The 254,543-nt window shown below is 38.7% G+C and overlaps 9 protein-coding genes, 1 long non-coding RNA gene and 1 other non-coding gene across 16 annotated transcripts; 8 read left to right on the top strand and 3 right to left on the bottom strand.

Moving 5' to 3' along the window:
* Positions 1 to 1,626: 1,626 nt before the first annotated feature.
* Positions 1,627 to 8,544, bottom strand: LOC122646746 (sister chromatid cohesion protein DCC1). Of its 2 annotated transcripts, XM_043840348.1 has the most exons (4): positions 8,369 to 8,544; positions 7,339 to 8,259; positions 7,103 to 7,222; positions 1,627 to 1,684 (listed from the first exon to the last, which is right to left on the bottom strand). In XM_043840348.1, exons 1-3 carry the CDS (start codon positions 8,527 to 8,529, stop codon positions 7,120 to 7,122), a joined length of 1,185 nt encoding a protein of 394 aa, XP_043696283.1. In that variant the 5' UTR covers positions 8,530 to 8,544; the 3' UTR covers positions 1,627 to 1,684; positions 7,103 to 7,119. The 2 variants fall into 2 exon arrangements, with proteins under 2 accessions (XP_043696283.1, XP_043696282.1); XM_043840347.1 differs by lacking the exon at positions 1,627 to 1,684 and having other exon boundaries at positions 6,754 to 7,222.
* Positions 8,545 to 25,730: 17,186 nt separating this feature from the next.
* Positions 25,731 to 32,347, top strand: LOC122646537 (purple acid phosphatase-like). Its single transcript, XM_043840107.1, has 8 exons — positions 25,731 to 25,957; positions 28,071 to 28,271; positions 28,386 to 28,497; positions 28,590 to 28,819; positions 29,847 to 29,985; positions 30,241 to 30,461; positions 31,768 to 31,886; positions 32,022 to 32,347. Exons 1-8 carry the CDS (start codon positions 25,784 to 25,786, stop codon positions 32,215 to 32,217), a joined length of 1,392 nt encoding a protein of 463 aa, XP_043696042.1. The 5' UTR covers positions 25,731 to 25,783; the 3' UTR covers positions 32,218 to 32,347.
* Positions 32,348 to 44,805: 12,458 nt separating this feature from the next.
* Positions 44,806 to 92,602, top strand: LOC122646536 (purple acid phosphatase-like). Of its 2 annotated transcripts, none has more exons than XM_043840106.1 (8): positions 44,806 to 44,994; positions 87,588 to 87,788; positions 87,903 to 88,014; positions 88,107 to 88,336; positions 89,612 to 89,750; positions 89,954 to 90,174; positions 92,097 to 92,215; positions 92,351 to 92,602. In XM_043840106.1, the coding sequence occupies exons 1-8, from the start codon at positions 44,821 to 44,823 to the stop codon at positions 92,544 to 92,546; spliced, it is 1,392 nt and encodes a 463-aa protein (XP_043696041.1). In that variant the 5' UTR covers positions 44,806 to 44,820; the 3' UTR covers positions 92,547 to 92,602. The 2 variants fall into 2 exon arrangements, with proteins under 2 accessions (XP_043696041.1, XP_043696040.1); XM_043840105.1 differs by lacking the exon at positions 44,806 to 44,994 and adding an exon at positions 85,440 to 85,683.
* LOC122646539 (purple acid phosphatase-like) lies at positions 46,420 to 49,848 on the top strand. The gene is made up of 6 exons (XM_043840110.1): positions 46,420 to 46,537; positions 46,629 to 46,858; positions 47,015 to 47,153; positions 47,410 to 47,627; positions 49,313 to 49,431; positions 49,560 to 49,848. The coding sequence occupies exons 1-6, from the start codon at positions 46,420 to 46,422 to the stop codon at positions 49,753 to 49,755; spliced, it is 1,020 nt and encodes a 339-aa protein (XP_043696045.1). The 3' UTR covers positions 49,756 to 49,848.
* LOC122646538 (purple acid phosphatase-like) lies at positions 57,486 to 62,447 on the top strand. The gene is made up of 8 exons (XM_043840109.1): positions 57,486 to 57,608; positions 58,715 to 58,915; positions 59,034 to 59,145; positions 59,237 to 59,466; positions 59,624 to 59,762; positions 60,019 to 60,236; positions 61,922 to 62,040; positions 62,169 to 62,447. Exons 1-8 carry the CDS (start codon positions 57,552 to 57,554, stop codon positions 62,362 to 62,364), a joined length of 1,272 nt encoding a protein of 423 aa, XP_043696044.1. The 5' UTR covers positions 57,486 to 57,551; the 3' UTR covers positions 62,365 to 62,447.
* Positions 68,793 to 70,827, top strand: LOC122645715 (purple acid phosphatase-like). The gene is made up of 4 exons (XM_043839051.1): positions 68,793 to 68,987; positions 70,097 to 70,297; positions 70,416 to 70,527; positions 70,619 to 70,827. Exons 1-4 carry the CDS (start codon positions 68,805 to 68,807, stop codon positions 70,825 to 70,827), a joined length of 705 nt encoding a protein of 234 aa, XP_043694986.1. The 5' UTR covers positions 68,793 to 68,804.
* Positions 92,603 to 101,804: 9,202 nt separating the features above from the next.
* LOC122646732 (purple acid phosphatase-like) lies at positions 101,805 to 148,687 on the bottom strand. Of its 2 annotated transcripts, XM_043840337.1 has the most exons (9): positions 148,429 to 148,686; positions 136,217 to 136,417; positions 135,906 to 136,017; positions 135,284 to 135,513; positions 115,618 to 115,750; positions 115,159 to 115,379; positions 105,249 to 105,370; positions 104,904 to 105,109; positions 101,805 to 101,815 (listed from the first exon to the last, which is right to left on the bottom strand). In XM_043840337.1, the coding sequence occupies exons 1-8, from the start codon at positions 148,609 to 148,611 to the stop codon at positions 104,914 to 104,916; spliced, it is 1,398 nt and encodes a 465-aa protein (XP_043696272.1). In that variant the 5' UTR covers positions 148,612 to 148,686; the 3' UTR covers positions 101,805 to 101,815; positions 104,904 to 104,913. The 2 variants fall into 2 exon arrangements, with proteins under 2 accessions (XP_043696272.1, XP_043696273.1); XM_043840338.1 differs by lacking the exons at positions 101,805 to 101,815; positions 105,249 to 105,370 and having other exon boundaries at positions 104,935 to 105,109; positions 148,429 to 148,687.
* Positions 148,688 to 159,312: 10,625 nt separating this feature from the next.
* On the bottom strand, positions 159,313 to 163,028 carry LOC122646730. The gene is made up of 3 exons (XR_006330681.1): positions 163,017 to 163,028; positions 161,053 to 161,061; positions 159,313 to 159,474 (listed from the first exon to the last, which is right to left on the bottom strand). It is a non-coding gene; the product is annotated as an uncharacterized LOC122646730 (long non-coding RNA).
* A 1,233-nt stretch (positions 163,029 to 164,261) lies between these two features.
* Positions 164,262 to 183,108, top strand: LOC122646729 (proteasome subunit alpha type-3). Of its 2 annotated transcripts, none has more exons than XM_043840335.1 (10): positions 164,262 to 164,435; positions 164,532 to 164,571; positions 164,652 to 164,735; positions 166,027 to 166,100; positions 166,848 to 166,934; positions 167,026 to 167,110; positions 167,334 to 167,380; positions 168,251 to 168,316; positions 180,199 to 180,289; positions 182,915 to 183,108. In XM_043840335.1, the coding sequence occupies exons 1-10, from the start codon at positions 164,332 to 164,334 to the stop codon at positions 182,942 to 182,944; spliced, it is 708 nt and encodes a 235-aa protein (XP_043696270.1). In that variant the 5' UTR covers positions 164,262 to 164,331; the 3' UTR covers positions 182,945 to 183,108. The 2 variants fall into 2 exon arrangements, with proteins under 2 accessions (XP_043696270.1, XP_043696269.1); XM_043840334.1 differs by lacking the exon at positions 182,915 to 183,108 and adding an exon at positions 182,709 to 182,842 and having other exon boundaries at positions 164,265 to 164,435.
* A 5,893-nt stretch (positions 183,109 to 189,001) lies between these two features.
* LOC122646467 (SNARE-interacting protein KEULE-like) lies at positions 189,002 to 252,761 on the top strand. Of its 2 annotated transcripts, none has more exons than XM_043840029.1 (22): positions 189,002 to 189,006; positions 194,007 to 194,088; positions 204,218 to 204,276; positions 207,576 to 207,657; positions 209,570 to 209,648; positions 214,389 to 214,439; positions 214,555 to 214,651; positions 214,831 to 214,863; positions 215,272 to 215,400; positions 226,882 to 227,073; positions 227,158 to 227,241; positions 227,370 to 227,468; positions 227,552 to 227,628; positions 233,659 to 233,755; positions 243,279 to 243,404; positions 243,502 to 243,597; positions 248,186 to 248,305; positions 248,404 to 248,484; positions 250,354 to 250,553; positions 251,427 to 251,517; positions 251,625 to 251,714; positions 252,375 to 252,761. In XM_043840029.1, exons 2-22 carry the CDS (start codon positions 194,016 to 194,018, stop codon positions 252,432 to 252,434), a joined length of 2,016 nt encoding a protein of 671 aa, XP_043695964.1. In that variant the 5' UTR covers positions 189,002 to 189,006; positions 194,007 to 194,015; the 3' UTR covers positions 252,435 to 252,761. The 2 variants fall into 2 exon arrangements, with proteins under 2 accessions (XP_043695964.1, XP_043695963.1); XM_043840028.1 differs by lacking the exon at positions 189,002 to 189,006 and adding an exon at positions 193,691 to 193,881.
* LOC122646973 lies at positions 192,297 to 192,409 on the top strand. The gene has a single exon (XR_006330769.1). It is a non-coding gene; the product is annotated as a small nucleolar RNA snoR100 (small nucleolar RNA).
* Positions 252,762 to 254,543: the final 1,782 nt, after the last annotated feature.

The raw sequence follows: 254,543 nt of genomic DNA, 5'->3' as shown, positions 1-254,543 counted from the left end.
ATTATGGTTTTGATGATAACAAATAAGTTAGTTGTACTAACTCTTGTCTAAAAGATGCATAGATAAGAGCAGAGCATCAAGTGAGGGGGAGCACTCAATTCAAGAGATTGATGCTCAAAGCAAATTGAACTTGTCCAATCTTTCAAAACATCAAAGAATCATGAAGAATGGAAAACAACTTTTGAAGTCAAAGATCAAGACAAGTTAGAGGAACTCACTTTCAAAATACTCATGTAAAGAAGTGAAGTTCAAGACTTGAAGAAGTTTGAAGACTTAGAATTGTACTAAGTTGTAAATTTATTTATTAAAGTCCATATGTAATGCACACACTCACGCATGCATACATGTAGTGTGACCCTAGGAGGTTGTTTTAGGCACTTCTCACTTGCACTAAGACCAAAGAAATTGTCCCGGACTTGTCCAATGGAATGACCCAAGTAAGTCCAATAAAGGACTTAATAATGTCAGCAGAAATTTTATGATCCAACATACCGGATCATGAAACGGTATACCGGATCAGCTGTTGATCTCAGGAAAATGGTCATAGTGGCTTGGTTAAGTAAGCTGGATAAGGATCCAGCATACCGAATCCTGAGAACCTGCATTTTGCCCTGATCCGGCATACTGGATTCTCATCCAACATACCTGATCATTACTGGTCCTTTATGATTTGACCGTTACTCTTGTGTTTTAAATGAAAGTTAGGTGATTCGGCATACCGGATTTCCATCCAACATACCGGATTATTTATAGACTGTGGAATCCGATCCTTAATTGAATTCTTAAGTAATTCTAGCTTCTTTAGCTATAAATACCTAATTGTTTTAGGCTCTAAACACATCAATTAACATCATTGAATAATCAAGAGCTTCCAAGAACAAGTCACTCCCAAGTGAGATTTCAAGCACCAATCCAAGGCATTCAATCTCACTTAAGCTCCCTTCATACATATTTGCATTCAAGCTTCACTGTTTGAAAGGTAGCACAGTTTTCACTAAGGTTTGAGGTAATACTAAACCCCTTAGTGTTTATTTTCACTTTGCATAAGTTGTTTGAGTCCTCTTGCTCGGAATCAAGAGTAGTTGAGTCCTCTTACTCGGAATCAAGACTAGTTGAATTCTCTTGCTCTTAATCAAGATTTGTACGAATTCTCTTGCTTTCACTCAAGATTTGTTTTAGTGGAATTCTCTCTAAGTTGAGAGGAGTGGACATAGGCACGAATTGGCCGAACCACTATAAATCTTTGTGTCTCTCTTCTTATATTTATCTTTATTGCTTGTCTTTACGTTTGGTATTTTTGTGTTAATTTTCGCATTTATTTTTAATCTTCAAACCTTCACCTATTCATCCCCCCTCTAGATGATTTCACAGTTACATGGAGTAACCAAAGCCCCCTCCTAAAATAAAAGGAAGCATACACAATTAGACAAAACAGAAAACTCCATCTTATCTGCTCACTTTAAATTAACAAGCTCAACTCACCTTCTTGTGATCTAAGGCTTCCACAAAGGCCGCCATAGCTAGGTCAACACAAAAAGATTTTTTTTGGAATACATGTAGTTATTTAATTACTCTTCCTCCTCATTTCCAATTAACAAACTCCTCAAAAATTTACCCACTACCATATTGCCCACATAAGCTAAGTTTGAAAGCTATTGGCTAGAACTGAATAAACACATTCAAACTTTCAATATTTCCAGATGCAGGGTATAAGAAACTGTTTCCATGACATCCACCCTGAAGCACTTAAAAATTCACAAACTGCATTGCCAAGGAACCTACTGAACACATAAATACAAGGAACGATAGAGTAGGTAACTAAATATTTTCTCTCTACAGAGGGAAGATAAAAACAAAAGTTCTCAGAGTCTGAACAATCATTCCAGTCATTAGGTGCGTTCTTAACTTTATAATTTTTGTGGTGAGACTAAAGATCACTATATCTTCTGCACATGATATCAAATTTATAATTCCACTCTAAATACAGAGGTATTAAAGAAAAAAGCAACTTCAGCCTTTATACAGTTAATTTTTTTAGTCAATCATAAATTGGACTTTCAATAGAAATTTCCTCCCAGCTGATGCAGATCAAATCAATGGTCTGCTGCTGCTGGTGGGTTCAGATCAATGGAGGAGCAGGAGACGGAGGAAGAAGAGAACCAAAAAACCCAATCATGGGGAGAGGAGAGAGAAGAGAAAGGATATAGTGGGGGAGAGAGAATATAGGAGTTAACAATCACACTAACCAAAATTAACTAATTCAATCCATTAATCAAAACCTTGAGGGACTGTCTAGCCATTATATGTATTTTTAAAGCTGAAAAAGTAAAGGAAATCAAAGATTGACTCTGTAACTCTCTCCAATCGATAGCCATTCTTAAAAGAATCCCAAACTAATCAAATAACATTTTACAACAGTTTAGGAGTGTTAATGATGCAGATCTGAAGGCCTACATCCGTAGGAAGAAAGCCAAGCAAGACCAACATGTGGCCTAGTTCTTTGCTGTTTTTACTTGGTTTATTTTCACGTCTTGTTTTTGTTTAATTCAATTGAACCATGGTCCATGCTGGTCCAATGTCTATTCAATTTAAGTGGCAATGTTTTATTATTTTTTTTCTTTCTATTAGCTACTAGTTAGTGGAATCCACATCAGCTGCAGCTGTGTTAATGTTATTTCAGGGGCTTATATGAAGAAGGTAAATCTGAAAACTGAGAAGCATCTACAACCGTATAAGGTTTCACTTCTGAATGGCAACACTTGGAGGTAAATCAACGTTGTTCTGTATTTCTAAAACTTCATCGATGTGAGGAGAATGTATGGTGTTATGTGATCCCTATAAAGCTCACTGATATCTTACTCAGCAGACCATGGATGTATGATAATGATGTTATGGTTACGGGTAAGAAGAACCAATGTATATTCAAGTTCAAGGGACAGCATACTGTCTTCCATCCTGTTAATGTACTAGCTGAGATCCACAAGTGCAGGTCATTAAGAATCAACCAGAAGAGCACTGAGGCTGAGAAGAAAATGTTGGTCATTCCACAGAGTGAATTGATTCACTCCGTCATGATTCAAGAGTTATTTTAACTTTTGTCACTGGGGAAGTCACTCCTCAACCAAAGGTAAAACTCTCCAAGCCTATCAAAGAGTTGATTTCTGATTTATCTGACTTGGTACCTGATGAGCTGCCCCCTATGTGAGACATTCAGCATGCCATTGATTTGGTACTAGGTTCAGTTTACCAAATCTCCCAGCATACCATCTCAGCCCTACAGAACATACAGAGCTAAAACGACAAGTAGATGAGTTACTAGCAAAGGGTTTATAGAGGAGAGCTTAAGCCCGTGTGCCATACCAGCATTGCTACTCCGAAGAAGGATGTTCATGGTGTATGTGTGCGGACAGCAGGGCTATCAACAAGATAACCGTCAAGTACAGGTTCCCTATACCACAACTTGATGACATGTTAGAAATACTGTCCGGAGCTAAGGTCTTCTCCAAATTGGACCTTAGAAGCGGCTACCATTAGATTCGTATTCAGCCAAGGGATGAATGGAAGACCGCCTTCAAGAAGGATGGACTGTTTGAGTGGAAAGTCTCATTAGGTTTGACGAATGCACTTAGCACCTTCATGAGGACTATGACACATGTACTTCGTCCTTTTATTGGTCGATTTTTGGTTGTATACTTCGACGATATCTCGATTTACAGCAAACATCCGGATGACCATATCGATCACTTAAGATAAGTCTTGAGAGTGCTCCGCACAAAGCAATTATATATCAATCTCAAGAAGTGTTCTTTCATGCTTCCCAAGGTTATGTATTTATGTCTCTTCAAAGGGTGTTGAAGCTGATCTAGAGAAGATCAAGAGCACATTGTTTGACTAGCACCAAAGACAATCACAGAGGTCCGCAGTTTTCATGGTTTAGCCTCATTTACAGAAGGCTCATTTGGAATTTCAATGTAGTCATGGCACCCATTACCAAATGTATGAAGCAAAACAAGGGCAAGTTTGAATGGACAGAAGCAGCAACAAAGGCCTTTCTTCTAATCAAGAAGAAGATGATGAAGGCATCAGTACTACGCCTACCAGACTTTGACCGTGTATTTGAGATTGCTATAATTGCTTTACATATCGGTCTGGGAGGTGTATTGATGAAGGTGGGTACCCTATCACTTTCTGTAGTGAGAAACTCAACGATGCCAAACGGCACTATTCAACATATGATCTAAAGCTCTATGCTGTTGTCCTACTGTTTGTGAAAAAGGCTATTGAATTAACTGAATTTGAATGAATAGAAAAATTGATTATGCAATGTTGAAAATTCTGAAATAGGATGGGTGAGATGCCCAAGCTGAGATAGCCAACCTCAACCTTCCCCAATCCCCTTCCATCATTTCTTGAATCCAAACCCTAATTTTGTTCAAAGCGATCTCAAGAGTGCTACATGCTGCGGGGATTTCTTTCAACTGATTGTCACAACGATTTCTTGAAGATTACCGCATCAAGATCATTGTTGCTTCAACATGTTACAAATTTGTGGGTTTTTATTTGTTATTTCAACCAAGGAAATTGTTCCCTCATTTGAGTTCTCATTGTTTTCTTGGTTCCCTCATTTGATTTCTTGTTTATTGGAAGTTTTTTTATTTGATCCTGCCTGGGATTAAACCTATTCTGGTTCTAGTCTTAAATTAGTGTTACACCACTGGAGATATTATCTTATGGGCAAATAGTTCATTCTTTACACTGATCATGAGGCACTCAGGTACCTCAATTCTCAAATAGTCGATTAGTAACAGGCAGGCTAAATGGGTAGAGCTTACCTACAGGAGTTCACATTCACAATGAAGTACAAGACCGGAAAGGAGAACACCGTTGCTGATGAACTAAGCTGAAAAGTGCTAACACTTGACACTTTTTCAGCACATACAGTTAGCACTGATCAGATACGTGGTTAATACGCATCTAAAAGAGATTTCATGGTGGTAGTGGATCATTTCTCAAAGATGGCCCATTTGTTGCCATGTCGCAAGACTTTTGATGAGTCCCACATTGCAAAGTCATTCTTCAAGGAAGCTATGTGATATATGAGTTGCCAAATAGCATTGGCTCTGACCGTGGTATCAAATTTATGAGTTATTTTTGGAAGACATTGTTTCTGACAACTAATACAAAACTACAGTTCCTGGTTACAACACTATTTGAGTTCAGATTTTAAACATCAGTTCCTGTAATACAACTCTTTTTTACTAGTTTCTAAAAATTCTCAGTGATTAGTACTAAAGATATGCTACCCTACTTCTAGTAGCTCAAGACTCTAGTTGATCTCGCTATTCTGTCATCAGATTTGGCTCTCTGAATCTACTACTAGAATAGAGCACTCGATCAGAGTTTGGGTCTAGTTCACCCAATTCTGGTTTATTTCCATCCTACGATCCTGTTGTATTAGTCTACTAGAATTTTTGGTTGGAAATTAGTATTCATTACCTACAGGGTACCTATCTAACACCAATAAGGCCGACTAGAGTTGAGTTGAGTGTCCACGTTCATTAGAGATCATTTTTATCATGCTTACAAGACTATGCTAAGAGAAAGGCCCCCATAAACTAGACTGGACAGAATCACACTAGAGAACTTTTTGCACATTATCTACACATACAATAACGAGTCCAGTTGAAGCTCTTTCTAGGCAATATTCACAAACCGATAGTTTCTTCCACAGCTCATGGTTTGGCCTCCACTTTGGCTATGATGCCACTTTTATTTTAATATAAATTATATATAAAGAGTTCTGTAGAAGCCTCTGTTTGCTAGGAAGCTTCACAGGCTGCCCTTGTTTGTGCATCTTTCTTTGCCGCATGCCAATTACTCAAAATCTCCATCTACAAAGTGCACATTCAAAGCTACAGGAGCATTTTCCAAGACCAATGAAAATAGAAATGGACCACAATGTTTACCCCGCAAACACTAAGAGTTATTCCAATGGGCTGAAGCAAATGCAATCAACTAGTAGCTTACTATACATTGAATTTCCACACTGTAGTATGCATTATGACAACAGAACTCAACCAATTAACTCAATCACCTATTTTTCTAGTTCTTTTAAGAACAAGGCAAAAAGGATTTACATTCAAGATGCACAAAAATTCTGATTGGATCTAGATTATTCCTAATAGGAAGGGCTGTTCACTTCTATGTCTTCAGGTAGCTTAACAGCAACAGGGATAAACTTCTGAAGGATTACAACCCCTTAAACTGTGTAACACATGTACTTGACATAGTTCTTTTAAGAACAAGGCAAAAAGGATTTACATTCAAGATGCACAAAAATTCTGATTGGATCTAGATTATTCCTAATAGGAAGGGCAGTTCACTTCTATGTCTTCAGGTAGCTTAACAGCAACAGGGATAAACTTCTGACGGATTACAACCCCTTAAACTGTGTAACACATGTACTTGACACTTACATCACACTTACTTCATCCAGACTGAGGCAAAGAAAAAGTGACATAACCCTCCTAGCACAAATGCAGCAAGGATAGTGATTTATAATCACTAGTGCACTACATGGATGTGGTATAACAAACACAAGTAGCACATGTAAATTGCTAAATCTGATTAACTTAAAGATCTAATCAACCAGCAAGATCAGCCAATGGCAACACCTTAATGAAGCAGGAATGATCCTCTCCCGCCCAAGGCAATGAAAACCAAATACCATCCCTAAACACCAGAAACAATTAGGCACAGTTTCAAGTGATTAACAAATAAATTTATAAGCATCCCATCAGAAAATTTAAGGGCTTTCAAATAAAGAGATGGAGAAAAATTGCTACTTCTATGTCCTAAGTTCCTAATTACAAGACAATGATGGCAATTGTTCATAGGGAATGGGGAAATTGTATACACAAGGGCAAGAAAGAAGCCAGGAAGCTATTTAAAGTGTCTCATTACTAAAAGAAAACTCTCTCATGTTAAATTGAAAGGATTTTAAAGATGGCTCAATAACAATGTTTCTAATTTGAAGCTTTTCCAATGTAGTACACCAATTGTTTAAACTACTCATAATAAGCAGAGCAAGCATAGGTACCACATGAGATACATGATCAATTATCTTGCAGTGAAGACAGGTTCTGAATCCTTGGTAGGCTGTGTTCTTCGAGTATACTTGAGGAGCAAACCTTCCGAAGAGAGACCAGGTACTCGTAAGTCCCTAGATGTTTTAAGAAAAAAGGAAATTTAATTAGTCCCTCTGAAATAGAAAGAAATACAAAGAAGGATGGTTGTGATAAATAACTATATATAAAAAAAAAAGCGATGGGAGCAGACTTGATGTAGGGCTCCAGATCCTTCCATTCCCACTTCTGCCTTTCTCTGAAGAGCATCAAAAAACGCTCGGCAGGGATGGAGGACAGAGAAGAAACACTAAAGGCATGGACCCATGTCTCAACTCCGAGCCTCTCAACCAAAACCTCACCCTCCAACATATCAAAGCTACCATGCATCCCTTGCGGGATTTTCAACGCCCACTGCTCCATGAAACTCTCCATCTTCCTCTTCCCACCTCTGAGAATCGCTCTGGCAAAATGCACACAAACACGCTTCTCATCCAACATCCAAAAATGACCTTCATTCACATCCTTACTCACCTTGCTTCCATACATTTCCAAACAATGCAGCACAAGCTTACTCTGATACCCATGAGCCTCCATCAAGCCCACAACTTCATCCTCCTTAAGAGCACTCAAAGACCACCCTTCTGATACTGAAAGGTGCAAAAGCACCGTCAGAAGATTGTTCATGTACTCCTCATCTACAATTCCCCAACTCCCATTAATCTTTACAGCCGAAAGAGCTTGCAACCCGGCTCTTAGTTCCTCATCACTAGCCTGAATCCTTTCAACCAAATCCTCCCATGGAAACAAACCCAAATTTCCTTCATCCAGCTCTTCCACCTCCAATTCATCCATTTCTAAATTACCCTCTGGTCGGTAAGGGCTCTCTTTCAGAAGCGATTTGAGCTTGTCAAGCTTCGGAGCAACCTCAACTAGCTCCATGTTTCCAGGTGCCACTTTTAAAACAGACCCAACAACTGTCTCCTTCTCATTATCAGAATTTCCATTCAAAATGGAAGAATTGGTTGGGGGAATGAGGAATACAGTGTTGGAGTTTCCAACGAACTTGACAGCGTAAGTCTTTGAAGAAGTACAGATAACGGCTTCTTCATCAGGTTGCCCTCGAAAGGTTACCCTACAAGGAAGAACCATTTAATTGAATTTAGACCCTAAACCTGTTTGAACATTGAATTAAAGATAAAACCCTAGAAATATTGAGACTTGGAAAGTAAAGAATCGGTTACCTCTGTTGGAGGATATCTGGAAGGAGTTTCTCATCGACTTCAAGAAGGAACAGATCGTCGTGAGGCCCAAATTTGGGGTCATAGTTGATGGAAATTGAAGAGTTGGATTCAAGGTTTAACACCAATTCTGCCCCTCCTCTGCAACTGGGTTGTTCGTCCATCTCTCTCTCTCGTTTCGCGCCTCTTTTGTTGTTCGCGCTCTTTCGCTTCCCCTCTTAAACTGGGTATTTGGGTCGTGACTCGTGACACCATTTGAAGTATCGGTTCGGATCAATCTGTATCGGTATCGCTAACCACCAATACCAATATCGTGCTGATACTGTATAAGTTAAACGGTACAGATAGTCAGATAGGGGTAAAACCGTAAAACAAGTAAAAAAACTCCAATTTTTTTTAGGAAAACTAGGGATAAACTTATCCGATATGGACTGATCTATGCCGACTTGTATCAATATCATATCGGTTTTGAAGGTGATCAATACCGATGTGATACCATGCGCTAAAACCATGAGTCGTGAGCTTACACATTAGGGTGCAAATATTTCTTTTCATGGGTCTTTCTATGTATCACTATACGTAGTGAAGTACAAAGTTTCACAATTTGCTACATGGCAATACATAGATGAATAGGAAAATTATCACCTCAATTTGCCTGCCTGTCAATTTCCTCAATTTCCTTAAATAGAGGGAGGTGGACCTCACCTGAGTAGTGTGTTCGGAAAGGGGGTAGGGTGGTCATTTGGCGCCCCCCTCCCCCCCATTAGATGAAATTGAGGGGATAAAGATCCCTAAATCAAACACAATTCCAAAACTTTTTATTAATAGAGGAGCAACCATTATAATTACATCATTGTTGAATTAACTATCTTATTGCATTATTTGTTTTAAAGCTCCCAGTTTACTAAATGGGAAAAATCAGAAGTCCTCAAAATAGGTGGTACTTTTTTTTTTGGTAAACAAAGCTTTGCTAATAAGAATATGTAATACATATGGATTTTGAAATAGAGGCTTCATGAAACTATTGAATGTAAGTGGGTCAAATAGTTCCACACATCAAGAATTGGACCCTCAAATAGGTGGTACTTAGGGGAATATGTTAAATCGCATTAACCACATCATTAGGAAAAAATAGAACAGACAAGATTGGAATTCCACTCAAATAGTGCCTTCAATTTTAATAGAGTAGGATATAGATGACAATAAACAACTAATCATGTCACACCAACCTTGACTAAAACCTAAAAACTCAAATACCTCCACTCAATCCTATCATAGGCCTTTGGCGTGTCAATCTTAAACCCACCCTTGCTTCTTCAAAAAATGAAAATTTTCATGAGCAATAATCACATTATCCGTAATCTAGTAGCCAATACTTTATATCCCTTCTAGGTTGCTTCTTTGATAAAATCAACCTTGAAGGGATATAAATTTGTTCAGAAAAGTTATTGTAGTATGATTAACTCCAAAGGGAAGAGAACGAGACACAAAGAAACTATGAATATATTTAAGGAAAAAAGATCTCTGTTCGGGAGTGTGGCCTACGCCAGCACTCCCATGAGTCTATCTCTCTCCTCCCTCATATGAAAAGACACCTCTGCCCCCTTGTTTTAAGGAGGAGAGGGATAGACACATGGGAGTGCTGGCGTAGGCCACACTCCCGTAAATAAAACTGCTTCCCTATATTTAATTAGACCTATCTTAACTACATCCCAAAAACCTTTGATAGAACACAGTAGAAAATCCATCATGACCTAGCTTTATACACGGGGGATCCTGTCCAGCACCCTACCCGGGCTGTATGTGCAGCACTGGACATAGTGAGGCGTGAAAAGACTGCCTCACCCCTATTCGGGCAAGGCGCTCTGGCAGGGGTGAGACGGTCTTTTCATGCCTCACTATGTCTAGCACTGCACGTGCAACCCGGGCAGAGTGCTGGACAGGAGCCAAGTCCGCTTTATACCATGTAGGCATCTAAAAATTACATGGTAGTTAATATGGAGGATAACACGACAGAGTCCAACATGAGGGACCGTACGAATGCCCAACCGAAGTGCTAGGGCCTTACCCTGAAGCAAGGTGTTGGAATTTTTCAAAATATTAATGTGGACTTTTAGTCCCACATCGGCTATGAAAGGAAAGCTCATTGGGTTTATATGTGTTAGTAGTTAGTAGTTATTATTATCACATGTAATGCTAGAAGAGATTGTACGGTGCACTTGCGAGCGAGGATGGTAACCGTCCACGCGTGTGCGTGCGCGTGCGTGAGGCGTAATGTGGCGCTTTGATGGCGTACTTTGTACTTCGCACGTGCGCATCATCGCAGTATGTCGCCTTAATCTTTTTGGGATCGACGGTGTCTGATGAAAGGGTGCTTAGGATCGATCCGACTGTTGGAACGGTGGCTGATCAAAGAGGGAGTGCAACCCTTGGTTTAACATTGACCCCAAGAGTTGCAGCCCACACGAACAGCCAAGGGAGCCCAACGCAATAGTCATGACCTATCAGGTAAAGCCATATGAGCCAATGGGTGTGACCCATCCGAACAGGCCTTGTGGGCCTATAAATGGGTCACGAATTCTCTCAGTCCAGATATCAAAAAATCTCTGATAGCTTCACAGTGTTACTGTCTCTGCAACCAGTAATAGTCCGCCTGATTTATCTTGGGAGGCAGGTTTGCTGTAACCCTTTGCAAGATTAGGAGGGTGCAACTACTGTCTTAAGGACAGAACGATTTCGTTCGACTCAGGCCATCTTTCTGTCCTCTCCTTTTTTTGTTTAGATTTTTAACAATCTTAAGACAGTATTTGTTCAATGGAGGAGATTGCAATCATGAAGATACCTGGGAACGAGATAAGCAAACTTGAGAAGTTTGATGGGTCATTTTTCAAACGTTGGAAAGGGAAGATGTATTTCTTCCTCACTGCTTTGAAACTTGCTCATGTCCTGAACAAAGAGAAGTCAGTAGCACCGACACCGACAGATACCACTGCAGAAGCTTCAAGTGGAGAGACACCGGTGCGTAAACTTGTGGCGCCAAAAGTGGGAGCAAGACGACTTCATGTGCAAGGGCTACATCCTCAATGGGTTATCAAACACACTTTATGATATGTATGAGCCCAAATTTACAGACAACATGTCGAGAGAACTATGGGAGGATCTCGACAAAAAGTACAAAATTGAGGATGCTGGCAACAATAAGTTTCTTATAAGTAAGTTGTTTGATTACAGGATGGTAGGAGATAAGTCTAGTATTTCACAAACCTATGAGTTGCAAGGTCTCATGAATCAAATCATCTCTGAGGGCCATTCTCTTGACGAATCTTTCCAAGTGTCATCTATTATTTCAAAGTTACCTTTTGCTTAGAAAGATTGTCGAAAAGAGTTGAAACAGAAGAAGGATGCAATGACTATGCAAGAGTTGATTAAGTATATCCAAGTTGAAGAGAATTCTCGTAAATTGGATAAACTTGAATTGGAGAAAAAATCTCCAAAGGCTCATGTCATAGAAAATGCATCTTCTAAGGGCAAGAAGAGAAAGTATGATGGGAAAGACACTATTTCTGAGAAGAAGAATGGTACATTTATTAACCCCAAAGCGGCTTGCTGGAAATGCAGAAAAGCCGATCATTTCAAGAAACAGTGTAGAGTTTATATCAAGGAGAAATAGCAAAAGGACTAAGCCAACATGGTTGACAATGATGACTGGGCTGCTATGATATCTGAGGTATATGCAGTGGGTGATGATGAGGAATAGTGGATCGATTCTGGTGCAACCAAACATGTTGCCAAGAACAAAAATTTGTTCAAAGTTTATGAACCTATAGCAGATGGACAAGATCTCTTTATGGGAAATTCTTCAACTGCTAAGGTCATAGGTAAAGGCACAGTGGTTCTGAATCTCACATCCGGGAAAAAGCTTACTTTGAATGATGTACTTCATGTTCCTGATATTAGGAAGAACTTAATGTCTGTAAGTTTGCTTGACAAACATGAATTTAAAATCCTGTTTGAGTCAGGGAACATCATAGTGTCCAAAGGGGGAGTTTATGTTGGGAAAGGATATGCATCGAACGGGATGTATAAATTTAATATGATTAATGAAAATTCATCTTCTGCTTACATTGTTTCTACTTTTGATACATGGCATTCTAGACTTGGGCATGTTAATTATAAGTGCATGAGAAATATGGTTAAATTAGGTTTATTACTAGAATGCACATCTTCTTGTCATGACAAATGTTCTGTATGCATCAAGTCTAAAATTGCTAGAAAATCTTTTAAGAAAGTAGAAAGGAATACACAACTCTTAGAATTAGTACATTCTGATTTGTGTGAGTTAGAAGGTATTCTAACTAGAGGTGGTAAAAGATATTTCATCACATTTATAGATGACTGTTCAAAATACACATATGTATATCTGTTAAGGACTAAAGATGAGGCTTTGGAGAAATTCAAAATCTACAAAGCCGAAGTGGAAAACCAATTGGATCGTAAGATTAAAATCTTACGAACTGATAGGGGAAGGAAATACTTCTCCACTGATGATTTTTGTGAAGTTTGTGGAATTATCCATCAAACAATGGCATCCTATAGTCCTCAACAGAATGGAGTAGCAGAAAGGAAAAATAAGACTCTAACAGAAATGGTGAATACACTTTTACTTACTTCTGACTTATCAAAGAATTTATGGGAGGAAGCATTAATGACTGCTTGTCATATACTTAACCGTATACCCCATAAAAAGACTAAAATCACTCCCTATGAATATTGAATAAAGAGAAAATCTTCTCTTGGATATGGGGATGTAGAGCATTGGTAAGATTAACTGATCTTAAAAGACCTAAATTAGGTGAAAAAGCAATTGAATGTATTTTCATTGGCTATGCCCAACATAGCAAGGCCTATAGATTTCTAACGATGGAATCTACAGAGACCGTTAGCCAAAATACAATTTTGAAATCTAGAGATGCTGAGTTCTTTGAGGATTTATTCTCTAGAAAACGGAAGAATGAAAATACAAACAAGGAGGATCAAGATATTGTTCAATCAAATTCTGAGAATAATGAGAGTGTTGAACTTAGAAGAAGTAAAGAGTTACAGTGGAAAAATCTTTTGGTCCAGATTTCTATCAATTCTTGGTAGAAGGAAACAGAAATGAAGTTACATATTCTTGTATGTATAATGTTGAACATGATCCATTGACTTTTCAAGAAGCTATGAATTCTCAAGATTCTGTTTTTTAGTAAGAAGCTATAAATGATGAAATGGATTCTCTCATGGGTAATAAAACATGGGTTTTAACATATTTACCTCCTGGATTTAAACCTATTGGTTGTAAGTGGATTTTTAAGCGAAAGCTTAAAGCTGATGGAACCATTGATAAGTTTAAAGCTAGGCTTGTAGCCAAGGGCTTTAAGCAAAAAGAAGGTATTGATTATTTTGATACATATGCTCCTGTTGCTAGAATTAGTACAATTAGATTGTTAATTGCTTTAACATCGATTAATAAACTTGTTATACACCAAATGGATGTTAAAACTGTTTTTCTAAATAGAGATTTAGAAGAAGAAGTTTACATGGAACAACCTGAAGGGTTTGTTTTGAAAGGCCAGGAAAGTAAGGTTTATAAACTAGTCAAATCTTTATATGGTCTAAAACAAGCTCCTAAGCAATGGCATGATAAATTTGACCAAAATGTTGTAGCAAATGGATTTAAAATAAATGAATCTAATAAATGTGTTTATTCTAAATTCAAGAATGGACATGGTGTTATAATATGTTTATATGTTGATGATATGTTAATATTTGGTACTAATACAAGCACTGTTTTGGAGACAAAGGCTTTCCTATCTTCGTGTTTTGATATGAAAGATATGGGTGAAGCAAATATAATTTTGGGAATCAAAATTATTAGATCCTCTGATTGTATTTCTTTAACACAGTCTCATTACATAAAGAATATATTAAAGAAATTCAATCATGACGATTGTAAACCAGTTGCTACCCCATATGATCATTCTATTAGATTAACTTCTAATGAAGGAAATTGTATATCTCAATTGGAATACGCTAGTATCATTGGCAGCTTAATGTATGCCATGCAGTGTACTCGTCCTTATATAGCTTTTGCAGTTGGTGTTTTGAGTAGGTTTACTCATAACCCTGGACAAATTCATTGGAATGCAGTTTCTAGAGTACTTAAGTACTTACAGGGCACAATGAATTATGCATTAAGTTATAAGGATTTTTCCACAGTACTAGAAGGATACACAGATGCTAATTGGATCACAGGATCCGACAAATCAAAGTCCACAAGTGGTTGGATATTTACCTTGGGTGGAGGATCAATTTCTTGGGGATCCAAGAAACAGACTGTAGTTTCACACTCCACTATGGAGTCTGAATTTATCGCTTTAGCAATGGCAGTAAAAGAAGCAGAATGGCTTAGGGACCTCTTAACAGAGATTCTTCTGTGGCCTAAGCTAATGCCTGCTATATCAATATCTTGTGATAATGAAGCAACATTATCAAGGGCTTATAATAAAGTCTACAATGGAAAGTTAAGGTATATCAGTTTAAGACATAGCTATGTAAGAGAATAACTCATCAAAGGAGTTGTGACTATTAGTTATGTAAAGTCAAAGAAAAATTTGGCTGATCCCTTTACAAAAGGCCTGGGTAGGGATATGGTATGGAAGACTTTCAGAGAGATGGGTTTAAAGCTTTTAAATGAGAGGTAACCTACAAGTGGAAACCAACTAGACACTAGACCAACATCTAGCCAACTAGTTCAATGGAAAAACACTTGTAGTAATAACCGGTTATGCACTCAACTAGTAGAGATAAGATCTCTTGACATCTCAAGGTAGTGCATGTTTGTATGGAGAAACCGACAGAGGGTAGGATCAATCCTTCAATGAGTCTATGCCTTATAAGAAATGCAAGTCATACAATTGTATTTTATTAGATTCACCTATATAAGTGCAGAAAATGGGGCCGCTTCTGCGAGATTCAAAGCTTGTCTCTAAGGCACTTATGAAAACCTAAGATAAAAGCACAAGGCCATAAATGTGCGGGTGTTATTGAAACTATGTTCAAGTAAGTCATATGTCTAGTATATTAGATTTGTCGCTATAAAATTCTAAGTTCAAGGCTACGGCTACTTCGTTTTTGATAAGTACTAATGTATTTTGACAACATAAAGGTTCAAGTCGAAAGACACATTTATGTAAGTATGATTTAGAAGTACAGAGAGTTTATTGACTAAGGCTCAATTATTTTAAAAAATTGGGGAAAATTGTTGGAATTTTTAAAAATATTAATGTGGACTTTTAGTCCCACATCGGCTATGAAAGGAAAGCTCATTGGGTTTATATGTGTTAGTAGTTAGTAGTTATTATTATCACATGTAATGCTAAAAGAGATTGTACAGTGCACTTGCGAGCGAGGACGGTAACCGTCCAAGTGTGTATACGTGTACATGCACGTGCGTGAGGCGCAATGTGGCCCTTTGATGGCGCACTTTCCACTTCGCACGTGCGCATCGTCGCAATATGTTGCCTTAATCTTTTTGGGATCGACTGTGTCTGATGAAAGGGTGCTTAGGATCGATTCAACCGTTGGATCGGTGGCTGATCAAAGAGGGAGTGCAACCCTTGGTTTAACATTGACCCCAAGAGTTGCAGCCTACACAAACAGCCAAGGGAGCCCAGCCCAATAGTCATAACCTATTAGGTAAAGCCATATGAGCCAATGGGTGTGACCCATCCGAACAGGCCTTGTGGGCCTATAAATGGGCCACGAATTCTCTCAGTCCAGATATCAAAAAATCTCTGATAGCTTCACAATGTTACTGTCTCTACAACCAGTAACAGTCTGCCTGATTTATCTTGGGAGGCAGGTTTGCTGCAACCCTTTGCAGGATTAGAAGGGTGCAAATACTGTCTTAAGGACAGAACGATTTCGTTCGACTTAGGCCATCTTTCTGTCCTCTCCTTTTTTTGTTCAGATTTCTAACACAAGGAACAAGCGATTAGTGGAAATCAGCTAAAGCGTCCTCTTGTCATCAATGATAAGGCACCCTAACCCCCATGGACTTTGGTTTAGAGGGCAACACAATGTCAGTGAATATAAGGTAAGTCCCATAAAGATCATATAAGGCAAGAGTAGATGGAACAAGGGAGCTTTGAGTACCAGAAGAACCATGAATCTATGAAAGGGTCTCCTCCATATTTTGATTCACTAATGAAATCCAGGCACTGAAAAAAAGGCAGGGTGACTTTGAAAACTCTGGCATTCCTTTGCTTCCCAATCTCCCAAACTATGATAGCATGGGAAGAGAAACTCTATGTTGCTCCTTCTTAGACAAACCAGACATCTTCCTCATTTGAGGGTCCACTCATGAATAGACAAGCTAGGGTTGGGAGAAGATCTTAGAGTCACACAAGAAGAAAACCAAGTTTGATGTGCAAGGGGCAAATAAAAATAGGCCAGCCCAGTCCTGGCAAAAGTAAGGGTCAATCAGGGCCAACCTGGCCCAGCCCTGTCTGATTAGGATCAATATGGGCCTAGCTGGGTGGAATGAGCCCAGGAGGCTTGGGCCTAGGCTGAGATATCTGAGCCCAATCTCAGGGCTGGGTTGGGCTTGGGCTAAGGTAAAAGGACTCAAGGTTGGGCTAGGGTTTTAAAAAACTAAACCCTAGCCCCATTTCAAACTAGACAAATCCAGACCCATCTTCCACGCAACATTTTTTTAGCCAACAACAAAGAAGGAAAGCAATTCAAACTATAAAGTTCCAAAGTTTTAAAAAAATACCAAAAACAAAAAAGAAAAAAAAAAAGAGAGCCATAGGATTGAAATAACTATAGAATTATCAAATGGCATCTTTAAGCCACTTATGCCTATTAAGTATTAAGTATTAAGGTTAGTAAGGAACGAGTGTAATAGTAATATGGGATATTAGAGTAAAAAGCTTTGAAACTATATTTGGCATTTAAGGATACTACCTAAATTTTGTACTTTTGTGTGTGTGTGGATAGTGTTGGTTGGTGTGTGAGTGTTAAGAGTAGGCAAGTTAATTTTGTAAATGTAGTCCCTATTGTAGTTTTTGTCAAAAAAAATTGAAATAGAATGGTATGTATTTTTTTCTTGTGATTTTTGTAAGAGAATCTTGGCTGTTGGACCTCTAGAATAGGGATATGATCAAGACTCCTCATGGTCAGAAAAACAACGCCTAGAATAGCAATTTTGCAGAAGAAAAACAAAGAGAAAAAGAAGAACAAGCACAAAACAAGATTTATGTGGTTCACCCCCAAGCAGGAAGACTACATCCACAGTTGAGCGATACAATGATTCTACTACTTTTGTGAAGCAAAGATACAAACCCTTAATCTCCCATATCTCAAAGAGATAACAACATTATATAAGAAAATCCTAACTTAGAAAGTACAGAACTGACCCTGGAGACCCACCTGGTCTGGTTCAGACCTAAACCAATATATGTCAAAATACATATTAATTCGAAGATCTCGACGAGCTCTACAAGGGTCATAGGCCCTTTTGATGCATACACTTTTTAGCCATTCTGTCGCGTTTCGAAGGTGAAACAACCCGTCGAATAATCACCACAATACTTTCTAGATTGAGATCAGGCTTCACCAATAACATTCATTGCATCAAATCTCCAAGACTAGTAAATCTATACTTTAAAATCCTAGTCTTTCTAAACCTAATAAGCATCGTATCATAATCGTGCTTGTTATCTCTTTCTATTTCTATGGATGCGTCAAAATAACGTTCTGTTTCACCATCTAAACCAAAACCGATTGTCTTTAAATCAACATATTACCAAATGGGTTTATGACTTACAGCTTATTCCCTATAACTCTTTTCAATTGCTTGATCAAAACCAGCATGATGATGTATGGGGTTCTGATACATATGGTTGGTTATTGGAAATGGTATCATGTCTCGTTATTTGTGATGGTAGCTATTATTGCTTATGAAAACCTCCGGTGCCCGGTCCGCCCACCGATGAGCCTGAAAAAAATGTAGTTAGCGCAAGAGAGTTGGTGTGGCTTCGACCTAGGACTCTCCGACGCTCAAGTCAGGTCTCCAATGCAACAGCGTAACAGCTACTAAAAGCAAGATGAGGAATGATGCTCCATACCTAGGTATTTATAGAGTGAGGATGAGATGAGGCAGTTGGGAGAGTCCTAGTATGGTAGGAGTCCTTCTTTTGGAAGGCTCTCTCGCGTAGAGCGGAGTGGAGAGCTATTTTTGGGGTCGGGCTCTTATTAAGGTAAGAGTCCATGTAAAGTGTGATTTCGTATTGCCCTGGGATCGTGGCTCGATCCTTATCCCGTGATTCTCTGGATGTGCTGACGTGGCCTCGCGATCCCCGTGGGGTGTTATGGTAGCTTCTGTGGAGGAGGGCTCGGCCTGGGAGGTCGGCCTGGTAGGTCTCTGTTGGCATTCACCTCGGCCTGGGAGGTCGGCCTGTTAGGTCGGTCTCGGCAGTCAGCTCGGCCTAGGCTGTCCTGTGTATGCTCGGTCAGGAGTTTATGGCTGACTTGTGTGAGCTCGGCTCAGAGCTCGACCTTAGCCCCGACTGACTTGTGTGAGCTCGGCTCTGTCAGGTGACCTATCGGAGATCGGGTCAGCCCGATTTCCTACTCAGCTCAGTTCAGTTCTTGGACTGACCTCAGGTCGGCCACGTGGCAGCTTCTAATTGGTGAGGTGATTTTATGCCCTATCACGGCCTCAGTGCTCGGCCTCGACCTCGGGCAGCCGTGGCCTCAGTGCTCGGCCTCGGCCTCGGCTTAAGTGCTCGGCCTTGGCCTCGGCTTCAGTGCTCGACCTCGGCCTCGGCTTCAGTGCTCGGCCTCGACCTCGGATTCAGTGCTTGGCCTCAACCTCGGATTCAGTCCCTTGGCTCGGTTCGGCCATGATAGCTTAGCTCGGTCCTCTGATTCAGTTCCAGTACGTTTACGTGGTAGCTTTTGGTTGGTTGGGGGATTCTACGACGCATCACAGGCCCCCCCACTCATCAAGGCTCGGCTCGTCCTTGATGAGTGTCATCTTTTAGCCCGCTTAACGGTTCTGTTCCGAGGCTAAGTCCGAGCTCTTTTCCTTCGGCGATTTGACGTTGTACGGTCTGTCAATTGGGGTGTCAGTGCCACATTACTTGGCGTAATGATGATGCTCGGGATTTTGAACCGTCTTTTAATTTGGATCGTTGAATCACGTTGAACTCTTCCTTCTCTTTTTTTTTTTTTTTGTTATGGTATGTACCGGGCCGAGCTGCCTCTCTATGTATTGTGCTGAGCAGTCGGCTCTTTAATCAATAAAAATTTCGTTTCTCAAAATTTATCTAACTATTTTAGCTCGGCAATTTTAGCCTTCTTTCCCTTGTGTATGTTGCTCCATTTGATGTTGTGGCCGAGCAGCCTCCATAGCTGAGCGTAATGCCTTAGCTTAGTTTTAGACTTTGTTCAGCTCGGCCATGGGGAGAGTTTGCTCTTGTTGGTTCAGACGTCGGCCAGTCTTTGTGGGCTGGTCTTATGACTTGATTGCCGATCTATGAGGGTCGATCTTTGAGGTCGGCCAGGTCTTTGAGGACTGGTCTTGTGACTTGATTGCCGATCTATGAGGGTCGATCTTTGAGGTCGGCCAGGTCTATGAGGACCGGTCTTACGACTTGGTTGCCGACCTATGAGGGTTAGTCTTAAAGGTCGGCCAGGTCTATGAGGACCGATCTTAGAGGTCGGCCAGGTCTATGAGGACCGGTCTTACAACTTGGTTGCCGACCTATGAGGGTCGGTCTTTGAGGTCAGCTAGGTCTCTGAGGACCGGTCTTACGACTTGGTTGCCGACCTATGAGGGTCGGTCTTTGAGGTCGGCCAGGTCTATGAGGACTGGTCTTACGACTTGGTTGCCGACGACTTGGTTGCCGTCCGTCCCACATGTTGCAAGTGCGCTTAGCAAGTGGAGAAAAGGCTTTATTTCATTGAATCAAGAATGTCGAGGCCAAAGCCGAATACATAAATGCTTATCATGAGCTATGCCAAGCAGAATACTTAAGCCAAGGCTGAGGCCGAGCACTGAGGCCGTGATAGGGCATAAAATCACCTCACCAATTAGAAGCTGCCATGTGGCCGACCTGAGGTCAGTCCAAGAACCGAACTAAGCTGAGTAGGAAACCGGGCAAACCCAGTCTCCGATAGGTCACCTGACAGAGCCGAGCTCACACAAGTCAGCCGGGGCTGGGGCCGAGCTCTGAGCCGAGCTCACACAAGTCAGCCATAAACTCCTGACCGAGCATACACAGGACAGCGTAGGCCGAGCTGACTGCCGAGACCGACCTAACAGGCCGACCTCTCAGGCCGACCTCCCAGGCCGAGGTAACTGCCAACAGAGACCTATCAGGCCGACCTCCCAGGCTGACCTCCGAGGCCGAGCCCTCCTCCACAGAAGCTACCATCACACCCTACCGGGGATCGCGGGGCCACATCAGCACATCCCGAGAATCACGGGATAAGGATCGAGCCACGATCCCAGCGCAATACGAAATCACACTTTACATGGACTCTTACCTTAATAAGAGCCCTACTCCGAAAATAGTTATCCACTCCGCTCTACGCGAGAGAGCCTTCCAAAAGGACTCCTACTATACTAGAACTCTCCCAACCGCCTCATCTCATCCTCACTCTATAAATACCTAGGTATGGAGCACCATTCCTCATCTTGCTTTCAGTAGCTGTTACGCTGTTGCATTGGAGACCTGACTTTAGGGTCGGAGAGTCCTAGGCCGGAGCCACACCGGCTCTCTTGTGCTAACTCGGTTTTTGCAGACTCATCAGTGGGCGGACCGGGCACCGGAGGTTTTCACACGCAACAGCTATAAACCTTCTTTTTGAAATGCGAGATGGACATCTAAATTATTTTTTCAGTCTCACTTTGTTGCAACATATATGAATAATGGTTTTGTAGGGAATTCGTAAGAATCAAAGCTACAAGGAGTATATCAAGGGTTGTAACGAGCACAAGAACAGGGGTGGAGGCATGTTATACTCTGGATGGATGTCAAGAAGCCATAAATTGGCTTATACAAGAGAATGTTAAGGGATGGCTTTGGGATTTATTTAATATCTTATATGATATATCTCTAGTGATGAAATGTTTTAAATCTATATGTTTTGTTAAGAGGTCTAGAGGAGAAGTGTCTATTGCCCATAAATGGGCAGTTAGGGCTAGACTAGATAAGCTCTCTATGTCTAGGAAGGAGGATGTTGAAACTTGGCTATTTTTGCAAGTAATTTAAAGTTTTTTCTCAACCAAAAAAAAAAAAAAAAAAAAACTCGGGTTTGAGCTTGGAGAGTAGCAAAAGTTGGATTTAAAGCATGGAATTGATTCGATGTAGCTACGGTGCGGTCTTGCGAACGCTGGTGGTTGATGCAAAGGAATCGTCTGTTTACTCCTGGCTGAGGATCTCCTCCCTCTTGCTGACCCCACCTCCCCAAATCCACCTCTGATCCTCAAGTTCTCCTTGTCTTCCTATTATACTGTTATCCTATAGTCTTGTGATATTTTATTCCTGTAGTCCTATGGTATACCATAATTCCTATCTAATGCCAAAAAAGAAAACAAAAAATCTACATTTAGGATCCTCTAACGGATAGATCCACTCATATCTCACCATGTGGCAAGTTTCATGCAATGTTTAAAAGAACATTTTTTACTTCGGGATAGTTAGGGAAGCCAAGCCACCACTCAGTCCTTAGCAGGGTTTCAAGAATCCACGAATCGGATCGAGAATTGCCCGATTCAGTTCGGAATTGGTTGTCAACGATCCTGATTCCTGATGATTCAATACAGCCAATTCCTGGATAGAAACACTAGAATTGTTGGAATATTCCTCGGATGGGCTGATTTTAGAGCTTTTTCAGACTGATTCAAGTTAATTCCGATTTGAATCGGTACTAACAGCTTCCGTCCCCGATTCCAAGATTTAAACCTCGATTTTGACTGCTGTTCATGGTTCGTAATCTCGAATCAGATCGGCCGATATCAGCCGGATCGCATCGGGGCCGATCTCGAGATTTGACTGATACAGAAAGGTTTGACTAGATCGTTCCTTAGATCGGCCAACTCGGTTGGATCGGTCAATCCGATTGAATATTATTTTATTTTTTCAGAGCTTTTAAGTTTTTATTTTTATTTTTTATATTATCTAGACCGATATTGACTGATCCGATCCGGATAATATTGTCTGATCCGATCTTGAGATCAAAACATCCACTAACTTTGGCCGATACATGACCTGATCCATAATAAACCGATTTTGGAGGTTTTTTGACTGATCTGACCGATTTGTACTGATCCAATCCGAATCCAAAATTTTTTTGACAATGACAGATACTGAGTCCGATACCTAGATTGGCTCTCATATAAAATTATTTATTCATTAATTTTAAGAGAGCAAAAAAAATCATTTTTAAGAAGATGGAAACAAACTTTCATCAGAACTTCTGGAATTAACATTCACCAATGGAAGTTCTACAAATCACATACTGGACATATAAAATATTAAAGAATTAAATAGAGAAAACAAAGACTACAAAAAACAGCGAGATTCAACATGCACGTTCTTTATTAATTTAAGGAGAGCGAAACAAACTTTGATAAGTATAAGAATATATATATCTCTCCTTCTCTCTTTTAGTTTTCATCAAGAATAACAGAACCCTCAAAATAGGGATGGCAACAAGATAGGGTGGAGTGGGATTTGCCAACCTAACATGTGTGAAACATGCATGCATGCATGCGCAGGAGCTAAGCTAGGTAGCTAGGTTACAAATTTGACAAAGTAGATTTGAGTTTAAGATCTCCAAAATTGTTCATAACAAAGCTTAGTTCACTAAGGCTGTGTTTGGTATGCGTTTTTTGATAAAAACAACTATTTTTATCATTCGAGAATGCAAAATCGATCTAGAATGCATACTAAAGGCAGCCTAAGTCTCCTCTTTCTGGTTGACTGTTAGATGTTTTAATGTAATGCAAGTTTTAAAACCCAAATAAATAAATAAATAATCAAGACTTTTTGTCTAGATTAAGATCTAGAGGGTATCTCTATACTGATACAAATCTCTACCACGTGGTAGGTTGTAAGGGGGTTGAAATTTTATGGATAGGTAGGTCTGAAGGTCCCTTACCCATATATCAAGTTTCAGCTAAATGGGATAGGCCAAGTGTTACAATAAAATATTGAAAATACAAAGGAAAATGAAAATAATTGAAAAAAAAAGAAAGCTAAAAATGCGTGAGGTATATTCCACTATATAGGAAGGTAAAAATGATTGAATTTAATATATAAATAATCATGGCTCTTTGTCCGGAAGGTCTAGAGGGTACCTTAATACTGATACATATCTCTACCACGAGGTAGGTTGTAAGGGGATTGAAATTTATGGATAGATGGATCCGAAGGTCCCTTTCCCACATATCAAGTTTCAGCTAAATGGCCGGGGTAGGTCAAGTATTAAAATAAAATACTGAAAATACAAAGGAAAATGAAAATAATTGAAAAAAAAGGAAAGCTAAAAATGCATTGGGTATATTCCATTACATGGAAAGATAAAAATGATTGAATCCAAGTTTGAAATTTGACCGTAGGCAATCTTGACCATTTCCTAGATTTATAGTAGTTGTAGTCAGAATTGTCAGGTCACTAGACCATGTTGCACAACTAGGTGGATCATCTGTAGATTTCATTTGGAAACTTTATATCAACTCAAATCTTTTACTATTATTACTAGCATAAATGTGGAACTAATTCAAGAACTTACTGATTAGATTAACTTTTTTATCAAATAATTTAGTTGTAGAATAGCACGCCATTACAAAATTCACTTTGCTTCTCAACTACTATTCTATCATATTAGAATTTTTTCTCAAAATATCTTATATTACTATTCATAATATTTTTTATGTGCAATCATTTTATATCTAATTAGTCAGAGCATAAAAGGTTTAAGATTTATAGTTCAGATTTTATAGATAGTGAAGGAGGAGAAATAATCCTTTTGTTTATGGCTCTGACAAAATTTACTTATAAAATGGATATCTTATGCTTTGAAAGCATCTTGCAACATATGGGTGCAATCGACTGGAGGATTTTTTAAAATCTTAGCCTAACGGCCCTAACGTCCCTAAGTCCCCTTATTTCAATTTAGGTCTAACTTTGCCCGAGGTTGTGCTGGGCTATCTCGGCCATGGCCCAGCCCCGTTGGGAGCTTGACCTTATTTGATCTTGATTGGGTTGGGATAGTGCAAAATTTGCCCTAACTGACCATAGCAGCCCCAATTTTTGTCATCCCACAAGCAGTTCAATTAGAAAGCTTTTTAATAATAAGGTGATCAAAGTGATAAATGCTATCTTTTACATGGAGAAATGTTCTCTGTTGGGGGAGTGTACTGCTCATGCCTAGACGCAGGGGGTGAAATGACCATCCTACTCCTATCAAAAGCGAAAATCCCGCCCCCATGATGCCAATGCGCATGCTGACCCATTTTATATATTTATAAATACAGGGTCAACTGAACCCAATTGACTCATACGTCTAAGACTTCAACTTAGGCTAGGCCCGGCCCAGCCCAACCCAATCCAACCCCACCCCACCGCAGCTTGAAAATCACGGCCTTGGCCAAGCCCAGCCACTGTCGAGCTCAAGACTTCTACAATGCTAGTAAATAAAATATGAGATAATGACGACCTCTATGCCCCCTATTGATTGAACTAATAAGAGGTCCCTCATTGGCTCTTCCCTGCCCGCAATGCCTCTTTTACCAGGTAGGAAACACCTTCCCATAAAACATTGGCAAGAGCCAAGGGAGAACTGCGATCTGATTTGGTATGATTTCTATTTTGGAAGTTGTCTGATTTGATTTTTGCGCCATATTTCAGAGAAAAAGAAATTGAGCTAACGAGTGGATTTCTTATTCTTGAGATATTTCAGATTGATGCAACCAAATAATTTTAATTTCTTGACCAAAAATCTATTTATTGACCATTTCGTGAAAGTCAATCCAAAATTGAAATAAAAATCATACTAAATCAGGCTGTACTTGAGAAGGTAAAACAAAAAATCCACATTATTCAGTTTGATTACTCCTACCACAACTAAATAATCCATGCCATGAAAGTGAACTATCACTTTACAATCAGTCAAGAGCATGCCATCTCTCTCTGTCTCCTCCATTCTTTTTATTTTCCCCACATATCAAGAGAACAAGTAGTGAATATTCTCTGAATGATTCTCACGTCAACTGATTCAGAAGCTCTATATATATGGGTCATTGGATTTTAATTCTCACTAAGTTGGAGGCTTGGAACTGTGGCTGCAAAATTGGCAAAGATGGAGAATTGGGGAACTCAGGCAATAGTTCTTGTGGGGTTTTTCTTGAGTTCGGCTCTGCTTTGCAATGGAGGAGTCACTAGTAGTTATGTAAAGGTTACTTACCCATCCGTTGATATGCCACTCAACAGTGATGTCTTTAGTGTGCCCCCAGGTTACAATGCACCACAGCAGGTTCTCTCTCTCTTTCTCTCTCTCTATTCTCTTTTGTGTGTGTTTAAGGGTGTAAATCGGTTTGGAATCGACTATTTGGTTCGGTTTTAGACAGTGTTGGTGTGATTCGGAATTGAACTGAGAATCGAATCGGTTCTGAAATTCGATACTAGAATTGAACTTGCTCAGTTTGGTTTGGTTTTGGTTCTTATTCCGTTCAATATTCGGTTTTATTCGGCCCTTACACGGTTCGGTTCCAATTCTTGTACTCAGTCCATATACTATAATATACAATATATAGCATAATATATTATTATACTATAATATTATAGTAATCTAATACTAACATTTGTAATATATACTATAATATATTAGTATCATAATATAGTAATATACTTAATATGCGAATATCCAAATTCGGTTCCTATGCTGGAATTGGAACCGAACCAAGAATCGAATTCATTCGGAAGTCCGATACTCATACGTAATCGCATTTTATTCGGTTCGATTTGGCTTATTTGGTCCAGTTCGGTTTTGGTTCCGATTTGACTTTGACACCCTTATGTGTTTGTGAGTGAGAGATACCAAGTTAGCAACTGGTTATTCTTCTGAATCAAACCATTAGTAATTTCTGTTTTAATATATTTACTTAAATTTGACATTATCATTTGTTAGAATTATGTTTAAATAAATAAAAAAATGAAATGAAAAGCGACATTCATAATATTGTGTAGCTTAGCTCTATGTGGTGTATGTATGCTTAAAGGAAATATGCTATTCATTTTGTTCCTTGGGGTCTTATACCTTCTAAGAATCAACGGGAAACAAACATCTCACATTTATTATTTCTTTTTAGGGAAGCAGTTTTCTATTCGGGTGCCAACACTTCTATGTGTCTATATTTGTCTTCCTCAAAATAAGGGGGTAGAGGGGTCTTTTTATATGGGGAACAGAGAGATCTCATAGAACCGGACAAAGTTTTTTTTCCCTTCTTTTTATTTTTTTATCATTGCAGATTAAGTTTACACGCACCCATGGTAGAAACCCATTCCCACACACAGTACTTTTATATCGCATGAATTAGATGATGTGACATTTTGACCATTAGCTTTATTGGGGAACTCGTTGGAAGGCTACATGTCAAATTATTTTGCCATTTTATTCTTTTTGAGGTTTGGAAATATTTATATATAGAAAAGAATTTTCTTACATCGTTGGTGAAGGAAAAGTACACTCATTTAGGTTTATAAATGCTCTTCAATTCTTAGATCCAGTTGGAGCTTGTTTGTATCATGCTATTAGGAGATGTCAAGTCCAAAATCATGTATAAAATTTAGGCCAATCTCATATGTCCATGTATTTTATAATTATTTGAAAATTACTTTGAGAACCAAGGGAAGAATACTAGGTTTTTTGACTCGACTTGTCTTTCAGAAAAACCTAGTGACTCGGTCTTGTCAAAATCGATCAAGTTGACTCATGTTTTTTCTTATTTATAATATAATAAATATGTATAAATTAGTAAAAAAAAAAAAAAAACAAAACAAAAAATATGGGAAAACCAGAAAAAAAAAAAAAAAGGAATCACATATCAATGAATTTTGAGTTCATACCATTGAACAAAAGAAAAGAGACAAGGAGTTGAGTGTTTCTTACTGTTTTAGAATACAGATTACTATTTTACTCAACTCAGTTTCTAAGCGAATCAGCTTTATCGTTTTTTTTTACCAAAAAAACAAGAAAAAGCTTTATGATTTTTCAAACAACGATTAAACTCGCCACGTCTGTCATCACTCGTGTAAAAATACTGCGTCTTATTTGACTCAGACGATTTATGATCGAGTCTCATCATTTTTTACCCTGACCTAGTCTACATGACTCTTGACTAGATTTTCTAAAGTTTTGACTCGACTCGGGTGACTCAGCCCAGTCAAAATCCGGTTTTCCAATTTAAGGGAACTTGGCTCAAAAGGTCTGTTGGACAAAAAAACAAAAAATAAATAAATAAATAAAAATGGTAGGAGATTGGATTCCTAAACGAAGTATTGGGAATAATTCAAGCTTTCAAACAATATTTCCTACGTTAAAGTTTTAGGTTTTACTTTTTCTAACTTGTGAAGCTTGTTTTTACTAGGTTCATATAACTCAAGGAGACCTTGTAGGGCAGAGTATGATTGTGTCTTGGCTCACCCAAGAAGAACCAGGCTCCAGCACTGTTCTTTACTGGGCTGAGAACAGCACGATGACATACAGTGCAGAGGGCTTCTACTTGACCTACAAGTACTACAACTATTCTTCGGGCTTTATCCATCACTGCACCATCAATAACTTGGAGGTGGTCAATGCATTCCTGTGCCTAGCAATTATCCTAGCTAGCTACAAGTGAGAAATTAGAATGAATCTAATAAGAACTAAACTCTTCTTTTTCTCTTTGCTTTCATTTATGAAGTTTAACACGACATACTACTACGAGGTCGGGGTCGGAAACACCACACGACAATTTTCGTTTATAACTCCACCACCAGTTGGGCCTGATGTTCCTTATACATTTGGTCTCATATGTAATTACTCTCATCACTTGCTTGAACAATTCCAGTAGTGTACATTAAAATTTCTTTCATGTGAATCTCACAGTCTATTACATTATTTGCAGCGGACCTTGGTCAGACTTTGAATTCAAATACCACACTTACTCATTACCAAATGAACCCTTTGAAGGGGCAAACAGTGTTGTATGTTGGTGACTTCTCTTATGCAGATAACTATCCATTTCATGACAACACTAGGTGGGATACATGGGGCAGATTCATAGAAAGAAGTGCTGCTTATCAACCTTGGATATGGACAGTAGGAAATCATGAGGTCGACTTGGATATTCAATATGTAAGCACTCAAACCCTATCCAAACCCTATCCAAACCCTAATATACAACTAGATCGAAATTGAGTAACATTTTCCATCAGCATGTTTATCAAATTAACCAAGGTTGTTTGATTTCATAACAATGAAAGAGAGTTCATATATTGGGTAGTGCAGTGGAAAGATAAATTTAATTCTCTAATCGTATTAACCCTAGGATCAAGCCTCACATAAGTGTAGGATATCCAAAAATTCCATCATATGGAAAAGGAAGAATAATTACACTGAACATCACAAGTGCAAGGCCTTTTAGGGAACTTAACTCCTCTACTACCAATCAGCAACAATTGAACAAACACATACAGAGCCCTCTCTACTTGTTCACCTCTAGGATTCAATACGCTAGCATCACTGCTACTCAAGGAAGAAGAAGATGGAAGACTGCAAATAGGGATAAACAAACCTCAATACAGTACAACCGGTAAGAGAAGAGATGAGAGAGAGAGAGAAAGAAAACAGTGGCATAGCAATAGTTGTAGAGTGGTGTGATCTTCAGTTATGAGTTTAAAGTAGAGGCAAGTAGTTCTATGTTTGAATCTGCATATATACTACTAGGATCCAATTCATATGAAGCAACCTCTTAACTTTTACCCTTTTTTCAGCTACTTGCTGAAGCTTTTTGCAACTAGTGGGGTGTTCCTCTCTGGTTATGATAAAATAGCTACGCAATGATTCCAATGTAAACTGATATCCTTTTTATTAGCTAACAAGCATTAGAGGATTAAGAGTTTCATTTTTACATGAACTAAAAATTGTGCTCCTTCATACACAGATGATTTTCATCCCGGCCTGTCAGAATATGTCACAACATTCTATGTGAAAAAGGAATACAATAGAACTTTGAATGAGAACAAACCTAGTCCATTGTTACTATTGATTCTATTTGATACTTTAGGCTCATTTCATTCATATAATGGATTTTAAATCTCAAAATACAGACAATAACTAGAATATATGTATAAACTAACAATGGTGATTTGATTTGTTGTAGGGTGAAACTGTACCTTACAAGCCCTTTACAAACCGATTTCAGACGCCATATAATTCTTCAGGAAGTATTGAACCATTTTGGTATTCAATCAAGCGAGCTTCAGCATATATCATCGTCCTTGCTTCATATTCAGCATTTAGTAAGGCTGGAAAGTTTGTTTAATTGTTTAACTAAAATGTATAACATTCTACATTCTAAATGGTTGGTTACAATTTCTAAACATCATAGTAGTTACAGGTTTGACTGTAATTTATCTAATTTATGAATATAGCTTGATCTTATACATCTAAACGCGCTCTCGATAAAAAATCATATTAGAAGTAACAATTGGTTTAGATTGATTTGAATATGTAAGATTATTTGATAATAAAATCTACTTATCTTCTGCTTCCAGGCAAGTACAGTGCTCAGTACACTTGGCTTCAAAATGAGCTAGCCAATGTGAATAGGACTGAGACACCATGGTTGATCATCCTTGTGCATTCACCATTGTATAACAGCTACCTCAATGCCTATATGGAAGGAGAACCTATGAGATTAGCATTTGAAGCATGGTTCGTACAATACCAAGTTGATGTCGTATTTGCTGGCCATGTTCATGCATATGAAAGATCTGTAAGTTACTGTACTTTCTCTTTATGATACTTTGTTTCAACATGTCTATTCTGAATTGTAGGAAAGATCTTAAAATTTGTAGTAGGGGCTGATAATGTTTTCTAAGGATAGTGCATCTTTTTAGTCACAGGACCTGATCCTCGGATGCATTAGGGTATTCGAAATAAACAAAGAAGGGTTTAGAATTACTCCCTAGTGTTACAAGCACAATAACACTTGAGGCTTTCAACACTTTTGTAGTTGTCTTCAGTCAGTATTCTGGGTCCCCCTTCTTTAGCAATGGAGATTAGGTTTCAAAATATAAGTCGTAGGAAAGAAGGAAAAGAGAGATTCAAAACTCAAATTTCTCTGATCGTTACCTTTCTCCTTCGCCTTAGCATCAATATATAGATAAGGGAACCCTAATTATGAGTCGGACCCACAAGCCAAGTGAGGAGATCATAACGGGTGATCCTGCTAGGGTTGTTGGATTCTCCTTATTATTTACCAAAAAATAAAACAACTTAAGTGATAAGTAAATTATTTATTTATTACACTACCCTAAACGGGTGGGAATACAAAACCCACAAATTGATAAAAGTAGTTACTTCTTATTCTCTCGACTTCACAATATCATTCGACCGGTCAATGGTACATGGAATACTAACACCGTCTATAACTCTAATCAGTTGGAAACATGCTATTAGGGGATCTTGACCGTGGATTATCCAGTTTGATACGCATAATATATGAGTATTTACACTTATATATCTGGAATCTCATTCACTAGAACTATACAATGTAACAACCATATGAACTGAATGCCTAGTTTTGTCCTTAGGTTCGAACAATTTAAGGTCTAGACTTAGAGCATATACAATTGCACAAACAATGATAAGAAGGAATTCATTTTAAACTATTCAAATTGAGTTCAATGGACACACATATCCAACACAAAGTTGTACAAAGTTACAAATATAATTTAAATTCGTTTCTCGCCACCAGTTTAGAAATAGAGGCTCCATGATTGAAGTATCAGATTCTGAAAACATACTTCTTACATTTGCAATGTTTTTTCTAATGTTTTTATTATTTAAGTTCCCTTGAAAAGTTGTAGTTCAAACTTGAATTAGGAATGAAATAAAAATAAAAGAAAAAAAAAACCTCCAATAGTGAAATCTAGCAAAATGTATTGAAAATTAGTGGTTGTTAGAATAAGCTCTTGTGCAATACTTCGACTTTGCTATATCCTCATCCTTTGTAAGGGGAAGAGAATATCATGGTATCAAACTTGTTCTTTTTTAATAGTGGTGAATATTCATTACAGGAACGAGTGTCAAACATTGCATACAACATTACAAATGGCCTATGCACACCTATATACAATCCAAATGCACCTGTATACATAACAATTGGCGATGGAGGAAATATTGAAGGCCTAGCAGCGTAAGAACAACTTGTTTAAAATAGGCATTATATATGGTTTATGTTTGCTCTATTATTTTTATCCTAGCTTCATTGTATTCATGGTATATAAAACATTAATATTTATTTCTAATTTTATTCCTTCAAATTGTGCAGCCTGCAATATCCACAACCATATTATTCTGCATTTCGTGAAGCCAGTTATGGTCATGGTATTTTTTCTATTAAGAACCGTACCCATGCTTTCTTCGGATGGAATCGAAATCAAGATGGTTATGCTGTAGAAGCAGATTCATTATGGTTTCACAATAGATACTGGTATCCTGTGAATGAAACCACCACTCCAGTGTGATTGTAAACGAGTCTTCTTTCACTTTGTTTTCAAAAAATAAGTATCAGTCACTAGTTATATGTGACCGAAATTTTCCCTTTTTGCTACTCCATGTCTACTTTAAATGTGACTGAGCATTCCCTTCTATTCATCATATGAGGCTATTTGTCCAAAGTATTTGGTTTATGCAATAAAATCTTAGTTTTAACAGTCTTAAAAGAGAGCTTGAAATATTCCAACATCATAAGCTAGTTAATCTGTTTCCAATCTTTTATGGATGTACTAAATTATTTTTACAACTAGAACTCGAAGACTCCAAAAAGCTAAAATAGGGGAAGTTTTTTCTAGTCTAACAAATTTTGAGGTATCTCTGATCCGATACAAATACTTATCACATGGAAAATGGGATAGAGTTGAAATTTATGAATAGATAAATCCCAAGGTCTCTCTTAACATGTCAAGTGTCAGTTGAAATAGAGTTGCCCAAGGCTCTATATATTTTGCTGAATTTGTTGAAAACCAATATAAAATAGTTTAAAGATACAATAGGAAAATCAACTTCCATTCAAAATTTGGGATGTTGTTTTTACCAAATTATGATGGTATCTTGATTATTGTTACTCTTGGCACTGATAGAAGACTCCACCCGCATCATATTTTGATATTTTCTAAGAGATACCCACTAGGATTACCGGTATAGAACACTTTTGCTAAAGCAATAAAAAAAATATTTCTGTCCAACGAAATTGTACAAATACATGCACTGGAGTGTGAGTGGGGAGAGGGAGGGGAAAACACAACACAAAAGAAATAACAAGAAAGCTCATATTGTGGAAGCTTAAGGGTGGTTCCACATAGTCTTTGCAGCAACAGGATAAAGTCTTTATTGACTAAGATGGCTGCACCTTCCTTGACAAATTCTTATTACTCAAAATGAGAGGTAAAAATACAAATGGGTATGGGTTACTCGGTGTAACCCTTAAACTATGATAAAAATAATCTTTTAATACAATCCTAATTGGAGAAAACAAATATTTTCTCACCTGTGTGCCTATTGATGGAGATACACACCAACCAAGTATGTGAAAAGTTATTAAAATAGATTATCTTCACTCTTCCGTATCCGTGTCCGTATCTGTTTAGCACTATCCAAATCCGTCCAAAAGCTAAATGGATACGGATACGGATAGCCTATAGCTATCCGAAAAGCTATATTTACATGTAAACGGATAAAATATTCAATCCGTATCCATGACCGTATCCGGTTAGCACTATCCAAATTCATCCGAAAACTAATCGGATGCGGATGCAGATATAGCACTATCCGAGCCTAATCCGATCCGTTTACATCCCTAATCATATCTATATAAAAGTATTACACGGTGAGGAGAGAGGGATCCAATGAGGCACTGTCATAATAAGTTGTCGATCCCCTCCTCTTTTTTGTGAGGAGGAAACCCAACAAACTCCCAGTCTTTTCTCTCAAACTCCGTTCCTACTAATATTAGTTGTTAAAATATAATCTTTATAATAGACCTCCAATAACATAAACCTGACCAAAGGGCCGTAGATGTCAAATCTCTAGGGTCCATGGATTCGATTGTTGCACCATTAAATTTCTAGATTCCCGACTCCATGGATGCGATTGTTGCACCATTGGATTCTTAGATTCTTGACTCCATGGATGCAATTATTACACCCATTGAATTCCCAACTCGATGGATGCAATTGTTGCACCATCAGATTCCACGATTCCTTACTCCGTGGATGATGGCTGCACAATCAGAGTCCCAAATTCTCGATTCCATGGATGTGATTGTTGCACCATCGGATTCCAAGATTCCCGACTCAATGGATGTTATTGCTGCACCATTATATTTTAAGATTCTTGACTCCATACATACAATTTCTGCACCATCGGATTCTGTTGGATTTAACCCGATGGCGCAGAAGAATCGGATCGGGTCACGTACTTTTCATTCAGATCCAAGAGGGAGAGAAACAATTTCAATACAAAATCATGGTTACCTTAGAGTCGCAAATGTTACTCCTGCTATAGATAATAGGTCTTCTAACTTGTGCAAGCTTGGAGATTGAAAGGTTGTTCAACAGTTTGAAGCTTGAAATCAATCCTTGCAAGTTGAAGAAGAAGCCAAATCACCAAAGCCTTTAAGTTCCAAACTCAACATGTTCTCTAACTCAAAACCACACCAAGAGAGAGGGAGAGAGAACAGAAAATGTGGGAGGGGGAGAGGAGCAACCAATAACGTGGTTGCTTCTCTCCTCTTCGCTTTTTATATTTTTAGAGATCCCTTGGATCTCAAGCTTGCCTTCCAAATTGGCCTTAGGCCTACTTGCTATTTTGGTGCTTTGTAAATCTTCTAATTTTGCAACTCCAATTTGCTACTAAAGTTGAAGACGTAGATTCTCAAAAGGGATACAATATTTCTAAATTATGATTCATGAGATATTCTCATAATATCTCTTGTCATAATATAAAAAGATATTTAACTATAATTATATTATTCTCCCATGTGATGCCATGTGTCCAATAAACTCTTTTATTGCACACAAGCTTTTTCACTTTCCTAATATCCCATAATGAATTATAGGGTATGTACTTTAATGCTACTAATCCCCAATTCGTTATGTACATTGATTGAGAGAATATGTGATTGTGATCGGACGACCGTAAAACTTTGAAATCAAAATTTAATATAATATACTACATATAAATTTTATATTGAAAATAAATTTATAAAACATTTCGAATAAACACTGGATCCATATTTCTGTCCGACCAATCACTGCCTTTCTCTCTCCTGGATATTCCTCGTAAACGGGCAGTGGATTCTATGTTGAGAATCCTTTTTCCTTACATTGCAGGATCACGAATCCAGTGTACCGGTTTATAGTCCTAACGGACATCAACCATTGGCTTACCAAAATTCGTAATGCCACACTGCAACAAATAGAATCGCTCAGGTCAAAGGGCCATTGAGTGGCAGGTAAGTATATCACACACACAACCAGTAACAATACATAAGATATACATACCAGATTCTCACCTATACACATTCTCAACGTGTACCCACATCCATGCACCAAAATCATCATTTCTCGTGACATGCGATATGGAAACCATATAAACGGGATGTCTAGTCCCATTCCCAGTTCAGACTAGTTTGAGGTTGAGACCTATGGAACATTCTTATAAGCCCAAATAAAATAATAAAATACAAAACTTAAATTCAATAATTTAATAATTCGGGTTTGATGGACACACATTTCCAACAGATTCAAGATTCCCGACCCCGTGGATGCGATTGTTGTTCCTTCGGATTCTCAATATGTTAATGAGGTTCATTTGGACCTAAAGATCTTCGATTTCTTGGTCTAACTCCCGAACAATCTAAAATTACAACAGCAAACTTAGCCTTATCCTATCTGCATGGGGTCGGCTACATGGATCCTTGCAAATGAAGACACAAGAGATGAGAGGTACGAAAAGAGAAATAAAAGAGAGATGAAAGAGAAATGAAAGTGAATGAAAGTAAGAGGAAATAGGACAAATCGAGGAAGTCTGGGAAATCTCAGCTATAAGGGGTTAGCAACATAGATCTTTCCCCTCCAAAAGGCTCTATCCGGCCACTCTCAAATTCTTGGTCAAAAATTCTTTCCTAGTGTCACCACACTGGCTTGATATTAGGCACGTGCTAAAAGGTAGCCACCTTTTTTTTTAAAAAAAAAAAAAAAAAGCAATGACAGATAAAGCCTAAAAAGGGGACTCAGTCCTAAAAACATATTGGTGAGGGCAACAAGCCACTCGCTCACCCAAGAGAAATAATAAAATAAGTCTACGGGGGATCTGTGAGCTGCACTGAGGGGGTCCTTATCCTATTCGATCGTCAGGGGATCACAGCATAAACACCAGCCGATCAAGAGCCACACGGGCCAAAAGAGCCTCCTCCTTTGGAGAAAAGGGAGATGAAATTTTTTGCAACCCCACTCCTAACTCCTTTTCAACCTCCCTATGAGAATTTTTAAAGTTTTCCGCCACCAATCCAACTTCAGTCTCATGTCGTCGACGGTGTGGTCCAGGGGTAATGTTCACCTGGTCCACATTCCTAGCCCGAACCTACCGGCAACACGACACTTTTGTGAAAAGAGCTTCATCCCCTGCATCCTCACCTTGCTCATTCGTAGCGTGAACCACAACTGCAGTTCTACCATTATCGCAACTTGTGACCGAAACAAGAGAAGAAGTGTGTATAGTTGATTCACCAACAGGAACCGGAAGTACAACAGCCAAAGAACCCTGTAAAGACCCGGCCACACCATCCACCTCGGATCCTTGCAAAGACCCGACCACACCACCCACCTTGGTTTGGGAAGCACCCAGATCCGATTCTAGGAAATTTTCCTTCTCTATGCATTCCAAGTCATTGATCATATAACTACCAAGAGCAGAGCCATTCAAATCCTCCATCATGACACGTGTCACGCCATCAATAATTGCCATATTGAGAGAGTAACCCTCTCTATTAGAAAATTGTGGAAAAGCCTCTTTCCCTTGCAAAACATCAACACAATCCCTATCAACCATAACTTCCTCGTTTCCTGCGAAAGAGACCCCAACATTACCTTCTTTAAGAGAATTCTGTGATTTGCATTTATTGAGCTCCCCACCAATCTCGCCCTCTTCCAACTCCGTAATGCAGTCCACCACTGTAGTGACCGGTAGCCTTGGCCGCCATTCCTTATGCCGACGACGAACTTGAAAAGATTTATCCACATTATTGGCACCATGAATTCCCGTTTCTACCTCGTTCTTTTTCTGTTTCTCAGGACAGACATCAGCCCTGTGCCCATAGCGCCTGCACACAGAGCATCGCGATGGTGGAGCCTCAAAAAACACATACTGTTTGAAAACAAAAGAATCCGCAGATCCATCTTGATCCCGTTCCACCAAGAGTTCCTCTACATGAGGAGGAGAATCGTCTATATCCACATAAACCCTTTCATGATGGCCAAAGTGTGATTCCTTTGTTTTCCGATCAATTGACACAGGCCTACCCACGACATTCGTCATAGAGAAAATTATATCCACATGCCAATATTCCTGCGGCAGATTCGGAAAACGAATCCATGGTAGCCTATGAGTGATGTCTTGATCATCAACGTTGAAGTCCTTCCGCCATTACTGAAACCGCAGTAGCTGCCCATCCACACGCAGCGGTCCTCGCTTCCAAATAGAGATCATATCGTTTCTTACAAAAAAAACGTATCATATCATTGACCTTGTGCACTTTGTTGGTCATTCCTCGTCACATGCTCCTTTGACCACACCTACACTGTCAAGTAGAGTGTTCATACTATGTACATTTCAGGTTTGACAAAATTCAGAACTTACTTCTTTTACTTGTCCACTGCGTGCTCGATCAAAGACGGCATTCTCTAGACACCAAATTTGGTCACCCTAGGAAAACCCTTCAGACAATGATGATCTAAAATCCGACATCACTGATGGAGGCTGATAGACAAAAAAGATTGTCTTAAACCTATGGTGATTCAGATGCCTGGCCTTTTCCGAAGTTGGGCTAGGCTTTCGAAATAGGTTAATTTCATCATTTTAGGCCTACGCTTAGACTTTGGTAAAAACAACACCATTTGGCAGTTATTTTATGCTTTTCAATTTCCCCACTTTGGGTACAATTTTAAATATGTTCTTGGCCACGGTCGATTTCTGCATCATTGGATAGCACTCGAAAAGACCTTCAAAACTATATATGGATCGCCAAAATCTAATGGTCGAATCTCCATATCACCAAGTTGTTCTAATAAAATAAAAAAAAGAAAATTCTGCTTGTGATTCATCGGCGGATTACGTTGTAATTTGCCAATGAATTCAGGTGAAATTTGTCAATGAATTAGAAGCGCTTTCTCTGGAGAAATGGCTTAAATTTCACTAGAGAAAAATGCTTAATTCATTAGGAGAATTTCCAAAGGAAGGGGGCTATAAATAGCTCTTTCCAAAAATAGAAATGGGAGAAGAAAAAGAGAATCACATAAGAGGAAAATCCAGAAAAAGTAGGAAAGAAGAGGGAAAAAAATGGGAAAAGAGTACCAAAAGGGAGGAATTACAAGAAAATCCCTAGCTTCAAATTCTATAGAAAAGGTCGAAAAAGCACTAGAATTCTACATAATTAATAGAAGGTGCTGAAGGAAAGCAATTTCTTCCCCTTTCCTTTATTTTCATTTATTTCAAATATTTCTTTTTCAAAAAATCCTCATATGTCGTTGTAATGGCAAATTTCAAAGATAATTGTATAAAATATCCCCTTTTTTTTAGACGTTCTGTAGCAATATTAGGATTGCCAAAAGAGACAAATATCCCATTTTAGCCATTGTACCGACAAAATAATTATTTAAAAAATTCTAAGTATTCCATTTTATATCGTTATATTGCTAAGATGAAGTTCTGACCAAAATATAAGCATTTTCCACCCAAGCCTGAACTACGTAATGACCTGATCCCTAGGAAGGGTATGTTGGCAGCTTGATGCTATTTTTTCAAGTTCTCTCCCCATATATATATATATATATATAGTTCTCAATTTTTCCTTAATAACATATGCCATGCCATATTAATTTTGTAAATTATTTAGATAAGAAGCAAATTTTCAATTTTACATACATGATCGTATCCCCTACATAGGATCATTTTTCCTTATAGCAAGCCCCTAAGTCACCAAATTCTTCGATCGTCACCATATTTTGCGAATGGTATGATCCCCCAATCCTCCAATTAGAACTGTGAAGATCCCAGTTTCTTACCTCTGTGACAGTCAAAATTACAAGTGACCTAGCATATCCTTGAGCCAATTGGGTGTGACGAAATTGAGTCATTTCTTTGACTTTTGTCCACTACGTACCCTTAGTCAAAGAGGGAAATATTGTGGACACTGACTTTTATCAGCCCAAAATTTCCTTGAACTTTAGGATAACACTGTTTCATCATAAAAAGTATGTGCGAACACTTTATCCCCTCTCACTCGATTTCTGATAACATCTCCATAGCCCACGAAATTCTACATTCTATGAAAACCAAGTCGGGTTGCATAAGAAGCATGACCATAAAGCTTGACCTTAGCAAAATCTATAATAGGATAGAGTGGTGTTTTCTAGAGGCAATCCTCGTCAAGTTTGGTTTTTCTAGGGTTTGGGTACATTGGATTATGCAATGCGTTACAACTGTAGAATTCCACTTAAAGGTCAATGGCTCTATCATTGGGTGTTTTTCTCCCAAAAGAGGCCTCCGGCAAGGCTGCCCTCTCAGCCCATATCTTTTTATCTTATGCCAAGAGGCCCTCACCCATCACTTCACTTTGGCTGCTAGTAACAATTCTCTCCCGGGCCTTCAAGCCAATAGAGCTGGACCGAGGATCACCCATTTGTTTTTTGCTGATGACTGCCTTATCTTTGCTAAAGCAAATGTGGGTAGTTGTAACACGATCTTAGATATTCTTCGTCAATATTGTTTGGTTTCGGGACAAGAGATAAACTTCAGTAAATCCTGCATTCTCTTTAGACCCAATACCACTTCTCTTTTAAAATACTAAATTTCTTCCCTTTCAGGGTTCACTTTATTCAATGACCTTGGTAAGTACCTTGGCCTACCAACTTCTTCTGGTCATTCAAAACATCTGGCTTTCCAGAATATTCTTCAACAAATATGTACCAAGCTCTCTAGCTGGAAAGAAAATCTAATCTCTACAGCTGGGAAGGAAGTACTTATCAAATCTGTGCTGTCTTCTATCGCAGTGTTTGCTATGTCAATGTTCCATCTCCCTTCTAACATTTGTCATGATCTTGATAAAATGTTAAAACGATTTTGGTGGAAAGATAATAAAGAGAAAGACATCTATTGGATCAAATGGGGCAAACTCTGTTTGAGTAAGAAATCTGGGGGCATGGGCTTTAGGGATTTTGCTTGTTTCAATCAAGCCCTTTTAGCTAGACAATGTTGGCGACTTATACACTAGAGCGATGCTCTTTGGGTCCACGTCTTTAAGAGTCGTTATTTTCCTAATTCCTCTTTTCTAGAGGCTTCTCTTCACTCTAATTCTTCTTGGGCATGGAACAGCCTGTTGAAAGGGCGCCCTCTCCTCCTTAGTGGCCTTCGAAAGAAGGTTGGCAATGGACAACATATTAATATTTACAATGATGCTAGGGTCCCTGGTATCCCTGGCGGTCATATAGTATCTCCTCCCATTATTAATGGCCCTACGGTGGTGGCTGACCTCATCAATCCACTTTCCCGTACGTGGGATATCTCCCTAGTTCGATCTTGCTTCTCCCAATTTGAGGCCACCAATATTCTTACCATTCCTCTTAACCCTCGATCTCAAAGTAGAGGTTGGTGGTGGCCTTTCACTAAATCAGGGATTTTCAGTGTAAAATCTGCCTAATTTGTTGCCTTTGACAATAAAATTGCAGGAGCCTTTGAGAGCCCATCTACTTTTAATCCGCTATGGTAAAAAATATAGAATTTGGATGTTTTACCCAAGCTTAAGATTTTCTTATGGCGTTGTTGCACTGGTAGCCTTGTTGTCTATAGTGCTTTGACTAATAGGCACCTCTTGACTATAGATACTTGCCCTATTTGTCGCATAGAGTCTGAAACTATACTGCACTTGCTTGTACAGTGTCCATTTGCAGCTTCTTGCTGGAGAGCCTCCCCTTTACGCATTGATGTTTCGGACTTCCATGGCTCACGTTTCAAACTGGATTTCCTTTCTCCTTGGCCGGTTTGGTAATTCTACTGATAGTGGCGATATTGTCATCATCTGGGTTTTAGTACTGTGGGCTATTTGGAAAGCTCGCAACCATTCTGTTTTTCGCAGGTGTGACCCTGATCTTAGGAGCACTATGTGTGATGTGGACATTTTGTGGCTGAAGGCAGGCAAGTAACCCATCGATCTGAGCAGCTTCGTACTGTTCCGCCCATGTTCTCTATGTGTCCCCTTCTGTTATTGTCGGACTCCTACCATTTCTTGTTCATAGATGATGCTTGGTCTTCTTTGTCCCAAAGGGGTGGTCGTGGAGTGGTTATCTGGAATAGCTCTGGATGCTTTTTGGTGGCACAGGGTACTGCTGGTTTTGGTATCTCCCCCTCCGCTATGGAAGTTGAGGCATTACGAGATAGTTTTTTGTTGGGCCTTCACTTGGGCTTGCAGCGTTTGGTTATTTTTTCTGATTGCCAGGCTCTTGTGGCAAATTTACACTCTTCGTCTAGAGAGGCTGATTGTGCTACTTTGGATATTCTAGCTGATATAGATTTTCTTGTTAGTTTGTTTCTTTCAGTTTTTTTCTGTTATATTCCCCGAAAGCTCAATACTGAGGCTCATTACTTTGCTGTGCGAGCTTCAAGTTTGTTTCTTTCAAATGTATGGTGGTTAGTCCCCCCCTCCTATCCCTGTTGTACTCCCAGCACCTTGCTGGAATTCTTTGATTTTATAAATCATGGTAGTGTTGTGTTAAAAAAAAAAGTCTTTTTAAGGCACTTCCACCTATTGTTTATGGTTCACATTTAGCAAAAAGATGGGTGTGAGTTCCCCTACCACACATGGTTTAAGTAATCAGTCTTTTGGATTGATACTGATATGATACCTATATGGATTGGATGATTTTGTCCCTAATAAAAAAAATTCATAATTTTACTCTTTGTCCATACCATTACACCGATATGATACATAAACCATGCTATCACATGGACCTATCTATGTTTGTTATAATGTCAAGCGATTAAATATAATAAAATGTCACAGTTTTGTACTTATGCCTGTAACAAAACCTAACACAAAATAAAGAATAAGAAGAAAAGACCCAAGATTGTTTTAATAAAAATAAAAGAAAGTAGAAGAATTGAAATTTGAAACAAAAACAATACAAAGAATAAGGAGAAAAGATTGTTTGAATAAAAATAAAAGAAGGTAGAAGGATTGAAATTTGAAACAAACTTTGGCATTCACCAATGGAAATACTACAAATCAAGTACTCCAAAACAGCAAGATTCAACATGCACGTTCTCAAAAAGGTGTGTGCAATGCTTATTCCCTATTAATTAATTTAAGGAGATCAAAACAAACTTTGATCAGTATAAGGACAAATATATTTCTCCTTCTCTCTTCTAGTTTTCATCAAGAATTGCAGAACCCTCAAAATAGGGATGGCAACAGGATAGGGTGGAGTGGGATTTGCCAACCTAACATGTGTGCAACATGCATGCATGCGCAGGAGCTAAGCCAGCTAGCTAGGTTACAAATTTTTCAAAGCTAATTTGAGTTCAAGAGCTCCAAAAGTTCTCATGACATAGCTTAGTTCACTAAAGCACCTCTATCTAGTTGATTGTTTGATGTTTTAATGTAATTTAAGGTTTAATATCTAAATAAATAAATAAGTAAAGAATCAAGACTTTTTGTCAGGTTTAAGGTCTAGAAGGTATCTCAATATTGATACGAATCTCTATCATGTGGTAGATTGTAAGGGGTTAAAATTTTATAGATAAGTAGATCCGAAGGTTCCTTGCTGACAAGTCAAGTTTCAGCTAAATGGAATAGGTCAAGTGTCAAAATAAAATACTGAAAATACAATGAAAAAAGAAAGAAAAGTGAAAAATGCTTTGGGTTATATTCCACTACATGGGAAGGTAAAATGATGGAATCTAAGGTAAGTTGTAAAGAGGTTGAAATTTTATGGACAGGTAGATCTGAAGGTTTCTTGCCCATATATCAAGTTTCAGCTAAATGTTATAGGCCGGGTGTTAAAATAAAATACTGAAAATACAAAGAAAAATAAAAGGAAAGTTAAAAAAATTTGGGTATATTCCACTACATGGAAATATAAAAATGATTGAATTTAAGTCAAAATTTTACGTATAGCATAGATTTGTAGTCATCGTAGTCAGAATTGTCAAATCACTATTCCATCTTGCACAACAAGGTGGATCATTTATAGATTAAAGAAGGAGGAGAAATAATGCTTTTGCTTATGGCTACAATAATACCTATAAAATGGTTATATTAATCCTCGAAAGTATCTTGCAACATAGGGGTGCAATTGGGTTGGAATTTTTAAAATCTTAGCATAACCCTAGGTCCCCTTAACTCAACTTATTAGGTCCAGCTCCGACTGAGGTTGGGCTGTGGTATCACACCCAAGTCCCGGCTTCGTCGGGCTCAACTCAGCCCAGCCTAGCTTGAGCTTATTTGATCTTGATTGGGTCGGAACTAGGAAAAATTGGCATTGACTGACCCTAGAAGTCCCTATTCATTCCACAAGCAGTTAAATTAGAAAGCATTTGAATAAGGTGATTAATGTGATATAGGCTACATTTTATACATGGGCAATAGAACCCTAATCGGTCGTGTAGCGCCCTTGCACCCGGGCAAGGGCCAAATAAGAGCGTGTGCAAGAGCATTTAAGTGAATTGAATTGTTTAGTTCACTAGGGCTGAGTGGGATTTCGCATGGTCCTGTGTCTAGGTACACGAATCACGCAACCAGTTAACGTTCTTTTTTCCCTTTATATATTTATAAGGAATCGAGAAAGTTCTCTATGGGGGGAGTGTACCGTCCACACCTAGATACAGGGGGCAAAATGATTGACACCCCATAAAAGGCAAAAATCTCGCCCCCCCCCCCCAATGATGCAACGCGTGAGCATGTAGGGACCATGCTCCCCACAGAGAAAACCGACCCTATTTATAAATAGAAGGTCAACCGAACATGATCGGCTCAGACCGAGACTTCAGCCCGGGCCCGGCCCAGCCCAGCCCAGCCCAACCCAACCCAACCCAACCCTAGCTTGAAAATCATGGCCTTAGCCAAACCCAGCGCATGTCGGGTTCAAGACTTCTACAATGCTAGTATATAAAATATGAGAGAATGACCTCTATGCCCCCTATTGATTGAACTGATAGGACTTAGGAGGTCCCTCATTGACTCTTCCCTACCCGCATAGCCTCTTTTACTGGGCAGGAAACACCTTCCCATAAAACATTGGCAAGAGCCAAGGGAGAACTACGGCTTGATTTGGTATGATTTCTATTTTAATTTCATGGAGTGATTTCTATTTTGGAAGTTGTTTGATTTGATTTTTGCACCAATGAAATAGAAATTGAACTACCAAATGGATGTCGATCTTATTCTTGAAATAATTCAGATTAATACAACCAAACAATTTCAATTTCTTGACCAAAAATATATTTGTTGACCATTTCATGAAAGTCAATCCGAAATTGAAATAAAAATCATACTAAATCAGGTTGTACTTGAGAAGGTAAAGCAACAAATTCAAATTATTCACCAGTTTAATTCCTCGTAGCACAATTAAACAATCCATGCCATGAAAGTGAACTACCCCTTTCCAATCAGTCAAGTGCATGCCATCTCACTCTGTCTCCATTCTTTTTATTTTCCCCACATATCAAGAGAACAAGTAGTGAATATTCTCTGAGTGATTCTCACGTCAACTGATTCAGAAACTATATATATATGGGTCATTGGATTTTAATTCTCACTAAGTTGGAGGCTTCGAACTGTGGCTGCAAAATTGGCAAAGATGGAGAATTGGGGAACTCATGCAATTGTTCTTGTGGGTTTTTTCTTGAGTTCGGCTCTGCTTTGCAATGGAGGAGTCACTAGTAGTTATGTAAAGGTTATTTACCCATCCGTTGATATGCCACTTAACAGTGATGTTTTTAGTGTGCCCCCAGGTTACAATGCACCACAGCAGGTTCTCTCTCTCTCTCTCTCCTCTTCTCTTTCCTTGTGTTGGTGTGTAGCCATCAGTAATTTCTTAATAAATTTACTGACATAAGTTTTTTTTTTTTTTTTTTAAAAAAAAAAAAAAAAAGAAAAAGAAAATATGCTATTCAATTTGTGGAATTTTGACCTTTAGCTTTATCTAGGGAATTCTTTGGAAGGCCACATGTCAAATTATTTTGTCTCATTTGATTTTTTTCAAGGTTTTGGGAATTTATATACAGAAAAAAGTTCTCCTACATCGTGGGTGAAGGAAAAGTACACCCATCTAGGGTCATAAATGCTCTCCAATTCTTAAAAGCATTAGGGAGATCATTTTGGTTAGGCACCCAATTAGGTGGGCATCATGTGAAAAATTTAGGCCAATCTAATCTGTTCATGTAGTATAATTATTTGAAAATTACTTTGAGAACCAAGGGAAGAAAACCAGGTTTTCTGACTCGACTCGTCTTTCAGAAAAACCTAGTGACTCAGCCTTGTAAAACCCGGTCAAGACGAGTCATTTTTTTCTTATTTTTTTGATGTAATAAATATGTATAAATTATTAAAAAAAATAGAAAAAATATAGGAAAAAAAAGGGATTTGCATATCAATGCATTTTGAGTTTATACCACGAGTTGATGGTTTCTTATTGTCTTAGAATATGGATTTACTATATAGTTTACTCAACTCAGTTCTAAGTGAATCAGCTTTATTTATTTATTTATTTTAAAACGACTAAACTCGTCAATTTTGTCATGACTCGTCTGAAAATACTGAGTCTCATTTGACTCAGACGATTTATGACTGAACCTCGTCCTTTTTTTACCATAAACTAGTCTACACGACTCTTGACCAGGATTTCTAAAATTTTGACTCAACTCGGGCAACTCAGCCCAGTCAAAATCTTTTTTTTCGAACTTCAGGGAACTTGGCTCAAAAGGTCTGTTGGGAGTTAAAGAAAATAAAAAATAAAAAATAAAAAAGAGAAAATTTTGGAAGGATAGATATGGAGAATAATTCAAGCTGTCAAACAATATTTCCTTTCGTTAATGTTATGCGTTTTACTTTTTCTAACTTAATTGTGATGCTTGTTTTTACTAGGTCCATATAACTCAAGGAGACCTTGTAGGGCAAAGTATGATTGTGTCTTGGGTCACCGCAGATGAACCAGGCTCCAGCACTGTTCTTTACTGGGCTGAGAACAGTACGATGAAATACAGCGCAGAGGGCTTCTACTTGACCTACAAGTACTACAACTATTCTTCAGGCTTTATCCATCATTGCACCATCAATAACTTGGAGGTGATCAATGCATCCCTGTGTCTAGCAATTATCCTAGCTAGCTACAAGTGAGAAATTAGAGTGAATCTAATAAGAACTAAACTCTTCTTTTGCTCGATCTTTGCTTTCATTTATGCAGTATAACACGACATACTACTACGAGGTCGGGGTCGGAAACACCACACGACAATTTTCGTTTATAACTCCTCCACCAGTTGGCCTTGATGTTCCTTATACATTTGGTCTCATAGGTAACTCTTTCATGATCACTTGCTTGAACAATTCCACTAATTTACAAACTTTCTTTCATGAGGATCTCACAGTCTAGTACATGATTTGCAGCGGATCTTGGTCAGACTTTGAATTCAAATACCACACTCACTCATTACCAAATGAACCCTTTGAAAGGGCAAACAGTGTTGTATGTTGGTGACTTCTCTTATGCAGATAACTATCCATTTCATGACAACACTAGGTGGGATACATGGGGCAGATTCATAGAAAGAAGTGCTGCTTATCAACCTTGGATATGGACAGTAGGAAACCATGAGATTGACTTGGATATTCAATATGTAAGCACTCAAAACATATCCAAACCCTAATATACAACTAGAAATTAATTCTAACATTTTGATACTTTAGGCTCATTTTATTCATATACATTGATTTTTATTTCTAAGGATACAGAGAATATATGTATAAGCTAACAATGGTGATTTCATTTGTAGGGTGAAACTGTGCCTTACAAGCCCTTTACAAACCGATTTCAGACGCCATATAATTCTTCAAGTAGTATTTCACCATTTTGGTACTCAATCAAGCGAGCTTCTGCATATATCATCGTTATTGCTTCATATTCAGCATTTGGTAAGGTTGGAGAGTCTGTTAATTTGTTTAACTAAAATGTACAATATTCTACATTCTAAATGGTCGATTACGATTCCTAAGCATCATAGCAGTTACAGGGTTGACTGTAATTTTTCTAATTTACAAATACAACTTAATCTTATACATCTAAATGCGATCTCGATCAAAAATCATATTAGAAGTAACAATTGGGTTATATTGATTTAAATAGAAAAGATTTATTTCATGATAAAACCTATTTATCTTCTGTTTCCAGGAAAGTACAGTCCTCAATACACTTGGCTTCTAAATGAACTACCCAAAGTAAATAGGACTGAGACACCATGGTTGATCGTCCTTGTGCATTCACCATTTTATAACAGCTACCTCTTCAATATAGAAGGAGAACCTATGAGAGTAGTATTTGAACCATTTTTCGTACAATACAAAGTTGACGTCGTATTTGCTGGCCATGTTCATGCATATGAAAGATTTGTAAGTTACTGTCCTTCCTCTTTACATTAATTTGTTTCAGCATGTCTATTTTGTATTGAAAGTAAGATCTTAAAATTTGTAGTAGATCAGGCTAATAATGTTTGCTAAGAATAGTGCATCTTTTTATGTGTCCTAAGTGTTGGGGATGGAAGAATTCCAAATCAAAATTTAGCCATGGGACGTAATCCTCTGATGCATAGGTATTCGAAATAAACAAAGAAGGGTTTAGAATTACTCCTTAGTGTTACAAGCACAACACCACTTAAGGATTTCAGCACTTTTGTAGGTGTCTCCACTCAATATTCTGGGTCTCCCTTCTTCGGCAATGTAGATTAGGTTTCAAAACACAAGTCGTAGGAAAAGAAGAAAAAGAGAGATTCAAAACGCAAATTTCTTTGATCGATACCTTTCTCCTTCTCCTTAGCATCAATATATAGATGAGGGAACCCTAATCATGAGTGAGATCTACAAGCGAAGCGAAGGGATCCTATCAGGTGATCCTGCTAGGGTTGTTGCATTCTCCTTTTTATTTACCAAAAACTACAGCAACTTAAGTAATAAGTAAATTATTTACTTATTACACTACCCTAAACGGGTGGTAAAACAAAAGTCACAAATTGATAAAAGTATTTACCTCTTATTCTCTCGACTTAACAATATCATTCGACAGGTCAATGGACATAGAATACTAACACCATCTATAAACCTAATCTGTCAGAAACATGCAATTAGGGGATCTCGACCGTGGATTAGACATATAAAATTCATAATATATTTTTAAATATAATTATTTAGTTGATAATAATAATAAGATCATTTATAAACACTTTACAAAATTGCTACTAAGCTTAGAATTTAGTCTCCAATCACACTCAATAATTCCCACTTGATATTCTCCTTATACAGAAAATGGATTCCATAGTGAGAATCTCTCCCATTTACAGATGAACAATGTGAATATAATACACCAATAACTAGCCAATATTGGCATTAACCTCTTGTACACTAAAACGTATAAGGTCTAGCTACAGTGGTGAGGACTTCTCAAGTTTGGAGACTAGAGTACCAATGATAAGAGTTTTGTGGCTAAATAACAACAGACAACATTTCATGCAAGATACCTCATAATTATCCACTTTAATATACAATGTAACAACCATATAAACTGAATGCCTAGTCTTGTCCCTAGTTGTGAACAATTTAAGGTCTAACCTTAGATCATATGCAATCACACAAACATTAATACTAAGAAGGAGTAAATTTTAAACTATTCAAATTGGGTTTGATGGACACACATATCCAACACAAAATTGTACAAAGTCATAAATAAAATTTAAACTTGTTTGTCACCGCTACTATAGAAATAGAGGCTCCATGATTGAAGTATCAGAATTTGAAAACATACTTCTTACATTTGCAATGTCTTTTCTAATGTTTTCATTCTTTAAGATACCTTAGGTAGTCATAGCTCAAGCTTAAATTAGGAAAGAAATAAAAAAAACAAGAAAAGAAAAAAAATACTCCAATTGTGAAATCTAACAAAATGTATTAAGAAAATTAGTGGCTGTTAGAATAAGCTCTTGTGCAATACTTCAACTTTGCTACAACCTCATACTTTGTAAGGGAAAGAAAATATCTTGGTATCAGACTCGCTTTTTTTTAACAGTGGTGAATATTTATTACAGGAACGAGTATCAAACATTGCATACAACATTACAAATGGCCTATGCACACCTATAAGCAATCCAAATGCACCTGTATACATAACAATTGGTGATGGAGGAAATATAGAAGGCCTATCAGCGTAAGAATAACTTGTTTAAAATAGGCATTATGGTTTACGTTTGCTTTATTCTTTTTATTCTAGAGCTTCATTGTTTTCCTGGTATATAAAACATTAAAATTTGTTTCTAATTCCTTCAAATTGTGCAGTATGGGATATCCGCAGCCATTTTATTCTGTGTTTCGTGAAATGAGTTATGGTCATGGCATTTTTTCTATTAAGAACCGGACCCATGCTTTCTTTGCATGGAATCGAAATCAAGATGGTTATGCTGTAGAAGCAGATTCATTATGGTTCCACAACAGATACTGGTATCCAGTGAATGAAACCACCACTCCAGTGTGATTGTAAACGAGTCTTCTTCACTTTGTTTCTAAAGAATAAGTATCAGTCACTAGTTATATGTGATCGATATTTTCCCTTTTTGCTACCCCATGTCTACTTTAAATATAATTGAGCATTCCCTTCTATTCATGGAATAGATAAATTCCAAGGTGTCTCTTCACATGTCAAGTTTCAGTTCAAATGGAGTTGCCCAAGACTATGTATGTTTCACCATGAAAAATTTTACTAAATTGTTGAAACTAATAAAAATAGTTTAGAGATACAAGAGGAAAATCAGCATCCATGTCAAAACTTGGGATGTTGTATTACTAAATTTTGATGGCATCATGATTTATGGTACTCTTGACACCCATAGGAGGCTCCACCCACATCATATTTCTGGATTATTTCTCTTGGTCATGTTTAAACATTCTTATTCATCATGTCCACCCAAACTATACCAAATAGAAAAAATATAAATTATTTTATAATGAATATTTCCCTAAAATGTTTTATAGAGAAACAAACGCAGCTCAAATGGCAAAATAAAATTTGAAGACCGATGAACAAATGTAATTTTTATAAGAAGAAATGGATAGTTGAAAATACAAGCAAATATAAAGATACAAGAGATATATGCAATTGAATTTGAGTATGAACTTTAAATGTGGCCACCATGGCCTCGATATCTATATGGTAAAAACTGTTACATCACCCTTCAACGTGGAAAATTTTGGTATTGCCTCAGAGATACCCTCTTGGATTGCCAGTATAGAACACTTTTGCCAAAGCAATAAAAAAATTTCTTTATGTCCCAACAAAATTGTATAAATACACACGCTGAAGTGTGAGTGGGAGAGTGGGAGAGTGGGAGAGAGGGAGAGGCACACCACACAACACAAAAGATATAGCAGGAAGGTTCCTATCATGGAAGGTGAAGGGGGGGTTCCACGTAGTCTTGGCAACAACAGGACAAATTATTTATTGACTGAGATAGCCGCACCTTTCTTGACCAATTCTTATTACTCAAAAACTAAAATGAGAGGTATAAATACAAATTGGCATGGGTTACTAATGCAGCCTCTTGATAGACTTCTAGACTCGGATCGGGAGAGTGATTGAAATAGGCTCAATTAAACTTGAACCCAGATTCAGGATTTTCCAAAATCCCTTAGTAAAATAAGCACAACTTTCTGGATATAACTCGTACTGAGTTAATTCCAAATTCAAAATAAAGAAGACTTGTGGGGCAAGAACTTTTGTGAAGAAATTTTTCTCTCATTCTGAATGTAGATTGGTGAAAATAAGCTGAGAATACTGACCTTCTTCAAATCCGAATTCTGAAATTGAAAACAACTAGTAATTTTTTTATGAGTTTTTATAAAAGGATAAATATGGGACTGCAACACCTCTTATAGGATGTGTAGCAGTACCAAGAGTGTTGTTGCAACCCTTCTAGGATGCAAGGAACACAATGGAAATCACGCACTCTTCAATGATGGTGAGAAACTCTTCAAGGCTTCAAAAGGGATGAACTCTTTAAGGTTCAAGAAGACATCTTGGTTTAGGGAATGCTTATAACAACTTTCATTCACAAAATATCTAGTCTTTCCATTACAAATAAACTAAAAAGGCCTTTTATAGTCAAAGAAAAAGAAATCCAAAAAGCTCCTTCGACATCTCAGTCGTTGATTTGCAAGGGTTGAGATTATATGTTTAATTCCAAGAAAAAGAGAACTCTAAAAAATAAATAAATAAAAGTAAGTTCCAAGACATAGGGGCTGCTCCAACGTGCCATGATGCAAGCTCCAAGGTTGAAGTGAGTGTCCTAATAGGAAAGATCTTAGAAGATGTTTGTTGCTTTGTAGTCTTTTAGGAAGACTCTCTAGGACTAATGGAACTTTGTAATCTTCAAGGAAGACTCCTGGGAGAAGTAGTTGAAAGAGCTTGGACCAAGAGAATATTTGAAAGAATAGCTGCCACATCATCTTCCACTATGGGAGTTGAAACAATAACCAAGGAGGATGCCATATCATCTTCCACTATGAAGTTTTTCGCAGATCAAATCCTAAAATCTCCTACGATATCTCAATCGTTGATTTTAATTGAGCTTTAATGACTGAGATTACGTTTTACATTGCATAATAAAGACTAAAAAATGTTAGTCATGGGCTTGCTTTGCATTATGGGCTAAGTGGGCTTTGTGGGCTTGATATGTGTAGAACTCCATAAAGGCTTATTGTTGAGCTTAGATATAATTAGACTGCATCATTCTCCCCTTGTTTAAAAGAATTAGTCCGGTAATTCTTGATCCACCCAAAAGTACTCGATCTCCACCAAGATCAAATGGAAATTTAAGACTTTCATCAATCATGAAGTGATTTTCAAAAAGGGGAATGACTGCAATAAAAATAGCTTCCTTGTTGAGAATGGCGACATGCCATTTCAGCCCTTGATGGGTTGGCCATGAGTTGTACCATGCAACAACGCCAGTGCTCACCATTGAGTCTCTAATGGCTTGGGCCAGTGTAAGACATGATGAATGTGAAACATCTCCAAATATGGATCGTCAAACACCTTCTTCGAACCTTTGTACCCTGCAAAAATAAGAATCCAGTTCCCAACAATGGAAAATGAATCCGGCCATGATGGTATTGCGGGTGGAATGTGGCATGAAATGTCATTGAGCCTTTGCTGTAAAATCTGTTTTGGGCTCCTCTACAAGGATGTGTTCATTGATTTCTCCTTCCGGGTGTTAATCAAATAGGGTAGGTGAATTTAAGCCAATGTTTGTTTTTAGATCCTTAACAAACATTTGTTCTTCAGCCTCTACGTTTGGATAGATGTCAAAAATTGGAGGTTTGCTACAATCAACTGGTGTAACAAATTGATCATCGGTTACTTCAATTCCTACGGTAGGAATCTCCATAGGGACTGTATATATAAGTTCTACTCTCATCCAAGGCTCCGATACCAAATAATTCAGCCTCTCATAGGCTACTTGAACAAACGGATCGGGAGAGTGAGTTACACAAGTTCAAACACAAACATAGGATGTACAGAACTTCGGGAATTAACATTCAACAATAGAAGTACTACAAATCACGTACTGGACATATAAATATTAAAGAATTAAATAGAGACAACATAATAACATATATATATATCTCCTTCTGCAATGCATATGCTCAATTAATTTAAGGAGATCAAAGCAAACTTTGATAAGTATATGAACATATATATCTCTCCTTCTCTCTTCTAGCTTTCACCAAGAATAGTAGAGCCCTCATAATAGGCATGGCAACAAGATAGGATGGAGTGGGATTTGTCAACCTAACATGTGTGAAACATGCATGCATGCGCAGGAGCTAGCTAGGTAGGTTACAAATTTTACAAAGCAGATTTGAGTTCTAAGAGCTCCAAAAGTGCTCATAACATAGCTTAGTTCACTAAGGCACCTCTATCTAGTTGATTGTTAGATGTTTTAATGTAATGTAAGGTTTAAAACCCAAATAAATAAATAAGTAAAGAATCAAGTCTCATTGTCTAGAAGGTTTAGACGGTATCTCAGTATTGATAGGTAGATCCAAAGGTTCCTTGCTGATAAAGAGAAAAATGCGTTGGGTATATTCCACTACATGGGACGGTAAAATGATTGAATCTAAGGTTGGTTGTAAGGGGGTTGAAATTTTATGGACAAGTAGATCCGACGGTCTCTTGCCCACATATCAAGTTTCAGCTAATAAGTTTTAAAATAAAATATTGATAATACGAAGAAAAATGAAACTAATTGAAGAAAAAAAAAAAAAAAAAAAAAAGGAAAGCGATAAATGCGTTGGGTATATCACTACCTGGGAAGGTAAAAATGATTGAATCTAAGTTTGAATAAATAAACAAATAATTGAGACTTTATGTTTGGAAGGTCTAGAGAGTATGTCTATGTTGATACAAATCTCTACCACGTATAGATTGCAAGGGGCTGAAATTTTATGGATATGTAGATCTGAAGGATCATTGCCCACATATCAAGTTTCAACTAAATGGAATAGGACATGTGTTAAAATAATAAGAGAATTAATTTTTTGTCCGGGAGTGTAGCCTACATCAGCACTTTCATGTGTCTATCTCTTTCCTCCAAATAAGGAGTAGAAATGTCTTTTCATTTGGGGAAGAGAGAGAGACCCACAGGACGATCGAGTTCTTTTTCCAAATAATATACTAAAAGTACAAAGGAAAATGAAACTAATTGAAAAAGGAAAAAAAAAACAAAAAAGCTAAAAATGCGTTGGGTATATTCCACTACACGGGAAGCTTAAATGATTGAATATAAGTCTAAAATTTGACGGTTAGACACACTTGACCATTTCCTAGATTTATAGTAGTCCTAATCAGAATTGTCAAATCACTACTCCATGCTGTACTCCAAGCTGCACAAATAGGTGGATTATCCATGGATTCCATTTGAAAACTTTATATCAAATCAAATCTTTTGTAAATATTATTAACATAATTGGGGAACTAATTCAAGAACTTAGTGATTATATTAACTTTTTAATGGAATAATTTAGTGGTATAATAATGTGCCATTACAAAATTCACTTCGCTTCTCAACTACACCATTCCGATTTTTGTTCTTAAAATATCTTATGTTACCATTCATCATTCGTTTTATGCAATCATTCTATATCTAACTAGTCGGAGCATAAAAAGTTTTAGATTTATAGTTCAAATTTTATAGACAGTAAAAGAGGAGAAATAATCCTTTCGATTATGGCTCTGACAAAAAGGGAAAATGTTCACTGCACTTGGGGCGCAGGATGCGCTCACCCCCACACCCTGAATGACTGAAATGATCGCCCTGTCCCACCCCATGTGTCTGGGTGCAGCCTGCACCCTGTGCCCTCCCGGGCAGAGAACATCGTCCCATTTATTACCTATAAAATGGTTATTTTATCCCTTGAAAGCATCTTGCAACATAAGAGTGCAATCAGACTAGATTTTTCAAAATCTTAGCCTAACCCTTGGCCCCCTTAACTCAACTTAGGTCCTGCTCCGACCAAGGTTAGGTTGGGATATCTTGACCAAGGCTTAAGCCAGCCTAGTCAGGCTCTGGTCAGCCTAGACTAGCTTGACCTTATTTGATTTTGATTGGGTCGGGACTGGGCAAGATTGGCCATGATTGACCATAGCAGCCCCTATTTTTACCATTCGACAAGCAGTTCATTTAGAAAGCTTTTGAATAAGAAGGTGATCAATGTCATAAAGGCTATATTTTATATATGAAGTAGTTTTCTGTCGGGAGTGCGTGTGGCCTACACCAGCACTCCTAGTAGTCTATCTCTCTCCTTCTCAAAACAAGGGGGCCAGAGGTGTTTTTTCATATGGGAGGAGAGAGATAGGCTCATGGGAGTGCTGGTGTAGGCCACACTCTCGGACAGAGTTCTTTTCCCTATTTTATATATTTATAAATATAGGGTCAACCGAATCAGAACCGCTCAGACTGAGACTTCAGCCCAAGCCCAACCCAACCCGAGCTTGAAAAACACGGCCTCTCAAGACTTCTACAATGCTAGTAAATAAAATATGAAAAAAAGACCTCTTTGCCCCCTATTGATTGAACTGATAGGACTTAGGAGGTCCCTATATTCAGTTTACTTCCTCGTACCACAACTAAATAATCCATGCCATGAAAGTGAACTATCCCTTTGCAATCAGTCAAGAGCATGCCATCTCTCTCTCTCTCTGTCTCCTCCATTCTTTTTATTTTTCCCCACATATCAAGAGAATAAGGAAAGCGAAAGTTGGGTATATTCCACTACATGGGAAGGTAAAATGATTGAATCTAAGGTAGGTTGTAAGGGGGTTGAAATTTTATGGATAGACAGATCGGAAGGTTTCTTGCCCACATTTCAAGTTTCATCTAAATGGTATAGGCCAAGTGTTAAAATAAAATACTGAAAATACAAAGAAAAATAAAAAGAAAGCTAAAAAAACATTGGGTATATTCTACTACATGGAAATATAAAAATGATTGAATTTAAGTCTGAAATTTGACATGTAGACAATCTTGATCATTTCCTAGATTTTTAGTCATCGTAGTCAGAATTGTCAAATCACTATTCCATCTTGCACAACAGGGTGGATCATTTATAGATTAATGAAGGAGGAGAAATAATGCTTTTGCTTATGGCTCTGACAAAAATACCTATAAAATGGTTATCTTAACCCTCGAAAGTATCTTGCAACATAGGGGTGTAATTGGGCTGGGATTTTTAAAATCTTAGCATAACCCTAGGTTCCCTTAACTCAACTTAGGTCCAGCTCCGTTTGAGGTTGGGCTGGGGTGCTTGAGCTTATTTGATCTTGATTGGGTCAGGACTAGGAAAAATTGGCATTGGCTGACCCTATAAGCCCCTAGCTATTTTTGTCCTTCCACAAGCAGTTAAATTAGAAAGCTTTTGAATAAGGTGATCAATGTGATATAGGCTATATTTTATATTTGGGCAAGAGAACACTAATCGATCGTGTAGCGCCCTTGCACCAGGGCAAGGGCCAATAAGAGCGTGTGCAGGAGCATTTAAGTGAATTGAATTGTTTAACTCACTAGGGCTGAGTGGAATTTCACGTGGTCCTGTGTCTAGGTACAGGAATCACACGACCAGTTAACGTTCTTTTTTCCCTTTATATATTTATATAGTAGAAAGTTCTCAGTGGGGGGAGTGACGTACCGTCTACGCCCAGATACAGGGGAGCAAAACGACTGACACACCAAAAAAGGCGAAAATCTGAACCCCCCCCCCAATGATGCAACACGTGCACATGCAGGGACCACCCTCCCCACAGAGAAACCGATCCTATTTATAAATAGAAGATCAACCGAACAAGATCGGCTCAGACCGAGACTTCAGCCCGGACCCGGCCCAGTCCAGCCCAACCCAACCCAACCCAACCCAACCCAACCCCAGCTTGAAAATCACAGCCTTGGCCGAACCCAACGCCTATCGGGCTGAAGACTGTTACAATGCTAGTAAATAAAATATGAGAGCATGACCTCTATGCCCCCTATTGGTTGAACTGATAGGACTTAGGAGGTCCCTCCTTGACTCTTCCCTGCTCTCATAGCCTCTTTTACTGGGCAGGAAACACCTTCCCATAGAACATTGGCAAGAGCCAAGGGAGAACTACGGCCTGATTTGGTATGCTTTCTATTTTGGAAGTTGTTTGATTTGATTGTTGCACCGTATTTCAATGAAATAGAAATTGAACTACCAAATGGACGTCGGTCTTATTCTTGAAATACTTCAGATTAATACAACCAAACAATTTCAATTTCTTGACCATTTCATGAAAGTCAACCCGAAATTGAAATAAAAATCATACCAAATCAGGCTGTATTTGAGAAGGTAAAGCAACAAATTGAAATTATTCATCAGTTTATCTCCTCGTACCACAACTAAATAATCCATGCCATGAAAGTGAACTATCACTTTGCAATCAGTCAAGTGCATGCCATCTCTCTCTGTCTCCTCCAATCTTTTTATTTTCCCCACATATCAAGAGAACAAGTAGTGAATATTCTCTGAGTGATTCTCACGTCAACTGATTCAGAAACTATTTATATATATATATATGGGGTCATTGGATTTTAATTCTCACTAAGTTGGAGGCTTGGAACTGTGGCTGCAATCAAAATGGCTAAGATGGGGAATTGGGGAACTCATGCAAAAGTTCTTGTGGGTTTTTTCTTGAGTTCGGCTCTGCTTTGCAGTGGAGGAGTCACTAGTAGTTTTGCAAAGGTTAATTACCCATCCGTTGATATGCCACTTAACAGTGATGTTTTTAGTGTGCCCCCAGGCTACAATGCACCACAACAGGTTCTCTCTCTCTCTCTCTCCTCTCCTCTTCTCTGTCCTTTTGTTGGTGTGTAGCCATCAGTAATTTCTTAATACATAGACTTATATTTGACATTATCACTTGTTAGAATATGTTTCAAATTTTAGAATAATTTTTAAGTTTTTCAAAAAAAAAAAAAAAAATGCTATTCAATTTGTGAAATTTTGATCTTTAACTATTTTGCCTTATTTGATTCTTTTCAAGGTTTTAGGAATTTATAAGGGTGAAGGAAAAGTACACCCATCTAGGGTCATAAATGCTCTACAATTCTTAAAAGCATTAGGGAGAGTGTTTTGTATCATGCTACATAACTACCATGTGACATTTTAGTTAGGCACCCAATTAGGTGGGCATCAAAACATCATGTATAAAATTTAGGCCAATATATCTCACCTGTTCATGTATTATAATTATTTGAAAATTACTTTGAGAACCAAGGGAAGAAAATCAGGTTTTCGGACTCGACTCGTCTTTCAAAAAAACCTAGTGACTCAGCCTTATCAAACCCGGTCAAGAAGGGTCACTTTTTTTCTTATTTTTTAATGTAATAAATATGTATAAATTAGTAGAAAATATTGGAAAGAAAAAGTGATTTGCATCTCAATGCATTTTGAGTTTATACCAGGAGTTGATGGTTTCTTACTGTCTTAGAATACGGATTTACTATATATTTTACTGAACTCAGTTTCTAAGTGAATCGGCTTTATGTTTTTTTTTTTTTTTTAAACGACTATACTTGTCAATTTTGTCATGACTCGGGTGAAAATACTGAGTATCATTTGACTCAGACGATTTATGACTGAACCTCGTCCTTTTTTACCATAAACTAGTCTACACGACTCTTGACCAAGATTTCTAAAATTTTGACTCAACTCGGGCAACTCAGCCCAGTCAAAATCTTTTTTTTCGAACTTCAGGGAACTTGGCTCAAAAGGTCTGTTGGGAGTTAAAGAAAACAAAAAATAAAAAAGAGAAAATTTTGGAAGGATAGATATGGGGAATAATTCAAGCTTTCAAACAATATTTCCTACGTTAATGTTATACATTTTACTTTTTCTAACTTAATTGTGATGCTTGTTTTTACTAGGTTCATATAACTCAAGGAGACCTTGTAGGGCAAAGCATGATTGTGTCTTGGGTCACCGCAGATGAACCAGGCTCCAGCACTGTTCTTTACTGGGCTGAGAACAGTACGATGAAATACAGCGCAGAGGGCTTCTACTTGACCTACAAGTACTACAACTATTCTTCAGGCTTTATCCATCATTGCACCATCAATAACTTGGAGGTGATCAATGCATCCCTGTGTCTAGCAATTATCCTAGCTAGCTACAAGTGAGAAATTAGAGTGAATCTAATAAGAACTAAACTCTTCTTTTGCTCGATCTTTGCTTTCATTTATGCAGTATAACACGACATACTACTACGAGGTCGGGGTCGGAAACACCACACGACAATTTTCGTTTATAACTCCTCCACCAGTTGGCCTTGATGTTCCTTATACATTTGGTCTCATAGGTAACTCTTTCATGATCACTTGCTTGAACAATTCCACTAATTTACAAACTTTCTTTCATGAGGATCTCACAGTCTAGTACATGATTTGCAGCGGATCTTGGTCAGACTTTGAATTCAAATACCACACTCACTCATTACCAAATGAACCCTTTGAAAGGGCAAACAGTGTTGTATGTTGGTGACTTCTCTTATGCAGATAACTATCCATTTCATGACAACACTAGGTGGGATACATGGGGCAGATTCATAGAAAGAAGTGCTGCTTATCAACCTTGGATATGGACAGTAGGAAACCATGAGATTGACTTGGATATTCAATATGTAAGCACTCAAAACATATCCAAACCCTAATATACAACTAGAAATTAAATTCTAACATTTTGATACTTTAGGCTCATTTTATTCATATACATTGATTTTTATTTCTAAGGATACAGAGAATATATGTATAAGCTAACAATGGTGATTTCATTTGTAGGGTGAAACTGTGCCTTACAAGCCCTTTACAAACCGATTTCAGACGCCATATAATTCTTCAAGTAGTATTTCACCATTTTGGTACTCAATCAAGCGAGCTTCTGCATATATCATCGTTATTGCTTCATATTCAGCATTTGGTAAGGTTGGAGAGTCTGTTAATTTGTTTAACTAAAATGTACAATATTCTACATTCTAAATGGTCGATTACGATTCCTAAGCATCATAGCAGTTACAGGGTTGACTGTAATTTTTCTAATTTACAAATACAACTTAATCTTATACATCTAAATGCGATCTCGATCAAAAATCATATTAGAAGTAACAATTGGGTTATATTGATTTAAATAGAAAAGATTTATTTCATGATAAAACCTATTTATCTTCTGTTTCCAGGAAAGTACAGTCCTCAATACACTTGGCTTCTAAATGAACTACCCAAAGTAAATAGGACTGAGACACCATGGTTGATCGTCCTTGTGCATTCACCATTTTATAACAGCTACCTCTTCAATATAGAAGGAGAACCTATGAGAGTAGTATTTGAACCATTTTTCGTACAATACAAAGTTGACGTCGTATTTGCTGGCCATGTTCATGCATATGAAAGATTTGTAAGTTACTGTCCTTCCTCTTTACATTAATTTGTTTCTGCATGTCTATTTTGTATTGAAAGTAAGATCTTAAAATTTGTAGTAGATCAGGCTAATAATGTTTGCTAAGAATAGTGCATCTTTTTATGTGTCCTAAGTGTTGGGGATGGAAGAATTCCAAATCAAAATTTAGCCATGGGACGTAATCCTCTGATGCATAGGTATTCGAAATAAACAAAGAAGGGTTTAGAATTACTCCTTAGTGTTACAAGCACAACACCACTTAAGGATTTCAGCACTTTTGTAGGTGTCTCCACTCAATATTCTGGGTCTCCCTTCTTCGGCAATGTAGATTAGGTTTCAAAACACAAGTCGTAGGAAAAGAAGAAAAAGAGAGATTCAAAACGCAAATTTCTTTGATCGATACCTTTCTCCTTCTCCTTGGCATCAATATATAGATGAGGGAACCCTAATCATGAGTGAGATCTACAAGCGAAGTGAAGGGATCCTATCAGGTGATCCTGCTAGGGTTGTTGCATTCTCCTTTTTATTTACCAAAAACTACAGCAACTTAAGTAATAAGTAAATTATTTACTTATTACACTACCCTAAACGGGTGGTAAAACAAAAGTCACAAATTGATAAAAGTATTTACCTCTTATTCTCTCGACTTAACAATGTCATTCGACAGGTCAATGGACATAGAATACTAACACCATCTATAAACCTAATCTGTCAGAAACATGCAATTAGGGGATCTCGACCGTGGATTAGACATATAAAATTCATAATATATTTTTAAATATAATTATTTAGTTGATAATAATAATAAGATCATTTATAAACACTTTACAAAATTGCTACTAAGCTTAGAATTTAGTCTCCAATCACACTCAATAATTCCCACTTGATATTCTCCTTATACAGAAAATGGATTCCATAGTGAGAATCTCTCCCATTTACAGATGAACAATGTGAATATAATACACCGATAACTAGCCAATATTGGCATTAACCTCTTGTACACTAAAAAGTATAAGGTCTAGCTACAGTGGTGAGGACTTCTCAAGTTTGGAGACTAAAGTACCAATGATAAGAGTTTTGTGGCTAAATAACAACAGACAACATTTCATGTAAGATACCTCATAATTATCCACTTTAATATACAATGTAACAACCATATAAACTGAATGTCTAGTCCTGTCCCTAGTTGTGAACAATTTAAGGTCTAACCTTAGATCATATCCAATCACACAAACATTAATACTAAGGAGTAAATTTTAAACTATTCAAATTGGGTTTGATGGACACACATATCCAACACAAAATTGTACAAAGTCATAAATAAAATTTAAACTTGTTTGTCACCGCTGCTATAGAAATAGAGGCTCCATGATTGAAGTATCAGAATTTGAAAACATACTTCTTACATTTGCAATGTCTTTTCTAATGTTTTCATTCTTTAAGATACCTTAGGTAGTCATAGCTCAAGCTTAAATTAGGAAGGAAATAAAAAAAAAAACAAGAAAAGAAAAAAAATACTCCAATTGTGAAATCTAACAAAATGTATTAAGAAAATTAGTGGATGTTAGAATAAGCTCTTGTGCAATACTTCAATTTTGCTACAACCTCACACTTTGTAAGGGAAAGAGAATATCTTGGTATCAAACTCGCTTTTTTTTAACAATGGTGAATATTTATTACAGGAACGAGTATCAAACATTGCATACAACATTACAAATGGCCTATGCACACCTATAAGCAATCCAAATGCACCTGTATACATAACAATTGGTGATGGAGGAAATATAGAAGGCCTATCAGCGTAAGAATAACTTGTTTAAAATAGGCATTATGGTTTACGTTTGCTTTATTCTTTTTATTCTAGAGCTTCATTGTTTTCCTGGTATATAAAACATTAAAATTTGTTTCTAATTTCTTCAAATTGTGCAGTATGGGATATCCGCAGCCATTTTATTCTGTGTTTCGTGAAACGAGTTATGGTCATGGCATTTTTTCTATTAAGAACCGGACCCATGCTTTCTTTGCATGGAATAGAAATCAAGATGGTTATGCTGTAGAAGCAGATTCATTATGGTTCCACAACAGATACTGGTATCCAGTGAATGAAACCACCATTCCAGTGTGATTGTAAACGAGTCTTCTTCACTTTGTTTCTAAAGAATAAGTATCAGTCACTAGTTATATGTGATCGATATTTTCCCTTTTTGCAACCCCATGTCTACTTTAAATGTAATTGAGCATTCCCTTCTATTCATGGAATAGATAAATTCCAAGGTGTCTCTTCACATGTCAAGTTTCAGTTCAAATGGAGTTGCCCAAGACTGTGTATGTTTCACCATGAAATATTTTACTGAATTTGTTGAAAATCAATAAAAATAGTTTAAAGATACAAGAGGAAAATAAACATCCATGTCAAAATTTGGGATGTTGTTTTACTAAATTGTGATGGTATCATGATTTATGGTACTCTTGACACCCATAGGAGGCTCCACCCACATCATATTTCTGGATTATTTCTCTTGGTCATGTTTCAACATTCTTATTCATCATGTCCACCCAAGCTATACCAAATAGAAAAAATTATATTGTAATGAATATTTCCCTAAAATGTTTTATAGCGAAACAACTGCAGCTCAAATGGCAAAATAAAATTTGAAGACCAGTGAACAAATGTAATTTTTATAAGAAGAAATGGATAGTTGAAAATACAAGCGAATATAAAGATACAAGAGATAAATGCAATTGAATTTGAGTATGAACTTTAAATGTGGCCACCATGGCCTAGATATCTATATGATAAAAAATGTTACATCACCCTTCAACGTGGAAAATTTTGGTATTGGCTCAGAGATACCCTCTTGGATTGCCAGTATAGAACACTTTTGCCAAAGCAATAAAAAAATTTCTTTATGTCCCAACAAAATTGTATAAATACACACGCTGAAGTGTGAGTAGGAGAGAGGGAGAGGCACACCACACAACACAAAAGATATAGCAGGAAGGTTCCTATCATGGAAGGTGAAGGGGGGGTTCCACGTAGTCTTGGCAACAACAGGACAAATTATTTATTGACTGAGATAGCCGCACCTTTCTTGACCAATTCTTATTACTCAAAAACTAAAATGAGAGGTATAAATACAAATTGGCATGGGTTACTAATGCAGCCTCTTGATAGACTACTAGACTCAGATCGGAAGAGTGATTGAAATAGGCTGAATTAAACTTGAACCCAGATTCAGGATTTTCCAAAATCCCTTAGTAAAATAAGCACAACTTTCTGGATATAACTCGTAATGAGTTAATTCCAAATTCAAAATAAAGAAGACTTGTGGGGCTAGAACTTTTGTGAAGAAATTTTTCTCTCATTCTGAATGTAGATTGGTGAAAAAAAGCTGAGAATACAGACCTTCTGCAAATCCGAATTCTGAAATTGAAAACAGCTAGTAATTTTTTTATGAGTTTTTATAAAAGGATAAATATGGGACTGAAACACCTCTTATAGGATGTGTAGCAGTACCAAGAGTGTTGTTGCAACCCTTCTAGGATGCAAGGAACACAATGGAAATCACGTTCTCTTCAATGATGGTGAGAAACTCTTCAAGGCTTCAAAAGGGATGAACTCTTTAAGGTTCAAGAAGACATCTTGGTTTAGGGAATGCTTATAGCAACTTTCATTCACAAAATATCTAGTCTTTCCATTACAAATAAAATAAGTAGGCCTTGTGTAGTCAAAGAAAAAGAAATCCAAAAAGCTCCTACGACATCTCAGTTGTTGATTTTCAAGAGTTGAGATTATATGCTTAATTCCAAGAAAAAGAAAAATCTAGAAAATAAATAAATAAAAGTAAGTTCCAGGACATAGGGGCTGCTCCAACGTGCCATGATGCAAGCTCCAAGGTTGAAGTGAGTGTCCTAATAGAGAAGATCTTAGAAGCCGTTTGTTGCTTTGTAGTCTTTTAGGAAGACTCTCTAGGACTAATGGAACTTTGTAATCTTTAAGGAAGACTCTTGGGAGAAGTAATTGAAGGAGCTTGGACCAAGAGAATATTTGAGAGAATGGCTGCCACATCATCTTCCACTTTGGGAGTTGAAACAATAACCAAGGAGGATGCCATATCATCTTCTACTATGAAGTTTTCCGCAGATCAAATCCTAAAATCTCCTACGATATCTCAATCGTTGATTTTAATTGAGCTTTAATGACTGAGATTAAACATTTACATTGCATAATAAAGACTAAAAAATGTTAGTCATAGGCTTGCTTTGCATTATGGGCTAAGTTGGCTTTGTGGGCTTGATATGTGTAGAACTCTATAAAGGCTTATTGTTGAGCTTAAATGTAATTAGACTGCATCATTCTCCCCTTGTTTAAAATAATTAGTCCTCAAATTCTTGATCCACCCAAAAGTACTCGATCTCCACCAAGATCAAATGGATATTTAAGACTTTCATCAATCATTAAATGATTTTTAAAAAGGGGAATGACTGCAATAAAAATAGTTTCCTTGTTGAGAATGGTGACATGCCATTTCAGCCCTTGATGGGTTGGCCATGAGTTGTACAATCCAACAACACCGGTGCTCACCATTGAGTCTCTAATGGCTTGGGCCAGTGTAAGACGAGATGAAAGTGAAACATCTCCAAATATGGATCGTCAAACACCTTCTTCGAACCTTTGTACCCTGCAAAAATAAGAATCCAGTTCCCAACAATGGAAAATGAATCCATGATGGTATTGCGGGTGGAATGTGGCAAGAAATGTCATTGAGCCTTTGCTGTAAAATCTGTTTTGGGCTCCTCAACAAGGATGTGTTCATTGATTTCTCCTTCCGGGTGTTAATCAAATAGGGTAGGTGAATTTAAGTCAATGTTTGCTTTTAGATCCTTGACAAACATTTGTTCTTCAACCTCTACGTTTGGATAGATGTCAAAAATTGGAGGTTTGCTACAATCAACTGGTGTAACAAATTGATCATCGGTTACTTCAATTCTTACGGTAGGAATCTCCATAGGGACTGTATATATAAGTTCTCCTGCCATCCAAGGCTCCGATACCAAATAATTCAGCCTCTCATAGGCTACTTGAACAAACGGATCGGGAGAGTGAGTTACACAAGTTCAAACACAAACATAAGATGTACAGAACTTCTGGAATTAACATTCAACAATAGAAGTACTACAAATCACGTACTGGACATATAAATATTAAAGCATTAAATAGAGACAACATAATCACATATATATCTCTCCTTCTGCAATGCATATGCTCTATTAATTTAAGGAGATCAAAACAAACTTTGATAAGTATATGAACATATATATCTCTCCTTCTCTCTTCTAGCTTTCACCAAGAATAGCAGAACCCTCATAATAGGCATGGCAACAAGATAGGATGGAGTGGGATTTGTCAACCTAACATGTGTGAAACATGCATGCATGCGCAGGAGCTAGCTAGCTAGGTAGGTTACAAATTTTACAAAGCAGATTTGAGTTCTAAGAGCTCCAAAAATGCTCATAACATAGCTTAGTTCACTAAGGCACCTCTATCTGGTTGATTCTTAGATGTTTTAATGTAATCTAAGGTTTAAAACCCAAATAAATAAATAAGTAAAGAATCAAGTCTCATTGTCTAGAAGGTTTAGAGGGTATCTCAGTATTGATAGGTAGATCCGAAGGTTCCTTGCTGATAAAGAGAAAAATGCGTTGGGTATATTCCACTACATGGGAAGGTAAAATGATTGAGTCTAAGGTAGGTTGTAAGGGGGTTGAAATTTTATGGACAGGTAGATCAGACGGTCTCTTGCCCACATATCAAGTTTCAGCTAATAAGTGTTAAAATAAAATACTGATAATACAAAGAAAAATGAAACTAATCGAAGGAAGAAAAAAAAAACGGAAAGCGATAAATGCGCTGGGTATATCACTACCTGGGAAGGTTAAAATGATTGAATCTAAGTCTGAATAAATAAACAAATAATTGAGAGTTTCTGTTTGGAAGGTCTAGAGAGTATGTCTATGTTGATACAAATCTCTACCACGTGGTAGATTGTAAGGGGCTGAAATTTTATGGATATGTAGATCTAAAGGATCCTTGCCCACATATCAAGTTTCAACTAAATGGAATAGGACAAGTGTTAAAATAATAAGAGAAGTAATTTCTGTCCGGGAGTGTAGCCTACATCAGCACTTTCATGTGTCTATCTCTTTCCTCCTCCAAATAAGGAGTAGAAGTGTCTTTTCATTTGGGGAAGAGAGAGAGACCCATGGGACGATCGAGTTCTTTTTCCAAATAATATACTAAAAGTACAAAGGAAAATGAAACTAATTGAAAAAAAAAAGAAAGCTAAAAATGCATTGGGTATATTCCACTACATGGGAAGATAAAAATGATTGAATATAAGTCTAAAATTTGACGGTTAGACACACTTGACCATTTCCTAGATTTATAGTAGTCCTAATCAGAATTGTCAAATCACTACTCCATGCTGCACAAATAGGTGGATTATCCATAGATTCCATTTGAAAACTTTATATCAAATCAAATCTTTTGTAAATATTATTAACATAATTGGGGAACTAATTCAGGAACTTAGTGATTATATTAACTTTTTAATGGAATAATTTAGTGGTATAATAATATGTCATTACAAAATTCACTTCGCTTCTCAACTACACCATTCCGATTTTTGTTCTTAAAATATCTTATGTTACCATTCATCATTCTTTTTAAGCAATCATTCTATATCTAACTAGTTGGAGCATAAAAAGTTTTAGATTTATAGTTCAAATTTTATAGACAGTAAAAGAGGAGAAATAATCCTTTTGATTATGGCTCTGACAAAAAGGGAAAATGTTCACTGCACTGGGGGCGCAGGATGCACCTAGACACATGGGGGTGAGCGAAATGACCGCCCCACCCCCTGAATGACTGAAATGATCGCCCCGTCCCACCCCATGTGTCTGGGTGCAGCCTGCACCCCGTGCCCTCCCGGGCAGAGAACATCGTCCCATTTATTACCTATAAAATGGTTATCTTATCCCTTGAAAGCATCTTGCAACATAAGATTGCAATCAGAATAGATTTTTTAAAATCTTAGCCTAACCCTTGGCCCCCTTAACTCAACGTAGGTCCAGCTCCGACCAAGGTTAGGTTGGGATATCTTGACCAAGGCTCAAGCCAACCTAGTCAGGCTCTGGTCAGCCTAGACTAACTTGACCTTATTTGATTTTGATTGGGTTGGGACTGGGCAAGATTGGCCATGATTGACCATAGCAGCCCCAATTTTTACCATTCCACAAGCAGTTCAATTAGAAAGCTTTTGAATAAGAAGGTGATCAATGTCATAAAGGCTATATTTTATATGAGAAGTAGTTTTCTGTTGGGAGTGTGGCCTACACCAGCACTCCCAATAGTCTATCTCTCACCTTCTCAAAACAAGGGGGCAGAGGTGTTTTTTCATATGGGAGGAGAGAGATAGGCTCATGGGAGTGGTGGTGTAGGCCACACTCTCAGACAGAGTTCTTTTCCCTATTTTATATATTTATAAATATAGGGTCAACCGAATCAGAACCGCTCAGACTGAGACTTCAGCCCAAGCCCAACCCAACCCCTGCTTGAAAAACACGGCCTCTCAAGACTTCTACAATGCTAGTAAATAAAATATGAAAAAATGACCTCTCTACCCCCTATTGATTGAACTGATAGGACTTAGGAGGTCCCTATATTCAGTTTACTTCCTCGTACCACAACTAAATAATCCATGCCATGAAAGTGAACTATCCCTTTGCAATCAGTCAAGAGCATGCCATCTCTCTCTCTCTCTCTGTCTCATCCATTCTTTTTATTTTTCCCCACATATCAAAAGAATAAGGAAAGCGAAAGTTGGGTATATTCCACTACACGGGAAGGTAAAATGATTGAATCTAAGGTAGGTTGTAAGGGGGTTGAAATTTTATGGACAGACAGATCGGAAGGTTTCTTGCCCACATTTCAAGTTTCAGCTAAATGGTATAGGCCAAGTGTTAAAATAAAAGACTGAAAATACAAAGAAAAATAAAAAGAAATCTAAAAAAACATTGGGTATATTCTACTACATGGAAATATAAAAATGATTGAATTTAAGTCTGAAATTTGACATGTAGACAATCTTGATCATTTCCTAGATTTTTAGTCATCGTAGTCAGAATTGTCAAATCACTATTCCATCTTGCAGAACAAGGTGGATCATTTATAGATTAATGAAGGAGGAGAAATAATGCTTTTGCTTATGGCTCTGACAAAAATACCTATAAAATGGTTATCTTAACCCTCGAAAGTATCTTGCAACATAGGGGTGTAATTGGGCTGGGATTTTTAAAATCTTAGCATAACCCTAGGTCCCCTTAACTCAACTTAGGTCCAGCTCCGTCTCAGGTTGGGCTGGGGTGCTTGAGCTTATTTGATCTTGATTGGGTCAGGACTAGGAAAAATTGGCATTGGCTGACCCTAGAAGTCCCTAGCTATATGGGGTCATTGGATTTTAATTCTCACTAAGTTGGAGGCTTGGAACTGTGGCTGCAATCAAAATGGCTAAGATGGGGAATTGGGGAACTCATGCAATAGTTCTTGTGGGTTTTTTCTTGAGTTCGGCTCTGCTTTGCAGTGGAGGAGTCACTAGTAGTTTTGTAAAGGTTAATTACCCATCTGTTGATATGCCACTTAACAGTGATGTTTTTAGTGTGCCCCCAGGTTACAATGCACCACAACAGGTTCTCTCTCTCTCTCCTCTCCTCTTCTCTGTCCTTTTGTTGGTGTGTAGCCATCAGTAATTTCTTTATATATAGACTTATATTTGACATTATCACTTGCTAGAATATGTTTAAAATTTTAGAATAATTTTTAAGTTTTTCAAAATCAAAAATAAAAAATGCTATTCAATTTGTGGAATTTTGATCTTTAACTATTTTGCCTTATTTGATTCTTTTCAAGGTTTTAGGAATTTATATGGGTGAAGGAAAAGTACACCCATCTAGGATCATAAATGCTGTACAATTCTTAAAAGCATTAGGGAGCGTGTTTTGTATCATGCTACAAAACTACCATGTGACATTTTAGTTAGGCACCCAATTAGGTGGGCATCAAAGCATCATGTATAAAATTTAGGCCAATATATCTCACCTGTTCATGTATTATAATTATTTGAAAATTACTTTGAGAACCAAGGGAAGAAAACCAGGTTTTCGGACTCAACTCGTCTTTCAAAAAAACCTAGTGACTTAGCCTTGTCAAACCCGGTCAAGAAGAGTCACTTTTTTTCTTATTTTTTAATGTAATAATTATGTATAAATTAGTAGAAAATATAGGAAAGAAAAAGTGATTTGCATCTCAATGCATTTTGAGTTTATACCAGGAGTTGATGGTTTCTTACTGTCTTAGAATACGGATTTACTATATATTTTACTCAACTCAGTTTCTAAGTGAATCAGCTTTATGTTTTTTTTTTTTTTAAAACGACTAAACTCGTCAATTTTGTCATGACTCGGCTGAAAATACTGAGTCTCATTTGACTTGGACGATTTATGACTGAATCTCGTCCTTTTTTACCATAAACTAGTCTACATGACTCTTGACCAGGATTTCAAAATTTTTGATTCAACTCGGGTAACTCAGCCCAATCAAAATCTTTTTTTTCAAACTTCAGGGAACTTGGCTCAAAAAGTCTGTTGGGGGTTAAAGAAAATAAAAAATAAAAAATAAAAAAGAGAAAATTTTGGAAGGATAGATATGGGGAATAATTCAAGCTTTCAAACAATATTTCCTACGTTAATGTTATACGTTTTACTTTTTCTGACTTAATTGTGATGCTCGTTTTTACTAGGTTCATATAACTCAAGGAGACCTTGTAGGGCAAAGTATGATTGTGTCTTGGGTCACCGCAGATGAACCAGGCTCCAGCACTGTTCTTTACTGGGCTGAGAACAGTACGATGAAATACAGCGCAGAGGGCTTCTACTTGACCTACAAGTACTACAACTATTCTTCAGGCTTTATCCATCATTGCACCATCAATAACTTGGAGGTGATCAATGCATCCCTGTGTCTAGCAATTATCCTAGCTAGCTACAAGTGAGAAATTACAGTAAATCTAACAAGAACTAAACTCTTCTTTTCCTCGATCTTTGCTTTCATTTATGCAGTATAACACGACATACTACTACGAGGTAGGGGTCGGAAACACCGCACGACAATTTTCGTTTATAACTCCTCCACCAGTTGGCCTTGATGTTCCTTATACATTTGGTCTCATAGGTAACTCTTTCATGATCACTTGCTTGAACAATTCCACTAATTTACAAACTTTCTTTCATGTGGATCTCACAGTCTAGTACATGATTTGCAGCGGACCTTGGTCAGACTTTGAATTCAAATACCACACTCACTCATTACCAAATGAACCCTTTGAAGGGGCAAACAGTGTTGTATGTTGGTGACTTCTCTTATGCAGATAACTATCCATTTCATGACAACACTAGGTGGGATACATGGGGCAGATTCATAGAAAGAAGTGCTGCTTATCAACCTTGGATAACTAGCCAATATTGGGATTAACCTCTTGTACACTAAAACGTATAAGGTCTAGCTACAGTGGTGAGGACTTCTCAAGTTTGAAGACTAGAGTACCAATGAGAAGAGTTTTGTGGCTAAATAACAACAAACAACATTTCATGCAAGATACTCATAATTATCCACTTTAATACACAATGTAACAACCATATAAACTGAATGCCTAGTCCTGTCCCTAGTTATGAACAATTTAAGGTCTAACCTTAGATCATATGCAATCACACAAACATTAATAATAAGAAGGAGTAAATTTTAAACTATTCAAATTGGGTTTGATGGACACACATGTCCAACACAAAATTGTACAAAGTCATAAATAAAACTTAAACTTGTTTGTCATCGCTAATATAGAAATAGAGGCTCCATGATTGAAGTATCAGAATTTGAAAACATACTTCTTACATTTGCAATGTCTTTTCTAATGTTTTCATTCTTTAAGATACCTTAGGTAGTCATAGCTCAAGCTTAAATTAGGAAGGAAATTAAAAAAAAAAAACAAGAAAAGAAAAAAAATACTCCAATTGTGAAATCTACCAAAATGTATTAAGAAAATTAGTGGTTGTTAGAATAAGCTCTTGTGCAATACTTCAACTTTGCTACAACCTCATACTTTGTAAGGGAAAGAGAATATCTTGGTATCAGACTCGCTTTTTTTTAACAGTGGTGAATATTTATTACAGGAACGAGTATCAAACATTGCATACAATATTACAAATGGCCTATGCACACCTATAAGCAATCCAAATGCACCTGTATACATAACAATTGGTGATGGAGGAAATATAGAAGGCCTATCAGCGTAAGAATAACTTGTTTAAAATAGGCATTATGGTTTACGTTTGCTTTATTCTTTTTATCCTAGAGCTTCATTGTTTTCCTGGTATATAAAACATTAATATTTGTTTCTAATTTTATTCCTTCAAATTGTGCAGTATGGGATATCCGCAGCCATTTTATTCTGTGTTTCGTGAAATGAGTTATGGTCATGGCATTTTTTCTATTAAGAACCAGACCCATGCTTTCTTTGCATGGAATCGAAATCAAGATGGTTATGCAGTAGAAGCAGATTCATTATGGTTCCACAACAGATATTGGTATCCAGTAAATGAAACCACCACTCCAATGTGATTGTAAACGAGTCTTCTTCATTTTGTTTTCAAAGAATAAGTATCAGTCACTAGTTATTTGAGTATTTCCTTTTATTCATGGAATAGATAAATTCCAAGGTGTCTCTTCACATGTCAAGTTTCAGTTCAAATGGAGTTGCCCAAGACTATGTATGTTTCACCATGAAATAGATTACTAAATTTGTTGAAACCAATAAAAATAGTTTAAAGATACAAGAGGAAAATTAGCATCCATGTCAAAACTAAGGATGTTGTTTTACTAAATTTTGATAGCATCATGATTTACGGAACTCTTGACACCCATAGAAGGCTCCACCCACATCATATTTATGGATTATTTCTTCTAGTCATGTTTAAACATTCTTATTCATCATGTCCACCCAAACAATACAAAATAGAAAAAATATAAATTATTTTATAATGATTATTTCCATAAAATGTTTTACTAGCGAAACAAATCAGCCCAAATGGCAAAATAAAAATTTGAAGATCCAGTGAACAAATAAATTTTTTCTAAAAAAAAATGGGTAGTTGAAAATACAAGCGAATATAAAGACACAAGCAATATATGCGACTGGATTGGAGTATAAAATTTAAATGTGGTCAATGACCATGATCTATATGATCAAAAATGTTACATCGCCCTTAAAAGTGGAAAATTTTGGTATCGACTCAGAGATACCCTTTAGGATTGCCGATATAGAACAATTGTCAAATCAATAAAAAATTTCTTTATGTCCCAACGAAATTACATAAATACACACGCTGGATTGTGAGTGGGAGAGAGGGAGAGGCACAACATACAACACAAAAGAAATAACAGAGAGGTTCATCTCATGGAAGGTGAAGGGGGCTTCACGTAGTCTTGGTAACAACAAGACAAACTATTCATTGACTACGATAGCCACACCTTCCTTGACATATTCTTATTACTCAAAAACAAAATTGAGAGGTATAAATACAAATGGGTACGAGTTACTCGGTGCAACCCTTAAACCATGATAATAATAAACTATTAATGTAATCCGTATTCGAGAAAACAAACATTTTCCCATCTATGTGCCTATTGATGGAGATACACAACAACCAAGTATGTACAAAGTTATGAACACAGATGAACAAACTAAGCCAAGCACAAAACAGCATACCAATTTTTAATGTGAAAACCCTTCTCAAGGTAAAAATGAAAAACTACGGGACCAAGTCCAGGTAAAACTTTCACTATAATAAATAATTGGACTATAATTATTTTTTATATAATGTTGAAGTCTTACAATTAAGGCTTCCCTAATCAATGCTAGAGGTTAACAAAAACATCAAGAAAAAATCCTCACCTTGTAAGGTGGATTTAAAAGAGCATAATACTCTCACCTCAATACTGACGTGACAGACATAAGAATAATTGCATCACATTTCCTTCTTCTATTGACAATGAGAACTCAATCACATTGCTATCCATGTACAAGGAACATCTCCTTATGTGCATGTACCATTTTGTATGCACCACCCTCTCTATGCGTGCACCTTTTCTCGCTAAAAGATGCTTTGTATTAAGAGGAGAATAAAAGAATGTACACCCTGAAGCAAAAACCAGGGAAACCGAATAAAAACAGCAACACTAAGCAAAGGCGATATTCCCACCCCCTCTGTACATGCCCCTATCTGTGTACACCACTCACTACATACCACACTCATTGTATGCACTACACTCTTTGTATGAACCACCAAGTCTTCACAGAGGCTACTTCTCTCTGTGGTTGGGGGCACTACCATAATAAGTTGTGGATTCCCCCCTCTTTTATTTTTGTGAGGCCGGAACTACCAACAAACTCCTCCTCTGACTCACGAGAAGGAATTTGTCATACCTACCATGTCAAAATCTATGTATCCTTGCAGCACAGGCTTTCCATCGTGCTCAACATCAAACCCGCATATCGTGGGAGTTCTCAGTGCTCACTATATCTTATCAGTCCTACAATGTATTATCTTTGCCTCTGCAAAGGGGTTTCTTGCCAACCCACGTCGACCTTATTTTCATCCTACATACTACTAGTACCTGAAATGATCAATGACTCCCGTTCGTGTCATAGATCCAACTACACATAGGTCAAAGCTTTAACCTTCTTGATCTTGACTTTAGAACTTACTAGTTGTTCTATGTAAATCTCTTCTTCAAAATACCACAGAAAAAATGTCTTTACATTAAGGTGTTGAACTTACAACCAAACTCAACATAACCCGAACGGATTTCATTTTCATTACGGTATAGAAATTTTCATCAATTTCTATATCTTCACAAACAACCACATCTTGTACCTTGGTCGTGAGCTATTCAATTTCAACACCCATTTATTTTGGGTGGAGATTAATTCATGGAAAAATTCCAGTAGATGAGACATTGCAGTTAAAGGGAGTTCATTTTGCTTCTTGATGTGATGCAGCCCCTGCAATATGAAGCCCAGGTTACCAGCCAGGCCGAGCATACCAAGGCCATAAGGAGATCAACCAGTATAGCCCATAACAAGCCAAGAAGAATCAAGCACACCTGGCCAAGGTTAAGGCTACAATCCCTTTTATTGATGCACCTACCATTCTTGGTTGATTGAGAAATCAATCAAGAATCTCTCCCATTTTGGTAGCACCACAATTTGGGAGGATTTAATCTAAATATCGTGTTCCTATTTTTGCAAATAAGGAAGTCAATTGGAGGAGATCCACATTCCCAAAGAAGAAAGCCAATATTGTGGAAATCAACAAAGCCTTCCCCGATTTGGAGCTCTTCTTGATTGGTTCTTAATAAGGAAAGCCCACAAGGACACCACTCAAGTTGGAAAGCTTATCAAATGAGATTTGCACATGATTTATTCCTTTCTCCATTAAGGAAAGGATAATGGCAGCCACAAACGGACAATATCTTAGTCACGATTTTGGCAGTCCTTGTGATTGCAACTAATTGCTTTTTATTTAGGTTGCTTCTATATTGTTAATAAAAGCTTAGGTTAGTTTCCTTTTATTTTAATATCAATATTGTGTCAAGGATCCCATTAGTTAAGGGTTACCTTGATTAAGTTTATTATCTCTACAAAATCTCATCCGTAGGATCAATAGAAATAGGGCTTGAGATTAGGGCTTTGCTTTTCTTTAAATATGTAAGAACTATGCTCACTGAGAGGGTGAAAGTTGGATAAAATTAAAACTTTAGTCTTTGGAACTCAAGAAGAGTTTCTCCCTGCAACTGTTAGTACTTGTTCGATTGATAAACTCCATGATGAATTAAAGCGTTCTCGATTCGCCTGATCCACAGTTTCCACTAGGCTGCTCCAGGTGGTATTAGAGCTTTTGAGGAGGACGAGAGACGAAAATGACACCACGAAAACACGTAGATCATGCCATCTATGTGCAAAATATCAATGCAAGAGACAAACTATTGCGTGTTCAGCAAGAACTTCCCGAACTTCGCCTCGAGAATGAACGTTTGAGGAAAGCTTCACAACGATCGAGTCCGAATGAGGAGACTTCCGTTACTTACTCTTCGTCTTCAAAGACTCAAAAAACTGTTCGAATGAGGAGTACTCATCGACACAGATCTCCCGATTGAACCCCACCAATATGGGATATGAGCTTCAACAACAATGAACCAAAAATTACTATTTCATCTTCCCAAGTCGATATTGAAGGTGATCGATTCGTCACCCAAGTTGATTTGAGAGAACCTCGTTAGTTTGATGAGTACCAGGATGAGTACGTCGATGAGCACGGCAGTTTTGAAAGCCTTAAATCTAATTATGTTTTAGAAGCTCAACACTGTGAGCCAGCACCATTAAATGTAAGCGATTGTTTTTCTTGCAACAAAACAGTGCCAACGACTACCGATCTTCCCATCGAGAAGATCACCTCTCAAGTCTTTGATTTGGTTCCATAATGCATATCAATTTCTATTCCTGGAGACTTTTTCTGAAGGAATTGATGAACACGGTACTGTATCAATATTCATATTTGGAGTCGTTACATGTGCATCACTTTCTTTATTTCTTCGAAGATGATGTAGGAGAGAAGATGAATGGAGACACATTCCAGTGGATCGACATTTCCAAGTATGCTGATCCGTATTTGGCTAATATTTCTTTTCCGCCTCTATTTCACTTTGTTAAAAGTATAAGCATCATCAACAAGCTATATTTGAATGCCTGATTTATTCAAGTCGTGAACACAATTATTATCATCATGAAGTCTGAAGTTGAATTACAAATTCTATTTTATTCAATTGGAGATATCACCAATGGCTTTATTTGGTTTCCATTCGACCCCGGTGGATGGCAAGCATCAATGATCGGACCAAGAGTTCGAGAGGAAACTCCTTTCCAAACTGGAGGGAATGATGTAGCCTTGCAATATGAAGCCTAGGTTTTCAGCCAGGCCGAGCATACCAAGGCCATAAGGAAATCGGCCAGGATAGCCCACAACAAGACCAAGAAGAACCGAGCACACCTGGCCAAGGTTAAGGCTACAATCCCTTTGATTGATGCACCTACCATTCTTGGTTGATTGACAATCAATCAAGAATGTCTCCCATTTTGGTAGCACCACAATTTGGGAAGATTTAATCTAAATAAGGGTGTTCTTATCTTTGCAAATAAGGAAGTCAATTGGAGGAGATCAACATTCCCAAAGAAGAAAGTCAAAACTATGAAAAAGAATCAGCCAAGCCTTCCCTAATTTGGAGCTCCCCTTGAGTGTTTCTTAATATGGAAAGCCCACATAGACACCACTCAAGTTGGAAAGCTTATCAAATGAGATTGGCACATGATTAATTCCTTGCTCCATTAAGAAAAGGCTAATTGCAGCCACAAATAGAAAATATCTTGGTCACGATTTTGGCAGTCCTTGTGATTGCAACTAATTATTTTTTATTTAGGTTGCTTCTATATTGTTAATAAAAGCTTAGGTTAGTTTCCTTTTATTTTAATATCAATATTGTGTCAAGGATCCCATCAGTTAAAGGTTACCTTGATTAAGTTTATTCTCTCTACAAAATCTCAGTCGTAGGATCAATAGCAATAGGGCTTGAGATTAGGGCTTTGCTTTTTTTTAAATATGTAAGAACCATGTTCATTGAGGGGGTGAAAGTTGGATAAAATTAAGATTTCAGTCTTTTGAACTCAAGAAGAGTTTCCCCCTGCAACTGTTAGTACTTATTCAATTAATCAACTCCATGAAGAATTAAAGCGTTCTCGATTCTCCCAATCCACAGATTCCACTAGGCTACTCCAGGTGGTATCAGAGCTTTGGAGGAGGATGAGAGACTGAAATGATACCACGAAGACGCGTAGGTCATGCCATCCATGTGGAGGATATCAATGCAAGAGACAAACTATTGCGCGTTCAGCAAGAACTTGCCGAACTTCGCCTTGAGAATGAACGTTTGAGGAAAGCTTCATAACGTTCGAGTCCGAATGAGGAGACGTCCATTACTTACTCTTCTTCTTTATAAACTCCAAAAACTGTTCGAATGAAGAGTACTCATCGACAAAGATCTCCCGATTGGACTCCACCAATATGGGATATGAGTTTCAACAACAATGAACCAGAAATTACTAGTTCAGCTTCCCAAGTCGATATTGAAGGTGATCGATTCGTCACCCAGGTTGATTTGAGAGAACCGCGTAAGTTTGATGAGTACCAGGATGAGTACATCGACGAGCACGACAGTTTTGAAAGCCTTGAATCTAATTATGTTTTAGAAGCACAACACTGTGAGCCAGCATCATTGAATGTAATTGATTATTTTTCTTGCAATAAAACAGTCCCAACAACCACCGAACTTCCCGTCGAAGAGATCACCTCTCAAGTCTTTGATTTGGTTCCATAATGCATATCAGTTTATGTTCCTAAAGACTTTTTGTGAAGGAATTGATGAACACGGTATTGTATCGAGATCCATATTTGGAGCCATTACAAGTGCATCACTTTCTTTATTTCTTCAAAGATGATGTAGCAGAGAAGACGAATGGAGACACATTCCAGTGGATCGACATTGCCAAGTATGATGATCCGTATTTGGCTGATATTTCTTTTTCGCCTCTATTTCACTTTGTTCAAAGTATAAGCATCGTCAACAAGCTATATTTGAATGCCTCATATATTCGAACTGTGAACACAATTATTTTCATCATCAAGTCTGAAGTTGAGTTACAAATTCTATTTTATTCAATTGGAGATATCATCAATGGCTTTATTTGGTTTCCATTCAACCCCGGAGGATGGTGAGCATCATTGATCGGACCAAGAGTTCGAGGACGAACTCTTTTTCAACCTGGAGGGAATAATGCAGCCCTATAATATGAATCTCAGGTTACCAGCCAGGCCGAGCATACCAAGGCCATAAGGAGATTGGCCAGGATAGCCCATAACAAGCCCAAGAAGAACCGAGCACACCTGGCCAAGGTTAACGGTTCATTCCCTTCGATTAATGCACCTACCATTCTTGGTTGATTGACAATCAATCAAGAATCTCTCCTATTTTGGTAGCACCACAATTTGGGAGGATTTAATATAAATGAGGGTGTTCATCTTTGCAAATAAGGAAGTCAATTGGAGAAGATCCACATTCCCAAAGACGAAAGCCAAAACTGTGGAAAGGAATCAGCCAAGCCTTCCCCAATTTGGGCTCCCCTTGATTGGTTCTTAATATGAAAAACCCACATGGACACCACTCAAGTCGGAAAGCTTATCAAATGAGATTAGCACATGATTTATTCCTTGCTCCACTAAGGAAAGGTTAATGACAACCACAAATGGACAATAGCTTGGTCACGATTGTGGCAGTCCTTATGATTGCTACTAATTGTTTTTTATTTAGGTTGCTTCTATATGGTTAATAAAATCCTAAGCTAATTTCCTTTTATTTTAATATCAATATTGTGTCAAGAATCCCATCAGTTAAGGGTTACCTTGATTAAGTTTATTGTTTCTACAAAATCTCAGCCATAGGATCAATAGCAATAGGGCTTGAGATTAGGGCTTCGCTTTTCTTTAAATATGTATGAACTATGCTCATTGAAGGGGTGAAAATTGGATAAAATTAAGACTTTAGTCTTTGGAACTCAAGAAGAGTTTCCCCCTACAACTGTTAGTACTTGTTTGATTGATCAACCCCATGACGAATTAAAGTGTTCTCGATTCTCCCGATCCGCAGCTTCCACAAGGCTGCTCTGATACCACCTGGAGCAGCCTAGTGGAAGCTATAGATTGGAAGAATCGAGAACACTTTAATTCATCATGGAGTTGATCAATCGAACAAGTACTAACAGTTGCAGGGGGGAAACTCTTCTTGAGTTCCAAAGACTAAAGTCTTAATTTTATCCAACTTTCACCCCCCTCAATGAGCATAGTTCTTTCATATTTAAAGAAAAGCAAAGCCCTAATCTCAAGCCCTATTACTATTGATCCTATGGCTGAGATTTTGTAGAGACAATAAACTTAATCAAGGTAACCCTTAACTGTTGGGATCCTTGACACAATATTGATATTAAAATAAAAGAAAACTAACCTAAGCTTTTATTAATAATATAGAAGCAATCTAAATAAAAAGCAATTAGTTGCAATCACAAGGACTGCCAAAATCGTGACCAATATATTGTCCATTTGTGGCTGCCATTAACCTTTCCTTAATGGAGCAAGGAATAAATCATGTGCAAATCTCATTTGATAAGCTTTCCAACTTGAGTGATGTCCATGTGGGCTTTCCATATTAAGAAACACTCAACGGGCCTTGAACATGCAACCCAATTGGGTCTAAAGGTGAAAGAGGTTTTGTGTTCTAAAAAGACGATCCCAGGCCTTCTTCCATCTCCAACCCAATCGACATGGCCTTGGCCTCTGGTGTCCTATTTTTTGAAGATCACTGATTTCAGCATTGTAATTTTGTTCTCTACAATTAAGGACCCTTTGTTATCTATGTTAGTTAGTTACATTGCTAACAAGGCCTAGGAGAATAGGCTGTCTTTTGTACATGAAAAACCCTGTAAATCTCTCTTCTATTTAATCATTTTCTTTTTCTTTTCATAACTAAATAAATAAAAAAAACACCCCCAACATCCCAGAAGGTATTTTAGACATCCCTTCAATGTACAGTTGTGAAGGAGTTCGGTTCCTCTGCACGTACCAACAGGTGAACGTACATGTGAGAGCCAACCACATGTCCTATTTTTGTCATTTACAATGGGAGAACAATGGGAGAAGGGGTTTTTACAAAAACAAAATTAAAATATGATTGGCTCTGAGTTGTACGCTCACCTGTTGGTACGTGCAATTGACCCTTACCGGTTGTGAAGTGCCTTCTCATAAATAAATAGGACTGGAAAGAAATCCAAAATGACACAAATATTGGAAGTTGTGTCTTTTTACATCTTCATATGAAATTTTTTATTTTCTCTGATTCTCTCACTCTTGAAGTTTCTTTAAGGCACTTCCACTTATTGTTTAGGGTTCACACTTAGCAAAAAGATGGGTGTGAGTTCCTCTATCACAAGTGGTTTAATTAATTAGTCTCGATAGTGTGATTGGTTTCGATCGATACCAATACAATACCAATATGTATTAGACAATTTTACCCCCATTTAAAAATAAAAAACATTTTTTCATGATATTACTCTTTGTCCATACCATTACACCTATTTGGTACTTAAACCATGCTATCACAAGGACCTATCCATGTTTGTTAGTATGTCAAGTGGTTACATCAAAGATTTATAGAATACAAATAAAAGAAGGTAGAAGGATTGAAATTTAAAACAAAAGCAATCAGAACTTCTGGAATTAACATTCACCAATGGAATAGTACTACAAATCACGTACTGGACACATATAAAAGGATATACCCAGTGCTCGAGGCTTTCGCCACTGCGGGGTCTGGGGAGGGTTATAATGTAAGCAGCCTTACTCTCGCTTCACGGAGAGGTTGTTTCCAGAATAATTAAAGAATTAAATAGAGACAACAAAGACTCCAAAATACAGTGAGATTCAACATGCATGTTCTCAGAAAGGTGTGTGCAATGCATATGGTCAGTTCAAAGAATATTATCTCTCCTACTTATCTCTTCTTTCATTAAGAATAGCAGAACCCACAAAATAGGGATGGCAACAAGATAGGGTGGGGTGAGTTTTGCCAACCTAACATGTGTGCAACATGCATGCATAGGAACTAGCTAGCTAGCTAAGCTAGGTTACAAATTTTACAAGAGGCAATTTGAGTTCAAGAGCTCCAAAAGTGCTCATAACTAGCTTAGTTCATTAAGTCTCCTCTATCTGGTGTTTTTTTGTTTTTTTTTTTTTTATTATTTACCCAAATATTATCTGGGACCCGGACTAGCCCCTAAATTATTATTTAAAAATGAATGAAACAAATAATACATGGGGGTATGACAATGTTGATATAAATCTCTACCACGTGGTAGAGTGTAAGGGGCTTATGGATAGATAGATCCAAAGGTACGTTCCTTGCCCACATAGCAAGTTTCAGCTAAATGGCATAAACCAAGTGTTAAAATAAAATACTGAAAATACAAAGGAAAATGAAACTAATTGAAGAAAGAAAAAAGGAAAACGAAAAATGCGTTAGGTGTATTCCACTACATGGGAAAAAAAGATTGAATCTAAGTCTGAAATAAATAAATAAATAAATAATTGAGACTTTTTGTTTGGAAGGTCTAGAGAGTATGTCAATGTTGATATAAATCTCTATCACGTGGTAGAGTGTAAGGGCCTTATGGATTGATAGATCCAAAGGTTCCTTACCCACATAGCAAGTTTCAGTTAAATGGCATAGGCCAAGTGTTAAAATAAAATACTGAAAATATAAAAAAAAATGAAACTAATTTAAGAAGGAAAAACCAAAAAAAAAAAGGAAAGTGAAAAATGAGTTAGGTATATTCCACTACATGGGAAGGAAAAAATGATTGAATCTAAGTCTGAAATTAATAAATAATTGAGACTTTTTGTTTGGAAGGTCCAGAGAGTATGTCAGTGTTGATACAAATCTCTACCACGTGGTAGAGTTTAAGGGGCTGAAATTTTATGGATATTTAGATCCGAAGGTTCCTTGCCCACGTATCAAGTTTCAGCTAAATGGAATAGGACAAGTGTTAAAATAATATACTAAAAATAAAAAGGAAAATGAACCTAATTGAAAAAAGAAAGCCAAAAATGCATTGGGAATATTCTACGACATGGGAAGATAAAAATAATTAAATATATGTCTGAAATTTACAGTTAGACAATCTTGACCATTTCCTAGATTTATAGTAGTCGTACTCAGAATTGTCAAATCAGTATTCCATGCTGCACAACTAGGTGGATTATCCATAGATTCCATTGGAAAACTTTATATCAAATCAAATCTTTTGTAATAATTACTAACATATTTGTGGAACTAATTCAAGAACTTACTGGTTATATTAACTTTTTAATCGTAAAATTTAGTAGTATAATAACATGCCATTATAAAATTCACTTCGCTTCTCAACTACACTATTCAGTCTATTTTATCCTACTAGATTTTTGTTCTTAAAATATCTTATATTACCATTCATCATATTTTTTTGTGCAATCATCTTATATCTAACTAGTCAAAGCATAAAAGGTATTAGATCTGTAGTTCAAATTTTATAGATAGTAAAGGAGGAGAAATAATCCTTTTGCTTATGGCTCTGACAAAAAGAGAAAATGTTCTCTACACTGGGGATGCAGATGCGCCCAGACACATGGGGGTGGGATAAATGACTACCCACCCCCCTGAATGACCGAAATGATCACCCCATCCCACCCTATGTGTCTGGGTGCAGCCTGCACCCTGTGCCCTCCTGGGCAGAAAACATCGCCCCATTTATTACCTATAAGATGGTTATCTTATCCTTTGAAAGCATCTTACAACATTGGGGTGCAATCAAACTGGATTTTTTAAAATCTTAACCTAACCCTTGGCCCCCTTAACTTAGGTCCAGCTCGGACAAAGGCTAGGTTGGGATATCTCGACCAAGGCCCTAGCCAGACCATCCTAGCTTGACCTTATTTGATCTTGATTGGGTTGGGACTGGGCAAGATTGGCCTTGACTGACCATAGCAGCTCCTAATTTTACCATTCCACAAGCAGTTCAATTAGCAAGCTTTTATATGAGAAGTAGTTTTTTGAGAAGGTGATCAATGTCATAAAGGCTATATTTTATATGAGAAGTAGTTTTTTGTCCGGGAGTGTGGCCTACACCAGCACTCCCATGAGTCTGTCTGTCTCCTTCTCAAAACAAGGGAGCAGAGGTGTCTTTTCATATGGGAGGAGAGAGATAGACTCATGGTAATGCTGGCGTAGGCCACACTCCCAGACAGAGTTCTTTCTTCCATTTTATATATTTATAAATATAGGGTCAACCGAATCAGAACAGCTCAAACCGAGACTTCAGCCCAAGCCCAACCCCAGCTTGAAAATCATGGCCTTGGCCAAGCCCAACCCCTGTCGAGCTCAAGCCTCAAGACTTCTACAATGCTAGTAAATAAAATATGAGAGAATGACCACTATGCTCCCTATGATTGAACTAGTAGGAGGTCCCTCATTGGTTCTGCCCTGCCCACAATGCCTCTTTTACCAGGTAGGAAACACAACACGAGTAGGAAACACCTTCCCATAAAACATTGGCAAGAGCCAAGGGAGAGCTGTGACCTGATTCGGTATGATTTCTATTTTCGAAGTTATCTGATTTGTTTTTTGCACCGTATTTTAGCGAAGAAGAAATTGAACTACCAAATGGATTTCTTATTCTTGAAATATTTCAGATTGATGCAACCAAACAATTTTAATTTCTTGACCAAAAATCTATTTGTTGACCATTTTATGAAAGTCAATCCGAAATTGAAATAAAAATCATACCAAATTAGGCTGTACTTGAGAAGGTAAAACAACAAATCCAAATTATTCAGTTTAATTACTCCTACCACAACTAAATAATCCATGCCATGAAAGTGAACTATCCCTTTGCAATCAGTCAAGAGCATGCCATCTCTCTCTCTTTCTCCTCCATTCTTTTTATTTTCCCCACATATCAAGAGAACAAGTAATGACCGCCCCACCCCCTGAATGACCGAAATGATCGCCCCATCCCACCCCATGTGTGTGGGTGCAACCTGCACCCCGTGCCCTCCTGGGCAGAGAATATCACCCCATTTATTACCTATAAAATGGTTATCTTATGCCTTGAAAGCATCTTGCAATATAGGGGTACAATCAGACTGGATTTTTTAAAATCTTAGCCTAACCCTTGGTCCCCTTACCTTAACTTAGGTCCAGCTCCGATCATGGTTAGGTTGGGATATCTTGACCAAGGCTCAGGCCAGCCCCGTCAGGCTCTAGTCAACCTAGACTAGCTTGACCTTATTTGATTTTGATTGGGTCGGGATTGGGCAAGATTGGCCATGACTGATCATAGCAGCCCCAATTTTTACCCTTCCACAAGCAGTTCAATTAGAAAGCTTTTGAATAAGAAGGTGATCAATGTCATAAAGGCTATATTTTATATGGAAAGTAGTTTTCCGTCGGGAGTGTGGCCTACACCAGCACTCCCATGACTCTATCTCTCTCCTCCTCAAAACAAGGGGGCAAAGGTGTTTTTTCATATGGGAGGAGAGAGATAGACTCATGGGAGTGCTAGTGTAGGCCACACTCCCGGACAGAGTTCCTTTCCCCATTTTATATATTTATAAATATAGGGTCAACCGAATCAGAACAGCTCAAACTGAGACTTCAGCCCAAGCCCAACCCCAACTTGAAAATCATGGCTTTGGCCAAGCCCAACGCCTGTCGACCTCAAGACTTCTACAATGCTAGTAAGTAAAATATGAGAGAATGACCTCTCTGCCCCCTATTGATTGAACGAGTAGGAGGTCCCTCATTGGCTCTTCCATACCCGCACTGCCTCTTTTACCAGGTAGGAAACACAACATGAGTAGGAAACACATTCCCATAAAACATTGGCAAGAGCTAAGGGAGAACTGTGACCTGATTCGGTATGATATCTATTTTGGAATTTGTCTGATTTGATTTTTGCACCGTATTTCAATGAAATAGAAATTGAATTACCAAATGGATTTCTTATTCTTGAAATATTTCAGATTGATGCAACCAAACAATTTTAATTTGTTGACCATTTCATGAAAGTCAATCTGAAATTGAAATAAAAATCATACCAAATTAGGCTGTACTTGAGAAGATAAAACAACAAATCCAAATTATTCAGTTTAATTACTCCTACCACAACTAAATAATCCATGCCATGAAAGTGAACTATCCCTGTGCAATCAGTCAAGAGCATGCCATCTCTCTCTTTCTCTGTCTCCTCCATTCTTTTTATTTTCCCCACATATCAAGAGAACAAGTAGTGAATATTCTCTGAGTGATTCTCACTTCAACTGATTCAGAAACTATATATATATGGGTCATTGGATTTTAATTCTCACTAAGTTGGAGGCTTGGAACTGTGGCTGCAAAATGGCTAAGATGGGGAATTGGGGAACTCATGCAATAGTTCTTGTGGGTTTTCTCTTGAGTTCAGCTCTGCTTTGCAATGGAGGAGTCACTAGTAGTTATGTAAAGGTTACTTACCCATCCGTTGATATGCCACTTAACAGCGATGTTTTTAGTGTACCCCCAGGTTACAATGCACCACAGCAGGTTCTCTCTCTCTCTCTCTCTCTCCTCTCTCCTCTTTTCTTCTCTTTTGTGTGTGTGTCAGGGTGTAAATCGGTTTCGAATCAGTTATTTGGTTTGGTTCCAGAGAATGTTGGTCTGATCCATAATTGAACCAATAACTAAATCAGTTATGAAATTGAATTTGTTCGATTTCAAAATTCGATTTTATTCGATCCTTACACGGTTCAGTTCCAATTCCAATACTCCGTCCATATACTATAGTATACAATATATAACAGAAACCGGGCTTACTGGCCGTCTCTAACCAAAGCACCCAAGCCCGAAAGCGATAGGATCTCCATGAAAATGGAGGTGCGAGTCCTTATTTTCAAGAAGCAATCCTGCCCTACTTCCTTCCCCTATTCCTGTCATAATATATTATTATATTATAATATTATAATCTTGCAGTAATCTAATACTAACATTTGTAATATATATATATATAATATAATATAGTAATATACCTAACATGCTAGTCTCCAAATTCGGTTTGATTTCGGTTCTGAAATTTGATTCCTATGTTAAATCCGAAACCAAACCGAGAGCCGAATCAGTTATGAAATCTGATAATCAAACATAACTGCATTTTATTTGAATCGGTTTGATTCAATTTGACTTATTCGATCCAGTTCGATTTAAATTGGACACTCGTGTGTGTGTGTGTGTGTGGGATACTAAGTTACCAACTGATTGTTCTTCTGAATTAAATCATCAGTAATTTATGTTTTAATAATATTTACTTAAATTTGACATTGTCACTTGTTAGAATAATGTTTAAATTTTTAAAAAAATAATGAAGAAAACTACATTCATGATATTGTGTAGATTACCTCTATGTCGCTTTAACAAGGTCCTTGACTAAAGGAAATATTCTATTCATTTTGTTCCCTCGGGTCTTATATTCTCTAAGAATCAAAGGGAAAAAAAATGTCTTATTTAGTATTTCTTTCTATTTTTTATCATTATAGAGTAAATTTATACACTCCCATTGTAGAAACCCAATCCCAGACACATTACTTTTATACTGCATAAACTAGAATGTGGCATTTTTTTTTTTTTTGGTAAAGAGAATGTGGCATTTTGACCATTAGCTTTATCTGGGGAATTCCTTGGAAGGTCACATGTCAAATTATTTTGCCTTGGTTTGATTCTTTTCAAGATTTTGGGAATTTATATATAGAAAAAAAAATTTCCTACATCGTGGGTGAAGGCAAAATACACCCATCTAGGATCATAATTATGCTCTTCAATTCTTAAACCATTGGGGAGAGTTTTTGTATTATGCTACATACCTACCATGTAACATTTCAGCTAGGCACCCAATTGAGTGGACGTAATGTCCAAAATCATGTATAAAATTTAGACCAATCTGATCTATCCAGGTCTTGTATAATTATTTGAAAATTCCTTGTGAACCAAGGGAACATAGCTCAAAAGGTCTGTGGAAAAAAGAAAAAAAAAGCAAGGTAGAAAAACTGGAATGATAGTTAATTGCGATCGATATTGAAAATAATTCAAGTTTTCAAATAGGAAAATATTAGTGTATCCATGGTTGGTTACAACAAGATTGTAACCTTACTTTTTTCGCTCCCTTAGTTTTATTCTCAAAAGTTATTTTAGTTATAGGTAAAAAAAAAGGTCTTCAAAACAAGTTGAAAGTGACTTATCATTTTTAAGACAATTTCAAAGTTGTTATTGTCCATGTGAAATGATTAGATTATCCTTACATTAAATAACTTTCGAAAATAAAACAAGGGGCAAAAAAGTAAGATTACAACTTCTCAGTTCACTTACATAGTGACAACAGGATACACCTTTGAAATAATATTTCCTATGTTAAAGTTTTAGGTTTTACTTTTTCTAACTGTGAAGCTTGTTTTTACTAGGTTCATATAACTCAAGGAGACCTTGTAGGGCAGAGTATGATTGTGTCTTGGCTCACCCAAGAAGAACCAGGCTCCAGCACTGTTCTTTACTGGGCTGAGAACAGCACGATGACATACAGTGCAGAGGGCTTCTACTTGACCTACAAGTACTACAACTATTCTTCGGGCTTTATCCATCACTGCACCATCAATAACTTGGAGGTTATCAATGCATTCCTGTGCCTAGCACTTATCCTAGCTAGCTACAAGTGAGAAATTAGAATGAATCTAATAAGAACTAAACTCTTCTTTTTCTCTTTGCTTTCATTTATGCAGTTTAACACGACATACTACTACAAGGTCGGGGTCGGAAACACCACACGACAATTTTCGTTTATAACTCCACCACCAGTTGGGCCTGATGTTCCTTATACATTTGGTCTCATATGTAATTACTCTCATCACTTGCTTGACCAATTCCAGTAGTGTACATTAAAATTTCTTTCATGTGAATCTCACAGTCTAGTACATGATTTGCAGCGGACCTTGGTCAGACTTTGAATTCAAATACCACACTTACTCATTACCAAATGAACCCTTTGAAGGGGCAAACAGTGTTGTATGTTGGTGACTTCTCTTATGCAGATAACTATCCATTTCATGACAACACTAGGTGGGATACATGGGGCAGATTCATAGAAAGAAGTGCTGCTTATCAACCTTGGATATGGACAGTGGGAAATCATGAGGTTGACTTGGATATTCAATATGTAAGCACTCAAAACCTATCCAAACCTTAATACACAATTAGAAATTGAGTAACATTTTCCGGATATTCTTTTACCTTCTTGAGTATGTAAAGTAGGAACTCGATCTTACACCATGCAAATATTCAGAGTATAACAATGAAAGAGAATTCATATATTGGGTAGTGCAAGGGAAAGATAAATTTAATTCTCTAATCATATTAACCCTACGATCAAGCCTCACGTAAATATAGGATATCCAAAAATTCCATCATATGGAAAAGGAAGAATAGTTACACTGAACATCACAAATGCAATGTCTTCTAGGGAACTTAGCTCTTGCACTACCAAGCAACACAAGGAACTTTTGCAGTGAATTCATCAGCAACAATTGTAAAAACACATAGAGAACTTTCTCTACTTGTTCACTTCTAGGATTCAATACCCTAGCTTCATTGCTACTCAAGGAACTTTTGCAGTGAATTCATCAGCAACAATTGTAAAAACACATAGAGAACTTTCTCTACTTGTTCACTTCTAGGATTCAATACCCTTGCTTCATTGCTACTCAAGGAAGAAGAAGAAGGAAGACTACAAAATAGGGATAAACAAACCCTAACACAGAACAACCGGTGGGAAAGGAGGGCCTTATTAGAGATATATTAGGAATATATTAGTATTAGAATAAGAGAAGGATCTTCCATCGTTATCTCATCAACACATTACGTAAGTAGTTTAGTTATATTAGGAATCAGTATCATAATCTTATGCAATCTTCAATGTATATCTCTCAATCTTCCATGAATAATATCATATTATATTGTAATCCTTATAGGTGATTGAGTTTCCAACATGTGGATTCCTTCACCCATATTTACACCTACTATTATAGGTAAGTAGTAGCTCTTATATTAGGTAAGTAGTTTCTCTTAGGCCTATATATATGAGGCCCCTTCTTTGTAATCATCAAGGTATGAAATAATAATGAAGTTCTGTTTAATATTGTTCTCCTTCCATGTTCCATAATTTATGAGTTCTAATAGGCCTGACTTGAACTAAAAATTGTGCTCCTTCATAAATATACTGATAATTTTCATCCTGTCAGAATATGTCACAATATTCTATGTGTAAAGGAAAACAATAGAACTTTGAATGATGAACATACTACTCCATTGTTATTGTTGATTCTATTTGATACTTTAGCCCCATTTCATTCATATAGTGGTTCTTATTTCTAAGGGTACAGACAATAACTAGAATATATGTATAGGCTAAAAATGGTGATTTGATTTGTTGTAGGGTGAAACTGTACCTTACAAGCCATTTACAAATCGATTTCAGACGCCATATAATTCTTCAGGTAGTATTGAACCATTCTGGTACTCAATCAAGCGAGCTTCAGCATATATCATCGTCCTTGCTTCATATTCAGCATTTGGTAAGGCTGGACAGTTTGTTAAATTGTTTAACTAAATGGACGGTTACAATTTCAAAGCATCATAGCAATTACAGTGTGCTTTAATTTTTCTAATTTATGAATATAGCTTGATCAAAAATCATATTAAAAATAACAATTTGTTTAGATTGATATGAATAGGCAAGATTATCTCATGATAAAATCTATTTATCTTCTTCTTCCAGGGAAGTACAGTGCTCAATACACTTGGCTTCAAAATGAGCTACCCAAAGTAAATAGGACTGAGACACCATGGTTGATCATCCTTGTGCATTCACCATTGTATAACAGCTATCTCAATGCTTATATGGAAGGAGAACCTATGAGATTAGCATTTGAACCATGGTTCGTACAATACAAAGTCGATGTCGTATTTGCTGGCCATGTTCATGCATATGAAAGATCTGTAAGTTATTATCCATTCTCTTTATGTTACTTTGTTTCAACATGCCTATTTTGTATTCCAGGTAAGATCTTAAAATTTGTAGTAGGGGCTGATAATGTTAGATATGGATAATGCATTTTTTATGTATCTTAAGTGTTGGGGATGGGAGAATGTCAAATCAAAATTTACCCATAAGACGTGATCCTCGGATGCATTAGGGTAAACGAAATAAATAAAAAAGAGTTTAGAATTACTCCTCAATGTTACCCCACTTAAGGAATTCAGCACTTTTGTAGGTGTCTACACTCAGTATTTTGGGTCTCTCTTCTGCTTGTACACTAAAACGCATAAGGTCTAGCTACAGTGGTGAGGACTTCTTAGGTTTGGAGACTAGAGTACCAATGATAAGAATCTTGTGGCTAAATAACAACAGACGACATTTCATGCATGACAGTCATAACTATCCAGTTTGTTATACATAACATATGAGTATTTATACTTATATTTTTTGAATCTCATTCACTAGAACCAAACAATTTAACAACCATATAAACTGAATACCTAGTTTTGTCCCTAATTGTGAACAATTTAAGGTCTAACCTTAGATCATATACAATCACACAAAGATTAATGATAGAAGGAATTCATTTTAAACTATTCAAATTGGGTACGATGGATGCACATATCCAACAGAAAGTTGTATAAAGTTATTAAAAAAAAAAAAGATAACTCCAGATTTTAATTGACATTCTTCCCCACAAGATTTTAATTGTTGTTGCTTTGAGTTGAAGAGAAGCCTACATCTGTTGTCACCATGACCAAGAACTCCACAGTAATAACAAAAGGTGGGTAATTTTTCATACCTTAATGTGATCCAACAGCGATTACCATCTTTGAGGGGGAGTGATAATCCAGTTCTCAGAGGGCAGTTAATGTGTATTTCAGTAAAAACCTTCATAAACTTGCCTTCCATCCAATGGTCTCCTTTGTTCATACCCAGGATTCTAGCTTTAAAGGGGGTTGCACAGCTTTCCACCAGTTTGGTTCCCACTTTTGTCGTGACATACCCTGCTGGAAGGCCATGGAGTTGAATCCAAAAGCAAACTTTGTTAAAAGAATGCTTTTCCACTGGAGTTGTTGGGCTCCACTTCTCAATAATGACCAGAATTCTGGAAATAGCCCATGGTGCTCCATCCAGAACAAAAGCCATATCCATGGGGTCGTTAAATCAACACAAGAGGATGTTATCAGTGATGAACTTTAAATCTAATCCACTCTATCCTCCCCAGGAAAACTCCAAAGCTGACTTGATATGAGAGCGTCGCATGGGTTTTCTAAGAAGGATTTTAACTGCTAACGTTTTAGAAGCAGTCTCTAACTGCGTTGGATCAAGGTCATTGTCATCAAGTTGAAGGTTATCAAGATCTATTTTCAGCACTAGTTTGGATTTGTCCATTGAAAAAGGAGGTGGGTGAGGGTGAAGAGATGTGGATGGGTGTAGGAGGAGGAAGGAAGGAGAAGAGTTGGAAGTGTAAAGGGAGGATTTGCTATGGTTGGAAAAAGAAAGCTGGCTGAAAATAGGAAGAAAAAGGATATTTGGTAGGTAAAGAGAAGAAAAAATGGATATTGGAAGCACTTTACAGAAGATGAGGAGAAGGAGGACTGAAAGATGAAGAAGATAGATTGCAAGTTTTCAGAAGAACTTGGTAGTCGGAAATCTGCAGATGCAGAGTGCATACAACACGAAGTTACCTTTGAAGGGTAAGGTAGTTGGTCAATAAATATAATCTTTTATATCAAAATGTACGAATAAAATTAGTGGTTGTTAGAATAAGCTCTTGTGCAATACTTCAACTTTGCTATACCCTCATCCTTTTTAAGGGGAAGAGAATATCATGGTATCAGACTTGTTCTTTTTTAACAGTGGTGAATATTCATTACAGGAACGAGTATCAAACATTGCATACAATATTACAAATGGCCTATGCACACCTATATACGATCCAAATGCACCTGTATACATAACAATTGGAGATGGAGGAAATATTGAAGGCTTAGCAGTGTAAGAACAACTTGTTTAAAATAGGCATTATATATGGTTTATGTTTGCTCTATTATTTTTATCCTAGCTTCATTGTATTCATGGTATATAAAACATTAATATTTATTTCTAATTTTATTCCTTCAAATTGTGCAGCCTGCAATATCCACAACCATATTATTCTGCATTTCGTGAAGCCAGTTATGGTCATGGTATTTTTTCTATTAAGAACCGTACCCATGCTTTCTTCGGATGGAATCGAAATCAAGATGGTTATGCTGTAGAAGCAGATTCATTATGGTTCCACAACAGATATTGGTATCCTGTGAATGAAACCACCACTCCGGTGTGATTGTAAACGAGTCTTCTTTCACTTTGTTTCCAAAGAATAAGTATTAGTCACTAGTTATATGTGACCGAATTCGAATTTTCCATTTTTGCTACCCCATGTCTACTTTCAATGTGATTGAGCATTTCTTTCTATTATGAGGCTATTTGTCCAAAGTATTTGGTTTATGCAATAAAATCTTAGCTTTAACAGTCTCAAAAGAGAGCTTGAAATATTCCAACATCATAAGCTAGTTAATCTGTTTCCAATCTTCTATGGATCTACTAAATTATATTTACACCTAGAACTCCAAGATTTCAAAAGCCAAAGTAGGGGAAGTTTTTCTAGTCGAACAAATCTTGAGGTATCTCTAGTCCGGTGCAAATACTTATCACATGGCAAATAGGATAGAATTGAAATATATGAATAGATAAATTCCAAGGTCTGTCTTCACATGTCAAGTTTCAGTTGAAATAGAGTTGCCCAAGGTTGTGTATGTTTTACTATAAAATATTTTACTAAATTTAATGAAAACCAATACAAAATAGTTTAAAGACACAAGACGAAAATCAACATCCATTTCAAAATTTTGGATATTATTTTATCAAATTGTGATGTTATCTTTATTATTGTTACTCTTGACACCGATAAAAGGCTCCACCCTCATCATATTTTGGTATTTACTTAGAGATACCCTCTAGGATTGCTGGTATAGAACACTTTTGCTAAAGCAATAAAAATATCTTTATGTCCCAATGACATTTTATAAATACATGCGTTGGAGTGTGAGAGGGGAGAGGGAGGGGCACACCACACAACACAAAAGAAATAGCAGGGAGGCTCATATTGTGGAAGGTGAAAGGTGGCTCCATGTAGGGGTGTTAAACGGCCGGTTTGGTCCAGTTTTGGTCGGGCTGAATCGGTTTCGATTTGAAAATGAGTGAGACTAAAACAAAACAGTTAAGAAATTTCAGTTTTCGGTCAGTTTTGGTCCTTTACAGTTTCGGTTTATTTCGATTTTTTAGTATCGGTTTGTTTTCGGGCTTAAACCATAATGAAATTTTACATTCATAACCTATAGTGCAACAAGATTCGGTAAAAACACTTTAAACCATCTTCCCAAGAATTGGCTCAATGCAGCAAATTATCAAAGCATGTGTGGACAGATCACGGGATTCATTCCCTCATTAATCATGTGGGAGCTGTGGCGCGAAAGGAACAATAGGAGGCATGGGGAAAATCCAAGGACGGCTGGTACTATTATTTGGAAAATCAAGGAGTGGATACACAACCTCCCCTTCCCCTCCAAAAACAGGCACAGGTCGAGTCTCAGGGAGGAGTTAATTTTGCAGTGCTTTGGTTTGAAGGGGCACAACCCGGTGGGGAAACCACCAATCCCGATTTGCTGGCGGCCGCTGGCTAGGACTATAAAGCTAAACGTTGATGGTGCATGTAAGGGGAATCCAGGCATAGGAGGAGGGGGAGGGGTAGTAAGAGATAGGGAAGGTAAGGTCCTTTGGGCGTTCTCCAACTTCTATGGGCATTGTACTAGTTCTGAGGCTGAGTTAAGAGCCCTTCGAGATGGGCTGTTAATCTGCAAGGAGCTGGGCTATGTTGCTTTTGATGTGAATTCTGACTCAGCCATGATGGTGCAAATGGTTAACCAGAGGAAATGTCAACTTTGGAAAGGGTGGTACTGGTTCGAGGACATCATGAAGATCAGTTGCTCTTGTCAACTCGCAGTCTCTTTTGCCTACAGAGAAAGCAATAGAGCAGCGGATTGGCTAGCCAATTTGGCTTGTGAAATAGACGGCAATAGCGTTTACTGCTCTGATTCTGCACTCCCAAGAGGCTTTCAGCAAATTCTCTGGGAGGACAGGGTGGGGCTGCTAGTTTTAAGGAAATAGGAGGTCTTTGATGGTCAACAATGTAAGGGTTAGGGCCTCAATGAGAGTTTGAGAGATTATGTATCACTTGGGCTAGGGGTAAGGCGGGTATGTCCCCCCCCTCTGTATTTGATTTTTTAAAATAACTTTCAATAAAATTCTAAGGGCCTCCCCCGGGTCCTAGATAATATTCGGGGTTTTAAAAAAAAAAAAAACCATCTTCCCAAGTCAAACAAGTAAACAACCAAAAAATAGGGAAATTGATTTGATGGTCATGTTGTAATCGGAACAAGAACAATGATTGTAAAGGGGGGATAACTAATACGAAATCAATGGATAAATAGAGTTTGTAGCGAAATCATTCTTACAAATCAAATCATTGTTTATCATTATAAGGGGAAGACAACTAATATTGAAATCAATGGATGAGACAATAACTAATATTGAAATCACAAAGTGAACCCTATTAACAAATCATTTATTTAAATGTCCAACTAATTTTGTGTAGCGAAAAAAGTTGATGAATGGAAGCATTGTTACAAATCAATTTCCTATTCATAACTTCATGCTCATTGATTTATAACGATTCCCTTTTTTTTTGCTAAAAGATCATTTGTTTTAAAGAATAAAGAAAAGAATGTACAAGAAGAATGCTCAAAAAGCCAAGAAATACTACAAACTAACCAAGAAAGGCCTTGTCACCTTCGTACAGCATTGCCATCAATAACAGAGACTATTAGGCTACACAAATCTATCGAGAGATGAAACGGAATCTCGGCCTACATTGGGCATCAATAGTAAGATCTTCCTAGATTGAAGGAGGCAAAAAAATATTAGTGGAAGAGTCCATCAGTCTTGCTGCCAACCTTGCTAGGTAGTCCGCAACTGGGTTGGCTTCTCTGCAGCAATGCGACACTTTCCATTCAATATTCGAAAGGTAAGAGTGAAGACCAAACTAGTTTTGCTTTACGAACCAAGGGGTAAAATTCCTTGAAACAAGAAACGAGACTAAGGCTAAGACACTCAATCCATAACTTCTTGATATTGAGACCTCGAGCATGCTCCACACCTAGAATTAGAGCCCAGAACTCAACTTCAAAGTTAGTCTTAACCCCCAAAAAACTTCTGAAGGAGAAGTCCACATTAAGTTTAAACCAGCCCGGAAGAGGGGGAAACCAAAGAACTTCCAATAATTCTTGGGACCTGTGGAGTAGGAAATAAAAACCCAGTCTTCAAGCCTGCACCATGTTAATTACAGATGGAGTCGGCTGCAAGAAAAAAGAACAAATACCACATAGATCTCTTCTAATAAACTCCCAGACCTGATAAGAAGATCTCTTTCTGCCTTCGAACCATCTTATATTTCATTCTCTCCAAATAAAATCTGGAATCAGCACCATACCCGCAATCCAAGCATCTTTAAAAGGTATGGAGTTTGATTTTCTTTTCCACCATGTGCTCAACTCTTACAGAGAGATCTAGTTTTGCCAATTGATGCCGAAGAAGATACAAAAAGATCTCCAAATATAGATTGAAAAACGACATTCCAGGAATAGATGAAGAAAACTCTTTACTTCACTCAAACAAAGATCAAACCGAGAAGAAATAGGAATTCCCCTTGCAGCGACCTTATCATCTGTAGGAACTTCCCCATGGAGAAGTCTCCATGCAAAAATGGATTGACGAGGGTAAAAGAATTTTTTCCAAATCAATGGCAAAAATTTTTAACAACTCCCTTTACAACCAGAAATTTTATCACTAATATTGAAATCAATGGATAATCATCACCTATTCATAACCTCATGTGCTTGATGATTTTTTTTTATCAGTTTCATTCGGTTCTGTTTTCAGTCTGGATATCGATCGGTTTGGTGCAATCCAGTTTTCAGCCGGTCTCATCATACCCTAGTCCAAAACCAATCCAATAAGAATCGGTTTACTAAGTTATTTATATAGGTTGATTAGAAGTAGATATTTTGTCCATTTAAGTACCTAGGTCAGGGTTTTTGCACTAACTCATGACCCTTTTCAGTATTTCGAACTATGTATGCCCTTGCCTTGCTAATTACCATATATATCATTACCATGTTATGTTAATATAGTGTAGATTTTCATTTAAACTTTCAAAACGCTCGGCCACTTGTTACGATGCTGATTTTTTCTAAAATGCCCTCAGTCACGCCGTTACCCTGCCGACTTTTTCTAAAAACGTTTTAACAAAGATATATTTTCCACATGTAGTTGATGCCATGCAGAACTACGTTGACATGATCCCTAGTAAGGGTACGTAGGCAACCTGGCGAAGTTATGTCCAGGTTTGGTCTCTTCTACCTAGATATATATATTTTCCTCTCATAACTCTTCACATTATGTACATATTGTTGTTTATTGTTACCTGTGTAGGGATTTGCATATCGCAATCAAACATTCACATACACCCATAGAGATTTGGATCACCATAAATAAGAATCGAATAATAGAACTTACCTTTAGAGTGACGGCTGTAGTCGATCCCCAAGCTTTTCTCCTTCCCTTTACCTTTCCACAGCCTCTTCATTTTTCTCCCGTGAGTAGGAATACCAAATAACCAGTGACTGCTGTGGGGACCTTAGGGTTGAATATATATTATATTCTCCCTGACCCTAACCATACTCCCACAATGTGTAAGGTCAATTATACCCTTCACTTAACCTGGAGTGAAATAACACCTTATGGGCCCAATAAAGCAAACCCATATTAATTAAGCCCAATAACCCAACAATCTCCCACTTGAGCAAAATTAATACAGGTATCTTTATTGGAATTGGCCAAAATCTCACTTTCACTCAAGATTACTTTGGTCCTATTAATGCCCACTTGTGTCGAACGACAGCAGAAGATATGCCTCAACATACGGCATACAACTTTCTGTCATCACGGTCACAAATGATCCATTAACTCGAACCACCTTGGGTATATGCAACAACAAGGAAATCAAGAGCATAACAAGTGATCAGCAAGTAAATGCTCGTTTCCTCGTAGGTCCTCTACCTTGAAAATCCTCACAGGTAGTACACTTTGATGTTAACTCATACTTGGGCTAAACCGCCATGAACTGGAGTTAACACCATACTTTGGCTTACCGCCCATGGCTTATCCGCCAATCTTAAACCTTAGCTAAATACCGCCTATGGCTAATTGCCATTTTGGAAGCTTTGGCTAAATACAGCCTATGGCTAACCGCCATTTTGTAAGACATGTCATATAAGAATAAGTAATCAACCATAACTAATAAATGTATTAAATGGCAAAAGAATACAAAATCACTGGTTAAATAAAAGAGCTCAAATAATAGCCAAGGAGAAAAAAGCAAAATTCTCCCACTAAACCGACATATCATGAATGTAACAGTCATGATTGTCAAAATAACCCAGACTCCCACTAATCCTTTGGAATCACACTGCCATCACCCAAACAAACATGCCAAGTACTATACTGTTTTATACCTTCATGAGTCTACCTTCATGAATCTAGGGACTTTTGCTCGTATCGTACTAGTCGGTCTCCTGAAAGCATGACCTCGGAGTAAAACTCTATCGAGAAAATCATAGAAAAGGATTCAGTCACCAACTGCCCTGTAGGGACGTAAACACCATCGACCTCTCCCCTAGTCACCTCTTCTCGGATAGGAAAATACTTTGTCCCTACTCGCCTTGAGCTGTTTGCCTTTCGATGTTCCTTTGGATAAACAACTGCAGAACTCTTGTCTTACCACAACCCCAAGGGTCTGGAGACAGAGCCAACAATCTTTAGTTCTGTAGAGAAAAGCCTAACCAAACAGCCCTCTCGATCGTCTCAAAATTGCCATCACGCTTCTTACATGGTGGATAGAGCAACGACAGTCTAACAACGGTCTGCTTGACACCTTTCCATTTTCCTCTAGAACTTCCCCAACCATCAAGACGACACCACCAGAGATCAATTCCATGTCATCAGTTCAACCACTGGAGTCTGAATCTGATTATCCAGCTATACTAAGTCAGTCATCCTTCCCGTGGACTAGCCTGAACTCTCTGGCACTCAGTAAGTACCGCACCAACTTCTCAGCTGCGGTTCAAAGACCCATTCCTATATCAAACTGAAAAGCTCCCAAAAATGCTAACTACGAATGCAATATCGGGATGAGTGCACACCTGTGCATACATCAATCCGACCACATCTGAAACATGAGGCTCATCCTACATGGAATCACTCTCAAGAATCTCCTTCGAACATCATTCCAAGTTCAAATTGTCCCCTTCGTGGATGAGTGCATCCTCCCACATCATTGGGTAAGTCAAACCTTAATAAGATCCTATTAATACAAACCCTCTGTGGCAAACCAAGACAATCTTCCTTTTCACCACGACTTGCCACGACTTACCACGAAACTAAATACACAGGTGTACCTTTCTATGTCTTTCAATTCATGATCACAGGAAAGAAACGGTTTGGTTTCCCAAAATAGGTCAAGATCACTGCCGGCTAGCAGTATATCATCTACATAGGACACACAGAAGGTGAACCTACCCCTAGTAGTTTTCTGGTGGATGCAATTGCCAATTGCTCACGCTTAATAGAACCTCAAAACACTATCATGCAGCCTATTTTAGACCTTACAGTGATACCGGCAACTTAAAACTCGATGGTCCTTTCCTTTCCTTCTCAAAACATTCATACTCACACATGTGGACTCGCTCTGCCTGATTATTTATAGTTCAACTTACTAGATTGACGGTGGCTTACCTGTTGAAGTTCATATCCTTGAGGAGATCCACGATATCGACTCTCAAGCCTTCCTTCATTTGTGACTCCACGGTAAGGGTGCTACAGCAATGATTCTAAAAGATTCCTACGAGGATACTAGATGAACGGCTACTAAGTAATCAAACCCTCTCCTTCTCAGTAGAAATCTTTGGTATTGTCTGGTATTGTGGTGTTCTGCTTTCTGCGGTGTTCAGCCTTCCCCTGAAGGTCAATATCGATTTTATAACAAACAGCTTTGATGCAACAACCTTGCACCACTGAGGAAGCTCAATGAATTTTCAAACACCATTTCATCCTAATCCTTCCAACCATCTCACAATCGCAGACACTTTACCTTTATCCTCACGAAACTTCGCACAAGTGATGATCCCACAAATTCTACTCTCTGAGCCTGAGTGTCAAATCTATGACCCTACGGTCTTGCGAAATATCTTGCAAAATTTGAGAGAATAGGTTCTCAGGTAGTCCTTGGTTGTGTTAGATGGGGTATTTTAATTAACTTGTTCGAAACACTATAGCTCAAAATATCAGACCCCAAAATTGTTCGAAACACTATAGCTCAAAATATCAAACCCCAAAATCTCAACCTAAACAGAGGCTCAGAGTTTTCTAATTTACTTCCTTCTCAAGTGTTGACTAGCATCACCACTACTTTCGTGACGCTTTCAAGCACAGTGGGACTAATTTCCTTTGAAAGTTATCATCTTCCCCTTGATGCAGTCAACACACTTCCCTAATATCTCAAGGGCTAAGTAACAATGATGTCATCCTTTATTCCTCTATAGGCCCATCCTAACATCCATTCACGGCAATTGATTACACTATGGGAGAGAATAATAACTTATGCAACCATCAATCACGTAATCAAAACAAAATAAAAGAACCAACTCTATTAAAAATAGCGTAAATGCTTATCCAAGTAAAACAAGATTCTTCTAAATTCAAATAAACTATATGCTTGAGCAAAACAAAACAATAAAATAAACATGAACAGAATGGTCTAAAAGTTCTCAATGACTCCTATATGGTTTCCACATTTCCATATCCTCATCTCTTACTAAGACCTTCACTCCTCATTTACCCCTTGATCACGAAACCAAATCTCATCTTTCGAGTGCTGTGGTGAATGGTTACGAGACCTGGGAGTGTAGAATGGTGACTCCGGTCTATCCACTTCCTCAGATTCTGCCTCATCTCTTGGTGGGGACCTCGGAGTATAGTAAGGTCAGTCCGACTTATCCACTACAACCGAGAGGATTTTCTCAACTGGTCCGCACCCACATGGCCAATCCCTCATCACTAACGGTCTCGGCATCTTGGGTTGAAAATCTCTGCACGTGCCCTCATGACAGCCCTATACGTTCGTGCAGTCAAACGCGTCTTTTTACTTCCTATTCGAGTGTGGTCTCCAGTGCGCTGGAAAGAATCTAAGGCACTGGTATCACAGTTTTGCATCTTGAAGTTATTGTCTACAACCGACTTATCCTTGGTGGGTGGCATCCTTTCAAACAGAATATCAAATCAATAACTAGCACTTGCCACACCCTCAACTTCAATAATTATCCGGTGTCAGGACTGTGTCGGTTATAACAAAACAAATTTGTGTAACATTCAAGGGTTTTAGTCTGGCGTACATTTCTAACCTATACATTCTGAGATGCAGTGGTCCACATTCATTGCCTATCCCTTAATTAGTCTGGATAGCGTACACAAACTCTAGTTACCATCAAATAAATAAATACGCACTATTGACCATGGGAGCCTAACTAGGGTGTGTTACAAACACGCCATAAAAGACAAGGTGGTGCAGAAAACCACACAATTTACGAGCAATATATCCCGAACATATCTTTCCTTCTCTGAGCATAAGATATGCAAGAGCTTTTATTAAGCCGTACTTGCCATAAAACCATAAGTGACTCTAGTGGTCCTATCACTTTTTGGCATAAGGAGCCCTAGAGTGTCAATCCTTCCTATACTTGCATGTGCATGCTTAATCTTTTTAAACTTGGGTAGTAACTCTCCTAAGCATGTACTACCTACTTGCTGCCATGGCCGAATTGTCGAGGAAGTTGATGTGCCACTGTGGTGGTCATCACCTCATTCCCTTATAGTTCCCATAAATGAAAAACCACAGCTAATTATCTCCAGTAATGTACTTTCTTACAAGCACGTGCAGTATAGTATATTTTCAACCACCTTAACTAATTCTTATGTGTAAGGTTTTTCCCGTGCACAATCAAGACCTTTCACTAACATTAAGTACTGGGTACCATTAATACCTATAACTTATGGTCCACGCTAGTTTTTAATGAACTGGCTTACAAAATCAGAAGAGTATCAACCGGAACTGCATTTCTAACCTTTGGGTTTTTGAAATGCACTGGTCCTCTTCATATTTTGCTGGTTATACAACACAATATACCAGCACATAGCCGAGAGTGTCAACCGAATCTACATCCCTAACCTTTGGGTTTTTGAAATGTACTGGTCCACTCAATACTTTACATTACTGCGGGACAGCACCAACCTATGAAAGAACTGTCACCTTTGAGTAAACAATTATTCCTAGGCCAGTCTCTCCCTATGTGTGTGTGTTTATTATTTTAGTCTTGGATGATGCTACCTTTGGGTGAGCATCACCTTTCTTTGCTGCTCTTAGAGAACCTTAAGTTATTGGGCATTCTAATAAAATCAAATTTTATCACTTTGGTGGATTCCATCTGACCTTATTAGAGTACCCAACAACTCATGATGCAGCTATGGGATATTTGTTTATAAATTAAAAACAATTCAATATATAAAATTTATGACACACATCAATTCTATAAAAATTATAGTTGTTCTGCATTGCATCATTGCATACTATTGCAAATGTATGCCTCATAAATGATAGAAGTAAAAGAAAAACAATGCAGGTATACACCTTTCAAGAGTTGTAAAAACACAGAAAATGGTCACTGTGGGTCCCAGAAGTCACAATTGAAGCAAGTGGGGCATACCATTGCATAGCCCTCGAAAAAAACAGACGCAGCGGGAAAAACCGTGACCTCAAACTCCCTCTCATGCGCCCTCACGCGTGGTTTGAATCCGGCGCTTGATATCACACGCGGTTGGTCAAAGCCAGTCAACCTAAGCGGTCTGAACCGGGTTGAACCGAACCAGTCTAACACAGTTCTAACAGGGTCGGTCCGACCAACCGGGTAGTTTTCGGGTTAAAAAATCAGGCCGGGTAATCCACCTCACCCGGGTCCGGGTCAACCCGTATCCCCGGGTCGGATTGCCCCCTTCGGGTTGGATCAAGTCTGATCTAGTTGGGTCGGGTTCGGCCTGACCCATCTAGATCTGGCCCACTTGGGTCGGGCTTGGCCCAACCGAGTTCAGGTCTGGATGGGTCTGACCCGCCAGCTCACCGGGTTGACTCGAAAACCCTACCAAGTCGACCCGGCGATGAATCGTCCGCATCCGTCTCACACCAAAACGGTTTTTTTTTTTTTTTTGAAAGAAAAATAGGCGCGTGAGATCCACGCGCTTTTTTCGGCGGCGCGTGGAGACGTTTCCGACGAAACGGTTTTCATGACCTTGACCTCCTCTTCCATTCCATATAAACATTTTCAAATTTTGGTGGTCGTACACCACCGGCAGTGACTGTACAAGGTAGTTCCAAAACCCAAAAAATCTTAAAAATTCGTTTCAAGCAAAACCATGGATTCCAGATCCATATGGGTTGGCTTTGATACCACTTGTAGGAATTTGCGAATCCCAATCAAACATTCACATACACCCATATAGATTTGGGGTAAGAATCGAATAATAGAACTTACCTTTAGAATGACAGCTGTAGTCGATCCCCAAGCTTTTCTCCTTCCCTTTAGCCTTCCATAGCCTCTTCACTTTTCTCTCGTGAGTAGGAATACCAAATAACCAGTGACGGCTGTGGGGACCTTAGGGTTGAATATATATTATATTCTCCCTGATCCTAACCACACTCCCACAATGTGTAAGGTCAGTTATACCCTTCACTTAACCTGGAGTGAAATAACACCTTATGGGCCCAATAAAGCAAACCCATATTAATTAAGCCCAATAACCCAACAACCTGTTTTCCTTTATTGTATACATGTTTTACAACTTTTTAACCAAACAACTTAGATTAGGCTAATTTATTTTCAAGTAAATCTATTATTCATATTAGTATCTAAGACTAGTAAGCCTACGAATGATCCAAATAGAAAGAGAACATCCATTGGCCAGGAGTGGCTAGGTGCCTAACACATTCCCAACACGTAACCTTGAACTTACCCAAAGATCTGGAGTATTGACTTTTGTCTTATATATTAGAGTCAATTCTCTCCCGAAAGGAGGAACACATTTATAGGTCCTAGACCCTTATGTAGGTGGCAACTCCAAAAAGAAGAAGAACCATTTGCCCTCTCTTCCTACACGGGAAAGAAAGCAGGGTTGGGGATCCCCCAGGGTTTACATTCCCATATACCTACATTGTCTCGGTCAATAAATACTTCTTTTCGTTGCCAAGGCTACGTAAAATCTCACCTTTTACCTTGCACAATATGAGCTTCCTTGATATTTCTAATGTGGTGTGGGGTGCGACCCTCCCTCTCTCTTGTCACGCTTCAGCCCTTCTATTTCTCAACTTTGTTGGGACATAAAGTTCTTTTTATTTTTTTGGCTTTGGCAAAAGTTTTATATACCGGCAAGCTTAAAGAGTATCTCTAAGCTAATAACAAATTTTCCCATGTTGACGGGTAGAGTGGCAATTTTTACCATATAAATATCTAGGACATGGTCTAGATTGGCCACATGTTAAATTTCAAACTCAAATTCAACCATGTTCTTTTGCATCTTTATATTCCCATATATTTTCAACCACCCATTTCTTCTTAGAAAAAGTTATATTTGTTCACTGCATCTTCAAATTTTTATTTTACCACTTGGGCTGCATTTATTTCGCTATAAAATACTTTTGGGAGGAAATAGTCTTTAAAATTTTTATTTTTACATTTTTTCTATCTCGTATTTTTTTTGGGTGGACATGATAAATAAACATATTTAAATTTTGAACATGATTGTATGAAAGGAATAATCCGAAAATATGATGTGGGTGAAGTCTTTTATAGATTTCAAGAGTACCAATAATCAAGTTACCATCACTATTTGGTAAAACAAATACTGGATTTTGAAATGGATGTTGATTTACCTCTTATATCTTTATACTATTTTGAATTGATTTCAACAAATTTCGTAAAATATTGTATGGTGAAACATACATTGCCTTGGCAACTCCATTTTGTTGGGACATATCCTAAGTTAAATTATCCTATCTTGATTTGCACAGAAACTTCTAACCCAGTCCTAGACAGAGTGGGTTGGACTTCCTACATTCTATTAGGACATTGTTTGGGTGGCTGCAGGCTTTTTGGACACAGGTCATCTTTTGGAACCGAATTTTACAAGATTGTCAAAGGGTCTTGACCATGTTGTGGATCTTAGTATGAAAATCAGGGAGATATGGTGCTTCAATCGCTAAGATTTTATTACATAAATCAAACACTTTGGACAAATAGCTTCATATGAATTGAAAAATGTTCAATCACTTTTAAAGTAGGCATGGGGTATCAAAAAGGAAAATAGATCAATAACATATAACTAGTGCTTGATACTTGTTCTATGGAAAAAAAAGTGAGAAGACTCATTTATAATCACATTGAAGTGGTGGTTTCAATCACAGGATACCAATATCTGTTGTATAACCATACTGAATCGGCTTCTATAGCATAACCATCGTGATTTCGATGCCAGCCAAAGTAAGCATGGGTCCGGTTCTTAATAGAAAAAATACCATGACCATAACTGGCTTCACGAAATGCAGAATATTGCGGTTGCGGTTCTGTCATGCTGCAGAATTTTAAGGAATAAAATTAGAAACAAATATTAACGTTTCATACATCATGAATACAATGAGGAACTAGGATAAGAGAATAAAGCAAACATAAACCACCATGGCTATTTTAAACAAGTTGAAATACATTCTTACATGGTTGTTAGGCCTTCAATATTTCCTCCATCACCAATTGTTATGTATACAGGTGCATTTGGATTACTTACAGGTGTGCATAGACCATTTGTAATATTGTACGCAATGTTGGATATACGTTCCTGTAATGAATAATTTACCAGTGTTAAAAAAAACAAGTCTGATACCATGATATTCTCTTCCCCTTGGAAAGGAGGAGTACATAACAAAGTTGAAGCATTGCAAAGCTTAACAGCCACTAATTTTCTCCTCTCTAGATTTTACAATTGAAGTCTTTTTTCTTTTTATTTTTAATTCCTTCCTAATGCAAGCATGGACTACAACTACACAAAGGAACCTAAAGAATGAAAACATTTGAAAAGACATTGTAAATGTAGGAAGTATGTTTTCAGAATCTGATACTTCAATCTTAGAGCCTTTATTTATGTAATAGCGGCAATAAACAAGTTTTAAGTTATATTTGTAACTTTGTACAACTTTGTGTAGGAAATGTGTGTCCATCAAACCTAATTCGAATAGTTTAAATTGAATTAATTCTTATAATTTTTTGTGTGATTATATATGCCCTAAGGTTAGACCTTTAAATTGTTTACGACTAGCGACTGGACTAGGTATTCAGTTCATAGCCAAGATCTTTTTCAAGAAGACATTAGATGCCAGCCACAGCCAAGATCTTTTTCAAAGAAATTGTTCGTATTCATGGCCTGCCTGAATCCATAGTCTCCAACCATGACGTGAAGTTTATGAGCTATACCAAGCTGAAGTTCTCAACGGCCTTCCATCCTCAAACCGATGGACAGACTGAAGTGTGTAATAGGAGCTTAGGGAATCTTCTCTGCTGCCTTGTTCGTGATCATGAGAAGACTTGGCCCTCTATTTTGGATATAGTTGAGTTTTCTTACAACAGCTCCATTAACCGTACTACCGGAAGGACGCCATTTGAGATAGTTCTTGGACTTCAGCCCAAGAGACCCGTTGATTTAGTGCCATTGCCACCTCAAGCTAGAGTTACCATCGAGCCCGATGCGTTCCTACGGCATATTACCAATGTGCATGCAGCCATTAGACGCTGCATCGCAATCAGCAATAAAGAGTACCAAGCTGCCACCAACCGCCATCGCAAATAAGTTGAGTTTCAGCTAGGAGATATGATCATGGTGTGCATCGCTGCTGAACGTTACCCTCCAGGTGCCAATCACAAGCTTCACCCAAGAAAGATGGGGCCATTTCAAGTACTGAAATGCGTAGGAACAATTGCGTATATGCTGGAGCTGCCGCCGGACATGAAGATCAGCAATGTGTTCAATGTAGCCGACCTTACCATCTACCTTGGACATCATTCAGACGAAGGAGATTCAGCACATGCTCTACGGCTTCCCCAGTTTGCCACTCCAACAAAAGAAGTAATTAAAGAAGTGCTTGACAAAAAGTACACCATGATGAGGGGTGGTAAGGGTTATTATTCTTTCCTAGTCAAACGGAAAGGCTGACCAATCAAGGACAGAACATGGATCCATGCAGACGATTTTAAACGCCTTGACCAAGAGTTGTATGAGAGCTACATGACATTCCTCCATTCATCAGAGATGAATGTTTCTAAGAGGAGGGGAGCTGATGCAGAAGCCTAGCTGTCTAGCAAGAAATACACTAAGGGAACTCATGGGATAAGGGCTGGTTCACTTCACCAACTAGTGGACCAACCCAATGGGTCATAGGGCCAACCAACTTTAAGTTGGGCCGGGTCTCTCAAACCCAGAATCGTGGGACCATTATTGTTAATTTATTGACAAAATTTTGGGACTTCAAGTACTGGCCGATGCCACTTATGGTGGGGACCACTTGAAGGAGTGAAGATCTAATCAAGTTTCTAATTTATTTCAGTCCTAGTTAATTAGAGTAGTTTCTATTTTTATCTTGCACTTCATCACTCATTATGTCAAGTTTCTATTTTCTTTTTACTTGAGGTGCAAGTTCTGCCCTCTTTATATTGTAAGGCTGTTTATGCCTCCCCACGATTTCTATAGTGAATGAAAATTGCTTTCAGCAAATTATGTTTCCTTTCTCAAGTGATGAATGTGACTTGAAGGATTGAGAAACCTGGCTGAGAGAGCTGAAGCATCTTTATCCCTTTTTTCTCTCCTAACTTCTTCCTTTCCCCTCCCTGCTCGATCTCTGTTGGTGACTGCTGCTGCCTGTGACTGTTGCTGCTATGGAAGGACACCATCCGAAGGCTGCTGTGATCCCTCCCTCACCTCTGAGTATTGTTGCTGTTGCTGATTTGACAAAACAGAAGCTGTACCACCCCTGCTGATTCAAGCTCTGCCTGGGTTTCTGCTGCTAACTTCAAGGCTGCATAACTCCTTATCCCTCCATCAGAAGTTGCTGAGTTTTGAAGCCCCACTCCACCCCATCATCCACTCCACTCGACCCCACTTCCATTCCATTCCAGTAGCTGGATTAGCCTGCACCATAAACCTTCTATTTTCATTCTTCCTTTCCCATCTCCACTTTTACCCATCTATATTGACCCAAAGCTGCAGGCCAAGCTTCAATCATCAAGGCCAACACTCGGTTACTGTTGGAGTCCTAGAACAGCACTGTTTTGAGGGTTTTCTCTTAACCTTCTAATTTGGTGTCTCACTGTTATCTCCACATCAAGCCAACAGAATTGAACCAAATTTGGAGTCAAACATCCTCTTACCATCCTCTACACTCAATCCAAGTTGGGTGACCAACACTTAGCCGGTTTGGTTAGAAACCCTAACTTTTTTCAAATTTTTGTGGGTTTTTGGGACTAGAAATCTAGTCTTACATTATGCTCTCTTATCTTGATTTTTGTTTATTATATTTTACCTGCTTGGGAACCCATTATCTGAAGTCTTTGTGATGTTGTCTATTGTTCAAACGGAGACACTGTTATTGTTTAAATCCGATTTCATTAGATTACTCAATCTTCCCTTTGCTACATATTTTGTTGGTGTTGAGTTAAAGCCATAAAACCCTTTCATTTATATAGGTACTGTCCTTATAGCTGATTGTCCATGTATTTGATTTCTTTATCGTTTGGCTGAGTTTGTTTTTCTTTCCCCCATTGTCCCCCTTTGCTTTATAACCCCGGAATTTGCTAATTATCTCTGTTGGTGTGTGTGTTTTACATTCTCATTCTTGAGTGAGTAATATTATATTTCACTGTTCAGAAATTACTGTATCAGAGTGGTTTTGGACATACTGTGTTCCTCCAGGGTAAAATAAATTTATATTTCAGCCATCTACGGTTTCTTTTTATTTGGCCTCATCTACTATAACTTTGTTAGCATTTTTTTTGTATGCTATGTTGTACTACCTGCTCCTCATATTGACACTAATCTGAACTACTTGTTGAGTATCATCTTTTTTTTAGTTTAAGCTCTGCTTTATCTTCCCTGTGCCTTGCTCTGCTTGAATATACACCTTATTTTATCTTTTTGAGTGTGTCCTTTATTGCATTAGGTGAGCCCTCTCCTTTGTACCCTTTGTTTTACTTTTCTATTATATATATATTTCCTTTATAGAGGTGCATCAGGTCGGCAGCCGGCACTTTAATATATTCTGTCAATCTCCTTTTACATGGATCCTTTTGTTTTATAATCTCTTTTTTCTTGATCTCATGTCTTTACGTCCTCACTTTTTTTTTTTTAGATGAAAAAAATTCAATACCAAAGGAGAGAAAGAGGGGGGGGGGGGGGGAGAGAGCATACAAATGCAAACCAAATACAAAGCCCAGCCAACAAAAGAGAAGGCAAGGGCCGGCAAAAAACAGGGGGAGAGCCCCAATCAATTACATCATACTAAAAGGGAAAACCCGGGCCACAACAAAGGAACCGAACCCAGCCTCGACAAAGCACGCTATCCAGAAGTATGAGGATCCGAGGTGTCACGACAGAAGGCATGGCCTTTGATATCCATGCTTAGAGGCATAAGCTTCTCGGTGCTGGACAGGGAATATGCTATGTAGGGTTGCTTCTTAGGATAAGGAGGGGAGCTAGAACCGCTCCGATGGTAAATACAAAGGGGGAACGGGGTACAATAGGGGGATGAAGGTGATCAGGGAGGGCCATGGGCTGGGGCACAGTAGGGGTTAACCCTACACTGGTAGTGTGAGCCATAGAAGGGCGGGCCAGATTAAAAGGGTCAAGGGAAGAGGACAATGGGCTGAAAGTGCTAAAGGAGGGGTTTAATGGGCCGGGAAAAGAAGTTGGCCCATTAAGGTCAGAAGGAATCAAAGACGAAAGGGTGGAGGGCAGAGGAGGGCCCCACCCGAAGGATATTGGTGGTAAGAGGCATGTGAGTGGGGTTAGTGGATCGAGAAATTCCAAAGGAAGCAATTGGAAGGGATAAGGAGGAAAGACCAGAGACGATCGGCGCAAAACCCGGATGATGGCGACATGTCGCGGGAGCAGAAGGATGGGGGTTCTCGAGGTCTGTAGTAGACAGAGCAGGCGGTCCTTCGCCAGAGGATTGAAGCAGCGAGAGATGGTTTGGACCAACAGTCCCAGGAGAGGTTAGGGCCAGCGAAGATGGTTTCTCATGGCTGCAGGGAAAGGTGGAGGTGGAGGCACGACGGCGGAGATTATTTCACAGTTGACTTCTATGGTGACCACACGAGGGGGAATGGAGGTTCGAAACCAGGGTGGAGGAAGGAGGAGGGGGTAAAGAGAGGATATGTTGGTTTGTAGACCAAAAGAGGGAGGCCCTACAATAGTGGGAGGAGGCGATTGGTCCAAGACAGCTGCAGAAGGTTCAGGATGAGGGGAGATGGTAGTGGCATAGGGGTTAGAGGAAAGGTTGAGGTCAGAACCAGAAGACGGATTAGAAGAGGGGTGGTGTGAGAGAATAGGGAAGGGAGGGGATGGGCATTTGTCCTTGATGTGGTCGAAGACCTTGCAAGAGTTGCATTGGGGAGGCATCCAATCGAAGTGGACAGGCTGGGTGAAGGAGAAGCCTTCGTCATCGACGACCAAGATGGATGTCGGCAGCGGAGAATCAGCCGAAACATCCACAAAGATTCGGGCAAAAGCAAGCCGGTCTTGCGTTTTTGTCTTTCCGTCAGAGAAGAGCGGTTGGCCAAGGACCGAGCCCAACATACTCAAACCCTCTTTACACCAAAAGTGCAGGGGGAGACCAGAGAGGGAGATCCAAAGGGGAAGGGAGCTGAAGTCAAGGTGATTCAATTAGAGATAGCGATTCCATTACCTGAGAAAATCAGCTTTCTACCAACATTCCAAGGACCTCCGTCAAGCACTCAGTGTTTGTCGCCATCGTCAGAGAACTTGAAGATGAAGAAACCATTATCCAAGAAGTATGCTTCGAATCAACCACAAATGTTCCATTGTTTAGTTAGGGAAGCTTTGACTAAGGGGAAGGGGGGGCAAGTACCCATGAAGTGTCCACCCAAACAGTTGTCCCATTTTTTAACTTCGTGCACCAGAAGGTCAGCTTCATAATGGGCAGCTTTGGAGCCACCGATAATGGTGGGGGGGACAAAATGGAGGGGGAAACCATCACAAAGGGAAGGGAGCGGCTGGGTAAAGAGGACAGACCAGGGCAAGTTTCCGGGGGGGAGGGGGAGGGGGAGGGGGAGGAGAGGAGGAGGGGAGACCCTGGGTGGTGGTGGCACCACCCCAGGATGGTCGGACATGGGAAACCTCAGCTCACTCTCTCATCCCCTCTCATCACCTTCAAAACAGCTAGATGTTTCGGTTGTGATCGAAATGTAGACAAGGGCAAGTGAGAGAAAATTTGTCAACCCAAAAGCGTAGGATTAGATTGGCTTCATAGAACATTGGATCCTTAACGGGTAAGAGCCTGGAGTTGGTAGATGTTATGAGGAGACGAAGGATAAATATCTCCTGTATCCAAGAGACAAGATGGAAGGGTAACAAAGCAAAGGTGCTCAATGACTTCAAACTTTGGTATTCGGGAGATTATAGCAATAGAAACGGAGTGGGCATAATCATGGACAAACATCTAATAATGATGTAGTAGATGTCAAAAGACTGGGAGACAAGATTATATCTATCAAACTGGTTTTGGAAAAAGAGGTTCTCAATATTGTTTGCGCTTATGCACCTCAAGTAGGATTGGATAAAGGTAGCAAACGACAATTTTGGGAACACATGGATGATTTAATACAGGGTTTTGGCCATGACGAATCGATTATTATTGGAGATTACCTGAACGGACATGTTGGGAGAGATCATAGAGGATATGAAGGTGTCAATGGCGGTTTCGAGGTTGGGGAGAGGAACGAGGAAAGGGACCTCAATTCATGACTTTGTGGTAGCTTACGATCTTCCCATTGTGAACACTTTCTTTGAAAAAAGAGAGGAGCACTTAGTTACCTATAAAAGTGGGAACCATACCAATCAAATAGACTTCTTCCTAACAAGAAGGGCAGACATAATGGTGTGTAAGGACTATAAGGTTATCCCGGGGGGAGAGCCTAACCACCCAACATAGACTGGTGGTCCTGGATATATGCCTCCATGCACAAAAGCATAAGAGGAGGGAACCTATATAACCTAAGATAAGGTAGTGGAGACTAAAGGGTGGTCCCTAAGAACATTACTGATAATGTGGTCCATAGTTGTCATGGCGTCTAGGCGACCCAAGGCGCTGGAGAGGGTAAAAAATCAAGGCGACACCAACTAGGCAACCAAGGTGCCCAAGTCGACCAAGGCACCTGGATGCCTAGGCTACGCCTTGACAACTATGATGTGGTCAAACAAAGAAAGTGGGACTTTGAAGGAGACACCAATGTGATGTGGAACGAGATGATGACGTGTATTAAGAGGGTTACCAAAGATGTGCTAGGGGAAGCGAAGGATAGTCTTCAGGCTCTTAGGGAGACTTGGTGGTGGAACGATGAGGTCCCAGCAGCCATTAAGACCAAAAAAGATTGTTTTAAAACATGGCATAGGACTAAAGAAACAGAGGATAAAAAGAGGTATTATAATGCCAGAAACAATACTAGGAAGATTGTGGGGATGGCTAGGGCGAAGAAATATGAGGATTTGTATATCAACCTAAAAACAAAGGAAGGGGAAAAGGCTATATATAAGATTGTAAAGATGAGAGTAAAGAAGAGTAGAGATTTCAACCAAGTGAGGTGCATCAAGGGTGATGATGGAAGAGTGTTGGTAAGGGATGAGGACATTGTGAAGAGATGGGATGAGTATATTTGCGACCTACTAACTGGAGATAGGTCAAGTAAAAATGACCAAGATGACTACAGTATTCCACAAGACACCACATGTCTTAGATATATAAGAAAGATTAGCGTAGCGGAAGTTAAAGAAGACTTAAGAAAGATGAAAGCAGGCAAGACACCAAGCCTAGATGAGATTCCAATAGAAATGTGGAAAATCCTAGGAGGCTGTGGGGTGTTGGCTAACCAATTTGTGTAACAGGATTATGGCCACTAGAAGATGCCAAATGAATGGAGGAGAAGCATTATCCCAATATACAAAAATAAAGGTGATATCCAAAGCTGCAATAACTATAGAAGCATAAAGCTAATGAGCCACACTATGAAACTTTGGGAGAAGGTTATTGAAGCCCGCTTGAGAAGAGACTCATATTTCGGTGAACCAATTTGGCTTTATGTCAGGTAGATCCACGGCAGAAGCTATCTACTTATTGAGGAGACTAATGGAAAGATATAGAGATAGCAAGAAGGACCTACATATGGTCTTCATTGACCTGGAAAAAGCCTATGACCAATCCCTAGAGATTTAATCCGGCATGTTCTACTGAAGAGAGGGATGTCGAGTAAATATGTGGATATAATTAAAGATATGTATGAGGGCATGGTGACTAGTGTGAGACCTGTGGGAGGTTAAGGTAAGGAATTCCAATTACGATTTGGTTATATCAGGGATTAGCCTTAAGCCCTTATCTATTTGCACTTATTATGGACGACCTAATCATGAGCATCCAAGACGAGGTCTCGTGGTGTATGCTCTTTGCCGATGATAACGTTTGGTGGATGAGACAAAAGAAGGGATTAGGGCTAAATTAGAGCTATGGAAATCAACCTTGGAAACAAGAGGCTTTCAGATTAGTAGAACGAAGACGGAGTATATGATGTGTAATTTTAATCACACTATGAGGGATGCTAACATGGTGCGAATTGAAGAAAGAGAGATACAGCAAAGCGACTATTTTAGATATTGGGGTCAATCATAATAAAGATGGTGACAAAGAAGATGATGTTTCACAGAGAATCAAAGTGGGATGGATAAAGTGGAGAGGTGCGTCTGGAGTGTTGTGTGACTGACATATTCCCTAAAAGCTTAAAGGAAAATTCTATAGGACTGTTGTTCGACCGGCTATGATGTATGAAGCAGAATGTTGGGCGGTCAAGAAGTGTCATATCGAGAAGCTGTGTAAAAGAGATAAGGATGTTAAGATGGATGTGCGGAAAAACTAGGAAGGATAAAGTACGGAATGAAAGTATTAGAACTGATAAAGGAGTTGCCCAATCAATGACAAGCTCCGAGAGAGTCGTTTGAGGTGGTATGATCATATTCAACAGAAGCCTAGGGATGCCCCAGTAAGGAGGAGCGATATGATTTCAATTGAAGGAGCTAAAAGAGCTAGGGGCAAGCTTAAAATGACCATAGGAGATGTTGTGAGGAAGGACATGCTCACTCTAGGTCTTGTACCAAGTATGACCTCAGATAGAGCCTATTGGAGGGCAAGGATCCATGTAGCAGACCTCATTTAGCTAAGAGTCTCCTAAATTGTTGGGTTATGCCTCATTTCTCTTACTTTCATCTTTTATCTTTCTTTTGTCCATTTATTTTCATCTTTTTCTTGTCATCTTCTAGTTATCATTTCTCATCTCATTTCCCATCCCCCCCCCCCACTTTTTTTTTTCTTGTTTAAACAGTAGTCTTCCCTACTTTGTTTTGTTTGGATCCATGTAGTCGACCCATTAAGTTGGTATAAGGCTGAATTTGTTGATGTATAAATGGTCTTAAATATTATTCTCAATTAAATAATTATATTTAAAAATATTTTATAAGAATCTTATGTCCAATTCATGGTCGAGATCCCCTGATAGTATGTTTCCAAGAAATTAGCTAGGATTATAGACTGTGTTAATATTTTCTTATATCCAATCCATGGTCGAGATCCCCTGATAGTATGTTTCCAACAAATTAGGGTTATAGACTGTGTTAGTATTCCATGTCCGTTGGCCTGTTGAGGATATTGTGAAGCTGAGAGACTAAGAGGTAAATAATTTTAATAATTTGTGGGTTTTCTATTACCATACTTTTACGGCTGGGTCATGTAATAGATAAATAGTTTACTTATCACTTCAGCTGCAGTACTTTTTTGTAAATAAAGAGAATAAAACAACCCTAGTAGGATCACCCAATAGGATCCATCCACTTGTTATGTGGGTACCACTCATGATTAGGGTTCCCTCATCTGCTGATGCTAAGGCGAAGGAGAAAGGTATCGATTGAAAGAAATTTAAGTTTTAAAATTCTCTCTTTATTTTCTTTTCCTAAAATTAGCGTTTTGAACCCTAACCATCATTGTTTAAGAAGGCAGACCCAAACTACTAAGTGGAGACACCAACACAAGTGCTGAAATCCTTAGGAGGTGTTGCACTTGTGAAACTAATGAGTAATTCTAAACCCTTCTTTGTTTATTTCAAATACCTAATGCATCCGAGAATCGGGTCGTGTGACAAAATTTTGATTTTGAATTCTCCCATCCCCAACACTTTGGATACACAAAAAGATGCACTAACCTTAGCGAATGCTATCAGCCCCGACTAAAATTTTAAGATCTTACCTACACTAAAAAATAGACACATTGAAACAAAGTAACATAAAGAGAAAGGACAGTCACTTACAGATCTTTCATATGCATGAACATGGCCAGCAAATACGACATCAACTTTGTATTTTACAAACCATGGTTCAAATACTACTCTCATAGCTTCTCCTTCCATATAGGCACCGTAGTAGCTGTTATACAATGGAGAATGCATAAGGATGATCAACCATGGTGTCTCACTCCTATTCACTTTAGGTAGCTCTTGCTGAAGCCAAGCATACTGAGAACTGTACTTTGCTGGAAGCAGAAATAGAATTATCACAAAATAATCTTGCTATATAAATCAATCTAAGCCAATTTTTACTTCTAATATGCTCTTTGATCAAGAGCATTTAGATGTATAAGATCAAGCTACATTCATAAATTAGAACAATTAGAGTCAACCCTGTAACTGCTATGATGCTCAAAAATTGTAACCGACCATTTAGAATGTTTACATTTTAGTTAAACAATTTAATAGACTGTTCAACCTTACCAAATGCTGAATATGAAGCAAGGACGATGATATATGCTGAAGCTCGCTTCATTGAGTACCAAAATGGTGAATTTGAAGAATTTGATGGCACAAAAAATCGGTTTGTATAGGGCTTATAAGGTACAGTTTCACCCTACAACAAATAAAATCACCATTGTTAGCTCATACATATATTTAGTTTATTGTGTGTATCCTAAAATATAAAAACCATTACACGAATGAAATGGGCCTAAGGTATCAATTAAAATCAACAGGAACAATGTAGTAGTGTTCATCATCCAAAGTTCTATTGTTTTCCTTTTCGCATAGATTGCTCAGACACATTCTGACATTGATGAAAATTATCAGTATATTAAACTATGAAATAGTTTGAGGTAGCACAATTTTTAGTCATGTCAAAATTAAATTCTTAAGACCTCTATATGCTAGTTATACGAAAGGATGTCATTTTACAATAGAATCTTTGCGCAGTTTTGTCATGACAAGAGAGGAGCAAAACCTTCCCACAATCCCACCTCAACGGAATATTAGAACATTTGGTTATCTAGAGTGAGATTTTGGGTTGAGAACAAAAAACATATCCTTTTTCCCATCGGCCCACGTGGCTAATGATTTATCCCACCCACCCCTCACAAAAGTCCCACCGATTTAGTGGGACTTTGCCGAAAATCCAAGGTCAGAACCAACAGGCAGCACTGCCGAAGCCACAACTGCTGAAGCTTCAGGGATGGAATCAACGAGGTGAATCAAAGTTGCCATGTTATCTCTACCAAATGGCTTATGGAATGGTAAAGTTAAGGGGAACTTCACTTTCACATTACTGTCCGTTTATGCCATCTACCCCATCACCATGTAGGTCTAAATCCCATAAGAATCCCACCCTAAAGTCCCCACTAAAGAAACAGGGCCTTCGGGAAAATGTCAAAGAGAGATATATCTGAACATGATTGAATGAAATCCAGATCCAGTGGTATGTTTTGTAAATTGTTTACAAAGTTTTGTTTGAAAATATTAATTAGTATAAACATTTATTATATAAATGGTCTGAAAATATTTTGGTGATCCAATTAACAGTTCAGATTCTCTACACATGAAATTACGATGGATTAGGGTTTTAAAAGTAATTATTTTCATGCTCAAGGTTTATTACGTGATATTGTTAATTGGAGAGACCTAAGTGTAATTAACTACCACTTTGTGAGATATAAGAGTTATAATTACATTATTTATATATATATATATATATATATATTGGTAAATGTTGAGAACCGTGGGATTAGTATCTTTAGCATCTTACATTAGGGTTAATTAGGGTTTCCCTTTATTTATCTTTTTACCCTTTTACCCCCTCGATTGTAATTCTATTATAAATAAAGACGACCTCTGTCATTAATGACAAGTCACATCATTCCCAAAGTCTCTGATTCTGAACTTGGTATCAGAGCCCAAAAACCTAAAAGTTTTTTTCTCGTTCTTCGTGCTTCTCTTCTCCATCACCACCGCCACCGTTTGGAGGCACCAGCCTCCTTGTCTAGCATGGTAGACGGTACCTGAACCATGCACCTTTAGTTTCTTTTCTTCAATGTGTCTCCATCACCACACAACTTCCCACCACTGCGACAACGTTAGTTGCCTCTAGCCCACACCAACTGCCTGTTGTGCCTCTTCCTGCCGCGATCTCCGTCGATGGGCCCTTCACACAGCGATCTCTATTGCCACACCACAGTCCGCCGGCCCTCTTTGCTGGTGTCGCCACGCTGCCCTTCCACCAAGATCCACATCGCTGCGCCACCATCCGCAGGCCTCTACTGCCGGTGCCACCGTGACCTTGCCATTGCGCCTCCCATCGCCGCTCTTCCCTATGTCGCATCTCCCTTGCAGCCACAACTCTTGTGGCCTGTACCTTTTATCAGTTGATTGAGGTCTCTCCCACCTTATTATCAGTTTATCACCATGACTGATGAATCTGTTAGTGGTACTTCCACTGGTGTGCCCTCCATTGGCACAATTAAGGTACACCCACCTGGTCATTTAAACAACTCTGGACTTCACGCTCTTCAACCTAGCCCCATCAAGCTCAATGGCCAGAACTAGCTTACTTGGTCTCATGCATGCCTTCTTGCACTCCGGGGACACAATTATTCTGGCCTCATCACAAGGAACACTCCCAAGCCTACAGACCCAGCTGCAGCTGCTACATGGTCGTCTAATGATGCATTGATGATGTCTTTCCTCATCAATTCTATGGAATCCTCTGTAAGTCCCAGCTTCATCCTTTTTAACTCTGCTAAGGATCTCTGAAATGCTGTCCACCAGACCTATTCACAGGCAAGGAATTATGCCCAGATTTATGAGATACGACGACAGGTTCGTAGCACTATTCAGAAGGAGTTTTCCCTCACTGCCTACTACTCTGCCCTGACCACCTTCTGGCAGCAGTTAGATTTTTATCATCCCGTTGCCATGGTGCACCCTGCTATGCTGGTACTTTTCAGAAGGAGAGGGAGATGGAATAGGTATATGATTTTTTGACTGGTTTGAACCCTAAATATGATCAAAAAAGGAGGGAGCTTCAACTATGTCGGACTTCAGGCCCATTGCCCTTTGCAATCAGATTTACAAGTTCATTGCCAAAATCTTGGCTTTCAGGCTCAAGACTGTGGTGGATCTCCTTGTTAGTGAAAATCAGTCCGCTTTCATCCCCGGCAGGAACATCTCGGATAATATTCTTCTATGCCATGAGATTGTTAGAGGCTTTGAAAGGAAGAATCACTCCCTAGCTGCTCTTATGAAGATTGACATCCATAAAGCCTTTGATTCTCTGAGATGGGACTTCATTGATAAGATGTTGATCAAGATGGGTTTTCCCTCGGCTTTCACCCACTGGATCTATTGCTGCATTTCTTCTCTGAGATTTTTTGTGCTTGTTAATGGCAGCCCGGCTGGTTATTTTGCTTCTACGGTGGGTGTTCGTCAAGGGTGCCCTCTCTCCCCTTATATCTTCACTTTGGCTATGGAAATCTTATCCCGGGAGATCCAATCCTGCACTGACCAGCAGCTCATCACCCCCATTCCTAAATGCAAAGTCCTCAAGCTGTCCCATCTTGCTTTTGCGGACGATCTCATGATCTTCTCAAAGGCCTCCATCACCTCCTTTGAGTCCATTATGCTTTGCTTGCAGCATTTCCATGATCTCTCGGGCCTCCAGATCAACCCTACAAAGTCCCTACTCTTCTTGGCCGGGGTCTCTGAGCTGGAAAAAGCCCCTTTGCAAGCCATGTGTGGCTTTCCTCTTGGCCAGTTTCCAGTCAAATATTTAGGCCTCCCTTTAATTCCAGCCAGGTTATCAGCCCACCATTGCACCCCCATGTTGGATCTTATCAGGAAACGTCTTCAACTGTGGAAAGGCAAACTTCTCTCTTACGCGGGCCTCCTGGTTCTCATCAAGTCTGTGCTACAAGCTTCCTATATCTATTGGTCTGGAATTTATGGGCTGCCTTCCTCCATCATCAAATCCCTGGAATCTCTCATGGCTTCTTTCCTTTGGAAGGGATCCGACTCCACAAGATTTCTCCGCCCAATTAGCTGGTAATCAGTTTGTCTTCCTCCTGCAGAAGGTGGTTTGGGTATTAGAAGGATTCAGGAGGTGAATTCAGCTGGCATCATCAAGTTGATTTGGAAGATTGCTTCTCGGAAGAAAAGTATTTGGGTGGATTGGATTTATTCGGGGCTGCTTCGATCGGATTCCATTTGGACCGTCTCCATCCCCTCGGATGCTTCTTGGGTTTGGCGCACTATTCTGGCCTCCAGCCACCTTGTCCTTGGATCCATTCACTCTCACATTGGTGATGGAAGCTCCACTTCCTTGTGGCTGGACCATTGGCATCCCAGGGGAATTCTCCTCCAACAAGTCACACCTAGAACTATCTATGGATCTGGGTTACCTAGAAATGCTTTGGTGGCTGATATCATTGATGCAAATGGCTGGGCCCCTCCTCCCTCTTCCAATCCTGAGCTCACCTCTATCTGGAACCATTTGCCTTCCATTCAAAGAAGACCCATTCTTAGGGGTGACTGTGTTATGTAGCTGCCAAGCTCTTCGGGCTCCTTCAGTTCCAAAGCTGTTTGGGATCTCATTCGGTGGCATCAACCTCTTGCCCAATGGAGGAAGCTTGTCTGGTTCAAGTATCATATTCCCCGGCACTGTTTCACGGCTTGGTGAGTCTTCTCCAACTGCCTTCCAACACAGTCCTTCCTTCAGCATCGGCACATTTCTGTTCCCCCTTCTTGTGGTCTTTGCTGGAATGGTGTTAAGGATTCAAATCACCTCTTTTTTTATTGCCCCTTCTCTCATTCCATCTGGAAAGGTATTCTTGCTAAATGCTGGCCAAGAAATCGTAGGATCCTTCCTTTCGACAGAGAATGGATTTGGGTTGATATGACTTTTGGAGGATCTTCTCTATGTGATGTGGTTGGTAGGATGGCTTTCTGCGCAACGATCAATCATATTTGGATGGAGCGTAATTTAAGGAAATGGACTACCAAATCCCGTTCGCTTAGCCAGATTTGGAACTTCATTTCCTTTGAAATTACTTCCAAACTCAGCTCGGTTACTTCCTCCTCTTGTAAGGACACCCCAAGGAACAGGCTCATTGTTGTCTCCTGGGTCTTCCTTCTATCTCCCTCCTTGCCGTAGGCTCTTCTGTTTGAGTCTTTTGGCTTTTGCTCCATGTTTTGTAAAGTCTTCCCTCCTATTTGAGGGTTGTTCTTCTTCTTCTTTAGTAATGAAATTTTTATTCACCCAAAAAAAAAGTCCGGGTACAGATACTAGGGCATGATTCATTCCATACTCTTCTTCAAGCATATAATTTGGTTCAATCTAAAGAACATCACAGGACTGTTATGATGCCTCATGCTATTCCCATAAGGTCAGCCTTACTTACTACTACTCTTTTCATTGTGGATACTTCCAAGGCTCCCTCCTCTACATGGGAGCCCGTGAAATGCGACTACTGTGGTCGCACTTGTCATACATGGGAAACTTGTTGGAAACTCCATGAGCGTCCCAAGAATGGACGCAATCACAAACTGAGCAGAACTCGTTCCCAGGCTCATCTCTCTAACGTAGCTGATAATTGCCATGCTCCCTCTACTATGACACCTTTCTCTCCGGATCAGATTGCTGCCATCCAACAATTGGTGACACAGTTGACTACTAGCTCTTCTTTTGTCTCCAATCTTACCCAGTCAGGTAATTTCCATGTCTCTTCTTCCAGTCCATTATGGCTAATAGACTCTAGTGCCACCGACCACATGACTAGTAACTCAGAGGTCTTCCGTACCTATTCTCCTTGCTCTAGCCTAGACAAGGTACGTGTTGCCGATACGTCTGTCTTCCATTTTGGGTAAAGGCTAAGTCTCTTGCTCTTCCCATCTCTCTCACCTCTGTTTTACATGTCCCAAAATTATGTGCTAATTTGTTATCTATTTATCGTTTGACCAGTGAGCTGAATTGTTTTGTTCACGTCTTTTCCACTCATGTGTGTTAGCCTAGACAAGGTACGTGTTGCCGATAGGTCTGTCTTCCATTTTGGGTAAAGGCTAAGTCTCTTGCTCTTCCCATCTCTCTCACCTCTGTTTTACATGTCCCAAAATTATGTGCTAATTTGTTATCTATTTATCGTTTGACCAGTGAGTTGAATTGTTTTGTTCACGTCTTTTCCACTCATGTGTGTTTCAGGATCCGGTAACAGGCGCAACGATTGGGTATGGTCAGGTCCATGACGGTCTCTACCACTTGGAATCCACCTAACAGCTCCTTTCCCTACATCAGCTCACACTTTCCATTCTGATAGCACATTAACCAAGCCTCATCACTGGCATCGCCATTTGGGACACCCACCCCTCTTTTCATATTTTAAGTTCTATGTTTCCTGATTTAGTTAGAATTTGTGGTTTGTAACAGCTCCATTGTGATGCGTGTGAATTTGCAAAACATACATGAAACTCTTACCCTATTAGTGATATTAAAAATGATGTTTCTTTTTCCATTATTCATTCTGATGTTTGGGGTCCTTCTAGGACCATTGATTGTGAAGGTTTTCGTTGGTTCATTACATTTATTGATAATTGCACACGCCTCACATGGATTTGCCTTTTACACCATAAGTCTGATGCCTTCTCTTGCTTTCAGTCTTTCCATGCAATGCTTAGGACTCAATTTGATGCTACCATTCGAGTTCTTCGTAGTGATAATGGTACGGAATATATTGATAATAATTTTCAGCAGCATCTTTCTTCCCATGGGATCCTTTCCCAAACTTCATTTGTTCGAAACCAAAACAAAATGGCATCCCTGAACGGAAGAATCGTCATCTCTTGGACATGACCCGTGCCTTGATGTTTACTACTGGTGTCCCTAAAATCTATTGGGGAGACGTTGTCCTTACTGCTGCCTACCTTATCAATACAGTTCTATCGAGCGTACTCAATTTTAAAACCCGTCTTTCCTTTCTCCCAAACCCTATTATTGCCTCCTCCCTTCCTCCCAAAATTTTTGGGTACGTCTACTTTGCCCACAACTCCTCTCCCAACTGATCCAAGCTGGATCCTTAGGCCCTTGTATTTTCCTTGGTTATTCAGCCTCCCAAAAGGGTAACAAGTGTTATCACCCTACTTCTCGCCGCCTTTATATAACCATGGATGTCACCTTTCATAAGTCAAAACCTTATTTTACAACCCCTCTTCAGGGGGAGAGTCTTGAGGAAGAGTTGTCATTAGCTGTTGGCTGTTGCCCCTATGATTATTGATAGTCTCCTAGTTCAGGGGGAGCTTCATGTCCAAGGGGAACCTATTATTGACAGTACCAATAGTGAGGGAGAGACATTAGTTCACTATGTTCCTGATCAAGACACGATAACTTACACTCAGAGTAGATTCAAGAAAAAGGTAACTGTTGTAATATGGGTACAAGGATAGAATCATCTTATAGGGGTATTTTGGTCTTGCACTCATTCTAGAATATTCTCTTATAGTATTATAAATAAAGCTGGCCTGTGTCTCATATGACACAATTCATTCTCCCAATTCCCAAGATAGATTTCATCATGGTATCCAGAGCCGAGAAATCGACCTAGGGTTTTGAGCTGTGATACTTGAGAACACCATCATCACCACCACTATTCCTCACCAAATCGCAATGCCAACACCACCATAGCACCACCACTTCCACCTCTCTCTCTCTCTCTCCTCTCGGCTCACCCTCTCTCTCTCTCTCGCGACTCTCTCTCTTTCTCTCACGACTCTCTCTCTCTCTCTCGTGCGCGAGACTACAGCCCCAACCCACTTCTTCTGCCTTCCTCCGCCAACTTCCGCCTTCACCACCCTTTTCCGCCACCACTTCTGCCACCATCAGGGTCTCTTTCCCTAATTTCCTCTTTCGTTCTCCCTTGATGGTGAGTGTATCCCACCTAGGGTCTTTTTTTTATCCTCTATTTATGAGTTAAATCACTTTTTGTGGGGATTTTTTAAGTGTGATTTGTGAGTTTGCCTCATCAGCAGCCATGTCTGACGACTACGTTCTAGACTAACTCTGTCAAGCTTGATGGGAACAATTACCTCATGTGGTCGAGGTCTGTTTTCGCTTGCAGTTGGTTCTCGTGGTTTGACGGGAGATCTGACTGGTAAATCTGTTCATCATATTGCTGCTAGTAAGGCCCAGGATAAATAGGACATCGACGAGTGTCTTGTGATTGCTTTTCTCAGCTCTATTGAACCTTCCACCTCCCAAAGCTACCTTCTACTGGAGAGTGCAGCTGATGTATGGAGTATTGCCAAAGAAACCCATTCTAAGGTTGGTAATGTTGTCCAGTGCTATGAACTCCGTAAGAAGATTCATAAGATGGAACAGAAGGATCTTACTCTCAGCCAGTACTATAATACCATGAAGGGTATTTGGCAGACCTTGGATTTTTATGAGAAATTTACTACTACATGTCAGGCTGATACTATAGCTTATCGCAAGTGGGAAGAAAACCTTCAGGTTAATGATTTTTTGGCTGGCCTGAATATGGAGTATGACCAGATCCGTTCTCATGTGTTGAATAATCCTTTTCCTACTCTTGAACAAGCCTATGCAATTGTGGCTTCAGAAGAAAGCAAGCGAGAACCTATGGTTCATCATCCACCTGTAGAGCGTTCTAACCAATATACGACCCCTTCCAAGGGTGCTTTGGCCTCTACCCCTGGATCTAGTGGGGCTCCGGTTCGTGGTACCGTTCAGCCTGGTAAACCCCCTGTGAAGTGTGACTACTGTGGTAAGGAACGTCATACCAAGGATAGGTGTTGGAAGCTACATGGTCGCCCACCCGAATCTCGTGGGCGTGGCCAGCCACGGTCTGGAGGAAGTGCTGCCCATCAATATGTAACTGAAGATGCTTCGTCTGATACACCTCTCTCTACAGATGAGCTGAGTCACCTGCGTCGTTTGATGTTTAGGCTGGAAACTACAACTCCAGCACCTTCGGCCCATGCCAGTGTCGCCTCTGCCACTATTGCCCCTACTTCCGATTATTCTACATCTTCCACTTTAGGTATTGAGTTATTGGTCATAGCTCCTCTGTCAAATTGGGCCCTTAGATCATTAACTCAGGAGCTACTGACCACATGACGGGTTCCCCTTCATTTTTTTCTTAATATTCTCCATTAGCTGGGAATAATAAGGTCCGGGTTGCTAATGACTCTTTTTCACCCATCTCGGAAAGGACTTTATTAAATGTTCACCTTATCTATCCTTATCTTCTGTTCTCCGTATTCCAAATTTTTCTACTAAACTGCTATCCATTAATAATATTACACGTGAGCTAAACTGTTAAGTAACTTTATTTCCTTCTCACTGTGTATTTCAGGACTTGGAAACGAGCAGTACGATTGCATGTGGTAAGATGGAAGGTGGCCTGTACCTGTTAGAACAGCCTCCTAGTGCATTATCTATTGTGGCTTCTCTCCCAGGATCTTCTTCCAAAGCTCTTGCTGATTTGTACACTTGGCATCGTAGATTGGGACACCCACCCTTAAGAATTCTTTCTAGCATAGTACTATATCTCGCGATATATCGGTATCTCGGGCCTACCGAGATATCCGAAATATCCGAGATATTGCGAAATATGACCGAAATATTGCATTTTTTCTGCAATATTTCGGGGGTCCATCTCGGGGGGTATTTGGCCATATCTAGGCCTGAAACTTCATGGATAGCCTTATTTAAGCTTAATAAACACATTTAAACCATAAAATTGTAAAAATGTGAATTCAAATTGGTGTTTTGGGCTTGCACCCTTGATTGACATACGGTCGCCGACCCTAATGTATAAATAGTTAAATACACATAGATTAGGCAGTTAATATTTAATAATAGTATTTAACTTCATCACATATCAAGTTAAAGCCAATACACATTGATGAGTGCCATGATTCTCATAAACTCCATAATATTCAATAACTCGCTTAAAGCCTTAAAGGCAATACACTAAGTGTCAAAGTTAGTAAGTCACAAGACTCGCAACTCGCAAGTCACAACTCACAAGTTCATAGATCAATGAAATCACAACTTAAGTTACAAATTACAAGTGCTAAACGCTAATAGTAGTTCTTGTGCCTCCTTGGATCAATCCCACTCATGCCTCGCTGAGTCGACGTCCATTGCTCTCTGTTTGAAGGACATATGTGGACCACGGTATAGAATCGGAGAAGAAACGAGTGTAGTCATCCACAAGTGTCACGTAAATGGAATCATCAACATACTGTAGGTAACCTATCCTAGGATATAAACTAGGGTTACCAATCGATCCAGTCCGTGAAGAAGATGATCCACTGTGATATGATGTTGGCGCCGGCGCAAGAGGCGATGGCATTGGCTGCATGTATGGCTGGTGAGGTTGGTAGCTAGGTCCGCTAGGGTATGCAAAGATGTTATCTACAAAAGATGATCCAAGATGTCCCCGGGATCGGACTCGTAGTCATAGTCCCCTACCCCACTAAACGCCCATATGATGATGATCCATATCCATATCCACCGTAAGGTTGTGATGCACCATAATCCGATGCCAATGGAGTGGTATGTCATGAAAATTAAAATAATTATTAAAGAGCAGAAAAATAAATCCGACACCGTGAAGCCGTAGATCGGCCATTGGTGTCTAACATATATTTAATTCATTACCATCTAAGTCATATTACCCCTAATTATTTCCTATTTTAATTGTAGGAAAATGAATTTTTAAAACCAGAAAAAAAAAAAAAAAAATACATATGGAAAAAAATTTCGACACCGTGAGGCTATAGATCGGCCTCCGGTGTCTAACATATATTAATATCATCACCATCCAACAAAATTTGTACAGTCTTTTCAAAAAAATAGTTTTAGAGGAATAGAATTTACCTTAAATAGTGGAAAAAGGCTTGGATGATGAGCTTAGATGACCCTCCGATGAGTTTACCGGCGAAAATCCGACAACAATGTGCTTGAACAATGGCTAGAGTGTTGGATGAGAGCTTGGAAGAGTGGAAGAATAGGCAAAAGACTGAAATTCCTTAGCAAATGCAGCTCTCGGTCGAAATATGGACCGAAATCTGCGAAATATTGTATTAAAGCCCCCCTTCACGTGACACTTTAAGCCAAAATACCATATTTCGTCGATATCTCACGAGATATCGACGAAATATGGTATTTTTTCATTTCGACCTGATTTCGCATCTCGGTAAGCTCGAGATATACGAAATTAAGCGATATTTCGACGAAATATCGCGAGATTTTGAACCATGCTTTCTAGTTTATTTCCTAATTTTTCCAAGTCATGTAATTTGAACAATTTTCATTTTGATGCTTGCATTCTTGCAAAGCATACCAGACATACCTATCCTATTTCAGATAAACGTAGTTTAGTTCCATTCAGTTTAATTCATTTTGATCTGTGGGGCCCTGACCGTGTTGTTTCTTCTTCTGGCTATCACTGGTTTGTGACATTTATCGATTGTTATAGTCGGACAACATGGGTGTATTTAATGCAACAGAAAAGTGATGTATTCCACATTTTTAAACATTTTCATAATATGGTTACTACTCAATTCGATGCCAAAATCAGAATTCTTCGGTTTGATAATGGTACTGAGTACTCTATTGGAACCTGTCAGTCTTATTTTTCTGACCATGGGATTATCCATCAAACCTCCTATGTTGATAATCCACCTCAAAATGGAGTGGCAGAGAGGAAAAACTGTCATCTTCTTGAGGTTGCTAGGTCATTACGTTTTTCTATGAATGTCCCTGTTCGTTTTTGTGGGGATGCTGTTCTCACTGCAGCCTTTCTTATTAATAGGATGCCCTCTCGTGTCCTGGATAATAAAAGTCCCCTTGACACTCTCCTTGGAACTGTCACTTTTCCTATTCCTTCTAAAGTTTTTGGGTGTGTTGCTTTTGTTCGCAATCATCATGTCCATGGGAAATTGAATCCCCGGGGTCTCTGGTGTATTTTTTGGGCTACTCTGCTACCCAAAAGGGATATAAATGTTATCAACCTTCTTCCCGGAAAGTTTTTGTGTCTATGGATGTTTTTCAGGAATCTGTTCCTTTTTATTCTATCACTCTTCAGGGGGAACCTGTTTCAGGTGAAGAGTTTCTTCAGTGTATTCCTCCTATAGGGCTGCCATGGAAAGAAGAGGAAGTTCCTGTTCTTGAAGATGGGGTTACTAGTCAAGAACAAGATCAAAGACAAAGTGTGGTTCCTATTCAGGGGGAGACTCTTGTGCTGGTAGAAACCACGGTTCAGCCAGGTTAGGAAAATAAGGTTCAGGGAAATAAGCCACTCAAAGTGTTTGCAAGGAAGAGGAAACAAGAGCAGCACAGGCCTACTACCATCTCTCCCACAAAATTGACTGAAATGATTCCAGGTCCTATTGACCATGTTCCTTCTGGTAAGCAACTCTCTACTCCTCTTAGTGATCCTACTCTTGACCTTCCTATTATTGTTAGGAAAGGTAAACGTAGTTGTACTCATCATCCCATATCTAATGTGGTCTCCTATGACTCTTTGTCTTCTAATTTTCAGACCTTTCTTGCTTCTTTGTCCTTTGTTTCTATCCCTAACTCTTGGCAAGAGGCAATGGCTTACTCGGACTGGAAAGAAGCTATGGAGGAAGAGATGAGAGCCCTAGGTAAAAATAACACATGGGATTTGGTTCAGCTACCACCTGGAAAGAGAGTTGTAGGATGTAAATGGGTTTTTGCAGTTAAACATAAAGTTGATGGAAGCACTGAGAGACATAAAGCCAGGCTTGTTGCTAGAGGCTTTACCCAGATGTATGGGATTGATTATCAGGAGACGTTTGCACCAGTGGCCAAGATGAATACTGTTAGAGAGCTTCTGTCTTATGCAGTCAATCAGGGATGGGACATATTTCAGCTTGATGTAAAAATGCATTCTTGCATGATGAATTGGATGAAGAAGTTCACATGAACATTCCACCAGGTTTTGATTCTCAGAGGACTCAAGGAAAGGTGTGCAAACTCAATAGAGCTCTATCTGGGTTAAAGCAATCTCCTCGGGCATGGTTTGGTAGATTTCACAAAGCAATGGTCTCCATTGGATTCAAGTAAAGCAATGTAGATCGCACATTGTTCATTAAGAAGACTACCACACATGTAACTATGTTGGTCGTGTACGTAGATGACATAATTATCATAGGGAGTAGCTAGGAGGAAATTGAATTGTTGAAAAAAAATTTGGGCACTGAGTTTGAGATCAAAGATTTGGGTAAACTTAGGTACTTCCTGGGAATTGAGGTTGTCTATTCTAACTGTTAGCATTATTAGCATTATTATGGAGTTCTTTTATTCTTTAGTTCAAGCTGGATCTTCTTTCTTTAATTATTGGTATAATCCAGCTTGAGGGGGAGTGTTGGAATATGTACTCCAACTGGTCCTTTTGGAGTAGTTTTTATGTTATTAAGTTTAAGTCGGCTATGTGGGTTTTAGTCCCTCATCCCCTATTTTAGTCTCTTGTAACTTTTCCCTCTATTTATCAATGAAGCTAAGCAATTATTCTCTCATTCTCTCTTTTCTAGCCCACGATTCTGCCAACATGGTATCAGAGCTAGTCTGATCTAGGTTAGAAAAAGAGAAAGAAAACCCTAATCCATCTCTTCAATCGACTTCTCCCTTCTCCTCCCTTTCTTGGCTTCTCCTCCTTCTGTTCTTCTTCCTCTCAACCTTGTAAAGGGGCAGCACTAATGAGGTAAACACAGCATATCAATGATTTAGTTGCTGCCCCCCTCCCTTTCTACCTTTTTTTATTAAAAAATTTCTGTTCGAAATCTGCTGGAGCCATACCTGCAATTGGAGCTGTCCAGAATTTTTGGAGATCTGATTTCTACCTAATAAAGATGGATCCTCCATTGTTGGAGCCTCCTATGCACCCTTTTCCAGCACTCTTCTACCCTATTCCATAGTCTTCCTTCCCTTTTTTCTTTCTCTCCATCTTTTATTCACTTTTCCAGCCTCCATACCCAAATTGATCTCAACTTGTCAGGGTTTTTCAAAACCTTGACTCCAATCAATTTTGGGGTTTCCCTTTTCAGATGCAGCTAACTTTTTGGTGGTGATTCCCTACTACTACAAGCCCTACTCGACCTAAGTTTGGACACTTTCTGATGGCTGGATTTGTTTTTACAGAAAAACCTTCTCAACCTGCTATTTTTGGTTACCTGCTAAAACCCTGACTCAAATCGAAATTAGGGTTACAAGTTTCAGTTTTTGCTGTTTTTGGAGGGATGATTACTCCAACTACAAGGACCACTCGACCTCAGTATAAGCCTCTTTCCAAGTGTTTGAAGACCCCTAACCCTAATCGATCCTCCTTTTCAGGGTTTTACAAAACCCTGACACATCGATTTTAGGGTTAGGGTTGTTTGCTGCTGCTAGAGTTTTTTGGAGGTGTTTCTACCATCAAGAGGGACATTCTACTTCAACTATTCATGGCTTGAAGAAGTTCTATTACACAAGATAGCTGCTGCCCTATTTTTTCTGCAATTTTTTGTGTTTCTCCCAATTGAAGATCAAGTCTCAATCACCAAGGAGATTGGTTATTCGAACTGGAGATCCATTCCCGCAGTTGAGGTCAGCATCTATTACCAGAAGACATCACCTTTGACAAGTCATCATCACTTTTGTTGAAGCCCACTTCCCTACAATCGATCTTCACTTTCAGGGTTTTTTACAAAACCCTGCCTATAATCGATCAAAGGGTTAAGGCAGTCCACTCTTGCAGATTTTTTTAGGCGAGTTTTATAACTATCAGAGGAGTATTCAACCCATATTTCAGCATCATTCATCAGTTCTTTTTGGTAAAAATTCAGGTTCATTCTTATGTCTCGGTTTCTCCAATTATCAACCTTTTTTTTACCTATGTGACTGGCTGCTTCAACTACCTATGGATCTGTTGAGTTATTTAATCTATACTTGCTGGTTCTATTGAGCTTTACTACATATATTGCTGGTTGTATTGATTGGCTTCTGTAAGCATGACTGGTTGACATGTTACTGCTGCCTTTATGAGGACTACTGCTGCCGTGTCATTGAGACTGAGTATCCTACTAATGGAGATCGAATTTCTTTCATTATTGAAGACTCGCATCTACTACCCTGGAGATCAGCATATTTGGGATTACAACAGTGTGTTCCAAGGTTATTGGTTGCAACTACGAACCTATTCAGTTATGTGAAGCTTTTCTGGTTCATATCCGGCTCACTTTGAGAACTTGATCCTAGCATTGTTCACAAATTCAGATCTGATCCAAGTTTTTTGTTGAAGCTTCTTACATCCATTGTTGTCCAAATATCTTCGCCAGTTCTATTTAGCATGTGGGAGTTTATAAATTGGAGTTTTGCACACTTGTTCTTCCTTGTGTAAAGATCGATCAAGTTTTTTAAGAATGGTGCCTTCTCCTTCTACAAATTAGACCTGTTTTTTAAAATTCAGATCTGATCATTGGAGATTGGTGTTTTGGAATTAGTTTGATCGATTAAAAGAAGGTTGTAGATTACTGGGTTGCTTTGTCCATGGTTCATTATCCCACTGCTTCTTTTCACTTCACCACCTCCCATATCATATCTTTGGCATATACCCATAACCACCTTAGAAGTTTATGGTATTCTCTAAATTGCCATTTCTTCTCTTTCCATTACCCTTAGCACCTTTTGGAATATTATACTTTTGCACTGTTTCTTACATCATCTCCGTTTTCTGTCCACATGTACTACTACACGTGGGGTGGATTATGTACAGTATGCCTGCAGCCATTGCAGAAAGCAGAACTTGCAGGAACACTTGGTGCAAAACATAGAAGATCAGTATTTCCACCATTGCTATTGGGTATCCTTCATTATTGGGTTGAGTTTGCCGTAAGGGGGAGATTGGTATTAAAGTACTGAAGATGTTTGGTTATTGCCTGCCTACATGAGGTTTTACAGTTGGGTTGATTTTTTCCGCTGCTTGATCTTTTCTGCTGCTTGATTCATCTGCTCGCTACCTTAGTTACTTATCTTCAAGATTATCATTCAGAGATTCATCACTGGACAGCAATAGAAGATTGGTGAAAGCTGCCTTTTTTGGAAGACATTCCAATCCCAGTTTGCTGATCAAGTCTGCCCAAGTTTTGAAGATCTATTTTTTCAAGTTCTTGAAGGTTTATTTGGGAGTTGCATTCGTCTTGAAGCTGGATTCTACTACAACTTAGTTTTTTCCCCATTTTGTTCAAGTTGGCCATTAGTACCTTGTATGCGCCAACTTGAGGGGGAGTGTTAGCATTATTAGCATTATTATGGAGTTCTTTTTTTCTTTAGTTCAAGCTGGATCTTCTTTCTTTAATTATTTGTATAATCCAGCTTGAGGGGGAGTGTTGGAATATGTACTCTAGTGGTCCCTTTGGGGTAGTTTTTATGTTATTAAGTTTAAGTCGGCTATGTGGGTTTTAGTCCCACATCGCTTATTTTAGTCTCTTGTAACTTTCCCCTCCATTATAAATAGAGGGGCTTACCTATCAATGAAGCTAAGCAATTATTCTCTCATTCTCTCTTTTCTAGCCCACGATTCTGCCAACACTAACAAAGAAATCTCTTTATCTCAAAGGAAGTATACCATGGATCTATTGACTGAAATGGGTATGCTGGGATGTAAGCTAGCCGAAACTCCTGTTGAACTAAACTGTCATCTCCGGTCAAAAGAAGGGGAACCAGTGAATAGGTAGTACTACCAGAGATTGGTGGGAAGACTCATTTACCTGTCTCATACTCATCCAGACATTGCCTTCGCAGTAAGTTTGGTAAGCCAGTACATGCATGACCCTTACTCTACCCATTTGGATGTTGTTTACAAAATTTTGAGGTATTTGAAGGCTACATCAAGGAATGGGTTCTTGGTTTCACCTCACGGTCACATGAAAGTCGAAACATATACAGATGCTACTTGGGCTGGAACCCCTGACGACAAGCGTTCTACTTCTGGCTACTCTACTTATGTAGGAGGAAACCTTGTTACCTAGGGGAGCAAGAAACAAGCAGTTGTGGCTCGTTCCAGTGCAGAGGCTAAGTTTCAGGCTATGGCCTAGGGTATATGTGAGGTTCTTTGGCTCCAAGGGTTGTTCCAAGACCTTGGAATTCATGTGGAGATGCCAATGCGATTGTACTCTAATAGTAAGTCTACAATCAGCATTGCTCACAATCCTGTTCATCATGATCGAACAAAGTATGTGAAGATTGACCGTCATTTATCAAGGAGAAGATCGACAGTGGTCAGATGTGCATTACTTTTGTTCCTTCGGATGATCAACTTGCTAATGTTCTTACCAAGAGATTAAGTACTAAGTTATTTAGTTCTATTGTTAGCAAGTTGGGCATGATTAATATCTATGCACCAACTTGAGGGGGAATGTTGTAATATGGGTACAAGGGTAGAATTGTCTTATAGGGGTATTTTGGTCTTGTACTCATTCTAGAATATTCTCTTATAATATTATAAATAAAGCTGGCATGTGTCTCCTATGACACAAGTCATTCTCCCAATTCCCAAGATAGATTTCATCAGTAACCATGAACAACCAACCATTACCCACAATGGCGCCTTCACCAGATTCGCCCACACCATCAGGTAATACTTCTCCTACCTCTGATAATGTGTCTGATCCTGCTATTCATGATGATCGTCCCATTGCTGTTAGAAAAGGTGTGTGTTCCTACACACAACATCCCATTTCCCATTTTGTCTCTTATGAATCTTTATCACCCTCCTATTGGGCCTTTGTTTCCTCCTTGTCTTTTATGTCTATTCCACCGAATTGGAAAAAAACTATCAAAGATCTGAAGTGGAAAGCTGCCATGCTAGAAGAAATGTAGGCCTTAGACAAAAATGGTACCTGGGAACTTGTCCCTCATCCTAAAGGGAAGAAATTGGTTGGGTGCAAATGGGTGTTTACAATCAAACAAAGGGCAAATGGCACCATTGAGAGATACAAGGCATGTTTGGTTGCCAAGGGCTTCACCCAAACCTATGGGATAGATTATCAAAAAACCTTTGCACCGGTTGCAAAAATGAACTCGGTTAGGGCGTTAGTATGATGTGCTGCTAATTTGAGATGGACCTTCAACAATTAGACATCAAGAATGCCTTCTTGAATGGAGATTTTGAAGAGGAAGTGTATGTGGACTTGCCCACAGGTTTTGCTCCCTCGTCTTCTACTGGTCATGTTTGCAAATTGAAGAAATCCCTTTATGGACTCAAACAATCTCCTAAGGCGTGGTTTGGTTGCCTTCTGAAAGCCCTGTAGAAGTTTGGATATCTACAAAGCCAAGCTGATCATAACCTGTTTGTGAAGAAGAGTGGTACCCAAATTACAGCCCTGATTGTGTATGTATAGTAATCACTAGGAATGACAATACTGAAATCTCCCATCTAGAATCTTTGCTAGCAAAGGAGTTTGAAACAAAGGATCTAGAACCACTCCGGTATTTTCTTGGGATAGAAGTTGCTAGGTCAGATAAGGGTATCTTTATTTTCCAACGAAAGTACGTCTTGAACCTCCTTGAAGAAACAGCAATGCTTGGATGTAAGCCTGCAAATTCTCCTATTGAGGTCTATCATCAGCTAAGCAGTGCCATGGGTGACTCGGTTGACAGAGAACAATATCAAAGACTGGTTGGCCGGCTGATTTACTTGTCCCACACTAGACCCGATATCACCTATGTTGTAGGCATTGTGAGTCGGTTCCTCCATGATCCTAGGACATCCCACCTTGATGCAGACTTGCAGTGCACCGTATATTGAGATATTTGAAGTTTGCCCCCGGAAAAGGTCTCCTCTTCTCTAACAATGGGAACCTCAGACTAGAAGGATTTATTGATGCTGATTGCGCTAGATCTATTGATGATCGGCGATCTTCTTCTGGTTATTGTTCCTTCTTAGGAGGTAATATTGTCACATGGCGAAGCAAGAAACAGTTTGTTGTATCCCGGTCCAGTGCTGAAGCAGAGTATCGTGCCATGGCCCAAGGGATATGTGAACTCGTGTGAATTAAGGCGTATGTGAGTGATCTGGGAGTTAATTCTGAAGATCCTATGCGCCTCTATGGCGACAACAAGGCTGCCATTAGCATTGCCCATAATCCAGTTCAGCATGACAGGACAAAACATATTGAGATTGACAGACACTTCATCAAGGAAAAAATCAAGCAAGGGATTGTTTATATCCCTTTTGTTAGTTCTGAAAATCAGCTTGCTGATGTATTTACAAAGAGGTTGAATTGTAAGGTGTTTCACCCACTGATCTCCAAGTTGGGCATGTATGATATGTTTGCACCAACTTGAAGGGGAGTGTTGAGAACCGTGGGATTAGTATCTTTAGCATCTTAGATTAAGGTTAATTAGGGTTTCCCTTTATTTATCTTTTTACCTTTCTACCCCTTGGGTTGTAATTCTATTATAAATAAAGTAGACCTTTGTCATTAATGACAAGTCACATCATTCCCAAAGTCTCTGATTCTAAACTGTAAATATTTACTTAAAAATTAATATATTCTCTAATATTTTATTAAAGGTAGATATCCCTATCATTTAAGAGATATATTATAGTAGTTATAATATAAGAATGAGATAAGACAGATAAGACAGATATAAAGTTTTATTTGGAAACTCATCTTAGTATAACTTCTGATGAGTTCACTACAAGAGATCCTTGCATTGTGTGGTAGTGGAAGAGCTAAGTTCCCTAGGAGGCATTGCACTTGTGGTAGTCAAGGTCACTATCCTCCCTTTTCCACGTGATGGAATTTTTGAATACCTTATACTTACGCAAGGGTTGATCATTGGGTTAATATGATTAGATAATTAAATTTATTTTTCCACTACGCTGCCCTTTACGTGAAACTCTCTTTCATTGGTATGAATATTTGCATGGTGTACTAGTTCCTACTTTACATACTAAAGAAGGTAAAAGAATATCTATGTGAAATTAAATAAACTTGGTTTCCTTAGACAAGTCATGAAAACCTGATAAACATTTTGATGGAAAACGTTAGACTTTCAAGTTGTATGTTAGGGTTTGGATAGGTTTTGAGTGCTTACAAATTCAGGATCTAAGTCGATCTCATGATTTCCCACTGTCCATATCCAAGGTTGATAAGCAGCATTTCTTTCTATGAGTCTGCCCCATGTATCCCACCTAACATTGTTGTGAAATGGATAGTTATCCGCATAAGAGAAGTCACCAACATACAGCATTGTTTGCCCCTTTATCTGGTTCATTTCGTAATGAGTGAGTGTGCTGTTTGAATTAAAAGTCTGCCCAAGGTCCCCTGCAAATGATGTACTAGACTATGAGATCCACATGAAAGCAAGTTTGAACACTAACACATAAAATCAATATTTTGCCACAAGGATATATAAGTTCATTAATAAGTCTACTTCTGTAATAATATGATGCATGCAATTCAGGTTTTCGAATTCAAACAACATAATTAAAATAAGGGAGAATGTTCTCTGTGTTGCAGCGCAGCCTGTGCCCAGGCACATGGGCAGCCTGTGCAGGGGGGCAGGGTGGTCTTTGCACCCACCCCCATGTGCCTGGGCGCAGGCTGCGCTGTGGCACAGAGAACAGCGCTCCTTAAAATAATTAGTGAGCTTAGAGAATCATAACCTTTAAGAAGAGTACTACTGGAACTGTTCAAGCAAGTGATGATAGAATTACCTATGAGACCAAATGTATAAGAAACATCAGGCCCAACTGCAGGAGGTGTTATAAACCAAAATTCCCGTGTGGTATTTCCGACCCCAACCTCGTAGTAGTATTTTGTGTCAAACTGCATAAATGAAAGCAAGAGAAAAGAAGAACTTAGTTTGTAGGTTCACCCTAATTTCTCACTTGTTTAAAAGCTAACAATTTGTTTGTCAACTTGAAGTACATGTAGAAATGCATATTTCCTGTCAGGTTAGATTGAAATTTAAAGGATAATTCCTAGCCACAGGGATGCATCTTCATTTGAATGCTAAACAACCCACCTCCAAGTTAGTGATGGTGCAGTGGTGGATAAAGCCTGAAGAATAGTTGTAGTACTTGTAGGTCAAGTAGATGCCCTCTGCACTGTATTTTTCCCCGCTGCTCTCAGTCCAGTAAAGTACAGTGTTGGAGCCTGGTTCATCTTGGGTGACCCAAGACACAATCACACCCTGCCCTACAAAGTCTCCTTGAGTTATATGAACCTAGAAAAAAAAAGCATCACAAGTTAGAAAAAGAAAAACTTAAACCTTAATGTAGGAATCATTTATAAATCCACTATCCTTCCAAATATTTCTCCCTTGGTTTGATTTTTCAACAGATCTATTGAGCTTAGTTTCCTTTGCTACTTAAAGTAATTTCCAAAGAATCAGCCGATCCAATTCGATTCCATCATGTACATGTTGGATACATGGCAGCCTAAGATTTTTTTTTTTTTTTTAAATTAGTCTACAGTACATATCGGAATCCAAAAGGACCGATGGAGAGCCAGAGCCAGAGCCAGAGCCAGAGCCAAAGCCAGAGAGGGAGAGGGAGAAATGAAAGCTGGAGGGGGAGGGAAGAGCCCCAGAAGGGAAGCAGAGAAGAGCTGGAGAGAAGAAGAGTTGCCGAGAGAGGGGGAGATGGTAGGTGATCCGAAGAGGGAGGAGGTGAGGTGGAGCCAGAGCCGGAGAGGGAGAGGAAGAGAGAGAGGGAGAGGAGGTGGGAGCCAAAGAGGAAGAAAGAACTCCTCGGTTTTTCCTCTTTTTTCCTTTTTTATTATAGTTGATTTATTAATTGATCCCATAAAATGGATCAGTTAGGGGGTAAGCAGGCAATTCAGGCCAATTATGCTGATCTGAATCGGAATCTGAATCGACTGGGGCCAATTCAGACCCCAATTTCGATTATTGAAATCCTTCTCCCAGGTAAGGGTGTTACAAACCTTGCTCTCTTATAGAAAATAAATAAATATGTGAGAAATGCTAGCAGCAGGACCAGTAGAGATTTAACACTGAGAAATAGTTGAGAAATGCTTTCAAAATTTGTTCATCCCTGCAATCTTGACCTGGTTTCTGATGCCCCTCCTTTCTTCCACTTTGGTATGATTTCAATGGAGCAATAGAGTATCTTAGCTTCTATTCCTTCAAATGAGGAAATTTAGGCAGCAATCAAATCCCATAAAGGCAAAAGGCGCCAGGACCAGACGGGTTTAGCATGGCTTTTACAATGCATCTATGGACATCATTAAGGAAGATCTGATGAAAGGCATTCAGAGTTTTTTTCTTCAACCCTGGGCAGCTTGGCAGCATCGATCAGACCTCTATAAGCCTCATCCCTAAGTTTGAAGGAGCTTCAAAGGTCAGTGATTTCTGCCCTATCTCCCTCAGTAAATCTTCTTTACAAGTTTATTGCAAAGGTTTTGGCAAATAGATAGAATATGGTTGTTGGAGACCTTGTGAGCATTAATTAGTCTGCTTTTATTCTTGGAAGAAGTATTACATATAACTTATTGCTCTGTAATGAAATTGCTAGAGGTTTTGGTAGAGCCCCCCCCCCCCCTTCTGCCATGTTGAAGATCGATACAAAGAAGGCTTTTGATACTGTGAGATGGGAGTATACAAAGCAGATCTTGGTTAGGATGAACTTCCCCCTTCCTTTTATCCATTGGGTTCACTACTTCACTGTTGCATCTCTACCGTTCACATGTCAGTGGAGGTGAACGTCTCCATTGTGGGTTATTTGCCCCATTGAGGGGCATCAGGCAAGGCTGCCCTCTTTCCCCTCTGCTATTTTCCTTGGTGATAGAAGGTCTTTCCTCTCATCTCTAATGGAAAGAGGATCAAAAGCTGTTGGTTTCTATCCCAAAATGTAAGGAGATGCAGTTAACTCATCTGGTATATGCTAATAACATCTTTATATTCTCTAGAGCCACAACAATATCTATTTCAGTTGTGAAAAATGCCTTACAATTTTTTGCGGATATGTAGGCTATCAGTTAACCCCAGAAGTCCTTTGTATTATTTACTGGCATTCCAATCGAAGATCAAGACTTGCTCAAGGATCTTGTAGGCTGTGAGATTCAGCATCTTACTATTTACTTATTTGGGGCTTCCATTGATTCCCTCCAGGTTCTCTGAGCATCACTGCTCCCCTATCCTGGATTGGCTTAAGAAAAAACTGCAATTATGGAAGAGTAGGCTCCTCTCCTTTGCAGGAAGGTTGGAGCTGGTCAGAGCTGTCATCTAGGCTTCTTACCTCTATTGGACTGGTGTGTTTGGTATCCCTAGCTCTGTTATCAAAAAGTTAGAGGCTCTCATGAGTGTTTTCTTTTAAAAGGGAGGTGATAATAATAAATTTGTGTACCATGCTCAAACCGATGGAAAGAGGATCAAAAAAATGCACCAACTCGCCGAGATCTCGGCCCAACTGGGTTTTCTGCCTGGCCGAAACCAGGTTCGAACCGAGACCTTGAACCATGGGTTTGAGAAAGGTGAAAGAGGTAAACAAGGCTGGTCTTTTGAAACACCTATGGAGGATTGCTACAAAAACCGATGGCATTTGGGTGGGTTGGATACACTATAAATAACCTCGAGACTGAATCCATCTGGATTGTCTGTTGTGCCTCTAATGCCTCATGCACCTGGAGAAAGATCCTTAAGCTAAGAGCTCTAGTTTCAGATGCAATCAAGAATTTGATTGATGATTGCTGCTCTACTCGGCTATGGCTAGACAAATGGCACCCTAGTGGAGTTCTCCTCTCTGTGTTTGGTGATGGGATCTGACAGATTAGCCCTTGTTTCCTCCATTGTCTCTGCTGGCCATTGGTCTCCAGGTCCCCCTAGCTTCTTCTGAGCTTGCCCATGTTTGGGACTTGCTCCATACTATTCCTAGAAGGCCCCCGGGTAGTGGGTATGTTGTGTAGTGGGCTCTCTCCCCCGCTAAGTGTTTTCCATCCACTTCTGCATGGGATTTAGTCAGGTGAAAAGGTGGTGACATTCCTTGGTAGACAGTTGTATGGTTCAAGCTCCATATTCCAAGACATAGTTTCATTACTTGGAGGGCTCTGGTCGGTACCCTGCCCACTCAAGATTTTCTTCTCCATAAAAACTTAAGAATTCTTAATTGTTGTCGTAACAATGTAGAGAACTAAATAGAAAACAGAGAAGACTGAAGAGAAGAGAGAAGAGAGACAAAATAATAGAGAAGAAGTAACCCAGCAATAGAACCAGTGTGACTTCTATAGCTACAGTTGAGTTTATTTATAATCCAATAATAGAAACATAAGTTGGGTAGGAAAAGAAAAAGAATAAAACAACTAGGACTCTAAACACTAATTTTTTTTTTTCAATCCCGAATATTATCTGGGACCCAGGCTGGCCCCTAACCTTATATTAAAAATCAATCAATCAAGAAAACAGAACACAAGGGGAGACATACCCGCCTTACCCCAACCCGAGAAGATGACATACTCCATCACACTCAAACAGGTGAGACCTCACTCCCATACAAAACCCAAATAAACAATTAACGAGTTCTCAAAACTGGAATACCCGCCACATCCTCATGCAAAATACGCCTGAGTTCCGGGGGAACACCGAAACAGAAGAGAAGAAAGAATTATTTGCTGAGTCGCATGCCCAATTTGCCAGCCAATCCGCTGCCCTGTTGCCTTCTCTAAAGGTGAAAGAGATCCTTGGGCGGAGCGAGTCACTCAAGACCTGAATTTCCTTGAACTAGTACCAGCCTTTCCAAAGATTGCACTTTTTCAAGGAAGTACAGCGCACAACCATGGCAAAGTCTGTGTTAACATGAAAGTCCGAAAACCCCATTGCAACGCAAAGTTGGTGACCATCTCTCAGAGCTCTAATTTCACCAATGGAATTGGTACACTCCCCATAAGACTTCGCAAAAGCAGCCAAAAAGTGACCATCATAGCCTCTAATAATGCCCCCTCCACTCCCCGGCCCAGGATTCCCCCTGTATGCACCATCCACATCGAGCTTGACAGCATTGAAGGGTGGGCCTCTAAATACTAATCCTAGTAACAGTAAACCACTAATTTAGGAAACAAAATACTCCTAAACTAGGAAACATATTCTCGGTGGGACATTCCCCCAAGACGAGAATCCTAAACACTTTAACACTCCCCCTCAAGCTGGAGCATACAAGTCACTCATGCTCAGCTTTGGACAACAATTCTGGATTGCAGGACTAAAAAGAGCCTTGGTAAAAGGATCAGCTAACTGAGCAGTAGATGATACAACAGAGTAAGAAAGAGCTTCTTCAAAACAGCATCGCGGACAAAATGGCAATCTACTTCAATATGTTTAGTCCGTTTGTGAAAAACAGGATTACTAGCGATGTAGATTGCAGCTTGATTATCACACAACATCACCATAGGCTTATCAACTTGAAATCCTAATTCTTGACGCAGAGATTGCACCCACATGAATTCAGCAGTAGTATGAATCACAGCACGATATTCTGCTTCAGCACTAGAACGAGCAACAGTAGTATGCTTTTTGCTGCGCCAAGAAACAAGAGTACTACCCACAAAGGTACAGTAACCAGTGCTAAATCTCCTATCCCCATCAGCACCAGCCCAATCCGCATCAGAAAACCCAACAATATCAATTTTCTAATGAGGTCGGTTACAAATCGGAAACTAACTAATCAACACAATGTCAAGAGAGAAGAGAAGGCAGTCTGCGATAAGTATATTTCCTATCGCAGGACTTGGGTTCTATTAATAATAAAAGATAGATCAATATTAGGTAAGTTGGTTAGGGGTTTATTATGAAATTACCCCTAAGCGCTCACCTATTATAAATAAAAACAAAAAAGAAAGTAAATAACATAGAACCCCAAAACCCAAAATATATATAGCTGCCTGGTTATCGCGAACAAAGTGACAGTCCACCTCAATATGTTTAGTCCGCTCATGGTAAACAGGGTTACTAGCAATATATATAGCTGTCTAGTTATCACAATACATCTTCATCGGCATAGGCACAGGAAACCCCATCTCAAGAAGAAGAGACCTGAGCCACATCAACTCAGCGGTAGTGTGGGCCATAGCCCAGTACTCTGCCTCTGCACTCAACCGCGCAATAGTAGTCTGCTTCTTACTACGCCACGAGACAAGATTACCCCCAACAAACGTACAATAACCTGTAGTGGAATGACGACCACTTGCTGATGCAGCCCAGTCTGCATCAGAATAAGCAACCAGATCCATATGCCAATTAGGATGATAAATAAGCCCTTTACCAGGAGCACCCTTTAAATAACGAAGAATGTGAATGGCAGCATCCCAGTGAGCTTTCTGAGGAGTTTGCATAAACTGGCTCAGAACACCAACAGCAAAAGAGATGTCCGGTCTCGTGACAGTAAGGTAAATCAACTTTCCAACTAAACAAACTCCTGCACTGGTGCACATCCTTGAGAGGATTGCCATCATCTATACCAAACTTCTGATGAGGATCCATAGGACTATCCACTGGCTTAGAGGCAAGCATGCCAGTATCAGACAAAAGATCTAAAACATACTTCCTCTGAGAAAGACTGATACCCTTCTTGCTTCTCACAACCTCAATGCCAAGAAAGTAGTGAATACCACCCAAATCCTTGGTACGAAAGTTCTGTTGTAAGTAAGCCTTTACCTCAGCAATGCTTGACACATCATCACCAGAAATAATGATATCATCAACGTACACAACCAGGACAACCAACTTGCCACCACAACGACGAACAAACACAAAATGACCAGAATAACACTATGAAAAACCACACGATACTACTGTGGTACTGAACTTCTCAATCCATGCTCTGGGTGATTGTTTGAGGTCATAAATTGCTTTCTGCAATTTGCATACCTGAGTACTATTCTTCCCCTAAGCAACATACCCAGGAGGTTGCTCCATATACACCTCATGAAGATCACCATACAAGAAGGCGATTTTAATATCCAACTGAAACAAGGGCCAATCAAAATTAATTGCCATAGAAATAATTAGGCGAACAGAGTTCAGCCAAGCAACAAGGGAGAAGGTCTCAAAGTAGTCCACACTATAAGTCTGTGTATACCCCTTGGCAACCAGACGGGCTTTAAGCCGCTCAACAGAACCATCCAAAAGGTATTTGATTGTGTAAACCTAGCGACACTTTACAAGTTCCTTTCCAGGAGGCAGATCTACCAAACTCCAAGTGTGAGGAGATAAGAGAGCATCTATTTCCAAATCCATGGCCTTCTTCCAACCAGGAAGACAAAGAGCCTCAGTATGATTTTTGGGAATAGGGTTGGAAGACAAGGACAAGGTAAAAGTATGAACAGAAGAGGGTAAGTGAGATAGGGACACATACTTATCAATAGAATATAACACATTGGACCTTTGAGTGCAAGAGCGAGTACCATGACGCAAGGCTAAAGTCATCAGTTGAAGAAGGAATTGGAGCTTCACTAGACGAAGGAGCTGGCAGAGGTGGTGAAACAGGTGGAACCGGTGGAACCTCTTCCTGTGTTACGGACCTGTCACATTGCCGATAAACCTGTAATGGGGGTGTAGAGAGTGGGACGAGTACAAGGACAGGAGGAGCATCAACATGCCACTCATCCTCAAAGACAGAGGAGGATGAATAAAAATAAGAATGGTCCTCAAAGAAGGTGACATTAGCACTCACAAAATACCTATGGGCGACAGGGTCATAACACTTGTATCCTTTCTGGGTATAAAAATATCCAAGAAAAACACACTTAGTGGACCTGGGAGATAGTTTATCAGAATGAGCATGTAGATTATGAACAAAACAAATACACCCAAAAATTCGAGGTAAATGAAAACTGGGTTGACCTGGAAAACAATGGAAAATGGAGACTTGTCAGCAAGAACAGAAGAAGGCATTCGATTAATCAGGTAACAGGCAGTAAGGACCCCTTCACACCAAAATTGCTTTGGAATATGCAGATGGAACATTATAGTGTGGGCAACCTCAAGTAAATGTCTATTCTTACGTTCCGCCACCCCATTTTGTTGTGGAGTGTAGGAACAGCTACTTTGGTGAATCATTCCATGAGCAACACAAAAGTCAGAAATATCACGCTGAACATACTCCAAAGCATTATCAGAATGAAAAACCTTAATAGATAAACCAAACTGAGTTTTTTTTTCATTATAAAAATTTTGGAATACAAAGAAACTCGGAACGATCCTTCAAGAGGTATAACCATGTAAGACGAGAATGGTCGTCCACAAAAGTGACAAAATACATGAAACCGCTCCGATTCTTAACACGAGGACCCCAAATGTTCAAATGGACTAAAGAAAATAAAGACAAACTACGAGCCATAGCACGAGAAGGGAAAGAGGCACGATGATGTTTTCCCAACTCACAGGCTTTATACTCTAACCGAGACACAAACTTAAAAGAAGGCAATAACAATTTTAACCTAGCTAAAGACAAATGTCCTAAACGACAGTGCCACTAAAACAGAGTCACCCCACCAACAGAAGCAACAGAGGCAGACAAGGTAGTAGCACCATGGTCAAGGTAGTAGAGTCCATCTTTTTCACACTATCCACCAATCTTCTTCCTCGTGTGAAGATCCTGAAAAACACAAGAAGAAGGAAAAAAAATCACAGAACAATGTAAAGCTTTAGTTATTTAACTGACAAAAAGAAGATTAATGGTAACTGAGGAACATGTAACAAAGAGAAGAGACTCATGGAGGGAGTGGGAGAGATGGTACCATGCCCAGAAACAGGAGTTAAAGAACCATTTGCAAGAATTATAGGAGATGATGAATGTGTACGTGAATAAATGGTAAATAATGATGATTCACCAGTCATATGAGCAGAAGCCCTGGAGTCAATGATCCAAGACGTAGTAGTTGTAGAGAGAGCAAGTGTACCTACATGAGCTAGAGTAGAAGAAGAAGATGAGGGTCCAGTGGATGTAAGACTGGATGCCTCCAAGTGTTGTAAACGCCATAATATCTGGGAGAGATCATCACGGGGAGGAGTTGTAGTAGAACCACTACTTGGTACGGAAACATGTGGAGAATCACTATGGGTAGCACCATCACTACCTCCTTCAGACGCTGTATGATTGGCAGACTGAGTTTCCCAATCGGGCTTACCATACTTGTCCCAACAAAAATCAATAGTGTGACCAGTTTTCCCACAATCAGTACACTTCCGAAAAGGTTTATCACCTGACTAACCACCACCACCACCATGTCCTCCCCCTAAGCTACGTCCACGACCATGACCACGGCCAGTCACAAAGGCAAAGTTCTCCTTGAGAGTAGAGTCAGTTTTTCCAGGAGAAGAGATACGTTGTAAGCGGGAGAACGTGTCAGTAAGAGTAGAAACAGTTTCTCCAACAAGAATATGTCCCTTGACAGACTTCAAATCAGAACCTAGGCCAGCTAGAAATTTAGACACAAAAAATTCATTCCTTTAAGCTTTTAATTTGACAATGTCGATGGTGAGAGGCTGAAAGACATAATTCCTCAACAAGACCCTTAAAAGTGCTATAGTAGTCTTAGAGAGACCTGTTTGACTGACGGCTCTGAAAGAGTTTCTCATATAGATCATATACCAGGTTCATGTTTTTCTCCTGTGACTAGGTATCCTTCAAATCTTCCCGCACATCCTTAGCAATGGTGTGAAACATCACATTTGCAACAATATCTGGTTCCATGCTATTCCATAACCAAATCAAAATAACGGCATTGTCTTGCATCCAATCCTCATAATCTTTTGAATCGGATGCAGCCATGCAGGAGGGTCAGAGGTAATACACTTGAGTTTCTTCCTAGCCATAATATAAACTTTCACAGCTTGAGCCCATAACCAGTAATTTGAACTCCCTTTCAGCTTGATAGAGGTAATAGTGACATTCACTGTTTCCAATTGAGATGTAACAACTGGAATAGTTTTATTCTCTCCCATAGTACCAACAGAAAAACCAGCCAAAAATCAACACAAAAGAACAGCCAGAGAACCTCCAGTCAATAACCCAACAATAGAGCAGCAAGCACTGGATTTAAAGGACCAAGCTTGCAATAAAAACAAACTCAAGAAGGAGATAACAGGCTGAATACATAGCCAAAGAAGTAGCAATATAAGGCAGTAATGGTTTCAAGAAGAACCAGAAACAAAACACTCAAAAAAATGCCAGAAAGGGAAACCAATAAGCATCAGAGTTTTAGAACATCACCACGATAAAGAATGGAGCACCAGTCACCAACTGCAGCAGAATTTCAGAGCAATAGGCAGCAAAAAAAATAAAAAGAAGGCCCAAATTCAAGCCTTTTTTTTTCCCAAATATTATCTGGGACCCGGGCCAGCCCCTAGAATTTTATTAATATCAAAAATTAATAAAAGAATACAAGGGAGGGACATACCACCTTACCCCAACCCAAGGAGCAAAACCACTCTTGGTCTCTCAAAAACAAAACATTCCAGACCCAACCTGATATGAACAGAAAAGTTAAGGCTTCAATGGATCGATTCTAATGAGAGATTAAAGAGTTAACAGCAAGGAGGAAGGAAAGGGGAAGAAGAGAAGAAGAGTTGGGAGAGAATCGGTTGTGTGTGTTGAGTGATTCTCAACACACATATTACTACATTAATAAACTCTTCCAAATTACACAGACCTCCCTAGGGAGATCAAGGGAAATAAAACAAGAACAAGAAAAATACAACTTGGTCATGTCTTATAACAGGGCAATGACAAAACTACCCTTATACAAGATATTCTAACACCTCTAACACTCCCCCCTCAAGCTGGAGAATAAATGTCATATATTCCCAGCTTGCACAATAAGGTACTAAATAGAGTAGGAGTAAGACCCTTGGTGAAGATATCTGCTACTTGATCACCTGTCTTCACAAAGGCAGTACAAATGCACCCAGAATCCAGCTTCTCTTTGATGAAGTAACGATCAACCTCAATATGCTTGGTTCGATCATGCTGAACCGGATTATGGGCAATGCTTATAGCAGCTTTGTTGTCACAATAAAGTCTCATTGGCCCTTCAGTTTCAAAGCTCAAGTCTTGAAGAAGTCTCTTTAGCCATATAAGCTCACATACTCCATGAGCCATGGCCCTAAACTCGGCCTCTGCACTGGATCTAGCTACAATTGGTTGTTTCTTGCTCCTATTTTTATATATTTTTCCAGTAATGAGGCCTAAGCAATCCTTAGGATTCCTCTTAGTTTATCTCCCGAGGACGACTCCTGGTTTTGGAACCTTACAAAGAATGGTATCTTCACTGTGAAATCAGGTTATCATTTTGCTCTGTAGGAGGTCTCAAATCTTTTCCCCCAATAGCTCTAGGCATTTGGCTGATCCCATTTGGAATAAGCTGTGGTCTTTACCTTTGCTCCCAAAAATTAAACACTTCTTATGGCGATGTTGCTCGAACACACTAGCTGTTAGAACTCTACTTGTTAAAAGGTGTATTACTCCTAATGATACTTGTTCTATAAGTTTTTCATCTGAAGAATCTGTCTTGCATGATCTTTTCCATTGCTCTTTTACTTCTTGTTGTTGGTTGGCCTCCCCTTTTAGGCTATGGACTTGAACATTGCAAGATAACTCATTTAAGGATGTGTTTTCTAACTTTTTGGATTAGTCTTCTAGTTTCCCTAATAAAACTGATGCACTTATTCAATGGACTTCTTTACTTTGGAAAATTTGGAAATCGAGGAACTGTTTTGTCTTTCGCCATTCTAACCTTTCCCTTCTTGGCACTATTCAAGCTTACTAACATTCTGTTGAAGAGGGCAGGTTGGGTTTATGTAGGGACACTGTTAAGAGCCATGCAGTCCCTGTTGCTTTACACTTTTCTTTTCCTCACAATACCCTTCCCCATTTTAACATTTACACTGACAGTGTTTGGAAGGCTAACTCATCTCTATGTGGCAGGAGTCTTATTATTAGGAATCACATAGGGGCCTTTGTAACTGCTAAATGCAAGCATGGTCGAAGTTCTTCTGCAACTACGGTGGAAGCTGAGGCAATAAGGGATGGACTTATTTTAGCTCAGAGTATCAAGCTTGAGCGTGTTACCGCGTTCTCTGATTACAAGCCTCTAGTGACTTTTTTAAATAACCTCCTTAGATTGGGCTGCATCTGTTCCTGTTGCAGATATTTTGTCTCTTAGACAGTATTTCTCCCATATAGTGTTTTTGTTTGTTCCTAGATCTTTAAACAAGGAAGCCAATGTACTAGCTAAAGGGGCTTCCATGTTGCCTTCTGTTTGGTGGCTTAATCCACCAGGTTTTGTTGTAAACCCTGCTCTTCTTACACACAGTAACCTCTCTTCAATGTTTTTATAAAATTCATCTGGGCCCACAGGCCTTCAATTGACTAACAAAATAAGTTTCAGGAGCGCCCCAATATATTGGCTGTTTTCTCATCATCACTAGTCTCATTAGTGATCGTGTTAAGTGTCAGGACTTATGTAATTTCTCTACTTGGAGTTATAGTGGTTTCAAACATGTTTGCAAAGATCATTTGGTTGAGATTGTAAAATTATTTGAACAACCACAAATCACAATATAAAGTGGTTCATTTGGTTGAGATTGTTATCTAATTCAACACGTGGCCTTCCAAAGAGTTTCCCAGATAAAGCTAATGGTCAAAATGCCACATCATCTAGTTCGTGCAGTATAAAAGTAATGTGTGTGGGAGAGGGTTTCTACAATGGGTATGTATAAACCTACTCTCTCAAAAAATTAAAAATACTAAATGTGAGATTTTTTGTTTCCCCCTTTGGTTCTTGGAGGGTATAAGACCCAAGGGAATGAAATGGATGGCATATATCCCTTTAGTTAAGGCTCCTGTTAAGCTATTTACACCACATAGAGCTAATCTACACAATTCTATCTCAATTATATATTCTGCCATGAAAGAATAAACATTATTGAACCGAGCTTCCCTTCACCCATTGTGAAGGAAGAATTCCTTCATCATAGACATCGATACAATCGGATGCCCAAGGAGGGAGGTAGTTTCGACACCAAACAACAGTGGTAATCCGCGTTTGTGACTGGTGAGGGGATTCTTCCTCCCCGACTGTGAAGGAAAACTTTTGCCAACATGTTAAATTTGATTAAATATGAAAACAGAAATTACAGATGATATAATTCAAAAACAGATATTACTGATGGTATAACTCAGACGGATAGTAAGTTGGTTGATAACAGAGAGAGAGAGAGAGAACCTGCTGTGGTGCGTTATAGCCTGGGGGCACACGAAATACATCGCTGTCAAGCGGCATATCAACGGATGGATAAGTATCCCTTACAAAACAACTAGTGATTCCTCCATTGCAAAACAGAGCTGAACTCAAGAAAAAACCCACAAGAACCACTGCACGAGTTCTCCAATTCCTCATCTTAGCCATTTTTGCAGTCACAGTTTCCGAGCCTCCATCCAACTTAGAGAGAATTAAAATCCAATATGTCTTGTATATATGATTACCCAATCAGTTGCGTGAGAATCCCAAAGCGAATATCCACTCCTGATACACTTTGATGAGTGGCGGAAAAAACAAAGAATGGAGAGGAGAGAGACAGAGAAAGAACCCTTCTGTGTCACATCAATTGTCGTTTAGTAGTGTGTAGGAGGAGATGACTGAATAGTTTGAATTTGTTGATCTTTCCACTGCTCCTGTGTAGTTTTTTTTAAAAAAAAGTGAGTTTTTTTATTTTCCCCTTTATCGAATATTCTCAAATGGGTGAAAGGATCCAACACCTTAAGAACCACTGATTACAATCTTTACGCTTTCTCTGCCAGATGAAAAAATCGACTTAAGCTTCTGTTTTAAACTTTCTTCACCTTTCCTTCTCTTTTCCACTTATTTTGGTCGCTTCAACTTCTGTTGGACAACCTTCCTCACGAATGGCTGGTATCCAAATCTGTAGCAGCACCGCCCCCTTCCTTCCTTGCCATCCTGTTATGCGTGGCACCACAGGTTCGGTCTACGGCTGTCTCGTACACGATTAACACCATCTGGAACATATGTTCACCCCCTTCTTCTTCACTCTCTCATCTTTAGATTACTTCAATGTCTCTGGTTGGAGAGTTGTTGAACAAGAGAACTAAAAGGGGCATACCAAGTGCACGAGGCTGCCGCGGGGTGTCAAACGGTCTATTCAGCTCGGTTTCGGTCTTGGAATGGTGAGATCAAAACAAAATCATTAAGAAATTTTGGTTTTTGATCGGTTTCAGTTTCAATTTGATGCGGTTTCGATTTGTTTTGATTTTTTAAAATCGGGTTATTATTGATTTAGATCGATTTATTTTCGAGTTTGAAGCACAATGAAATCTTAACTTTCATAATTTATAGTGAAAAAAGATTCGATAAAAAACACCTAAATTTATCTTTCTCAAATCAAAATAAGTATACAATTATAAACAAGAAAATTGATTTAATATGTTCATGTAATTCAAATAAAGAAGAATAAATTATATGGGAAAAAATAGAAAAAGTATTCAAATCAATGAATAATTACTGTTACAAATCATATAATTATTTATCATTAATTGTAAAAATAAGATAATTAAGATTGAAATCAAAGAATAGTCAATGAAAATATAATTAATATTGAAATCACAGATTGAAGCCTACTTTCAAATCATTTATTTGACAACCAACTAATTTTGTATAATAAACAAGGAAATTAATGGAAAAAACATTGTTAAAATGAAATTTCTTTTTTTCATTACCTCATACTCATTGATTTGTAACAATTCCCCTTACGATCGAAAATTTGTTCACTAACTCAATGATTTTTCTTTATAAATTCACCTATTCTGCTATTCATAACTTTATACTCAATAATTTTTTTTATCGGTTTCATTCGGTTTGGGTTTCGGTTTGCTATCGATCGATCCGATGCGATCCAATTTTCAATCGATCCCGTCATACCCCATTCCAAAACCAATCCAATAAAGATCAGTTCGATTCGGCCCGGATTTTTTGGTTGGTTTCGATCAATCTTAACGGTTCAGGCTAGGTTTTGACACCCTTACTCCCGCCACTGCAAGGCCTGGGGAGGGTACATTAAGGGTAATAATGTACGGAAAGGGGCTGAAAGTGAAAAAAAATAGACCAGAGTCAGCGATTTTATGTGTGTTACATATCGACTCTCATTTGACTCGGACTTATTCAATCCGATTTTGATTATTTTTTAATATTGACCGAATCATCATGAATCTTAAAACGAAACGATTTTCCCTTTTTTTAGCCGTTTTAAACGCGAATTACTGAATTATTAATTATTAAAAATCAGATAAAAAGGGGTTCGGCTTAACTAACCGTTCAAAACGCGTTTACTTCCATTTATTAGACAGTCTGACTAAACCATCCCAAGAGATAATAATACTAAATAAGATTACACACTCCGAGAAGATGCCAAGTTGTCATCCACTCAAGTGGAGTGAGCGTGATAACCATACCACAGACCTCGACAGGTTTCATTTTTATAGAAGGTTGTTCCCATTGAATTTCTAAACCCATACGATGTGGGACTAAACCCAAACCAGTTTTTCACTCTTTAGCTTAAGATTGATGATGTTGATGGTTTTAATGGCATTGATGATCTCAACTTACCTACCATACAATTAATCAATGTTAAGTTGTTAACCCAAGGGTTTTAAAAATTAATAAATAATGTTTTTGAATAATTGGAAGTTATGATATTTTAAATGCATACATTAATTAGGTAATAATTTTTTAAATTATATATGTACATTGCCCTTTTTTTATACTGTATTATTCAAATTTAAACATTTAAAAAGTGTATTGTTCGTTTTCATTCTTTTGCCGTTTTTTATGTAAAATGACCGTAATTTTTAGCGTTCCATTCAAATTTTGATCCGCTTAAAACACGTTCAGAACACCATTTTTTTGTCGTTCCCGTTTTAACTAACAAAGGATTCATGACTCTTTCACCAAAAACAAAAAAAGTCATCGTGACTCTTGAGCAGGTTTTGGAATTTTTCACTCGCCTTGGTTGACTCATTCAAGTCAAAACCTGGTTTTTCAATTATGCTCTCTGCACCAGCATGGGGTCAATGAGGAGATTCACCAGATCATCGACTAAGGGGATTTTTCATTTTGTAGGGGAATCAGGTAGTCGTTTCAAGGGTTTTGTCTTAGCATAGGAGCCACACAACCATGTAGTATTCATTTCCTCATATAAACATTTGAAAGGAAGAAAAAAAAAACGTTACTTGGTTGCATGGCTTATGTGCCCACATAGAAGGGTACTTTTCTTCCGTTGGTCCCCACATGATCAAGTAGTGCCCTCAATCGTTGATATATTAGTGGAAACTTTGCCAACCAGTCCATTAATAGATTGAGAATGACTGGTTTGACATTTTATTGAACTGCTTGTGGAATGGAGAAAATAGGGGCTACTAGGGATAGCAAGGGCCAACCAAGTCAACCCTAGTACAATCGAGATTAGTTAGGGTCAGGCTAGGTTGAGCCCGATAAAGCTCAGCCTTGACTACGATATCCCAATCTAACCTCAGTCGAGGATGAACTAGCTTGAGTTAAAGGGACCTAGGGTTGGGCTGGGATTTTAAAACCCCAACCTTTATTGCATCTTCTACGTTACAAGATGAATTAAGGGATAACCATTTTATAGTTATTTATGTCAAAGCCATAAGCAAAGGATTATTTCTCCTCCTTTTTATATAAAAATTGAAACTATAAATATAAAACCTTTTACACTCAGACCAATTAGATGCACAATGTCCGCATAAGAAGAAGAAGAATGTTAATGTAAAATGAGAGAGGGATGGGTATGCTAGCGGTATACCATATGCTAGCACCCTATGTGTCTATCTATCTCTTCTCCCTTTGAAATGACTCCCTTACCCTCCAAAGGGGAGAAGAGACTCAAGAAAGAGATAGACACATAGGGCGGTAGCATACAATATACCATTAGCAAACCCAACCTTTTCCTATATAGAATATTTTAAAAATACAAGTTTTATATGATAGAAAAGAGCTACACTGTAGATAGTAGCAGTTGAGAAGCAAAGTTAACTTTGTAATGGCATATTATTCTATTAAAAATCTAATTTATTTAATTAAAAAGTTAATATAGTGAGTAAGTTCTTAATTAGTTACACAATTATGTTGTTAATGATTACGAAACATTTGATTCAACAAAAAGTTTCCTAGATGGGTGGGCCAAATGGAATCTACGGACGATCCACCAATTGTGCAGCATGGAATAGCGATTTGACAATTCTAACTACTAGAAATCTAGGAAATTGAATATTATACACCATAATATAGAGGGAAAACGGAAACGCATACAATCATCACCATAATATGGTCATTCATCCATCCATTTATCACATGAAAATATTAAAAAACTAATAGTTATGGGATTACATCTATAATCAACATGAATTCCCATTCAATACAAATTCACTTTGACTGTACGATGGGTGGGAGTAATCATAACCTCAAATATCACTCCCACACAGTATTATTAATTTGATACTGCAAATAGAAATGCAATTAAATTACTTCCTTCATAACTATTACAGAGAATACAATCAAAAGGCCTTGAACTCGTCAAGAAAGCAATCACATCCTCCAATTTTTCTCTCGATCAGCCCCATCAAACAAGTATCGATCCACGATCACGATCAAATAAAATTAAAATCTAATCCTATTTATTATATTCTCTTTAAATAAATAAAACTTAGGAAACAAATCTACCAATTGGACTGCTTGAGAGGAATTACAAACTGTACATAAAGAGAGAAGGAGGAGAGAGAAAGAAATGAGAAAATTACAAATATTACCACATGCATGTCATGCCATTCACCACCCACATAATGCATCTCATGAATATAAGTTTTAAATCCCATAACCATAGCCATTATATTGTACACGATCCTTTCAATTTTAATTCCAATTTATGTAAAAAATAATAAAAACACACAGTCTCATACTAAATCTTAGTATTGAATGACATCTCATGTCCAAAAAAATAAAAATAAAAATTAATGTACATAAAAATTTAGATCAAAATCCAATTAATAAAAAATCCTTAAATTTACTCAAAAAAACAACAAAAAAAAAAAAAACCAAACCCATATGGGGTCTAACAACTAAGGCCCAACATTAGAGACCACAATTAATTTGAAAAATAAAACCAAACCCAAAGCCCATGCCAAATAGCCTGAGGATCCACTGGTTTCTAAAACCAGTAGCCAACCCATCCCAAATACCACCCAACCCATTTGGGCTTAAACAGTTTAGGCCCCGCAATGGTGTATAGAGACCCATCCCAAAACTTAATTGTCTAAGGGCATTAGGGTCAATACAATCTTTTCATGATAGGTTTTAAAAAACCCTATCATCTTCTTCTTCTCCTTCTTTTGGCCGCTCGACACAACAACTCTTATTGTGTTTTTCTTTTTTTTAAACGAACAGTCTCACCATGTCTGGCAGCCACCAGCCACGGCTAATCACCAAACGGCATGATGGGTGTGGGGTTCGTGGTGTAGGCCGCAAGGGTTGGGTAAGGTTCCATGGCTGTAAGGGCTGGCCTGGGTCTCTGTTGCGAGAGGCACAAAGATCCAGGTTTAATCATAAACATCTTTTTTGTTTTTGTTTTTTTTATTAATCCAAACAAAAAACTTTTGTTTGTTACATACTGTGAACAGACATCACGGTACAGTAACCAAATCACCTTCCTTTTTTTTTTTTTGAAAACCAAAAGCAACCGTACCAAAAGTTTGATTTGGAAAAGACTCTAGTCACATCTCGTTTTTCCATATGTAATTTACATGAATTAGAATCAGATTCTGATTCCTTTCGCAATTCCTCGAGTTCGGCTTCGACCATGGCTGATCTTGATTTGTTTTTTTAATAAAATCAGAAATGAAACGATCACGTACAATACAATACAAAAATTGAAGGCTTTCCCATACGGAAGCGAGACTTTGATGCCACTATTAGAATCGTGGGTACGATTCGGTAGAAGCGAATTGAAATTGTTGCAACCGATGGGATAAACCATTCTAAACTCAAAATGAAACTTAGGGTTTCGATCGTTACCTAAAACTTCAGAAGCGCAAAGCTTCCACGCGATCTTAGCCCTTTCGTAATGAGTCACACACACACGTATAACTTTGTGTTTCCTTGAATGCAAGCTCCTCCACAATCAGTTTGGGTTTCTATCAAAACCCTAATCATAGACTGGTAGAGAAGAAAACTGAAGAATATAAAAAACCTCAATAATATTATGAGAGTCTGTACCAGGGTTTTCACACCATATCCATATATAATGCAAAACCTTATTACTAAGTAATGAGATCATTACCAAATTACCCCTGAATTTTCCTATTGGGAATCAGAATCCAATTCATAATCGAATTCCTTTTTCAACAGAAATAACTAATAAATAAAAAAAAGAAACCTAATTTACGCAATGCCTCTAACTGAGACAACAACAAGAGCATAGATATCCCCACCTATAAGGGAAGTAAAAAAAATAAAAGACAAAATTAAACAGAGAATGAACAAAACCCAACTTCACAAGTTGCAATCCTTGAGGCCTAATGGATTCGAACCATCATAAATTAATAACCTAGGAAATAATTCCCAGGTGCTCTTCCATTTTGAGCTAAGGCCTCAACTTGTAATAAAATTTGTTAGATCTGAACATACATACAAAAAAGAGAGACCAAAATACAAATAAAATAAATCATACAGTGACCATAACTCTATTATATATCTTCAACATTCAATGGTGTGTAACCTTCACATACATCAGGAACACTCAAAAAAATATATATCTATTCTTCTTGATCCACAATCAAAAAATTCAAAAAGTACTTAATTTTATTTTTATCAAAACAAAGATTTTGAGGATCTATTACTGATTTGATAAACCTCAACCTGGATGACCATCAGGTACATCCAGGTTGAGGAATTCACCAATGCTGAATCTAAGCCCAACCTGGTTATATACCTCACTTTAAACTTAAAAGCAAAAAGAAAAACTCAGAAATTTGATTTTTCTTGTAGCTGAAAATTTAACTTCATATATTGTCTAATAAGACAAACACAATTAGAAATCAAAACAATATGCACAAGGATGTGCAGCTGGTCCAAAACTGATTTTTTTTGTTGATTACTGGGTTTTCCATGTGGTTTTTATACCAAGATCAAAAGTAATAAAATGCAGTCCCTACTCCATGTTCAAAGTTGCCTTTTTGAAGAAATCCTATGAAAGAAGAATCAAGAGGATTCAACATTGAGAAGCAAGAAAAACAAACTAAAAAATAAAGGATATTAATTACTTCAAAAGAACCAGAACCTTTAATGAACTCACAGATTATAACTAAGAATACTTGAATAACAAGAAAAGAAGTTACAGACTAAAGCTATGTATATCTACTTTCTCCATAAAAAGGAATATAACTCCTCCCAAAGTCTGTAACAATTAATGTGTCTAAACTAGTTTTGTAACTTATTAATTTGATTGATTTGATTCCCTCGCCCCACCCCCACCCACACCCACACCCAACCCAATTTTTATCGTATGCGGTTACCTGACCGGTGTGGTTCCCTAGTGCCTCTCACAAGAGGAGGGTGGACCCCACCCAGGCAGAGTGTTCGGTCAGGTGCCCCGAGTGGGGTCCACCCTCCTTTCGTGAGAGGCACTAGGGAACCGCACCGGTCAAGGAACCGTAGACGATAACGATTCCATCCCCACCCCCACCCCCAGGCCCCACCCACCCCCAAGAAACCAAAAAAAAAATAAAAAAAATAAAAAAAATCCACATTACCAAATACCAGTGAAAAGCAAATTTTCTTAACATAACAAGGTCAAATTTTAGTATCCTTCCAAAGTCAAAGAAATTCATGGGTTTCTTTTCCAATACTTTCTCAAAACTAAACCATATTCTTTCACAACAATTGTTAGTTCAAAGGGAGCATACTGGATATTTAAACATTCCAGCAGGTCCATGAAATCCTATCTCAAACTTGGGAGTAAGCCTAGTTTCAAGTCACCCACCCCAACCTCTTTGAGCCAAATTTAATGTAACTTGCAAAGCTCGTCCACAATATCAATGAATTATTTCTCACCCCAAAACCTAGGAGCCCAAAGTTACAGAGGACTTCAAAACCTGGGAAATTTATCCTTCTTTATTAACCTAGCAGAACATCTGCCACAAGCTGTATGGGAAAGAGCAATCCAATGGGGCTTGGGGTCCAATCTCAATGTTAAAGAAGTGTCATCTGTCATGAGAGAGAAAAGCAAGCATTATCACTCTCCATCTATGGATTTATATCGTTTGCGGTTCCCTAGTACTTCTCACAAGAGGGTGTGGGACCCACCCCGGGCACCTGACCGAACACTCTGCCCTGGTGGGATCCACCCTCCTCTTGTGAGAGGCACTAGGGAACCGCACCGATCAAGGAACCGCAGACGATAAAAATTCCTCCATCTACCACAATCTGTTGTGCATTCTAACCAGATTAACCAGATTTAAACTTAAAATGGACCATTGGATACCTCCAGGACATGTGTCATCTTACCAGGATGGGCCTGGAACTGGGGATGAGAACCAGAGGAGATAAAAATGGTTATCTTATTATGTTTTTTTTCCCTCCCTTTACCAAATTTTTTTTTTTTGTTTTTTTTCCCCTTCAGATCTTCTACGGCCTCTAGAATAGCAGCCATCTTCCGGCCCTGCATTCTGGGCATGACACGTGTATTTTAATGAACCCAACGGCTATCTATTGAAAAGTTTGAAATTCCTGGTTAATGGCTTTCAAACCAAGCTAGACCGGTCGGACAAACCACAACCGACCTGGCCCAGCTCGGTTTACTCTAAGCAAAACATAATTGATCTTCTTCCTCTCCTCTTCATCTCCCCATCGTCACTGCCGCCACGCCACCATATTCAAACCATGGGGAGGGGCGCAAGTTGTAGAGGGTGTTGGAGAAGGAGGAAAGAGAGGTGGGATGGGGTTGAAGATGAGACAGTACTGAAGAACCCACTGAGACACCAAGAATTCAGCGCAGACGACATCAAATGAACTAATAAAACTTAAAAAAATAAAACAAAATCGATGATATGTGTGGGAGAGATGAAGAAAAACCCTCAACTACAAGATTTCCATAAGGTGGGCTGGCATAGTCCCACTTTTATTTTATTAAAATCGGTTTAGTTGTGTTGATAGGAGCTGCCTTAATAGTATGAGTCCAGCTACTATGTGTGGACCTAAAGTGTTGTTTCCTTAATGGGAAGGAAACCCTAGTTTTTATGCAGGGTTGGTCCCTGCCCTCACCACTATAAATAGTTGTCACTGGCCCATTAAGTGACTAACAATGAGAAAATCCAAGTTGAGTGGAAGAGGGCAGACCAGACCAACACAGTCCATGTGCGACAAGAATCGTCAAGAGTTCGACTTCCACAGACATGGATCCAAGTACGCCAAGAACAACTCTGGATTTATTTTTGTATGCTTATTGGTCCTCTCACTAAGGACTTGACTCCAAAAATTTTCAGGAGTATGTTAGTAATATGAAACTTGTTAGTTATTTTGATGCATTTTATTGGTGGGAGTTTTGGCTTATGTATACAGTTGCAACTGATTTCACATTATTGTCTTTTGTGACATTTTATTCTCAAGAATATACATGCGTCTTTATTATGACCATTTGTTTATGTGTATACACTTGATTAATTGCCTCATAGAAAATCAATTGAGGTTATATGTGGTGTATTTACCTCATTTGGTATACGAGGTTCCAGTCAATACACGCACATCCAGTTGTTAAGTAAATGCGTGTATATTTTATTATGTACACTTGCTTTTGCCTCCTTCAGATATTTGAGGCTATGTGGTGTATTTGTCGCCTATGGTATTTGAGGCCTTCAGTAAATACATGCACGTTTTGTTCACTAGGAGAGCCTCATTCGGTTCCGAGGACGTGTACTAGTATGTTGGGACATTCAAACCCAATTTCATTGAGCTATCTTATGTGAAGTGTTTGCGTTTTGGGCGACGCTTATGGTAAATGAGACCTCCAGTATTTATCTCATGCGGCTCATTCGATTTTCGAGCTTGGACCAATTTGAAAATTGGCATGTTGATCATTGTATCATGCATTTTCCATACCACACTCTCATACTGTACAGCCCAAGTTAGTGAGGCCATAAGCACTTTGACGTGTTAGGTCCCATGTCTCTTTAGAAGTGATGATCTACACTGTTGGGTGTTTGTAGTTTCATTCGGACCAAGGCATCAGGTTTAAGGTGTACTCCAGTCAACACTGTCTTTTGTGGCCACAATCAGTTTGTCTAAACCGGATAGTCGTTTTAAAAGATTTTCAAAATCATAACTTGTTACATATACAGCCCAAGTGGGAGAATGTAAGATTTCCATAAGGTGGGCTGGCATAGTCCCACTTTTATTTTATTAAAACCGGTTTAGTTATATTGATAGGAGCTGCCTTAATGGTATGAGTCCAGCTACTATGTGTGGACCTAAAGTGTTATTTCCTTAATGGGAAGGAAACCCTAGTTTCTATGCAGGGTTGGTCCCTGCCCTCACCACTATAAATAGTTGTCACTGGCCCATTAAGTGACTAACAATGAGAAAACCCAAGTTGAGTGGAAGAGGGCAGAACAGACCAACACAGTCCGTGTGCGACAGGAATCATCAAGAGTTCGACTTCCGCAGACATGGATCCAGGTACGCCAAGAACAACTCTGGATTTATTTTTGTATGCTCATTGATCTCCATGGATGTTCCGCATGTATTATTCTATCATCAACGACCCTTCAAACTCCACTTCAAACACCTCAAATATCTCGTTGGGATTCTTCACCTCAACCTATTCACAGTTACTCGATGCCTTCGAAGATGGGTTACTGCAACATCAAAGAGTTAACTACAAGAACAGAAGATAGAGAAACAAGAGAGGTGGTCATGTGTCGAACCATGATGGGAAGCCTTTTTGTAGAGAGTTCGGTGGTCCAGCATGAGTTGGATGAATTGGAAGCGGTGGAGGTGAGCGGCCGTGATGGTGGTGGTGGTGATGATGATGGTAGTGGCGGTGAGATTGACGGTGTGGTTGTGGAGGTTGCGGAGCGGAGGAAGAGATGGAGAAAGGATCGGTGAGACGGCTCGTGAGTTTTATTGGGGAGAGGATTTGGGGTGTTTGGAGTCCATAGAAAAAAGAAGGGATTCAATATAGAAAAAATAGGTCTTCTCTGCTCTTTTCTTTTTTATATTTCCTCTCTTATTTATTTTCCCCCTCTTCCCCCTTGTTTATACCTACCCTTTTTGATAATGTAAAATGTGTAGTTTGAATTAGCAAAAGCTTTTCTCTCTGACACTTGGAATGAAGATGATCTGCCTTTTGATGGTAAATTTGGTTATCCATTCATATGTTGGTCTGTTTTTAGCAGAGAAAAATGAAGAACCCCCCACCTCTCCTAGTCCTGAATCCTCATGACGTTCTTCTTTTTCTCTTTTTTTTTTTTTTGGATTAACTTTTCTTTTTTACTATTATTCTTTCTCCACTTCTTTTGTATTTGATTCCATCTCTTTACTCTTCTTTTTGTACTTTGTTTCTTTCAATCACATAAATTGATGGATTTTGAAGGTTTTATTTTTAGGGATACTTTCAGGTTATGAGGTTGTTAAATAAGCCCCATCTCTATAGCCTTAGTTGAAGCAAGTCTGCAAATTAATCTTCTTCCTCTTCTCCTCTCCTTCAGTCCTTCCCCTTCAATACCCACCTCCATTATTTTTGCAACCGATAATAAGCAAGATTTGATCTTAAAGACATTAGAAGTTGATGTTGGAACGATGTTTTTCTTTTGCAGCTTTAATGGTTATGGTATGTGCAGCTGTAATGTAAGGTCTTTCACTGTTTAGGGATGTTTGGAGTCCGGCATTGCAGCGACGGCGATGACGGTGGGGAGATGAAGAAGACCCAAGTTATGTTTTGTTTAGAGGAAATCGAGCTGGGCCAAGTCGGTTTTGGTTTGTCCGACCGGTCCAGCTTGGTGTGAAAGCCTTCAACCATTTTTAACGTAGAAATTTCAAACTTTTCAAAAGATAGCCGTTGGATTTATTAAAAGACACATGTCATGTCCAAAATGCGAGGCCGGAAGATGGCTGCTATTCTGATGCTGTAGAAGATCTGAATCCTTTCTTGATAGGGGTGTAAATGAATGGATAGCCGAAATCCATTTCTGTATCCGTGTTCATATCCGTTTAGCACTATCCGAATCCGTTCGAAAACTAAATGGATGCGGATACGAAGAGGCTATAGCTATCTGAAAAGCTATATTTACATATAAATAGATAAAATATCCGATCTCTATCCGTGTCTGTATTTGTTTAGCACTATTCGAATCCATGCGATAGCTATCGGATGTGGATGAGAATATAGCACTATTCGAGCAAAATCCGATCCGTTTACATCCCTATTTCTTGACATTCAAACATAGAGTGGAGCTGTATCTAAATCGAAGTTCCATATCGAACTTAAAACCCTACATCAGCGATTCAGTAGACCGGTTCTGGTTCGGTGCAATGTCATGTTAAATTGTTCCGGATCAAGAAGTCCCAACATTTCTCTGGCATTTCTTGTTTCTTGAGATCGAAGAAACCGTGAACCAGGGGCTCCTTCTTCTATTCTTCAGTACAAATGAACGATCAAAAAGTGAAAAAAATAGAGCTGTGTTCCCGATAAACTCTTCTCTCACGGAGAACGCAATACCCATTTTCTCAAGCAAAACCCTTCTACCCGTCTCTCAAGCCTGAAACCTCTACAGCTCCTCTCTCCTCTGAAGTGTTACTCCACAGCTGAGCTCGTGTCCCTTCCTTTGCAACTCCATCGATTCCTCCACAAGGTACCTTCGATCCCCTTTTCTCTTCTCTCTCTCTGTAACGAACAGCAGGCGGTAAACCTGCAAATCCCCTCTGTTCAATTGAGATCCTCGTCTCTCATTCTCGTTGTCTCTCTGTAACTCTAAAATTTAGTCATTGACCTTAATGGATTTTATTTTTTGCAGGGAAAAGAGAAGAAAAATTTGGAATCTGATAGAGGGTTTCTGGTAAAGCAAACGAACTCTGTGGTATGTTGCTTAGAATTTTTACAACTCAATAGTTTTTTCCCTTGGTAGTCGGACTTGATCTGGTTGGCTTCTATACTATGTTATTTTATTTCATTACTGCTCCGGTTGCCAAGATTGGACTGGTAGTTTACTTTTTGAATGGTCAAGTTGAAAGAAACTTTATTAAAGATTTGAGGAAGAGAGACCTGAAACCTTTCACCCTTATAGAGTCTTTGGATTTTTGTTCTGTATGAGTGATTGTGACCCACTCTAAAATTCAAGTCACTCACGCCACACACTTCATTGAACAGAAGTAGTAGTCCATTCTCATTCATATCTGTTCACCAGAAAAGGTTTATAGCGAATAAAATTGGATTTCAGTTGTGTGTAACCTCTCTAACCCAGTTTTTACTACCTTTTTGGTCTTTTCATCCACATGATCAGATGCCCACTAAAAACTGTGTGTTGTTGTCTAATAATATTTGGGGCCTTTTTTTGCTTCCATACTTTACATGGGCCAACTCCATCATCATCATCAATATTCATGGTAGCTATATTGGTGGTAGGCCACTCTACTTGTGAAGAACGACATTAATTAATGAATGAATGGTGGGGTTGTACCCTTTTTTAAGATGATTCCTTCACTGCTCCCAATCCATTGTTTCAAGTTTCAAACACATTGCACAGATGGTTGGTTGGTTGGTGGTTTTTCAGCTTTGAGCAATCCAATACCCTCACTACTCACTAGACTTGACTTGGATTTACTTCCAGGCCACTCCACCAACTGCACTGTGAAAGGGACTCTTCGATATCCATTTAATTTATTGCTTTCCTTTCCAACCAAATCAGCAGGTTTTTTCATGTTTGGTGGCCTGGCCTAGGGGTCTGGAATATATATAACTCTGAAACAGCAAGGTGGCGTGGCCTAGTGTTTACTTCTTCTTCTTTTGGTTCTGGCGGGTCCCCATCTCCTGCCTTCTTTACATTTTCATTCCCAACTAACATTCTTATATACCTTACGAAATTAATTTATTAATTTCTCTTGAGTTATTACTGTTAGAGTTGTTAGAAGTTATGTGATAAGGGTAGTTTGGGAACTAGCCTTTTGTCTAGTTGCCTTATTGTGTATTTTCTATTTTTTACCGTTCTTACCTTTTACCTCCCTAGGTAGGTGTATGTAATATTCGCATTCCTATCAATGAAGTAATATAGGTGTGGAGAGATCTCTCTCACACACAAGCAATTAGAACCGAAATACACTCTCTTCTTCTCTCTTGCTTCCTCCTTCCTCTCCTCTTCTTTCTCCTTCAACCTATTCTCCTTTTTCTACTTACATTCTTCCTAAAAATCAACTATTACTACCTTCCCTAAGTCAATTAAGTAAGGGACTCATTTCTCATTTTCTAGTGACTAATGAATGGTTTTGTCTTCCCACTTTGACCACTGCACAGAAATCTGATTAGCACATATCTTTCGATTGTCAAATTTCATTATCATTCTTTACAGTTTCTCCTACCATCTAAATTTGAATTTTCTACCTTTATTGTCTCAAGTTGCAAAACCACTAGAAAAGCTAAATGTGGTTTAATTATGTCAGATAATTAGTATAACTTAATCAAATGCCTTTTGTCCAAGTAGAGAAAGTGTCTGAAGTTTGATCACAGGTCCTATATATATAACTCCCTGCTTTCTCCTATTTAGCTACGGTTGTCCGTGTCTTTCCAAAATAGATATTTGACGTCTTTTAACTACATTTTGGAGGTTTTTTGGTTGTACTGTACTAGTTGGAGGAGAGGACTTGATGGATGAGATATGATTGGAGTAAAAATAGGACCAATCCATTGAGAGCAGGCGGTTTTGTGTCCTTGGCCTTTTCATGGGTTTCCTTCCTTCCCTTGACACAATCCACAAAAGGGTACATTTTGCTTTTTCATTCCAACCTTTTGACTTATGAGGTTGAAATTCTCAATAGTACCCTTCATTTAGCATCAAACAACAAATCACAATTTTGGTACTGTTTTGATCATTCAATTATAGTACTACATTACCAATACTACTAGGACTGTTGTTAGCTAAACTGATAGCCAAATCGATTCCTTATCACTGGGTTTACTTATTAAGGGACATTAATGGGGTTAATTCTGTCACTATTTTAGGTGGTGTGTAGTGAATGAAAACCATGTATAGAATTTGTATTGATGGTTGTTGTTTGTAAATCAATTAGGGAACTAATTAATTATATTTTATTCAATGTTAACAAAATGGCATCTTCATCAAGAGTTCTGAATGAAGCAGCAAAATGGTCTCAAAGAGAACAAGATGAGTTCTTAAGAATAATGGTTGAACAAGTGAAAATGGGAACCAAGATAACCACTACTTTTAACAAGACTGGGTGGAACAATATAAAAAGCAAATAGATTTTTTTGCTGCTCGTTCATTTACCATGTTACAATTAAGGAAACAAGATGAATAAGGAAACGAATTGCGAAACAGATGGCAAGACACAACGGTTATATGTTTTTATTTCAACACTTGAGGTCGGGTTTTGTTTATTACAATGTATTTTGTGATTCCCATTACTCTGAACTTGAATATGGTACTAGTGTGTTTACAAGTTTATATTGAAAACTTTCACCTTTGTAGTCCATATTTCATTATTGTGATGTTACTTACCTATTATAGTATTATTTATGATAATGAGTAATATAATCATAATTATTATGGAATAATAATGAACATAATGGCATTTATGTATTTTTTTGTATAAAAGAAGTGATTTTGTAAAATGTCTGCCAAACACTGTTTCTGTTTTTTTTTTTTCCTGTTCTTGGAACACTTCTGTAACAGTTTTACCAAACGTTGTTTCTCTTCCACGAGAGTATTCTCACAGCAAGGAATCGAAAAAGAGCACTTCTGTGAAAAGAACATTCTCCCAGAACGGAAGGGCAATAGACGAACAGAAAAGAAGATACACAAAAGAGAATAAGAGTGAAAGATGAGCAGCATTGGGACTGGTTATGACCTTTCCGTCACTACTTTCTCTCCTGATGGTCGTGTTTTTCAGATTGAATACGCAGCCAAAGCCGTCGATAACAGCGGGTATCTCCTTCGTCTCCACTTCTCTCAATTGTGTTTTCTTAGGTTTCGTTCTTCTACAACTCATCAATATTCTTAAATGTTCCATTTTGTTAACAGAACTGTCGTCGGCATCAAGTGCAAAGATGGGATCGTTATGGTTAAGTTTCTCTGAAATGGGTTTATTTCAGTTATCTTTTGTTAGGTTTTTGCTAATGTTTAGTTATGATTTGATTTTAGGGTGTCGAGAAGCTCATAACGTCTAAGATGATGCTACCTGGTTCGAATCGGAGAATCCACTCTGTTCACCGTCATTCTGGAATGGTACTCTCTCTTGGGTTTCTCTTATTGCTTTGGTTTTCCCTGTTTTAATTATGTACTTTTTTGTAGTTTGTGGGTATGTGGTTTGCTCACAGTCCTTTGTGATTCTTATAATTGACATGGGTGTTGGGCAATTTTGTATTGTCTCTACTGTGGGCTTCTCTACGTGAATGTCTTTGGAACTTTCTATGCACATGAATAGAGACTTTAATTCTTTCTTTTATTTCGCCAATGCTGTGTTTTGAACTTCTGGAATTCAAATTTGCTTCAATTTAAGCTGTCTTGTAATAATTTGAGGTAAGGTTTGATGTTTTACCCAAAAACAGGAGTTAGGTTTGATGTGATCTGTCAAATTAGTTCCTCATGACCATAACTAACCCCCATATATAGGTGGAGGTTTGATTTTCTGTTGACCATGAGAATTAGATCAATTTGATAATATTACTAACTGGTGTGTGCCTGATTGACCCCACCATATGTAATTATTTCTTCCCCAGGCTTCAGCAGTTTTTGGTTCTCAAGGACCCAAAGAGGTTCCAAGGGTGTTTTCTTCCAAACCAGACACTTCTGTTACTGCAAGTGCTGCATATACTCCTGAATGGTGCTGTAGATAGGGTTTTTATTTAAGTAATGGAATCACACTTGCTAATTTGAGGATGTGAAGACTTGATTTGTTAGCTTTATATGTATACTTGGAGTGTTAGAGAGTCCGAGTGGTAACACCATCCACATACTGATCGTGTAATTAATAAACATGAGAAAAGAATACCACCTGTTTGACCCATCATCAATGTTTCTTTTTTTTTTGGCTTTCCACCTTTCTGTCTTATCTGTGTCTTTCTTATTGGTAAGTTGATTTGTTTTGATGGGATCCATTTGGTGTGGTGGGTGAAGTGCAGAGGTAATGATTATGTTAGTGTGGTTGATTGCTAGGATGTTGAAGGGTGGCTGCATAGTTGTAAGGGCATCACCTAGGCGGGCAACTTGGTTGCCTTGCGTCCAAGCCCCCTCCAACACCTCGGGTCGCCTAGACGCCGTGACAACTATGGGTGGCTGTCAGGCTCTTTATCAATCTGGTGGTAGGAGATGTTGGGGATATTCTCTACTTTCTTTCCTGTTCCTTATTTTTCTCTTTTTGTAATTTATTTTGATGAGCTCTAAGTCATTCCAATTTGGCAATTTCAATAGTCCACAGCTTTTTGTTGCTGATAAAAAAGTGCTCCCATTACCCCTCCTATTTCCTAGGTCAGATAGATAATCAGAATCTCACTTCATAATGTAATTTCTGTTACAGGCTGTGGCTGGATTAGCTGCAGATGGGAGGCAAATTGTTTCTCGAGCGAAGGCTGAGGCGAATAACTATGAAAGGTCTGCATTGTGAACTATGCTTGTTAGATATGAATGTTTGTCATGCTTCAAAGTGACTTTAAACAGAATCTCATGCCAAAGCAAAGCAACATTTACGTAGCTTCCCCATTTAGCTGGGAGAAGGCTTTGATGAGTTGTTATTGCTTCATGGCCAATATGATTTTCAGCTGCAACAGTTATAGCGCCTTATTGATGGTGGAACGAAGGGTTTCATTTGAAACATGCTGGTTCTGTGCTTCCGCTTATTATTCAGGTTGAGAGGTTGAAGACAATCTCTCCCATCATTGTTAACTAAGCATATTATTTTTGTTTATGAAAATACCCTTCCATCCCTTTAGTATTCCATTCCTTCCCCTTCTATTGTGACTTTCCAGAACTACCCCCCACTTATTTAGTCACTTCCTTCAAGTCTCTAACTTGTTTTGCTGGTTTTGAGTTTCTAATTAATTACAGAACTGTGACTGACCATTTTATTTGAGTTTCTTTACTTGGGTGGGCCCATAGCGACCCAAATTTAGGGTTTCAAAATGCCGGGATTGCATCGGGATTAAACTTCAACTCATGAAATCCAGTAACAAGGATGAAATCAATGAACAAATCTGTATATAGACTTAAAATCTTATAGCTAGTAGAAATCAGATTGATCAATCCTCATCACAATAGCCTTGAGGAAGCAGCAGTGTTGCATATTAATTAACTACTTGCTAGTTCTCTTCATCTAGCACTTATGTCTGTCTGACTGTGCAGTGTTTATGGCGAACCCATACCTGTGAAAGAACTTGCCGAACGTGTTGCCAGTTATGTGCATTTGTGCACACTCTACTGGTGGCTCAGGTTTGGATAGATTACTTGTATCTTTTCAATTATGCCTTTCTACTTTGCATTCCATACTTCTTTTTCTTGATCACAAGAACCACTGATGCAGGCCTTTTGGGTGTGGAGTAATCCTTGGAGGTTATGATAGAGATGGACCACAACTGTATACGATTGAAACTTCCGGTGTTTCATATGTGAGTTATAGTGTTTCCTGTGTGAGATGCTTGTGAATTGCGTTTTGTAATCTAGCTATTGTCAGAAAGATAAAGGAGGAAAAAGAATTTCTTATGACATGTCTGAATCACATTTGTTTTTGTATTTTAGTTGAATTTATAAGGTACATTTCAAAAATTTATGGTAATATTACATTGAAATCCCTACTAATTTTCCAAATATCGCTATTGAAATTTGTTCTAGAGGTATTTTGGTGCTGCGATTGGAAAGGGACGACAGGCAGCTAAGACGTGAGTTCAATCAATTCCTTCTTGCATAATCTAAAGTACTTCTCTAAAACCCAAGGGCGTTTGCCAATAGCATAGTGATAAGTGATACATGTTGAAGGTTGCAACATGAGGAATGGGGACTGCTTTCCTACATGCAGGTATTAGAATCATGGTGGGGACCTCCACCATGCAGTTGGGTGACAGGGGCCCACTGCATATGGGGAGTAGGCTCGCAGTGGGGATCCTGGCTATGGGTCTATTATGTGGATGTAAACTAGAATTCAACTGAATGAATTCAGAACCATCTCTTCTATGGACTTTTTTGGACTCATTGTCATGTCCACTATTACTGGTTGAGAGAAAGGTCATGAAGTGGAAGATTGATCCTCAGCATTAAGTTGATCATGGTTCTCGAATTGTAGTAACCAGCATGCACACCAGATATCGGTATCCCTTTGCTCTAGTACATTTAGGTCTATTAAATGGTCAGTAGTATTTGCTCCTTTTTTATTACTTGTTTACATGTTTCAAGGATTGGCCGGTCCAGATCCTGGTTGGGTTTGGTAGAACTGATCCATAAACCGTGCAATGTATTGTCTTATCCTGAATGGATTGGGTGGTCAATCCTGATCTGGGATAAGCTGGGATGGGTCCAGCACCAATTGTGTGTTATCCGAATTCTTGAAACTTTTCTCATTTATAAAACTCATTAGCTGTGAAATTTGGTAAGCTTAGTATTTGAAGGAACCTTGGTTGCTGTCAATGCTACTGGTTAAAGCTTTCTATTCTACAATTATGATCCAGTTGAACAGTGCATGGTTATCTTGGTCTTATTAATTTTTTGCTGGAGTAATTTTAATGATAATGCTGATATGATATTGATGTGGACAGGGAAATTGAAAAGTTGAAGCTTTCTGAAATGACCTGTAGGGAAGGAGTCATTGAAGTTGCAAAGATGTGAGTGATTCCCATTATCATTCCTTATGGCTGATATAATAATGCTCATATTTTATTCATTGCTTGTATTGGAAGTTGCATTTAATGGGTGTGTATGTCCTATTCTGGTCTATTCAGTTGATTTGCCATAAAAAGTTTGGACCGGAAACTTCTTATTTGTTAACCCAATAATCCCAGCATAAGTTCGGGGGTTAAATGGTCAATGGACCTATATATTCATTGTAGTATAGCAGAACACTGAATGGGGCAGAACCTGAGAAAGTAAGAGAGAAAGAAAGAAGACAAAGAGGAGAGGTAATCAATCTCTAGGAGGGACCCCTACATCGATCCCATATATATAAAGAGGATACTTAAGAATTATAATTATACCCCTCTACTTAGTAGAGTTATGAACTTATGATTCAGTTCATCTCACACTTCACTAACACACCCTCTCAAGCTGGAGCATAGAGGTCCCATGCTCAGGTTGGAACACATGATTAAGTATGTACATGGCTCATTGCCTAGTGAACAGAGTTGTCATAACGACTAGGTGATCCTAGTCGTTGGAGGAGTGAAAAAAATCAAGGTGACACCAACAAGGCGTCAAGGCATTGCTAGGTAACCAAGGCATCCTTCCAGCAAAGGGCACCTAGACGCCAAGGCTTTGCCTAGTGTTGGTAGAATCGTGGGTTAGAAAGAGAGATGAGAGAAAATAATAGTTTAGAATGTTCTGTTTCATTGATAGGTAAGCCCCTCTATTTTGGAAAATTACAAAGAGACTAAATTAGGCGATGTGGAACTAAAATCCACATAGCCGACATAAACTTAATAATATAAGAAGCATAAAACTACCCCAAAAAGATCAGAATACCTCCACGGTATTCTGGATTATATATTCCAACACTCTTCCTCTGGATTATACAAGTAAAGAAAGAAGATCCAGCTTGAACTAAAGAAAAAACTCCTAATAATGCTAACACTCCCCCTCAAGTTGGCGCATACAAGGTACTAATGCCCAACTTGAACAAAATGGGAAAAAACTAAGTTGTAGCAGAATCCAGCTTCAAGACGAATGCAACTCCCAAATAAACCTTCAAGAACTTGAAAATAGATCTTCAAAACCTGGGCAGACTTGATCAGCAAACCAGGACTGGAATTTCTTCCTAAAAAGGCAGCTTTCACCAATCTTCTAGTGCTGTCCAATGATGAATCTCTAAAAGATAATCTTGAAGATAAGTAACAAGGGCAGCAAGTAGCGGAATCAAGCAGCAGAAAAGATCAAGCAAAGGAAAAAATCAACCCAACTGTAGAACCTCATATAGGTAGGCAATAACCAAACATCTTCAATATTTTAATACTTCAATCTCCCCCTTACTGCAAACTCAACCCTATAACAAAGTAGATACCCAATGGCAATGGTGGAACTCTGATCTTCTATGTTTTGCACCAGGTGTTCCTGCAAGTTCTGCTTCTACAATGTCTGCAGGTGTATTGTACATAATCCCCCCCTCACGTGTAGTACATGTGGACATAACAGAGATGATGTAAGAGATAGGGCAAAAACATAATATTTCAGAATTTTCCAAGAGGTGCTAAGGGTAATGGAAAAGGAAGAAATGGCAAATTAGAGAATACCATTAACTTCCAAAGGGGTTATGGGTATATGCCAAAGGTATGTTTTGGGAGTTGGTGAAGTGAAAAGAGCAATGGGATAATGAACTATGGACAAAAACAATGCAACACAGTAATCTTCAACCTTTTTCAATCGATCAAACTAATTCCAAAACACCAATCTCCAATGATCAGATCTGAAAAAAAACAGGTCTGACTTTTAGAAGGAGAAGACACCATTCTTAAAAAACTTGATCGATCTTCACACAAGGAAGAACCAGTGTGCAAAATTCCAAACTATAAACTCCCACATGCTAAATAGAATTGACGAAGATATCTGGACAGCAATGGATGTAAGAAGTTTCAACAAAAAACTTGGATCAGATCGGAATTAGAACATAAGGCTTGGATCAAGCTCTCAAAGTAAGCCGGATATGAACAAAAAAAGCTTCACATAATTGAATAGGTTCGTAGTTGCAACCAATAACCTTGGAACACACTGTTGTAATCCCAAATAAGCTGATCTCCAGGGTAGTAGATTCGAGTCTTCAATAATGAAAGAAATTTGATCTCCAATAGTAGGATACTCAGTCTCAATAATAGGGCAGCAGTAGTCCACATAACGGCAGCAGTAACATGTCAACCAGTCATGCTTACAGAAGCAAATCAATAGAATCAGCAAGGTAGGTAGTAAAGCTCAATAGAACAAGCAAATATAAGATAATCACTCAGCAGATCCAATAGGTAGTTGAAGCAGCCAACCACATAGGAACAAGTAAAAAAAATAGGTTGATAATTGGAGAGACCGAGCCATTAGAATGAACCTGAATTTTTTTTCAAAAAAAACTGATGAATGATGCTGAAATATGGGTTGAATGCTCCTCTGATGGTTATAAAACTCTCCTAAAAAAATCAGCAAGAGAGGACTGCCCTAACCCTTAGATCGATTATAGTCAGGGTTTTGTGAAAAACCCTGAAAGTGAAGATCGATTGTAGGGAAGGGGGCTGCAACAAAAGTGATGATGACTTGTCAAAGGTGATGTCTTCTGGTAATAGATGCTGACCTCAACTGTGGGAATGGATCTCCAGTTCGAATAACCAATCTCCTTGGTGATTGAGACTTGATCTTTAAGGGGGAGAAACACCAAAAAGCTCAGAAAAAATAGGGCAGCAGCTATCTTTTGTAAAATAACTTCTTCAAGCCATGAATAATTGAAGTAAATTTTCTCTCTTAATAATAGAAACACCTCCAAAAAACTCTAGAATCAGCAGGTAATCCCATCCCAAAAAATCGATTCATGTCAGGGTTTTGAAAAACCCTGAAAGGTAGAGATCGATTGGGGTAGGGCCATCTAGAAAACTTGGATATGTGCAAGATTGAGGTCGAGTGGTCCTTGCTGTTGAAGTAATCATCCCTCCAAAAATCAACAAAGACTGAAACCTGGAAGTTAGGGTTTTTAGCAAGTAACCAAATTAGCAGGTTAAGGAAATTTTGCTGTAGAAACAAATTCAGCCATCAGAAAGGGTCCAAACTTAGGTCGTGTAGGGCTTGTAGTAGTAGGGAATCACCCCCAAAAAATCAGCTGCGTCTGAAAAGGAAAACCCCAAAATCGATTGGAGTCGGGGTTTTGAAAAACCCTGACAAGTTGAGATCAATTTGGGTATGGAGGCTGGAAAAGTTAATAAAAGATGGAGAGAAAGAAGAAAAAAAGGGAAGTAAGACTATGGAATAGGGTAGAAGAGTGGTGGAAAAGGGTGCATAGGAGGCTCCAACAATGGAGGATCAGTCTTCATTAGGTAGAAATCAGATCTCCAAAATTCCTGGACAGCTCCAATATCGCAGGTATGGCTCCAGCAGATTTCAAACAGAATTTTTTTTTAATAAAAAAAGGTAGAAAGGGAGGGGGGCAGCAGCTAAATCATTGGTATGCTGTATTTGCCTCATTAGTGCTGCCCTTTACAAGGTTGAGAAGAAGAAAAACAGAAGAGAGAGAAGCCGAGAAAGGGAGAAGAAGGGAGAAGTCGATTGAAGAGATGGATTAGGGTTTTCTTTCTCTTTTTCTAACCTAGATCAGACTAGCTCTAACACCATGTTGGCAGAATCGTGGGTTAAAAAGAGAGAATGAGAGAAAATAATAGCTTAGAATGTTATGTTTCATTGATAGGTAAGCCCCTCTATTATAAATAGAGGGGAAATTGCAAAGAGACTAAATTAGGCGATGTGGGACTAAAACCCACATAGCTGACATAAACTTAATAATATAAGAAGCATAAAACTACCCAAAAAAGACCAGAATACCCCCACGGTATTTTGGATTACATATTCCAACACCTAGGCATCGATGTCTTGACAACTATGGTTGTGAAAATGTCCCCAACTGATTTGGAGAATTGATATAAGATGTTGAATAGCTTTCTTCATAATAGCATCTCGAACAAAATGGCAATCCACCTTAATATGTTTGTTTCTTTTATTAAAGATGGGATTACTAGCATAGTTGTCACGACGGCAAGGCGACCCAAGGTGGTGGAGGGGTGTTTAAGCGCTTAGGCGACAAGGCGCCAGCCTAGGCAACGCACCCAAGTGTTATTTTTTATCTCCCCTCTTTTCTAACATTATTTAGTATGCTACAATATGTACCTTTTATTATCAAAAATCAACATTAAGCCACATCAAGTCACATCAAGTCATAAAAAATCAATATTAAGCCACATCATGTCATTAAAAATCAACATAGAAATAGAAGACAACAGAACTGAAGAAGTAAGCTATTGAAAGTTTAAAACAATCAAAACATACATTTGGTTTTTATGTTCTTGGAATTGGTCATTTTCAGGCATACCTAGTCTCACATTTGGTTTATACTGTTCTTAGAAATATGATCTTATCAATAAGTAATTAACTTGCTCTCGATTTAGAGAAATGTTTTTGTTCTCTAAGAAATTTGATTGATCAAATGATTTTATTTTTACATGAAACTTTTGCATTAGGTAGAGCACAAAACCAACTTTCCAACAAATCCAAGATTGCTAAAATCTAATTTATATTGAAGGAGTTATTTTCCGGTCAAACCTTATTTGGTATGCGCGAATGTTGTCAAAATCGCTCTGAATGGAAATATTTTTTTAAATATCAACACAAATGAATATTTTACCGCACTTTTGGTTTTTAGCAATGTTTTTCCTTATTAAGATTTATGGAATTTTTAGATTTGAGAAAAACCCCAGCATTAGAAACTTTAAAATTTCACCTACTGCCAAAAATCGAGTTTTCGTTCTTGAACTGTGGGGTTGACTTTTATCCTTCTGGAATTTGATTTTTTAACTATTTTTATTGGATTCAAGTTGGGGGTATTTGCTTATTTATGAATAATATCTTAAGTAAAAACATTTATGTAAATGATATTTGGCATAAATTAGTGCTAGAACCTGGTCCGATACCAATTAAACCAGTGCAAGACGCCCTACAATAAGGCGGCAGCCGCCTAGGCACCTAGAATTCCGCTTGGATGCCTAGGCGGCGCCTTGACAACTATGATTACTAGCATTATAAATGGCAGCTTGATTATCACAGAACATCTCCATTGACTTAGTGATTGTAAAACCAATTTCTCCCATGAGAATTTTAAACCAACTCAGCCATTGTATGAGCCATAACACGATACTCTTGATCTAGCAACTGTATACTGCTTCTTACTTCTCCAAGTCACAAGGTTACCACCTACAAAGGTACAATACCCAAGAGTAGACCTTCTATCCTCAACTGAACTAGTCCAGTCAGCATCTGAATAGCCAACCATACCAAGATGATTGTCGTCTATAAACCAAACCGTTTTCTTGGAGCACTCTTCAGATATCGTAATATACAAGGCACAACGACCTAATGAACCTCCTTTGGTGCCTCCATAAACTGGCAAACAACACTTCAAATGAAGTGTTAGGACAAGTCACAAATCACCATTAAATAAATCAGCTTCCCAACAAGATGCCTATACCTAGAATTGTTTGGAAATGTTACACTACTATCAGTGGCATTAACATCCATATTCAGCTGGCTTAGCCCCAACAATAGTACCTGAGAGATCAGTTGCATATTTGAGATAAGCTGAGACACCTACATCTTGCAACTTCAATACCAAGGAAAAACTGTAGCAGTCCTGAATCCTTAGTCTAAAAGTCTCTTGAAAGGAGATCTAATCTCTTCTATGACACAAGCATCATCACCTGATATAACCAACATATACAAGCAGCACTAAGACCCCAAAATTATCTGTGTCGAACAAACATGGCATGATCGTAGTGGTATGGATGAAAACAACAACTAATCACCACTTGACTGAATTTTTCAAACCAAGCACGTGGGGACTGTTTCATACCATAGACAGTTTTCCTTAACCGACACACATTACTACATTTCCCTCTCGAGCAACATAACTTGGAGGTTGCTCTCTTTATATACCTTTTCCTGCAGATCACCATACAAAGAGGCATTGTGTGCATCCAATTAATATAGAGGTCAATTCAAATTTACAGCAAGAGACATCAAAACCAGAATAGAAAGTGAACGAGATACTAGAGAAAAATTTTCATAGTAGTCCATGCTGTGAGTTAAGCAAGGTTTAAGATTTCAGTTTCCCTTGCATTTCGACCCTGGTCAAAACTGAAGACACCATCTAAGTGGCACCAAAATATGACATTGAAATGACACCAAAATGGCTGAAATGACACCGAAATATGTTACATTTCGGTGAAACACCCGAAACATTGAAGACCCCTGAATTTGTATTCCATTTTGTTCGGTTACTATCAAAAACTGAAATATTTTGTTGAAATTTTGAAATGAGTTTGAATATGTCGTTTGGCTACAAGACAAGCCATCAGACGCTTAATAGTACCAATATACCATTTGGATGATAATAGCAGAATTTTTTCCACTGGCACTTCACCAATTCCTCTCTCTTTGGTAGAAGGTAAGGTCCAAAGTATTTTGACTGATCAACGCATTTATTTCAAGAGGCATTGCCTGTTCCAACTAGGATGGGAAAGAGCTTCCACATAGGATCAGGCATATAAACACTAGATAATGAAAAGCAAAACTACGATAGAAAGGAGAAAGAGTGAAAAGAAACCTAACTGCGAATAGGATGTGTAATATTTCAAAAAGAGTACAAGAGCACTTAATTTTATTAACAATATAGGCAAGTCCAGCTCAAGAGGAAGAGGAATCGAAGAGGACTTTTATGTTGTAGGTAGGTTATCCATGAATTTACTGCATGAGGTGCTTTCCGATGCTTGTGCTGATAAACCTGGAGTGGAGATTTAGAAGATGGTAAAGGAAACAAAGGAGGAGGATCATCAGGAGAGATGTCATGGCAAATAGTAAGGAAAAGAAGAGGAGATGGTGGAAGATAAAGGAGAAAGGTGGATCATCCAATACTTTGCCAGCATCAGAAAAATAGGGTTTTTCTTAAAAAAATGTGTCATCTTCACTAATAAAGTTTTTTCAAGACACTGGATAAAAACACTTATACCCTTTTCTAAGTATGAGATTACCCAAGAAAGATACATTTAAGAGAACGGTGAGACATTTTATCAAAACACAAAAGTGGAAGAGAATGCAAAGGTAACTGTAGAAAAAAGAATAAAGGGTTTTGACCATTTGAAACAATAGATGACATCTGGTTAATTAATTAGCAGGCAGTAATAGCATCTCTACAAAAACCTTTTGGATCTTTCATATGAATCATCATAGAACGAGCAACTTCCTCTCTGCAATCCCATTTTGTTGAGGTGTATGGGGAACAAGCAGTTTGATGAATAATCCCATTATTACAACAAATATAAGCAATGGCATTTTGGGAAATTGCAAGAGCATAATCAGAATGAAGAATACAAATATTAGAAAAACTGAACTTGTATTTGTTTATAGATTTATTTGAAAACAAAAACTCAGAATGATCCTTTAACAAGTATTTTCAACTCATTTTGTAATGCTTATCTAAAAAAAAAAATAAAATCTGAACCCAAAAATATACTAAAAACTCGACAAGGGCCCCAAATATTAGTATGGACAAGAAACGAGAACTACTTTTCTCAACGCAAGGACTAAAAGTTGAATGATAGTGCTTCCCATGTTGACTTGATTCACACTCTAGATGAGTCCAAGTGCCAAGGGAAGGAATCAGTTGACGAAGTTTATCCAAAGAAGGATATGACCAAGATGACAATGCCATTGAAGAGGAGAGACAATAGGATGGGATGCAACCGCAACGGGAGCAGAGAAGGCAACATTAAAGTAATACAAATATACAATCCAGAAGATTCATGGCCACTACAGATCCTCCTCTTCATCTGGAGATCCTGAAAAACATAATAAGAGGGATAGAATGTCACAGAACAATTCAGAGAGTTAGTAAGTTGGCTAACATACTACGGATTCATACGAAATTTGGGTACATGAAGGGCAAAAGACAAGGATATAGAAGATGAGAGTTAACAATGGCATGACCATGAACACTAGAGGAAGAACCATCGACTAAAGTAACACGATAAAGAGAACTCTTCCAGTTAATATAAGAAAATTTATGCTACCTAGGGTTAAATCTGTTTTAGGTTGCTATGGGTCCACCAAAGTGATGAAATTCCACATACAAAAGTGCAGTGTCAATCAAGGTTCGAGAACTCGCGAGATCTCGCCGAGTTTCTCGGATTTTCGAAATCTCGAGACGAGATTGCCTGCGAGTCTCAAAAGTGCAATATCTCGGCGAGATCTCGGATCTCGGTTTCGACCCATTATTTTAACCCACCTACCACTTAAATATCTTACCTAATTGGACAAAACTCGACATATCTCGGCGAGATCTCGGATCTCGGGTCTAGATCTCGGGTTGACCCAAAGTTGAGGCTTCGAGTTGAAAAAAAAAAAATGCACCAACTCGGCGAGATCTCGACTCGTCTCGGTTTTTCCAAGAGTCGAGTTGGCACCGAGACCCGAGTTTTAGTACCTTGGTGTCAATTTTGTAATATTTAGAACTATTTGGGATCTCTTTGAGTAATGCAAACAGACCATAGGACAGTATAGTGATTAAGAGCACAATTGAGATTAAAAAAAAAGAGTGGTGTAAAACAGAAGCAATTTTGAAGTAAGGGCTATTTGGTTATATCAAGAAGAAAGTGGCCTTAATTAGAAAAAACAGAAATATGCTTCTTCTAGCTCTCGAACAGCAGAAAAAGGTGCAGTAGAACCTGAAGCTATTTCAACTGAGAGAACTCTCTCATATTAACACCATTCGATTCAAAGTTTTAGGATTAAGTAGCCAACCCACAGCTCTCATGGCCGGCTAACAATCAGTCAAATCAGCAATAAAAAATTCCTGAAATTGACCTAGGCGGATGCTGTAGTTGCAGGTTTCTTCAAAGGGTTGGTTCTCACTACACACATAAGATATTGTTGTCAAATCCTCCAAGCTAAGTCTCCCTTAGGTAAGGAATACTCGCATTAAATTTCAGAGAGAAAGGCTAAGGATTGATGAAGTTAAGAATAGAACTTGGAGGCTGAAAGCCCCCCGAGGATTTGATCTTAAACCAATTGAAAAGGTCTATTTTTCCTCTCTATGGATGGGCACCCGTCTTATTCTCGCAAAATGACCGTGAGAAGTGCCACAGGGATTCCGTCAATTCTAGAAGCTGGGAAGTAGAAAGAGAAGAAAAAAGAGAAAGTCTGAGTAGAGAAATAAAGAAAGTCTGACATAATAAGAAGATTCGGATTGAGAGTTGCGCAGAGGAGGTAGGAGAACCATCGGTTAGTTCAGGTTCACGCAATTCACGCTATGCACAGCAGCACACACTCAAGAAATAAACTCAATAGTGCCATTCCAATTGGTCAATCCCGATGGGTTACATCCAATATAAAAAACTTAAATGTCAAGTCCTAATAAAAATTCTGAAACTGACTTTGAACTTAAATTTCTCATCCTACGATAGTTATCAATAGTAATAAAATAATAATAAAATGAAATGACAAAAGTACCACCAATAATTAAAACCCCTAAATATCCCTAGTGGACCAAAAGCCAAGTTTGGATTTGGTTCTTTTTGGTTTGAATCTCCAGACTGGGTCAAGCCAGTCAAGACATGGAAGTGCAACTGCATCACAAGGTGTACTTATAGTGATTTCGATGCCAAGGTGGCACGTATCTTTGGGAAGACGGTCAGAGTGCAACTCCATAAGTGGGAGATAGACTGGCATATAGCAGGGGAGAACTGTCGCCATCGAGAAATATCCGTCAAAGGCGTCAATGCATGAGGCAACATAAAAAATGTACACCCTCCTTGTTTCACCTTGATGGTGTTCCCGACACCATCTTAGGGAATATCAGCCTTACGTTACCATGGTCGCCTAAAAAAAGTCACAATCCGCTAAGGGGCTGACTAGGCAACTCGTGTAACTGCATCAATCTCTTCTCTAGTATTAGATTTAAATCCTTGCCCATAACTTTTCCTGAAAAGCTACTTCTGCGGGAGTTTAAGTGATAACTAGATCTGTAGAGATGAGGTTGGCTTCTGTCTTGTGTCGGCAACTATATGCACTATATCGTAGAATCCTCATCAATAAGTACCATTTTCACATTTTGTTGGAAAAGGGGAGCTTTCTCTACTAGTCCATTGGAGAGTGGAGTAAGACTAGCTGAGTTGACTTCATAGTTGGCAAGGAGCCTAGGCAAACCAAGGTGATCGAGGGGTAAAAAAAAGCCAAGGCGACACCAGAAAACAAAGCAAGAGAAAGGTGCCTGGATGCATAGGCTGATGCCTAGACAACTATGGTTGGCTTCAAACTTGTCATAAAACCATAATCGGGGGCGTCATTTGGATCAAGAGGAACAGGTTCACCAATATCAATATCTTCCTTGAAGTCTTGAGCATGTCCTTCAAGTAGTATTTTCTTTGGTTGTCTTAGCATATGTAGCTGCTACATTGATTGATCTGAATCCCCATTAGTAAGTTTTTATTGGATTTCTGTGTTCAGCGCTTTGATATACCTCAATACCCGTTGCTGATCTGTCTCTTGAAGTCTACATCTGGATGACAATTTGTTGAACTCCATGGTGTAGCATCCACATCCTTATTGCCTTAATGGAAGTTGACCATCTTGTGAGAGAACCTTTTCATAGTTGGGAGGAATGAAATCCTTATCCAATATCTACTTTATGACCTTCCAATTGGTGACGGGTCCAAGGCGCCTGATAAACCTTGGGTGTAGCACATCATCCCACCATGAACATGCATACATCGTGAATTTGATGAGGATAAGCTCACATTTTTTGTCATCTGGAAAGGACTTGTAGGAGAAATTCCGCTAAACTTTAGTCAACCAGTCAAGAAAATCTTCGGGTCCCTTGTTGAATTTCAGAACCTTGACTCATATGACATCTGGGGCATAACTGGCTTGTTTGCTGTTTCGGGGAGAGGGGATATCCACAAACCATACTATGGTGTGCGAGAATTCTAGTTTAATGAGCTTCTTTGCTCCATGCGCTTTGCTCCTTCTATACGATTAAGTACCAAACTGGATAATCTCATCTATCAAATCTTCTCATAAAGGCGCTCAGCCAAAGTCTCTGCCATGAATTTGTCTAGTATTAGTTCAGTCCTTGCTGGTTTTTTCGTAATTCCTTGTACAGTTTGTAGAGCTCAGGGTTAGTGATGTGAGAGGGTCTTGTTATGGATAGAATAGTTGCAAGAATGTCAGCTTTGATACCAATTATTGCAACCTAGGATTGCAAACCTTGATTTAGGTTGCTTTGGGCCCATCAAAGTGATGAAATTCCAAATACAACAGAGCAGTGAAAATAGAGTTATGATAGGGCAGCAGCTGAGAAAGGAAGTGAGAAAGAGAAGAGAGGTAATTGATCTCTAGGAGAAACCCTCACGTTGATCCCATATTCCCATATATGTTAAATTAGATATTTCAGTATTACAAGTATAACTCTACTTAATAGAGTTATGATTCTGTGCATCTCACAATATGATCCAATCATCCAGTACATCTCGCACCTCACGAACATTCATCTTTATCATAAAAGGCTAGAATTCTGAATTCACAGGCACATTATTAGCTGATGAGTTTCTGTCTAAATTAACTAACTTGGATGAAATTGAATTTGGAACTGAGAGGAGTGGGGTGGTGTCAACATCTATTTTGATATTTTTCTTTTCTGGACTAAGTCCTCCATGAGTTTTCCATTTCAGTTGTTGGTCACAATTTGGTATTCTTCTTTCTATGTATGCAGCATATATGGGGTGCATGATGAGGCAAAGGACAAGGCATTTGAATTGGAAATGAGCTGGGTCTGTGATGAGTCAAACCGCCAGCATCAGAAGGTAACCTTTTTGTTTTGTTGAGAAAAAATAATTTCCTTTTGTATGTAGGAAAATGATCTTTTGACAGACTGCACCTCAAAGCTCTTTCAGAGCTTGTTCTGTGCATGCTCACAAGCCTCAGTTATTAGGTGATTATTTACACAACTGATAGGGGAAAGGGAGCAGGAGATCAGTCAGAAAGGTAGAGTCCCACACTGGACTCTCCTTTCATCTGCCAAATGAAAAAGAAGGTCAATATATTGGATGTTTAGGGTTGCTGAACTAGTCACTATTGCGATTCTGGGCCATGCTTCTCTAATAATTCAACTGTTGGACATTTATGACGAAGCCCTGCTGTGTGTAAAACATGTTGCTTGGAATGAATTATCATAGTTTTGTAATAATAGTGATAAAAGGGTTAGATTAAAAATAAGTGATGTACATTGGTGCAATGCCCTAGAAAATAGTCAATGTACTTTTACGTATAATCACATCCTAATTAGATCTGAATTTTACTAAGTAGGTCAAAATCCTAAATTCACATTTAGATGGTGCACTGTCTTACCTTAAGATTTACATGCTATCAGATCATAAATTCATATATCACCTTAAGATTTACATGCTATCAGATCATAAATTCATAATGCATCACCTTAAGATTTACATGCTATAAGATCATAAATTCATAATGCATCACATCATGAATAATAAGAATTTAATCTGGCATGTTCATACAAGGACTTCTGCCTGTGGAAGAGAGGGTCTACCCCATATAAAATGAAGAGGTCCTGTATCACCAATGTCTTCCTTTAATGAACTGTAAAATATCTAGATTAAATATTAGCTTTGGCTTTAAATTTTCAAAATGCTCCTCTTCAATGTTTATGTGGATACAAATATAATCAAGAATAGTGAAATGGTTTAGGCATTCCTTGATCTCAGTCTCTCTATGGTTTCACGAGGAGCAGGGAGTACAAGTGACATACTATTTCTAATTCTAACCTAGATTTAGGGATCAGAGCCCTGAAGAAAATGTAACCTTTTATGTCTCTTAATTTGATCCTGAGAAAAATGGATATACTTTGTTGTTAGTTAAATAAAAAAGTTCATAAACATTTACTTATCATAGAAAATGAAACTAAGAATCAGATGCATATGACCACATGGAATTCAGCTACACTGTGTTACCAAGAATTTCCTCTAAAATTTTGCTGATGCTTGTCATATACGTTTTTCAATAAATAAGAAGGCATTCTATTAAGGTCAGCTCAGGCTTATCCCAACTAAATGGGGTCGGCTACAGGTACTGATATCTTATCAACGGTATAAATATATAGTATGGAACAGAGGGAGATTAAGTGTCAACTGTGAATTGATGTCATTCAGTTGATTACTGGACAACCCAATAATCTGCAATTCTATGCACAGTTTCATTGGACCAGTTACCCATCTTGAAAAGTGAGGTTGGGTTCATGGTGGTATTAGGGAATTTGAGGTCATGTTTCAACAGAATGTTACACTATGCTTAGTGCTTGTTTTCCAAACAATGTATTTTGATGGTCAAAAACTTCTTAGTTGTACTTGAATCCAATTTTCTTCGACTCCCCTATTGAAGCCCAGTCCAATCCTCGACTCCTTCTTGTCTCTCATTGCCTGACAGTTGTGCCAATCTAGGTGCCTTCTTGGTTACACTCTTTCCAATATTAAATGTATAAAATGCTTGAGCCATTAAAACCCGAAGTGCAGAGATGAACAAACAAATTACCATTTGGTGGATTTAGTCAGTGATTAATAAAAATATTTAACCACATGTGTTTTGGGATTTCTGAACTCCCTACCCCTAATTGACTTATTGTGTACCACACACAGATCTTCCATTCATGGATGATGTTTATGGTATATGTAACCCAGCTATATAGAGATACATAATGAATTAGTCAGACTTTATGCTGGTTTTCTTTTGATTGGAATTCATTTCAATACTCCAGTATGCATTTTATCAGAGGAAGCACACTGTGGTGCCAGTGTAAGAACACAGATTTGAGTCTGAGGATAAGCCACTTTTTTTGCAAAAAATGCCAAATGTTAGGATCATTTCCATTTGGAAACAGCCTCTGTGAAAGCAGGGGTAAGGCTGCGTACATTATGACCCTCCTCAGACCCCGCAATGGCGGGAGCCTTGTGCACTGGGTAAGCCCTTTATTTTTTAGGACCATTTCCAGTCCACCTCTCCAGGGACCCTGTGAAAGTGGGACTTGCGCTTGATTATGGCCCATTTTACCATCAAAGGAAGTAGTGAAACTGGGTTTTATCAGTAAAGCAGAAGATGTTGGGATTCACTTGTTTCCCATCCTTGTTGATTGGGTTCAAGTTGCACAATAACTTTATATATATATATTTCTTTTAGTTACTAATTCTAGGGTTTCCTTCTGAGTTTCAGGTTCCAGAGGAGCTCTTAGAGGAAGCAAAGGCAGCTGCCAAAGCAGCGTTGGAAGAAATGGATGCAGATTAAGAGTTCAAAGTGCATCCTATTGGTTGTGTCATTTTGACACTATCTTTGGGTCGCCATCCACCTCATTGATTTATCAAATTTTATTTGCTATGGTGGGGATTTCTTTTTTTTTTTTTTTTCCTTTCGAGTCTGAGGTTCCAGATGAGCTCTTGAGAGGAAGCTGAGGTAACTATGGTGGCAGCACTATTAGAAACATTTGTGGATTTATAACAGCTAAAATGTTCTCTTTCAGCCATCTTGGGCATTAGTAAAAATACTTTATAATGCTTGATTTCTCATGTCTCTATAGATTTGATTGTGGATTATTCATCTGTTACTGAAATCTGAACATCCTGAACTTGCCTTTGGTTGAAACCATACCAGGTCAAACTTATTTATATTACCAATGAATTTTGTTATACTAGGGCAAAATGTCAAATGATTTGATTCTAGTCCCTGGAAAAAAGTTTTCTGCTCTGCCGCCAAGAGGTGGTCGGGAGCAATCAAGCACTAAAATCCCCCCTTTTCTTTGAATTGCCTGAAGTCCCCCGCCCATGAATCTTGACCTTCATTTGTTTCCTCCGCAGACATGAGAATCTCCACCCCTGGTCCTGTTCTCCTTTCCTTATTTATGGTGTTAAGAAAATTCTGAGTCTCAGTAGGTTTTGACGAATCAGTGATTATTTGATGGTCATATATTTTCTTTGATTGGAAGTTTGTCGTGATTTAGTGCATGCAAAATGGATGTGGGTGTTATATTTATTGGTTTTAAAGTTTTAGTTGCCGTTGAATCTGATATTTTGATGAATGAAATGAGATAAACTCGCTTTGACAGTGACTAAAGTTTGCGATTAACAATGGGTTGGGTATTTCTGCCATTTAGGGGGTAGGATGGTCATTTTGTCCACCCCATGTGTCTTGGTGCAGCCTGTAGCACTGATAACATTTGGCCATACATATAGGGAGAAAGAATTCTACTTGGTCTTGTAGGGGGGATGTATTTTCCACGCAGGCATCTTTCTAACTGATGGATAAGGACTACTCATTTAAGACTCTTGATTTAATTAGGGAAATAAAAATAGATCAATTCAATTAAATAATTAATCAATTTGTATATGAAAATTACTATTATAGGTAACCGATTGTCATGGAAGTAAGGTTTACCATAAAAATTGATTTAATTATGGGAAGAAGAGAGAGAGAGAGAGGATTCTTTTAGAAACCGGAGAAGAGAGAGCAAGGTTCGTGATCTCGGTATCGGCTGGATCAGATCGGGATCACCCAAACTTGTGCAAATATGACACTTTTGTCCTTGTTTTCTTATAAAAAAAAAACTAATTTTTTTTAAAACATTTTTACCCTCGTCCGTACAACTAGATCGGATCAGTGTTGGGATCGGTCTTGGTTGATACCGACCCGATCCGATCTGATACCTCATACCATGAGAGAGAGAGACTCCTTGCTACCTTATCTACTACCTTCCTCTCTCTTCTCTTCGCCAGTTTCTAAACAAATCCTCTCTCTTCTCCCATAATTAAATCAATTTTTTTAAGGTAAACCTTATTTCCATGACAACCGGTTACCTGTAAAAGTAATTTTCATATATAAATTGATTAATTGTTTAATTGAATTGATTTTTTTTAATTCCCTCAATTAAATCAAGGGTCTTAAATGAGTAGTCCTAATCCAACGGTTAGAAGGATGTCTGCGTGAAAAATGCACCCTCTACAAGACCAAGTAGAGTTCTTTCTCCCATATATATATATATATATATATATAGGGTTTCCTACACGCACAGTATGCAGTTTCATGCCTTGGAAGAGGGGTATTATGGGAAAACGCTAAATAAAAATAAGATGTGTATGTGAGACAGTTTACAGGGGTGGTGCTAGTAATACGAGGCTTATGAGAAGTGACTGCATGCAATTTTGAAATTGCTGGCGTTGTGCAAATCGTTTATCCATACTTTTATGGAACTTCACTCGTCCATTTGAAGTAGATTTATCTTAGATTCCACTAGTTCAATACCCTATGGTGTTTCTTTTTGCCCAAGTTTGGTGATTAGCTGCTTGATTAGTTGGACTTTCATTCTCCCATCTTGGAAGGTGATTAAATTATGGGAAAAAGGAATAAAAGAAGTGTGTGTAGCAGTTCATTTGCAATGAGGACATTGTCTGACATCTGGCGCTTGGGGACAAAGGCTCTCTGATAAGATGAGAGATGGTAAAAGAGGCTGTAAACGATTGATGAGGACTTTGGCGACCACATTACACAAACTAATGGACTGGTAGTCTAACAAGGTACACGGAGGCAGATGATTTAGAGATGAGCATAATTGGGTATCGTTTAATTTGTGAAGGAGATAACCATTGCAAAAAAAAGTGTTCTAACATATGCCACATACATTCTTCCAGAATGTTCCAATAGGTCTGAAAGAACATCGCTGGATAACCATAAGAACCTGGTGCTTTCCATCCTCCTATTTAAAAGGCCGCCTGTCTGTTTTGAAAAGCCAAGGCGACTTTTGTTGGTGAGACCACACCATTCCACTATCATGCAAGGTATGAAGCGATCTCGTACTAGATGAAATGACTAACCCTTATCAGAACAAAGGCGAGGTGCCTTGAATATTAGTAGTAAGTATAGTAGGGTCGTTGCTTGTTTAGTAAAGCGCTAACGTGCATCCAAGAATCAACGAATGACTCCCTATTCGAAGGCTATTCTATTTACTTAATAATGGTAAGGTTGCTTGACCATTGATGCGGCTTTTTGGCTGTATCTTGATGGGGACAAGCATTTGGGTAAAGTAAAGCTAACCATAGAGAACCGTTGCACTAACGAGCACGCTATAGTTTTTTAGCTGGGTTGTGGTGTTGGAGCCATTATAATGCCGTAGATCTTTTTTTAGGGCCTGCTGCAGGTGCGAAAGCTGCTTCACTCATCATCTAAATCTGCAGAATTAATTTTTGAAATTCATCACCCAGAGCCCAACTTTCGCTTTTGAGCCTGTACTACCTAAGGTATCCATATGTACTCCTAGCGTGGAAAGAAAGGCTGCTCTGCTAAAGGTCTCACACAATGGTGTCCCAAAATTGGAACCAAAGATTGCATGTATCCAAGATGAAATACATGAAACCATGGAATAAAGTCACCCAAATCCACATGTGACAACATAATCCAGGAACGTCCACAATGAGTCAAGCTCCTACCCAGCCATCGTAGCAACAACCGTCTCTTCCCGAGCCGTTAAAGTTTCAATCAACCTAGATCAACAAAGGCCACCTCCAAATTGATGACACGAGGATTTTCTTTTCCTCTCACTCCTCTCCCTGCTAAGTGAGGAATTCCATTAGTTCCCTTTCACTCCTTCTTCCCCCGCTATCCACAATGTGCTTTCACCCCTCCTTTCCCCCACTAGATGAGGCACCACACATACACTGTTTCACTCATTAGTGTTTATACAATGTTCATTCATGGACTCTCAACCATGACCACAGTTCATATCACAACATCATATACACACATCAATCGTAGGGTCATTACTAAACTTATATAATGTCACACCTATCCACACATGGTATTCATCTCACGAGACAATCATATCAAACTCCACATCCATCGTAATAAGTATGCCAATACAATTCATATAACAGGGTAACATTCATTTCATAACTCATCATACATTTACTTTCTAGATTTACAATACAACATCCCTAATCATAATTCAAAATCATGCCAACATAACTATTACAATAACACCCATCACTCAATGGAGAGAAGTCTCAAGGTAAAATCCTTCACTACTGATTATTAACAGATTGTTCTGTTCAAAGGATCTGGGGTTCACGTAACCCATTCATCTCCTGTAGGCCCCTCACGATGCAACAAATAAAATGTAATACCCTAATTTTGGACTAGGGGTAATTTGATCTTTTTACCTAATGCAGGATTAGGGCAAGCTGAAGTGTAGGAGCTTGGACTAGCTAGTGGTGTACACATGCATGCATGGTAAGTAGTGTACCCTAATGTAACACTCTTAATTTGATTTATTCCTTGCCTAAGTTTAGAATTAGGGTTTGTTAAAAAGATGTAAAATTTAATTTAGAAAATAATGCATAACTATTAACCTAGCCTAGTGGTTAGAACCTTATATACAATTAAAGAGGTCTAAGGATCGATTCTAAGGGAGTGTGATTGAGTTGAAATAGAAAAGAGAAAAAACGTGAGAGAGAGAGGAAAATCGTGGGAGGAAGAGAAGAGAAAAACAGAATGAAGGAGAAGAAAAGGGGAGAAACGTACCTTGCACCTTTGAGCTCCTTTGAAGCATTCTAAGCCTTAGTAGCTGGAATTCATCAACATAAAGTGAAGGTTTTTTTCTTCCAGATTTGATCTTATACTTTTGGAGGTTTTCATAGCTTGAAGAAAGTAAGTGAATCTACACAACTTTACATGCTTATTTCTTCAATATAAAAATTGTTTTGCTTTATCCTTTTCAAACTTGAAACCGTGATTTAGATTTTGATGTATCATTTCAAAATCATCCTAAATACTTGTTCTAAACTTGAATCTATGTATGCACATGATAGCATGAGAAGAATCTTTGTGTCCTTCATGATTTATATAAGACGTGTATGTAAAATTTTTTAAAAAATATCATGATTATAAATTAATGAATCTAATACACGTGTGTTGATAGTATGATGAAGTTCAATGAATGATCTTCTCTATTCAAGCCTTTTCATGATGTTTTCTATGATGCATCTAAATCTGATTTCTACTAGATTTATCGGTTTATATTCTATTGCAGTTGAAGATGCTTGTTGACTACTTTGTGTGAAGTTTTTGCCAAATCTTTTCTATTTATGTATTGCGCTTGCGCTCTATGTTATGATATGTTGATGAAACTCTATTTAATTCTAAGTTTTTTTTTTTTACAATTCTTTTATTAAACGTTGTTAGTGTTTGGAATATGGGGAGTTGCAAACCCTAAGTTCTAGACTTGTTGTATAACTTTATGTATACACATGATTGTTATTGTTTCTTTTACTTTATCGACATGGGTTAAAGTGTTGCTGTAAGGATAATGCTAACGGGTTTTGTTTCTTAAAGACTACGAGCTTATCTTTATCGAAACTATATGATTGCAAGCTTTATTTTTATGTCGATCAATAATACCATTCAGAAGGGCATGGCTGTTAAAACCTTCGGGGGCATGACTTAGTCTAATGGGAAACTTGATCATTAGCATTCCATTGGTTTCTGTTTTTGAGGGGGACATTGTGTAGTGGTGGATCATAGCTGTAATCAAGTGCTGCTATCATGAGGACCTTGGTCAGTGTATAGTACTAGTTTATACTAGTCTATCAAGGAGTGATGTCTTTGTTTACTTTATTCTTTACTTGTTTATTTCATTGATGAGAATTACCATAGACACTTTTCATTTTGTGACGATGTTTAGCGGATCTGGTTATGATAAGGTTTTTCATTGTGGTCTTATACAAATTATACTCATATGTATGTCTTTCGCTTTTGTTCACACGTGTGTTTTTAAACTTCAACCGTTGTGTTGGTTTATTTGCTAAGCTTTTCCCAAAGCTTACCCCTCATTATTTTTCAGATGAGCAGCTTTATGAGTGTGACGATGGTTATGATGAGGCTAATGTGGAGGTTCAGCAGGACGAAACATATGGATATAATGAAGATAACTACTACTAGAGATTTGCCTAGATTTTTACTGTTATAGAGAACACATTACTTTTTTCTTTTTTTTGTAGAACGAGAAGATGTTACTTGGTTTATTTAATTTGGGAGGTTGTAAAAAAATTCAGATTTTAACTATAAGTTTAGAGGACTTGTAACTAATTACAGATTTTTATTTAAGTTTTGGAAACGTATAAGTAAGCTACATTAGACTTTTAATTAGTTTTAAGACTTTCCTTATCGCATTTATATATTTCTTGTGTTTTGGTTCTACTCTAGTTCATACCTCCTACGACATAAAGATCTTATGGATCGTTCATGTCCAAAAATCCTAGGCCGGGTTTGGGGGCGTTACATAAAAATACAAAGCAGAGCTGAACCGGGCTTCACTACCGGTTGGCAACTACACACTTTGCCGGGCTCGCCGGCACCCATGTCGGAACTCTTTGTTTCCAAAATTGAAAACAGAAGCGAATAATCCATTTGAGCCGAGCTCAGCGGCACATTGCCAGGCTCACTGGCTGGTCGTGTCTGCTCTTTGGTTGCTGTCCAGAAACAGTTCGGGACAGCAAAACACAAGGAGGAATGGAGGTCTTTTTATTGGGTTTCTCACCTAAGGTCTCATACACAAGTCTTATCATTCAATAGGCATGAATCCCCACCTACATTGGACATTAAACACCATGCATTTAAGGATTTGGGTTCCAACTTAGGGTTTTAAGTCCCACTTGGTCTTATTCATTCCACCAAGCTCAAGCTTGGGTTCTCTCTTCAATTCTCTTCAAGGGGCATTACCACAAGGTGGATTGCTTCCTAATGAGTCCCATACCACCATTGTAAACTAAAACCACAATCTAAGTTGAAAACCAAATGGGTTTGAGTGTTACCTTGGTCTTGTTTGGGTCCAAGGGGGGGGGGTGATGGTTTCCCATAAGTCTTTGTCTCCTCTCCGACTCCACACATGCCTAGAAAAATCCGGCCGGTAAGTTCAACTTGAGCTGCTCCACCTTCTTCCTTCTCCTCTCCCTTTCTTTTCCCTCCTCTTCCGATGGATGAGTGAACAGTCCTTCATTTAACTCACGACATGCCTTTTATAGATCACTTAGTGAACCAAAATGGTCCAACCATGGGTTCAACCTTGGCTCAGGTGAACCCATCCATACCAAACTCAAATCAATTATTATCGTACTTAGGCCCCTACTGAATCAACTGGGCCAACCTATGGTCCACCCAATTCAATAACAAACTCAAATTAATTTCTTTATTCCCATTTGGGTATTTTCATTGATGCATTACTTTACTTCTCCAAGGTTCCAAACAAGGAAATTATTAACTCAAAAATTCGGGGTCTTACAGAGGGCATTAATAGCATGCAACATTTATGGATCACGTAAACTATCTTATCTTTTCAACACGTCCAATATGATTACAATCATAAAGTAGTTCTCTTAAACAGTGAATTGACTTGAATAACCCTCTATCATACTATATTATAAAAGTAGGAACTCAAAAGTCATGGTAAATCTTTTCATACCAAAAATACCCTTCACCAATATCAATAAACGTAAAAAAAAATTGTCCCTTTCAAAAAAAAAGAAAAAAGAAAACATAGAAACGTATGTATATACATTGAGTAGTTTACATTAAAATTTCTCTTGTTTTTAGGTAAGTATATTTAAATTACTTAAAAAAAATAAAATAAAGAAACGACTCCCAAAAAAATAGGGGTAAATTGCCATGCTTTGTACCAATCTTATCTTCATTTCCTAAGATTTTTCCATTCTTCAAAAAAATAAAAGAAGAAAGAAACGACTCCCAAAAAAATAGGTTTATAAATTGAGAAAATAAAAGGCTTTTCCCTTGTTTTTAGGTAAGTATATTTAAATTAAAAAAAAAAAATAGAAACACGTGTATGTAAATTGCCATACTTTGTACCAATCTTATTTTAAAAAAAAAATTTCCATTCTTTAAAAAAAAAGAAAAAAGAAAAAAAGAAATAAACGACTCCCAAAAAAATAGGATTCATAAATTGGGAAAACGAAAGACTTTCCCCTTGTTTTTAGGTAAGTATATTTAAATTATAAAAAAAAAATAAAAGACTTTTCCCTTGTTTTTAAGTAAGTATATTTAAATTATAAAAAAAATAGAAACGCGTATATTTAAATTGCCATGCTTTCTCTCAAAAAAATAGGGTTTATAAATTGAGAAAATAAAAGACTTTTCCCTTGTTTTTAGGTAAGTATATTTAAATTATTTAATAAGTTAAAAAAAAATAAAATTTCCATCATTCCAAAAAAAAAAACATAGAAACCCGTGTATATACATTGCCATGCTCTGTACCAATATTCATTTCCTAAGACTTTTCCATTCTTAAAAAAAAAAATACAAACGACTCTATTATCCACTCCCTCATTCTCTCCCAAAAAAATACCCTTCGTAGACTTTTCCATTCTTTCCAAAAAAAAATAAAAAAAATAGAAACAAGTTATATAGAAACATCTTCCTTTTGGAGTTTTATATATTTGGTTATTGCTTCTTCATAATTCTTGCATTCCAAGTTTTTTGGGCTTTCGAATTCAGTTACTGAAAGTGCAAGGTATCCTCCAAATTTTTATTCCCCTTTTTTTATGTGAGTTGTGGATTTAATATAAAATTTAATATCCATTCGAATTGCAACATTGTCTTAAAAATTTCTGTATATTTTAAAATTTTTTTTTTTTTTTTGAATTATACTGTGAAATCTTAGTTTTTATCAGAATTCTTGATTGGATAAATTAGTGTTAAAAAGAATTAAAACCAAGAGAGACAGGGAGACACAAAAGAGTACGAGAGAGGGAAAGGGAGAGAGAGAGATCGTGAGAGGGGGGACAGAGAGAGGAATCGTTATCACCTCCAATTCCTGCCCGCTCCAATTCCCTCCAATCCCTCACATAGGAGCGGAAATGACCACCTTACCCACTGCCTGAACACATTGCCCAAGGTGGGGTAGGGTGGTCATTTCTGCTCCTATGTGAGGGATTGCAAGGAATTGGAGGGGGCAACGAATTGGAGGTGATAAAAATTCTTCACAGAGAGAGATAAAGATGCTGATATGTATATCTAGAGAAAGAGAGGGTGAGGAATATCGTGGGAGAGAGAGAGAGAGAGAGAGAGAGAGAGAGAGAGAGAGAGAGAGAGAGAGTTACCAAGAGAGATAAGGACAAATAAAGATATCAAAAAAGAAGATATTTGAAACACTATATACTGATAGTTTTTATTAATTAAATGTCTTTACTAAGAAATAATACTAGAATGTGATTTGATCATTATCCGTTGCAAAATTTGTTTAGATGGTAGTTATGTGGACATTTAAAAAATAATTTAGTTTTATTGTCATATATATCTATTAATAAGATAACCAAACTTAGGGAAATTTACACATACTACCTCTGAGGTTTGACGAAAGGATATTTTCACCCCCCAAGTTTGAAAAATTCTGCATACCCCCCTGAGGTTTGCAAACGGTAATAAATAAGTCCATTCCGTCAGTTCATGACTAACACTGTTAAAAATTAGACATGAATTGACGGAATTGCCTTTCTAAGAAGAATCCAAAAAAAAAAGGTGAATGAACAAAATTAGCCTTACAAAAGAAAAAAAAACAAAAAATACTTGCAACTCATCTTCCCCAATTGCAGGTTTCAGAACCATAAGGGTTTTTTTTCTTTGCTCCTCGATTGCTCCGCTGCTTGAATCCCCAATTTGAGCTCCCATCCCTCCAACGCCACTGGAAATCTGGGAATCGTGAGGAAGTTTTTTAGAATAGCCGAGGAAGCTACTCTATTGGAGCTGGGAAAAGAGTGTTTTAAGCATGGTAGTGTGCACAGAGATTGAACAAACAAGGTCCTCATGTCTGCTCGCATTGAATCCTTTGTGGTTATGATTTGTGGGCCTGGAGCCGACCTACATTCTTAGCGTTTTTTTTATTTTCCCCTTTTCTCTTCTTCACAGAGACATGCTCATGATTTCGTTTTCTTCATTTACTAAAATTGGCTATCGCCACTCCTTACATCCAAGAAACAATGGAGCTTGGATATGAGAATTGATTTTAGGGTTTTTTGATCATTGATTTGGGTCTATAAAACTGACTGACTCAAGGCCCTTAGAATCAAATCTTCTATCCAGAAAAATAGAGTTTTTACGGTTTTTGTGTGTGAATCTGTTTGTTGAAAGTCTAATATGAATTATTAGATTTCATATGTCGATTTTGAATCTGTTGATTTATTGATCCAATTCTATGTCTTAAGTTTTCATTGGAGACTTTAAGATGCAAATTCTGTGGATTGGTGATAAAAGACATCAATAGTTCGAATCTTTGATGACTTCGAATAGAGAGCTCCAGACCAACCATCCACATGGTCGAGATCCCATTTAATCGACTCCATTTAATTGGGAAAAAGGCTAACTTGTTGCAAGTGTGATCTAATTGGATCTTGGATCTTGTCAGTTTGATCTAATTTGTGTTGAATCAGTTGGAATGGATCTGTAGAATTGGCCACAATTAATCGGATTCCTTCTGAACTTGGACGGAAACCCAAGATATTTGGCATAATAAATCAGCCAATAGGAAATGGATCTGAACTGTTATGCCTCAATTGGCGTTGGAGGGAGGGGAGTTTGAATTGGAGATTCAAGCAGCGGAGCAATTGAGGCGTAAAAAAAAAACCAGTATGATTTTGAAACCTGCAACTCATCTTCCCCAGTCTTGGGAAAGATGAGTTGCAAGTTTTTTTTTTTTTCTTCCTTTGTAAGGGTAATTTTGTGCATTCATTTTTTTTTTTTTTTTGGATTTTTTTTGGAAGGGTAATTTCGTCAATTCATGTTTAATTTTTAATAGTGTAAGTCATGAATTGACGGAATGGGCTTATTTGTTACTGTTTGCAAACCCCTGAGGGATACGCAGAATTTTCCAAACCTGGGGTGAAAATATCCTTTCGTCAAACCTCAGGGATAGTATATGTAAATTTCCCCCAAACTTATCGTTTAAAAAATAATTCCATTTTTTGTTGAACAATCTATAAAACCCTACTTTCCAATTTTTTTCGTTGAACAAATGCACGTGTAATCCCTATTTTCTATCAAAAGAAAGAAAAAGGAAAAAAAAAAAACTAAAAAAAAACCATTTGAAAATTCGTCTTGGAGAATGGAGAACCTCCATATTCGGACGTCGGAGGGAACCTCCCAAATAATGAGAAGCCAAAGCCCATGTCTGATGCAATAACCGCCCTTTTCGCAGGGGAATCCGAAACCCTGGTTCACCTTGTTATGCAGATTATGATGATTTCACAATAACATTAACACCCTTATCACGATCTAATACTTCCATTCATTCAATTTCAATTCCAGTTACCTTTAACAATTCGATCCGCGCATTTTGGTTCTTGTAAGTTGATTTAAATTTTGAGGACCTTTAAATGATTATTGTTGATTTTTCGGTTCTTCATTTCCATCTTTCTATTGGGTTTTCTTTGCTGATTCTTGATTTGTTCTCTTTTATGCCGTTGTTAGGCTTCTATCATGTCTATGTCGGACTCAGATCTCTCGTCTCATGGCGGGGAGTACAAAAACTTCAGGCAAATCAGTCGTGAGCGTAAGTTTTATTTTTCTATTCTAGATCGATGCATTCTTCTTGAATTATTGAATTCTAATATATTTACTTTTGATCGAGGAATTTATGTTTTGAAAAATTTCAAAGGATGATGTTTGATCCATGATGAGGTAGCCTGATATTCCATGGAATATGTTGTTTAAGGTAATGGAACTTAATTTTCTGCCTTAAAATATTTAATAAGGGTCAATGGGTGGGAATATGTTAAATCATACTTCTCTATCTCTCTCTCTTTTTTTTTTTTAATTTTTTTAATTTTTTAATTTTTTTTAATTTTTTTTATAAATTTTATTGAATTCATAAATGCATTTGTATTATTTTCCCAGAGAAAAATCAGGGAACTTGTTGAAATTCATTTAGCAATGACAATTGACTAGAAGATGGGAAAAAGGTATTCTTTTCAAGTACTTGTGGGATGTAAAGATGTAATGCTGTTCTCTGTTTATGTATCTTTCCTTGAATTTTATTGGATTTCCTTGGGTTTGACTGCCACTAGTGGTGTGAAATTTCTCGTTTCTATTGGGTAAAGAGAACAGTTAAGTTAATTTTTCACTCTCAAGCAGTACAATTTAATTGTAAAGTTGTGGTTTCTTTGTTGTAAACCACTAATTTCTATTGGAAGTTTAAAATTGCCAATATTCCTCTGTACTGGTATTTCCTTTTATGCTTACAATACAAAATCCACTAATTTCTATTGGAAGTTTAAAAATGCCAATATTCCTCTCTACTGGTATTTCCTTTTATGTAGGAAACATGGGTTGTTTTCTCAGTAACCGGACACCATAACTGCAAATTTATTATCATTGGTTATGTATTGCCCAAAACTGTTACTCTAAAATCCCCTTAGATTATCTCATCTTTGGGTTCTGCCTTTCCTAGTCATGGTAGCCATCCATCTCAACATATCCCCATCCACTCTAAAATCCCCTTAGATGACCTCATCTTTGGGTTCTGCCTTTCCTAGTCATGGTAACCGTCCATCTCAACATATCCCCATCCAAGACATGTTCCTAATTTTCAAATACATAACCAAGTTGCAGTTATGGTGTCCGGTTACTGAGGAAACAACCCATGTTTACTATTTTTGTATTGTAAGCATAAAAGAAAATACCAGTAGAGAGAAATATTTGACACTTTTAACCACAACTTTACAATTAAATTGCACTGCTCGAGGGTGAAAAATTAACTTAACTGTTTTCTTTACCCAATAGAAATGAGAAACTTCACACCAGTAGTGGCAGTCAAACCCAAGGAAATCCAATAAAATTCAAGGAAAGATAAGCAAAGTAGCAAACAGACAAAATTGAACAGTATTACATCTTTACATCCCACAAGTATTTGAATGATACCTTTTTTCCTATCTTCTCGTCAAGTGTCATTGTTGAAACTAATCAAATGTGTGTTTATTCAAACTTAGAGATCATATGCAAACCGAAAATAAAAATTTGTGTTTGTAAATGAATTTCAACAAGTTCCCTTTTTTTTTTTTCTCTAGGAAAATGAATCAAATGCATAAATGCATTTAATTCAATAACATTAAAAGAAAAAGTATGCTTAACATATTCCCACCCATTGACCGTTATAAATAGTTTGACGCAGCAAATCAAGTTCCATTACCTGAAACAACCCAATCCATGGAATAACGGGCTATAACCTACCTCATCACGGATCAAATATCATCCTCACTTAAAATCTTTGAAAATTTTCAAAGCACAAATTCATTGATCAAAACTAAATATATTAGAAACCAATAATAGAAACGAGAAACTTCACATCACTAGTGGCAGTTAAACCCAAGGAAATCCAATAAAATTAAAAGAAAGATACATAAACAGAGAACAACATTACATCTTTACATCTCACAAGTACTTGGTGCAATTTTCAACTTTCTAATGCTGGGCTTTTTCTTAAATCTAAAAGTTCCATAAATCTTAACATGGTAAAACATTGCTAAAAACCAAAAGTGCGGTACAATATTCATTTGTTTTGATGTCCAAAAAAATATTTTCATACTGAGCGATTTTGACAGCATTCGCGCACACCAAATTAAGTTTGACCGATACATAACTCCTTCAATATAAATCAGATTTAAGCAATCTTGGACTTGTTGGAAAGCTTTCAATACAAAAGCATTTACTTAAATGATATTAGACATAAATAAGTGTGTTTGTCCTGTGTCTGTCCTGGTTTCTGGCCTAAGTAACTGTCTGTCCAGCTTTCCCACTAAGTGAAACTCCTATTTGGACTTTGTTTTTGCTAATTCTGATAGTGCCATTGTGTTTAAATGGCCTAAAATAGGCTGAATACCAAGTTTCAGACCCAAACTAGGTCTAAAACCCACTGAGTTGAGGCTTCGAGTCGAAAAAAAAAATGCACAAACTCGGCGAGATCTCGACTTGACTCGGTTTTTCCAAGGGTCGAGTTGGTACCGAGTTCCGAGTTTTAGTACCTTGTTGAAGATCTGAATCCATCATTCTATTGACCCCCAAGACTGTTGCTGCTACTTCCAATCGAACCAGGGCTGTTGTGTGGACACTTCTCTTCCCAGAAGGTCAATCGAGTGCTGCTTCTGTTGTCCCAAATTGTTGCTGCTGTTGCACACCATTAATAGATCCTTATTGTGTTGATCCTGGCTGCAATCGATCTCTCATTGGTTTCTCACTGGTTCGAGGTCGACTTTTGCATTACATAGATTTTCTACAAGATTCTCCTCCACGCATGTGCTGTTTCAACCTTGGTTCAGCCCCTACAAAATTGTATTGAACCAGACCAAGACCAAGTCTTTAAACCAAAGTCTATATTACTTGAATATCAACCAAAGAAGAGAATCTTTTTCTCTTTCTGCTGTAAACAGTAGACCTTAGTCATGTTATTCTGAAAAAGGATGTTTACACTGCTGAGGGATAGACTCCAGACATTTCTTGCTCTTTCAATCAGCAACTGGGTGATGCGGTGTGTAATGTTGTTGAGATCCAGTTCCCAATGGTGACACCATTGTGAGGATAGCGAGCTTTGGTGATAGGCTTGAAATAACCAATATGTAAGGTGAACCTTTTTGGTTGTGCAGTTTTCAGGATGAGTATGGAATGGAAGAAATGAAAAAATCATACAAGATGGAGAACAAATAGGTTGAAGTTATAAAGATTAGGGAAAGGTAATAAAATGCAGTGCAAAACCTAAGGGCATTGAAACACAATGTTGTAAGGGTCCTCTATTAGTCCCACAATGGACCATCTGTCGGTAGAATCATTTAGATTGGGCCAAGTACTGATTCATGTCGACCCCATTGAGTTGGGATAAGGCTGCGTTTGTTGTTGTTGTTGCAAGTACTTCTTCATATCCTTTACTAGATTCATTTACGCCATATAACAATAACTTATTTTATTTGGTTGTTTACTTTTGCAATGAAAAAAAATATAGATCAGTGAGTTTTTTATGGTAAAAGACAATAATTTGGAAAATTCAATAGAAGCTTTGGAGATCTTGGAGGGAATTTCTTCCAAATCATGAGAGGTTACAATCTACAAGAAATTGGAAGGCTAAGCAATGAATTGCATCGGTGAATTCAATCTCGCATCACTGTAGAAATCAGATCCAACCCTACATAATCAGAGGGCTCACAAAACCAGCAGGTTAAATACCAAAACAAACCCCCAATATAGGTGATGTAGTCCTAGGTAGGAGTAATCCCACTAGGAGCCAGGGTAATGGGTTCACCTAACAAGGCTGGCCGGTTGGGGCAGTTTAGGCTAAATAGGACAGAAATTAGGGTTAGGGTTAGCTAATGGTAATGGAGTTTATAGGGTTTTAATATGCAGGTTTTAAAGGTCTTAATGAACTAGGTTCGGTTAGGTTTGAATAAGTTTTTAAATTTCAGAAATTTTAGGTTTAGGGTTTCGGGTTTTAGGAATGAAGGGGGAGATGAGATTTAGGGTTTCGAGCTGGAATTAGGGCTGGAGCTTAAGGTCGAGTATTAAGGGCAGTGTAGGGGTGTTTCGGTTGTAATATGGGGGCAGATTTGGATGGTTGGATTGGTCTGGGTGATTTTTAGGGGTTTAGGTTTTAATGGAGAAGGAAGGGGATTAGGGTTTGATTGAGGAGATGGGTTTGAGACTATAGTCGAGTGGAAGGGTTGACTCAATGATGCTGTGATTAAAATTTAAAAGCAAATAGTGGAGGGAATAGGGCTGGACTGATTATAGAAGAAGCTAGGGTTTATGGGATCGATTAGGTTAGATGGGGGCAAGAAGAAGAGAAGGATAACTTGCAGAAACTGTAAACACTTCCTGGATTTGCAGATCTGCAACAACAGTAGATTGAACAAGCTTGATTGAAGAAAAAGGACCTCCCGATCTACAAGATGCAAGGAGTCGCCGGAGTCCACCAGCCCTTACCCTTGATATGACTCACAAGGGAACCTTAATATTACTCACAAGGCAAAAGAGAAGCAGCAGCAGTCATGGCCAGCAGCAAAATCGAATTTTTTTAAAAACATAATAGGTGGGGAGCCTCTCCCACGATTTCTTATTAAATAAGAGGCCAAAAACCTTATTCCTTAATCAATTACAAATCAAATCTCTCACTTAAATCGTGGAGAGGTGGACCAATTTAAAAATAACTTAAAAACTTAAAAGAAAAGACTTATCTACCCCTAATGACTTAAGACAACTTAAAACAACTTAAATAAAAGAAGGTTCCCTACTAGCCAATAGGATATAAGAACCTCTTAGCCAATAGGATCACTTCACTTAAATTAGACCAATTGAACCAATTGGATGCAATCAATTTAAACCGGTTCAATTAAAAACACAAAATAAAAATTAAGTATAGAAATAAGCTAAACTAAGGCTCCTATTAAACCCTAGGCTTAGGGTGGCTTCTTCAATTCGAGGAGGCTAGGATCTGCATCAATAGGGTTCAGATCAACCTCAAACTTAGGTCAAGTGTAGATAGCTAACAGTAACACAATCCCTCAACGGTAGATAAAAATTTAATAGTTGGATTCCAAGTTATAGCCACTGGATGAAATTAGATGCTAACTTCCAAATTTAGAAACAACATCAAATCCCCACATCCATGTGACAGATTAACATCAAAATATGGACTGAAACAGTACTCCATGAGTTAAATAACATATGTAAAAAGCAAACCAATCCAATGGCTAAATTCTTCAGATCATCACTTAACAATATTAATAACCAAGAAACAGATTTAGAAACTAACAGTATTGATCAATCCACAGGCTTGAAAGCCTTCAAACCCCCGTCTCCAGGCAGGTACACCCCTAGGAGCAGTGATTAAGCCTCCAAACTATCTAATGCAAAAGTTGACCTGGAAGTCTGGAACCAGGGAGAAACCAGTTAGGGATCAATTGCAGTGAGGATCAACATGATAAGGATCTATTAATGGTGTGCAACAGCAGCAAACCTTGAAGATGATTGGGAATTGAATTTGGTCTTCAGAGGGTATCTTCACAATAGTTTATTGCAGTTACAGAAACAGCACAGCAGTGTATATCTAACAGGGAAAGGGAGGAGAAGGAAAGATAGAAGAAGAAAGGGGTAGGGGGATGGGCTTTCTCATTCCTAGGCCTCTCACCCACAGCTATCCCAGCTGTTGAACAGGGAATGTTCTCCCATAACCGATGATAAGCATGGCCTCAAAATTCTATTATTCAATTCTGATTCAAGTACAGCTGATGGGGCCTATTTATAGCTTTGCCTAACCTTCACAAAATAGAAAGTAACAAAAAAGGAAACTACTATAAGCCTCTTACAAGAGAATATTGAGGCTTGTACACCAAGTAATCTAAGATTAAAATTTAAGACTTGACTAAGTAAGACTTAACTAAGTAAACTGAAATAAAATCAGAAAGTAAACAAAAATAGAAACTAAATAAGTCAGCAATAAAATTTGCCTTGTCTTGCTATCTTCAGTAGGGCCCCCAGAATCTCAAATATTTGCTTGGATTTTCTCTCCATACAAGGCTTATGGACCCATAACACTGTTCACGTGAACAGTACCACATAAACAGTAGTTAGGGTACTGTTCATGTGAACAGTAATTTTGTTTTGGAAGTCTGTTTTGTCTTGTTCTTCATGCTTCTCTCTGGTCTGGGGCTGCCTAGGTGATGCTCTATCGAACAAAAAAAAACTTGCCACATCATCAGACCAAGCTGCCTCTCACAGCAGTCGAATCCACAAGCTTGCTGGGCTGGTTTTTGGGGTTTGTTCCTGCGGGTACATATGGAATTGTGATCTACATCACTACTGTCCAGATTTAAGGTAAGAATCTTCAAAGCAGCAATAAACAGAATTTGCAACTTAGGAGTGGAATTAGAAACTTGTCAGGAGTAACCAAACCACCAGTCAGATCATGTCCATGCTGAAGTCGATGGAAGGATATGCATAAGGGAACAACACTTCAAAATTTAATCTTAAACTAATAGTCGGATGGTTCAGTCACAGTTCCTTCGCAACTACTGATTAGAGAACCCAGAGCAGCAACCATGCGCTTGTAGCAGTCTCACTTCAACCAGAAACAAAACTGAAATGCTAACCTCTGGTCGAAACCAGAAAAGAATATGAAGAAGAAGAAGAAGGGATATGACAAAGGCCTCTTACCTATGGCTTTGGTTAGTCTTTCACCAACAGTAGGGTCTCTCACACTCACTGTCTCTCACAGCAAACCAAGCATAGAGCCAAGTCTTTTTTCTTCAATCTCAAAATAGTGGGGGTGTAGTTAATGTAGTCCTAGATTCGTAGAAGACCAACTAGGAGCCAGTAAACCAGGAACTGTTATGAACAGGTGAATCACCTAGATCAAAAATAGATGAAAATTGTGAAATTAGGGTTTGATGTATGGGTTATGTCAAGTTGAGGTAGAGGAGTCTATCAATGAAGGTTACGTTAAGTTTTGATGGAGGAATGTGTGCTGGAATGAATTGGCAGCAAGTTAGGTTTAGGGTTTTGGGTTTTGAAAGGTGGAAGAGATGGAATCTAGGGTTTATAATAACAGGAAATCAGGTGGTTGAATGGGCTTAATATTTAGGTTGAGTGTGGGTAGGGTGGAGGGAAATCTATGCTGAAAATTACGGCTAAATCAGATGGTTAAATCTGGAGTTATGGAGGTTTCCTAGTAGAGATCGGAGAGGGGTAAAAGTGTAATTTCAGACAATTGGCTGGGTGGATGGTAATGAAATTTGGATCAAATCTCTTTTAGGGTTTGAGGAAGATTCGATCAAAATTTTAGTAGGTTCTAATGGTTAGATTTGGCTGGGCAGAATTCTCGCGAAAATCACCTTGCATGTGACCTTAGAAGGGAAGAAGAATAGTTGCAGGTTTTCAGTTCTAGACTTGAGGATGAAGAACAGATTGGATCAGACTTGGGGTGATGTTGTAGACTTGAACAGTGCTTGATGATGTAGAATCACTCTTGAAATCAGAACTTGAATTTAGAACTTGAACGTAACAGCAATGGAGAAAACAAATAACCAATTCGAACCACTCGGGCTTCCCGCCGCAAGGTATCAATCGGATCAAATACCGATTCCTTCAACTGATCCACCTGGGCTTCACACCGCAAAGTGTCAATTGGATCAAACACCAATCCGACCAACCTGGATCAAACACAAGACAAAAATCTTCAATGGAGAAGAAGAGCAGCAAAAAGCTTTTCATTAATCAAATTCGTGTTCAATACTTGCTCCCCTTACAACCTTATATAAAAGACTCAAAAATAGACTCCTACTTTAAAAAGGAAAGGCTTAACACAATCCTTAACTTATTAGGTAACTTAAACTGACTAGGAAACTGCAATAGACTCAAAATAGAGTCTTAATCCAGCCCCACTAAACACTTAAAAGAAAACTACTAAAATCACTTAAATTGAACTGTTGGTTGAACCGGTTCAATTTATGAACAAAAAACCAAAATAAAGCTAAGTATGGAACTAAAACAACTATTCCCGTATGCAACCCTATTACCCATATTTTAGGCCCATAAAAGTGACCTATTACATAGAAAACCCATGGGATCAAAGGTCCAACATGTATATAACTTAACCCTAGACTTATTCCTAAATAAAGAAGCCTAGTTTGGTGTTAAATCTGCATCAGTAGTACAACACCTCTTTAATGCAGGAGTTGACCTCGAACCAGGGAAATCAACGGGAGATCGATTGCAGCCAAGATCGATACAATGAAAGAACAAATTAAAAACTACAACTTTTTTTTTATTGCTACTTTTCTGTTATATATGAAAAAGAACATAAAAAGGATAAGAAGAAGAAAGGGATATAGAAGAGAAGGAGGGGGGGGGTTAGGGGAATGGCTATCTCAGCTTGGGTCTCTCACCCATAGCTATCCCAGCTGTTGAAACATGAAATTTCTCCCATAACTGATGGCAACAAGGCCTGAAAATTCTTTTCTCCAAATCTGATCCTTCCTTACAATAGGGGGCCTATTAATAGCTTAGGCAAACTTAAAAAATCGAAACTTCCTAAAATAGAAACTAACTGAAAATATAAAAAAGTTGGAAATAAAAACTACTAAACCTAGCAACTATTGACAATGGCAACTTATTGAAAATAGAAACTAACTAGAATTAGAAACTACTAAGGCTTTATATATCAACCTTCCAAAACATAAGGAAGGACACTAAAATAGAAACTATTAGGCAGCAATAAAATCTGTTTTGTCTTGCTATCTTCAGTGGGGCCCACAAAATCTCAATTATTTGCTTGGACTTCCTTCTCCATTCAAGGCTTATGGACCCATAACACTGTTCACGTGAACAGTAGTTCAGGTGCTGTTCATGTGAACAGTAACTTTTTTTTTTGGTGGGGTAGGGGAAGTAGTTCAGGCTGCTTTAGGTGACGCTCCATCGAACCAACAAAAACTTGCCACATCATCAGACCAGGCTGCCTCTCACAGCAGTCGAATCCACAACTTTGCTAGGCTGGTTTGGAGCTTGTTCCTGCTGGTACATAACTACATATGGACTTGTGATCTACACCACTCTTTTTATTATTAACAGCCAACAGAATTTCCCCCTTGCGTGGAGAAAGGAATCCTCTACAATGTGATACAAAACTGAAATAGAAACTAGCTTAATATTTGACGTAACTTCTCGATACATTACGAAATATAAATAATTTCTAAATAGAAACTAAGAAATAGAAGCTACCTAAGTAGTAGGTGGACTTCATAAGATTGTCCTATTTAATATTTTAATTACAAAAGATTGCAATCTATTCAAAATAGAAACTAATATGTAAGAACACCACCAACATATACTAATTAATATAGAAACAAATAAGAAAGAAATTCTTCTAATAATCCTCCCACTCAAGGCATGAATAAGGTAGTGATAGGCCTACACCTGGCCCATGATGGTGGACCAAGAGATGGGCCTAAAAGCTTGGCTGGCTGGCTGGACCATCTTGTCTTCTTCCTTAGCTGATCTATATCATGCATTCATCAGTTTTCCAATTGGATCTGCAACTTTTGCTCTGTTATGGAGTGGCACAGGATATGGGTTCTTTGAGCTATTTAGGGTTGCGGAGATTGAGGAAGTGAACTAAGTGTTTCTGTAATTGTTGAACATTCCATTTGGTTCTCATGGCCATGTATGACAGGATATGGTACACTATCTTTCATGTTGAATTTTGGGGGCCAGCTTTTTGATAGACAGGAATAAGATTAGGTTTTGGGGACTAGAGTTTGCAGGGATGAGGCTTTCTTTTGATGGATTAGGTTTGGTGCTTGTCTGTCTTTTAGACATTAAGTGATAAAGGGCACATTTTATTAAAAGTGGAGCGAGGTATGTTGGACTAACCAACTGAGGAGCGGGCATATTAAAAGGTGAACTGAGTGAGACATGAACTCTTACACTACATAACTATTGGTTTGAAAAATGTGTTGAGTTTTTACTAAAGTCAGGTGCAGAAAGTTGGGTCTAACCATGTAAGAAATGCATATATATATATATATATATGTTAAAATATGTGGATTTATTTGTGGTCATTTTCATGGCTTTTCATCTGGCTTAGTTCTAAATGTATTATTCATCGTGGTTTAATTTTCTATTTCTTTGGTAATATATTTATTCAGGGTTGTTGCATGAAATGCTTCGATCAACCAAAACAGGGGATTCAAAATCTACTTGGAAGGTAAGTTTATCATCATATTTAGGGAAAAGGTTCTCTAGATCTTTTTTTTTTTTTTTCTCTTTTTTCCCCCCCTCTTCCATGTGGTGGGTTGATGTGGCCAATTCAACTATTAAATAAATAGAACACTCTTTGAATTGTCTACATGGAAAATTTTGCTGCCAATCTCTAATGTATGGCCCACCATATAGGTAATTTTTCTCCCTTGTAATTTAGCTATCAAATTAATTAGAAGCCATTGTGGCACTTCGTTGGATAGATAAGGGACCAAGTGGCTGGCCTTCTGTCTAATTCAAAGCCAAATTCAATCTTGTGATTGAACTGTTTCCCTAGCTGTCCAACTATTGACCAAAATTGACCCGTTCATGTGCCACATGGTATGATGCATTTGGTTGAAATTGACAGTATGGATTAAAACTGATGTGGAGAAACTGTGCACAGAATTTAAGAAGCTGCCATGTGGCATATAAAAAAGCACATTAAGCTGCCAGTTTGGAGCGACTTCTCTAGAACTGCTGGTCTTGAGAACCTTTTGCATTTATTTATCGTTTTATGTACGGATTTATAGTCAATTTAAATAATTCATGTATCATATTTGGTGGAGGTTGGGTAGTATAGTACTATAGTTTGTGTTTAGTCGTGTGCAGACCTACAATTGAATGCCTTCTCTTCCTATCAGCACCAATGGCCATTGTTTGGGGGTATTTAATAGGCAAAATGTCTCCGACATGCCAGAACCTAGGAGGCTCCTTGTCATGCTTGCTCTTTTCTGACTATGTGGAATCATTCTAGAATTTGACATTGGATGGATGGACGATGGCCTGAATAGTCCGCATGTCAAATATAGTGGCCTGTCTCACCTTCTATGGGGATCTTACTCTTCTTCCCTCCCTAATTGGCTCTTGTTCACAGTTGAGGTTCAACCAGCTTTCATGGGGCTTTAGCTTTCAGTTATATTGTTTTTCATTTTGTCATATTTCAGGGTTCATTATTCATAGTCTAAGGTTCCACAGTTGAAAGGGCAAGGTTTAGGTTTAGGGTTTCATAGTTTATGGTTGATGTTTCAGGTTTCATGGTGTTTAAGATCAACATTTAGGGTTACTGGTTCAGATTTTGTGGTTTCAAAGGATGCCATTGGGTTCTCCAGCCATTCATGGCCTCTTTTGTTGGTATTATGGAAGGTGTCTCGACTCTTGAGGCTTCTAGATCAAGGTCTGATGGGACCTCATCCTCTATCACTCAGAATTTATAACCAAGGACATTGAGTTAACACTATCACAGGGTTAATATTGAACTGTGATCTGTGGTTCTTATTGTTTTCTGTCTTGTAGTATCTCATGTACTTGGGTTTGTCCTCCATATTTTTTTTTGGCCCGAACTTCTCTGGGGCCCGGGTCAGCCCCTAGCTTTTATTAAAATTCAAAAAATAATAAAAGAAAACAAGAGGGGGACATGCCGCCTTACCTCAGCCCATAGCTCACATCACTAATTGCCCTCAGAGGGTAAGTCCCACTCCGTATACAAAAAATGAACTGCACATTAAAACCTAAAGACAGGCATTCCTGCCTTGTCCTCTCTGATAATACCTTTAAGTCCCCCACTTGGCAGCCTGTCCTGGTAGTACGTGACAGAAGCACCTATTTCACAAGCGTGATTGGCTAGCCAATCCGCAGCTCTATTGCTCTCGCGAAACGCAAAGGCCACATTAGCCTGTGTTGCTGAGATCAGCTCCGTCGCTTCGTTGAACCAGTACCAACCCTTCCAGTATAAGCACTTCTTTTGGTTGATCATTCTCACCGTGGAGGCAAAGTCAGAGTTGACCACAACCCCCTTCAACTGGAGTTCCTGGCACAGACGCAAACCATCTCTCAGGGCCCTGAGTTCTGCTATAGAGTTTGTGCAGACTCCATAAAAGTTTGCAAAAGCTGCCAGCACAACTCCATTCCCGTCTCTGATCACTCCACCACCCCCACCCTGACCGGGATTTCCTTTACACGCACCATCCACATTCAATTTAACAGAGCAGAAAGGAGGGCACCAATATATGGGTCGGGGCAGTTTCAGAATTGGTGGAGGCGCCGAAATACCGAACCATTGAAGAATTAAGTGGTTCCTTGCCGATCCCTGTTTTTCTAACTTGGGGGGCATGCTCACCTCCTGAACCCAACCTTTCACCCGCTCTATAATAGTAGCTGCCGTTCGCCGTCTCTCACCGTGCCTCCTGCTGTTCCTCTCCTTCCAGATCTCCCAACAAATTAAGGTTGGCATAATTCCTGTTATAAAGTCACTCATGCATCCGCTTCCTGCAGACCCATGCCACAACGCAATGCGACTTCTAACATCCTGAGAGGGCAGGAAAGGGATGTCAAAGAGCCTGGCAAAGAAATTCCAAACCTTAACAGCCACCACACCCAGGCCAAGGATATGCTCCATTGTTTCCATCTTTGGCCGTCCACAACAATTGCATCTGGACGCCAAGGGGATACCAAGAGCCATGACAGATTCGTCAGTGGGAATCCTTCCTGTAAGCAGTTGCCAAGTGAAGAAACCTATTTTTGTGGGCAGCGTCTGATTCCAGATCCATTTAGCGAAAGGGACCCTAGAAGCTCCTTGCCGGACCTCATTCCAAGCTGACCTTGTTGTGAAACGTCCATCGCTGGCTGGGGACCACACCATGACATCCTCCCTGTCAGAGAGCACAAAGTTCTCCTGAATAATGCTGTTCCTGACTGTGTCTGAATCAATGATGTCTAAAAGATTCTCCCTCCAATTTCCTTCCTCATCCACCGCATCCATCACACAGAGTTCCGGGGTCTACAAGTAGGCCATAATCAACAAAATCAATCAATGGACCCACCCCCACCCAGTTGTCGAGCCAAAAGAGCACCTTGCCTTCCCCAAGCAGCCACCTCGACCTTTTATGGTTTGTCCTCCATATGTGTAACATTCTTTTACGGTTTTACCTACTTACTATATTTATTTTACTAAAATTTTACTAGTGATTCGATAGCAAATTGATGTTCATCATCCAGATCTTCACTTTGTTTTTTCTTTTTCTTTTAAATCTCATTTGCATTAGTGTCTGCCATTGCCCTGTTTCACATGCTTTTTCAGCTTTTCCTGATTCCCTCATAAACATTGAAACCTTTTTCATATTACTTCCTCTTGCGTAATTGTTTTCAGGTCTGCTGCTCTACATTATTTTCAAAATTTGTTGGGGATTTGTTGAATGGATTTGCTTCATATATTTCTCTGAGATTACTGCTCTATTAAGGAAATTAATTGTAACTGATCATTAACAGGTACTTATCATGGACAAAGTTACTGTCAAAGTAATGTCTTACTCTTGCAAGATGGCTGACATCACAGAGGAAGGAGTTTCATGTAAGCAAATAATGCCATTCTTTGAAACTTAGGGGGCCATGTAGATCTATTTAGTTTTGTTAAATGGGAAACAAGAGGAGCACTAATTTTTCTTTGTTTTCTGTTTCAAAGTGATAGGAAGTATAGAACAAATTGAACAGAATATAAGAGACTCAAATAACTTGACAACCGATGCTTGGATGTGGCTGGAAATCAGACCGAATAGGGTAGAAATCCTCTGAACATGTGCTCCAAAAATGGAATTGATCCAATACCTAGGATCTCTAGAAACTAACAAGGATAGGAATTAGTAACAAAAGAAAACAGAAATTAGAAAGTATGATAGAAGAGCTATTACTTCAGATCCAGAAATCTGATAATATCCAATCTAAGGTTGAATCGAGGGATACTATGGGGGGGGGGGGGGAGAACTAATAACAATATGGGACCCAACTGATGGTTGGATGTAATGTAATAATACGAAAAAACAGCAGCCAGAAAAGAAGAGGAAACAGAAACCTGGAAAAGGATTAGTAAATAGACACAGTAGAGATATAAGAATAAACTTCAAAAAGATTAGAAAATAACTAATGACCATGGAACAAGAACTCGCGGAGATACTCGGTAATATCTTGGTATTTTGAAATACCGAGACAAGATGATAGGCGAGATAGGGAACTGCATTGTCTTGACCGAGACCACCAAGATCTCAGAAGAACTGCATTGTCATTTCAGCCGTTTGCCCCACGCAATGGCCAAGTGAAACTCATGGAAAAAATATACTTATGGCGAAATTTCAGTATTTCACTCATTTCGGTCTTGCCTACCAAAACAATATTTGAACTATGATCAAAAGGATGATATATAAAAAGACAAGGTGGGGGTTACTTTGTTGCCAAGCTATCTTCTAGAAGAAGATCCAATGCTATTACATGGAAATAGAAAGTTACTAAAATAAAAGGGACTCTTAATTGCTTGTAGCAACTCCATATGTGGCAGCAACATGGGTCCACACTATCATCCAAAAGATCCACCAAAGCATGCTGGCCGATGGTTACACATGGGCTCTTTATGGGCTGAAGTTACGACCAGCATATGGGCTTGCCTGACTATAACTCAAGTCATGGCCTATTGTGGGGTGGTTATAACTTAAGTTGTTGCGCCTAATTATGGGCCTGACTTGGCCGGCCTTTCTTCCTCCTTGAGTACACCCTTAGCTATGCATCAGTATCGGTTGCACTCTCCACCCAATTTGGGTTTTTTGTATGCACAAACAACCAGAGGGGTTTGGGAGGATTGTGGATACCATTCAATTTCTGAACCTCTTCTTGAATAATGTATGGTTTTTCAACCCACGAGTAGTTAAATTACTGTAGATAACTGTCACTTGTTGTACTGCTATTTGCAGAAGGCAAAATATAGGTGTTAATCTTGAGCATCTGTGTTTCACCTTCTTTGGCTCCTATTTAATTTAATAGATAGAGGTTGTGCCTTGGTGCAACGGTCAGATTGCTCCATTGCGACCTAGTGGTCGCGGGTTCAATGGGAAACAGCATCTTCGCGAAGTGGGGCTTAAGGCTGTGTCCATTATGACCCTCTCCAGACCCCGCAGTGGTGGAGGCCTCATGCACTGGGTACGCCCTTTTTGTGAAGGTGGACACAAATAGTACCTTCGAATTGATGAGTTCGGCATCTCTTGTGGTCTCATATCTTTGTTATACTTTGGTGATCTTGGAAATATTATGTAGTACTAAAATATCATGAGTTCCCAAACACTTATCATTCTGTTAAAGTGTTGCCAGCAAGCTCCCATTTATGATTTTTGTACCTCTTCATTTTGAATTGCAAATGAGCACTGAAGCCTCTTTCTTTTTTGCGTTTAGAGTCTCTCAATCTTGTTTAATGCTTGCTGCTTTTACAAACATTCTTGCAGTGGTGGAAGACCTTTTCAGACGAAGACAACCATTGCCCTCAATGGATGCTATATACTTCATCCAGCCAACAAAAGAGAAGTAATTATGTTTATGATTTGTTGCTATCCATTTTCCTAGTTTCCTTTTGAGAGGAACTATGTATTTTCTTTCTCTGTTAACATATGGTATTGTAGTTAGTGCATTAGTGAAAAAGGGAACTTACATGTGCTTTTTTCTGCATTCCTTGTTCTTGTTCTATTAAATTCAGAGTGCCTTGGTGATGCTTAATGTAAATTTAAAAGTGAGCTATTTTTCAGCAGACACTAAGATTGGGTTTAGTTGAAGTGAAATGGGTACAATTGCCTGAGGCTGATATTTGATATATCGTTTACTGGGTTGTTCCGTCATGACCAGCAATCTTGGTGAAATCATAGTGAAGTTGGCAAGGTCTATAACGTGCTGGAATTCTTTATCATGCTTCTGTTAGTCAGTTTTGGTTCATATATTTTGGAACTGTTTACATTATTTATACATCTATTGTCTTTGATAGTCAAAATCCTTCCCATTGGAATCAAGGAGATGAATGTGGATACTTGTATCTCTCTCTTTCATGGAACTGCTTGAATTCTTACAGCAAAGCCCTCTCTACTTGTGTTCTCTCTACTTGTGTTTTATCACATTTTATAAAAAGTCAAAGTAGACCCAGTTAGCACCTTTATCAGAACACCTAATGAATCCCCAAAAATGTAGCTGAAAAAGCATACCTCTCTAAAGTCTTTAGACTCACACCTTAAATTGATTGGAAGTCAAAACCTATCATACCAGCATTTTTTTTAATATAATGACATAGGGACCTCATTTTTTGCCTTTGGAAATTCTCCTGTTTTTAATTCCAAATTCCCGAAGCTATAGCAATAGATAGGATTTTCCTTGTAATACATACTTTTGAACCAAGTGGAAGAAAAGCCAATAGTTAGATATTATTTACTTGCATTTGGGCTGCCATGCTACTCCAATATGTGGTGATTTAGGGACTAGATTTTCATGATTAAATTAATCTGAAATCTTTCTGAGAGTGTGATCAAGTCATAAATTGCCCTGGTATATCAATTGGCTGGGGTGCAATCTTGGGGAGGGGGATGAATGGTTTCTGTTTAAGTTTAAAAAGAAAACCTGTTTACCAAGGCTAGTAACGTTTAGGGTTTAGAGGGTAAGTTAGTGGATGATTGGGATAGACTAATATTAAGAAGAACCATTGTTATCGGTTTCTGAATTCCATTTACATCCCTAAGATCACCCCCAGTACCCTCAATCCATCTCTTTGATATTTTTTGTTCTCTAGTTGTTTTCAGAGTTCCTCTTACCTCCCATACACATGAGGCTATGCACAGATGAAACCACAGTTTTTGGATGCAAATAATGATCATGAGGAAAACCGCGACAAAGATGAGACACTTAAAATGGCATCCAGAAGCTCAAACCAATCCCATTCCATTACTCAAGTCATGCACCTGCCGTCCCCACAGCTGGAAGATCTGTCCAACCGACTGATTTGAAACCTATAAACTTGCAATGATCTGAAACTTAAAATTGAGGATGTTTCATTCTCAGTGATACCATGAGATTTCATATAAAATGAACTAATTAGACTAAAGGAGCCGTTCTGAAATGACTAATAAAAACTACGAGGTCTAAATGAAGTTAGAGAATTAGAAGGTATGCCTAGTCTACTGCATGCTGCTAGTCCATGATGCGTGATAATATTGTGTTCCGAAATCCAATATGGTAGGCTAGTGGTATGGTTACTTGTATGATTATTATCTCTTATGCAGCGCTATGTTGATGATTATTATCTCTAATGCAGTGCTATGTTGATGATTATTAATGGATGACATGTCTGTGTCAGAGAGCATCAGATTTTTTTCATGATTCTAGATTGACATTCCTATATTTCCTTTTCTTCGTTGCCCTTGTTTCTTTTTCGTTGCAAAAGATCTAGCATTACGGAAGTTTTGTGGGTGCAAATATTATTCATTTGTGTTTATTATGCAGGGTCTGCATGTATCTTTTTTTCCTGGGGTGGGGGGAGGGGTGTGGTTCTCTCTTGGCCCTCTCTTATCTAGGGTCTTTGTATTTTGCCATTGTTTGCATTCTTCCTCCTCCTTAATAAAATTTGTTTCTGTTGCTAAAATAAAGCTTTCTAGTTTCTATAGATATACAAATGATAGATTCGCATGATATGCCAATTTTTTGCCTTGAGGAGACAAGTACCTGAATACATGTTTATTTTTTACCTTCTTGAATCTCATTCCCTGCCTGACACACGCCAGATTCCAACTTCTGCATCTGTAATCTGTGACATCACTCTTAGGATGATTTAGCCAATCTGAAAAAGAGTTGGCAAGAACTGGTACATAAGCTTTAGATCATGGTGTCTTAAGATGATTTAGCCAATCTGAAAAAGAGTTGGCAAGAGCTGGTACATAAGCTTTAGACCATGGTGTCTTAAGATGATTTAGCCAATCTGAAAAAGAGTTGGCAAGAACTGGTACATCAGCTTTATACCTAGATGTGGGATATCTCATCCTTAAAAGTCTCATTTTCCAACTTCTTCTCTTTATAAATTATGATCTTCAAATGCCACTGGAAAATTATTTACAGTTTATCCTACTAATGATTGATAATATTGAATTGGTTTTGGAATCAGTGTAGGTTTCATTAGATTTATAGCCTCCTGAACTTTTATGGAACTTGAAAAATTGGCATTATGGCAAATCAATATCTGCTATTGCCTCTTGAAAGAAAGATGCCTTAAAAACCAATGCTCTGAAATTATACTTAAAAACCAATGCTCTAAAATATACAATGTTAAGTTAATATGCATGTCATTTTTCCAGTGAATAATTAGTAATCTTGTGTATCCGGTAGTCAATTTTATTATTTTTCGTTCAACTATGCCATGTAAAAGTTTTTTTTTGGGTGAATAAAAAATTCATTACCAAAGAGAAAGAGGACTACAACAGCCCCCTAAAGAGAGAGAGAAGGAGGGAGAGAAGGTCTCAAGAAGAAGAGGAGGCCTGGAGGGAGGAGAGAGGGAGACCCCAGGAGGCTACAATATGCCTATTCCTTGGAGAGTCAGTACAAGAAAGGGGAACCAAAGAAATCTTGGCTTTAATGACAAAAGAAATGGAATCCCAAATCTGCCGAAAAGACCGAGAGTTGGAGGTCCATTTCCTGATATTTCGCTCCATCGAAATGTAATTAATAGCAGTGCAGAAGGCTAGCTTTCCCACATTGTCACAAAAAGAAGACCCCTAGAAGGTGATATCCACCCAGATCCACTCCCTTGCAAAAGGAAGAATATGACGCCTTCTGGACCAGCACTTGGCAAGGATGCCTTTCCAAACAGAGTAGGAGAAGGGACACTCAAAAAAAAAAAAAAGATGGTTGATATCTTCAACCGCGTACCAGCAGAGGCAGGTTGAGGAGGAGACAGCCATCTGACGATGGAGAAGGAAGGACTGCGTTGGGAGGCAATTGGTGAAGACCCACCAGGTTGTAAAACAGTGACAGGGGATGTGATGCTTGAACCAAAGAAGATTCCACCTAGGAGAAGGAGGGCCTCTGAATCCCAAGAGATCCCAGACTGCCTTGGAGTTAAAGGAACTAGAGGAAGAAGATGTCCAGATTACTCGATCTCCCCTCCCAGAGGGTCTTCTATGGATAGATGGCAAGGCATTCCAAATAACATTGAGCGTCGGATGAGAGGTAATTGGGGCCTTGGCGGAGCCCAATCATCAAGATGAATGATGTCAAAAACCATGGCCTGCCTAGAGAGACCAGAGTTGTAGATAGCTCTAGGAGGGACGAGGTGAAGGAGCACTTCCATGGGATGCCAATGGTCCAGCCAAATCTTGGTAGAGGCCCCATCGTCAATATGGGAGCAAATGTCTTTGAGAAGAGCAGGACGAAGGTCTAGGATCTTGTGCCACACCCAAAAAGCATCAGATGAGGACGAGACCGTCCAAATTGATTCAGAACGAAGCAGCCCTGAATAAACCCAGTCTACTCAAATACTTTTTCTTTTGTTTACAAGCTTCCAGATCAATTCGGTGATGCCAGCTGAATTAACATCTTTGATTCTTCGTGGGCCCAGCCCTCCTTCCTCATTAGGGAAATAGAAGCCCATTTAATGGGGTGAAGGAATCTGGAGGAGTCATTTCCTTTCCAAAGGAAGGTAGCCATGAGAGACTCGAGGGACTTGATGATAGCTTTGGGAAGACCAAAAATGCCCGACCAGTATATGTAGGAGGATTGCAAAACTGATTTGATGAGGACCAGCCATGTAAAAGTTATTCAGAAGGAAAATCCCATGAACTTGCATTTCAGCTTTTATTGTTTTATATTGTCAAGTTCCGCATGCCAAAACTTGTGAAACCAGTATTACTTTGTTTTGGCAATCCATCCTTCATTTCTTCCTCCCTCTTCTTGATATATGATTGTTGACGTGGCAATTTGTGATTGTTCTCCAAACCGCTTGCTTTCCCTAGGTTCTGCATTGCCTGTTTGCAAGTCCATTTGTCTTGATTGGGTGTCTGCCTTCCAAAGATTTTCTATGCTGGGCCTTGCCAACCTGTTCTCCCCCACTTCTTCGGGGTTATGTTTGGTTAATCCCAACCCATCTTTAATTTGGGACAGTTTGAGTTGGTTACCCAGCTGCTATCATTAATACTCAAACCTGATCTATCTAATTGTTACTTCTACACATAAATATGCTTTGGTTTCTTTTAAGAACTAAAATGATTGGGACCTTTTCTGACTGCCTTTTTGGTGATGCAGTGTTGTCATGTTCTTATCTGACATGTCGGGAAGAGTGCCTTTGTACAAGAAGTACGTATGCTCTCTAGTTCTTTTTGTGATCTGTCTCTTGGGGCTCTAGCTTCTAGTACTGTCAACTTAGTTTTGCTCAAATTTCTGTACTTTAATTGTTATTCTTTTTTCACAGGGCATTTGTCTTCTTCAGTTCATCTGTTTCAAAAGAATTGGTTAATCGCATCAAGAATGATACAAGTGTATTACCCCGTATTGGTGCTTTGAGAGAGGTCAATCTACTGTCTTCTCATGCATTTCAGACATCAGATATCCAGATTTTTTATCTTTTAGATTGTTTTCTAACAGTTTATATACTTAATATGATGCCGGGTTACTTTAGCTTTTATCTATTGGAAGTCTTATATATTTGTTGATGATTTTTCTTTTCTTGTTTGTTTGAGAAATGCAGATGAATTTGGAGTACTTTGCTATAGACAGTCAGGTATTTGGTGACTCTTTCTTTACTTCTAATATTTTGTTATGTAATATGCGTTTTATATGAAGACTCAGGGACTTCTATGAATCCATGTAGTCTGAGACTTGGCAAGACCCACATATGGAATTTTCTGTATTGTTTAGTTTCTCATCAGTCCTATTTTACTATATATGGAAGCGAGCATATTTGGACTCCATTTGAGGTTTAGTCGGACAAGTCTTCTGTTTTCTGTATCGTTCTGGCTATGCTGTTTCTTCATTTTAAATTGTTTGAAATTCTTGGGTTCACCTGTTGTTAACTAGGACTACAATTAATTTACCCTATTTTTACATTTGATGGCTACATTATTTCTATTTCCTTGATATATGTTTTTCATTTTGGTACACATCATCGATTTTTTTGACCTCCAAGTAGGGTTTCATTACTGATAATGAGAAGGCATTAGAGGATCTTTTCGGGGAAAATGTGGAGAATTCACGTATGTATGATGCTTGCTTGAACACAATGGCCACTCGAATATCCACAGTTTTTGCTTCATTGCGGGTATGGATTAAAAACATATCCATTGCTTTGCTGTTGTTGAACTTGAACATTTAACTTGCAGATGTTTTATATCAAATTTGTTCTTAAAATATGAAATATGGATCCATGCTGGTGAGCATGTTATTCAATGAGCAGTGTTATTTTCTTTTCCTGGTTGACAATACTAGAAAATTTTAATTTCTACATGAAATATATCATGAGTGCATGCGTTTCTGTATACCTGTTAGTGTGTATCTATGACTATGTATTGGCTAGATATCAGTCTTTTAGCAATGATAGCTGTTGTGATATGGGTATAAGGGTAGATTTGTCCTTGAAGAGCATTATGGTTTTTGTACTCACTCTATTCTGTTTTAAATAAAACATGGCTGCTGTCATACTGACACAAGCCATCATTCCCTAAATCACAACATGGTATCAGAGAGAGGATCCACCTTGGGTTCCAAACTCTATTACCACTGTGTCACCGCCACCTCCCTAGCGCTGCCACTCTTTTGCGTTTCCTCCTCTCGCCTTCTTTTCCTCTCTCTCTCTCTCGGCTCCTTTTTTTCTCAAGCCAAAAAGCCCCAGCATCCCTTGGGGGTGATCTCACTCTCCACCAAGGGTCCTTTCCTTTGTTCTCTCCAGCCTTGTTCCTATATGGCTTAAGAGTCATTGTGTGTTACCTCTTTGTTCATTACGAAGATTTGATGTTGCAGCACTTTACTCAGGCTTTCAGGTGTTTGTTCAGGTTGCTGCCCTTGCTGTAGCATATGTTAGAGATATTTCTTCTCAAGGTTTGTGGTATATCTGAGATCAGCAGTCATGTCGGATATCACTACTGCATCAACTGGAAGTGATGGAGTGAGTCGTGGGACTCACAGTGACTTTCTTTTCCCTGTTAGCTCTATCAAATTGGATGGGAGCAATTACTTGATGTGGTCTCGATCCTGTTTTCTGTCTATCGACTCCCACGGGTTTTCCCGGTATCTGATAGGTGAATCTTAGAAGCCTACTACTGCTGGTTCGTCTAAGAAAAAATTGGAGTTCTGACAACTCTCTGATGATGTCGTTCCTTATCAATTCTATGCAACCTAATATTGTATGGGGTTATCTTTTGTTGGATACTGCTGCCAAAATTTGGAAGGCTGCAAAGGATACATATTCTCAAGTTAGGAATGACGCTCAAACATGGTACTAAAACTCGGAACTTGACCCCAACGACCGAGATCTCGGTTGAGTTGGTGCATTTTTTTTTTAAACTCGAAACCTGGTTTCGGTGGGTTTTAGACCTAGTTTGGGTCTGAAACTTGGTACTCAGCCTATTTTAGGCCATTTAAACACAATGGCACTATTAGATTTTGCAAAAACAAAGTCTAAATAGGAGTTTCACTTCGGACCCTAGGTTGGTAGGCGACGACGTACTAAAATACCCTACTCTACACATAATTTAGTAATAGAAAGCAAGCAAAACATTCAATTAATGTAAAACAACTGAAATAAGCATTAGAAATGTTAAAGTGATACATCAAACTGTTTAACAATGTTACAACTATCATCACATAAAATTCCCTTGAATCACGCATTCAGTCCCCACTAGTGCCACATAGTCTTCCCATGACATAGTGTTGATGTACTGTTGCACATAGTTTTCCACAACAATCATATAAGAGTTGTGATCAGCATATGCCATGTCCCCTATCCTAGGGTATAGCGGTTGCCATGAGGCGTGATGCGCGTGAGATCCACTGCTACTGTCATATTAAGGCATGTATAGGTGTGGCATATTGAGGCATGTATGGGTGGGATCCACTGCTATTGTCATATTAAGGCATGAAATCCAGAGGTAAAATGAGCTCACAACCTTCAAAGGGGGAAGAAAAGAGCTTCTGGATTGAACTCGATCGAGAAATCTCGAGTTCTGTCGAGTTACAATACTTTTAAAGGAGTAGATGGGTCGAGATTTGGGCCAACCCATGATCTCGACCGAGAAAATGCACTTTTAAAACTCGTCGTATTACAACTCGTCTCGACCTCCCAGAAAACCGAGATCTCGCGAGTTTTAGAACTATGTGCTCAAGTCTATGAGTTGAGGAAGAAAATTCATGAAATCAAATAGAAGGAGATGTAGTTATCCCAGTATTACTCTGAGTTACATGGGATATATTGTAAGAATTGGATTTTTACAAGGACTTTTAGGCCACTTGTTCTACAGATGGCACGAGCTTCAAGAAGTGTGAAGACAAGCTCCGTGTGTATGATTTCTTGGCTGGTCTCTATGTGGAGTACGATCAGATCCGTGCTCATGTTCTTAGCCGTGACCCTTTTCCATCTCTGGAGCAATCATATGCTATGGTTTAGTTAGAAGACAACCCTCGTACTGCAATGCTGCAACCCATATAACAGGAGTGATCAGCCCTATACTTTGGGCCTGGATCTTAGTCTCGGGGTGGTTTCACACGCTCGAATGAGCATTCTAATACTAGCCAGGAAACAGTCGAGTATGATTATTGTGGTAAAGAGCGCCATACCACTGAACATTGCTGGAAACTTTATTGGTCATCCAACCAATTCTTCTCGTGGACGTGGTCGTGGTCGATCCAACCAGGCTCATGCACACCACACACTGAGACATCCGATGCTGCTTCCATGGGTGCTTCTTCATCACAAGACGAGCTGTTGATTTTCAGGCTTTGGTGACCAAGTTAGAGCCCTCATCTTCACCTTCATTGTCTGCTGCCTCTATGCCAGTGACACTCAACTCCAACTTTGCCCATCTAGATATTTCTTTCAGTGGTCACTGTGTCTCAGTTGTATCCGTTCCTTGGATAATTGATTTTGGGGCCACTGACCATATGACTGGATCTTTCAACCAATTCTTTACATATTCTCCGTGTTTAGGTACAAACAGAGTTCGGGTTACTGATGGTACTCTCTCCACTATCTCTGAAAAGGGCTCAATTCAGTGCTCCTCCTTGGTATCTTTATCCTTTGTGTTACATGTTCCCAATTTCTCTACTAGTCTTCTTTCTATTAGTAACCTCTTTCCATCTAGAATTTGCCATTGCATCCTGCCAAGATATAATACAAAGATTCATCACTAGGAGGAGGAAGTTTACCAAGTTCAGGTGAGATGATGGGCGGTCCTGGATTTGAGAAGAGCCGCTGACCAGGTAGAGCAGTTTTAATATCGGTTGGATCTTTGCGAGCCTGAGAGCGAGTGAACACCTACAATGGTTTAGCAATTTGTACACTGTCAGGAGAAGGATGCTCCCCCTACACGAAGGGGTGCACATTGAGCTCGGGAAGAGACATGGAGGGACTATCAAGAGGAATAATCAACAACACATGATCACTAGAAGGCTCCCCCTGAAGAGGTGCCGAGGAATAATAAGAGGCAGATTCATGAAACACGACATCCATAGTGACAAACATACGACGAGTGGGCAAATGGTAGTACATAGCCCTTCTAAGTGGCAAAGTAGCAGACAAAAATGCACCAAAGTCCCCGAGGATCAAGTTTGCTAGCAAGATGATGGTTGCGGTGAAACACATGCAACCAAAGACCCGCAGAGGAGGTGTAAAAGAGGACGGGTGCTGGAGAACATCCAAAGGAGATTGGAAACTCAACACACGAGAAGGCATGTGATTGATTAAGCAACATTAAGGACGACCTCGCTCCAATAGTGCTTAGGGACATACATTTCAAACATTAGAGCACGTGCGACCTCCAGCATGTGGCGGTTTTTAAGTTCCGCGACACCATTTTGTGTAGGAGTATCTACACAATTAGTCTGATGAATGATGCCTTCTGCAGCAAGATAGGACTGAAAGGATCCCTCAAAATACTCCCAACCATTATCACTGCGGAGAACTTTAACAGTAGCATTAAACTGGGTTTTAATCATACAATGAAAGAGCTGAAAACAATGAAACATCTCACTCTTATGAAGCATGAGATATACCCAAGTAGCACAAGAATGACAATCAATAAAAGTCACAAAATAACGATAACCAGAAATAGATACACATCGAGAAGGGCCCCAAATATCAGAGTATATTAAAACAACAGATACAATACTCATATGTTTAGAAATAAGATAAACAAAACGAATTTGCTTGGCAAAAACAAAGCATCACAAAAGAAGTTATTAGGATTACACTTTTGAAATAAATAAGGAAAAACAAGGGATAAAGTCCTAAGAGGTGGGTGGCCCAAACGCCGATGCCACCAATGTAACTCTGTTAGGGCTGAAGCACAAGAATCCAACTGATGAGCCTGAGGAGTAAGAACTGAAGCTGCAGGTTGACTGTCCTCTAGTAGATATAGACCACTACTCAATTTCCCACTGCCAATCGTTTTCCTTGTCACCTAGTCTTGGAGCACACAATGAGAAGGAAAAAAGGTGACCTTGCAATTTAAATCCCGAGTAATACTTCTAATAGACAGAAGATTAGTAGAAAAATTGAGCGCATGGAGAACAGTCGATAAAGTTAAAGTAATATAGGAGATGGTTCCTTTCCCAGAGGAAACAAAACCATCAGTATTGCGAACACGTTCCTTACCTGAACCTGGATAAAAGGTAGAAAACTAACTAGAGGAACCAGTTACATGGTTAGTGGCGCCAGAATCAATTATCCAAGATGACCGACAAAAGGAATACATGAGTGCACAAATTTTGAGGCAGAAGAGGTCAAACCAGTGACAATAGAAGCTGCAAAAGACGGAGCTGGTGAAGAGGTGGTGTCCAGCTTGGACATCATGCGGCGGAGAAGGAGCATCTCATCCTGTGAAAATTGGCCCTCGGTAGGTGTAGGAGAAGTCACCTCAGTATGGTGAGCATGAGCCGGATCAGAAGCACCGCTTCCATGTCCATGTGTAGTGGTGGAGGAGGGATGGCCGCGTAACTTCCAACAGTATTCCTTTGTGTGGCGTTCCTTCCCACAATATTCACATTTCACTGGATCACAAGTGGGACCATCCCGATCAGACGAAGGATGACCAGTAGAACGAATAGAAGCCTCCTTGGGCTGAGAACCAGACCCAGTATAGAGAGCTGATCTCTCCTAAGAAAGGAGCTGAAGTATGGCTGTCCGTCGGCTTTCCTCAAGCTGAACAAGAGCGTAAGACTGCTCCAAGGAAGGGAATGGATCCCGACTAGGAACCTGAGACCGAATATGGTTATACTCCACATTCAATCCTGCCAGAAAGTCATAAACATGGATCATATCTTCACGTTTCTTGAAGTTGGTAGCATTAGTAGAGCATGTACCTGAAAGGTCTCATAGAAATCAAGGTCTTGCACATGCTGCGCAACTCAGAGTAATACTGGGACAAGGACATCTCCTTCTTGGTGGTTCCATGGATTCGCTTGCGCAACTCATAGACTTGGGCAGCATTTCCAACCTGTGAATATGTCTCCTTGTCTGCCTTCCAAATCTTCTCAGCAGAGTCCAAGAGAAGATAGCCACGGGCAATAGAAGGTTGCATGGAATTAATAAAAAAAAACATCACAAGAGAATCATCGAAAATCCACTTCTGCAACTGGGGACCAGCAGTCGTAGGTTTCACAATATTAACCGTAAGATTCCCGGTAAAACCTCGGGCAGCAATAGAGAGGAAGCAAGAGCGGGACCACATCAAATAGTTGCTGCCATCAAGCTTGATTGAGTAATGTAGTTCTGGATAGGGTAAAGCCCTACTAGAAGCCAATTAAACTAGGACCAATAACAAGGAACTAAGGGGCTGTTGGTTCTGCAGTTTTAGTTGGACAGAATTGCAGTTTTAGGTCCAATCTAGGGCTTAGGTTAGGATAATGGAAGGGGGGTAGGGGGGTATGGCTAGGCAGGTTTATAGGACTCTAATAATGTAGGTATTATAGAGTTTTAAGTGTTTTGAAAATTCTGTAAAACTGGGCAGTAAGTCAGGATCTACTATGCGTTTTGGGGAAATTAATGAAGGATGAAGGGATTAGGGTTTTGATGGACAAATATGGTTGAGTAGCAAGATCTAGGGTTTAATGGAGTTAGGGTTTATGGGATTCAAACCAAAAATAAAGGAGATAGATTGGGGGAAAGGACTAGAGGGTTAGAAGAAGAAATTGGGTGTCAAACTTACTGGAGATTCCACTGGCAGCAGCTTGAATAGATGTGAATAATAGAACCACCTTCGAATTGAAGAAGATCCTCCCAGCCGTCACGACGTAAGGAGTCAACCGGATTCCACCAGTCCCTTTCCACCTTGATAGAACCACAAGGATGCACACTCACAAGGAGCAACACTCGATAGAGCAGGGCAGCAACAATGGCAGCAAACAAAAGCTTTTCATTAATCAAATTCGCATTCAAGGCTTTGCTCCCTTACAACCTTATATAAAAGACTCAAAAATAGACTTCTACTTTAAAAAAGAAAGGCCTAACCCAATCCTTAACCTATTAGGTAACTTAAACTGACTAAGAAACTAAAATACTACAGGAAATAGACTCAAAACATGGCTGGACTTATAGAGTCCTAATCCAGCCCAACTTATATCACATGACCACTTAACCAAGTCACATGATCACTTAAATTAAACCAATTGGATGCAATCAATTTGAATCGGTTCAATTAAAAAACATAAAAATATTAAGTTTGGGCTAATCCCGTATGCAACCTATATACCCCTAGTTTAGGCTCATTAAAGTGGCCTATTACATAGAAAACCCTTGGGATCAAAGGCCCAACATATATATATCCCAACCCTAGACTTATTACTAATAAAAGAAGCCCAGTTTGGTGATAATTCTGCATCAACTCTCCCCAGCTTGAAAAAATTCGTCCTCGAATTTTGTAGTGGTAAGGGGAAAACAACATGTGAGTAGCAGATTTGACCATTCCCAAACAAAACTTTGGTGGGGCAAGAACATTAGGAATATAGTCTTCCAGGCGTGGAGCTTTCTCTTCGAAGAATCATGGTGGCATAACAAACTCTATATGCTTTACCTCTGAATCAGCACCAACTGTGAATGTCCTATCCAAAGAGTCTTCAGTGTTAGCAACCGTCTCATCTAATACTTGAGACACAAGCTCCACCTCTTCAAGAACAGCATCTTGAAGGTCATTGTTCTCCTGTAGAATCACCTCTGAATCAATTACATGCTGAATATCCCTCAATGGGGGTAACTCGTTTAGTAGATCCCCTGGCACTACATTAGAAAATTCATGCAATAACTCCTTGATGGGCTGTGCCAACTTGACCTCAGGCTGGGCAGCAACTTCTTGTGTAACCACAGCTAGGATCAGACCTGAATCATGGCTGGTCTGCTCAAATTCCTTCTGTGGTACAGCTAAGACTTGATTCTCATAATCTGTCCCCTTCTGTTTGGTGCACATGGTTTGTCGTTTGTGCATCTCGGAGGGTAGATTAAAAAGATTTAGAATGACCTGCTGTCCCTTGTGTTCTCTATATCCATTTCTGGGATTCGCATATCTGTCAGGGGTGACTCTTTGTTCTTCCAAACGTTGCAGCCTAACCATGATGGCATCAGCTGCAGCCCTCTGGGCTTCAATTACAGCCCTGTATTCAACAGCAACCTTCTGGAACATCTCGAGCATTGCAGCCATGGGGTCAGCCATGGGCTCTGATACCAAATAATGTAGTTCTAGATAGGGTAAAGCCCTACTAGAAGCCAATTAAACCAAGACCAATAACAAGGAACTAAGGGGCTGTTGGTTTTGCAGTTTCAGTTGGACAGAATTGCAGTTTTAGGTCAAATCTAGGGCTTAGGTTAGGATAATGGAAGGGGGGTTAGGGGTTATGGCTAGGCAGGTTTATAGGACTCTAATAATGTAGGTATTATAGAGTTAAGTGTTTTGAAAATTCTGTAAAACTGGGCAGTAAGTCAGGATCTACTATGGGTTTTGGGGAAATTAATGAAGGATGAGGTTATTAGGGTTTTGATGGACAAATATGGCTGAGCAGCAAGATTTAGGGTTTATTGGAGTTAGGGTTTATGGGATTCCAACAAAAAATAAAGGGGATCGATTGGGGGAAAGGACTAGAGGGTTAGAAGAAGAAATTGGGTGTCAAACTTACTGGAGATTCCACTGGCAGCAGCTTGAACAGATGTGAAGGATAGAATCACCTTCGAATTGAAGAAGATCCTCCCAGCTGTCACGGCGTAAGGAGTCAACCGGATTCCACCAGTCCCTTTCCACCTTGATAGAACCATAAGGATGCACACTCATAAGGAGCAACACTCAACAGAGTAGGGCAGCAACAATGGCAGCAAACAAAAGTTTTTCATTAATCAAATTCGTATTCAAGGCTTTGCCCCCTTATAACCTTAAATAAAAGACTCAAAAATAAACTTCTACTCTAAAAAGGAAAGGCCTAACCCAATCCTTAACCTATTAGGTAACTTAAACTGACTAGGAAACTAAAATACTAAAGGAAATAAACTCAAAACATGGCTGGACTTATAGAATCCTAATCCAACCCAACTTACATCACATGACCACTTAACCAAGTCACATGATCACTTAAATTGAATCAATTGGATGCAACCAATTTGAATCGGTTCAATTAAAAAACATAAAAATAAACTAAGTTTGGGCTAATCCCGTATGCAACCTATATACCCCTAGTTTAGGCTCATTAAAGTGGCCTATTACATAGAAAACCCTTGGGATCAAAGGCCCAACATATATATATCCCAACCCTAGACTTATTCCTAATAAAAGAAGCCCAGTTTGGTGATAATTCTGCATCATGGAGCTAATAGGGGAGGACAGAAACTCACTAGGAGTATTACGACTCGTTCCTTCAGTGTTGGTTGAGGTGGTACTGTTGCAAGACATGACTGCTGCTCAACAAAAAGCTCAATTGCTCACTACTACGAAATAAAGGTGAAAATAAAGCTGTAGGAAAGGAGCATCACAGGCATGGAATGAGGTCTCGCCTATCTCGGTTTTTTGAAGGTCCGAGATGAGAACTTTATTTCGTGTCTTGGTCGAGATCTCGGTTCGACCAAAACCAGACCAAACCCAGTTATAAAAGGCCCTTATCTCGACCAAGACCAGTCGAGATTTCCATAGGTCTCGGTCATCTCAGTGGGAAAAGCTTTGGACTTCCAAAAAATGATCTCTCTTCCCATTTTTTGATGGAAAATCGTTGGATTACTCCATTAAATTTGTGGAAACATCAATCTACAATTGCAATGATTTGAAGAAGATTGATGTATTTTACATTTTTACATTCCTAATGCTTATTTAAGTTGTTTGACACTCCTATTTGGACTTTGGTTTTTCTAGATCTGATAGTGCCATTGTGTTTAAATGGCCCAAAATAGTCTGTATACCAAGTTTCATGACCTAACTAGGTCAAAAACCCATCAAAACCAAGCAATGAGTTCAACAAAAAAAAAATACACCAACTCGCCTAGATCTTGGCTCAACTCGGTTTTCTGCCTGGCTGAAACCATGTCCGAAACCAAGACCTTGAATAATGTAGCTCTGGATAGGAGAAAAATCCCACTAGAGGCCAAGCAATAGGATTAAGAAAGGGCTGCTGGTTTGATTAGGCAGTTTGGGGCTGTTTAGGGCAAATTTAGGGTTTAGGCTAGGGTTAGGGATGAATGTAATATATGGTAATGATCAGCAGGTCTAGGGGATTATTTTGATATAAAAATATTGGGATCTTGGATGAGTTTAAAATTCCTGCAAAATTAGGGTTAGGGTTTCGGGTTTTAGAAATTAGGAAAACTACCAAAACTAGAGTTTCAAGTGGGCTGTGAGGGCTGGGCTTGGGATCAAGTTTACTAAGCAGGGATGGGAAGGTTCGATCCAAATATGGGCTGGTTCTAATGGTGATATTAGGCTGTGGGGATTTTAGACTATTTTAGGGTGGTAATGGTGGTAGGGGAAACTAGGGTTTATGAGGAAAATCAAATAAAAATAAAAGAGGGAAACGATTGGGAGGGAGGATGAATGGAAAACATAATTTAATCATTCAAACTTACAGCAGGAATCCACCGGCAGCAGCTTGAAATTTGAAGAAACCTCCCGATTTTCTTGATGCAAGAAGTCGCAGGAGTCCAACCACCCTATCCATCTTGAGATCCACAAGGATATACACTCACAAAGGAGCAGGAGAAGCTGCAGCAAACAGTCTTTTTTTTATTCAAAATTCAATGTAGGGGAGCCTCCACGATTTATTATATTTATAATATGGTTAATGCCAATTCCTACTACAAATTAAAGTCTTCTCCTTCACAAAATCGTGGAAGGGAGAGGTTTAAATCTAACTTAACTAATTAAAACAGTAAATTGACTAAGATACCCCTGCTAACTTAAATTAAGAACTAATTAACTAATTAACTAATTAACTTAAATTGGACCACTTGAACCAATTGGATATAACCAATTCTAAGCCGGTTCAATCTAAAAATAGAAAAATAAAGCTAAGTATGGAGAATACTAGCAAATAAACCTACTCTACGGCTCCCTAATCAAGCCCTAGGTTCAGGACTTCTTCTTCTTCCTACTTGGAGCTGCATCATTGAACCACGATCACAGGGAAAGAGATTCCAGCAACAAGGAATTGAGATTTAAGTCATAAGAAGGCGGTGGAAGAAGTCGGTAGAAGAGAGAGTCGAAGGACGGAAAAAAGTGGTGATGGTGGAGGTGGTGCTGCTGTGTTGCGTCACAATGATGGTGGCAGCGGCCACATAGGTACTAGGGCGGGATTCCCAAGACTGATTCCCGCTCTGATACCATGATGAAACTGATTTGGGAGAATGATTGCTTGTGTTCCAAGGACTCACAGCCAAGTTCTATTATAATAAAAAAGGAAAGAGCAAAATTGCAAGTATACCCTTGGGACTGAACACACTTGCTAGAATACCCAAATTTACAACACTCTATTGACTCCACATGAGATGCCCTTGCAGACTCTTGAGTCAAAACAGGCACCAACTACTGGAAATTAAGGCTATGCTTGCCAGAGCTTCACTACATAGCCAATCAAAAGAACCTGCCTTTATTTCAGGAGCCACTGGGAAAGTAAGATTGACATTGCAGGCTTGTAGTTGGTTGAATCCGGTTCACCTCGCTTTCCCTTGGTTTTTAATGGATGCACAGTTATATCTTCCACTGATCCAAGGGCCCTTGATAATTTCGTTTTGCGAGGGCTCCTGAAATTGGTTTTGTTGGAAGATTTTGCATTATATATAAAATTTTTTCTGGCATTGTTTTGAAGAAATTATCCACATGGTAAAGAAAGGTAAGTTCTCCAGTGGTGAGTATTTGTATCAAATCATTGCTTTCTACTTTTGAAATATATATTTTCTGGCATTACTTCGAAGAAACTATCCTTGTATGATCTTAGCATTATTTAATAGGTCGGGGACGTTATAAACTTAAGTGTAGAATTCTTTCTGGTTGGGTTTCTATAAGCTTAATAATGCATTTATAATTTTGGATTGTATTTCAATAAGCTTGATGATGTGTTTGTATTCACTCAGGAGCTTCCATATGTGCGCTACCGTGCTGCCAAATGCCTGGATGCTTCCACAGTGACACCATTTCGTGATTTAGTTCCAACAAAGCTTGCTGCTGGTGTTTGGAACTGTCTTACCAAATACAAAACCTCTGTTCCTAACTTTCCCCAGACAGAAACATGCGAGTTGCTTATTCTTGACAGATCTGTGGATCAGGTTGATGAATGGTCTATTGAAGATTTGTGCTTCCTATATTATCTCGCTATATGCTTAATGCTGAGTATGTTTTTTCATTTGTAGATTGCGCCTATTATACATGAATGGACGTATGATGCCATGTGCCATGATTTATTAAATATGGATGGAAATAAATATGTGCATGAGGTACACCTTCATGTTAAATATAATTGGAATTTGAATTTTTGAGCTCTTTCATCTTCTTGGCAGCTTTAATAACAGTGGTTGACATCTCCATATGTATGTAAATATGTATGTATATAAGTGTGGTTTAGGTTCCAAGCAAAACTGGTGGTTCCCCCGAGAAAAAGGAGGTCCTTTTGGAGGATCATGATCCCATTTGGCTCGAGCTTCGCCATGCACATATAGCAGATGTATGTGTCATGTTTTCAGATTTTTTTTTTTTTTCAATTTATGTGATCATCTTGAATGCTTTTTATCATTAATTGTGTGTCAGGCTAGTGAACGGTTGCATGAGAAGATGACCAACTTCATATCAAAGAATAAAGCTGCACAAATCCATCATGGTTCAAGGTTGGTGTTTGTTTCAATATAGAATCTTATTGCTATATGATTCCCTTTGTTCTTTATCTAAATTTAGGATCTGAGTTTAGTGCGCTGATTTCTTTACTTTTGGTGGACCATCCAAGTAAATTTTGATGGAATCCTTTAATTTTTGACTTGATGGCATGGTTCTTTTAGAAGACCTTGTTCATCTTCCATTCATTCATGAAAGAATGTTTCGAGTTGAATACTCATTTTTGTTGTCAAACATGGGCATGTCATTGGAATTCTAGTTTTGAATGCTGTCTACCACATCTTAGAGAGATAAAACTGCAGCGAGAAACAAGGAGCCCGTAGAATAGGGGAAGAATAAAAACATTATGGAACTGACAATACAAGCAAAGGAAAACTCAATCCTCAGAGAGAGGAGATAGAGGGCTGCAAAAGGGACAGGGATAGGCCTCAAGACACAACATTATGCCCGTTCCTTGAGGAATCAACACAATGAGAGGTGACCATAGATTACTTGCTTCTCACATCAAAAGAGTTGGAGTCCTAAATCTTCTAGAAAGATCTGGAGTTGGAGGCACTCCCTTCTTCTTCCTTCCCCCCCCCCCCCCCCTCTCCCTCACACCCGCCCCTCTTCTATACCTTACCCTCCCCCAACTCCACCTCCGCCATGCCCTCCCGCCCTTTTCTTCCCCAACGGCCAGCGTTCACTCCTCCCTAGTCCAAGTTTTTTTTTTGAGGCTGCAGGTCTACTGAAGATCCGCAGGAAGTGAAAATTTTGCTTCTGCTACATTATTAGTCTTCGGATGCTTTCCTTCTGAGGCCATCTCTCATTGTGTATTTTGTTTTCTCTCGATCAAAATCGTTATGGCAGAACCCTCGAGTAGAATTGCAGAAGGTCTCTATAGACTATATTCTAATCAATTCCCTTCAAAACCCACATCAATTTTCTCTGCAAAGCAAAATTTATATGTTATTTCCAATGAAAATTCTATACCAAGTTACTCTGCTGCAATTTTCCCATCTAGGTTCTCAAATTTAAGAAATCTTGTATCTGAAACCCATTCGAAACTGTATCTCCATGGTTGTTCTTCCAAACCCACATCATTAGGTGGTCTATTTTCCAATGTCAACTCTTCAAAGCATCATTCCCATTCTGTATCATGTGGATATCCTCTGAGGTACTACTCATCAGGAGTTTTCCAGACTGGATTCTCAAATTCGTGACCTTTAAGCCCCAAGATTAGCTTGAAGCTTCAAGTATTCTCTTCTAGAAGCTTAGGGTTTAGTATGCTTAATGGGAATTCATTGGGGTCTAGGTATATCTCTTTCAGGAGTTCGAATTTCAGTAAGCTCAATGGAAACTTCACGAAATGGTGGTTGATAAGTCCTTCAGGAAATTTTATCTAGTTTGAGGGCTGTTTTATTGATTATTTACCACTTAGAATCAATAGGGTTTGTGGTTGAGATCTTTACTCCAAAATTGCAGGACCATTAGAGCTCTAATGAAGGACTTCTCTTCTTCACATCGCTACCGGTTAGAAAGTGATTGTGGGCTGGGTTTTTTATGTTTTAGTGTAGAGGGTAATTTAGTGGTTGCATTTCATAGGTTAACCCCGTTAAAATCTGGGTAACGGTTGATATTTCCATACTTCGTGTGGGTGCCTTAAAATATTGGCAAACCTCAAGGGGTGGCGCTGATTATTTCCCTCGAAAAAAAGTTGAGGAACGAAGTAATAAGAAGGTGAATAACTACAAAATACATCACAAAAAAGGATCTGATGCAGAGCTACAGCCCTACATCCACAAGACGAAGAAGCAGAGTTCGAGAACTCGCGAGATCTCGGTGAGTTTCTCGGTTTTTTGAGAAACTGAGACGAGTTGGAATACAATATAAAATAGTTCAAGATCTCGGATCTCAGGTCGAGATCTTGGCTTGACCCAGAAAATGATCCATCTACTAGTTTATTTACTTACCTAACTCGACACAACTCGACATATCTCGGTTGAGTTCTGTCCAAAGATCCCAAAACTACTCTCTTCTTCCCCATTTGAAGATCCTTCTTCATTTTTCCTGTGGATTTCAAGACTTGAACTTCGGGAGAGGTGATTTAGCTGCACATTTGAAGATTCAACTACCCATCTTCAAGATTCATCACAAATTTGAAGGATTTTTCATCATCGCCTCTTCTATCCCCTAGGATAGGGGATTTGGAATATGTTGATGACAACACTTATATTAGTGTTGTGCAAAAACTACAACAACACTATGACATGGGAATTCTATGTGGATCATGTTGGGACTGAATACATTAACATATCACATTTTATGTAACATTTGTTTGAAGATTGATGTATTGTACACTTTAACATTTCTAATGCGTATTTAAGTTGTTTTACATTAAATTGAATGTTTTGATTGCTTTTTATTACTAAATTATGTGTAGAGTAGGGTATTTTAGTACGTCGTCGCCTACCAACCTATGGTCTGAAGTGAAACTCATATTTGGATTTTGTTTTTGCAAAATCTGATAGTGCCATTGTGTTTAAATGGCCTAAAATAGGCTAAACACCAAGTTTCAGACCCAAACTAGGTCTAAAACCCACCGAGTTGAGGTTTCGAGTCGGAAAAAAAAATGCACCAACTCGGCGAGATCTCGACTCGACTTGGTTTCCAAGTGTCGAGTGGGTACCGAGTTCCAAGTTTTAGTACCTTGGGAAGAAGAATAAGCTGTTGTCCAAGTGATATAGTCAGTAGTGTTTGGTGGATCCATACTTAGTCTTTTTTTTTAAGTGTTTTTTATATTTTAAGTTGAACCGGTCGGTTGAACCTTTGGTCCAGTTTAAGTGACTTGAGTCACCTTTTATTTAATTATGTAATTTTCCTTTTTTTGGGTCCACACCACACTCCCACAATCTAGAGAGTAGTGTGGATTAGATAGGTTGGCCAGGGGTACTTTAGACTCCTAGGCTGAATATGTTTTTAGGCTGTAAAGCCCTATGGATTGGTGTGTGATCCAATCGACACCTTGCGGTGCGAAGCCCGGGTGGTTCGAACAAGCTCTCTCTCAAGTATTCTGCTGCAAGATTTGATATTTCTTTAAGTTGCTGCTGCTATCTACATTCCCCTGCATCTTCAAGTAAGTATAAGGTCACCCCATCCCCAATCCTCTACTTCTAAACCCTTGACAACCCTAACCTTCCCCTTTATTTTTCTTAAATTTTCCTAAACCTAATTTCACTCACAGCCCAATTCCACCATCAAATTTCATCCAATTTTTAACCACAGTACCCTCACAGCATCCCCTCCACTCGACCTTAACTCTAGCCCCATCCCATCATCTAAACCCTAATTCCCCTCATCCTTATTGATTACCCAAAACCCTAAAATCCTACCCAGCCACTTCCAGCCATCATTAACCCACCATACCTTGGCCGAGTGACTCTCCCAACCCCTGGAGAACTCAACCTTAACCCCCGGCCCTAAATCCATCTCTAAACCCTAGATCCCCTCACTCTCATCTTTTCGAAAACCTGAAACCCGAAACCCTAATTTGCTGTAACTTGAATTATCCCACTTCCATTCATTAATTTATCATTAGACCTTCACTGTTAGCTTCCCTTACACCTGCCTATCAAAACCAACCATTTAAATCCTAACCTAACCCTAACCCGAACCCTAATTTGGACTAAAATCCAATTTTCTGCCCAATAGGACTGCCTGTTCATAGCAGATCCTATTGCTTGGCTCCTAGCTGGTCTCCTTGCCACCTAGGACTACATTAAGATTCCACACATTCTGTGTCTTTAAATCGCTAAAAACATCAATGTACATATTAACCTCTTATACTTTCTAATAACTAGAGGGTGCAGGATGGCAATGACATATTCAAGAAACCATTGTTTCAGGTTAGGGTGTCAAAATGGAACCGGAACCGACTGTTTACAATCGAACTGAACCACACTGCAGAAAAATGATCCAGTTTTGATTTTATAGGTTTTCTTCCTAATTCGGTTTTGATTTGCGCCACAAAATTGCGGTTCTAAACCGAATAAGAAACCGAATAGAAACCGGTACCTCTTACTCAAATACTAGCTCATGCATCAATTGGATTAATTAATAACATAATAATTAATTTAATAAACAACAATTATTGCATCATACTTGAAACATAAAATAAGTAAAATGTCTTGGGTTAACTAACTATATATTATATTTGTTTGAGTATGAATTGAAAATAATGAATGATGTTAAAATGGATTAACAAACCCTACTTTCTAATAGAAAAAATATTTTGTTTATCATATGAGAGTGGAGAAGAAAAAAAAATGGAAAATCAAAGAATAGGACAGGAAAAGGACGAGTGAAGATGGGAAGTTTCTTTTTTATCACATAGGCATGTGAGATATGATGAGTGAGGGAGACTGGGAGAGAATAGGAAAGCACGGGAATACAAAGGCCTTGAAAACCAATATTGTCTTCATTACTGTTTCCCAAAACCGACACTACACAAACCGCATGTAAACCAACTATGAAACGGATAACAAAAACCGAATAGAAACCAGTAAAACTGGACCGTATACAAAACGATTCTGATTTTGCTGATTTATCAAAATGTAAACTGCACCGCAGCCAAACCGAATAACTAGAACTGCACCGATTGACACCCTTAGTTTCAGGTTTGAAAGACCCTTACTGATGGTCTGCATGCTTTCCCAAGTTTCCCTATTTGAAGTTCTTTAATTGTTGGTGAATGCAATCAAGGGAAGAGAAAACCTATGAATTGCATATACCTTGTGGATTCATTTTTGTCATTTGGCTTCTTGGCCATTGTTTTAGCACTTCTACTGGAATCAATGACTGGTCTCTATCAAAAATTTGAACCAACTGATCAACTATACTGGAATAATTGAGTTGTTACTCCTGGAACCCTGGAAAATGATCCAAGTGCTCTGGCCGTTCATTAGCACCTTAGTTTTTTCTTCTTTTTTTCCCAGATCATGGGTTCATACTTATATATTGAGTAGGCCTTCGTATCTTTATACAAAAAATTTTGGAGAAAGTATGTGGTCGGAAATCTTCAAACAAAATTGGTGGGTGGGTGCAGCTGTTCTGCCACATGGAAGAGTTATATGGTAATTCTAACTGTTGGATATCTAGGAAATGGTCTAAATAGGCCATGTGTGAAATTTTAGCTTTAAATTCGATCATTTGTCCTCCCATCTACTCCCATGTATGTCCATGCATTCCTTGTCCCTTGCACCCTGTTGGTAGTCCTGGATTTTTCCAAGCTGTGTTTTGCTGCTAGGCTATCGAATATTTGGATGAAACTTGACATGTGAGCAAGGGGACCTTGGGGTCTACTTATCCATAAATTTCAGCCCCACATGATGTGCCACGTGGCAATTCTAGGCACCCACCTGCCATTTTGTACTGTGGCTTGCCATTCACCAAAACCGCTCCCTGAATTTTTTTTACTCTCTCCGTCCACAATGATTGTTAAGTTTGACAAATCCCACTTTTTAAGGATAATTTTTATTGCATTAACTACCAAGTATTTTTCATTAAACTTCCATTCTTAGATTTCCTCCAACTACATTAGATCTCCCCTTTCCCTCCTTTAATGCACAAAATTGTAGTGGTAACATTAGTTAGCACTACATTGTAATGGTAATATGGAGAAGTAACAAAAATTCGAAGCATTTAGCATTATAATGAACAAACAAATTGGGAAATTGGGAAATTGGAAAACTCTAAACCAGACAGTCTTTGTGGAACAGGAGTAATATTTCCAGGCTCCCATTGTCTTCATCATCCTAAATCAGTGTTGATCCAGAAAAACAGGAGAGCTTTCATATTGAAAAAGATTTATCTGGTTAATTTTTTATTTATGTCCATAAGATTTAAACATTGGACAATTCTCCCCGTCCCTCTTTTATTTAGCAAAGCATGCCAGATGTCATGTTGTGTCCTTTCCTATACTGAATCATCCAATTACTATCCCATTGCAGTACACTTCTCACCTTTTTTTTTTTTCCTTGGTGGGATAGGGATGGTAGTGAACTATCAACACGAGATTTGCAAAAAATGGTTCAGGCTTTGCCGCAATATAGTGAACAAATTGACAAGCTCTCTCTCCATGTAGAGGTATGGTTTTTTGTTAATTTCACTACCATGTTTCTTTTCAGATTCTCTACATTTTGCATTCAGTATATCAGCTCTCTACATTTTTTTGATGGTTTTATGGAGGTTTTCTTTGGTGTTTTTTTCTGTTGCTGGTTGCTTTTGATTGTTTCTTCCTGCTGGGTTTGTTCTATTTATGAGCTTCAATTTCTTTTGGATGGATTCTGGTGTTGGAGTTTCCAAGAGTTCATTTGAGTTTTGATAAGTGCTCAGTCTCTTGTTTTATTCCAAGGATGCCATTGAGAGAAGTATTCTGCCTTATCATTTTTTTATATGGGCCGTACGGAGGACTTGATTACTCTACTTATGCATTCCCTTTCTGTAATAAATTTCTCTATGGCCTATCCATAAATAACAATTGAATATAAAGCTTTTACTGTCTATATTCATATTCTCTGATTTCATTTTACACTCGGAACCATACCATATGCTATAGGCTCTAGTTGTTTACAAACTTTAATCCATACCATACGGTCCATACTGTCAAACCTTTTGAGAGTCTTCTATTTCCATAAGTATTTGAGTTTTAATATTCCACTAATCTTTAAGGATGTCAATCAGTCGATTCGGCTGGTCATTCTTGATGATGCCTGAGGTTCATGGTTTAGTGACTGAATTTGAGGAATTAGTCAGGAATGTGGAGATAAAGACTGGAGTGCTATACTCAAGCGCTTATATTTGGTTCTTTAATTAGTTAATTATAGGGTGATAGTTTGAGGTATGAGGCATATTTGTGAACATATTACATATGCCAATATTAATTGTGTAATCCTTAAAAGAAAAGGTTGGTGCACTTGTTATCTATCAAAAAAGAGGGAGGGGAAAAAAAGGTTGTATCAATGTTAAGTAATTTGATATTCTTGGTTGTTCAATTGGTCAATCTAGGTATAGTTGAAGTGGTGCATATTCAAAAGGAGGGAGGGGGCAGAGATAGAGGGAGAGAAGTGGCAGGCTTCAGATGCAGTCTTGCTTGCCTCTGAATTGCCTGGTTGGGCACTAGGTCTATTTAAGGATAAAGTTAGGTTGCAGGATATGTCCTGAATCCTGATGCAACTCACTTTATACGTTAAAGGAAAAAATAGGGTAACAAAATTGGAATTTATTTAATATTTTATGGTGAGAAGGAAGCTCTTTGGGCCTATGGATAGAGGAGGCAGTTTTCGCTCCCAAATTTCCGCAATGTAGCGTATTAGTTAGGCCAATCAAGATTGATAGATGGGAAGAGGATACCATGTATTAGTCTTATGTCAAGAGTATGTGTGTCTAATACCTATTTTGTACATTAATTTATGGTCTGGTTGTGCTATGTCATGCCCTCCAGAATGGTTAATGGTTTGTATTCTTTTGCAAATGGTTTGCTCTGCTAATAATTCCATATGCTGTCCAAGAAATAGCTGCATGCTACCTCCCCTCTTCACTTACTTTTTCTATTTCCCTTTTCCATGTCCTTAATCTGTTTATTGCTATTATGATTATTGTTGCGGCACGATCCCATCTGGTGCTCTCCTGTAGCTGAACTGACCTGCACAGGAGAACAGAGCTAAGCAGTAGAGTGCCAGTCTGAACCGGCGGGAACACTCCAATGCGTAAGCTAGATCTCTTGCAACAGATAATTCTCTAGACAGAATAGAAATGAGTTGGGCACCCCCTTACCTGGGATAGGAGTCTCTATTTATAGGGTTAAGATGATAGATCGATATAGAGTCTTTGCGATGATGGACCTTTGTGGAGTTCCTTTGCTTGATAGGTGGTGGCCCTCAGGTAGGACACCTGTCAGCTAGGAGATGATGAGGGAACATGTCTCCATTCGAGAATGTTCTCTTTTCGGTTAAGGCTTGCTTAACCAAGGTAGTTACTCAGGTTAGATTACTCTCCTGGTTTAGTTGCTTGCTGGTCAAGCTATATATCTAGCTGAGGTGGTTGCTGATTAGCCCCGATGTGGAAATCATACATGAAGGGGCTGCCAAGTCAGATTAACATCCGAGTAGGTTTAATAGGTCAGTTCGATAGCTGCGATGACCTGAACAGAGTAGCCGATCTCAGCAACTACTGATGAGTCCATCATCAGTAGTAGAGAATAAAGTCACCAGTTGACCAGCTGAACCTGGGAAGAATCTTCACTCTCATGCACATCAATTTGCCCAGCCAGCAATATCAGAAATTCCTTTTAGTACTCAAAACTGTGGTTACAGCAGTGGGCTTTACCCAAAACTTATAGACTATACTTGATTCAAAGCCGTATCTCACTGTAATTTAAAACAAGGTTCAAAGTTTCGGTCAAAACCTGGTAAGTTTTGGCTGCAAGTTTCAATTGCTGGTTCGAGGCCCAAGTGGCCAATTTGGGTTTCAGACTTCTGGGAAACTCTATTTTAGACCCTCTAAACATAGTGGAACCCTTTGGTTGTAAAAAAAAAACACTCAAAATGGTAGTTTGGCTTCGGATCCTAGTCCCTTGGAGGGTTTTGCTTGTATCTTCATTCTATGTCAATTGAAGCTTTATGGCTACTTATAAAAAATTATAGACATCTAACACAAAATACCTACAACGGTGATGCATTTAAAAGGAAGAAAAATGTGACTCCTTGTACAATAAAAATTTGGAGAAACGGGTGGGATACTTATGCTATGAGAGGGTGAGAGGATCAAAGGAGAGAGTGGTAGACTCAATCCTATTCATCCGTATTCTTTGACCTTCTATCTTCTTTTATTTCCAATCAATCTGTGTGTGCTTGATCCATTGCAAGTCCGAGTACATTCGATTATGTATTTTCTGCTACTGAAATGATCCATCAAATTGAGGGGTGGTGTTCACCATTTGTATGGTGGTAAGCAATTTCAATATCCTCAAGTAGGAGGCGAAGGTTGAGGCTTCACCATGGGGGGAAAAAAGAAAAAAAAAAGAGTGCTGGTAGCAAGAAGGGTACCAATCGGTTGGAACTGGGAACAGTTTTGTGTGGAGTTGTTGAACACCCTAGAGATCCTGATGTTTCGGAGGAAGTTGAGGGCGTGAGGGAGGGAGAGTCCATATTTGTTGGGTTCCTTTCTGAAGTTGCTGCTTTCCCTCCCCTTGCGGGTGTTGATGCTCCTAACTCTGAAACAGCTGAGCTTGCAATTAACAGTGAGGTGCGGGATGCGGGTGATGCATTTCAAAGCCAGCAGGTGGCTTCCGGGGTGGGGGCTTCTGGATCTGCTGAGGGTTTGCCGCACAGGGCTGGGCTGGCTTCTTCTTCCCCTTCTTCTCCTCAGTCTGGTATTGTTGGTGGTGGAGGAAAGTCCTACTTGTTCTCTCGAAGCTCTGGTGTGGAAGGAGGGCTAAAACTCCACTATGTCTCGCCTATATCGGAGGAAGGGAAGCTTGTTGCAATATGCCCAAAGGCTATCTTACAGGAGGGAACCAACCAATGGAACAACACTCACCTGGGTTATTTCTTGGGCCGAAAACCATCGTTTATGCTTACTCGAGATGTCCTTCTTAGGCAATGGAAGGCTGTATGCTCTGTTGAATTCTTCTTACTGGAGAGTGGTATCTTCTTCTTCAAATTCGCCACGGAAGATGATAAAATTCGTGCTTTGGAGGAGGGACCATGGTTCGTTCTAATGAAACAAATCTTTCTTAGGCCATGGTCTCCTCATTCTTGCTTATCCCAGATTTCTTGTTCTTCTATTCCCATCTTGGTAAATTTACCTAAACTCCCCTTCCACTAGTGGACAGAGAAAGCCTTAAGCATCATTGGAAGTACACTGGGAACTCCACTGTACTCGGATAAATGGACCAAATCTCAAGCAAGACTGTCATTTGCTCGGATTTGTATTGAAATTTCAGCGGCTAGTGATCTTCCATCCACCATAACCATTGCCGATGAAGATGGCCGAAGTTTCACACAATCGGTGCTCTATGATTGTCGGCCGTCTCGCTGCTCCCACTGTCTTGTGGTTGGGCACGGGAACAACCAGTGCTCTCGCAATGGTCCATCTACTCCTGCTGCTTCTCAAGTGGCGATGAGAAGGAGAAACATGTTAGTTTGGAAGTCGATAGTTTGGAGAAACATGTGGCAATGGTCCATCTACTCCTACGCCCGGTGTGAGGCATAGGCAGCAGACTTGGATGGCTACTGGTCTCAAGAGATTGGAAGTCGATAGTTTGGAGAAACATGTGCGGGATGAAGGTGTTACTCAGATGCTGGGGAAATCAGGGACGTTTCAATGTGCAGGAGGTGTTGAAAAAGTTGCTGATGTGTCTCTTGCGTCTGATTTGATGCTGAATGAGAGGGTGGGAGTGGTGGATGAGCTGCACCAATGGGAAGAATGCAGATCTTTGCAGGCCCAAGCTTGCATGTTTTTGGATCAACAACCTTCTCATTTGATCCAAGAGGTAGCTGTCATGCCCGGATATAGCTCCAATAGGTTTACAGCTCTTGCGTGTGAAGAGGGTGTGACTGATACAGAATTAAAACAACAGAAATGGGTGGATGTCAGTCAACATCCTGCCGTTGAAACTGCTGAAGTGCTGCATGGATCAGATCCTTTGCAAGTGGATTCGCCCCCAATCAGACATCCACAAGTCCAACAGTTTGTGTAAGAGAGGGAAAGACCCTTTTTCAGATCCGCATACTCCTTCCAATGTGAACACCAGTCTCAAAGGTGCTTCAATTTACAAATGTGAACGGTCATAGTGAACCCCACTGCCAGGCTGGAGGTCAGTTCCTTCCAATTAGAGAGGCTCAACCGAGAACACATAGGACTCCTACCCACCCTGGAAGCCAGGTGCAGGTCACCAACAAATCAAGCTTAAGGCTTTTGCAATCTGAGAAGCACAATGCCCCAGACTTCGATGAAGTTTCTATAGCTCGAGGAGGTGAGATCTATGTAGTGCTTGAAGTTAATCCCATTGATGCTGTTTCGGAAGCAAATCAGCAATAGACAGTGGCCCGTCTTATGATCCTTCCTCTGTTTCGAAGAATCAAAGTGGGAGATGGGTGGTTCCTCCCATTCCTCCCTACAACCCTAATGGGAAGAAGGTCAATTTTATATTCAGGTGATTGATCGTTTGGGGCTGATTTGTCCTTTTGTCCCTCTTTGGGTGGCCTTCCTTTAGCTTGATTTGGCTGTAGGGTAGCCCGTGGTTTTGTTTTAGAGCTCTCTCCTTTTTTTTCTTATTCTTTCTCCTTTTATTCTTTTGCTTCGTTAAATATATTTTCATTCATCCAAATTTAAAAAAGAAAATGGAAAAACAGAAAATTTGACGAAAACATCACCATCAGATTCATTGATAATCTCACCTGGCTTTGAAAGTACATCCATTAGGGATTTTGTATTAAGATTCTCATTCCATCCATCTATGAGTATAAGAGTCGTCCTTCTTAGGCTGGTGAAACCTGATGTTAAAATACAGAGACATATAAGGGCTTTGCTCTGGTAACAAATTGATGTAACAAGGATTAGGAATTTAGGATATCCAAGACCCACATGTGTGTTGGGTTCGCTCTAAAAGAATCTTGTTAAACAAATTTTTCCAGAACCAAGGGACCACAGAAAACTGACTTGATTTAAATGATAGTAAAGAATTAATCAACCACAGAACTGGACTTGATTATAGGATCAAGATAAGACCTTTTCTATTCAGCTTCGGTTACAATCTGATTTTCACAATGGCCCCCTTGCTACTGAAGAAAAAGAAACTTCAGTTGAGCTTACTACCCTGCTAGCTAGGGAAGAAAGTTTCCTCAAGCAAAAGTCTAGAATCAAGTGGTTGGATCTGGGTGACTCGAACACTGCCTACTTTCAACGATCTGTGAAAGCAAGAGCCAATGCTAACTCTATTTCTCAGCTCTCTAGCCCGAACGGCTCCCTTGTCACTTCTGTGGATGGTATCAAAGACTTGGCTGTTCAACACTTTAAAGACCTTTCACCAACCATCAGGTGAACCATCCCTCCATCCCCGATAACCTGCTCAACAAGTTTGTAGCCCCGGAGCAGCAGGCCTCTCTGAGTGCCATTCCAAATGAAGAAGAAATTATAGCAGCAGTCCACTCCCTCAAGGTGAATGGGGCCCCGGGCCCGGATGGCTTTAGCATGGGTTTCTTTCTAGCCTGCTGGGACATCATAAAATCTGATCTCATTGCTGCCATTAAAAGTTTCTTCTTCAACCCCAATCAGATCAAGAGCATTAATCACACCTTCCTTTGTCTCATCCCGAAAAAGGAAGGGGCAAATGTCATGAATGATTTCAGGCCTATAGCTCTTTGCAACCTGATCTACAAGTTCATAGCCAAGATTCTTGCTCGTCGTTTAAAAGGTGTTGTGGACCTGCTAGTCAGTGACAACCAGTCAGCTTTTATTCCTGGAAGAAATATTGCGGACAACATCCTTTTATGCCATGACATTGTGAGAGGCTTTGACACGAAAAACCATGCCCCCTCTATCCTTATGAAGATCAACATTCATAAGGCTTTTGACTCTCTCAAGTGGGATTTTATAGCTCACGTTTTGATCAAGATGGGGTTTCCGTTGGTCTTTGTCAATTGGATCAGTTCTTGCATCAAAACCCCTATGTTCTCTGTTCTGCTTAATGGCAGCCCGGCTGGCTACTTTGGAGCTTCGGCGGGGATTCGTCAAGGATGTCCGCTCTCTCCTTATTTATTCACTTTAGCCTTGGATGTTCTCTCCAGAGATATCCAGATTTGCACTGATCAGATGCTTATTTCTCCGATGGCCAAGTGCAAAGCTCTCAAGCTTACTCATTTGGCCTTTGCTGATGACTTGATGTTTCTCGCTTGAGTCTATTTTGCTTTGTCTTCAGCACTTCCATGATCTCTCAGGTTTGTACATCAATCCGGCCCAGTCTTAGCTGTTCTTTGCGGGAGGGTGCCAGAGTTAGACAAATCTGCCTTCCTGGAGAAATCTGGTTTACTTGAAGGTCGCCTTCCAGTCAAATACCTAGGCCTTCCTCTGATTCCGGCAAGACTTTCAGCTCACCATTGCACCCCTATGCTTTATCTTATCAGGAAGAGGCTCCAGCTTTGGAAGGGCAAGCTGGCATCCTATGCTGGCAGATTGCTTCTCATCAAATCTGTCCTGGAATCGTCCTATATTTATTGGTCTGGCATCTTTGGGCTCCCCCAATCAGTTATTAAATCTCTGGAGTCTCTCATGGCCTCTTTTCTTTGGAAGGGCAATGAATCAGCTAGATTCCTTCATCCTATCAGCTGGGCTGTTGTGTGTCTCCCTAAAAAAGGAGGTCTCGGCATTCGTAGAATAAAAGAAGTGAATTCAGCGGGTATCATCAAGCTCATTTGGAAGATAGCCTCCAAGCAGAAAAGTATATGGGTTGACTGGTTATACTCAGGCCTGCTCCGCCAAGACTCTATCTGGACTGCCTCAGTCTTATCCGATGCCTCCTGGGTCTGGCGTAAGATCCTTGCTAGTCGTCATCTGGTCCTCCAAGTCATTCGTTCTAGCATTGGTTATGGCCTTTCCTCTTACTTGTGGTTGGATCACTGGCACCACATGGGAACTCTCTTACACTTGGTCTCCCCGAGAACCATTTATGCTTCAGGTCTCAACAGGCTTCCTTTAGTGGCTGATATCATTGACCAAGCTGGCTGGGCTCCTCCTTCTTCCTCTGCGGCCGTTGACCTTATCTGGAATGAGCTCCATACTATTCCTAGAAGGCCTGCTCCTAGAGGTGACTGTGTCACTTGGAAGACAAACAATTCTTGCTCTTTCTCTTCTAAGGCTGCCTGGAATCTTATTAGGCTGCACGGCCAGTTGGTCTCGTGGCGCAAGCTTCTTTGGTTCAAGCATCACATCCCTCGTCACTGCTTCACAGGCTGGAGAATTTTCAACAATTGCTTACCTACCCAATCTTTTCTTCGGGCTAGACAGATCCCTGTCTCTATAGCTTGCTGTCTCTGTTGGAATGGTATTGAAGACTTGGATCATCTCTTCTTTGATTGCCCTACTACTGCTGCCATCTGGAAAGGAATCTTGTCCAAGTGCTGGCCTGCCCACAGAAGGATCCTCCCTTTCTCAAGGGAATGGATATGGATTGACATGACCTTCGCTGGTCATTCTATTTGCGACTCTGTTGGCAAATTAGCTTTTTGTGCAACTCTCAACCACATTTGGATGGAGCGCAATGTCAGGAAATGGACCTCCAACTCTCGCTCCTATCAGAAGATTTGGGATTCCATTTCCTTTGAAAGTAAAGCAAAGTTATCGCTAGCTCCTCCTTCTAGATGCAATGACACTTCAAGGAACAGGCTCATTGTTGATTCCTGGGGTCTCTCAAATGTTGCTTTTGTTGCTACAGCCGGCCCCCAGCTAAGCTAGGGCCAGGCTTTTTATTTTTCTTTCTTCCCCTCGGGGCCCCTTGTTTTTCTCGTCTTTTGGTAATGAAATTCTTATTCAACCAAAAAAAAAAAAAAAAAAACAGTAGAGATTTGAAGGACGACAGAGAAAGAAGGAGAGAATATGATGAATCTGGACATTCAAACAGCGGGCAATATAGAGGTGGAAATGCAGATCAACAAATCTAGGATTCCTGGCATATGGGGTATCAGTTTTTCTGATTGCAGTACCAGACACTGATTGATTCAGGGTGATTTCTAGCATAGGGTTTCAGTTTTTCTGATTACAGGACTGGACAATGATTGATTCAGGGAAATGAGAATCGATAGAGAAAACAACTAATGATGATACATAAGTAGAAAAAGTAGAAAACAGGTGCAAACCGTACCCAATTGTTTTATATGTGCATGCTCGAATTGAGTGAACCAAAGGGGTGATGAGCAGAAATGAGTCTTAAAGAAACTTAACTAAACTATATAGTGTTACTGGATAAACACTTTACTGGATTATAAGATAAACAAACAAACTTGCCCAATCAATCACAAAGTTACTGCATTCAAATTGACAGTTCTGGAACGGGAGGGTTTTCAACAGTTTGGCCTATAAGACAACAATTGAAAGAAGAGAAGACGAGAGAATAATAAAGGGGAAAAATGGAATGAAAATAATATAGAATAGAGAGAAGAATAATTAAGAGTAAGGAGGATATCTAGCACCTTCTTAGGCTTTCTTTTGATGTTTGCTCCAACCGCAAAAATGTACATTTATTACTGTTCTCCTAAATTTGATAAAAGTATTTGGGGTATGCTTATGTAAAAGACTAGAAAAACTCAGACCTAGACAATGGCTCTTTAATTCATCTTGGATTTTAATCAAACTAACTTGGATCAGGACTCTTAGACATGGATAAGATCCCCAAACTCCAAAAATTTGTGGACCCTTGGACCTATTCAGTGGGGTTTATAGTTCTATTTATTGCACCCACAGAAAATGGAAGCCTATATCCATAAAATAATAAAACCACTCACAATTTCTCTTATAAAACCTGATTGAACTAAATTGAATAGATAGATTAACTTTTAAGGATGTGATGGTATTGTAACTGCACTCTTATGCTAAGCTCGTCATCTTGATGCAGATTGCTGGAAAAATCAATAGAATTATCAGGGAACAAGGGCTTCGAGAACTTGGGCAATTGGAGCAGGAGCTAGTCTTTGGAGAAGGAGGGACAAAGGAAATAATCAATTTTCTGAGGACAAAACAGGTGATTCATTAGGACTTATTTTCAAAAGATTAACTGATGCGCCATTTGATCCAAATATTTGGGTATGTTTGATAAATGAATTGCCTTTGCTGTCCAGGATACAAGCCCTGAAAATAAGTTGCGTTTATTGATGATTTATGCAGCACTTAATCCTGAAAAGTTTGAGGGTGACAAAGGTTCAAAATTAATGCAGGTAAGATGCTTTATTGTTATTTACCAATGGCTTCCTTATTCTGGTCTCCTTCTGTGGAACCGTTCTACAGAAGTATCAAAAATAGTCATGGCAACATCTGTTTTTCTCTTCTTTTTTTTTTAGGTCATAGATTGGTGACTTAATGTCCTTTTTTTTTTGGGGTTGGACCTTGTCTCCTTTGCTCCATCGATGTTTCTGGGCAGGAAACTTTTTCATATTGCTAAATTTCGAAGTTTGTCATATTCATACTCTTTTCTGAGCTCATCACCTTGCAGCATGGATAAGTCCATGCTGTTCAGGAGTTAGAAATGAGTATATATACTTCTGTTTGTATGCCAGCCTGTGCATAGAACTAGAAACTAAACCCAGGCCCAGCAAGTTAGCCCACTGATGCAACCCGGTTTCCAAAACCCTGCTTTCTAATCACTATGGACCTACTGGGAGAGAGAGAAACTCAACTTATATTGGTAGTGGCAATTTTGTAATTCACAACACAATTCAAGATCCTTTTGAAACAAATAAAATACCCTGAGACTAAAATGTAAAAAGAACTTGAAAAAGGTGTTTTTTGGTATTTAAAACATAGTTGTCAAGGCGTTGCCTAGGCGTCCAGGCAGAATTTTGGGGGCCTAGGTGACTGCCGCCTTCGTGTTATTGACCTTTTTTTATTCCAAATATCATTTTAGTAAATGTTTTTATATTTGTTATTTCATTTACTTAAGATATTATTCATAAATAAGAAAATACCCCCCTGTTTGATCCCATTAAAATAGTTAAAAAATAAAATTCCAAAAAGGATAAAAAATCAACCCCCCAGCTCAAGAACAAAAACTGGATTTTTGGCGGTAGGTGAAATTTTCAACTTTCTAATTCTTGAGTTTTTCTTAAATCTTAATATGGTAAAACATTGCTAAAAACCATAAGTGTGGTAAAATATTCATTTGTTTTGATATATAAAAAAATATTTTCATTCAGAGCGGTTTTGACAGCATCGCGCACATCAAATAAGGTTTGACCGGAACATAACTCCTTCAATATAAATCAGATTTAAGCAATCTTGGATTTGTTTGAAAGCTGGTTTTGTGCTCTACTTAATACAAAAAGTCTCATGTAAAAATAAAATCATATGACCAGTCAAACTTCTTAAAGAACAAAAACATTTCTCTAAATCAAGAGCAATTTAATTATTTATAGATAAGATCATATTTTCTAAGAACAATATAAACCAAATGTGAGACTAGGTATACTAGGACAATGACCAATTCCAAGAATAGTACGAACCAAATGTATGCTTTGATTGTTTTAAACTTCCAATAGTTTGCTTCTTCAGTTCTACTGTCTTCTAGATCTATGTTGATTTTTGACGTGGCTTAATATTGATTTTTGATGACTTTTTTTGGGTGAATAAAAATTTCATTACCAAAGAGAGAGAAAGAATTTACAAGCCCCCAAAGGGGAAAGAAACAACCAGCCAATCAAATAAGAGGGCTAGAAGCTACAAGGGAGACAGAAGAGAGACCCCAGGATACAACATTGATGTGGCTTAATGTTAATTTTTTATGATATAAAGTATATATTGTAGCATACTAAATAATGTTTGAAAATACAAAATAACACTTGGGTGCCTTGGTTGATTAGACGGGTGCCTAGTCGCCTAACTGCCTAAGTGCTTAGGCACCCCTCCACCACCTTGGGTCTCCTTGCCGCCTTGACAGCTATGATTTAAAATGAAGTATAAATATAAGATAACTAAAGTTAGAAGATAGGGCTTTTGTGTAATTATGATGAGTTTAGTCTGTAATCCTACTCTCTATCTTGCTACCTGTGACTGCCTTGTCAACTCAGTTGATGGAGTACCGCTCACTACACAGCTGAGGGTACCCTGGCTTGTATGTTAAAAGAAAGTGCTTAACTGGGAGATGAATTGAATATGGCACAGAAACCGAGTGACATCAGCAATGATGGAGGCAGTCAAGGCACCTTTGCAGCCAACCGGACAGGTGGACAGACCTTGGTGCGACCCATCCAAGGGACATGTTCAGTGCCACCTATGGGACGACCTGCCCAAACTCCTGCATTCACAGATATAAGACCGCTAATCATTGACCTTCGTTTTCTGAGCCGTGACCGAGCGAAAACTAATCCGGTATAGTAAGCAATCAAAGAGCTGCAAGACCGCCATGTCACCCATTCTCTCTTCTGAGAGAGCAGTTATGTGAACTTCTTGAAGCAGGGTCCCTTAAAGAAAGACCCATATTTATAATTTAAGGGACTGTTCATCTTCAACCTCACATGGGGGGATGTAACCAGCGGTAACCTGTTTTGATTTCAATTGAGAGAACTAATGTAGAATGCTAGCAAGAAAAGGAGAGTAGCTTGTTGTTTTGGGTTTGGTTAATGTTAAACTTAATTTTGAGTGCCCAATGAATTATATGGGCCATGGGCTTAGTATTTTTGGGTTTCTATTGTAATAGGTCTATTCTATAAGCCCAAATACGAGGGATTTGAGGTTTATACGAAATTAGGTGTTTGTTTTATTTTCTTAGTGTTTCTAGATACTTCTATTTTCAAGAGTTAAGTTGTAATTTACTTCCAGTAGCTTGGGCATGGAGAGTTCCCTAATTCTGTTATTTCTTAGCTCTATGAGATTCAAACATAGCTTTTGAGTGTTAGTTCTATGAGATTCAGAGCTCCTTTACTGTGAGATGCAGTGAAGCTGATGCAGGCCCGTTCAGCGTTGCCACATCAGCAACTTCCTTTGTCCATGTGAGGTTGAGTTCTAGCCCAAGTTGTGAGAAGGATTCTTTCCCCTCAACCGATTGCTACAAGATATACTTTCTAATCTTGAGGGAGAGCTAGAGATTGCTATCGAGATTAATTTCCTCTCTTTAAGGGAAAGTAATCTATTATTTGGGGAACAAAATTCAACCTTAACGTTGCAAAGAGTAATCTATTCTCAATCCTACTTTTATGGAGTTTAATCCCCTATATTTTTTGAAGGTTGGATGTGGGACGATTTTCTAAAAGGAAGCAGCAGGTCATGAATCTCATGAAGGTCTACTAGACCGTGGTTATGAGGAGAGAGAGGCTGACTAGCACGATTTTTATGAAGAGTCCATAAATGTTAGAAAATTTTGTGGAGAAAGCATGCTTCGTACAATCGATGGTTTGGAGCACTCAAGGCTGGACAGTTTTTATAGCTTCCTTTCTTAATTTAGTTTTATAAATTTTAGTATTTCTTAATTATTAAGATTTCTAGCTTTAATTAGGATTTAATTTGATATTTAATTTTCTTTTGATGTAATTTGCAATTACTCTCAGCTGTTGGATTTAGCAGTCTTAGAGATTAGAATTAGGTTTATTTTCTCTTTAAATATGTAAGAGCTATGCTCATTCGGTAGTGAAGAATAGATTAATGAAAGTTTACTCTATTGAGTATTTTGAACCTTGAAGTGTTCTCCCCTGTAACCCTGGAAAGTTACGTTGGATCCTTGAAGAGTTGCAATCTTCCCGTGTCCTTGAAGAGTCACGTTAAACCTGTTGCAATGTCTTTCTTCTTGTGTTCGTATGTTTGACTCTCCCGATCCGTATCTTCCAGTGAGGCTGCATTAGAAGCCCTTGGTGGGAAGCCTAGTTCATATCCTTTTTCTTCCAAATTTTCAAAGGCAGTTTTCTGATTTCTCCATCCTTGCGCACACAAGTTTTCCAGTTTTTGTTTTTTTCTCTTGAATTGTTATTCTATTCATTAACTATTGATAATTTCTTCTCAATTTCAGATCAGGTTCTAGTGCTCTGGTTTAATAAATAACTATTTCCATCGAACTGAAAAAACTGTAGGCAGTTTTATGCTATGGATGTGTTCTGTTACAGCAGCACTTTGCGTTTGTTTCTATTATCTACTAGTTACTAATTTCTGATGCACTTGCATTAATCGGTATCTCTGATATGGCTCAACCCAGTTCAAGGACCTCTGACACAACCTATCTTCAAACTTCACTCAACAAAATCACTGATATGTTCTGACGTCAAATCGCATGACTTTTATGGAACAAAAGTTTGAGTCACATCCTTTACCCAAATATGATAATTCTGAGCATCCCAGACCTAATGAAGTATTACCAGCCCATTCTACCACCAACAAAATGAGATTTATTAGTAGAGGACTACAGAGGGTTCCCACACCCTTACTTTCCTTTGAGGACCTTATAGGAGCATATCTTGATGGTAGTAATGGTGTATATAATAGGCAAATTAATCATTGATTACTCCCAAAAGGTAAAGCTAGAGTTGAAAGAATACATTGGGAAATTTGACCACAAATGTTCTATGGCTGGCTAACCTCTTTGGATGACTACTTTGATTGGTATGATTTTACATCTCTCCATCTCACTTGTACCTCCATATTGGATTTTCTATCTGTCCTAGGTTCTCTCCTTTCAATTAATCATAATATGGTGACGTTTTCACTTCTATACCATCAAATAAAGAAACTATATCGGCAAAATAAATATCTTCATAGTGTTATTTTTACCTTCTGTATCAGTTAGCATGATTCACCATTAGGGTCCCTATGGTGTTTTGCCTGCAGTTAGCAAGATTATCATCTGATGACAAGAATGCTGTAAACAACATGAAATTGCTTGAGGGATTGTCTGATTCAAAAGAAAACTCAACAGGGCATTTCTCTCTAAAGTTTGATATTCATAAGGTAAGGATAGTAGCAATACAACTGGTGCAGCTTCTTACCTGCATAAAAGTCTAGACTGAGTGTCTGACAATGTTTGCATTTTCTTGTTTAATTTCCAGAAGAGCCATGCAGCTAGAAAAGAACGAACAGGTGAGGAGGAACAACAATGGGCACTATCACGATTTTACCCCATGATAGAGGTATATTTGAGTTCGGTTTGATGATCCATCATATGTTTTGCAGTTGACATTTCAACATTTAAAATCGATGGTTTTCTTTTTACTCTGAAGTTGCCATTGACACCTTGATTGTACTAGCAATAGTTATATAATATGTTGAAGTTTCTTTAGTCTTGTTTTCCTTTCCACATCGGAGTCTCCACTTAGCTGTCTGTTGGCCATTGTTATAACTTGTCTGCTGTTCCAGCAAGCGACATGATTGGGTGGTAATAATTCTTGCCTGTGATAGTTGTAGGGTTGGAACTTAGTAGGAAGCAGCAAAGAACTTTAAGGCTGCCATAACACCCCGCCCACCCTAAAAGAAAGTAACTTATGGGGCTGTAGAAGGATGTAGCTTTGTATTTCAATGCAACATTCTGGTTTGAAGTTCATTCATTTGGCATATTCTTTCTCGTCACTATGTTGTATCTGATCTGATCTTCATCAAGAAGCATTTGTCTGAATATTATATAAGCTATGTGAAGAATGTCTGATCTATGGTATTGGACCAAATAAATGTCCATTGAGTAAGATCATCTTTATGGATGTATCTGATGCCTCGGGTTTCAGCCTGAAAATTTTTATTGCAAGAGGCTAGAAAAGGAATTAGTTTCATCCTTAGCTGTGAAACTTAGTGACATTGGACAGCTCAGAGGTCTAGATTTCTAGGACTGAAATATGAGGAAGAAGTGAAGGGAAGAGTATTAGGACTGATTAGAGCTTTAAGAAGGGGAAGAAATTAGGGAAGCAGAAAGAAATCAGTTAGTGTTAAGGGGTTGCAAACAGAACCTGTGAACAGTTACTTCTTAGAATAATGAAGAGAAGGGTGGGAAGATACAAAGGGATCCATCCTTCTTGCTCATATGAGAACCTCTCACTAAATATGAACTTTAAGCTTTAAGAAACCGAAGCACAATTACGAAAATACCCTGAAGCAAATTACGAACACCGTACCTAATATAGCTAATTTCAATATTACCCTATCTGAAATTACAAAAATACCCTAAAAAAACACTACTATAATATTATCCCTTAGAGGAATACACTCAGACCCCAAGTTTTAACAAGTGAAAACAGCCCAAAAGCAAATCCAGGAGAACTAAATCCCTTGCTGGCCGATCCCCATCACTTGGTGATGCAGTAGCAATCTTTTGGTTGGACCAGCCCAAATCAAGGAGAACCTGGCCCAAACATGGTATAGGATCTACTGTGTCGACTGCCTACTGGATGCACCGAAAATATATAAATATATAGATGTACAATAAGAAATAAGAAAATATGACCAATTAAAAGAGCAAACCCTTACGACATAAACAGTAATATCAACACTTAAGATATAAAGCCTAACAGGAGAACAGAAACTTACCACAGTAGGGAAAGAAAACCAACAGTTAAGAAATCCACAAGCATGTCAAATACAAGCACACGAGCTACAATCAAACATAAGTAAAAGTAACCTACAATGAAATGTGGCACTTGGCTTGGCTCCTAGGTGCCATGGTGGTTGGCTATCACCTTGGTACCATGACAACTATGATAGTCACTGTAGCCTTGATCAGGTGAAAGAGAAAGGCTCTAAGACGATTTGTTGAAACATTTTACATGCAGATTGTACATGTTTGTTGGAAAGGGCTTTTTTCCTTCATAATGCATCGCATAATGTTTGAGCTCATGTCCCTGATAAAATCTAGTAAAATAGGTTTAATTAGCTGTAAATTTTTGTTCAGTTATAGAACCCTTATATTATTAGATGGCAATAAGATTTGTACCCTTCAATTTACCACCAAAGTATCGGGCACTCTGTAATTTGTATCCCCTCCCCCTGACGGTGTCATTATTCCCATGTTCCAGGAGCTGATTGAAAAACTTATTAAAGGTGACCTACCAAAGAATGAGTATTCATGTATGAATGACCCAAGTCCAACAGTACATGGAAGCACACAGGGTGGATCATCAGGACGGACAACCCAAGTTTCAGGTGCTCATTCAATGAGATCAAGGCGGACTGCGACATGGGCTCGGCCACGTAGTTCTGATGATGGATATTCAAGGTATTAATTCATCCCTTTCACGTTGTTCCAGTAGGCTATGATTGTATTGGGTATTTATTGTTTGAGATCGGCTTCCAGCTTCTGTACTCTGCCCATTATTCTCATATGATTAATTAGGTATGGATGATTATTATGCTATTTTGATCATAGCATGACTGCATGAGAGTATTTCTTGATGTAGGGCTGTAAATGGTAGGGTCAGGTAAATGGCCTTACCCTTACCTTCTATTCAAAGTAGAGCCTTTAATAGTATTTTTACCCTACAGGGGATGGGTAAGAAGTTCCTATACCCGGCGGTAAACAGGTGAAGTATACTGTATACCTATGGTTAGTAAATTACTGCCTATTTTCCTACTAAACAGCGTTAAGGTATTTACCAATATGTGCAAGATAGTGAAGATACTATACTATCCACTTCATAACCTATTAAAAACCAATAGAATGACCAAAGTATACCATTGATCATATGTATTATGCATATAATTGATAGTTATTATTCATACAGAGTATGTATTTAATATGAATTTAATTTATCATTGTATTTTATTATTATTTAGATGGGTAAATGGGTCAATGGCCAGGGATAAAGCCTTTATCCATACCTTACTCATTTAGTTAAATGGGTAAGATCTCTACCCTTACCCTCCAAATGAGGGTCGGTTTAATGGGTAAGACAGGTAAAATTCACAGTTCTATTTGGATGTGTTTGGCCAAATGACGGGTCCATCCATGCATGTGTCGAGTGATGAAGCTTGTGATAAGCTAGACATAATGGCTGCCAAATGCATAGCTTGGTTTTCCTTTCATTTATTACCATGAAGTTCCATGATTCCTGCATTTTGATGAAGAAAATTGCTGTGTTGTCTCATATAGCGACTCAGTACTGAGGCATGCATCTAGTGATTTCAAGAAGATGGGCCAGCGCATCTTTGTATTTATCATTGGTGGAGCCACTCGATCGGAGGTAAGAAAATCTCAAGGATTTTCATGCCTTGTTTAACCAATTATTTATTGTCTTTCTGTTTTCTTTCTGTGTATAATTGGTTCTTACTAAATTCCTTATGTTATCAGCTGCGTGTTTGCCACAAGCTGACAGGAAAGCTGGGGAGGGAAATTGTCCTGGGTTCTTCTAGTCTTGATGATCCTCCAGAGTTTATCAGGGTAATGAAACTCTAAATACTTCTTTTGATTGATTCTAGAGCAGGCTTCTTTCTTTTTAAAATTGTTTTCCCTGCCAAACAATTGGCCGTTGGACCTTCCTTCGTTCTTCTTTTTGCACTTTGACATTTGCCTTATGTGATAAGAGGCACACTCTCTTGCCTTCCTTGTATTGTTTATATAATAAATTTGTGCATTGATACATTTGGCAAAAGGTTGCTTACATCTGACTTTCATTCCATGCTAACTCCGTTCCTGCACCCAAGGCTTAAAATGGATGAGACCCATTCAGATCCATCTGAATCTAAGTCCATATCTTATTTCCATTAGTTTGACTAATCCATATGGACCCATATTTGCTCAAAAAATCGAAATAGATCTGAATACATATTGCATTTAGGTCATATTAGGTACAAGTGTGTTCCAACTGTATCATATAAAAAGCTGTATTGCAGATCTGAATCCAGATGTTTGAATGAGTAATGTACAGGGTTTGTAGCCTGATCTCTGATCTGGCCTCAATTGTATTTCACCACCTCATTCAAATTGATCTTGTCGATGCCATGATTTTTTGTTATTTCATCAGCTTAACCACCGAAGACCTCTTAAAGAGTAATAAGAGTAAAAGTCTGGGCCTAACAAGAGAATTCTTTGGACTTGCAGAAACTGAAGATGCTGACAGCACAGGAACAGGAACTTTCAATTGACAGTCTTCAGATTTAAAAGAGAGAATCCCTTGAGATGCTTGTACTTCTCAATGGGAGCAGACTAGCTTTTACAATTGTAAGCATAGGAAAATATTCCTTACACCTTTATTTTTTCCTTCTATTCCCCCCTCCCCCCCAACCTTCAACGCAGAACTCTTACTAAGCTGATCAAGAGCTTTGTTGGAAACACGTGATAGTAAAAAATTGGAGTTCAAGTCATGCTTTCTCTAGTACCCTTCTGAACAAACCCTTTCCACAGTCTTGAATTCTGGTGATTTAATTGATGGCTGAAATCCCTAACGATTAACGCCGGATATAAATTTAGGATATACTATGTGAAAATGTAACTGAATCAAGAAACTTGAGTTGTGTAAGCCTCAGTTCAGATATCGAGAATATACTAATGATAGAACAGTTTGGATAAATATGATGGGAATTTCACAACGGACGTTGTGACCGCACAGGTTATATTTTTCACAGTAATCAAGGTTTGTTTAACTAAAATGGATCAGATTGTTCTAATTGGATTATGAGGAATGGGTAAATCAAGGTTGGATTCATTGTAGTGTTAAATCAGGTTTGTAGCTTGTTTCCAAAATCAACGGAAGAGAATCGGCTCTTTCCAGACTTCTGCAATGTAGAAGTTAGGGATTAGTAAAACTTGGAAGTTGCAGCAGAGAGGAAGCCCACAACTGCTTAGAGGAAAAAAGATAAAAAGAAGAAAAGAAAAGTAACTAAAAAGGTCTGTATGGTAACCTTTTAAAAAATCGTTTTTGGTGTTTTTTCTATTTTTAGGGGCAGAAATGGAATAGATTGTTCATTTTGTATTTGTTGTAAACGAATCAGGAAATAGAAATGGTTCTAGCACAGTTTTGAGAAACACCAAAAGCAGCTTCGGAAAAAAAAAAAAAAAAAAAAAAAAAAAAAGAAATACATATTGAAAGCCGAAATATGCACGATATAGATCGATATTCATGAATTACTACCACCACCATGCGCACTTTCATTGACTAACACAGTAGTGCAGGGATTACACAACTGTTAACGTTAAGTTGTCAACGAAAACTCGTATTTAATATAAGGTTGTGTTGTCTTTTCTTGGTAAGAATATAAGGTGGTGTTGTCACAAGGAGACAAAGCGATGTTTAGGTATCCAAGGCAGTTGCCTTTCTTTCTTCAAACAAGGTTTACTGCCGCCTTTGACCTAAGACAAGTAGGCTGATTTTCCCCATTTGTTTTTAAGATTTATTCTCTATCTAATTCAAGGTACCCCAGTCCCCTCCACCATCTTTTTTGTCCAAAATAGACTATAGATCCTCAGTCCCCGTCAATTTTGATTGTTGAACCGTTGAAGTCATGGGCATACCACCCCAACCTAAAAATTTAATTACATAATTTAAAAAAAAAAACAAAAAAAAGGGGAGGTGATCAACATGCTATCAATGTCGGATGAAATCTTTTACACCAAACCAATGGGAATAAAGGGGGATATCACGGTATCAAATAAGGTGTCGGCTAGTTTTGAATTCGATATCGATACCAATATATATATAGATCAGTCTATATTGGTCGTATTGGATGTTTTTTCCCTCAAGATATCGGTACCAACATAGATCTTGATCATTTTACTCTCTATCTGTATTGTATCATTGATCCGGTATTAACCGGGTATCAGTATGTGTAGTCAATCCAATACTGATTCCTAAAAGGCTAAAACCCTATTCACATGTCAAGAGAGAGAAAATATTAGAGGACGTATATACGATTCCGACAGCGTGGCCATCATTTTCCCTAAAAAAAAAAAGTAGAAAGTTTCTTGTGGTCTGTTCCCTCACGAAAGTATTGACCATCTAACGTGTCACATGGCAGGATGATGTGATCAATCTTACCATTGAATTGGAAGCACATGGTGTGGATTGACCCCTATATCAATTTTCACTTTAGAACTCAATCGTTTACGATCATGCTGTAGATTGACCCCTATTCCTTTATATTTTGGGGAAATCGCTCAGATCTACTAGTTAAGAAAATCAATTACAAGTTTTATTGGTATTAAATTTGTTTTACATTCACAAGTTTCAAATTTGAAAAGATTTACTTAATCCCCCGAAGGTAGTTATTATTT

This window comes from Telopea speciosissima, chromosome 11 (assembly GCF_018873765.1).
Source record: "Telopea speciosissima isolate NSW1024214 ecotype Mountain lineage chromosome 11, Tspe_v1, whole genome shotgun sequence".
Classification (NCBI taxonomy): Eukaryota; Viridiplantae; Streptophyta; class Magnoliopsida; order Proteales; family Proteaceae; genus Telopea; species Telopea speciosissima.
Note: the sequence above shows the minus strand (reverse complement) of the source record. Positions and strands in the feature narration are given on the sequence as shown.

Coding starts and splice junctions, on each gene's coding strand:
- LOC122646537 (XM_043840107.1), top strand. CDS start 25,784: ATGGAGAATTGGGGAACTCAGGCAATAGTTCTTGTGGGGTTTTTCTTG. Junction 28,272..28,385: donor GCACCATCAATAACTTGGAG/GTGGTCAATGCA, acceptor TCATTTATGAAG/TTTAACACGACATACTACTA. Junction 31,887..32,021: donor AATATTGAAGGCCTAGCAGC/GTAAGAACAACT, acceptor CAAATTGTGCAG/CCTGCAATATCCACAACCAT.
- LOC122646539 (XM_043840110.1), top strand. CDS start 46,420: ATGCAGTATAACACGACATACTACTACGAGGTCGGGGTCGGAAACACC. Junction 46,538..46,628: donor TTATACATTTGGTCTCATAG/GTAACTCTTTCA, acceptor CATGATTTGCAG/CGGATCTTGGTCAGACTTTG. Junction 47,154..47,409: donor TGCTTCATATTCAGCATTTG/GTAAGGTTGGAG, acceptor TTCTGTTTCCAG/GAAAGTACAGTCCTCAATAC.
- LOC122646732 (XM_043840337.1), bottom strand. CDS start 148,611: ATGGCTAAGATGAGGAATTGGAGAACTCGTGCAGTGGTTCTTGTGGGT. Junction 135,514..135,905: donor TTATACATTTGGTCTCATAG/GTAATTCTATCA, acceptor CATCATTTGCAG/GGGACCTTGGGCAGACTTTT. Junction 115,380..115,617: donor TGCTTCATATTCAGCATTTG/GTAAGGTTGAAC, acceptor TTCTGCTTCCAG/CAAAGTACAGTTCTCAGTAT.
- LOC122646538 (XM_043840109.1), top strand. CDS start 57,552: ATGCCACTTAACAGTGATGTTTTTAGTGTGCCCCCAGGCTACAATGCA. Junction 59,146..59,236: donor TTATACATTTGGTCTCATAG/GTAACTCTTTCA, acceptor CATGATTTGCAG/CGGATCTTGGTCAGACTTTG. Junction 60,237..61,921: donor TTCATGCATATGAAAGATTT/GTAAGTTACTGT, acceptor TATTTATTACAG/GAACGAGTATCAAACATTGC.
- LOC122646467 (XM_043840029.1), top strand. CDS start 194,016: ATGTCTATGTCGGACTCAGATCTCTCGTCTCATGGCGGGGAGTACAAA. Junction 214,440..214,554: donor AGAGTGCCTTTGTACAAGAA/GTACGTATGCTC, acceptor CTTTTTTCACAG/GGCATTTGTCTTCTTCAGTT. Junction 251,715..252,374: donor ATCCTCCAGAGTTTATCAGG/GTAATGAAACTC, acceptor TTGGACTTGCAG/AAACTGAAGATGCTGACAGC.
- LOC122646729 (XM_043840334.1), top strand. CDS start 164,332: ATGAGCAGCATTGGGACTGGTTATGACCTTTCCGTCACTACTTTCTCT. Junction 164,736..166,026: donor TTCACCGTCATTCTGGAATG/GTACTCTCTCTT, acceptor TTTCTGTTACAG/GCTGTGGCTGGATTAGCTGC. Junction 180,290..182,708: donor CAAACCGCCAGCATCAGAAG/GTAACCTTTTTG, acceptor TCTGAGTTTCAG/GTTCCAGAGGAGCTCTTAGA.
- LOC122646746 (XM_043840348.1), bottom strand. CDS start 8,529: ATGGACGAACAACCCAGTTGCAGAGGAGGGGCAGAATTGGTGTTAAAC. Junction 8,260..8,368: donor CCAGATATCCTCCAACAGAG/GTAACCGATTCT, acceptor TCTTCCTTGTAG/GGTAACCTTTCGAGGGCAAC. Junction 7,223..7,338: donor GATCTGGAGCCCTACATCAA/GTCTGCTCCCAT, acceptor TAAAACATCTAG/GGACTTACGAGTACCTGGTC.
- LOC122646536 (XM_043840105.1), top strand. CDS start 85,444: ATGGGTCATTGGATTTTAATTCTCACTAAGTTGGAGGCTTGGAACTGT. Junction 87,789..87,902: donor GCACCATCAATAACTTGGAG/GTTATCAATGCA, acceptor TCATTTATGCAG/TTTAACACGACATACTACTA. Junction 92,216..92,350: donor AATATTGAAGGCTTAGCAGT/GTAAGAACAACT, acceptor CAAATTGTGCAG/CCTGCAATATCCACAACCAT.
- LOC122645715 (XM_043839051.1), top strand. CDS start 68,805: ATGGCTAAGATGGGGAATTGGGGAACTCATGCAATAGTTCTTGTGGGT. Junction 68,988..70,096: donor GTTACAATGCACCACAACAG/GTTCTCTCTCTC, acceptor CGTTTTTACTAG/GTTCATATAACTCAAGGAGA. Junction 70,298..70,415: donor GCACCATCAATAACTTGGAG/GTGATCAATGCA, acceptor TCATTTATGCAG/TATAACACGACATACTACTA.